General features: G+C 38.1%; 6 protein-coding genes across 25 annotated transcripts in view; 2 read left to right on the top strand and 4 right to left on the bottom strand.

Moving 5' to 3' along the window:
• Positions 1-3,960, top strand: part of LOC131679657 (mucin-2-like) — a 10,522-nt gene extending 6,562 nt beyond the window's left edge. Inside the window, exons 3-4 of the mRNA XM_058960389.1 lie at positions 1-2,405; positions 3,074-3,960. The exon at positions 1-2,405 is cut by the window's left edge and continues 431 nt beyond it. Coding sequence (XP_058816372.1) covers positions 1-2,405; positions 3,074-3,468 — 2,800 coding nt within the window. The 3' untranslated portion in view covers positions 3,469-3,960. The remainder of the gene's footprint in view (positions 2,406-3,073) is intronic.
• A 17,747-nt stretch (positions 3,961-21,707) lies between these two features.
• Positions 21,708-24,186, bottom strand: LOC131679147 (aspartate aminotransferase, mitochondrial-like). Of its 2 annotated transcripts, none has more exons than XM_058959777.1 (4): positions 24,031-24,186; positions 23,848-23,943; positions 22,936-23,443; positions 21,708-22,659 (listed from the first exon to the last, which is right to left on the bottom strand). In XM_058959777.1, the coding sequence occupies exons 2-4, from the start codon at positions 23,931-23,933 to the stop codon at positions 21,964-21,966; spliced, it is 1,290 nt and encodes a 429-aa protein (XP_058815760.1). In that variant the 5' UTR covers positions 23,934-23,943; positions 24,031-24,186; the 3' UTR covers positions 21,708-21,963. The 2 variants fall into 2 exon arrangements, with proteins under 2 accessions (XP_058815760.1, XP_058815759.1); XM_058959776.1 differs by having other exon boundaries at positions 24,023-24,185.
• A 5,820-nt stretch (positions 24,187-30,006) lies between these two features.
• Positions 30,007-32,251, top strand: LOC131679145 (uncharacterized protein KIAA2013 homolog). The gene is made up of 3 exons (XM_058959774.1): positions 30,007-30,320; positions 30,386-30,860; positions 30,916-32,251. Exons 1-3 carry the CDS (start codon positions 30,149-30,151, stop codon positions 32,144-32,146), a joined length of 1,878 nt encoding a protein of 625 aa, XP_058815757.1. The 5' UTR covers positions 30,007-30,148; the 3' UTR covers positions 32,147-32,251.
• A 352-nt stretch (positions 32,252-32,603) lies between these two features.
• Positions 32,604-33,683, bottom strand: LOC131679152 (small nuclear ribonucleoprotein-associated protein B-like). The gene is made up of 2 exons (XM_058959782.1): positions 33,543-33,683; positions 32,604-33,322 (listed from the first exon to the last, which is right to left on the bottom strand). The coding sequence occupies exons 1-2, from the start codon at positions 33,543-33,545 to the stop codon at positions 32,708-32,710; spliced, it is 618 nt and encodes a 205-aa protein (XP_058815765.1). The 5' UTR covers positions 33,546-33,683; the 3' UTR covers positions 32,604-32,707.
• Positions 33,684-45,226: 11,543 nt separating this feature from the next.
• Positions 45,227-46,142, bottom strand: LOC131679150 (transmembrane reductase CYB561D2-like). Its single transcript, XM_058959779.1, has 2 exons — positions 45,802-46,142; positions 45,227-45,736 (listed from the first exon to the last, which is right to left on the bottom strand). The coding sequence occupies exons 1-2, from the start codon at positions 45,997-45,999 to the stop codon at positions 45,227-45,229; spliced, it is 708 nt and encodes a 235-aa protein (XP_058815762.1). The 5' UTR covers positions 46,000-46,142.
• Positions 46,143-62,990: 16,848 nt separating this feature from the next.
• On the bottom strand, positions 62,991-243,528 carry LOC131679144 (thrombospondin type-1 domain-containing protein 4-like). Of its 19 annotated transcripts, none has more exons than XM_058959762.1 (7): positions 243,399-243,528; positions 114,420-114,945; positions 107,323-107,524; positions 65,294-65,608; positions 64,360-65,231; positions 64,120-64,296; positions 62,991-64,055 (listed from the first exon to the last, which is right to left on the bottom strand). In XM_058959762.1, the coding sequence occupies exons 2-7, from the start codon at positions 114,465-114,467 to the stop codon at positions 63,699-63,701; spliced, it is 1,971 nt and encodes a 656-aa protein (XP_058815745.1). In that variant the 5' UTR covers positions 114,468-114,945; positions 243,399-243,528; the 3' UTR covers positions 62,991-63,698. The 19 variants fall into 19 exon arrangements, with proteins under 19 accessions (XP_058815745.1, XP_058815737.1, XP_058815738.1 ...); XM_058959754.1 differs by having other exon boundaries at positions 114,420-114,926; positions 243,399-243,489; XM_058959755.1 differs by having other exon boundaries at positions 114,420-114,995; positions 243,399-243,489.
• Between the last annotated feature and the right edge of the window lie 14,194 nt (positions 243,529-257,722).

Consider the following 257,722-nt stretch of genomic DNA (forward strand, 5'->3'; position numbering starts at 1 on the left):
AAGTAAGGCTTCTAAAAACATGCTGATCCCACATCAACCTCCTATACCACAAGTAGGAAGTTCGCAATCTTTCGGAGCTAAGGGAAGCGGTAGAGGTAACAACGTAAGCAGTCCGCATTTGATCCACTCGTATGCGAGTCCGTTGCTTCCTTACGATATCCCACAACAGGGTGGCGGCCCACTGGACAGTCCTACTGAACCACTTCAATTGCAGAAACATCTTACATCTAACATTGTATATCAAACACAGCAAAGCCAACAGGCATTCGGCACGACAGCCGTCCCTCTCAAATCACCCCCATTCGGTGTACCATACGGTGTTCAACAGTCAGGAGGATCATCTGCATCGAATGCTCCCCCCAATTCTACCAACTTTGGTGGCCAACAGCAACTTCTCCCTTCATCAAAGAAAGACATTCAGTACAATCTCACAAAGTTGAATCCCACCAACCAAGTTCCGATGAAGAATAACCTGAACATCCCGTTGAAACCGTCAAGCTCTTCAATCGCCCCTGGGAAAAATCATCCACTGTGGAATTACCACAAGAAATCTCCTTCCAAAAATGTACTAATTCCGACATCTTCTGCGGCAGCTACGCTGGCCAGTCTCGGCATTTCGAAACCGATACCAAGAAATAATAGCCCCAGTGGAAAGTACCGCGACGTTGAACCAATCGTGAATCCGGCGGATATTCCGAATCCTAAGATAATTTTTTCAACGACCGGAATGCTGCCATCGAAAACCCAGCATGATTCGGCCAGTCGGCAGTCTACTGGCAATCAGATCACAATACTGGATCAGATTACGTTGGCTCCACCCAATACGATTGTTCAGGGATCTCCAACGACGGGACAGCCGATAACAATTGCACCATCCCCGACATCGGTAGTTTCGAATCCCACTGTAGCACCGAGTTCTAACGTAACAAAATCAATCAGTCCAATCGGAGCAAACGTAGCCAATAAAGTGGTCACGTTAAAGGGACCCAATTTAGCTGGGTTTACTCCGGTCAAAAGTGGAAGTAAGCTGTCAGTACATAAACTACAACTGGTGCCAATCAGTCAACCGGGAGGTAAAAACAATGTGATTGTTCTGCCTGCTAAAACCGCGACATGTGGGTCTTTGAATCCAGGGCAAAAGATTACCATCCCCAAGAGTGTTATTGACACGAATGCTGCAGCGAACATAATCAGTCCACCAAAGGTAATCGTTCAGCACCAGCCCGATTTGAATAATATTGTCGTGTTTGATATAGGCTCAGACCAGAAGCTAAAAACGTCGAGCGCAGTGTTGAGTTCTCAGTTGCAACCCGTTCTTCCAGTGAAATCGGTTATAACGGAAGACACCCCAGTTGACATCGTTTCAACTCCGTTGGATGTGGTAACCGGGGCTGTCAAATTGCAAGAATTGTCGAAAGGTTTTCTTTCACCAACTTCTTCTGCTTCGAGTTCACCTTTGACAGAAAAAATGGTTAAACCTCAGTCCACATATTCAACCTCAACCTCGACAACGGCAGCGCCCAAGTACAATTCAAACAATCCCACAAAAGCGACAAAATTCGAAGCTGACAGTACTGCACCAGGTCCCTCGCTCACGGTGACCAAAAAATCAAAAATCAATCATCGATCCACGCCAACAGCCGCCTCGACGAGCGCCATTGTACAAAGTAGTAAAACAGTAAAATCAAAACCCACAGCGGCTGTGGCCAGCTCAACTACCGCAACTGGAAATGATCCTTCAGCTAGCAATAGAATTCCAGCCATGAGCCCAACCGATTGGGAATTAGAACTGGACCAAGCCAACCTCAAAACAACTCCCATTATCCCAAAAGCCATACCAAAACCGACTCCGAAACTAAAAGCAGCACCGGCAATGCCAATCCCTGTTCCGAAATCTACTGCAATAACAGCTCTGAGTAACATCAGCAGCAATAGTGCCAGAAAAGCCCCTCCACCTCTTTCGTCCAGTTCCATCAGTTCAACCTCATCGTCGAGCGCTTCATCGCCGGTGGTCGTCGAGCAACAATCAACTTCTTCTGTTGACGCACGGATACAACCGTTCATTCACAGGCCCTCCGCTGTACCGACTGGACCGATTCTGTCAGTTCCAGCACCAGTAATACCTACGCTCACGTCAACACCAAAAGTCAGCAAGCAGACGGCACTTCTCCCCCTGGATACAACACCACCGAACGAGCGAAGTGACGATACATCGGCAACCGATTCTGCGGATGCCGAGGAAGATCACGATGTCGGCGAAGAGGATGACACGATCGAGGAGGAGATGATCATCGTTGACGAACAGCACTTCAACGCGGTTATCGAGGAGGATCCGCAGCTAGATGAGACGTTCAACGAGCAGGAAATTGACGGCGAACGGGTGGAGATTGTTAACGTCGGATACGGTAAGTGGTCTCAATATTATTCGTAGTAGGATGGGTGGTGTAAATAGTTAAGCGAGAAGTTTTCCGGCAAACTTTTTAATAAGTGTTGTAATCAATAGCGAATTGCGAATTTTATCAATCGAATATTTTATTGGATTTATTTATTGTTGAATTGTGATGTTATTCATAAAGCTTATAGGATACATCGTGGTACAGAAGTACCAAAAATACATTTTTTGTGATTACATTCAGCGAACGTTGTTTTGATTGATTTCAAGTTAACGCATATCCTCGTACTCCGCTTGGTCTTTGTTGTATCAGGAAACTAACTGCCAATAATATTTCAAAATCTTGTTCCGTGTGATACTCCAAGTCTTTAGATCAGATTATTGTATTCTATTTGTTCTGATACTTTGTACCTCCATATGGCTGATTCGAAACCAGCTCGGTAGTGTATCAGCCTAGTTGCCCTTAAGCAATATTTACAGAGTTAAATTTCTCGTCTCGACTGCAACTAAAGAGTGATCCTGACAGGGAACTAGGTCTGAGCCTCCAGTTGAACCAACACAAAAAAATCTATCAGTGTTATTATGAAATATTCAAAGTCAAACCCTATCCCACTTCTTCTCGAACTCACCAAGTTTCATGTTTAAGTTCTTCACATAAGCTATCACATTATACCTTTGCAGACACATCCCGAGCCCTCATTGCCGATTTGGAAGGAACAGAATCCGCCGTTAGCATGCAGGCAGAAGGCACCGACGTGTGGGCGAAGAACGGTGTCGAGATCAACCCTTCTAGTATGAACTTTGAGCAGTACATTGTGGAAGCTGAAGGCGAAGCGGAAGGAGAAGCTAACGAAGACTCGCGGACGGGGTCTGTCCCGGTCGGAAACGGTAAGAATATAATGTTCGAAATGTTGGAAATCGATGCCGAGGGTAACAAGCATACGCGAACGTTATCCTACGAGGAAGCAGTGGCCGAGGGTCAGATCGGGGCAATGAATGCGTCCAGTTCCGCCAAGAGCTCGGGTGGCTCGTCGGGATCGGGAACAGTGAAGGGTAAAACGAAATCAACGTCGTAGAGGGAAAGGGAACGGAAAACAAAAGCTAAAGTTTAACATAGTTTGGAACATTACGAGCAGCCATAGCAAGAAGCCTGGAGGGAAAAGCAAGCCCTCGCCAATGACTCAAGAAGGGCGGGATTTATTTATTTTAATTGTAGGTCTCGTTCCACTGTGACGAGTGGATACGTTTTGCTGGAAATTACTATTGTATAATATACATCTGATAGAGCAGAGATTCTTGTTACAATAGTGTTGATCATATTGCTATACGCACTCGGTTTAGGTAAGTTTCGGTTGGGATGGTATTATACAGGTATAGTGTGTGCCCGGAACGATTACCTACCATCATTATTTCTGATACGTATTGAGTGTGAAAGGATTACTTTCTAGGTGTAAGGTTTAAACTTGTTTAAGAGTGGTAAAGATTACGCAGGAATTCTGGTGGCAAATTGTTAAGTTTTTATAAGGCAGAAAATATAACTGATTGCTATTATTATTATGATTTTAGAACTCAAATCTATAATGATCTATCGATTTGTTACTTTCGTTCCAGTGTTATATCTGACATTACTTGTACTTTTTATATATGAAAAAAGTTTAATTAACTTTAAGCGTGTTTTATACGTTGAATATTTTTTATGCGTGAATGAGCAAAACTAACGTGTTCTGGTATCGGTTTAATTGATATGTGACCTGATTCTTATTTTGATAACTAGTTCAAAAAAGAAATTTGAAGAAAATTTATTGCTCAAAACTAGAGATTAAGTTCCTAGCTTTCGAGTGTGGAGTTACAAAATAGATCAAGACAATATTGATGTATAAGAAGGTATGTAATCTTACGTACCTTAACCTTTTAGTCTTATTCTGCGCTAGGAATACTTTCTCAGCTTGTTCTCAAGTATAGCAGCCTCGAAGGCCACCACAGATGTGCCGAAAACTTTTACAAGCCTTGATAATGTTGGTATTTGGTGATCCAAATTGTAAATTTGGATCAGCATATCAACAAACAAATGCCTGAATGTTTGCCCGGATACTTTAAAGTTTAAATGCTTAAGATCTGAGGAACATGGAGGTTATATTTTTTACCAAAATATTGACATGTGCCATAACTAGACTCTTTTGGTTGTATGCAATTGCGCTCCGTCTCATCGAAACACAATAATTCTCGACAAACATGTGATTACGGCTTAAAAGTCAACTGTCAAAATTCTCTTTGAATGAAAATTCCAGTCTCAGTTTAGATCCTGATTCCATAAGCGATTTAGCTCCTATTTACTTCAGCTATTCAGCGCTCAGCTTTATCACGATTTACTTGGATTGTCCCCGCGATAAACTCACCATACTCCGGTTGGGAGTTCCCTGACGGTGGAATTTCTCCCGAGACCGACACCCGCTATCTTGAGCCTCTTAGCTCCCAGATTTATCGATATCTACTCGGATATTTTCCGGCGGCGAAATTTCTTTCGTTACCGATGTCTGTTTAGTGATCCATTAGCTCCCAAGGTTTGTCACGATATAGTCAGATAGTCCATGGCTGTGAATCTCCTAGCGGTTTATGTTTCCCGAAACCGATGCTCGCTTCTGTGAGCCATTTAGCTCCCCTCTTCGTCCCGATCTACTCGATCTAGTCCTTGGCGGTGAAACTTCACTCAGGTTTTTTTGCGAGGTTTATTTTCGAGGTTAGCGCGGTTTTTGCAAAAACTCCTTATGGCCCGCACCTCAACAATATGGGTATTTTCGGAATGGCTTTGAAGAGTAGGTGCCAAAAATTGATTTTTGACGCCATTTTGAAATCAAAGATGACGACTTCCGGTTTAGTGAAATCGTTATAACCCAATCAATACAGTGGGGACCCGGTTTTATCAGCTCCCGATTTTATCAGCTTTTTGACCCGATTTTATCAGCTTCATATGAAGATTGATAGTTGGTAGTTTGATGGGCTCTAGCAGATGAACCAAGCTGAAATCGAGTAAATCTTTTCTTGGGCATATATTTCTTATCTTAGAGATCCGAAAAATGCAAAAATAAAAATATTATTTTTTTAAATTTTGCGCTGTCAGACCCCCTTAAGGGAACTTAAAGTAAATAATCAGAAAAGGTTGTGAGGCTATATCTAAGGAGCAAAGAAGAATATTTCAAGAGCTTCGCTTTATTAAAAAAGACAGAAAAATGTGTGTCCCGATTTTATCAATGTCACTGTTTTATCAGCTTAAAATTCGCCAAGGGGCTGATAAAAACGGGTCTTTACTGTATGGGTATTTTCGGAATGGTCTTGACTAGTAGGTGCCAGAAATAAACAAATCTGCAGCTTCCCCGCAAGGTTTTCCATGAAAAATTGATTTTTGACGCCATTTTCAAATCCAACTTCCGGCTTAGCGAGATTCTCTACAACTCAATCAATATGAGTATTTTCGGAATGGTTTTGACTAGTAGACTAGTAGCCAAACGTCGATGTTTGGCGTCATTTTAAAATTCTAGATGGCGACTTCCAGTTCACCGAAATTCCCGCATGAAAAATCCGGGCAATCATCCAAAATATCCAAATTGATTGAAAAACTCTGCCAACAGCAGTTGGAAGAGTTTTTCAATTTCAAGCAAACGGTTAGTGAGTTTACAAGAATTTCCAGACACAGTAGAACATTGATAGATCACGTGTATTCCAATTTTGATTTTTCGCGTTCATTCGTATGTAGAGGCCGATTGTAAAATTTCAGACCATGAGACGATTTTGCAATTTTGCTGGAGAATGAACCTAACCGTGAAGAGGATAAAGTTAAAATCAAGTACTCTAAAAGAAATCAACTGGTTTCGCGAAGCATGGATTTTACGGAATTGAATAGAAATTTGGATAACAAGGCAGCTGTTCTAACTAATGTGTTAAAAGAGTGTACAAATAGTTTAGTTTCTCAAAAGTTTGTTAATTCAAATAACTCGAACAGCTGCTACTCTTTAGATCTTTTGCGCTTTAAACGTAAAAGGGATAAAAAGTGCAACAAATTTTGCAGAACTATTAATGAACGTCTTTGGAATGGGTACACGCACGCGCGAAATATTTATTCACGGGCCTTGAAGAAGACCAAATGTGAATATATTCAAAGGAAGATCGATCAACATCAAAACAACAGCAAAGAGTTATGGAAAATCCTAAAGAATTTAATTAAACCTAACCGTAGTTCCTCACAGTCCATAACTTTTAACGGGGTAGATGAACAATCTGAACAAAGAATAGCTAGGGTGCGGGCCATAAGGAGTCTTCCAGACCCGTCTCTTCCATCTTTCCGAAAGTCTTTTGCATTCAAAAGGACTTAGAATATTTTTTGCAAAAACCGTGTTAATTGCGAAATCCGCGCAAAATAAAAACTGCCAAAATTCTTCTAAAATCTTTGCTTTTAAAAGGACTTAGAAATTTTTTTCAGAAAAGTGTAAGTCTTTTGCATTCAAAAGGACTAAGAATATTTTTGAAAAAACCGCGTTAATTGCGAAATCCGTGCTAAAAAGATGGATGGGTAATGTCAGAGACATAACCGGACCTTAAGTAGAATGCACTTTAGGCTGTTAATACATATGCTTCTGATAGGTTGTATTAAAACTAGTTATTTCGTTATTTCAGATGGAAATACCGAAATAGCGGTATACGTACATCGAAATCTAAAATATTCGAACATATTTATCCTCACGGTAACACTGAAAAGAGCATTTAATGAAAGTGAAACAATTCATTTGGCAACAGTAGAGAATCGGATATACTTGTACCGTAATTTCTCTATTTCCTTTAGAAATACCGAGATAACTTATTCTAATAAAACCTTCCAGAAACTAGTAAAAATTGCGGCATTCGTATTAACAGCGTAAAGTGCATGCTACTTCATTACTTCAGTCTCTGACATTACGTACCCATATTTCTAAGCTAAAACAGAAAAATCGTTTTGAAAACCTAATAAATGCATAACCTAAGGCGATTTAAAGCTACACTTTTGTGAATTCTCGACAGAAAACAAAATTATGTGTTTGTCCAACGAGCTTTCTGTCCCGTTGTTGTTGTAGTGAATTATGCCCCCTTGTTGTAGTGAAGTTCACCCACCCACAATCTGGCATGACACTCTATTTTTAGATTTATCAAGAATAATCTCGAGTTGGCGCAATAATCGGTAACTCGTACTGTCAAACGGACATTTGTATTTGTAACCATGAAGTGTTACAATTTCCCAAAATCATCGCGAGAAAACGAAATTGCAATTTTCAACGCTTTGATATGCGCGGGATTAGGGATGAGGTTTTAGAACCCTATTTACTCGCTGCGATGCACTTGTAGTGGGAAACCAAATTAAAAACCCCAACAGGTGGCTTTTGGGGAGTGAGAAAATGAGATGACAAAAAATTAGACGAGTGGACCGGATGCTGGATAAGGGAACAGGACTGAAAGAGGATGATCGAAAGCCTAGTGCGGGCCAAGAAAATTACACCAGCTCTCTTGTATCTAGACCGTCGAAGTGAACGCATCATTTTACCAACCGAATCAAAATTTTACGCTAAGTGCATATTAAGGACGGCTAGATAGGCTGAATGCCCCGGTCACTTCGCTGGTAAGTTTAGCCAAGACCCGACAAACAGACTTCTCGCCGCAATCGTGCTCTGTGCCGGAACGGCTAATAAGTAAAGGAGACCGTCGTCGCAGATCCTGGTGGAAAAATCACGCTTCAACTTTCATTTGCTAATCGCCAAGGACGAGATGGTCAGCGAACCGCGATAGACTGTCCAGAGAGTCCTCAACTTAGCCGGTATTAGTACCTCTGGAGTAGCCTGTTCGCCTCATGGCACAGTGGTCCCAAAGAGCAAAAAAGGGGTTTTTTTAGATTGCGTCAAAACTATTGACTTTAGCAATATGGTGTCTTTGAGAAAGTTTCTTGGAGTAGAACTCCGCTTCGTTATGTCGTATCGGATTGATGATTAATCCCCCTAATAGTGGGTTACGAAATTTATTTTCTTCAAGAATTCAGATAGACAAATACTTACTTTAGCAAAGTTGTAGAGAAACTCGTTACAAACATTTTATCTGAAGACTTCAACTCTTTATCTTTTAAGCTTTTTGAGATATAGGACATTATTTGTGAAAGGCCCCTCAAAAACAGTTTTTTGCTCATAAGTGTTCTTCTAGATTTTTTCCTTTATACAAATGTTCTAGAACATTGTTTGGACTATTAAACTGCATTACTTTGCCGAAGACTGAATCTTGCTATCGCTAGTATGTGTGGATATATTCACGTTTTTTGCTTGAAAATAGCTCTTTTTCCAATGGCGATAACTTTTAAACGGGCAAACCACTTTATAAACAAATTAAAGTGCAAGAAAAGCACAACAAATGCTGGAAAAATCAGATCTCCCCAAGGCGGCCCTCTATGGAAATACTAGAACTAAAGTTTGTCCATACTAGAGCTGTTCCGGCATCACTATATATTACTATTAGTTCTGAAATGAAGTGTTAAAGTCGCAATAATTAGCCTTTCTTACTTCTGTAAGCACGTCTTAAGTAAATACCCAAGCAACCAACAGTTGATATAAAGGAGCTGCATAAGCTTCTCGTTTTGAGGAATTTTGCAATGCGTTTTATGTTCTAATAGCGCATTAAGCAGTTCTATTAAAGCTTGAGCAGCTTGAAAGTTCGCTAAGAACTTTATGTAAACTTTAAAGTGTGCTTTTTAAGTATTATCCGAACTTCTGTTTGCTTGGGTCAAAAGCTACAGTTGTTCAAAAAGTCAATGCATACGCCTGACACCGGAAACTGACAATTGCATTGCGCCTACTTCTTAACAATGGCGCAAGTGCAACCAAACGCGGAGTAATCAATTGCATTTGATCACGGAATGAGACAAACTTCAGTTTTAGTATCTCCATAGAGGGCCGCCTTAGGGAGATCTGACTTCTCCAGCATTTGTTGTGCTTTTCTCGCACTTTAATTTGTTTATAAAGTGGTTTGCCCGTTTTTGCCCGTTTAAAAGTTATCGCCATTGGAAAACGAGCTATTTTCAAGCAAAAAACGTGAATATCTCCACACATACTAGCGATAGCAAGATTCAGTCTTCGGTAAATTAATGCAGTTTAATAGTCCAAACAATGTTCTAGAACATTTGTATAAAGGAAAAAATCTAGAAGAACACTAATGAGCAAAAAACTGTTTTTAAGGGGCATTTCACAAATAATGTCCCATATCTCAAAAAGCTTAAAAGATAAAGAGTTGAAGTCTTCAGGTTAAATGTTTGTAACGAGTTTCTATACAACTTTGCTAAAGTATGTATTTGTCTATATGAATTCTTGAAGAAAATAAATTTCGTAGCCCACTATTAGGGGGATTAATCATCAATCCGATACGACATAACGAAGGGGAGTTCTACTCCAAGAAACTTTCTCAAAGACTCCATATTGCTAAAGTCAATAGTTTTGACGCAATCTAAAAACCCTCTTTTTTGTTCCTTGGGACCACTGTGCATGGTCGTGATTAGCAAGACCTTGAAGTAACCATCCACTACCCAGCCTAAGCTCTCGCATTGCCCCGCCGCGTGCTACGGTGAAGGAAAACCGTCGTTTGCAACAAGTGGGCATCGCGACAAGGACCAAAACCGCTCTACCGCCAACCGTCTGTGACCGTTCCGCTACGAACCCCGCTCCGCCGCGATCGCCTCATTTTACCATCGCCGCCATGCTCAACCATAAACTAATAAAGTCATCGTCATCTTGTTTTTGAGTGAGTATTGCTTGTGGCACTAAAAACTGGATTATAACCGCACTGCGCACTTACTCTTCTTCTATTAAATTCTTCTCATAGACTGGTTAGTTCGACTGGTCTGTCTATGAAAGTACCATCTCTATCACTTGAAATACATGTGTTTTGACAGCTCGCAGTTTTCAATAGCAGTTTGATTACTCGCACTTTGAAAGTGCGGAGTCCAGGTTGGTGGGAAGTGCGCAATAATAGAACGTTTAAAACTAACCCCCGAATCTCGTTATTCACAAAGTTCGAACGCCTCCACACCACCTCGTTAACGACCCTGGGACTTGAGGGCCCAAAAGAGGCCTTTCGCGCCCACCCCGCCGGCTGCCGTTGGCCTGACCAGTAGCTTGGGGTTTAGACTGATTCCCCTTCCGGGTCTCGGAAAACAATCCTCGAGGGCTAAGAGAGCCGTACCAGATAACCGGTAATATATTTGACAGTACGAGCTACAAAATTTTGCCTCAACTCTCTAATAATCGACAAAACTGTCATGTATTGTTTAGAGTTCCTACATTAAAAGTCTGGTCAAGAGAAAATTGATAGCCATAATTTCAAGAAATATGGCTCAAAAAAGTTTGACTAAACTTGAAATTGTTTGAGAGCGCAATAATCTTAGAAATATATGTTTCGGGTTTGACAAAATATCGGGGAATATGCTAAATTCAGAGTAAAAGACATATACTACATTTTTGACGAAAAATCTTTGCAATCTGATAGTAAATCGTTTCATTCTCGAACAACGAAAATGGTATGGGTTATCAAACGATGTGTTTGAAAAATGTTGTTTTTTTACAAGTGCTTTTTACCTGACCATTTTCCAAAGTGTAATTTATGATTTTGAAACATTTCATATTTTATATGTTTTTGAAAATTTTGCTAAGCGTTATGATTGCGATTACAGGAGAAAATGGTGGTTGAATGATATTTATTAAATTCTCCTAATTAATGTTCTATAGCTAAGCTATTATCCTATTTCTTTAGGGAGCGCGTTTTACCCCATCTTTACCTAAATAATAATATACTCAAACCTTAACCAAGCAGGTTTCTTAGAGTGGAATTTTTGCAATAACCCTGCAATTGTCACGTATGATAATCGACAACGAATGCAGGACATCACTTTTAATGGAGATTTTCACTTGTTGAGCCGCCATATTTGCAAACAAAATATTGCGCATTTCCCACCAACCTGGGCTCCGCACTTTCAAAGTGCGAGTGGTCTCAAAACCGCGAGCTGTCAAAACACATATATTTCAAGTGATAGAGATGGTACTTTCATAGACAGACCAGTCGAACTAACCAGTCTATGACAAGAATTTATAAGAAAAATGGTAAGTGCGCTGGGCGGTTAGAATCCAGTTTTTAGTTCCACAAGCAATAAGTAGGGTAAAAGGGTATAATACGCCCCACCGGGGCAAAATGCCCCTCTACAATTCCCATGATTCCTGAATTATCTAAAAAGTAAAAATGACTGATAACAGTATCGTTTCATGAAATCAACGAACTAAGTTAGTTTGGTATTTTTAATACGTTGCAAAACAACAATATACACAAAATTTTCAAAAGAGCTACTTTGATGTAAGCTCCCACATTTTCCAATGGCATTACAACCAATTAGAAACAGTTGGATTTGATAGAGTAGCTTAATAGAATATTATAGTTACTATCTTAGTTTTTAGCTTGGCTTAAAACTATGTGTGCGTGTATGTTATTCATGCATTCACAACAACTCATCACCGGCTAAAATGCCCCACCCATTGTTGTGGGGCATACTCACCGATTGCTGTGGGGCATCCCGAGCAGAGTCTGATAACAAATTGAGAACTAAACTTGATGTTGTGATGTAGTAGGGAATGATTGCTCAGGTTGTTATCATTTTGGTCGTTTTAACGGTTAAAAGATCAAAATCGAAAGCAGAAAAATTGCACTATGACATCAAACAGAAAACTATTTATGCTATCAGTGAAAGCAAATTGAAAACTAATTGAGATGGTGAAATATTTCATTGATAACAAAATAAGTAATCAATTTGATGTTTGTCAAAGAAATAGAAACAAACATATTTTTTCTAAAAATGTAAGCACATCAAAATGAGATCAAAATATGATGTCATACCTGAAACAGTTTAAACTGATATCAAAATAAGATTTCAATTTGGTGTTCGATATCAAAATATGTTGTCTATTTGCTGTAATTTTGATGTTGGACTTTGCTCGGGATACCATCCTCTTGTTGTGGGGCAGATTACAATTTAACTGGGGGCATTTTACCCTGGGTGAAAGAAAAAAAACTAGAATTCAGGCATTTTTGAAAAATGTTTAATAATACTTGTATCTGGATTTTTTTTATAAAAAATGAAACGGGTACTAATTGCCAACTAATGTAACAATAAATAAGAGTAGTTGGTGCGGAGATCATAGTGTCGAATGGTGAAATATAGCGATTTTTGCTTAAGGGGGCGTATTAGACCTGTTTACCCTAAAATGCACATTGCGTCATCTAGCCGCACATAAACTAATGTCGTTTTTGCTTGAAGCTAAATTGAGTCAGTTTCTAACCCCAACTGCTGTCAAAATGTATAAACTGGCAGCAGTTGGGGTTAGAACCTGACTCAGTTTCGGGCTCAAGTGAAACGCCATAAGCTGGTCTTAATGTGAATATAAAAATCCCGTCATGCATCAACCTGTTATACAATACGGATCATTATTTCTTGAGCGTTTTTTCAAAACGTCATATCTGCAATGAGTTACTCTCTTTGTTTACTTTCTCTTCTGTTAATAATTCGATCACTTTAACATTTATCCCTCAACTCTTTGCATAATATGCTAGTTAAAACCACCGCCTTTCGATCTGTACTGTAAAATAAGTGAAAAGTGTTATAGTGACGCCGTAAAAATCGAAAGAGAAAGTAAACAAAGAGAGTAACTCATTGCAGATATGACGTTTTGAGAAAACGCTCAAGATTTAACTGTGTTTAAACATTGATGATACGTAAAACTTTTTCCGTTTGCTCCGAGAACCGTGTATTTTAAGTTTCCCGGGGTAGTGTACAAAAGCCCTACAAACTCGTAAATAAGCTTTACGAAGTAACTCGTATCAAATCATCAACATCATCTCCTTTACACAACGAAAAAACCAGTGCTTGTTGTTATACCTTCGTGAAATGACCCAGTAGAGAGATTCACCTTCTGTGCATCTCGTTCGATTGTATGCGTGAGGATGAAGAGAAAGACAAAATAAAAAGTATTGGCTGCTCAGAAGTCAACTCACTTTTTTCCATACGTTTATTTGACACGGCATTTGCAAAAGCTTTTTACGCCAGTTTCTTTTTTTACATAGCACGTTACAAAAATCCTCAAGACTAATTTTACCTATACTAGTAATTTGTCTAAAACTAACACTGAAATCACTTTATTGTTTGCTTTTTTCCTTACATTGTTGTATTTCATAATGATCTAGTATTTTCGGGTGTATTTATTTACTTTTTTTCTGTTATTGTCTAAATTTAAAAACTGAATATTCTAGGACACTTTAATTGGTGAATGATTAGCCTTGGATGAGAGTATGAGGAGATGAATTTAATTAAATTTTGGCAGACGCTGTTTTTAGAAAATGATAGATAAGTTCCATGTATAGAGGATCGCGATACGCCAGGATGTCTCTAACAGGAACATGGATTGGTCTTCCTCGGACTTGTAAAGAATGTACTAATTGTGATCTGGCTTCACGATATTCAGTGCAGGACCAAACAACATGCTCAATGTCATGGTAACCCTCTCCACAAGCACAATGATTACCCTCAGCGAGCCCAGTACGACGGAGATGCGCATCTAAAGTATAATGATTGGACATGAGCCTTGACATCACACGGATGAAGTCTCGACTTACATCCAATCCTTTGAACCATGCCTTCGTTGATACTTTAGGGATAATTGAGTGTAGCCATCGTCCCATATCTCCATTGTCCCAAGATGTTTGCCAACTAGCAAGTGTCCTCTGTCGAGAAGCGCTATAAAATTCATTGTAAGCGATGGGTCTTTCATATATTTCACCATCTAGTGCACCAATCTTGGCTAAATTATCAGCTTTCTCATTTCCCGCAATAGAGCAATGGGCGGGGAGCCACACTAGGGTAAATTTATAACATTTTCTTGTTAGGTTACTCAAAGATTCTCGTATCTTCCCCAAAAAGAATGGATCTTGATTATCAATCCTCTTTGAGCGTAGAGCTGCAATTGTGCTGAGACTATCAGTGAGGATAAAGTAATGGTTCGGGGTAAAGTATTAATTATTTGCAAACTATAGTGAACTGCTGCTAGTTCCGCTATATAAACAGAGGCGGGTTCTGCAAGTTTGAGAGAAATTGAAAAATTATTGTTGAAAATACCGAAACCAGTGGCCTCACTGATTCATGACCCATCAGTGTAAAATATTTTAAGGCAGTCTATGTGTTGATATTTACTTGTGAATATTTTAGGGATCTCCCGCGAGCGTAGATGATCCGGAATTCCACGAATCTCTGCTTGCATGGACGTGTCGAAGAATAAAGTGGATTCAGGAGTATCTAGTATATTGACGTATGTGGGATATTTCTTGTGACATGTGATTGAAATACACTGTCATGAATCTGGTTTGGGGTTGAAGCTCGACAAGTCTTTCAAAATTTTCAATTACCAGTGGGTTCATAACCTCACATCGAATAAGTAAACGAGAAGAAAGATCCCAGAATCGGTCTTTTAAAGGAAGAACTCCCGCTAGTACTTCAAGACTCATCGTATGGGTCGACTGCATGCAACCTAAGGCAATTCGTAAACAGCGATACTGTATCCGTTCCAGTTTAATAATGTGAGTGTTCGCAGCTGAACGGAAACAGATGCACCCATATTCCATTACTGAAAGTATTGTTGTTTGATACAATCTTATCATGTCACTTGGATGAGAACCCCACCATGATCCAGTTATTGTTCGCAGAAAATTTATCCTTTGTTGGCATTTCGTTATTAGATACCTAATATGGCCTCCCCATGTGCCTTTAGAATCGAACCAAATTCCAAGGTATTTAAAAGTCAGGACTTGGGCTATCGTTCTACCAACCAACTGAAGCTGAAGTTGAGCCGGGTCACGCTTCCTTGAGAAAACGACCAACTCTGTTTTCTCCGTAGAGAAATCGATGCCCAGTTTTAAAGCCCAAATTGATAAATTATCCAAGCTATCTTGCAATGGTTGTTGTAAATTTATAGCTTTTGGTCCTGTGGCAGAAACCACCTCATCATCTGCAAGTTGTCTTAGAGTGCATGGGCTGACAACACAATTATCAATGTCATTCACGTAAAAATTATAGAGAAGGGGGCTTAGACAAGAGCCTTGTGGGAGCCCATGTAACTTATTCTGAGTGTCGCCAAATCGTCAGATGAAAAATGCATGGGCTGTTCTGACAATAAATTGTATAAATAATTATTTAATATCGGTGAAAGACCACATTGATGTAGCTTCTCCGAGAGAACATCAATGGAAACTGAGTCGAATGCTCCTTTTATGTCTAAGAACACAGACGCCATTTGCTCTTTTTTGCGTAAGCGAGTTGGATTTCTGATGAAGGTAGCGCCAGGCAATCATTCGTTCCGTTTCCTCTCCGAAAACCAAACTGGGTATCTGAGAGCAAGCCGTTCGCCTCAACCCAATTGTCGAGACGTCGTAGGATAATTTTTTCCAACAATTTCCTGATGCAGGATAGCATTGCAATCGGTCGATACGAGTTATGATCGGAGGCTGGTTTTCCCGGTTTTGGAATGGCGATAACTCTCACTTGTCTCCAGTCACGCGGGACAATATTCTGCTCAAGAAACTTGTTGAATAAATTCAACAAGCGTCTTTTTGCTAGGTCAGGCAGATTCTTCACCAAGTTGAATTTAATTCTGTCTAGTCCCGGAGCATTATTGTTGCATGAGACGAGTGCAATTGAAAATTCCATCATTGTCAAAGGCGAATCTATGAAATCGTTACTTGTGGGAGCATCGCGAATGATTTTCTGCGCAGGAGCAGAATCTGGACAAACTTTCTTGGCAAAATTAAATATCCAGCGATTCGAAAAATCTTCGCTTTCATTAGTTACGTTTCGATTCCTCATTCTTCTGGCTGTGTTGATGTTTCTCTTGACAAGCCATCAACGAAACGTCTCCAATAACTAGACTTTTTGGCACGACGTATACTGTCAAATTTGTTTTGCAAAAAGAAATAATTTTCAAAGTTCTCACGTATACCCCCTTTCTGTTTCATAATTTCTTTGTAGGCAACTTGTTTAGCTTCATATGCATCAGAGCACTCTTTGTCCCACCAAGGATTAGGGGGCCGTCTATTTATTGTCATTCCAGGATTGCATTTCGTTTGGGCTTGTTCTGCTGCTTCAATAATTAAACCCGCTAGGAATTCATATTCTTCGGTAGGGGGTAACTCTTCTGTCGAAACAAGAGAAGTGGAAATTAATGTTTCGTATGTTTTCCAATGAATATTTCGTGTTAAGTCATAAGGAACATTGATTGAATTCGTAAGGCCTAATTCACTGTTAATTGAAACAACGATTGGCAAATGATCGCTACCGTGAGGATCAGGTACAACCTTCCACGTGCAATCTAACCGTAGTGATGTCGAGCACAGAGATAGATCTAATGCACTTGGACGTGCAGGAGGTCTGGGGATGCGTCATGTTTCGCCAGTATTTAAAACTGTCATATTAAATTCGTCACAAACATTGTATATCAAAGAGGATCGATTATCATTGTAGAGGGAACCCCGCAATACTCCGTGCGAGTTGAAGTCTCCCAGTATCAGACGCGGAGCAGCCATTGATTCCACTACCTCAAAAATTTGACGTTGTCCAATTTGAACTTTGGGAGGTATATATATATAGAAGCGATAGACATGTCTTTGCCTCAATGCCAGCAATCATGGGGATGGTAATTCTATAGAAAGAATAGCACTTTTTAATTCCTAGAAGCACTCCTCCATACGGGGTGTCTCGGTCTAGGCGAATAATGTTGAAATCATTTAAGTTGAAATTAATGTTTGAGGTAAGCCATGTTTCACATAGAGCAAAAGCATCGCATTTTAAATTATGCAGTAAAATTTTTAAGGAATCAATTTTTGGTATGATACTTCTGCAATTCCACTGTAAAACAGCTTTCACCTTAGGAGTTGAATTAACCATTGAAGGATATAATTGCTGCAAGGATGGGCCATTGAGCAATCAGCTGCTCTAAAAATGTTCTAATTGTTGGGAGGAAAGCTGAAAGTATACTCTTTAGTGGTTCAGAAATATTGAATGCTTTAAAAATCCAATCAACAATTTCAGAAAATTTCAATAATCCTACCCCCGGCTGAGGCTCAGAGGAAGTCAAAATTTTATTATTTCCAGTAATGGTGTTCTGTTTAGATTGTACGTTCCCAAAACCGGGCGGAATTGATTTCGGTTTTGAATAGGAATTTTTCGGTTTTGGGCGCAGTTTATCTATTGGTGGAGAAATTTTAAGGCCCTTTCTTGGCAGCTTGGGAAAACAAGACTGTTTTCTTTTTCTGGAATTTCCGGGTAAAACAAATGATGTACCTTCGCACGCTCCGTCGAAGTCAGACTGTTCCGAAAATAGAGATGTGTAAGTGTTTTCTAAGAAGATGGGTTTAGGGGTAGCATTTTTCAACATTTCTGCATAGGAGCGCTTAGACCTCTCCTTCAAGGATCGTTTAATTTTATCCTCGCGCAATTTATAAATGGGACATGTAGGGAGCTCATGCGAGTTTTCTCCGCACATTAAACATTTTTCTGAATTTTCATTGCATGTATCCTCTTGATGAGAACCCCCACATTTGCCACACCGTGCCTTATTGTAACAGTAAGTGGCTGTGTGGCCAAGCTGTTTACAATTAAGGCAATTCATTACACGAGGGATAAAAAGGCGAACAGGGAGACGAATCTTATCGATAATGACATAGTTGGGCAGCGCAGACCCAGCGAAAGTCACTCGAAACGAGTCAGACAGTCGATAAACTTTTTTATCTCCTTCGTGTGATACTGAATGCAATTGCTTGCATTCAAGTATCTTTACGTCTTTAAGTATGGTGTCTTTGAAACGACCAACCCCATGCTTAATTATGTCATCAACAGTCAAACTCGATTCTGTGATGACCCCATCAATTTCAATTTCCTTTGAAGGAATATACGCTCTATACTCACGCGTAAAAAGCTCGCAAGAAGCAATTGCATTGGCTTGTTTGAGACTACAAACGACAATGGGTATTTTATCTTTATTAACTTTGACGATCTCCTTTACATCCGAGAATCGCGAAGTCAAATCTTTCGAAATTTGAATGATATTTAGCGCCTTTACTTTACGCCTAATAAATACAATCCATGGTCCCGTTGACGACTCTGGGTAAATTTTAATTCTAATCGGGTTTACATTTTCAGCAGGCTTAGGGGGAGGGTCTGTTACTCGTTCTCCCATCTCGTCATCCATGAATGAATTACCTACCACCGAAGAATGCGAGCTGACATGAAACGTAGTAGCTGCTACGCTTACAACGTCAGAGCACAAACAAACGAATTTTTCTTATGTTCCCTTTTTATATGTGTCCCAGTTCCTTCGATGAAAAAGGGGCAGTTCTAGCAACGCTCGCTGCTTGGTCGAATTGTACCGACCAATCATGGATCAGATAATTACTGCTTTCGTAAAATCCATTTTCCCGTTATTTTAAGTAATTGTACATCCTACGTAGTTGGATACAAAATTGTTGTACATATTTCCAATCAGATAGCGCAATAATCTTATTTTTTCATTCAGTACAACGGCAGATATTAACGTTTAAAAAATCGGGTGAAATATCGGCAGAAAATTTTGAAACGGGACCCCTATATTGAAACGCTAGAAGTATTCTACTTCAAAAAACTTTTGCTGAAAGTTTTTTTACGTCTCTTGCTGAAAGTTTTTTTACGCGGATTTTCGAATTAACGCGGTTTTTCGAATTAACGCGGTTTTTTACGCGGATTTTCCAATTAACGTGGTTTTTACGCGGTACGTATCCTCCGCGTAAAAAAAAAATTGACAAAAATATTGAACATGTAAGGGTCGCTTCAGGTTCAAGAACAATTTTTCACTAGTGGTCTAAATATATTTAAAATGACGGCTAACATTGGCGAACAATTGTTTTCGAGTGTTACCCCGGATAGAATTTTACAATAGCATTTACCCTACAAACAATCATAAAACAATAAATATTATAGTTATTACTGTTTACACATTGTTGGATGCAAAGTTCTCACAGTAGATTTACAATAAAATTTCATGTAACATTAAATTTCACTGTTCAGCAAAAAACTGATACAGTGCATTCACATTAAATTTTACTGTTTTCGAGAAAAAAATGTATAGAGAAAAATTGATTTTTTTAATGTTAAGATACATAACCACCCCCCCTTTTTCTTTGTAAAAGTCTATTTTAAATTGAAATTTACTGTAAAAACGTTAAAGTTTATTGTTTTTGTGTTGTAGCATAACACCAAAACTTACTGTAAATTATTGTAAAATTACTGTACTGTCACAGTGAAAATCATGGTTATGTTACTGTACATTTCTATTCGGGACATCTGTTAGTCTGTGGTAAAAGTACTATTTTGCATATGGTATGAAAATACGTTGGAATGCATTTATTGCCACATGTTCGAATAAACCGAGCAATCGGGGGGATCTTACGTTTACGTACGGAACATTTCCAATGCAAAACATAAAATGCTCTAAAAACCCACCAAACCGTTTGTCAAAATGCGCATTCATTTCGATTTTAATGCAGATTCAAGGAAAGCTCGAAAGAAGAAATCAACCCCTATGGTTAGATAAAACAGGCAGACGAAAAGATAGATTTTCGCGCAAAATTTATTTGGCATTCACATTAAAATAACTGCTCATGTTTACAAGAAGGAATCAATCCCTATGTTCGAGTAAATCGGTTACACGAGTGGATAACAGGTTTACTTTCGAAGGTCCGTCGCTTTCGATGGCACATCCGCAGCATCTTCACACCGTATCAGTTCCTTGAATTAGGTAATGCGCAAACCTTCAACTTTGCAACTTCACCACAAAAAAATAATAAAAATATTAACTTTTCTGGAGAATTGCTTTCTAAGGAATGGTACATTCTGGGGAATGATATTCAATCATTTTCAACGTATATCAAATGTAATGTTTATTCCTATTTTCGAATGATGTTAATTTTTTACAAAAAAAAAACAAGATAAAAATCCGGTCACATAACAAACTGAATCTACTCAGTAAAGTTCAACTGGAATTCTGAGTGGCTCTAGATAGTATCCGGCTTTAGTTACACAGCTGAATTATAGAATTGGTCGTGTTACTGAAGTCGTGCACTAACTCACTACAGCCGGTCTGGATTCTGGCTAGATTTGCTGAATATATTGGAATCGCTAGGCGTAGAGTGATTATTGATGAGAATACGAGTGCAATGTCAAGAAGAGGAACGCTGTACATTATATCCCCGTGTTGTACATAATAGCTCAATAGAATAGAAAAACAGTTTAAGAAACCTTAGCTAAGCAAAATTATACCTTGATGTCGAGTTGATAGGCATAGCTTAGTAGAGAAGCGTCTTGAAGCGCACTATAAGTTCCCGCAATATAGGTTGTTTGCCCCCGAAAGATCGCTTTCTTCGAGCTTCGCGCACAGTTGGACAAATGAACCGACGCTGAAATTTTATCCATTAGTGCGCATTGGCCATCGGTTGATTTCGCACACACTTTCGGCACGAAAGTACTAGATTCGTTATGTATATGTATATTGATTGTGATTAATGTGTATGTTAGTGAATAGATTTTAGTACATACGAAAACGCTGTCGAAAAATCGATCAATATTGTACAGAGAAAATAAAATATAAGAAATTTAGGCAAATGGGGTTACTTTTCTCGCATCGGTATAATAAAAAACAAAAAGTGAAAATCGAAAAAATGTACACCACTTTTCTTCTAACGATAAGCGTTTTAGTGGTAAGAGTAAAACTTTCTCACCTGATTAGTAGAAGACAACCCGTCTATTTTTGCGCCCCACAAACGAAAATTCATCCTGATAGTCACCCCACATACAAAAGCAGCATGAATGGAAACAAGTGCATATAACAACACCTAATTATTTACAAAGCAGAAGGAACAAACAGTTAGTTTGGAACGTCAGCTCGATTTGACTCCACGAACGTGTGCTGGTTCTACAGGATGCCACTTCGGGCGCAGACAGAAACAATGAAAACAAAAGCATTAAAGTAATTTTTAAACAATATTTATATATAAAAAAGTGACAAACTCTACACGTAGTGAAAAGATGTATGAAACCATTGTAGCAGAAGAGAGTGGATATTATTGTACATTTGAACTTTTTGAAAAGAAATAAAATTTTAATTAATGATACATTTTAGGTAGTTTCTCAAGTATTCAATACAAATTTTGACAAGCACTTTTTCCTGTATATTCTAAGTTTAATTTGCTGTAACATAATCCTGGATTGATACAAACTACGGATAATAATCACTTTACGGTTCTGAAATCAATTTGATTGATCAATAAGCTCGGCAAAAGCAGAACCCTTAAATGCCATCATCTAAATGAGTCCTTTCGGATAGAAAAATAAACAGCTTCCGCGATCGCGATCTATTTCATGGATCACGACAGGACAGTAAATAAGCAACTAGCTGATGATCCTACTTGGTTACTGCATGAATAGCTTCAGCCAGATAGTTCACATTTTTCGTAGTGACTCCGGCCATCGAAATGCGACCGTCCTTGGTCAAATACACACTGAAGTCCTTCGTCAGCTTCTCACACTGCTGCTGATCCATACCAGTAAAACAGAACATGCCAATTTGATCAGTGATGTGCTGCCAGTTCCGGGTGGATCCTAGCTTCTTCAAATTATCCTGCAGTTTAGATCGCACCGAAATAATACGATTGGCCATCAATTTAACGTCTCCCAGCCACTCCTGGCGCAGACTCGGGTCGCTCAATATTTCCGTCACCAGTCGAGCACCGTGAATTGGTGGATTGGAATACATTGGACGAATCAGAATCTTGATCTGTGACATTGTACGAGCGGCTTCGTCTTTATCGGAACAGACGAGTGAGAAGGCTCCGGCACGCTCACCGTAGAGGCCCATATTTTTGGCATAGCTTTGAGCCAAGGCAATCTGGTGACCATCCTTCAGGAAGGCACGCACGGCGAAAGCATCCTTGGCGACGTCGCCACTAGCAAAGCCCTGGTAGGCCATGTCGAAGTAGGGGAATAGCTTACGCTTCTTGAAGAGTGCCGAAATTTCGGCCCATTGTTCTGGGCGTGGATCCACGCCAGTCGGGTTGTGGGCACATGCGTGAAGCAGTACGGCCGAGCCTTCGGGAATTTTCTGAAAAAAAAAAACAATTTATTATTTTTTTACTATTTAAAAAAATAGTTAAAGCTCGGTAGAGATGAAGCATTGCAGTCCTAACTTGTGTACATACTTAATTTCATGTCTTATCATCCTTGTTCCACTATGTACATGACGTCGTAAGCGAAACAGTCATGCGATAACGAATGCAAGCACCCCATGAGCTTTCCAATTAACAATCAATTTATGTGTTTACTATCGGAGCGCCTTCCTTGAGGCCGCTGATTAAGGGTTCGCTCAATTCACACTTACCGATAGATCCTCCAGCGCACCCTTGAAATCAAATCCGCAAGTACTGGGGTCATAGTATCGGTAGGACTTAACATTCAATCCCGAGTGACGGAAGATCGGTCCATGATTACCCCACGATGGCGTCGGCAGATAAATGTCTTTTGGTCCCGGGAAAAATGCGGAAAGGAAGGCACCTCCTATTCGCAGTGCACCGGTTCCACTGATACCTTGCACCGTTGCGTTCTGTCCGTTGGCTACGTGCTGGCTGTCCTCGCCCAGAGCCAGCAGTATGCTGTGCTTGCAAAACTCGGCTGTTCCGCCTATTGGTGAATACTCTTTGTCCAGTAGCTTCTCAGCTAGACGCTTTTCGGCTTTGAGTACACTGGGCAACACAAACGGCTTGCCATTGTCATCCCGATAAGCTCCCACGCCGAGGTTGATCTTTTTTGGATTGGTGTCCCGCTTGTATGCTTCCGTTACGCCCAGGATGACGTCCGGGGGACCCATCTGTACGGCGCCCCACCATGAGCTGTAAAGGTATAATTCAGTGTCATGAACAAAATTTCGTTTTTTTTTATTACTATTTTTAGCATCAGCTCACGAACGCAATTTTCGTTGGGTAATAGATTGTGTTCAGAAAACAAAATGATTCAACTGTGACCTCCGTTGTGCATCAAATTAGTAGGAACAAATATCATCCAGCAAAGGCATGATACGGGTAATAAACTGTTATCATGCTATGGTCAACCCGATTTTGTTTTTGCAAATGTCACATGCACATCTAGGATGATAATTTACTGATAACTTTTGTTACATTTTTCGTCTATACAATTGCATGTTGACCTTGAAAGTTGAAAGGTCGTTTCCAGCAAAGTGCCTACCCGCATATTTCTACCCATATCCATTTATTCCGATTAAAACAAATTAAATTACCATGATCGATGACCGACGAAATTCTCAAAGGCACCCGGACTTCGAAGTAAAGCAGCTGATCGCTGGAGAGTTTTAGAGCATGCCATTTTTCAAAATCTGCAATAAATCGAAAGTATTACGCCACTAAGCTTATCTGTCCAAATACAAAATATCTTTCATATGTTTCTATACTAACCAAATTACCTTCGGAACAAATGAATAGAGTTTAATTGATTTGTATTGAATGTTCCGGTAAAGTCGAATTACGCACGCACTGCAGTACGAATACCACAAACCGCAAAGATGAAGACTGATGACTGTCTGCGGAGCGAAGTACCGAGTGCGGCATCGATGGGAACGCTCGCTATCAGTTAAAAAGGGGAGCACGAGAGAGAAATTAACGATGCGCTGACAAAAATTAACTCCCTGATGCTGAGCGTATATACCTTTGGCGATCTAGCGACGGTAATGCAGAGTCAAGATGAAGTGAAAGAAAGGTGGGAAAAGTTGTCAACAATTTAAAATCAGTTTCAAAAATTCCAAAATTAAGATATTCAGAAATTCGAATAATCAATCATTCAAAAATTCAAATGCTCGAAAATTAAAAGAATCCAAAAGCTCAAAACAAATTATAGATTGAAAATATAAAAAATCAGAAATTCGAAAATTCAAGTCAACACAAATCTTTCATTAAGGCTAGGTTACAGTACGGAGAACGTGTGACGGGATTTGTGTTGTGTATTTTAAATGGAACTCGGGGTTTCAAATCCCGTGGATGAATATGAGACTATGACACAAAAATGACAGTTTTCATGAAGTGTAAACCCAACCGCGGGAAACATCGCGAGATTTTTAAACTGGGGCTCAGCAAATGATCGCATAGAAACCCCATACAAATGAAAAGGCGCGTGCATCTTTTCTTCAAATTTCATGAAAATATCGAAAGATTGTAATATTTGTGTGCAACAACCACCCTAATAAAAAGATTTCAAAACGTACTTTAACCCATATAGTGCAACGATTCCACATATTGTTTGGATGATACCCTGAACAGGTCGTTAGGCTCTTAAATACACCTACGATGTTTATTACCCAGGAAAACACTAACGGCCAATTTCTTCACTTGGATGAAAACAGCTTTTCTTTGTAAACCGGTCACCAGCAACCTGGAAACTGGTTTTCAGCGAAAGCCGGTTTTCATCCAGTGAGTGTTACGAAATTTCAGAATCAGTTACTTGTTTCTACTTGCATTTACCGAAATCTACATTCAGATTCAACGCCTCTCCCATTCATTCACTTTCCAACTGACTGAAATTTCATGCAGAATCGAATGCTTTAGTGCAGAGGAAATATAAATTCATTTACCAACCAAAGCATCCATTTGTTATTATGTCGACAGTTTGAAGGCAGAAGTTAGCATCTTCTACATTTTCGAGCATAAGTGAACTGCGTAATCTATTGGGGTTTTAGATTGATTGACATTGGTGTAGTGGAGTGCACTGAAACTGCACCGTTTTTGCACTTTCTAGCAGAGGTACAGAAAACTGGGTATGTTCCATTGACACTTCTGCTAGAAAGTGCAAAACCAGTGCAATCCACTACACCGGTGTCAATCAATCGAAAATCCCATATATCTGGTGCACTTTTGATCGATAATCCCTCTCAGAGCCAGCATAGAAATAAAATTTACTTTGCTTCTGAAACCGAACATGTTCGTACCTGAAAACGCTGCGTCGAGAGAACGAATGACTATGGAAACGAACCAAAAATTTCATTCATCGCAGCGGGCATGAATTGAATTTCGTTTTCTTTCAAGTTCATGCAGCGATGTCAATTTTTTAAGCTCTGCATCCAGTGAAGAAATTGGCCGTTAGCGCTAAAGCAATCATTATATTTACTATATAACAGCTTTTCGTTGCTGTTAGGCTCTATACAAGCTTAGTAAATGCTTGTAAGCACGACGAAAATCATATTTTTTTCGTAACGTATTTTTAATGTAGTGGTGTATTTTCGACGTATTAAATGTCTTAGTGTATATTGAAGTATTTCTCATGTTTTTTTTCGATCGTGTAGTTTACATTCACTTTGAATGGGAAGTGATCTGCCCCTCTGCCGAAGCAAAAGCAACTTTAGAATCTTTCGAACATGTCATGTCAGAATCCCCAGCGTTCCTTCCATTGTAGAATTATTCTGGTTGCAGTTAAAAATCGAAATAGAGAACTTGCGCCTTTCGGTTTTTCTCCTATTTTCAGCATACGCAACTAAAGCGCAACAGGTGTAGATGATGCGCAACTTGATTCTCTAACATGTACTAACTAATAGTTGCCCACACTGTAAATAGGGAAAAAAGTAAAAGGCGCAAGTTCAATATTTCAATTTTCAACTGCCACCAGAATATTGAAACCCATCTACGAAAGTCTATCATCTAATGATTGATTAGAAAGATGCTTAGGAGCTCACACTCAAAACAACAATGAGTCTATGAATAGTGTAATTTGGGTGTTAGCGCTAAAACACTTGCACAAATTCTGACAGTCAGGTGGTCAATGTTGCGACTTCTTTGGCATTCAGCATCTTCAACCAAGGATTTTCATCGATATTACTATAGCTATGGCGATGATGAGAATTACCTTGGGGACTGAAGCTGAAAGAAGTACTACTCGGCTCGACGGTGAACGTATAACTCGTTCAGAACACAAAGTGGGTGTCGCGGCAAAACAGGCCCGAATTCAAAAGATGGAGCAAAGTGTGGACAACCAAGAACCTTTTCGTGATGAGGAAGAGGGAGGTGAGTTTTACGGCCTCGGTATAGCGATTAACTAGTGAGGTACTACAATCGAATTATACACCGTACTTTATCTTTAAATGCGCTTTCTCGAAAGTAGTGTTTATTAAGGTCAAGTAAGACTTTTCAAAGAAATACTGGTCCGATTTCAATAATTTTTTCTTCAATTGTTCAGAAAATGTCATTAATAAAGTTTCAACACGCTCATCCATAAAAACTCAAATTTGAGTAGCCAGCCACTCAATTTCATTAAAAGTGCACATAGTCAAAAATTGAGTTTTCCTCGTTTACTCAGTTTTGATTTTGGGATAACAATGTCAAATTTGAGTACATTTTACTCAAGAGGGAAATACAGAAAATAGTCATTCCGCATTTTTAATAAAAGTACAAAGACATTCATTGGCATTTCAAATATCATTTACCTGATCCTCCAGACCGTTGTCCAGGTGTTTGCGATGTTCGGGAACTTAATCCAAGGGTCGTTCTCTACATCTATTTCATGCCGATCGGCATCTTGTATAAATTGCCGAAACTACAAAAACGCAACTGGAAGTAAGATTTGAAAGCAAGCAAAACTCAATGAAACTTACATTCTAATTTTATGAACGATCATCGGCTTTAACTTCAGGCTCTTTTTAAAATTTAAATCAACACCTAATTCCGCAAACTTTTTTGAGAGTATTTTTTCACTCAGAACTTTGAAGATTTTATGATTACTCAAGAAATGAGTTAGTTCTACTCAAATTAAAACTCATTTTTTGACATATTGCTATTACTTTTGAAATTGAGTGCTCCGAACTCAAATTTTGAGTAGTTTTGAATGAGCGTGATAGTCGCGAGAGATTTTTTTTCGACTTCAAAAGTAAAATTGAAAAGTCAAAACATGTATCTTCAAAAATAACAAAAAGATTCAAAATACATTGAGTAGATATTTTACAATTTATACACAAAAAGGGCTAAATTTTAGCTCTCGCGAGTAGAGACCTAAACGCCCTAATGAAATATTTAAAATGATTGGGGAATATGAATATTATTACATTGATTTAATCATATTTAATAATCGTGCATGGATTCGCTAAGTTTATTAATGTAGATTCATTTTCATTAATTTCTATGCGCTAATAAGAGAGATATTTGAAAACATTATTTGGTGCTCATCAATTTCACGTTCATTTTCACCGAAGGTGTAAATGTAAATGGGCCATAATATTCACGGTAAAAAAAATTTACCCATTTTATTATTCAAATTGCCCATTTTCGGAAGTTATTCGAGCTGTCAAAAAATGGGTTCTGTTTTGTTTCTAACAATGGGTACTTTCTATCCATTTCACAATCACTCGAAGGGGTAATACCAATGGGTATATGGATCCTAATAATGAGTAAAAAATCCTTTAGGAAAATTTCAAAAGAGTTAACCTGCAAATTATTGATCGTAGCGGAACTTGCAAATTATCGGCTCGTAACCGTGGCGCATTCGGAACATTTCGACAATGATTCGAAAACAACGGCGGTTTATACTACTGAGGATGTTACAAATATTAGTCAGTTCCGCAATTTTGACTGCTTTGGAAGCCAACAACGATATTCTAACCAGGGTTTTATGTATTTTTGTGGTTTTAGAGCATCTATATCGAGTTTCGTATAGTTCTATGAGATGGAAATAATGTGAAATGGATGTTTTGTATTTATTTCTAAATTCAGAAATAATTCTATTTTCAATATTTATCATTCTGGGACGATATTCATGAATAGGTTTTTTACGCATTTTTGTAGCTGTTCCGCGAAAAATAATGAATTAAACGTCTTCAGGTTGACATAAAGTCTGTACTTATTAATGAGTACAAACTCTTTACACATTAAGTGGGTTTTTCCCTAAGAGTAGATTACTCTAATAATGTATAACAAATTTGCATCAAATTCAAAAAGATGCATTGAATAACAATTTTTGCATCAACTTTGCACTCCCTTGCAGAAAAGTGTGTACGTCCTACGTTGATCCACTTCGCTTATTTGATTTTGAGCTACGTTTCTTGCAGGACTTTGACGTCTTACACGCAATGCAAAATACATTCTGAATTTGTAATTTAATGGAATGAAATGCAACTAATTTCCTTTATTTTTCAAAATGCATCACAACTGCCCCTATTGGCGATTTACGGCAAAGCCAAAATTAGTCATGCGACACCTATGATTCAGCTCATGAACTGGCAAAGTGATACAGTTTGCTTTTTTTCACCCGTAAGTGAGTCGTAGCTTACAACAAAATCTTCATTATCTTCTCGGAAAAAGCTTACCACTGCCAAAATATGAATGAAACGAGTAAGAAATTTAGTTTTATTTGCAATTATTCTGAAATTACAGCCATTTGCAACTATTTCACTCATACATTTCTTCGAAATGTAATCGGGGTATTATTGTGGTTATAAAAAATCGTTCCATAAATAAAGTTCCAACTCGAAACCGAGACCCAATCAGCACCAATGTCAAACTCCTTTATATTTTGAACTACGTAGGAGATTCAGTGAAGACTATCGGAGAGAAGGATCGGCTGTGCATGATACAAAGCTGACACTTTCCTATTAGCCGGATGTATTCTTTCCTCGCGTGATCTGGAGAGTTTCATGAATTTACACCAACTCATGAAGGTTTAGCTTAACTTAGGACGAACGGGAAATGCTGTTGCGGCGGCTACGGTGCTCAACAAATTACATTTCGAAACAGCGCGCATATAGCTCTGTGAATAATATTAGAAACCACTATGTTTTACACTCTTTTCGCAAGATGTTTACTCATCATCTGATAAAATGATGATTTTCCTCCATTTTCATAAACAATTATCAACAAATTGATCGGTAATTTGGTGTTTAAAAGTCATTTTTTACCAATGTTTACAGAAAATATATGCACTATGACAGAACAGAATAAAATCAGCAACACTTTCCTTCCAGCGCTATCTGCGAGCGGTTTCAACGTAGAATCGCCAATAGATTTTTACACTTTTTTTGAAAATGAGTTGTTTTCTACGCATAATGGTTACTTTATTTTATCAGTGTATTTAGAATGATTTCTCGACAAACACATGATTAGGGCTCAAACGCCAAAGGTGAAAATTTACTTTGAGAGAAAATTCTGGACGAACCGTTATTATCCAAGCACGGTGCATAACAGCCAATAAACGAGAAAACTTTTCTCTTTTGTTTGCTATCAACGGCTTCCCTGACCGATTAACGGTTCTCCGGAATTCTCCCCCGAAGTAAATTTTGACAGTTGGCTTTTGAGCTCTAATCATATGTTTGTCGAATTTTTTTTGTGTGACTTCTTCTTTATCGACACAACAATCCGGCGAAAGAAGTAACAGCAGTCACAGGGTTTGTTTTGGTTTAAATTTTTTGACGTCTTCAATGATAAAAAGAACAAGAATAGAAAGAAGAACAAAATCGAAGTGAAAAAATGTCGCAAATTTTTAGCAGAAAAACATGAAATATTGCTTACAATTTTTACCAATCCTGTGAAAGGTTCACCAGTTAACGTTCAGACATGAATATCAAATTTGATACCAGTGAGTTTACTCGTCGCTTGAAACGAACGTTCGACGGAAACCTATCGTATCGAAAACTTTTCCTGTTGCTCTTTTTCGTGGCTGTTTTTCTCTTGTATATCGGACCATCCTTCCTGCGATGGCTATTTGGACGTAGCGAACCAGCCAAAGGTGATAATTTTTGTATCTTTTCAAGGTAACCCAACACGCTTATAGTTATTTCTATGTCTGAGCAGATCACACCATACGTTGTATGGACGACCGGCTAACGCCCTTCTACCTGCAAAACTTGGAATTCAATGTAAACATTCGACATCAGCCAGCTTTCCCACACGAACATGACGCAATTCCGTATGTGGGCAATGGTTTCTTCGGGCTGGAAATTCAACAGGACGCAAATTTGAACGTATTTCGCGGACGTGCCTTGCAACAACCGGTTAACTATCATCCGATTGTGAGCGTTGCTACTGGTGCCGGCTTTGAAACTCATCGGGAGGCCACCGTTGTAGAATATTTGAGTGGAATCGTGCACCGATTTCAGTGTTTCTCGGAAGGTTACTTTGCGTCCTATCAGTATTATGCCCATCGGACGATGCCGTCAGTGTTGGTGCAGGAGATACAGATCACGAATACAAAGAATCAATTGATGGATGTGGAATTGACTGTTCCGAGGATTTCCGATTGGCCCACGGCACTTACCAAGAGCATTAAGTAAGTTAGTGAGTGATTGATATTGTGAAGGGAATATTATACCATATTTTTTTAGACTCCAGCACGGTTCAACGATTTTGGATTATCAGGTCATTACTGGTCTTGTTGATGTTGCGGCCAGCGGGAACAGCGACAAACGTGTCCAAGTTGTGTCTATTGTAGCTCGTAAAATGCCGCGTATTTTAACGCTGAAAAAACGAGGCACGACAAAGTTGGAGCTACTGTTAGCCATAGACTATTCGGAACCGATAGCAAAGGAAAAATACCCGGCCCAGAAGGATTTGACGGAGCAGCTGGCAATTGATGCAATGAACAAGGCGCTGCAGGCAGCGGAACATGGTGAGCATAATGCCTACTATGCGTTTAAGCGGGACCATATCAAAGTTTGGAACAGCTTGTGGGAGACTGGATTCCATATTAGTACTTCGAAGGCGGAAAATACGTTGAACGGGAACGACATCAATGCAACGATGTACGCAGTAATTTCTCATGCCAGAGCTTTTGAGTATGAGAATTTTAGCAGCGCTCAGAAGAAAATGGATATTGCGAAGGCGCTGACATACGCCGAAGGTTGTTACGACAGCTATCACACCTTACAGGCCGAAAATCTATGGAAGAAGATGGGCAACCTGGAAGAACTAAATGCTGTGGTGGCCTCCTGGATGTTGACTTTGGAAAAACAAGGATGTCACAATCTGCTCAAGGCTGGCGCCAGTGGAATTGTTCAAGCGATGGTTCTCAGCTTCGGTGGATTTCGTTTCAGTAACCAGCATTTGGAGCTAAATATACATCCAAAGTATCTCCATCGGGACTACGACTTCCGCCGGTTGAACTACGGCAACATGACTCACGTGAACGTTTCCATTACCGTGCGGGACGATAATAAAGCGGCTCTATTCGTTGCATTGGATCGTTCCGATCGTAACTATTATGCCTGCGATGCTGGTTGTTTGGATACTCCAATCCAACTAGGGCCGATCAGAACCATATTTCCCGTGAAGGTAACCGAGCCGTTAACTTCGATTCTGTACATAACATCGGACAAGGCACACATGGAAGATCTCCGCCACGCGATCCATGTGAAGGAAGTGATGGAAGCGCCCGCTCACGAACATCACGTGATCGCACTGCACAAACATGGTCACTCGCTAGGAGGGTTGCCGACGCTTTTCTGGGTTTCAATTTGCGTCATCATCATTGTGTTCCACGTGTTCCTCTGCAAGCTGATAGTGAAGGAGTACTGCGAACCGCCGGACAAGATGCGCTATCGGTATAGTAAGCCGTAGGTTGATTTAAGGTTTGGCTTGTGTTGGTAGGACGTGTAAGCGTTGTTCTGAAAGAACGGAGCTAGATGCAATTTTACAAGTTCGCAATAAATGAAACGAACAGAACATTATTTGTCACAAATCTGATACTAGAGAAAAAAAACCTTGGGAGTAGACAATCGCCATATTCCAAATATAAAGAAAACTAAAAAGGAATGATCTCGCCCTGTGAATATGTAAATAATTAAGTATTCGCAATGATAAATTGGTATCGAATTTCAATGCTATAAAATACTTGATAAGCTAAATCCTCAAGTTTGAGCCCAGTCTCAAAAGTTGCTCCAAAGACATTTAACGACATTCTTACTGTGAATGCAGCTTAATTTTTTACGAAAAACTGTTCGAATGTTTTCTTGGGGAACTATTTCACTATGGATAAGAACATTTCACATCAAATCAGCATAAAAAAACAAGTGTATAAAGTGTAGCCATTTAATTGGATAAGTTATGGTAACGCCTGAAAACTGCATTACAATCCATTTAATTCTTAATACTAATGTAAAAAGTAGGTTGAAACCCCGCTCAGTATGGCCTTGGTGGAGGACCACCACGCATCATACCGGGCGGCGGCCCTCGCATTGGTGGCGGAGCACCACGGGCCATCCCGGCCATAGGATTCATGCCACCCGGACCAGGCATCATACCGGGTGGTGGTCCCCCGGGCATCATTGGACGCATCTGCGGTGGAGCAGAAACCTGCCCTCCACGACCAACGGGAGCCATATGTTGCTGGGAAGGCCCTCCAACGCCACGTACCGGACCTTGCAGCCCGGGCGGAACTCCGCCCATGTTTGCAGGCATTCCTCGACCAGCAACGCGACCCATTCCAGGTCCAGGGGCACCTCCCGGAATTGGAACACGGGGAAGACCTTCCTCCGGCGGAGGTGGACCTTCGACGGTCAACGAAACGATGTTACCACCCCGCAGGAGCACAAATCCAAGAACGCGCTTCTCTTCTCTCTCCGGCAGTTTAGTGTTTTTCGGCTTGATTTTACGGAACTCTTCGCAGTCTCCGAGGATCAGATTCATGTGTTTGTCAAATGCTTTGAACGTACCGATAAAGGTGCGGGAATCTTGCAGTACGATCCGCACCCGGTAGTTCAGGAGCTGGATCATTTTGTTGTTCTTGCCGATCGTCTGAAAAATTTGCAATAGTTAGCAGGGAAACGTTTCCTAACGTATTCTGTATTTATTCGATTCTTCATAATATGCTTTGTAGAACGTCAGCTTTAGTTTACAAATCTGTGAATTGATTGCCATTTTGCAATGGTCTTAACCTCTACAAAACGTTTAGAATGATGCCAAGCTTCCCGGTAACAGACGCGCTCAGCGCTTGGAAAATTAACAAAATACTTACCATTTTGAATGTTTGAACTTGCTAATAGTTTAAAAATGAAATTTCTGTTCTTTCTACTGTATTTAGTTAGCAATAAAACAGAATTCGGCTAGTTTTATTTTACTAGCAGAAAAATTTCGTGTCCGAGCGATTCACTCAGAGATGCCAGGTACTTTTTTCAAATGTCTGCAATAATAATTTTAAAAGTCTGGGAAGAACAAAAAATGTCAGGAAAGCTAGTGTAACCAAAAGACTTTATATTCAAAAATCTGCAAATATCTGCAACAAAACTTAAAAATCTGCAAATATCTGCAACCAAACTAGAAAATCTGCAAATATCTGCGTTATCCAAAAAATCTGCAGCATAAATTAAAAGTCTGCGAATTTGCAGACTTGTCTGCAAATCTGGCATCTCTGGATTCACTTTTATTGTGAAGACCACAGTGCACAATCCCATTTGACAGATTATACTCAACTGTGACTGTGGTATACACTGTGGCTATAATCCGAGAGCTCGGGTCAAAATCAGGACAGGGTTGAAGCTACGTTGGTTGAAGTGATACAATTAATTTTCAAATGTCCAGATTTAATAAAAAAAATCTGGAAAAACATATGATTACGACGTAAAAGCCAACTGTCAAAATTCTCTTTAAAGGGAAATTCCGGACAAACCATTACTGACCGAATACAGTTCAAAAAAAAAATTTCTCTCATTGCTATCAACATATGTGATTGACGATCGTCACCGTTTGTCCGAAATTTTCATTCAAAGTGAACTTTGAGTTGGCCTTTACGCCGTAATCATATGTTTGTCGAGAAATGTCTTCATTTCTCGACAAGCATATAATTATGGCTCAAAAGCCAACTGTCAAAATTCACCTTGGGGGGAAATTCCGGACAAACCGTTAATCGTCCAGCACAGCCGTTTATAGCAAATGAAAGAGAAAGTTTTCTCTTCCGATGACTGTTGTTGTCCGGCATCCTCACAACATGCCCCGCCCACCGTACCCTTCCAGCTTGAGCTACTTTCCGAATACTTAGCTCACCATTGGCGATTTGCGGCAAAGCCAAAATTAGTCATGCGACACCTATGATTCAGCTCATGAACTGGCAACTAGTATGCACGACTTCCAGAGATAATACGCCTTCTGATCTCCCGGCTGGTTTTGTTGTCCGCAGTCACGAATGAGCCTAGATAGATGCACTCGTCAACCACCTCGAACTCGTCGCTGTCGATCGTAATACTACTGCCTAAGCGTTCCCTATCGCGATCGGTTCCGCCAGCCAGCATGTACTTCGTCTTAGACACATTTATCTTCAGTCCTACTCGTGCTGCTTCGCGCTTCAGTCGGGTATACAGATCTGCTACCCACACTACTTTTACAGTAAACGGCAAGTTACGGCGGATAGCCTACACTCAAAAAAATGTAAACGTTATGCCTATTGATTTTACACATAGATTTCTGCAATTAGTGGAGGTAGATAGACACTATTTTCTGGCATATAAACCTTATGTGTGTATTTAAGTCATATTAATCTTACATTCATATTTCATAACTATAAGGCACATAAATCCCGATTCTATAACAATACTCACATATAACTTATGTGTGCGCATACATAGTTCATAGAGTTGACACATAGAAGGTATGTGTGTACGTGATAACATTAGCATTTCTTCTTCATATGGATTTTAAGTGGTTTGAAGCAAATAGAATTAACGTTTGGATTTTTTTCAGTGTTGAATAACGTTTCTATAGCCTACGGATCGCCAGCATCTAGTTTAACCTAAATTAAGTTTTGCTTTTTTGTGTTTCGAATTCATCTCGTCAGTAACTAGCACCATCTGGGTATCTAGTTAGACGATGTATCTAAACTAGTACTCAAATTAGCACTAGTTAGACACAAATTTTTTTTAGGCGTTCGCATATGCCCGGTTGCCTGCAGCTCAGCTTCCCAAATAGCGTTCCTCCACCACCACGGGGCCCGGGAAACAAAAAAAAACGCATGTATTTCATGATAGAAATGGTACTTTCATAGACAGACCAGTCGAGTGCAGTGCGGTTAGAATCCAGTTTTTATTGCAATATATATTTGTGTTAAGCCTGAAACAATAAAATATAAAGGCTCTCGCAAACCTGCGTGAATACAATGTTTTCCTACAGGCCGGCACTACAATTAGCCTTTTGAGAGGCACCAAAGTGTTGCACATTACGGCCTGCCTACCTGTTTAGGTTCCACTCAGACAAGCACCCACACACACTAACCCAGCCCAAACTTATTCAGTAATTTCTTTTGACGACTTGCTCAGTAAAGTGATATTTTTAAGGAGCTGTCAGCAAATTGTTTAAAAATTTGCGGAATAGTTTTCATTTTTAGCGATTTTCAGTAATTTTTCGAATAATTTACTGAAACTCGCAATATTTTTCACTGAATTTATCAGCTCTTCTGTTTTTTTTTCGGTACATAAACATTATCCAGTAAAATACTGACTGGTTGTTCGGCAAAATTGTACCAACGTTACCGAACCTCGTCAAAAACTTACAAAACGGGTACAGCAAATCATCTGTCAAGTCGCCATTTTCAGAGGAAACTGCTGACTGACCAGTGTTTTTTGACGTTTGGATAGAACGGATTGCGGAGAGTTCGGTACCAAATTGTTTTACTGAATTGATTACCGAACGGTTTGCTGTTCAATACCTCAGCAAAATTTTACTGTAACCAGTAATTAAAATTAAGTGTGCACTTATTCGTGAATCGAGCCCACGCAGAAAAGTTAAGCATAGTTAAACCAAAAATATGTGTTATTGAATCCTATCATTTATTTTTTATTACTTCAAACAACAAACTTATTGGTATGAAAATATTTCTTTATTCCAGTAACAATAAATTTCTGTTTTCAATAAAAACATTTTTAATTTCAGTAATTTTGTTATAATTTGAATAAAATATTTATTAAAAAATGGATGAGTAACTTTTTTAATTGAAACAATAAGTAAATTTTATTGAATTCAATAAATAAATTTATTGTCCCCCGACCAATAATTTTACACAACAACAGACTAACAGACATAACATTATGAGGTAATTTTCACAAAAACATCGATCCGGCAATTTTCCCAGAACACTAGCTTCACCTTTTATTCACAGTCTCAAGCACTCATTTGCTGATGGGTTACCCCTCAGGTTTGGGAACAATTTTTCCCTAGTGGTCTATCCCCCATCTGCTTGTTCATATGTCAGAGGCCAAATGTGGCCACAGTCCCAACTACAAATATATTTAAAATGACCGTTGAAGCGGGCGAAGCATTGTTTTCGAGTGTTATGTCTGTTAGTCTGTGCTATTATTACGAGAAAAATGTGCGTTGAATTCAAATATTTAGTATCACCCGCATCTCCAATAGGGAGCAACAACACTAAAACAAGTAAAATCACTTCACGTTGTTTTCGCATAAAACCGACTATTTTCGGATGACGCTAGCGAAAGTACGTTCACTACCCATACCCTCGCGCACTACCACTGTCGGAAACACGACACTGACTATGAAAACGAATACGGTATATATCCTCAAGACGGAGTTCTATTACACTTACTGTTGTGATTAGTTGTAGAAAAGCTATTGAGATCACTGGACACATTTTTTGTGCGGTAATATCCCCCAAATGAACGAATATATTTTAACGATATAAAAAAATAACATGTTTGTAATAAAGTCCTCAAAATAAATAAAAAGTAAGCCTTTAACAAAGAAACTTTTTTTCGTTGAATCACGTGCAATAAATCAGTTTTGACCATAGCGTTGCTGTTGTGCTATCGTATGACTAGAGCTTCAATTTCCCGACGGTTTTCGGCTTACCGGGATTCGGGAAATAAATAAAACATTTCCCAGGATTTCGGGAATACATAAGAAAAAGAAAAAAAATGGCTTGTTTCTATGAAAATTTGACGATTTGATGGACTAAACAGCATTGAATCATTTGATATCAACTTCTTTTGAATGATTTTTCTTGGATTAACCTTGGATAATCTAAATTCTCATAATCAGGATTACGATTAAAACGATATCCTGAACGCAGCCACTGGAGTTACTTTTCAAAATTGGAATTCGTTGCAGAACATTTCGATGGAATGGGATCAATTCAATGCAAAGCATCTTTGATTACCTTGGATGACATGATTTAGCTGCTCCAGGGTAGTGTGCGATCAAGTGATACAATCGTGATTTGCTGGTTGGGCCTCAACCTCAGTCCAACTAACGAATTTGATTCGAGAGTTGGACCGTAAAATGCATCTGCTTACATCTCTAATTAATGTCAGTTTGATTGTCAAAGTGAATTTGACACGAACTTTTCACATTCAGATGCTTTTTAGTTGGACAATGGTCCAACTAGCGGATGTCCAACTAAAAAGCGGTCCAGTTAAAAAGTGACCAACCAGCGAATCACGACAGTATATCGAATCCGTTCCCGGCACAGTTGTATCAGCATCAAAATCAAAATTAAGCGGATAATGGGATCATTAAATGAGAAAAAATCTTTTTTATTATATCGCGATTGAAACAATGTTTTTTTTCCAACTCAGGAAACTTGAAAATTATATTAAAATTTAAAATAAAGAAATCGACATAGATCTTTCATTAGGGCTTAAATCGCAAATGTAAACAAACTGCGTTTTCGCTATTATGACATTATGCGACAAAAATACTACAAGATTGAGGTGAAAATTAGTTAAAATGGTTTTTAGTTCGATTTATAATTAAAGAAAACAAAACGGCGAAACATGCATTTTCTTCGAGATTTCGACTTAGGCCCTTCTTCTCATATGGAATATAAAGGCTAAACTTACATTTTTTGACAGAACCGGGCGTACGGTTATTATTCACAAAATTATTCTTTAAACGGCGGTTCTATTATATAAATGATAAGCAATATCTACTAGGATCATGTCTACTCGATAGTTGTTGCACATAAACATTCGAATATTTCGATATTTTCATGAAATTCGAAGAAAAGATGCACGCGCCCTATCATTTACATTGGGTTTCTATGCGCCCATTTGCTGAGCCCTATTAAAAAGTATACTGTCAAGCTCGCCCATTTACCCAGCCCTACCCAGCAAGACAGAGTCAGTTTAGCCCTTTTACCGCGCCCTTCTGAAAATTATGTACACTGTTTAGCCCTTCCGCAAATGGTGGTTGCTGAAGGGCGAAATCACGACTGGGATGCAAATTGGGCGTAAGCATTTTTTTAGTTTCTACCCACTAAAAGCACATAGGAATTAAATTCTTTGTTATATTGTCATAAGGTTTAACCAAAGATGCTTCCGGAAAAACATGGTCATAAAGTAATTTATACCTACAATAAAAACTACATTTAGAAAAGCATCGCCGTATATTGAAACTGATTTTTCTCCATTTGAGTACATTGCGACTTTGGCCCTATTGAAAGATCTGTGTCGAAATATGCTGACAGTCTCGATTTGACACTATCAGAAGCATTTGACATATCGACAAATGAAGCAGTGTCAGAAAAAATTAATACATGTTGTCCCGGTTTTCCCGCAGGGTTATTTTTATTTGACATAAACACCATCCAATTGAATGTAGTTTTTTTTTCATTTTGGGTGTTGTCTTGATAATGTAAACAACCGCAGTTTTCCTACACTCAGAAAAAAGTAAACGTTATGCCTATTGATTTTACACATAGATTTTTGCAATTAACGGAGGCATATAGACACTATTTGCTGGCACATAAACCTAATGTGTGTATTTACAAGAAATATTAATCTTATATTCACATTTCATAACTATTAGGCACATAAAACCCCATTCTATAACAATATGCACATATAACCTATGTGTGTGCATACATAGTTTATACAGTTGACACATAGAAGGTATGTGTGCGCGTGATAACAATAGCATTTCTTCTTCATATGAATTTTAAGCGGTTTGAAGCAAATAGAATTAACCTTTGGATTTTTTTCAGTGTATGTATTGTTGCCAAGTTTACACAAGATTTATTTTAAAAAACAAAAATATCGTTTTTACGTATTACAACGACATTTTTTTGAAATAATGTTATATTATGTATATTGGACCTTAAATTTATCGAATGAAATGGAAAACTATACATAGCTTATTGACCCAATTGAGAACTACGCAGCGATGGGTGAAGTTTACTATCGATTTCCTGTTACGAGCGAGTATCCGATTGCTTGGTCTTAAAGTTGAACAGAGAATGGGCAAAAATCGAAAGCGAAAAAAGTAGTTTTCTTCCACATAGTGTGTCAGATCTTTATAAAAATCAATTAGCAGTACAAAAGCTGATTGATTTTTATGAAGATCTAAAGCACCGTGTGGAAGAAAATTGCTTTTTTCGTTTGTTGCCCATTATCTGTCCAACCTTAAGCACTGAGAACTGACAAACAAGTAAAATTTTCAACTTGTGTAAGAAATAAAACTGTCGCTTTGAAATGACAACAGCAAGTAGCAACTTGCCACACTGGTTGGCGCTTCGATCGGCCAGCAATCGCTATACGGGACTTGTGTGCGAACTTGGATACAATGGTGACTCACGCATGCGAACCTGTATGCGATGGTGATTTTCAACATATTTTTATTTAAATGTTTACACAGGTTTTTCGGGAAAGTTTGTTCCAGCTTATATGTGTGTTTTCTATGCCTTACGGCAAAATAAAAATACTGCATCCTTGAACGAGTTTTGGATGTGTAGGATATTGGATAGATGCGGCGTTCTGTACTTCTCTTCATATAAATTTAAATATCCTGGAATGCAAAATTGAATGTATAATTCATATTAAGGGACCATTCATAAATTAGGTAACGCGAAAGTTTCCCAAAATTGACTCCCTCTCCCCTCATGTAACAAATTGTCACAACTTTCTCTATCCCCCCTCCCCTATTACGTAACAAATTCTTCGAAATTTTTTTTGTTCAGTAAAAACATGTTGCGTAACGGTCTAGCCAACTCCCCCTCCCACATATGTCACAACTTCTCGTACCCCCTCCCCCCTAAACGCGTTACGTACGCCCTTATAAAATTTATTTTACAAATCTAGTATAATACATTGCGTTAAGGATGATATCTCTACAAATCATCCTAATTTATGAAACCAAAGCTAATCCATTTTTTAAAGAAATCAGACCAAATCCCGTAATTATTCTCTATTTGCAAACACTTTCATTGAAAATTTTGTTTTTGAATAAGAAAGAACTGTTTTAAAATCCATAAATTGGTTCATCGGCTGCGGAGATATGCACACTAGAGTGACAGAAAAAAATGACCCCCATCGGCCCACCCCTCAGTCGATTCCTAGTCCCACCAGGAGTGTCTGCTCCAAATTTGAGCCAAATCGAACAAGTCTAGCTACCGGACCAACGTGCTTGAAGTTTGTATGGGATTTTTCGACAATTTACATGGAGAAAACCCTCTTGCTCACATTTTCGCCGCTAGGTGGCACTGTATACATCAGATTATCACCAAAAGTGAAACTTAAGAAGATAATTTTATTATCTACAATATTGTTGAAGACTCTAAAGCGATCCGACTCCAATAGGAAAAGTTATTAAACTCTTAACGAAGTGATGTTTGAGTCAGTTTTGCATGGGGCCTAGAAGTGCATGGAAGTGTATCAGTACTAGGTTCTAACAAACTAAACATTTTTATGGAATAATGGTTAGATTTAGCTGAATAGTATGTTCGGAAGAATTGCAGTACATAATACGAGTTATGTTTTGGTTAGAAAATTGTAGTTCCAGATCTGACCGCATAGATGGCGCCAACACTAACTTTTCAATGAAGAGAGATAGAAATTAGGTGTCTTCTACAAAGTTGTAGAACAAGAATATTGCAGTAATTCTTCCAAACATCTCGATATTCTATCTCTCTCCGTTGAAAAGTTAGTGTTGGCGCCATCTATGCGGTCACAGATTGAACTAAAATTTTCTAACCAAAACATAACTCGTAGTATGTACTGCAATTCTTCCGAACATACTATTCAGCTAAATCTAACCATTAATCCACAAAAATGTTTAGTTTGTTAGAACCTACTGATACACTATCATGCACTGCTAGGCCCCATGCAAAACTGACTCAAACATCACTTCGTTAAAAGTTTAATAACTTTTCCTATTGGAGTCGGATCGCTTTGCAGTCTTCAACAAAGTTGTAGATAATAAAATTATCTTCTTAAGTTTCACTTTTGGTGATAATCTGATGTATACAGTGCCACCTAGCGGCGAAAATGTGAGCAAGAGGGTTTTCTCCATGTAAATTGTCGAAAAATCCCATACAAACTTCAAGCACGTTGGTCCGGTAGCTAGACTTGCCCGATTTGCTTCAAATTTAGAGCAAGTACTCCTGGTGGGACTAGGAATCGACTCAGGGGTGGGCCGATTGAGTTTTCAAAAATTCATTATTTTTCTGGGCAGTCTAATGCACACCACTAACGCTACTGTAAAGAAATATTTGGCATAAAAGTGCTATAACCAGGATCTTAGCCAGAGGGAGGGGAGAGGGGGGGGGGGGTCCGCTAGGGGGTAAAGCTCCCTCCGAATTTTTCAAACACATTTAAGAAAAAAACATGTTTTCGGTGACTCTTAACGAAATTTTATCTTGTTTGGTTTTGAACGAATTAATGAGAGAATATTGAGGAAGATTACTATTTCCAACCATCAAAGACACTGGTCACGATACCTACTCAGTATGCTGAGAGTGACAAAAACAGTTCCTCTCATATTGTGTGACAAAAAAACTGTTACTTTCATTCTTGCGGTGGTGATCTGTCGAGATCAGTGAGTCGCAGAAGCAAGAAGTGGTGCTCCAGACAAATACGGCTTTTTCGCATAAGACGAAATAATTCCCCGTATTTCAAATAGTGTTTTGTGGTGAGAATCTCCTACCTGACTCTGCACGTACTAAACATAATGCGATAGTTTCACTACACACACTACATCTTTGCATATTCAAAGTCCCCTATACCATCACCTGAACCACAAGCAACTGCCAAATTTGTCTGCTGTTCAGGTAATATTGACAGGTGCTCAGGCATTGTAATTCTCTCTCACTCACGCGAGAAGAAGCTTATCCGATATCCAACTTTTCCGAGATAAGATGAGTCGCAAAATTCTCCGTCTCCACCAATAGCATGAGAATGATTTTTTTTTAAGCCGGCGCTAATCTATTCCGACAATAAGTTAGTGTCGGTTTCTGATGAGGCGAAGCCGAAACGCAACATAGTAAGAAAATTTATTTGACTTTTTTCTTCTCACCGGAGAAGGTGATAAAATTTTAATTTCGTGGAAATCAATAAAAACTTTAAAAAATGCACTTAATTACAAAGAAAAGCGGCAAAGAAATATGATAGACTTGTTTTTTCGTGTTTTGGAATAAAGGCATAAAAATGATAAACTTATTCACTCATTCTCCGGCTGTTTTATTTATCCGGAGAAATAACACGTTGTATTTATCCGGAGAAGTTGTGTGAGTGCCAATAACTTTTCGTGTGAAAATGTGAGTTTTTATTGTCGCAGTAGTAAACTATCCGGGCGCATTTACTCATATGAGCGATAAATGCAATGCCTGATGCGTCAAGTATCTCCAAATTAACAGCTAGCACCATCGTTCAGGAAGTCCACACACGTGACTTGTAAGGGGATGAAACAAGGATGAAATCAGATGTTCACGAACATGAACATGGCAGTAACCACGATGATGACACGGAAGTGCACGAGATAGATATGAACGACCACCAAGACGCTGTTGGTTATGAAAAATATTTCCCCGTCTAGTAAACAGGTATCCACACGCAATCGCAAGCCGCTCGCACGAGATGTGTTGGATAATCATAAACGTTTTATCGTTTTTATTTTTTACATCATGGAAATATATAAAAAGAAGGCCGAATTATATACTGGGGCATAGCAATTTTTTTTTGAATTCTCGAAGCCCCCCCCCCCCTCTCATATTGTGACAAATGTCAAAGATGTCAAATTTCACATCATTTCTCGACAAACATATGATTACGGCCTAAAAGCCAACTGTCAAAATCCACTTTGAATGGAAATCCCGGACAAACCGTTACACGCCAATCACAGATGTTGGTAGTAAATGAAAGAGAAAAGTTTTCTCTCCCATAAACTGTTGTGAACTGTGTTCGATTAGTAACGGTTTGTCTGGAATTTCCATTCAAAGTGAATTTTGACAGTTGGCTTTTAGGCCGTAATCATATGTTTGTCGAGATTTGAACAATTCTAGACTCCCGCCCACTTCGCAAAATCCTGGCTACGAACCTGGTATTCTGTATCACCACTGTATCGCAATGCACAAATAACATTACCAGCATTGCTTAGAAAATATTAAAAAAATACCATAACATGGTTGTCCCGTCCATTAAGATATCTGACGTTTAAAATACGCTTACTGAGATCTCGCATTTGTATACTAGTGACCTCCTCTTGAGCCCAGAAGCGGTTTGTTTTCCTCCCAATTCGCGGCGCAAACGATTTGTTTGCCTCCCAATTCAAACGTCAAAATGCCACAATATCAACGCAGCTGGATAAAGGCCTATTTACACCCTCGGTGAAAATGAACGTGAACTCGATGCGAACCAAATTGATTTTTCCAATATCTCACTTATTGGTGCATAGAAATTGATGAAAATTGAACTAAACGATAGTTAATTAATATACTTAGCGAATCCATGCACAATTATTCGATATAATTGAACCAATGTAATAATATTCGTTTTCCCCAATCATTTTAAATATTCCACTATGAAATATGTTCGCAGTGGATATTTCACTTGTTCAGGAGTGTAAACGGGCCGATGGACGGAATTGATGCGGAGTGGTGAAAATGAACGTGAACATGTGTTGAATACCTTCCATTATTCACGGTGGAGGACGTCGTGAACAGTTTCATCAGCGAACATCGATTTCACGCTCAACTGGCAGTTTACAGTTTGTCAGAATGCAATTTGGTATTCGAAGGTGAACGTTCACCGTGAACAGCGATGACATTTATATTCACCACTCCGCATCAATTCCGCCCATCGTCGCGTTTGCACTCCCGGTGAACAAGTGAAATATCCACTGCGAACATATTTCACCGTGGAATATTGAAAATGATCGGGGAATACGAATATTATTACATTGGTTCAATTATATCGAATAATTGTGCATGGATTCGCTAAGTATATTAATGAACTATCGTTTAGTTCAATTTTCATCAATTTCTATGCACTAATAAGTGAGATATTGGAAAAAAAAACAATTTGGTTCGCATCGAGTTCACATTCATTTTCACCGAGGGTGTAAATAGGCCTTTAAGTCTATAAGGCTCAATAAAAATGTAAATCCTGAACAGCGTTTTTTTGGCTTGCTGTTTTTCAATATGAGACGCTTATGCTTTAATGGTCAGTAACTTTACTTTGAAGTGTGTATATCTTCCTGCAACGTGGAGATCGACACCTTAGCGAATTATTTGTTCTTCGAACATACTTCATGCCTCTGGCGTACGGCCGATTCACTGCACACCATTTTCAATCTGTGATAAAGTGATAATTCGTTTGCTATATTTCAATCGAATAAACCAAAAGCTGATAACGATACACAGGATTACACAGGAAACAGAACACAGCTTAGATAAGAAACCATCTCAAACAAAACTATTCATGAAGTTCACTACCGAATGATGGCTTTTATTTGCGTAACGATAGTTTTCAGCGCACCGAACACACTAAGAAATATCACTAGAATTGTAAAAATTTGTATCGCTGTCAAAATTTCCGGTGACGAGTTCTCCTTGAAAATCCGTTTCTTGTAGCCAAACATCAGCGACGCCATGCCGATGACGAAACATGCTAGACCAATCAAGTTGTGACCGAACTTTAGATAAATTGGTTTAACTCTTTTCCGCAGTTCTGTGGCATACAGAGCACCGATACCGTTGCTCATGCTTACAATCAGTAGAATCAGCGCAACTAGCCCGAGGATTGAGTGGGTCTCGTGGAAGTGTGGTTTGTTGTTGATGTCGCGCCAGTAGAACTCCAGCGCTATTCCAACCACAATGCAGACACTACCGATCACTTGTAGCACCCAGTGGGCGGTACGACGCTCTGGTTGTCGCAAGACCTGGGACCAGCTGTTTCTGGAGTAGAAGAGCAAAATTGCCTCAGCCATCAGCACGTGGAACTGTGTGGATATAAACGGAGGTTTCAGTACACAAATGGGTAGCGAAATTTGTCTGAGAAACATACACCGAAAACACAGAGAATCACATGCCATGTGAAAACTTTCTCGAATCCGTTTTTCCAGCAGATCCAAGCGGTATATATGAACACAAAGCCGATGAAGATGTGATTAATGGTGTTTAGCAATAGTTGAGCAGTTTCCAGACACACAGATTTTGCCTTTTTACTGTCCGCATTCTTCGAATCAACGGCGAGATTTTCCATTATGTTAGGGGTTAAATTTTTTAGCGCTTCAGAACTGTATGCACTATGGTACTTTTCGAGTACAACGACGATTTCAGAATGAAAGCTTGTCGAGCACAGAATTCTTCGTATATGAACGTGATTAATGAGATGCGACACCGAGAACTAGCTTCGCTCTGAAAAATCCCCACGCCTGTACGCCCTCTTTTTGTTCAGTTTTCATTGGTTCGTCGAAGACCGAGTGAGGGCACGAAAAAAGTTGGTACATTGGCTTTTGCTCGAATGTTTATTTTAATATTTCCGTGATAACAGTTTTACACTAAATAGACGGAGGGACAATCGCTCTACAAGGAATAGATTTTGGTCTTTCATCGTTAGGTTATAGTGGTGGATTGCTTAACCTTTACAGTACCAGTTTATACTTTTTCTGAAAACTTTATTTTAATTTTTCTCTCATATCGTCAATTTTTGACCGGTTTCGGTGGAACTGGCTTTAACAGATCTGGAATTTAGTCCAGCATTCAAATCCGTTGACTGGTTCCAGAATTATTCAAAAAACACCGTGGAGAATATCCTACATCCAAGTGGAGTGACGGACAAATTTTGAAGAAACAAATAAATGTTGATAGAATTTTTTGAATTGGCCTACATATGACCATTTTCCATTGATCCTTTACATGAATTTAACCAATCTTAGGCACTGGAAAACTATTCCGAGAGCAGCGGGTGGTCAGCAAAACCGGGAATTGATGATTGACGCCATTTTGAAAATCAAAAGCTTGGTCGCGATATCCGTAAATTTTACGAAATAGTTTTTTTGTACGTTAACAATATTTCTCGTAGGAATGATCCCAACATTTCGCAACGCTCGGACAATAATGTGGCGGAAAAGTGGGTAAGTTTCTGGTCTCGTAGTCTAGCCATGCCCAGGAAGGATTTTCAGTGTCATTGGCACCAGCCATATATGTTACGAACTCTGTTACAATAGAAGGTAAAAGTTCTGGAAATGAATCGTAGTGTCAAGGTATTTTTGGTTAAATAGGTGTTAATATTCGTGGCTTTAAACGCGAAAGACGTTTTGAATAACTTTGAAAGGGTTAATTAAAGCAATGTACTGCCTTCGGAAGACTTCATGATAATAGGACGTCCTTTCCTTTTAAGTAAATTTTTTGGTTGATTAATGGAATGATGTAAAATTTATTTCTCGTATAATTCGAGATAGCGAGTTGGTGTATTTTACAAAGTTGCAGTAAATTCCTCTGCTAGAAACTTTGCCGAAGATGGTAATATCGTATCATTAACCCTTATAAACGCAAGCCCTAGTGAGCTTGCTTGAGCTTGAGCTTGTGCAACTACTTCTGGTTGCTACTCCGTAATCGATCTGGACTAGCTGAAGTTGCACAGGGAATCAGTCGACAATTATGCTTGGGTGTAGCGAAACATCTTTGTGCAACTCCTGGCAATTCTAAAGTGTTTACTGATCAATACCAGGGCCAAATGTAGATCGCGGTAGGTAAGGCAAGCGAAGTTAGTTCGATACTTGCTTTTGCTAGAGGCCGTATATACTACTGCGCACTCCACAAGTATCACGGGAGGAGGATATTTGTTAGTAAGTATAGAGGGATGCAATTCTTCACCAGAGAGGTGACTCCACTATCCGGTCAAGATATCGACGTATCAACTGAAGAACCAGGGACCAACGGCTTTACATCCCTTCCGAAGGAAGACGTAACTACAGGTTTCTTCACCTCAGAAAAATCTCAACGACCTCGGCTGGAATTGAGCCCAGACCAACTGGGATGGGTGGCGGTCATACTTACCACTCAACCACCAGCGCCGTCTCATCGCTGAAATTACAAACCTTTTTTGTCGTTTTATAAGGAATGGAATTGAAAGCTTAATCATTACCTTACCTTACCGTTCAGGCTAGAGCCTTGTTGTCTCTTGCTGTGTGCAGAAGCCGTCTCTACCCCACTCGATCCATTGCTGCCTGTCGCCAGCCTCGCAAGGGTCCGCAGGTCGTCCTCTATCTGGTCGATCCACCGTGCTCGCTGTGCGCCCTGTCTTCTTGTTCCTGTAGGGTCGCCCGCAAGAACCATCTTTACCGGGTCGTCATCCGACATTCTTACGACGTGTACAGCACACCGCAAACGTTCTATTTTTGCGTTATGCGCGATGGATGGTTCTTTCAGCAGCTGATGCAACTCATGGTTCATTTGGCTGCGCCACGTTCCGTCTTCCATCTGCACGCCACCATAGATGGTACGAAACACCTTTCGTTCGAAAACTCCAATGGCGCGTTGGTCCTCCACGAGCATAATCCAGGTCTCGTGGCCGTAGAGGACCACTGGTCTAATTAGCGTCTTGTAGACAATAAACTTCGTGCGGTGGCGAATTTTGTTCGACCGGAGCGTCCTCCGGAGTCCAAAGTAGGCACGATTTTCCGCCAAGATCCATCTCTGAATTTCTCTGCTGGTATCATTGTCGGCGGTTACCAGTGAGCCCAAATACACGAGTTCGTCGATCATCTCGATTTCGTTACCGTCAACCCCAACTCGAGATCGAAGGTTCACATTGTCGTCTCTAGAACCTCTTCCTTTCATGTATTTTGCTTTCGAAACGTTAACGGCAAGTCTAATCCTTCAGTCTTCAGTCTGATGTACGTTTCCGACATCGCCTCAAAGTTCCGTGCCATTATGTCAATGCCATCGGCGAAGCCAAGAAGCTGGACGGACTTCCTAAAGATCATGCTACTCGTGTCTATCCCCGTTCTCCTTATTACGCCTTCTAACGCAACGTTGAACAGCAGGCACGATAGACCATCACCTTGTCGTAACCGTCTTCGAGATTCAAAGAGACTCGAGAGTGTCCCTGATGCTCGAACAACGCACATCACCCGATCCATCGTCGCTTTGACTAATCGTGTTAGCCTGTCCGAAAAAAATCGTACTCTTGCATTATCTACCATAGCTGATCTCGATCGATTGTGTCATATGCCGATTTGAAATCGATGAACAAATTATGTGTGGGCACGTTGTATTCGCGGCACTTCTGCAGAACCTGCCGAATCGCAAATATTTGGTCCGTGGTGGCGCGGGAACCCATGAATCCCGCTTTGTGGTGCCCACGAACTCCCTTGCAAATTATGACAATTGACGGCAAAGAGTTTGGGAGAGGACCTTGTAGGCGGCGCTAAGTAGTGTGATCGCGCGGTAGTTGTAGCAATCCAAATTGTCACCCTTTTTTGTAGATTGGGCAAACGACACACTCCATCCACTCCTCCAGAAAAGTCTCCTCCCAAATTTTGGCGATTATCCAGTGCAGCGCTCTAGACAGTGTTTCACCGCCGTATTTGAATATTAAGTCGCTGGGTAGTTGATCTACGCCGGCAGCTTTGTTATTTTTCAGCCGACCGATCTCCTCCTTGACTTCTTGGAGATCAGGGGCCGGCAGCTTATCGTCTTCTGCGCGTGCTCCAAGATCCGTTTGCCATACCGCCTTCGTCCTCTGCTGCTTCACCGTTGAGGTGCTCGTCATAGTACTGCTGCCACCTCTCAAGCTTAATCATTATTATTCCTAATTACAAATTCATTAAAACAAAAGGATTGCAACCCGCCGGGCCTCTGAGACCCGTGCCTTTTTGAGGATTAACAAACTTTGATATATAGAGACTTATTTGAGACCACACCGAATTTTTTTTTTTCGTTATAACTTTTTTTCGTGGTGTTTTAGAAGTTCAAAATGTTCGACAAAACTGTCACAATTAATGAAATACAAAAGTTTGTTGAACAAAGCAACTTAATATGTTGAACAGTTTTTGAGATATTCACGTATTCGTTTTTTTTTTTTGAAAAACGGCTTACTTTGCTCTCAAATAACTCATTAATAGACAAAAACGGGCAAACTTCTCAGTACAAATAGTACAAGTAGCAGAAAATACTACAAGATTTTTCACAAATCATTTGTATGCAGTTTAATCCATGGCTCCAATCCAATCCATGCAGCTAGCTTCATAGAATATGATTTTTTGGTTCAAATCTTGATATGAATCATATTTGGCGAACCTAAAGAAATGAAGTCGTATTTTCGACAAAGTTTTGAAAAATACTCTCACTAGAAACATTGCCGAAAATCCTCGCTTTCTGTCTGCACTGTTTTTTTTAGATACTGTGCATTTTTTCAATGGTACAGAGGGTAATGCGCTGGCTTTATAATCCAGTTTGGCATCAAATTATTTGATTCCATCCGGAACCGGTGCCGGAATGGCCATGCCGAGGTTGAGGGAGTTGTGGGAGTGTAGAATTTATAGAACTTCGCATTTCGTTGTATAAATCTATGAGTCCAAAAAGCCGGAATGATTTCACTACAAATGTAACTTTGTTCTGTGAATACCAAATACCAAATTGAATAATAACCAGCAGAAAAATCATTAAAAAGAAGTTTACCGTTGGATTGCTTTGAGTATTATTTCATTATTTGTTCAGCGTTAAAATCATCGATTGTAAAGAATTCCGACCGATTTCTAACCATTTTTGTAAGTCTTCTCTCAAGAAATTAGTTAGCTTGCCAGTGTATTTAAAAGGCAAATATACTAAAAATATATTCAAAGTTATTATTAAATTTTAAATTCATTACAATTTTGTTAGCAAATTTCCATCCAGTTTGAAAAGCTTCAAAGATGGAAGTAGAATGGAGCACTGCAGTCATCAATCGAAACATTGATTGTTGCAAAAAAAAATTCCTTCCGTTTGCTAAATAGATCCATTGGAGCATAGAAAGCGTTGTGTAGAGATGAAATTGGAGGTGTGGTAATCATCGTTCTTTTAGCCGTGTTGTCTGTCATTGAAGCATAAGATGACCATTGTAAGATGGTGTGACGGAGATAGAAGTTCCTATTATAAGTAGAGAAATTGTAGTTCTATTTTGAGATTCACACGTTTAAACATGTTTGGCTGAAAGGTCTCTGATGAAGTAGGTAATTTTATAATTTGCCTATTTTATCTTCATTCATTATAGAATTTATAATTTTTTCTCGAATTGGGCATGCCTAGAAATTCGATTTATGGTTTCCACGACAATCGGCGCATTTGAAGCTTTCTGTGGTTTCTTTCACTTGGCAAGCATCCTGTGCGATTTATGACCGCAAATCATGCATTTGGAATCTAAAAGACATTTTTAGTGTCGTTCCCAAAGTCTTGGCATCTACGACACCGGGTCATGTTTTGAGCTCCGCCCCATGTCGTCTATTATATTTCCACTTTACCCGCACGTGGCACATAAAACGAGCTTTTTCTAAAACTTTAACTATTGACCTAATTACGGTTGAAATGGACCACATAAAGCTCCTGGATAATTCCAGAGCACGTTGGCGTGTTAGTGCTGCTGGCCTTTCTCTTCATAGGAATAACTTGTTAAGGAGTAAAGCCGAGTCAATTTTTCAATTCGTTGGATATTTCGTCCAAAATTTGACCTTGCGGTAACCCTTTCAAGATAGCTGCTTTGAATAAGTGGCGTAGCCAGAAATTTGGTTTGGGGGGTTTAATATGAGTTTGATAAATTATTGAAAATTCAGAAACATAAGAGTCTAACAGATGTCATTCCAGTCTACAAACAAGAAGAATAAACATGGAACAGTTTTCAAACCTCTATAGATTATTTTCTTGTATAGTATGTCAATGAAGTCAAAAATTTCGATCTTTTAAAGTGGGATAAATGTTCGAAAACTTTGTCAACGTTCAAGATCACCTAATTTAATAATCCGTGACTTTGAAGGTTTGACAACTTCGAGAAGTTTTTCAACATAAAACAGCGCATGCTTTGATATAACAATTTTAGTGATTAATTCTCATAGAGGTAATTATAGAGAATTAACTCTTCAAAAATATTAAGAGACATTGTGCCTTCAGCAAAGTTGTTGATAATGTCATTTTAAACAATTGTGTTGAAAATATGAAGGCTACATGAATGCCGCATATCGAGATATAAATGAACATGCTATATTTCTTCTTAGTGAAGTAAAATTTAGGTGAAAACTGTTTCTTCTGCACCGCGGAGAAAATTGTTTAAAACAATCATTGCGAGTTGAGAACACAAAACCTATAACTAAATTAGTTATGGAGCTTGCGTTTCGACTCTATCTCGTCGGAATCCGACACTTACTTAGTGACAGGACTAAGCTAGCGCCGAATTGATGCTAGTCCACAAAATGGGAACACTCTTTGTGTTTCTGGGCAAACCCCTAGTCCTTTTAATATTTGGGAATTTTTTAAGCCTCTTAAATATATCTTTTTTGTAAGCTTCAGGGACTCATACCTTGAATACAATGTGAATTTATTGTTTAATTACCACAGAAGAGATTTATCAAATACAGTAATTTCAGAATAACTTGTTGTAAAGCTTTTCTACCACTACATTTCGATAGCTTGAATATGTGGGATATTCATATCTTTGACAAAGTTGTTTGAAATAGAATTTTCAAAAACTTTGCTGGAGCCATTAAGTCTTGACCCAAATTTGCTTGAAGAGTAAATTCTCTATAATTACTCCTAGGAGGATTAACCGCCAACATTATTTTGCCCGCAGATGAACAGTTTTAAGCGGACTCTACACGAGACCAGAATATTGTCAATAAAAATATTGACAAGACATCAATACATCAATCAATACATCAATCCCATTTGAAATCTATAGGATTAATATTTTCAAAACGGCTTTACACGATCAATATATTGATCAATAATTAGTTTATTGACAATATTTCTGCTCGTGTTTGGGTTCGCTTTATGTTTTGAAATTGTTACTTAACATCGAAATTTGACAGTTTCGAATGAATGTGATCGTGACCGTTAAAAATTTATCGAGCATTGATTTTACTTTTCTTCATTATTCAAGCTCACAATTTGACAATGAGTCCTAGTACCTAGTACACAAAATTTTAGTACGCCATTCAATGCAGCAATCGAATATACACCATTAATTGCCGCTAACTTGAAATATTTATTAATTCCAATCCTGCTTAGAGGCTATTCATATCCGAGGTGTATACAGGTGTACACATTTTTTTCTATGTGTGCATCAGCTGTCACTTTTTTCGGGCAAACAAGAAGAATGAAGAAGAAAACAGAAGCACGTGGTCTCATACTTTATTCTGATTGGTTAGTGATGTAAACATTTGCTCTTTTGCGATCCCGGACGCTATACTTATTTTTACCACGTGCTTATAAGCTTCTTTTCGATTGGTCGGTTTGTTGATTATGTGCTTCGCGGTTCTGGGCCGCCATGATTAATTTCACTAGCAACAAACCAACACACTCAAACTTGACAAATGTGAACACCTATACTATAATGCATCTCGATTCATATCTATCTATCTATCTATATATATATATATATATATATATATATATATATATATATATATATATATATATATATATATATATATATATATATATATATATATATATATATATATATATGTATATATATATATATATATATATATATATATATATATATATATATATATATATATATATATATATATATATATATATATATATATATATATATATATATATATATATATATATATATATATATATATATATATATATATATATATATATATATATAATTCAATGTTTGTATGTATATGATTTATAGGCTCCCAAAGGGCTTAACCGATTGCCATCAAAATTTATACATAGTAGGCATTTGCTATGGAGCGTGTTTGGTTGAGGACTATCTGCCCGCCAGATGGCGTTTCGGAACAAATTTTATTTTCCTCCTATTTCGTTGAAAGTCGCAGCAACGTGCGATGGGTATTAGCTAGTAGTTTATAAGACAAAAATAATCAAATACTCATAAAAACCGATTCTGACCTGCTAGAGACAAACTGTACACATCATCCCAGTGAGCAAATTTTCTGGCAGAGACCGCTCTGCTAGATTTCTGTAAGTCTTGGTTTAGCAGCCCTGTCCGATTTCTGCGCGTATCCTGGCGGGTTAGTTGAGCTAGGGCGAACTCGGTTTCGCTCGCGTTTTCTGGCAAATTTTGACAGGAACCGAGCTAAACCCTGGCAAAACTCGGACATAAACTGTGCAAAGATCCTGGCAATTCCTACCTGGTAGAATTTAGCACGAATCGAGTAAAACATCCGACAAAGATGTGGCAGGAAGCGTGCAGAGATCTTGGTCGTACATTTCTGGCTCGATTCTGGATAAAAGTGAGCAGCATCGGTTGGTGTAACCGCTTTTGTCAGAAACGGTTGTTGCATTTGAGCAAATTCGTTGCCAGAATTCTAGCACAAATCGCGCAAAATGCTCGCAGAAACTCTGCCAGCATCAATTTCGCTTTGCTCAACTTTTGCTAACTTTCTGCTTGCCACGCTGACCGGGTATTCTTGTTATTAACCATATTAAAGTTTGGTCTAAACTCTACGCAATTTAAAAAATACATTTTCAGCGAATGTTGAAATGTATGCAAGTTTTCGGTGAGCAAGATAATCAACCTATTCGAACTTAGCTTCCCATTCGAAAAATAGTCTCTAATCCATATTTTCACAGAGAACAGACGTCCATCTTCAGTGTTCAACTTGTGTAAAATCTCTAACGGTTTCGAAGGTGTTAGGGATATCCAAACCAGGTGCGCTACTGTCGTCATGTTTTTTGTGGCTGAGTTCAACAGAATTGACAGCGGTTATTCCTCTACCCAGTCAAACTAGTCCGGATCCGGTTCGGACTTCCAGCACGAATTCCAGCTCGAATGCATCAACCGATAGAGTCGGAGTCGGTTGTTTTCTTTGAGCAAGATTCCATACTGAATCCATTCAGGATTTCGAACCAGTTCTGGAATGGATTTGACGGATAGTTGGGATAGGTTGGTGTGGCGGCGCTAGTGTTTATCGTATACTAATTCGAATGTTCACACACGTTTTTAAAATATTTTTGTTCGATCATGGATGTCTTTTCTCTGTGATATTATATATGTGAAATGACCTCATAATAAATCAGACAGTTATTTTACTTTACATTGAAGTAATTTGACAACTATGGGATTTCGGCTAAGGGATAAGTTAGAAGATCCCCTTCTCACAATTTTCCAAAAGTGCTCGTGACGCTTTAAACACGTTTTCAGTGTAGTGATCAGAAAATATTTTCCAAAAATAATTTGTAAAATATTTAATTAAATTCATCAGTATCAATTATTATTTTTTCAATCCAATTAATTTTGGTTTTGGGGAGTGCATTTTGTAGAGAAAGTGTATCTGTGGAACTCGATCTAGAGTTAGATCTTGAATTACATTGTAGTTTATGGAATTGTAATGAAAAAACTTTTTAAAACCTTCATTTGGACATGCTATATAGTTGATTCAAAACAGTGTAAACAGTCAGATTATAATAATAGGTGAAGAAGTTCTTTTTACATAGTTTTATACCACCGAATATAGGCCAGCTAGATAGAGAAAGTATTCCAACTCTTGATTTTCTCGTGAACACCCGCTTCAGCGTTATCATCAGCAACACCAGTGTCATGCCCATGTGTGCATTGAGCCAACATTTTTTGTCTAGTTGGTAGATGTATTCTGTATCAATTGGCTCATTCAATCCGGTATTTATTATAATCTCATTTACACTTTTGGTGTACTTTATTTGTACTATACATGGAAACTTTCATATATTACGCACCCCTTCGAGGTATTTGGGAATAAGTGCACATTTTTGTAACACAATGTATAATTATCATCACATAAGGTGATTTACCAATTTTAACCCTATTATATAAATTGGCGTCTATTTTTTTATTTCGTTACTAACCAGCTACTAGCTAACCGTTGCTAGCTAGAAAATGTGAAATACTCAATTTCTTTCTATTCAATGCTTTGAATAAATATAGGAGACACACCTACAACCATAGCCTAGTAGCAATTGTGGTTTTGTTGTTATTTTTATAGTCTCTCATAAAACTTAGATTGCACTTATAGTGTTCTAGAAAGCTTCATATGTTAATTGGATAGGCTTTAAATGGGTAGGTAACGATGAGAGTAAGGTGAACATAGATTCAATACCATACAGTTTACAGACGTAGACGTATTTGGGGAATCCACGGGGAAACTCATGATTCAGTAAAAGGTTGGCAAATACTTCAAGTGAAAGATGCGGAAGAGTGTCTGGTGCGATGTCGGTTATCATGAAACGTGATCCGTTTTAATCTATTCGGCAATGCGTGAAGCGCCTTTTGATCGATCTGCCAGAAGTTTAAGATATGGTGTTCGTGATGCGCGTGCTTTGATGTGCGGTGCATTCGATGATTTTTCTTCTTTCAATTGGGATGTCAATAGTTTAATAAGGCATTGCGTGTCTCATATAACATCTTTTTCTTTGTTGATTACAATGCGTTCGAACCGAATTTTTATTTGCGAATTTAGCGTCAGAGGCACAGTGTAATAGATTGTGGCAGCTTCTCGACCATGCTGTTAGACTCGGACATAACGTCCGACTCCTAGTAAGCAGAAGGGAAAGACAATTCTCTCTCTCTCTCTCTCTCTCTCTCTCTCTCTCTCTCTCTCTCTTTCTTTCTAGCTCTCTCGATCAAGCTCATTCTTGCCGTTAAACTATCGATAAAAATCGATACAGCAGTTTTCCCTAATGAATATGGTAAAATCCATTTGTGCAAAAGGGCACAAAGCCTACTTTTATATTGGAAATGGAAGGAGAAATACGGTCAGAATGGATGTTCTATTAGTAATCAGGATCACAAGCGTGTAGTGAAAGCGTCCAAGCGGAATCCCAATGCTTCGGTCAGGGATGTGGCTAAAATCTATCCAAGTATTTCGTTCAGAGAGCCAATGACCTGGAAGGACTGCATACGTACAAAATTCAGAAGGCTACTAATCGTGACGAACGACAAAATACGGAGGGAAAAGCGTGGGCCCCGAAACAGTACTGCTGATACCGACGAAGGCTCATTGCCTCATTATGGATGATGAGACTTGCGTCAAGGCGGACATCTGGCAGCTGCCGGGGCTACTGCTCTTCACCGCCCAGTTTGATGTTCCGGAGGAAGTAAGGAAGCAGAAACTTTAAAGCGATCTGCTCATCTGGCAAACGAAGTGCACCGTTCGTGACTACTGGGACTGTAAACCGAGAGAACTACATCAAGGAGTGTCTACAGAAGCGTCTGCCTTCTCTGTTAAAGCAACACGAGGACCCTACGATATTCTGGCCGGATCTGGCTATTCAAATGTTGTCTTGGAGTGGTATGAAGCCCACGCGGTCGTCCCCAATGACATGAACCCCCCCGGAACTAAGACCCATCGAAAAATATTGGGCAATTATGAAGCAGGAACTACGGAAGCATCCCAAGGAGGTCAAATCTGAGGAAGACATGAAGAAAAAATGTGGAGTTAACCGTCAGGTGCGAGCGTACGGTTATGTGTACATTTCGAAAGTTCTATACTGTGAAAGGCCAATAACGGCGTCGGTCACGTACTTACAGTCATCTGGGAAGGGATGTTAGTGTAGCAAACGCTGTTATGGAGAGCGTGAACACCGCTGCATCTCCATGTTTGCCACGGGAAGGGCTATTTGTTAGTAGGATGAGGTAAAGAGTTTGGATTTACTTTGAAAAAATGGTATGATCTATGCAACTCTCAGAAGAGTTATTATGTGTTCATTGCTCTGGGAAGCCAGTCGCCGAGAATTCATGATGAATTCATCGTTTGCTTTATTAAATCGGAAATGCTGTTAGTGCTTATGATTAATTGAATCAAACGGCATGTGAACGATTTTATTATTCCGGCGAAACACGACATTCCAAGATCCAATACAATATAATAAAAAGCGATTACCTCTTGAAACATTTTTCGAAAAAGATGTACTTTTCCTCATGCAATCATAAATTACGTAATACAAGTATTACTTATCGTGTGTCCATATAATTATTATTATTATTAGGAATGAAATGAAATGTATTGGTTACATTATCCAGGAACGATTGAATAAGATGTCGAATCTTGTATTCTAATTATTTGCGCGCTTCCTGGCATTACAAAAAACATTTTTTGAAATTTCCAAAGTCCACCTCTCCCCTTCTTATTGTAGTAACAACTGTCAAAGTAAGCTCAGGTGGCAAATTTCACATCATTTGGACAATTTCTGACCCCTACCCACTTCTATTGAAGCTTTTGCCATTGTCACTATTGGAAAATATTTCGGAAAAATACATTAAATGCGTTTCTCCATGGGTGCTTGTGGTCCATCATTATATTGATCTGTTTGAGTTAGGGCGGAGTAATCCATAAACAGCGTTGTAGAATTTCGCGACATCCTCGATTAACTCATTGCAGCGCATTATGTCACCCCCAGGGCCGGCGGAATGCGTGGGTAGTATGGGTAGTACTACCCACTCGAAGATTACCGAGGGGAGAATTATACCCACTCGAAAGTTTGGAACAAATCAAAACCTGAGATTAACCACGTATGTGTTTTTTCGCACAAAATTCTTGCGTTGGAAATCCTCGATGTAAAACAAATGCATATTTTTATTCAGATACAAATCTCTTTGCTTTTTAATTTAAATTTCTTGAGAATAATTAGGATTTGTTTGAAATTTGGAATTATTTATTATATTTATACTCATGGTAATACGTTTTGACACATCTTACACAACTAGAAAAAATCGTGTAAATTTACATCTCTTGACCATGACTATACGAGCATCAAAAATGAAATAGTTTTACATTTGATTTTAATTTAACAGGTCATTGAATTTTGCGAGTCACGTAATTTTACTTCACATATGGCGTTTGTTTAAAATGTATGATTTTATGGCACTGCGCTTGGAAAGTATATCTTTCATGTAAAATTAAACAGAACATGGTTATATTTCGTCATTTCGTCAAATACGGTTTGTTATATTGTGGTAAGTTTCGAAATACCTCAACGGTAGAATTTAGTTTTTTTGTGTGTAGAACACTAGGCGCACGACCAGACAACATGTTTAATGTCGCGATAGCCGTCACCACAAGCGCAGAGAAAGCTCTTTACGATCCCAATACGCCGGAGATGCACATTCAACGTATAATGATTGGACATGACCCGAGATGCCACCCGAAGGAAGTCACGACATTCATCCATCATTTTTAACCAAGGTTGGTTGATGCCTTTGGGAATCCTAAACTTCCATTATCCCACAATATTTGCTAATTTTCGAGCGTTCTCTAACTCTAAATCTAACTGAAAAATTTGTTAAAGCTGCGCGATGTTTCACAAATATTATCTTCTAATGCCTAAGTGTCCGCCTTCACATTACCATTCTAATCTAAGTGTCACTTTTCTTATTAGCCGGAACAGATCAATGCGAATGAACTCAAGCTAATATTTATGTCAGGCAATTCGGAACGACTTCAATATAAAGAATCTAGCCCATATTCTCTCCGGGAAAATTAGGAGTGCTTTCCATGTTCCATCGATCGAAGCGCCTACTTGGAACTGTAACGATGTAGACAAATATAAAACCATAAGTTTTGTGGGGAAAATGCTTAGTGCGAGTATCGTTTCTGTCAGATAAATTTGTGTATTTGAAGAACAATTCATACGTTTATATACATTATTATAATTTCATCGCGAAGCGTCTATCATTTGAATGTGAATTTACGTGGAATGCTGTTGTCGTCGATAAAGAATTCTTAGTTCCGTGTATTCCGATCAAAGGTCGAATCAAGTACACGACGTAGGGCCCAGCTGTTAGACGAAATATTTGTTCTCTCGTCAATCCGTTGACGAACCGGTGCCAATAACCGCGTTTTTCAGTTTGCATCAAGTTTTTATTTGCGTTTCTAACGTCGCGCATATTCGGAAAAAATTGGGCGATCTGACGCTCAAAAAGTTCTCAGGACCTTTTCGCATACAATTCTGAACACTCTCTGCCCACAACGGAATGGGAAACCGTCCACGATTGCTCGCACCAGGTATTCGTTTCGTCTGACCTTTAATATCGGTGTAGTTTTCTAGTAGCCAGTAAAAACGTTGCACATTGCCACCGGAGGAATTTCTCATTTTGATTCGATTGTTTTGGATATAGTGGACGCGTAGCACACTCAATCAATGGACACAATAATGAGGTAGAGTATTCACGATGGTCATACTGAAATTGTCGCGAATATCATGCAGTAAGATATATCGGTTATCAGCGTGAAGACAACCCCATGACATACCGTGGGAGTTGAAATCTTTTCGAACCAGTTGAGGTACGATATATATGGAAAGAATATCAATAAATCTTTTCCTATGATTCGGATTTAACAAGCGACAACTTCAATACCTGGTACCGAGCAAAGACTAATCCGATTGAAATAGCACGTTTTGATCCCCAAAACGCTCCTCAATATTGTTTTCGGCCATGGCGAATAATGCTAAAATTGAGGAAGATCTACGTCGGAAGTAAACCTAGAAAAATAATATGACTGAAATATAGAGACACTTGAAGTTTTGGATGTCCCATGTGGACTTTCCAGGAGCCAATGTCTTGATCCTCTCCACATTCTCCACACCGTGCCTTATTTCTACAATGGGTTCTTCAGCTCATGCCCCGAGTTACAAAAGAGCGAACAAGTAGACGAGCCCCGTTCAAAGGACAAATTTTCGAAGATCAAATCCAGCGAAAGGCTCGAAATGAGGCTGATGGAAATAAGTTTTCTAATATTCCTCTATTTTTACTGAACACAATTGCTTGCATACCAAAATTTACACTGTCTGAAGCACAGGGATCTGGAGGGAGCCACCACCTATTTCGCAATCAAGGCCCTTCTCGGAGACTACACCATCAATCTCTACTTCCCGGGTGGGTACGTAGACAAAACACTTTTTCGTACACGGTCGAGTGTTGTTTAGTTAGATCACGCGATTTATCGATGGCGATAAATGGCTTGTCTTTGGTCCGGAAAATGAGACTTATTGGTATTATTTTTGCCATCGGAGAAATATTCAGATCGACCTCCACTAAGCCTGAATGAATGTCGGTCGCCGGAGATTCCCATCGGCTCACACTCAGCTAGCTTCAAAGCACAGTCAGAAAAAAGCCGACTCGGAATAGTGGTGGGCTATTTCGGTCGTAGTTAAATTGAATTTTTTTCTATCACGAACGTCAACAGCAAGGTAGCGACTGCACAGAACATTAACAGTCCTTCCCGTCATGTACGGAGAGCAAGACATATAGTTTGGATCCACGTATCCGAGCCGAGAGTCCGGATCCACACTCTTGTCTGGATTTAAGCACCAAATCTGGGCCTGGTTCAGGTCCTGACCTGGTAAGGGGAAAAGGGGATGGGCTAGATCCAGGGACTGGTTCATTACCGGGTATGGGTTCAGATTCGCGAGCTTGTCCGGATCCGGAAGCCCGTCCGGATCGGGAACTAGTCCAGATCCGGAAACTGATCCAGATCCGGGAGGTCAAAATTTGGGTACTGGTCCAGATCGGGAGCTGTGTCCGATCCGGAAACTAGGCCGGATCCGAAAACTGTCTAAAATTTTTCTTTCACTATCCAAGTTACCCTATAAAAAATCCGTAATTCCTACCAAAATTGGTACAGAATCCGGCCTGAATTTTGGGTAGAAATCCGCCAGAGCTCTACACGCTCATTCATAAAAACTCAAATTTGGCTGGCCACTCAAATTTCATAAAAAGTGCGCCTAGTCAAAAAATGAGTTTGCTTGGTTTACTCAGTTTTGAGTTTGGGATGAAAATGTCAACTTTGAGTAGATTTTACTCAAAAAGCAAATGCAAAAAATAATCAATTCGTATTTTTAATAAAGCAACAAAAAATCTTACTGGCACTTCAAATATCATTTACCTGAACCTCCAGGCGCTAACGATGCCTGGAAATATAATCCGAGAATGTTTCTCCTCCTATTTCATGTAAATCAGCACCTCGTTGTAATGGCAGAAACTACAAAAAACAGGAAAGGGTAATTGATTTGAATAGAAGCAAAACTCAGATAACTTACCTTTTAATTTTGTGAATGATCCGAATCAACTCTACAACTGCTATGTCCGCGACTTGGTCTTTTATCCAAGTTTTAATTAACGTCGAAGTTCATTAACTTTTTCTTATCTATAAGTGCTTTTTTCACTCGAAATTTCGAAAATTGAATGGTTACTCACTAGTTGAGTTAATTTTACTCAAATAAAAACTCATTTCTTGACATTTTGCTCCCATTTTTGAAATTGAGTGTTGTGTACTCAAATTTTGAGTAGTTTTGAATGAGCGTGTAGCTGGTTTGACTCGATACTAATACTATTATAGAAATCGACCGAATTATCCTACATCGTCATTCCACCGTTTTATACCTTGGCGGTAATATGAGTTTAATACCGCAATGCGTGGTCTGTTACCAAAAAGGCAATAGTATCTTACCCAAAAGTAATAGAAACATGCCCGTTGGATTTTGGGTGTAGCATTCAACAAACACATTTTCGCTGAGCCTTCAGACAAACAGCCCTGTTAACGAAGAGTGTTTCCAAATAGCCACCAGATATTATCAGGGAATTTTCATTTTCACTTACACACGCCATATCTGAACTTTCGTCAGTACGAGGAGCAATCACTTCGAATCTTACTACCCACTCGGGAAAAAGGTATTCCGCCGGTCCTGGTCACCCCAGTCGACAGCCGGAGTTACCCAGGAATTAATGATTCTCCATTCAATCACGAAAGAATGGGTTGCATGAGACAATCCACTTTTTACAGATGGTATTGGCACGAAAAATTGAGGAATATATAAAAGATCATAAACAAACAAGTATGCCCCAACTTAACCTGAAATTGAATTGAAAAGTAACCCAAAGTTTCCGATTCATCGATTTAATAGAACAGTTGGGTCATGTTGAGGCGTTGCAATCGCTTTTAATCGCTGAGTCAAACACTGTATTTTGCCGTCTTCTGATGGAAAACGAGTTATCACTTACGTATTCTCAGGATTGTTCTTTCATGTTTGAATCCTTCGTGCATGTTGTTAGTTTAAGTAGTTTATTCAAATGCATTGATCAATCAACTTTTGCAATAATTGTTCTTCTATCAACAGTTTCTTCAATGCTGCCGCATGAATACATGATACATTTGAGATTTCTTAATTTACGAGTGGAACTCCGACATCGGAGTATTCTCCACAATCTGTCTGCTTCTTGTAACTAAAATTTAATTCTTCATCCCATCTTGTCATAGGAGACACCTTGAGAAAGTGTACAGCGAATTTTAATGGCGTTTAACATATCCTATGGTCTGAAACTTTTGTATGGCACTTACACACTATGGTGAGAATAACGTTTTTTTTCTGTTCCAGTGCTGGAATATGTCGAATTTTAGGCTGTTCTGGTACATATATGATTTGGCTCTTTTTGATATTGCGAGCGTCGATTACCAAGGACATTAAAAGTTAGAAATCGTCACATTCATTTCGGTTTTTTTTCACTTATTATTACCTTCAACTAATGTTAAATACTTCTTAAATATCCATCTTCGAAAAAGGTAAATGCACTGCGTTTTGATTCATCTAAGTTTGCGAGATTTGTTAACACAATCTAGAACTAAACTGAGATTGAACAAACTTCTCGGTAGGCTGGATTCCTTTCAGCTTAGGGCAGTAATAACTTAAAGTCAATACAATCGCTACAATTCACTAGTATTCACTCCGACCACGTCTCGTGATGATAAGATCAAACTAATACAGTTCGTTCGATCGATTTCGGCATGTCTGACAGCAGGCCTGGCTGTAGTACGCATAGCTGCACAGTTTCGCCTTCAGGACAATACCGCAGTTGGGGAAATCATCCCGACAGCCGGCATCATTCTGGACGATGTCCTCTCGTGGGTCAATGTATGGTTCCATCGATGCAGCTGCCACGGTAGTACTAGCAGCCGTAGTAGACGGACATGGTTCTTCGTTGCAAACTCGATACGCTTCGGGACGATCCGCATAACGACAGCTCGCAAATTCTTGCATCACTTTCTCTCGTAGATTAAATTCGAGACACTTGACCACTCGTCGCTGATTGCCACCGTCGCATGGTTTGGTGCACTGTAAAAAAAAAATTAATTTTACATCGTCCAATAGAATGAGTTTGCTGAGAAATAAGGGTTACCTCGGTCCATTCCGAAAAGTGCCACCTGGGTTTACAATCGCTGATCGTTTCGATATCACACGGTTCGATCGAAATTGGTCGCTCGCTCTCGTCACATTCGGTATCGGCTACAAAGTTGTCGTTACGGATGCACAGGACCGTTCGTGATTTAGTTAGATTGAAACAATCTCCGGAGCACTGTTTGGAAAATGGGTTAATTTTTAGCGCATTTTGTGCTCAGAAAATTAAGCGTACACTTACCAATCCCCACGGTCCGGTGAACCATTCGCCATATTCGCAAGCCCGATCACTCGTACACTCTCTGGTAGTATCCGGCGTGAACCGCAGGTCACATCGTTCCGCATTTGTTGACGTACTCCGATCGCAAAATATCGACCTGGTTTGAAGCCCAACGCCACAAGTTGCCGAACAACGGTCGCTCCAATTAGCTGTCAACCAAACTCCGGTTTTCTTCGGTTCAACTTTCTGGCTAATTCGGCTAGCATCCAAGTTCTGTCGTCCATATCCATTTGTACTCTGCATGTCGTTCTGGGGACTGTGGCCGGTATGATGGTGATGGTGGTTGTGATTGTGATGGTGGTTTATGACCGTCGGTCTGTGCTTACTAGATTCTACCGGGTCTGGCTTGGAATGTTTGGCACATTCACACTGTTCAGCTGCTGGTGGTTGTTCTTCCATGCAAGCTCCGCTGCTGACTTGAATAACTATGCCAGATATCAGTTCCTGTACACATTTCACCTCACGACTTTTGAATGCATCGTTGTCGCCCAGTTTCTCTTCGCAGTTGCAGTCACTCCATTCGGACAACTTCCAGTAAGCCGGGCAAGGTTGTGTATTGCAGCGAAGTAAGTTCTCGTTCAACACAGGCTGAGTCAGATGGGCACATCGTTTCGGTGAGAACACTCGGGTAGGGGCTTCGCGGACACATTTTATGACGGGTTGTTGGACACCTCCACCGCAGGACTTGCTACAGGCACCGAATCCAACCACCTTCCACAGAAATTTGCGCTTACGAAGTGGTTTCGTAGTGCTGGTAGGGAGCGTAGTGTTCATGATCGTTCGATGCTTGGGTACGCGGATGCTGGCCTTTTCGGAGATTTCATTTGAAATACCTATTTCGAATAAGAAACAATATATTTCTTTTATACTCTCATATTCAGCCTTCGGTACCTACCGTCAAATCGATTGTCTTCACTAGAACTTTGCTCTCCGACAGGGTTGGTATTGATGGGCATGAGGTACTCATACTTGATCCCCGGATTTGGTTGTTGCGAGAGAAGGTATAGTTCAATCGGTTCCAATAGCGGTCCAGGGGCTGTGATCCATTCGGTGACGCCTTCGATTTTCCGGAAACTGCTAGTGGAACCATTATTCAAACCATCCACTCGACGATATTCGAAAATGGTTCCCGCTCCCTGGTAGAATCCACTCAGCGAGATTGTGTAGTCGCCGTTGATGATGAATCGTTGATGGTCGCCCGATTTGAGTGCTGTGGTATCAATTGGAGCAATTAGTGAGAGTGTATGGGAATCGGTAAATATATTATAGGTAAATAATTTTCAGTTTATTTCGTTTATTTGCTTTTATTTTATTTAGTTTGTTTATTTGAATCGTTGGGATAGATTCTAAAACAGTGTATATACTTATATAAGTTCTCATTATGGTGGTCGGCATACATGTCCCAAATGAATCATCAGTTACATTAATAATGTGGCACCCTTGGGCGATATATTTGGCCAATCACACCGGCAATGGATTTAGGCAAACAGTAACATGTACAATAGAGTGGGACACGGTTGCATGAAAAAAATTAAATTTTGCTCCGAGTAACTTTTTAGGTCCCATTTAGCTCCCAGAACAACTGTGCAAATTTTAAGCTTGATCGGTGGAACTATATTTTTGTGCCCACGGTTTAAAGTTTACATGCAATTTAGTATGGGAAAATCGTCTTTTGCAAAATAATTCGTCTAAGGTCGGCCGTTACCTCCTAAAAATAAATAGATGTCTAATTTTTATAGGAAATGTTAAGGAAACAAAGCCTAAAAGACCGCGAAACGATCTGATGCTTGTGGAAAAAGTTATTAAGCAAAAACCGATTGATGCCCTAAAGATTGATGAAAATTTCACTTTTCATAGCATCACTGCTGCTCACTATCGAATTATACAATACAAAATTTTTAACTTTCTCTAATTATGTACAAAAGCAGCTTCAATTTATCCCTCAAAACTCTTACGAAGTGGCCAAACAGGATAGATAATTCATTCAGACACATTAAGAGAAGATCAAAACAAAATTGCATATAATTGGACAACCAAGAGCAGTTGTGCTAGAAAAATTGAATATTTTATCGATCTTCAGAGCATCAATCGGTATAAGCAGGGCCGCAGAGAGAAAATACGGGCCCGGGGGGTCCAACGTACGGGCCCCCACCACTATGTATTGCCTGAGTACAAAATAGTTAATGTTTGAAAACCATTAGAGCTCACTTGTATTATGTATAGTACACTGAAATTTTATATTTGTGTACCAGTTTTTTGCTCTAGTTATTTGTAGTGCCAATGAAGGAAAAAAGTAGAGTTTTTTACACTTTGGGAGTTTTTTAATACCTCTTCGACAGTTTTGGTGATTGTGAAAAGCGCAATTTTTGTCAATACAAAAACTAAATATTAAAAGAATGTACAAAAGAGCTAAAAACAACAAAATCAACCAAATAAACAAACTAATGTTTAAAAAATTTATAACAGGAAACAGGAAACTAGAAAAACATATTGCGAAGATTAAAGAAAGTAGGATAAATTTTAAGAATCAATGAAAATGAAAAAAATACTAAAAAGAATACAAACATTAATATAAAAAATGCATACAACTGAAAAACTCGATAAATCAAAAATAATAAAATTTATTTAACATTAAAAACGAGACATATTTAAAGCAATAGAAAAAGTAAATAAAACGTTAAGAATGCATAAAATTAGAGGAGTATATATAAAAGCAATAAAATAACCATAGAGAAATTAAAAAAAAAATGGATGTAAAAAATTTTGAAAACTGGAAAATTGGAATGATGAAAAGACAAAAAAGTAAAGAAAATTAAAAGTATTGAACAAAAACGGAGCAAACATACAAAATGAAAAAAACAGTAGAAAAAAGCCAACATGGTATACTATAGAAACACAAAAAATGGAGAAATTAACACGAAGAAAATGAATAAAATGGATTAAATTGTTTAAAGAATAGAAAAAACACTAGAAATGAAATTAGAAAAAAATTCAAACAACGAACTAAATGTATAATGAAGAAAAAGTGCGCATAGTGTCAAATTAAGACGAATCAAATGTTTTTTTTTAGGAAAATAAAAAAAATCAATGTAATCGTATAGAAAAATGGTCAACAGAAAAAGTACTTTCAAAATAGGAAATAACAATAACGAATTAAATCTTAAGAAAAAGGTATAAAAAATAAATAAAATTATATTAAATGAGCAATGGGAAAAAATAAAATTGCGAAAAACGGAATGCTAAAAACTAGAACATAAGGAAGAAAATAGGAGAAAAATAAAAAATTAAACGATAAGACAAATTGAAATGAATTTGGACAAGTGAAATTGCTTTTGGAAATGCAAAAAAAATATAAAAAAGGGGAAATATAAAAAGACTATGATAAGAATAAATGTAGTAAGTGGACAAATATAAAAAAATAGATGGTATGACAAAAGAAACAAATAAAAAAGCAGGGTATTGAAATATGAAAAAATAAGAAAAATAAAATAAAGAAAGTAGAATTTTCTCGAAGAATTGCGAAAAAATGAAATAACAGAGAAAAAACTATAAATTAAAGTAAGTGATAGTGATAGCAATAGAAAAAAGCAAAAGTAAGCAACGTAAAAAATGGATAAAATAAAAGTATGGAAATAGATAAAAAAGGCAGAATCTTAAAATTGTAGAAATACAAATACAATCCACAACTTGAAAAAAATCGATCCTAGGCGGTGGGCGTAGCGTAGTTGGTAAATCGATTGTCTTGTACGCAGCGCACCTGAGTTCGAGTCCCAACACCGCACCTAGGGTTAGAAATTTTTCATAAGAGATTTTTCTAACCCGAAGAGACGAATGACCTTAAGGTTAAAAGCCCTATATTCTACATAAAAAACTACAAGGGGCAGCCCTATGGGGTTGCACGAACTGTAGATGTAGGACTATACTACCTAATGTAAAATATTTTTTTAGTACTTAGTGTGTGGGAAAAAACACCCGGACTGGTGAAGAAAAATCAAATTTTAGACAATATAATCACATCTCATGTATAGAACAAGCTTTTTAGTTGCTCTCAAACAGATCCTAAAAGTTCAAACACCCATGGATAACCCCAAGTTTGTAGATGTGTTTCGATGCCACAGGATTGTAAAATGGTTAATATTACGACATGAAAATTCAATTCTTCCGTGACAATTTTTTTGCCTTCAAAATGCCCTGTGTGTATGCAAAGCTCATGATTTGTTGGGATATTAGCATTGATCGGAAAATGCTTTCCAACGCTTCGCATTGCATACATACAGGACATTTTGCAGGTCACCAGAATCTGTTCATTTTACACACTCGCTATAAACATGTCTCAATTTTGGACATGTTTAGAAATCAAGAATCATGTTTGAAAAAATGTGTTAATGACGAAGTATTTTTACCAGATATGTACAAAACATGTCTAACAAGAAACATAAGGTGATTGTAATATCTCAGTCACTTATTAGTTAGAAAATAATGACTTTGATGTTCATTTTACCGCCAGTTCCCCTACCTACCAACACATTCGCCCCAAACATTGCGTACAATGCAAAATGAGTCAACGCTGCTGATGATAGGTAGAGCGAAAGAGACAACTAGTATCACCACGACACCATTAGCGCGTTTCACCAAAATTCCACGCGGCCTTTCCCGATTGAAAGGAACGGCCGCGCTTAGCCCATCTGTCATAATATCGTGATTTTGCATAGCGAAGGGCTGAATGATAACCATTTTGTTCCAAAAAACAGCCCTGCGTTATGCAACACTTTGTGCAGGTTGATTATACCAGTTGCAAGTGGGGCCAAATTCACCAAGTTCCGTAAAATTCTTTTAAATTACAGAATTGATAAAATTGCTTAGATGAGCTAAACTAATTATTCAAATCCTGTTTTAAAAACTGTCCTTGCGTTTAAACCAAAATGGGAAGCTTATTACTACCACTACATTACTTAATTTCAAGCGAAAATAGCAAATACATGTGCTAGTTAAACCAAAAATTTACTGGCAACATTACAGCAGCATTTAGGAAGCAGTTGGAGCGGTCGCCTGTTGGACGACACAGGGTAGCGTCCCTCCACAGCCAGTGTAACGGACTTCTAGCTCAGCTACACTGGCTGTAAAAAACACAGCGCAGTGATCTGCTTCGCCAGCCGTTCAACTGGGAACTGAGCGTGTCTGGCCAAGTCCGTTCTTTAAATAGTCGATGATGACGTCATTCATAGAAGCGTTGCGCGCTAGGTACACCAATCCGTCGTACAGGGCTTGGGAAGCGCTACCTTCTGTGTGTTAATGCGCGATATTTTGACAAGGTTGTATATTATTTAATTTTTTAATGCTATGATATCAAAAATCCTTGGGTTTATCTATTGGAATCTATTCTTAGAAGTATTTCGGGGCGATTTGTGCAAAAAATTTGAAAATTTATCGTGAGATGGCTGAATTATATGCGTTTAAAATTGGACCACTTTTCGTTACATACCATTTTTGTAGAATTTGCAGAGTGCACCCCCATATCGAAAACAAAGACGTAGTCCTACGTCAAAAATAGATCAATGAAATTTAAACAAAATGAAAAAAATCCATGCAGGAATAAAAAAATTTAAAAAAAGAGAAACATGGATCAAATTTTAAATAAGGGTTGTGGTTGGATTTTACGCTATGCTTGTTTCGAAAACATTCATAATCCTACAAAAACATGAATTATTCTTTTATTTGTGTTGGTGTGTTAGCACAACTTAAAATATTTTACAAGAATGTTGTAACTGATTTCTAGTAAATAGTTCAAAAATAAAAATAAAATCGTTACATTCAGGAAGCGATGTTCAAAATCTCACGCTCACTCCTCCAAAATGAAAAGATTTTGTATGCGGATTTAACTTGTTAAATTAGTTAGCTAATCTTGCTAACTAGTTGATTTAGTTTGGTAGCAGAGTTGACATATAAAATTCAAAACAAAACTATTAACACTATACTCGTCATGAAAGGGGCTTGTTGTGTACGAAATTTGCTGTTATAATGAAAATGCTGATAAAAGGCCGTATTTGAAAGAATTGTAAAACGAATTTATTTTTTTTTGGTCATCCCTGACCTCTTTGCAAGGGGGGATTGGTAGCCGAAAATCGCCGAAAAAAGCTACGTCATTTGAGTACGACCCCTTGACAAAAATGTTTTGATACTGAAACATTTTTGTCAAGGGGTCGTACTCAAATAACGTAGCTTTTTTCAGCGATTTTCGACTACCAATCCCCCCTTGCAAAGAGGCAAGAGATGGGATCGTATCTGAATATGATTTTTTATGGATTTTGTAACAATGAACGGTAAACCAAAGATATTAAATTTTAAATTTATATTTTTGGATTAATTTGAAGTTTTCGATGACTCATTTGACCAATTGAGCTCTCAAATATAGGTAGAGTTACCGCCACTAGTGGTACTTTGACCAGCAGAGATTTACTGAGCAAGGGGTAGATTTCAAGAGACACGTGGGTTTACGTTGAAATCAATTAGAATTTCGAATTAAAGTGATCACTCGACAGAACTTTGGAGCGCTTTCATTGTTTTTTATTGTATAAAACGCTTAAAAACAAATAAATATGCAATGTCATATTTCTTATGTAGCTCGTAGCACTAGGAGGAAAAATATCTTATTTTATTCACATTCACCGTAATGTAATGGTTTGGAAAAGCACTCCACCTTTCTGTGCCGTTCACATTTAGCTGTATGTTTTTGCATTTGTTAACAGTTTTGTTGATTTTGTTCGGTATAGTACTTCGCTTCCTCGGATATTCATAAAGAATCTAGAATCAGGAATCAGAATATATTGGCTCAAATGGCACGTTCCCCGTACATAGTCGGGGATTTGTGCCTTGCCGTGTGTTTTCATCATTTCCTGAGCGGAAGGAAAGGACAAGGAGGTGTGGGGAAGTAGACTTGGAAGGGTGGGAAAAACAGCACAAAACAAAAAATAAACAACAGGTAAATTAAACTCACAAGTAGTTCAACTTGTCTGCGAATAAGCCTAAAGCTCTTTGCCACATTGGATAAGAAACTTTAGTATGTCTCTGAGTTTCAGTCGACCAAACATGGTTTCGTCTATATAAGGACGGCTGAAGACTCGTAATCGCAATTGCGCTAGCGCTGGGCAGTTGCATATCAGATGATATGAAGTTCCGTAGTCGGATTCAGTTAGTTGCCATGTGATAATTGAGTTTGCAGTGGCCGGTTAAAGCCCTGGTCAGCATGCCGCAGTGGAGCTTCGAAAAATGTAAGAGATTTTTCGAAACCACTGGGCATGGTTGTTCTAGAAACGCCTTTGTTTGGCGACACGTTTGTAGATTTCTCCAATAATTGCGGTGCTCGGACGAAGCCCAGGACCGTATTTTTTCCCTTATCCAACTTGTCGAAATTGGCAGCGCGGGCTCAGGACCAACGAAGTCAATCGCTGAACCTGCCCTGGCCAATTCGTCAGCCCATTCATTTCCAGTAATACCGCAATGTCCGGGCACCCAGACAAGGTAGATAGTGTTGACAATGCTTAGTTCTTCGATTTGGGTTCGGCACGCGATCACTAGCTTGGACCGGGATTTGTCTGAGCTAAGGGCCTTGATTGCAGCCTGACTATCGGAGCAGAAGTTTATAACTCTGCCGGACAAACTCAGTTGAAGGGCCGATTGCACCCCGCACATAATCGCAAAGATTTCTGCTTGGAATACAGTACAGTATCTACCTAGTGAGTGAGATTGTTCCAGTCTCATTTCACGACAGTAGACACCAGCACCAGCACGTCCCTCCATCAGAGAACCGTCAGTGTAACAAACCACTTGCGTTTGTTGTTGTCTTTCCATAAAGCCAGACAACCACTCCTCTCGAGAGGGAATCTTAACATGGAATGTCCTGTAAGGAAAACTACAAGTGAGTGTAATATCGCTGGGAGCAAGAATATCTTCACCCCATGTAACCATTTTTGACCACAATCGTGTATGACTGGTAGCAAGATCAACATGATTACTGTTCCAAAGCCCAGTAACCTGCAGTCTGTATGCACATGATAGTGCTTCTTGTTTTAAGTGTATGTGTAATGGTTTGATATTTAGAAGTGCCTCAAGAGCAGCAGTCGGAGTCGTGGTGAAAGCACCAGTCAACGCCATGAGCGCCATTCTTTGCAGATGGTTTAGCTTTGACTGGACTGTCACCACCTCTCCCCTCTGCCACCACACAAGGCATCCGTATGACAGTATTGGACGTACAATTGTCGTGTAAATCCAATAGATGTATTTAGGTTTGAGACCCCAGGTCTTTCCAAAAGTTCGTCTGCACTGCCCGAAGGCCATGCACGCTTTCTTGACTCTGAACTCAATGTGAGCAGACCAATTCAGTTTGGAATCCAATATGACTCCAACGTATTTGACTTGATCTGCACACAGCAGCTCAGAATCAAAGAACTGCAAGGGACGAACCCCGGTTGTTATTCGCTTCTTCGTGAAAAGAACCATTGAAGTTTTGCTTGGGTTAACTGATAGTTTAACTTGTCGACACCACTGTTCGATAGCTCTTAATGCCTGTTGCATCAAGTCAAAGATTGTTCCGATGCAAAATCCAGTAATTAGTATTTGGTAATCGTCAGCAAACCCGTAGGTTGGAAATCCAAGCTCATTGAGTTTCTTCAACAAGCCGTCAGCTACTAAGTTCCATAACAAAGGTGACAGAACGCCGCCCTGAGGACAACCGCAAATACTCAACTTCCGTATCTCAGCCTGTCGCAGTGACGAGCAAAGTATGCGGTTACTAAGCATTGCGTTTATCCAACCTGAGATACATGCAGGTATCCCATGACCGCGCGTCGCTTCCAGAATAGACTGGAAGGACACATTGTCAAAAGCACCCTCAATATCTAGGAATACACCCAAGCTAGATTGCTTGAGCGAGAAGGCTTTCTCAATGTTGTAAACAACATCGTGAAGCAGAGTGATCGTGGATTTCCCACACTGATATGCATGTTGCATTTTGTGCAGAGGATATTCAACTAAACTAACGTTCCTGATGTGATGATCGATTATCCGTTCCAAAGCTTTCAGAAGAAAAGAACTTAAGCTGATAGGCCTAAAACTCTTGGCTTCTTCATAGCTTGAGCGCCCCCCTTTGGGAATAAATCTAACAGTTATTTCTCGCCATGCTTTCGGGATATACCCGGTAGCAAGACTGGAAAGCAAAATCTTTTTCAAGACATGTTTAAGAATATCAAATCCCTTTTGCAGTAGCACGGGAAGTATTCCATCTTTTCCGGGTGATTTGTATGGAGCAAAGCTGTCAACTGCCCACTTGACCGATTCAGTGGAAACCAATGTGCGTGCTAGCGCCCACGAGTCCGAATCACCAGAATGAGATCTGTGAACATTGATCAACTCCGGATCGATACAACCTGGAAAGTGTGTGTCGAAGAGACAATTAAGAACATCTTTTTCGTCTGTCACATAAACACCATCTCTGGTTTTCAAGGAGTTCATCTGAAAATCATTCGATTTGGAGAGAATTTTATTTAATCTGCTAGCCTCGTTCAGACTAGAGACATTAGTGCATAGGCTTTGCCAGCCAGCCCGTTCTGCAGATCTAAGACATTTCTTATATGCACTACGAGCTGACCTGAAAGCCCTGGAGTCATCACGCTGACGCCGGTTCCAAGCTCTTCTCATAACTTTCTTCATTCTATCAAGCTCAGCCCTCCACCAAGGGGTTCCCCTAGTCGATTTAACAATACGAAGTGGACAAGCTTCTTCGTAGGATGCTAATATGAATGAGTTTGTCGTATCCACGACGTCATCTAAGTCGTCTAGTTGACTAATTGTTGGAAAATATCCATGAAATTTAGTCGCTAAGTTTTCCAAAAAGAGGTCCCAGTTTGTAGACTTAGGATTACGATATGTCACCACATTGAAGGTGACATCAAAATGCTCGAAAAATATATATTTATGATCGGATAGAGACGGTTCAGTTTCATTTGGAACCTGCCAATTTCCCAGTTCATGCAAAATTCTATCAGAGCAAAGTGTTATGTCTAACACCTCCTCCCTCCCAGACCTCGCAAAAGTTGGTCGGTTTCCCACATTCAGAATATGGAGATTTGTACTACTTATGTACTCCATCAGTTCAGAGCCTCTCAGATTGATGTCTGAGCTGCCCCAAATGATGTGATGAGCATTCGCATCACTGCCGATAATGAGCGGAAGCCCATTTCTGCTATAATATGATACAACGCTTTTGAAATCATCAGAAGGAGATGATTCGTTATGCGGTAGGTATGCTGAACAATATATATATTTTTTGTCTACGTTTCCGACAGTCAATGTAACTGTGACAACACAGATATCGCGAGTTGTGAGCTCCGATATGAGACACGCGTCAATAGCCTTATTTGCAAGAATGCAAGCACGAGGCATTTCACGTGGGTTAGTCATGCCTGTCTTGTTGTAAGCAATGAAGGCAGTGTTAAGTAACTTTCCAAAATAGAAGTTTCCTTTATGGAAATACGGTTCTTGAACCAATGCTATGGAAGCTTTACCTTCCTGCATGAGTCGAGATAAATTCATAGTTGCTGTACGTTTATGTTGGAGATTGACTTGTGCTATTCTAACCATTGTTGATTAGAGAACTGTACATTTCATCTCCAACACAAATTGCACAACAACTAGAGGACACCAAGCGAGTTGGGATGTTAACGCATTTAGCGAGCCATATCAGGTTTAAATGGGACATGATCATTTGATTCCCACGCTTTGCGAAGAAAATAATGGTCCACTGTGTCAGAGATTCGCATAACACAGCAAGGGCAAAACCCAAAATGCTCCGTGCGCGACTGGCATATTTTAGACCCTCCAATCATTAAGTCCTCGGCACGGAACTACACCTTGACTTAGGGTCTCCTACTTTCAGTCGCCTCCTACGACATGGCAGCAGGACTCCAGTGGCTCAATTCTAGGCCGGATACCACACGGCCTCTGGGCAGGTTCATCTGTACACATCGAAATTTGATAATCGAGACTCAACAAAACTTCACCGAACTACCATCAGCCGAGAGTCTCTGCAAACCCCCAGCCAACAAAAATTCGGCAAAATTAAGTGGATCATCGGTGAAAAAAAATCGGTGTGTAGAGTGAACGTTCCGCTGCGTAATGCAGCGTACTGGGGAGTTCGCCCGACTCTTCCCAGGCTCCGTTCGCCATTGAGAATGTTTTAAGCCCCCTCAACAATTTTACCCATAGCACGGGTCGCATGACACTATGGAATTGGGGTTCCCTGTTTGGTAGATTTTTACCACTGAAACAGGTAGTCCGTAGTGTAATTCTTAGCCGGTTGAAACAACCACTACCGACACTACATGGCTTATCTAGACTGTTCGGTGAAAGAAGCTGACATTGAAGAACAGCTTCCATATTTAGATGGGCGAACAGCCGCAGAAGGAAGGAAGGATAACGGGAGGAGAGGGATTTGGGCTAAGCGCTTATTTAAAGGCGGCACTGGCTCGCCTTGTCAGGGCTGCTTTAGGGCATGTGGTATTTAGGCCTAGGACGTATAGGGCCCACTACCTCGTCCTACCACACCCGCAGTCAGCCCCCGCTGCTGGTTCGGGTCGCGAATCACAACTAGTTGCTATCGCGATTAAGCATTATCCACCACCTATGACCCGCCCGGTTGCTTGCAGCTCAGCTTCCCACGTAGCGTTCCTCCACCACCACGGGACCCGGGTTATTTTATTGTATAAAACGCTTAAAAACAAATAAATATGCAATGTCTTATTTCTTATGTAGCTCGTAGCACTAGGAGGAAAAATATCTTATTTTATTCACATTCACCGTAATGTAATGGTTTGGAAAAGCACTCCACCTTTCTGTGCCGTTCACATTTAGCTGTATGTTTTTGCATTTGTTAACAGTTTTGTTGATTTTGTTCGGTATAGTACTTCGCTTCCTCGGATATTCATAAAGAATCTAAAAGCAGCAGCTACTCTCGCTGTGAAGGATAACCCGAGCGAGCTTTGCTCTGCTCCTCAGTAAACAAACACGGGGTGTGAAATCACACTTTCTTTCGAGAATCTTTGTGAGGAACATTGACCCATTGAAGCGAAGGTTTAATGGGGTAAAGTAAACCCAAATGGCACTTTTAAAATAATACTTGTCAACGCCAAGAGGGGCCCTCCTTAACAACTAGGGCATGCAACCCGAGGATGATGTTTATGAAGACTGGGTGCTGGACGGTCCCTGGTAAAGAAAAGGGCATCGCAAAATTGTAAAAAAAATCCAATGGATTCTTCCGGGCGAATTCTTATTTACCTGAACGAAGACACGGAATTCGCCTCCAAAAACCGGTGTGGCAACCTTAAGCAGGGTTTTTCCTTTCAATAATTACTTTCTTCCTTTTTTATTTCGACTATGTTGGTCACATTCTCTTTTTTTATATTTTAACGACATTCAATTAGCTAGAGATTATTGGGTAGGGAAAGTGAAAATTAGAGCCATAGTACTCAAGTGAGAGCAAGGATGTGAAGTAAACAGATCGGAAAACTAGAAGTGGCAGTGTCATTAGAACAGGTGCTCAACCCTCATTAGCAGAAGACAAATATTAAGCCCGTACGATATTAAGCTTGTTCTAATGACCCTGCCACTTCTAGTTTTCCGATCTGTTTACTTCACATCCTTGCTCTCACTTGAGTACTATGGCTCTAATTTTCATGACTTTCCCTACCCAGTAATCTCTAACTAATTGAATGTCGTTAAAATGTAAAATGTAAATGGAATGTAATTTTTGTCCCACCATAATATACAGCTGCAAAGCTAACCTGAATTAGGTATCTTTTCCCTAACAGCAAAAATAGTCGGTTCTATCAATGGCAACGAACACATGTACTTTTGTATGTGATAAGATAGAAAACAAAAACAAAAACATGTTTTAACCCGTGCATTTGTGCCATTCTTATTTATATAAGCATAGTTTGCTGGTTAAATTCAATACAATTGTGGAAATATTTATTACACTGTTATAGAGATTCAGTGTGTGTATACAGTAGACTGGTTCAGCTTTTGACTTTGTAACCCGTCAGGGTAACAATTTAGCACTGGGTGGAAATATACCCTTTTTGGCGTATACACTCCGTAGAGTGTATTGTTTGTGTAACATAATGTTCCCCAGTCACCACTGTTCCTTATGATCGTTCACTTTTCCTTGTAAATTTTGTTTGTTTTAGCTTTTGTGAACGATTTTGTTGGTCTAGATAGGTGTAGAAAATTTTGTTTCATATTTCTGTATAAATAACATAGGGCTTAGGTAGGTTACCGCTCTCCTCTTGCTGTTGAATTGGTTGCTGGTTATGCTGCAAGCTATGCATCGAGGCGGCGTGTCGTTTTGTTTTGGTCGTGCAGAAGGCGGCCATCGTAAAATAGGTAGAAAGTGACGAACCACGGCGTATTACAGACATCCGTAAACAGTGCTGTTTTTTCGGGACAGTTATCCGCCACCATTGCCAGTAAAGTGAAGTGCGCGCGTGTGACGGCCAGTTCAATCCGTCGAAGAGTGCCGGCCCGTGGTTCGGGCACACATAAAAGTGGTGTTGGTTTGCCGAAGTGGGACAGCTAACCGTAAAGGAGCATTCTCGTGGCCCCGGCTAAAAACCAAGGAACCTAACACCGACCGTTCTCGCTATAGAGGATAAGACGAACGAGCCTGACTCTCCTCTATATAGTTAATAGCCAAGGAGAACGAAGCAGGGTGGACAAAGGTTCCCCCTGGGAAGTGCACTGCGGTGACTTCTGGGATTACTTGCGGCGAGCAAGTCGATCCGTTGATAGTTCGCCATCGTCGCTAGGGAGGTTCCAACAAAGGAGCCAAGCTCACCTCCCTAGCTAAAAGTCACGAATCGCAGCCGGAGCAGTGAACGAAACGACCACAGGAGAACGCGGCCGTTGTAGTCCCGACCATCGTCAGCAGCAGCGGACCATAAGAAACGCAGTGAAGAGGAGGTGAATAAAAATCGGTAAATTTAGTGATTTATTTGTTTGTTTACTTTTGTTAAAGGGCGAACACGAAATTATTGCGACACCGAAAATGTCATGCCAATTTTCTTATAATGTTTAAAATCAAACCAAAATTTTTGGGTAGTTTTATACATATATTTACTTCAAAAATCAAAAGAAAAGTTAATCGATGGAGCCTTGAGTGTAAAATTGAACGCATTTTCGCTTGATGCCCTCCATCAAAGTCTTTACAGTTTCATCCGGTACCAGTTTTTTTTCCATTTTCTTAACATGTCCTTCTCGTCTTTTACTGTCTTCTTGCTCTTCCGAAGTTCCCGCTTCATCATTGCCCAGTACTGCTCCACTGGGCGCAGCTCCGGACAGTTTGGCGGATTCATGTCCTTTGGAACAAAATTGACAGAATTGGCCTCATACCACTCCAGGACACTTTTAGAATAGTGGCATGATGCCAAATCTGGCCAAAATAGCGGAGCTTCGTCTTGATGCTGCAAAAACGGCAAAAGGCGCTTCTCGAGGCACTCAGATTTGTAGATCTCGCCATTTACTGTGCCCTTTGTCACGAAAGACTCACTCCTTAGTCCGCAAGAGCAGATGGCCTGCCAAATGAGATATTTGGAGGCGAACTTCGACATTTTCTTCTTCTTAAATTTGTCGTCCACATAGAACTTGCTCTTGCCGGTGAAAAACTCCAACCCCGGAATTTGCTTGAAATCGGCTTTTATATACGTTTCGTCATCCATCACACAGCAGCCATATTTTGTAAGCATCTTCTCGTAGAGCTTCCGTGCCCGAGTTTTAGCCGTCGATTGTTGCCGCTCATTGCGGTTTGGGAAGTTCTGTGCCTTGTATGTATGTAGTCCAGCTCCCTTCTTTGCATTCTGGACGTAGCTCTGCGACATGCCAATCACGGCTTGAGACGTTGGGATTTGCTTTAATCATCCGCTTCACCTTTCCATCCGTCTTTTTGTTCTCCGGTCCCGGTTTTCCTCCAGCTCCTTTGCCGTGGTCCAACGTCAACCGCTCCTGGAACCGCTTCAACACTCTGGAGACGATTGAATGGTGAATGTTCAACATTTTTCCCAATTGCTGGTGCGACCGGTCAGGAAATTCCAGGTGTTTGGAAAGAATTTGTTCTCTCGACTCGCGTTGGTTCACCTCCATTTTCGTTGAATCGAAAAACATGACTTCGAGTTTGACAGCATGTAAACAATACACATCAATGAGAAAGTGTGCAAAATTTGGTTGATTTTTACCCAATGGTAAAAAAGTTATGCCCTGTTGAATGTGTCGCAATAATTTCGTGTTCGCCCTTTATTTGTTGTTACGAAAATACGAAATTCCGGTAGAGGCACCTAGGCCGCCCTGAAAAGAAGGGTCCGCCGGGCAAACAAGAACCCGAGTAGTATGCAAACCGCTACTTACAACTTTTAGCTCCACCAGGCTCTACTGATTCCTTTTATGACCCTTAGTGATTGTGCAAATTTTGGTACCGATCGGTTGTTCCTACGGACCCTCCAAAAATTTCAAAGTTTATATGGAAATTAGTATGGAAAACGGTTAAAATTGAAAACATTTTTAAAAACCTTTCTATATGAGAAAGGCAAAAATTACCTCATCAATCAATTCATGAGAACGCTATTTCTAAAGGTATTCTTCTATTGAACACATTCGTGGAACATTGCAAGTTGCTATGATTAATAATAAAATTCACTTGTTTTGAAGTCATGATGCTTCTATAGTTAATAACATTTCTCATCGAATTTTCACAAACTTGCAATGATCCACGAATGTGTTCAGTAGAAGAATACCTTTAAAAATATGTAGTGTTCTCATAAATTGATTGATGAGGTGATTTTTTAAGAATTTATTTTTAATTTTAACCAAGTTTCCATACTAATTTCCATATAAACTTTGAAATTTTTGGAGGGTCTGTAGTCACAACCGATCGGTACCAAAATTTGCACAATTACTAAGGGCCATAAAAGGAATCGGTGGAGCTTGGTGGAGATAAAAGTCAAAAATTGAACCAGTCTAGTATACAGTCCATCTCCCACTGATCTGCAGTCCTTTTTTGCAGTGACCTAGAACTGCAAATTCAAGCTATTTGTAACCCATTTTAGCACACATTTTACCTTTTTGCATTCTTCGCGGTATCGGTTTGAATTGGAATTTGCTATGTGACAGCACAACTCGTAACTCCACAACCCGAAACTCCGGAACCGGAAGTCGGATTGGGATGAAATTTAATATTAGTTTCCTGGGACACACTATCTTATATTTGAGACAAATCGGTTTAGCCATATCGAAGAAATCGACATAACCGTTATTCTAAATTTGGTTACTTCCGCCGAGGCTTCCTAGCCCCTCCGAAGCAGGGTAAGGAGAACCAGATTGGTGTGGAGAATACGCCAGTTTTCGTGACTCCAAAGAGGACAAGATCCGCGCCAGGAGACGGAAAACCAGGCGGACCCAAATGGCTCGAGGAATGTGTGGCTATTGCCGAAGAAAAAAACGACACCCAACAGGGAGAAAGCTGGAGTACCGTTGTAGGTCGGGGAGAAACAGGGAAAACAGCAGAAGAAGAAGGAAGATCAAAAAAGGAAGCAGAAGAAGGAAGGAAAACCTTCGGCTCGTCGGAAGGCGCCAAAAAAAGATGCACTGATCCTCGAAGCGAACGATACGACGCACAGTGGCGGGTCTTCAAACAAAAGTCGGACAAAACCTCAAATGTTACCTAATTTGGCTGAAATTCACAATTTAAGCTAATTTTAAGGTGCTGAGCTCATTTTTGATGTCAAAAGCCGTAAAATATTAAATACTTTTTTCCATACAGTGTCATTGAACCTTTCTTATAACTATGATCCAGTTTTCATGATCGATTTTCCGTTACTGTTCACCAATGTCAACAATATCATAAAAAATGAAGAACACTACTTTAAATCCATTGTATAACGTGTTGGTTTACTGTAGATTGTCTTACTATTTTACACAAAACACCATGCGCCTCCATATCAGCAACAAAGCTTCAAAATCTCCTTAAACCTTTTTGCGCACCTAGGCGCAGAACGAGATCATGATATTCGAAAAGTAGAGGTTATTTCCCATAGAATGTATACTATGTGACCGTTCCGAAATGGTTCCGAAATTTGTACAGAATACATTAGTGGAAAAAGTATTTTTGATCTGACCACCTCAAACATATTTAAACTAAAAAGTCATAGTTCCAAGCAAATTTACCAAATCTATTTTATTCACTAACCAAATTCTTCCGTTTCTCTACACAATGAAACTAGTTGTGCTAAAATCGGACCAAAATCAAAAGAGCAACATGCATTTGAAGCAGGGTTGTTAATACGATACATTTTTCGCGATAATTTATCGGCATTACTCGTTAACGATAATGTATCGTCATCGAAAACTCCGTTAACGATAATGCATCGTCGCCTTCATCGTCATCGTCGATAATTGTATCGTCGTATTCATCGTCATCGTCGGTTCATCGGTTATCGCGATACATTTTGCGTTACTTTCCCGTTTATTGGAGTTGAAGTTGATGCGGTTAACTTTCAGTTGTTTAGAATTAAATACCTATTGAAGGACATATTGTTGGCAGTCGAAAATCAATAGTTTTGGACATTTTCTATGCACAGCGGAGTCCGATGATGCGTCAAAGAGAATTTTATTTTTTCAACTTTTCGGGAAAGTGTATTATACTGAAGGGAAAGTTGTTGGCAGTTGAAAATCAATAATTTTGGACATTTTCAATACGCAGAAGGGTCCGACGATGGGTCAAAATGGAATTTTTTTAATTTTTCGAGTAAGTTGGTGCACAGAAGAGTCCCAGGTGCACAATTCGGCAAAAAGGTGATCAAAATTGTTTTGACCATGAAGAAAACAAATTTTGAGCTATTGTGTAGTTAGTAATTTTTATCACGCAAAGACATATATTGAAAAAACTACTAAACCACTATTATTAGGCCATTCACAAATTATACTACACATTTAAGTCGTGTGGTGATTAACAGATTTTATTATAATTTTAATTTAAACTAGATTTTGAATTTTAAAAAGGAGAATATACATATTTCCAATGTATATTTTTTTCTAGTTGGGAAGCTTTTAGCCCCCTCCACCGTTTCTTCTCTCCACTATGTAACAAGATGCTTCATGCTTCCTTCTTTTACCCTCAAATATGTAGTGTAATTTATGAATGACCTCATAATAGAGTTTTAGTCGTTTTTGAATACAGTGAAGACCCGTTTTTATCAGCCCCTAGGTGAATTGACATTGACAAAATCGGCACATATTTTTTCTGGTTCTGAAGAGACGATGTCGAAACGCAAACACCAAGACTAATATATTTTTTCCTTTCTTTTTAATAAACCGCAGTGGTTACAATAATCTTCTTTAGTCCCTCGACAAAGCCTCATAACCCGTTCTTATTATTTAGTAAAAATTTCCCTTAGGAGGTCTTACAGTACAGTAGCATTATTTTTGTATATTTTGCAGTATATATAGTGTTTGTTTTACAGATTCGTCTTGGTGAAGCTATACCTGCGGAAATTTGTGGCTTCCATACCAAAACTTTTCTTTTTGGACACTAAATCATTCGATAACTTCTAAGTTGTAAGAGATACAAAAAAACTAACATTACAAAAATTTTGTATTTTCTTATGTTGAACGAAATCTTGGAACATTTTGAAATTCTACAAAATTACCAGGAAAAGTATTTTGAAATAAGCAATTTTGTGGGGTATATCAAATAAATCTTCACAAACGTATAATTAAATCGACAGATAGACACATAGTCTCTTCAGCGAAATTAATATTAAAGATATTCTCAACAACTTTGCCAAAAAAAGTTTTTTTTTATTTTCATTTAAATGACCAAACAAAAACTTGCTTCTCAGCTTTAGAGGGATTAATCACCTAACTAGTACTTTTTAAATGCAAAAAAATATAAATAAACTTTGCTGAAGACACTATAGCTAAAAATGTTTTTCGTGGTTCAAAGAACTTCTTTCACCTTTTTGCCATTTTGGAAACACTGTGCACTGGTGGATTCTCCTGTGAATTGAAAATGTCCAAAACTATCCATTTTCAACTGCCAACAACCTGCTTTCAATATAAAAAGTTTGCGAAAAGTTGGAAAAAAATCTATTTTGACGCACCGACGGTACATGCCCAAAACTATTGATTTTCACTTATTAATAACTTCTTCAATATAATAAACTTTCCCTAAAAGTTGAAAAAAAATCCATTTTGACACATGGTCGAACCCCCTGTGTATTGAAAATGCCCAAAACTATTGATTGTCAACTGCTAATAACATTCCCTTCAATATAAAACTCTCCCGAAAAGTTGACAAAAAATTCCATTTTTACACATCGTCTAACCCCCCTGTGCATACAAAATGTCCAATACTATTGATTTTCAACTGCCAACAACATGGCCTTTAATAGTTACTTATTTCTAAACAATTGAAAGTTAACCGTATCAACTTCAACTCCAATAAACGGGAAAGTAACGCAAAAAAAAACTAACATTACAAAAATTTTGTATTTTCTTATGTTGAACGAAATCTTGGAACATTTTGAAATTCTACAAAATTACCAGGAAAAGTATTTTGAAATAAGCAATTTTGTGGGGTATATCAAATAAATCTTCACAAACGTATAATTAAATCGACAGATAGACACATAGTCTCTTCAGCGAAATTAATATTAAAGATATTCTCAACAACTTTGCCAAAAAAAGTTTTTTTTTATTTTCATTTAAATGACCAAACAAAAACTTGCTTCTCAGCTTTAGAGGGATTAATCACCTAACTAGTACTTTTTAAATGCAAAAAAATATAAATAAACTTTGCTGAAGACACTATAGCTAAAAATGTTTTTCGTGGTTCAAAGAACTTCTTTCACCTTTTTGCCATTTTGGAAACACTGTGCACTGGTGGATTCTCCTGTGAATTGAAAATGTCCAAAACTATCCATTTTCAACTGCCAACAACCTGCTTTCAATATAAAAAGTTTGCGAAAAGTTGGAAAAAAATCTATTTTGACGCACCGACGGTACATGCCCAAAACTATTGATTTTCACTTATTAATAACTTCTTCAATATAATAAACTTTCCCTAAAAGTTGAAAAAAAATCCATTTTGACACATGGTCGAACCCCCTGTGTATTGAAAATGCCCAAAACTATTGATTGTCAACTGCTAATAACATTCCCTTCAATATAAAACTCTCCCGAAAAGTTGACAAAAAATTCCATTTTTACACATCGTCTAACCCCCCTGTGCATACAAAATGTCCAATACTATTGATTTTCAACTGCCAACAACATGGCCTTTAATAGTTACTTATTTCTAAACAATTGAAAGTTAACCGTATCAACTTCAACTCCAATAAACGGGAAAGTAACGCAAAATGCATCGCGATAACCACCGATGAATTATCGACGATGACGATGAATCCGACGATACATTATCGTTAACGGAGTTTCCGATGACGTTGACTGGTGGTTAACGTTATCGACGATGACGATTAATTATCGATTAACAACCCTGATTTGAAGTGAAAAGAGCAATGGTGGTTTCGGAAATGAAAATCATTAAAAAGTCCGGATTTTGATACGTTTAAACTCATGTTAAAAATCATGTTCTGATCCAATGATCATAAAACTTTGAATATACATCATTTAATACATGAGAAATTTGGGAAAAATATTAAATATCAATATTTCAAAAATAAATTTTCGAGGTTTTGGCCAGCCTCCAGCCACTGTGCGACGTCCTAAGCCCCTCTTCTTAAGAAAGTGAGAGAGGACCCAGAGCTAAAGGAGTTGGGAGATTACGTTGTTAGAACGAGGCGCACTCAGAAGGGCGAGATGATCTTCGATCTGAAGAAGGATCCTTCCGTCAAGAGCTCGACCTATCGCGAGCTCGTTGCTAAATCATTGGGGTGTGAAGCGACCGTGAGAGCCCTGTCACAGGAAGCCGTATTCGAGTGCAAGATTCTAGATAAGATAACAACCGTTGAGGACCTGAATGGTGCACTGATCGAGCAGTGCAAACTAGATGTACCCGCGGCTATCCGGATTTGGAAATCGGTTGTTATAGGAGTAGACTTTAACGCTTGGTCCGTGGAGTGGGGTAGCAAGCTGACCAACGCAAGAGGTTACAGCTTATTGGAAGCCTTGGCGAAGTTGGATGTGAGACTGTGAAACGAAGGTTTCGCTACCACATTCCGTAAAGACGGCCGAGAATCCATCATAGACATAACATTCTGCAACCCTTCGATGAAGGATAACATGAATTGGCGAGTTAATGAACAGTACACACATAGTGATCACCAAGCGATCCACTACACCATTGGTCGGCGAAGTCGTACAGTAACACCGAGAGTGAGGACTGGTGAGCGGAAGTGGAAAATAAAGGACTGACATGGACCTTTTTGTGAAAGCACTTCGTGCTGACAGCTTCTTTCCAATTCCGAGTGCCGATGAGCTGTCAGAAACAGTAGGGGAGACTGAGGTGACTTGATCCCCTTTTTTATTCTTCAATCCTACTCCGTGGAATGACACAAAAACTATGTATTTTTTGTAGTTTTATATTGTTTCTAGGGTTGACCGATAATCATAAAAAAATTACATGGAAATATTATACTGGACATGAACTATGAGCATGTTTGGAAAACAACAAAAAACTGGAAAATTCTTTGATTAGTGGAGACTCGATCCCTAATTTGGGGACACTTGATTATTTCTTGAAAACGTATTTAAAAGACCATGTAGGGTAATAAGCCTATTTTTACCCTTTTTCTATTATCATCCTACCAATCTGAAACCTTTGGTTAGAGCAGCGTCTGCCATCTTTGCTCAACGCATTGGCTCAAATGGTGTTGCGATAATTGGGGTACTCGATTAGAGTTTTTGTTGCGCTCAAACAGAAGATTTTCACCATTCTCAAGACAATTTTGTTATTATATTGGCTCTTAATAAGAGGCGAATGACCTTAAGACTAAAACCTCTATAATCGAAATAAAAAATGGCGCCTAATAACAAAGCAAAGAAGCTGAAATAATAAAATTAATAATGAAATAATGTGGTACCCTCCCTAATAGGACAAAAATTGGTACCTAACCCCATTCAATGTTATAAATGTATTGTGGTATTGATTAAATTGTTGTGATTACATATTACTATTTTTGTTACTACATATTGCGCATCTCTCACAAGATTTTTTTTACGAATTCCCCAAATCTCTGTGCAATTATTTGAAAGCTGTCGTTATTATGGTTGAGGAACGTCAAATATGGGATGCATGGTTGTATTACAGTTAAGTTTCTGTACGATGAAGCGTTCATTTTTGACATTATTTTTTTGTTATTTTATGGCAACAATGACTTCAATTGTTCTGGTGTGAATTTGGTTATTTTCAGTGGTGTGTATGAAGCATGGCGAAGGGGATCAAATCTCCACAAATTTGAAGGGATCAAGTGAACCCATAGCATCTATTTCAGCAAACTTTAGTAAAAGTATAGTTGAACAAAAAAATCAGCTCAATCATAACGTATTCATATAATTGACATTCTCCTGTCATTCTGTATGCAAAAGTATAGTATGTAGTAGGTAACTTTATCAATTGTATAAAAGTTTGCAAATTTAGAAAATAAATCTTCTTCAGTTCTTCTAAGATTTTTTTCTTTGAATAGGTAAAAATTCGGTAACACATGTCCAATTTATTTTTTTGTGTTAAAGAAACTTATGTTTAGATAAAACTGCGCAACTTTCTAGTATATTCGATTAATGTATTCAGATCCGCCTTTGAGTTACAATGATGGGATCAAGTCTCCCCAGGGATCAAGTCTCCTCAGTCTCCCCTAACGAGGGCATGTGATGTAACAATATCCAGGAACTACCCGGGTCCGGCGTATTGGTGGAGCGATAGGTTCAGCATTCTCCGGACAACCTGCCTAAAAGCCAGAAGATGCGTTCAGAGAACAATATCTGAGGCAGTCTGAGAAGAATGTAAGGTAACATTCTGGGCAGCCAGGGTCGCTTTTACAAGCGAGATAGTGCTAAGCAAGTCCATCTGCTACAAACAGCTGTGCAGAGAACTAGAAAACAATATTTCAAAAAGTAGAAGAGATCTGATGTAAGAGCAAAGGAACAAGATTCAAAAAATAACATTTGTAGTGGTAAATAAAAGATTTGGACTTTAAAAAAATGTCTTCCTTTGGACTTTGAAAATTTTTGAATATTGGATTTTCCTAACGAACTGGACTGGGGAGCATGATAAATATACGCATTACCAGAGGTTTAGGGTTCCCACTAAACTTTTGTGAAGAAATTTTTGTAAATAATTGTAGCCAAGCTTCACTGCCATAAACCAAAGATTATATGAATTTTACCAGCAAATTTTTGACCATCGAATTTTTCTATAGTACTGAACTGGGGAGTAAAACAAATCCACACATTACCAGGGCTTTAGGGTAACTGGTGCGTGTAATTTTAATCTTTTAGATAATATTAAAACTCTTACTCAAATTTCGTTAAAATTTATTCCTCCACGACTACAAAAATATTAAAGTTATTACGATATCCTGCAAAAAAAAAACAAATATCGCGTATGATCATCACATAATCCCTCAATCCCGCAATCGGTTCATTTAATCGTCGTTATTATTATTATGAAACCTACCACTAGCTAATTGAGCGACAACATTGTTCCTTTCACAGCCGCCCAACAATTCAATAAATTTCAATCCCATTGTTTCTGCAATTGCATTAATTCCGAGCGCTCCCATTATTGTACCGAAGCCAACATAGAACTTTGCGCGAACAAGCGCACCGACAACCATTTTTACTAACATGCGAACGGATCCGACAAAAGCGTTTATTATCATGGCGCGATTAAAGTGCCATTCACGATGCCTGTTATTGTTCTTCAAGCAGTCAGCACTCGTAGTGTAATGGCAAATTTCCACTTCACTCGGCCATAACCGGAAGCGTATGAAAATGGATTTTTCCTTTGCGGGTGAGCGTGGTATGCCTGCCTGATGCACTCACCACTCATGGTAAGCAGTCATTTTCCACATTTGTAGGACTATTTATAATGCTATGGTAAATCTGACTCGGGTAATTATTGTACATGTGAATGAACAATTTGTGAGGAATGTTCAAACTCGAGCTAATGCCGTCACGTTGTCGAGCCAGACCTCTTCAGACAAAGTGGTTAGCTTTTAACATGTAGCAGTTCAACTGCATGTGAAGTAGTCTGCAAAATGTGTAATATTGTTTGACATCATGAAGATATTGTTCAAGTATCTGAGTGTGTAAAATCAAATATACGGATTACATACGAGCAGTTGAAAATAAAAGTTTCAAGCCATTCTTCGTAAACACCTTTAATTCTGTTATAGGGTAACTGCGCCCTACTTCATCTTAGCTCCCGTATATATCCTCCCCATTTGAATACATTAGTTGGAGCAGTGTCTGCTATCTCTATTCAACGCATTCGATCAAATGGTAGGATGGATAAGGATGCGTTGTACTCGACTTTTTGTTTCTCGCTCAAACGCGAGTATTTTACGTTTTTCAAACCAATTTTTTATGTTACTGCTGCTTAGAAACGAAGCAAAGATGCTGTTACCTAGTTAAGCGCAATCCGATCACTGTAAACAAAGCTACGGTCTAAATAGTGTGGCATCCTGACTAATGAGCTAAATAAGGGCTGGTCTACCCTATAATAAGTCGTAAAAAAGATTTCAAGAGTAAACCTCAGACTGAAGTCCTTCCACATGTGAATCGCTTGCAAAGTTCTCCCTCAAAAAGTCGGCATATTTTTTTTAACCATTTTTGGGTTAGAACAGAACATTGAACATAACTCTTGTCATGTTACCGAAAACTGACTAAAATGTCGAAATATCTAATATCTGAACCGGTGTTATATGTACCAAAACAGTTTATTCGGCATTTTTACTAAATAATAATTTTGTTGTTGTTTCGTAACGACAAACAAAAAAGGGGAAAACCAATAAACTATATTTCCTCCAATTCTTCTTTCTACACTGTGCACTCTACGCTGCTTGTCGATCTGCTACTGTTGACGGAAAGGCAGGCGGTTTCTTCCGACCGGCCGGAAACACAATGGCCGCGTTCTCCCTGATCGTTTCTGGTGGCTGCTCCGGTAGTAGTCCTTGACATTTAGCTAGGAAGATGAGCTTTGCTCCTTTCTTGGAACCTTCTCAGCGACGTTGGCGTCGAATTGTCACCGCAGTAAACTTCCCAGGGGAAGCTCTTTGTCCGTGCTGCTTCGTTCTCCTTGGCAATTACCTGTGGAGGAGAGCTTGGCTCGTTTGACGGATCCTCCACAGTGAGAACGGACGATGCTTCGGATCTTTAACAATTAGCCGGGAACGCGAGTGGCTCCTTCACGATTAGCGTTCCACTAAGGCGATCCTGCACCACACTTGTAACCGGACCACGGACCGGCACTTTCGACGGGCTTAATTGGCCGTCTCTCACGCGCACTTCACACTCGGTCACTGTGGCGGAAAACTGTCCCGAAAAAAAGGATTGCTTATTCTCGGCACTTTCTACTACCGTGGTCCGTCACTATAGAGTTCTAGGCAAACCATTTCACATACACTACTTAAGTGGTTTGTTTTCCTTTAGCTGTCATATGTAAAACTGTCAGCTAATTTAATCATTTGAAATAGCTCGCATAAAGTGTTTATAATGGTGCTGAAATGTTCTTTGTCGCTGTCAAAGTCATTCCGAAGACGTACAATGCCGGTTGGTCATCATGAAAATAATCCGATTGAAAAGTTATTCTCGATTTGTTTTTCTCCACCTATGACAGGTGGAGGAAAACAAATCGTCGAACACACTAATACAGTTACAGATTGTTAAGTACTCTATCTAAGCTATCACTGCGATAGCCGCCTTCCACCCGACCAAAACAAAACCGACAAACCGCCTCAGTGCATAGATGTCATCGCCCTTGCAGTATATCCAGCAACCAATTGAACAGCAAAAGCAGAACGGTCACATAGCTAATCTCTATGTTATTTATTTACAATTGTACAACTAAAATTACTACACCCATCTGCACGCACAAAACCATTCACAAACGCGAAACTACACAAAAATTTACAAAAAAGTGAACGGTACCGAACAGCGGTAAGCATAATTTTATATGTCAACAAATACACTCTACGGAGTGTATACCCAAAAAATAAGTATATTTGCTCCCAACGCTAAATTGTTACCCTGACGGTTTACAGGGTACCGGCAGTACTTTTTACACAGATCTCCGGAATTCCACCATCGACGTAACCTTTAGGGCACCGTGTCAAAACGTCAGAGGATATAACGTCCGAAGGGTGTTACGTAATTACGTAAAATACATCGTGTATTCGCTTGTGCGCAGATAGGGTTGCCAACTCTGGAGAGGCATTGACCCGGAGATTTCTACTGACCCGTATGGGGGGAGGGGGGGTGGATTTTGAGTGAAACTAGCCAGAAATTGGAATCAACGCGATTACTCGACATTTTAAAGCTCTTCAATAGCTTTTTATTACGTATTGAGTGAAAAAGAGACAAGTATGTACTCTTTCATTCCAACTGTAAGTCGTCATGGATTTTAGCACTGGGTGTTTGAAAAATTACCAAAAATACGTCACAATTACCATAGAGCGTAAAGTTTTTACCAATCTTAGCGCGCACCACTCTTTCATGGCGTTAAAATAAAGCTATAAATTTTTCCTGTCTGAGAACGGTTTTGTCGGTTTAATTAGGTGTAGTATCTCTTTTTCCCAGCTAAGTGCCAAAAATACAAAAACACCAGCTACTCTCGCTGTGGAGGATAAGCATTGCTCTCCTCCACAACTAACAAAAAAGCAATGCAAATGAGGCTGGTCAGCGGCATCACGTTGGAAGCACTATGTGGTGTCGGTTATTCATCATCAGAGGTCCCAAAAAAGTGGCGAAACTCACTTCCTTTTCCAACAGTTAAGGATCGCTACAGGAGTAGCAACAACACCGGAATAATTCGTTTGATGTTGACCTAACCAGTTAAATTAGAACAAATCTGCCATACCTTAGTGCAGCCGCAGATACGCACCATCAACAGTGAAGTGATTTGGTAAAATTGCAACAAAATAACTTTTTACACCATTTTGAGTGACTTAGTGGGATGCAAAATTTTAATTGTAGCATATAGCGAAATATTAATTTCATTAATTTGTAGTATATTTGATTATTAATTTCATTAATTTGTATTATATTTGATTTGTTTTACATTTTCATTATTTTGCGAACGAAATCAGCAATATTTGGTGAAGTCATCTTCGTCGCCTTGAAACGAAGGGTTAGTCAGGCAAAATAAATCTGAGCCAAAGAATCAATTAATTAAAAAAAAATAAAATTATGCTTCTTCCCAACAAACCCAGAGAAATTGATGTAAAACCCGGAGGTTCGGAGATCGCTCCCGAAAACCGGAGTCTTCGGGTCAAACCCGGAGGGGCGGCAACCCTATTTCAAAATCATTATAAATTACACTTTGGGAAATGGTCAGGGCAAAACGCACTTGTGCGGGGGTAATGCACCGACAAGCTGACATGACAACTAGAACGATTTCGGTGAAAATTTTTGGCAAATAATTTAAACTATATTACGTCGGAACAGTAGCTCCATCCGTATAATGAGTTACACATCATTACGTAACATGTCTCCAGGGCCGTAGATAAAAAATACGGGCCCGGGGGGTCCAACGTACGGGCCTCCACCACTGTATATTGCCCGTGCATCACAAAGTTAAAGTTTGAAATCCATTGTGCTTACTGATATGTACCTATATTACACTGAAATTATATTATGTACCAGTTTTTGCTCTAGTTGTTTGTAGTGCCAATGACGGTAAAAAAGGAAGGCTATTAATACTCTATAGTATTTTGAATACGTCTTTGTACGTTTTGGTGACTTTGAAGAGGAATGTTTCGTCAATAGTATTAGTAAAAGTAAAGAAATGGAAAGATTAAAAATGTAGTACATAATTCCAAAAATATAAACATTATCTAAACAAAAAAATTCAAAAATTCCCTTTGTTCAATTGTACAAAAAACAAAATAAAGGGAAAACTTTATATTGAAAGTGTGTATAGAAAAACTAAAAATCGCAAAATCAACCACATAAACAAATTAAAGTCAATTGTCAAAAAAATGTATAATCGAAAACAAAAACCAAAATTAAGACCTGTAAGAATCGATAAAAGAAAACAGGAAACTAGACAATCAAATTTCAAAGATAAAAGAAGTCGAACATTGTTGAACAAATGGTGAAAATTATAAAAAAATCGGCAGATGTCATAAAACTTAAAAGCTCGAAAATAATAAAATATATTCAACATTAAAAACAAGAAATATTTAAAGCAATAAAAAAGTAGATAAAGCGTTAAGAATGCATAAAAGTAGAGGAATAGATATAAAAGACAAAAATAAAATAAACATGAAGAAATTAAAAAAAATTAATTGAACAAAAACGGACAAAATGGAAAACAAAAAATAGTATTAAACTAAAATGGTATATCATAGAAACACACAAAATTGAAAAAATAACAAGAAGAAATTGAAAAATAGATTAGATTATTTAAAGAATGGAAAACAACATTAGAAATGAAACTGGACAGAAATTCAAACAACAACCTAAATGTAAAACGAAGAAAAAATGCGCGTAATGGCAAAAAAAATAAATCTAATGTTTTCTAGAAGAATAAATAAAATGAAAAAACAAACCTATTGGAAAATGGCCAATAGAAAAAAGCACTTTCAAAATAGGTTATATGGGAAATGAAGAATAACAAAAATGAACAAATTGAAAGATTAAGGAACATGTGTAAAAATATAAAAAAAAAATATAATAAATAAGCAATGAGAAAAAATAAAACTACGGAAAACGGAAAGCTAAAAACTAGAAAACATGTACCAAAATACGAGAAATATAAATAAAGTGACAATAAGACATTTTGGAATGAATTTAAAAAAGGAAAAATGCAAAAATATATAGAGAAAAAAGAAAATAGAAAAAGGGAATGATATGAATGAATGGAACTAATATACTAATTTTAAAAGTTTGATGGAATGACAAAAGAAACAAATGAAAAAGCAGGGTATTAAAATATGAAACAACAGAAAAATAAAATAGAATAGAAAAATTGTAAATAAAATGGAAAAAAACTCAGCAATGACTATAAATTAAGGTAAGTGGTATGGAAAAAAAATGCAAAAATAAACAGCGTTAAAAGCAGGATAAAATAAAAATATGGTAACAATGGAAATAGATAAAAAAGCAGAATGTTGTAATTGCTGATATACCACGACTTGCAGCCTTCTTCAGTGTTTGTATCAATATGCGAAAGACATCAAACAAGAAAAATGTTTAATATAACATTCCACTAAGTCGCCCAAAAACAGTGCTTTTTTAAGTGCTGCAAAATATTGATCAACGAAATTTTAACAAAAATCCACGTAAAACTGGAGAAAATAGCGAAACATAGATCAAATTACAAATAAGGGTTGTTGTTGGATTTTACGCTATGCTGGTTTCGAAAATATTCATAAAAGCCAAATAGGCTCTGCTTTATTTCTTTTGTAGTTCATAGCACAAAATATGTCATATCGTCGCTGTTGTGCTATCTTATGACAAGTGCCATTTAGCACATTTCGAGAAAAACGATTTTTAAAGTTTCAGATTGAATATCTTGAAACTTATAAATGGTAAAAACAATTCAAAGAAGACAATTAATGCTTCTATCTATTCTGTATTAAACTCTCAAATATCACGAAGTTCGGTTGACTATGTTGCGAGTTTTCACTATAAATGTAAACAAAAGTCGCACTTACACGTGTCGTAGGCGTGTATTGATGACAAAATTTGAATGGCGTGTCATAATTGTGCATGGAAAATTTTCCATAGAAAAAAAGCATCAATTATTAACTTTTATTAATATCATCGGCTTTATTCGGCCTAGAAACAATCGATGAGATGCATTTTGAAGGAAATTGAGCAAGCAATCTAGAAAAAATAGTAATTTTTAATTTCAGTGTTGCCAAACATGAAATATTGCCAATTTAAAAGTAAAACTGCATATTTCTCCCAATACATGTATTTTTATTTTAAAAATTATTATGCCATTGTGTTCCTCAGACATTTTTACATATAAAAACATCTAAAACTTCTACAATACTTAAGCGAATCCCAAGATAAAGTGATTTAAAGCAAAAAACTGACAATTTCTTATCATTTTTTTCGCTATATCTCAGTAACCAAGCAAAATTTCCAAATTCTGAAAACGCCATTTTGTAGAGAATTTTCAGATTAGTAATTCACCGCAGAGTGTAACGTTGTGGTAGAGCATTTAGGTGTATTTTTTCGCATTTGTGAAGAGTTTTGTTGATTTAGTGGGGGCAGTACTTCGCATCCTTGAATATCTGCAAAAAATCAAAAAGCACCACCCACTCTCGCTGTGAAGGATAACCCAAGCGAACTGTGCTCTGCTCTGCAGTAAACGCAGGGCGTGAAATCACACTTCAGTGTCTTTCAAGAATCTTTGTGAGGAGCATATAATCCGTTGATCCATTGAAGTGAAGGTCGTGTGGGGTAAAGTGAATCTGAACCCAAATGGTGGTGAGCACTTTTTAAATATATTGACCAACACCGAGAGGGGCCCTACTTATCGATTAGGGTCTGCAACCCGAGAATGATGTTTATGATGACTGTGTGCTAGAGGATTTATAAAATGATGCTGAGAGTTCATCCGGGCGAAATCCGAATTACATGAACAAAGCCCCGGAATTTGCCTAAAAAACCGGTGTGGCAACCCTAAATAGAAGGTTGAGAAGTTTTCTTTTTCTTTCTAATTACTTTTGATAATTACCCAGCAGTTGCGAAGACATGACAATAAATCAAAAAAATCGATTTCATATTGACGAAATTTGAAGACAACCTCATGACTTCTAATCAAATCATTAATTTTTAACCCCTAGCAAGTCTGATCTAATTTTTTTTATTATAGAAATTCTAATCTCAGAGCCATTCACTTCTTCATTCAAGTTAGAAAATTTTCTTTAAAAAATTCTCCGTTCCTATGAGCAAGGTTAGGAATCGAACCCAGATGAGCTGCGTACATGGCAGTCGATGTACCAACTACGCTATGCCCGCCTTAGTCTGATCTTCTAATTTGGTACAAATACATATATTTGATATCCAATATGCAGTAGTTTTTAAAATCATACACAAGATATTGAATTTTTTTTGAAAGTAGTGACCAAAATTTTAGATTCCGTTAAAAATCCGGGCCCCCTTAAAAACTCCGGGCCCGTGAGAAACACCCCGTCCCCACCCCCCTCTCGGCGGCCCTGCATGTCTCTCATAAAAGAACACTACATGTACTCTAGTAAAAGTTTAGACAAGATGAGTTTGACATATTCAAACGAGCAGAAGTTTTTTTTTGTATTCAAGTGAGCATCTTATATAAACGTTTCAAGTAGAAAGTACAGTGGTATTGACCAACTTTGTGCTTCGGTTGACTTCTTGAAAAGCAAATCGAAAAAAACAACATTTTTCAAACACATTGTTTGATAAACCATTCCATTTTCGTTGTTCGAGAATGAAACAATTTACTATCAGATTTCAAAGGTTTTTCGTCGAATATGCGGTGTTATAATGTATAGAAATTGATAGGTCGTCGTTTTTAATATAAAAATATTCACTAAATAGTGATAATACATATAGTTGAGGATAACTAAGTTGTCTATTGTTTGAAGTAGGCAACTCTATTTTATATTCTTCTTTATGAAAATTAACGATGAAACGTCTACTTGTTCAATAATGAAAGAATAATTAGAATCTGTCAACAAACCATTGAGATATGGCCTTTTGAAGTAAACATTCTTTTATCCATTTTTTTAAATTTACACATAATATTTAAAGTTTGGTAAACAACCCTATTCTCATATTTTTTCAGTGCACCATATAAATAACACCTTTTGTACATTATATTTATGTAATTAAATGGTAAGGTTTCTTTTTAAAACCGCGACATGTATAAACGATCTAAATAGTCCATGGACAAACATGAATTCACGCTTGAAGTCTGGTAGAAAACCCATCTATGACTGCATACCACATCCACACCGTTGTAACTTTCGATTCCGTCAATGAAATATTTTCAAACTTGCAGGGGATGTACTTGATTACTAAATCTTTTGAATGTCAAGTACCAAGTTTTGTTTATAAAGATAGAACCAAACCCGTGGGTGTTTGCTGGTAGCCTTATGAAACATATCATAAAACTTCAAATCACCATATTCCTCCTTCCTCCTAAAGCTTTAAAGCGCTTTAGGTTATGCAATTATTAGGTTTTCAGATCATTTTTGCCTTTCTCATATAGAAAGGTTATGCAATCACTCTGAAAAACGGCAACCTAATCCCGGCCTGGAGGGCCGAGTGTCATCTCCCATTCGACTCAGTTCGTCGAGATCGGAAAAAGTCTGTATGTGTGTGTATGTATGTGTGTATGTGTGTGTATGTGTGTGTATGTATGTGCGTATGTGTCAAATAATGTCAATCATTTTTCTCAGAGATGGCTAGACCGATTTGCCCAAACTTAGTCTCAAATGAAAGGTGCAACCTTCCCATCGGCTGCTATTGAATTTTGGATCGATCGGAATTCTGGTTCCGGAATTACAGGTTTCAGAGTGCGGCCACACAGAAATTTCTCATATAAACTATAGGAAAAATTAAAAATAGAATTTTAATTTTTGATGCTAAATGTGTTCAAGGTGCATGAAACGTCGAGATTTGATGCAAACTCGAAAAAAAATTTGACGACAATTCACTTTTTTGGATTTTGGCACATTTTTGTCTTTCTCATATAGAAAGGTTATGCAATCACTCTGAAAAACGTCAACCTAATCCCGGCTGAAAAACGTCAACCTAATTTTTTTTTCGACTCGCATAAGGTTTCTGGATTTTAACAGGGGTGTAGTTGATGGTTTACGGAGAGGAGTTACACCCCCGCTCTACTGTTCACTCCCCTCCTTTAAAAATCTCCTTAAATCACCCCTCAGACCACCACCCCATCCAGCCCTCATACCCCTCCCTTTCAACCCCATCATCTTTAAACCGCCACTATATCACAAAGCATACCAATTTAAGCTGGGGAGTCGTTCGTTCATGGGACTTTCGCCCTCCTCACATACCCACCCCCGCATGACAAAATGAGTTAGCAAGCAGATAACATTGATCTAATGCTGATTAGGCTAATGGAGTAAGATATTTTTTTGTTTCAAGTGTTTCACCGTCAACGCGTAGCTCATCAAGTTCGTGGCTGGCATGCCATTGTGTATAAGTGCAAAGTGTACTAAGAATGTAATGGACATTTCCACAATTATGTTGAACATAAAAGCCTCCGTGCCATAGTTTAGAGAAATGAGAAAGGCACAATTGCACCGCTAGGTGGATTAAAACAGGTTTTTTTCTGTTTTAGATTAGAAAGATGGGTAGGTAATGTCAGAGACATTACCGTAATGAAGTTACATACACTTTACTGCCCATATAAGCATAAGAGTCCCATATGGATTTTTGTCGAATATGAGATATCTGTTGGATTGTATTCTGTATCACCACTGAATCATAATGCACAAATTGGATTACCGGGTTTGTTCAGAAAATATCGAAAAAAATACCAAAACATGTTTGTCCCATCTATAAGGCTCAATGAAAAATGTAAATGTTGAACAGCGCATTTCTCGGCTTGCTGTTTTTCAATATGGGACTTTTATGCATATATGGGCAGTTTAGGTTGTTAATACGAATTCTGCAATTTTTACTAATTTCTGAAAGGTTTTATTAAAATAAGTCATTTCCGTATATCTAAAGGAAATAACGAAATAACGATACATGTATATCCGGTTCTCTGCTGTTGCCAAATGAATTGTTTCACTTCCATTAAATGCTCTTTTCAGGGTTACCATATGAGGATAAATATGTTCGAATATTTAAGATTTCGATGTACGTGTACCGATATTTCGGTGTTTCCATTAGAAATTACGAAATAACTGATTTTAATACAACCGATCAGAAGATACTCAAAACTGTAGCATTTGTATTAACAGCCTAAAGTGTATTCTACTTCACTCCGGTTGTATCTCGGACATTACCCACTAGAGTGGGAATTGGTTATATGAAAAAAAAAAATAAAATTTCGCTCCGAGTAACTATTTGGGTCCCATTTAGCTGCCAGAACAACTCTGTAAATTTTTAGTTCGACCAGTGAAACTATATTTTTGCGCCCACGGTTTAAGGTATGCATGGGATTTCGTATGGGGAAAACGTCTTTTACAAATTAATTGTTCCAAGAGTCGCCCGTTACCTCCTAAAAATAAATAGATATCTGATTTTTATAGAAAATTTGTCAAGGAAACAAAGTCTAGAAGACCACGAAACGATGTGATACTTGTGGAAAAAGTTAGTAAGCAAAAACCGATTGATGCCCTGAAGATTAATGAAACTTTTACTTTTCATGGCATCACTGCTGCTGACGGTCGAATTATATACAAAATCTTTAACTTTTTCTTATTATGTACAAAAACAAACTCAATTTATCCCTTTAAACTCTTGTGAAGCCAAATAGTATAGATAAATGATTTAGACACATTAAGAGAAGATCAAAACAAAATTGCATATAATTGGACAACCAGCAGTAGTGGTGCTAGAAAAAATGAATATTTTATCAATCGTCAGAGCATCAATTGGTTTCAGCTTAAGAACTTTTTTCTCAAGCATCAGATCGTTTCGTAGTTTTCGAGACATTGTTTCTTTGTTAAATTTCCTACAAAAGCCACATAACGGTTTATTTTTAGGAAGAAATGGGCGACTTGTGGAGGAATTATTTTGCATTATAGAATCCCTTGTAAACTTTAAACAGTGGGCGCAAAAATATAGTTCAAGGATCGAGCTAAGAATTTGCACAGATCTTCTAGGACCAAAATAATACCCACAAAGTTGCTCGGAGCTGGAATCTATTTTTTGTTCCACCCACCAATCTCTTTTTTTGTTCTTAGTGTCATGTCTGGTAGGTCTATGCTAAAACTAAGGATATGTTATTGTTTCTAACCCTTACCACACTGGCCGGAGTCGGCGGTAAAACATGATGATGAGTTATGTTCTACCATAGACCATGCGGTAGACTTGGGTGCAACGCCCAACTCCTACTCTGCATACGGCAAAGAATTCTTCACATTTCCTTTCGATTATGCCCATATGAGCCTGCCTAGTTCTAGTTTTCCGTTCTAAGTTTATAACTGATTCGCTCTAGAATACCTATCCGTCTTTCAATTTCATTGCTTTCGTTTCTCTTAGTCTCAAATTTGCCGAAAATAGCCAACAAAATCGATACAGTAGAACCTTGCGGCAATTAAAACATAGTAACATATTGTAACACCTACAGATCGTTTAGCATCCTTCCAGGGGTACACAATACTCTGTTTTAATTTCTCGGTATCTTTATTTTCCTTACCCCTAACCGTACCACTTTCCCCATCCTTCCCATCAGGGAAATGATGAAAAGACGATTCACGGCAAAGCGCAAATCTCCGGTCAACATGGGTATCGTATCATTTGAGCCAGACGCTACTGATTCCTGAGGTGTTATAATCGGGTGCTTATTCGGCAGCAGTATAGCATAAGCGGCACTGTGCTTGCACATAGATAAAATTTTTGGCTTCGGACAACTCCTGGTGCTTGAGGATTCCGATCGTGGGTGTACCGTAATGCATTCTAGCCCAAATATTGCTACAAAACCGGCACATATAGGCAACAACTGGGACAAGCTCTCGTCAGCTTGAATATTTAGCAAAGTTAATGACTGGAACGCGATCTTGCATGCTGTAAACCTTTGGGATGTCACTGGGGATTCATCATTCCACAGAAACCTTTGGCAATGCTGGTCTTCGCTGTTGATCCGCAAAGACAAAGACAGATACCGCTTTTTGACCTGGAATAGCTGCATACGCTTATACTTCATTTTGATTCAGATATGCTTAGAACTCTTTCATTATTTCTAGACAGCGAAATATTTCAGTGAATCTTGCAACCGAATGAGTCTATAAACCATGCCATTTTGTTACTTATGTGCAGGCAACAAAGTGTTTTTTTTAGTTTATTACAAATTTTACCGCAAAACACATGCCAGCAATAATGGTAAATATCCGTGAAAGCATCTTAATGGGAATCAGGGTCAAAGCAAACCACTTACTTTCGTTCCAACCTGTTCCGTATTTGTAATGTATCCACCATTCGCAGCGGTGACGGCAGCGACAATATCACCCCACTTCAAAATAGCCTAGACGGCTCCTTCGCTGTCGCATAGAGTCCGCCAGAGCAAGACAAAGTAACCGCATCGCAGTTCATCACCCATAAAGTGTCACGCGGCATTTTAGCGCCACTACACCGCTATCGAGTTAATTTACACAGTTGTGGTAGCTTGCTCACTCCGACGCAGACCACCCGCGCGCAACCGCACGGCGCGGCATGCCAATTGCCGCGGTTCCCTACCGTCATGGTGCCAATTTATTGGCTATAACTGAGCGCTTGACTACAATGTTACAGCAGGTGCGAAGCCATCAATTCTGAACTGATACTGAATGGCTTTGTGTTGTGGTGTGCCCGAGGGGTGATGCAACAATTCGACTTTCGCCGAAAACTCCTTACCGATCTAACTTGATTTATAACTTTCATTTGGCTCCCTTCGTGAATCTTTCCTGGGATGATCTATTAATGCAAAGTCAGAAAGTAGGAAAATATATGATAAACAAGCAATAAGAGCGTCCATCTGTTGAGTTATGTGACCCCTCGTCCATCAATGTGTTGCCCGTGACGAATGGCTCTAATCACATGAATTAGGTGAAACTGACAGCGACACGACACGGGTTCCATGCGGCGGCGGCGGCACACCCCGGCCAACATGTACCTACAGTTTGTTATGACGCTGTCGACAACTCACTTTCCGACGAGAATGAGGGGAAAATTTTGATGTTTATATAGAATGGGGTGGATTTGTGCTGGGGAAAACCTGTCTATCTTTTCCAGCCGAAAGTCGTTAAAACGCGTTTAGAAATGCTCCATCAAGTAAATATTTATGTGGAACAGCCAGTGTCTATATGCTCAGTACGGAACGGAATAGAACGACGAAAGTGCTTCGAATTCCCACGCGCGAAGCGGCGAAGAAATGGGGGGAGGCGTAATGGAAAAGCCGTACCTGTGGTCAAGGTTTATTTATGGGAATTCGCCGAGCATAGCCAGCTGTTGTTTATTGGGCCGGATTCCTACACTCTGCTATTGTTGATTTAGTTTGTTTTGTCCTATATTTTTCCATTTTCATGATTTATTGTCTCGACAAGGTACGGAGAACATCTTTCAGAGACAAATAAATGGCATATTTGCTGAGATAGTGGTTATAGAGTAACGAGTTTGTGATGAAGGGGTGTGTATGTGGAAAGGTATGGTGATTTATCTGGTTTTGGTTTCCTTCGGAAATCATAAAGTAATCAAGCGTCTCCATAGTATTATCTAAGAATTGCAAAAGGGGTTAAAAGTTGAATTGTAGCAACTATGTATACCAAGCAAATCCATTGTTGAATGCTGCCAGGACGGTAAACTTCAAATTTTTTGGATGCCGTTTTTCACCAATAACAGGTGAGGTCGCAGGGCAACATCAAGAGAACTTCAAATCGGTTAAACCCATTCCCCAAAGAGCTTAAAGTTTGGGAATTTTGTCCAAATTGTATGGGGAATTACTCGCAGTTCACAAAATCACCGCTAGAGGTCGCTGTAAACATCCGAACACGGAAAAAAAACTGAGAAGGAGTTAAGCTTTTGAAGATATGCCACACAATTTTGTCGAAGACTGTAAGACAATCCAATTAACGATTAAATAGTTATTAACGTTAATAGTTGGATACCGTTGATTAACATTCACAAAGAGCGTACTCCGCTTATCTCATGTAGGGGAACATGGGGAGACTTGACCAAGCGCAAAATTCTATTTTTGGCTATGGCGTTTTCTATTCGGTTCCTAATTTTTTTTCAAAAGTAAAATTGTTTCGATTCCTTAAGGTAATTTTAAAAGTTTGGAATGAAAAATCTCTCCCTTACAGAAAATATTCCGTGATTAATAAAGATGATATTTTAGTACTATAATAGTAATTAGTAGTCGAGTTTAATAAAAGAAATTACATCATTTAATGGAAATTAAATGATGCAATTTCTTTTATTAAACTCGACTACTAATTACTATTATAGTACTAAAATATCATCTTATTCCTTATGAAGCAGTGAAATGATTTTACATAAAGTGGAGCAATGGAACAGTTATTACTAGAATTTTCTTGACATTGAACGCAATAACTGTTAAAGAGACTTGTCCAAGATTTCATGGGGAGACTTGACCAAGTGGCAATGACTATGCTTTGGTATCTACTGTTAATGTTAATCAAGCCATAAAAAATCCCACCTCAAATATAAGTCTATATATTTTAGTGTTAGTAAATAAAGTTAGCAGTAGTAGGACTGATTTCGTGAGTGTGAAAATGTAGTGTAAACAGTACAGTCAGTGGCGGATCCAGAGGGGGGGGGGGGGGGGGGGGTTTGCTTGCTTTTATTGATTCATGCTTTTATTAATTCAACACCACCTATCACCGTGCAATCAAGCAAAGCGTACAGGCTGTTTGCCAATACCCAGACAGGTGCACATCGATCTTTCCACATGGGTGGATAGTCTCATTCGACACCGTTGTGCCGTGTTGAGTATTAGCACCGTTCGCTCTCATCGCAGAGATGTGGTGTATCGTGTCGCGCGTCGGTGCTTGTTGGTTGCCTGTCGCAGTTCCCAATGCTCTGTAAATCCAACTGAACTGGCATTGGTTGTACGATGACGGGGCGGACAGGCGAGGGCTATTAGAATCATTCGAATGCCGATAAGTGTCTTTTTCGTCATATCTGGTATCGCCTATAACTTGAGAATGGATCAATAAAAAATGTTCTGCACGGCTCAAATATTAAATTCCGTTAGAACATTGCCAGCTTGGAAAAAGTACCTAAGTATACCATAATCTAATCCGTGCTATGCTCTTATTATATTCAGCAACTCCTACTGCCTGCAAACAAGCAAAGCGTGCACGTTATCTGCGCTGCATGCCCAGTTGCGGGGTCATCGATAGATATTTCCATTTGGCTACGTGCAGATCTTCTCGCATTGATGGATCGTCTGATACACTGGCTGTAACATAGCTGCCAACGTTTGTTCGTTTCATCACTATCGCTGAAACGTGGTGTACGCTGTTGCGCGTTGGTGCTCGTTGATCGCCTCGAGACGCACCATGCGCTACTCAACCGACATCAGTTGTACGATTATGGGAATGATATTTTGATGATAGGCAAAGGATACTCGCGTCGTTTGAATGTCGAATAGTGAATTGTCCGCCGTATCTGATATCACACATAACTTCTAAATATGTCAATCTGAATCAATATTTTGGAATGGTAGAGTATGGAGTCATAGTAATGCGGAATACCATTCCAAAGTACTGTACTCATCTGTCCAGCCAGAAACGTCATACCATTGCTTAAAAAAGGTACATATACCTGTACAATTACAATGTCAAACCCTGGTAATGTTTGGATTTGTTCTGTTCCTTCTGTTCTAAATTCAAAATAACGAACTTTTTCTACGACGAACCAAGTTCGATAAAAAAGTTTAAGTACGTGAATACAGTATGAAGTTATATACAATTTACCATATTCTTAGCGAACTATTGCTAATAAAAGCTATTTTCGGAATGGGGTTAACGAGTAAATGACGGAAAGGATATCTGAAGCCATTTTGCAATCCAAGATGGCAACTTTCGATTTAGATTAAATTTCAATAACCTCGGCAATGGGGTTGATGAGTAGATGCTGAAAATCGGTGTCGGAAGCCATTTTGAAAATCAAGATGGAAACTTCTGGTTTGGATAAATTCTCTATAGCCTTCACAATACGGATATTTTCGGAATAGCGTTCACGAGTACATGAGAGAAATCGATGCTAGAATCTATTTTGAAAACCGAAATGGAAACTTCTGGTTTGGATAAATTCTCTATGACTCTATTTACAGCAATACTGTTATTTTCGGAATGGAGTTGACGAGTGCATGACAGAAATCCAAAATGGCAACTTACAGTTTAGATTAATTCTTTATAACCTTCACAATATGGATATTTTCGGAATGGGTTTCACAAGTACATGACGGATATCGGAAAGCATTTTGAAAATCAAAACAGCGACTTCCGGTTTAGGTAAATTCGCTATAACCTTAGCAATATGTGTATTTTCGGAATGTGAAAATTATGTAGTAGATGTGTAGGAATAGATATAGTGATGGTTATAGACAATTTTGGTCAACCGTAAGTCACTATCTTGGCCTTCAAAATGTAATCACTCATCTGATCGCCAAGTCAATTTCAAAAATACCCTTATAGCTACGGTTACAGGGAAATTTGTTCGACCAAAAGTCGCCGTCTTGGTTTTCGATATGGCGCCAAACATCCATTTACATCATATACTCATCAACCCTTTTGAAAAAATCACCATATTATTAAGGTGTCAGAGAATATTGCTTAACCGCCAGTAACCATTTTAGATTTCAACCCAATTATCGAGACTTCGTTGGATAATTTTCTCCAACATTTGCAATTGCAATCCGACAATACGAGTTTTTTTTGCTTCGATTATAGAGGTTTTAACCTTAAGGTCATTCGCCTCTTCGGGTTATAAAAATCCCTTATGATTTTTTTTTTAATCCTATGTGCGGGGTCGGGACTCGAACCCAGGTGCGCTGCGTACAAGACAATCGATTTACCAACTACGCTAGACCCACCCCTACAATATGAGCTATGGTCAGGGGCTGTTTTCCGGTTTTGGAATGATGATAACTTTCAGTTGTTACCAGTCACCGGGTACAATATTCTGCTCAAGAAACCGGTTGAATAATTTTACACGCGTGTATTTACAAGTGTATATTTATTTTTACTGGCGTAAGATCTCTCAATTGCAATTAATGTGCAAATTAATTTTGTTAAATTATCGTTGGAAATTTCATCATTATCAAGGGTGAATGGATAGAATTGTTACTTGAAGGAGCATTGCGAATGATATGCCGTGCGGGATAATAATCTGAACCAACTTTCCAAATTAAATTAAAAAACCTAACGATTCGTATATATTCTAAAGAGCATGTTTTTCTAGGCAAATCATCAACAGAGCGTTGCCAATAGTTGCTCTTTTTAACATGACGTAAACTGTCAATTGTGTCATTGGATGAAGTATAATTTTATTCTTTTATTGCATAAACCGATAGAGCTCAACTTTCTTAACCCTCTAGTTCCCACCACCGCCTCTAGGCGGTCTCTATAAAAATCTAAATAAAACTACTAAAACATGATTGTATGTTGTCATCCGAACTAGCATTTCTTCCCAACACTCACACCTTTCATACGCACATATTGTTTGAATATTCGTAGCTTTCTGTCAAAGGAAATTGAAGCTTAAAGTTGAAAAGTCGAGGAAAACGTGGAAAAAAACTATTTTGTGTTTAGTGGTAATCTTCATTAAACTAATTTTAACTATTTTTGGAAATTTCAACAACTAAAAAAATATTTTTGAGTAGCCTGTTACTAGCATTTCACTGTAGATGTTAATTTGTTTAGTGGAATAATTCGGAAGTTTAGCTTTTTTGGTAAAATACTTTGCCCGCCTAAAGGCGGTGTTGGGCACCTGAGCGAAAAAAAAAATCAGTCTTTAATGATTACTTATCGTACCGAAACTAGCATTATGTGTAAATTTAGCTGAAAAGAAGCATGTTTTAAAAACTTTGGGTCCTTATCATTTAATAATATTTAGGGGAGTCTGGGGCTAGTTGCGGAAACTTTTTTCTCCTTTGGTGTTAGACATATAGTGCTGTCAGACGCTGTCTGAATGTCTGTGGTATCTTAGAAGAAGTTATTCAAAACATAATGTTCTACAACTTTGTCGAAGACATCGACCCTCTAAAAAAATGTTAACCAAAAAATATTCTATGTAAAAAGTTGCTGAATAATATTGTGAACATATCCTACGAAGAAATGCTGGCTCTAAAATGACATCTAAGACCTCAAATAGGTTTTGTCCCACATTTTTTGGATTGGTCCCACTGTGCGCCCTTTGCTAATATTAAGCAGAAGTATCCAACTTTAAACGTTAATAACTATGGTTGGTTGGACTTCGACAAAGTCGTGCGGCAAAAGCTTCCTAGTTCTTTTCGTATTCAGATGTTTACAGCGACCTCTAGCGGCGATTTTGTGAACTGCGAGTATTTCCCCATACATTTTGGTAAAAAAATCCATACGAATTTCAAGCTCTTTGGGGAGTGGTTTTGGTTAACCGATTTCGCCCAAGTTTTGATATTGTCTTCTTTTCGTGATTTGGTAGGATGATGGGAGGTATACATTAGTTATATCATAGATAGTCGTTTTATTGTCACCCTGATCATAAGCTTCGTATTGATGAAATTATGTGTGTTTACAAAAAAATAGTTCACGCCAAAAATATAGAATTCGAACGTTTGGTTGGGTTATTTTGGTGGTTCCCGGAATATATTAAGTTTTTGTTATGATTCTTTTTCATAATTTGGGGACACACTGGTTTGCATTAACTACATCAACTAAAGTTACCTAGATTAATATTTCGCAGCGCACCCTCTACTACCGTCACAATATTAATCGTTCATTCACCCACAGATTGACCACGACAGCTACTTACCGAGATAGTTCTGACTGTTCTGCAGCTCAGTTACGGTGACATTGTACGCCCCAGCCGGAATCGTGGCCACGTGGACGTATCCGTTGACCTGCTGGCTCTTGGTGTAGATAGCGGAAACGGGCCGGCAAACGGCCGAGGTGCCACACCGCACAGCGCCATTATTCATAAACGTGCCGGATATCACGCCACTGTTGTGAACAGCCTGAAAAAAAGTTAGAGAAATGGGAATTAGCTTTAACACAAACCGTGCCAAACAGTTTTTTTTACTAGTTGGGTCGTATGCAAAATTTGCGTGACATTTTTTTTTTCTCCTTCGAGGTTTCTAGCCTCACAGCTGGTGGTCGTAAGAAAGAGATTTCGGAAAGTGACCGCCTGGAAGCCGCAGTGCCATTCGGTGGAAGAAAAAATGAGGTGGTTTTTGCGATTTTCCATTCGGGCGGGCACGGAGCTTCGGTAGGGAGAAAGTTTCCCTGTTCTTGGTCAACTTTGCGAAACCACAGGCGATGGCAAAGAATGTGATTTTGGTTCAGGATATAAACTTTATCTTCGAAGAATGCTTGACGTTTTTGCTGTCGCTCTGCTTGAATATTCACTTCGATAAATCTTGTGCTACCAGGTGTTGCAAAGAACCTTATCCTGGTTTTGCTATGTTCTTTTTTTTTTGGTTTGACTGCGGATGAATGATTTGAAGACGCGGTAAGTAAATAAAGTGTTTCTTTGTCGGGTGAATTGATGTAGGTTAAGTATTCAGGATACAGTCTTGGTCGAAAAAACGGTTCAATGCGGTTTATCATCATGATCAAGGTGGAATATATGTTGATGTTGGTGCTTATTTATTCTTGGTGATCCAACTTTTAGTAGTAGTCTCCACTAGGAAAATATGTCGGTTTGTCTCACTTTGAGGTTTTTGCGTATAATTTTTTTTTATTACTGCTATTGTAATACTTTTGGAGTTTAGATTGAATGCTTTGACAAATAATTTATTACAATGATGTGCGGCGAATTTTGAGAGCAAACATTTTTTTTCATTCCAAAACAATCTGCAATAATACCCACCGTTCCGCAGTGCTGTTGAAACATGAATACTCCATCACTTGAATAGAAAATGTGTCTTTGGTTGGCCTCCAGGAAAGGCTCAGGGGTTGGTCGAAGAAAAGATTATTCATCGGTAAGAAAGCCGACAAGGATCACATCTTCAGCAGAAGAATGATGAAAATTGCATGGACACGGCAAAGACGACGACCGAGGGTGACGGTGAGAGGACACAAGCACAAAGGCAACAGTGGCAGTATGCTATGTAGATAAAAATTTAAACTTTGCGGCTTATCATTTTCAGCCCTTCGAGGCGAAACTGTGTGTGTGTTTGCATTTAATTTCCTTCCACTGTTATTCATAATTGCGCTCTATTATGTGTGGATGTATACCTACTTATCCTCTCCAACTAGGTCATATCTGGTTAATGGTGCCATTTCTCGATTAAGAAAGTGAAGACATTGCTCCAAAGCTGACAGAGATCACCCCTAGGAAATGAAATTTTCAACTCAAAATTGGTAGAACTTTTTTTCCTCTCAGACGTAATAGAAGTTCGTTTAGTCGTACCATATTTTCCTTGAAAATTTAAATATAAAATAAAATACTGTGGGAAATTCTCAACCAGCAACCCGAAAACTGGTTTTCAGCGAAAACCGGTTTTCATCCAGTGAAGAAATTGGCCGTAGGTCAGACAGCTTACATATCAGCAATTCCATGAAAAAAGTTATACGATCTCTCAGAATTTAATATTTTTTGCAGAATCCTTATCCTTATCGAAAAATATTAGGCACGTATTGTTTTATTTCCTTGTTTTACTGGTCAGGAAAATCGTGATTTTTGAAAAGTTTATTGTTTTAAAAATTCATAACTTCTGAACCGCTGAACTACTTCAATATTTTCAGTTAAAAGACAATTTAATTCTGCATAACGTACTGAAAAATTAGGCTGGCGGCTTCAGATGTTCTGAAGAAATAATTTTTTAAAAATGAAAAAATTATTTCACCTCCACGTATAAACCACACATGCAAGAAGACGATGAAGACGCATGGTAGTTCATCTCCATCGAGTCACAGCGGCTGCGACTAACGAAATCTATGAGTTACATACAAACTGCGTGCAACATTCGTTTCAGTCTGGAGGCCGTAAAACGTAGAGACAATTTCAGATATTGCAGATCCTGCCCTCACCTTACGTTCAAAATATTTTTACCGAGTGTCAACTTTTACTAGACTCATCTCTTCTTTATTTGGATGGAAAACAGCTCCCACCTAGCTTCCAGCAAATCATTGCCGTCATCAATTGAAGCATTGAGTGTTGTAGAAATTTTGAATTATTTAATGCTACCCTTTATCACTTGGAGCTATGCTCGAATTTGAAAAAAGAGTCACGATTTTTTACCTACTTACTGAGACAAAAAACATGTTTTTTTTTTATTTTTTAACGACATTCAATTAGCTAGAGATTACTATGTAGGAAAAGTTATGAAAACTGGAGTCATAGTACTCTAGTGAGAGCTAGGATGTGAAATATATATTTTAAATCCTACAGACTAATCTATTGTATTGTGTTGACAGGAGTCGAGCATAGGCAGCATAACTACGAATCACTCAAGTCTACCAACATGTCTACTATAAAAGTATTTTGAATTTCATGTAAAAATTATCTTTGTTCCAGTACCGAGTAAATTGGAAGTACTTTGGAGCAAACCGGTAGAAAGGTGTCCCGGTAAACGCTTTTTGTTCTTCCTTCGGTATTATTGGTACAATTGAATTTTCCAGTTTTCAACTGCATAGATAATATTAAATCAAATATCAAATTGGTGTAAATAGAAGCGAGTATTTTCTGTTGATGTTTTCTCCGGAAACCCCTAGATGGATCAATACTCGATAGCCGCCTATGGCATTTAAAACTATGGGGTCATCTACACGCTCAATTCAGTTCGATAATTTCCGCACAGCTGAAAAGTCAGTAAATTTGTTCAAAGCATAGTGGCCCTATTTTACTGATTTCCAGCGATATATTTTCCGAGTTTAAGCAAAACAAACGTCACTTCTACTGAGATCTCGGTAAAAGCTTTGTTTGCTGAGTGCTCGTCTGTGTAAAACTCGCTAAAAGTTGCGAAAAAAGGTGAGATTCGGTAGAACAAAATCAAGTGTGTAGAATTAGACTGCCCAGAAAATAATAAATTTTTGAAAACTCATTCGGCCCACCCCTGAGTCGATTCCTAGTTGCACCAGAAGTCCTTGCACCAAATTTGAAGCAAATCTGACAACTCTAGCTACCGGAACAACGTGCCTGAAGTTTGTATGGGTTTTTTCCACAATTTACATGGAGAAACTTCACTAGCTTGCATTTTCGCTGCTAAGTGGCACTGTATACATTGTATTATTACTATAAGTGAGAATAATAAAGATAATTTAATTCTCTACAACTTTGTCGAAGACTACAAGTCAATCTGGTTTTGTTAAAAGAAGTTATTTAACTTTTAAAAATGGTTAGATTTAGCTCAATAGAATGTCCAGAAGAATTGAGTGATGGAAAATAAAAGTCGCAAAGGCAGAACATGCTCCGTAAAACCTGGTTCAAATATATTAGAATAAAACAACCGGATATACATTTCAAGCATAAAAATCTGACTGTGACTTTCCTTTCTAAGAGTCGGATAAAAAAAACCTTCAGTATAAAAACTGGAAAAATATATTCGATACTTACACAGTAGTTTTTGTTAGCCGACTTCTAATCTTGAACATCACGATATATGGATGCTCCTGCGAACGATTTATGTATTTTAATCAATTTTTATACTGGAGATTCATCCTTGCCGAGTTTTACGGGTGAACATTTTTTAAGCGGTTCTTATGCTGAACGATCTCTGTCCGATTTTTACCCTTGAAGTTTATTTCCAATTTTTAAATTCTAATATATTTGAAACGGGAGCTACGAAGCATGTTCTGTCCTTGCGACTTATTTTCGGTCGCTCAATTGTAGTACATAATACGAGTTATGTGGAAGGTACAGCAGCTGGTGTTATTGCCAGTACAAGAAAAGCCACCGGCCGATCCAGCCTCATATAGGCCTATATATCTGCTGGATACACTCGGAAAACTTCTGGAAAGAATCATTCTTAGCATGGAGGGCGAGCACGAACTGTCCAAGATGCAGTTCGGATCCCGGAAGGAAGCATCAACAGTGAACGCAATTCGGATAGTACTCGAGAGTCCGGAGAAGGCATCTAAACGTAAGCGAAGATGAAATCGATACTGTGCTGTGGTCACAATAGATCTGAAGAATGCATTTAACAGCGCCAGCTCGGGAGCCATCGCCGCAGCGCTGCACAGAATGATGGTCCCCAAGCATCTATGCTAGATCCTGAGGAGCTACTTCTAGAGCAGAGTGCTGCTATACAAGGCGAACGAAGGGCAGAAGTCAATGCGAGTAACGTTTCTCGGGGCTCCATTCTCGATCCAACTCTTTGGAACGGGAGATATGATGGGTCTTGATACTGCAGTTGCCCAGTAAAGTCAAAATTGTGGGTTTCGCTGATGACGTGTCACTAACGGTAATGGATGAGACACTTGAAGTAGTGGAGATGCTTGTGACGGAGACAATGGGCGCGATCGAGAACTGGATGAACGGGGTCAAACTGCAGATAGCTAACCACAAAGCGGAAGTGTTGTCAGCAACTGCAAAGTGGTTCAGCGGATGCAGATCTAAGTTGAATGACACATGATTGCATCGAAGCGTGCACTGAAGCAATTGGTGATAGTCGACAACCGGTTGAGTTTCAGCAACTACGTCGACTATGCTTGCGAAAGGTTGGCGAAGGCAACGAACCGAATAGCGAGAATCATGTCAAACGTCAGCGGTCCGAGAAGCAGCACGAGACGTCTTCTATCTACTGTTTCGCCATCGATACTCCGATATGGTGTTCCTGCCTGGGGTGCTGCGCTGGAAACCAAGCGGAACTGTGAAAAGCTGAACAGGACATTCCGGCTGATAGGCGTACGAGTACGTATGTACGTACGTACGTACGAGCGCGTACATCATCGGAGGTAATATGCGTGATCGGCGGGATGATTCTCATCTACATCACCCTGGCGTAGAATATCGAAGGCTACAATCGGAGAAACGTCAGAAACGTGAGGAAAATGGTGAAAACCGATTCGATGGCGACTTGGAAGCAGGTATGGGACAATACAGAGAATAGAAAGTGAGTCTACTGGCTTATCCCAAACCTGCCAATGTGGGTCAATAGAAAGCACGGAGCAGAGAACAGCTCCTGTCAAGCCACAGCTCCTGCAGGAAGTATCTTTATCGGTTCAGGTACGCAACGCCACCATTTTTCCCGTAGTGTGAGAACGTCGAGGAGACACCGAAGCATGTGGTGTTCGAATGTCAGAGGTTCGAAGCAACGCAACGCAACACGTGGAACGCGGTCAACAGAGTGGTGACATCGTGACCGCCTTACAGCGGAAATGGCTTGATGAACAGAGAGCAACGGTTTCGGGAGAGCAATCACCGTCGAGAAACTCTCCGCCGGAGTACGCTAGATCCACCGCCAAGGACTAGTCGAGTAGACTGCGACAGCGAACCGGACGCCACTCTCCACCCGAAATCGCCGAACCGACCACGACACCTTACCAGTTTTTCCGATAGAAATATAGCAAAAACCACAGAAGAATCGGTATCGGGAGAACTTCTTTCGCCGGATAACTCTCCGTCAGCGTAAGTTAGATTCATCGCCGGGGACTAGACTGAGTAGACTGCAACGAGACACCACCAGTCACTGGTAGTTGGGACGCCAGCGAATCGGATGTCTTGCTCCGCCGGAATCGCCGAACTGACCTCGGCACTTGGCTTGGCTTCGGGAGAACTTCTCTCGCCAGGGAACTCACCGTTGGAGTAAGCCAGGTTCATCGTCGGGGACTAGACCGAGTAGTTTGCGAACAGCGGGTTTAGCGGGTCGGGTTGCCCAAATCCGCTACCTAAGTTGTTGGTTTTTGTACGTTTTTTTCTGCTAAGAATGTTGTAAACTTTTTTTCTACTCTCTAAAAGAACACACAGTATAACTATAATCGAAGGTAGTAGATAAGTAAGATAGACAGCACCACAATTCTCACTTTGCGCAAATGAATTTTCACCCGTATTTCACTGTTATAAAAACAGTAGAACGACACTAGCTTTTAATCGCAGATTATTTTAAAGTGCGGTGCAGTAAAAATACGCACATGTGCAGTAAGTAGAACTTTTGAATAATATAAAGTATTTTCATTGAAACTAAATTAGCCATAGAAGGAAGCCATTATAAACACATACCGAACAGCCTTGGACACAAACACAACAAAAAAACTAACCGTTTTAGTGAGTACAAAAAACCACAGACAAACAGACAACGGTAATGGAAATATTTTCATTTTATAGACTCCTTGATAAAGGTGAAACTAAATCATTGAAACCGTCGGATTAAGAAGCAATGCTTCGCTTTAGCTGTTTTATTTTGACTGATTCAGTCGAGAACATCCTCAGCACAATCAACAACAGTCATCAAACAACTTAAAGATATATTCAATGGATCGCTGAAATTTTTCCATGTCGGCTGGGTGGCATAAAATTGGGCATCGACGCGCGGTCAACATGTTTTCGTAAATTAGCTAAAAATATTTCTTGTTTAGGGACCTGGCTCTAGGCCACTTTTTCATTCAACAGCTTATCTTCAATCCGCGATGGGAAATGTTTTCAAAAGACGCGAAACGTGATGCCCATCAATTCATCCGACCCATCCGTTGGCTATCATAACCAGATTACGAATTTCAAGCAAGCGAAGCTTTTACAAAGCTATTATCGCTCAATTAAATTATTCAAATTACTCCTTCAACAACTTTGCCTCTCGTAGAACATTTTTCAACCGCACCGTAGTTCGCTAACTGCTCCACTCCGTCGCGGTGGTAGCTTGTACCTCTAGCTATAATAGCCCATATATATATACATAGTAATAGAATGCTTAAGGATTGTGTGTGGTGACTTGCAATCCGTTCAGTTCGGTCCAAGAGATGCACTATACTTACCACAAGTAGCGTAGCTATGATCTGCAGCAATGAATTTTTAACAAACATTTAAAATTTTCCTCTTCGGCACCGGTCGGAATGGGCTGAGACCAGCAGGTGGGCGCCCCGGTCCTGCGACTGTGGGAGGGATTATAAAGTATTCACGAACTTTGTGCCACTTTTCCCTTGGCTTCTTTCTTCGGCATCACTTTTTCACCAACTTCGAGAGAACACTTCCGCCGATTCTTCCGAGTGTGCCGCTTTTGCACTGTATTTTTCTAAGTTGTTGCTTTGCTTTCCTGCTTAATGGATTTAATTATACCCCAAGTTATAATTCAATTTTAACAACCACGCAGTACACAACTTTGGCGCACATTTGCTTGGTTCTGATTTTTTTTTCTGCCTTTTTCCTGCTCTCCGTATTACGGCCGGATATTGCTGGAGGAGAAATTTTGCTTCACTTATTTTCACATATGCACATATCTTTCTTCACAGCTGACGTGGTGCTTTTGCGAAAAGTTTTCCTTGCTGAAAACGGATACTTGCACTTAACACACTCATTTAATGATTATCGCCATCGAGGTATGTAATGCGGTTCTAAAGGAAGGAAGTAAACTATCTATTAATTGAAACTTTGCGAAAAAGAAAGTTATGCGTTCTGAGTAATAGTAATGCGAGCTGAAGAGACTCCCACGATGTAGTGAGTGGGCCTGTTTGTATATTTATAGTATAGTATAGTATAGTACTTATCAAATGGCACTAGTAGATATCAATCAAATATGGATTTCAAGGCAGATCATCTATTGAAACTAGCTTTTTAAGTAGTAGATAGGAGCTATATTTTAATGCAAACAAAATTATTTATGAAGTTTCAAATAATACATTTCGCTATGTTTTAGTTGCCTGTAATGAAATAAATATCGGTTTTTTGATAGATATCAAGATTCTGAGGGTATATTCAATCTAACTGCCTAAAAAATTAAAGGGTTGTGTACAGGACACGACCACAGTGACATTAAAAATGTAGCTTTTTTTTAAGAGCGTGCAATATAAATACGAATGTACGAATTTTAATCTATCACAACTATCCACTCCCGTTCTAACTTACTCTCCTGCTCCCATATATTACAATTTGATATACACCCGCTCCATTACAATATAATTTATTGAAGGTCATTTAACAGTAACAGAATTTTAAAACCAAGATCAACGCCATGCTCTCTGCTATACTTTTAAACTAATCTATTATTTCAATTAATCAATTATCTCACTAGCTGATTGGCATTGTTTATCTGATCAAACTAGTAAAAAACGGCTGGTCTGTCCATATATTTAAAATGAGTAGCTCCATATTAGGAATTGTGATGAGGAAGCCCACGTTCAACAAAGGAAATACTCAATACTCCGCGAAATTGCACTTTCCAATTAAATTTTCAATAATATACTAATGAACTTATGTAAACAGTCTTTAGGTTAAGTATTTCTTAATCGATTAATGAAATGAAATTATTTAATAAATTACAGTGTTGTTAAACCGGTTTTGAATTTGAAACTAAAACAATGAACTTAGTGCATGTTTTATAGAGGTGTTTCAATGTGGAACTAGAACTGAGCTGAATCCCCAATGGAGCGGTCTGTTTGAAAATTTACATTGGTATACTCCATCGTTCTATTTGTTGGTTAGTTTCAAACACGTTTAGAACGTGTTTTAAGTACACAGAGCAGGACAGATACTCAGACTAATAATAATCCCACTTTTCAAATCATTCTGTGACACTCAGGCCCGTAGCGTGCGTGCATTAGGAGGGCGCTAAAATCTTGATCTGCTTTAACAAACAAGTGGAACAAATGGAATGATATAAAATAAATCAGAATAAGTGTGGCCTTTTCAGGAAAACAGTAATTTTTTGTCCAAAAGTCAAACTGATAAAGGAAGCCAATGTAAACACCAAAGGGAAGCAAAACTGAGAATTCGTCAAAGACCACTCCACGGCCCTGTCAGACCTATTCAGATGTCCCCAAGCGGATCGTCAGAGTTGAGCCAAGAGAGCATAATAATTTCTCGTGGAGAATGGTGTATATCTCTTTAGTATTTCTGAAAAAACGAGCTTAAAGTTTCTTTCAAGGAAATGCTTTAGATTATCTCTGGCGCTTTATGTACGCCGGGCAGGGTAATAGATGATGTCGACTCTCTCAACGTCTTCCCAAATGAACACCGTATACAATGTTCGCTCTGGTTCTGTTCTCATATTAAACCCATACTTCGTGTACAAACTCAAACACGCTATTTACCAAAACACAACCGAACCACATGTACGTACACGGTGTGCGTACACATAGGTTCGTGGCACCAGTTTTCTCTTTCTCACTGTTATCATCACTAGCGGTGACTCTTTTTGCCTTGTGCGAATCGTTCTCGTGTACGCACCCGCACTCAGATGTTTGAGCTAGAGTTTGTACATCGTTCGCTTGGGTTTGATGTTCGAGGCGAACCTCTAGATCGAGACGAAGCATGTTTGAGGCACAGTGTATAGAGAACAGTTGCGCAAAGGGTGAAGTAAAAAAAGCCTACCTATTGAGCACAATTGGAATCCAGCTCTGATACTTTTGCTGCAGGCAAAGCTGGATACTAATTTTGCTCGATAGGTAGACTTTTTTTGGCTTCACTATCTGCACACTCTTTGCGTACCTTTATACTAAGGCCCTTGGTTTGAGGTTGAACGCGTGCACGAAATTTTGCACACAGGTACAAACGTGTCGATATTCATAGGAAGTCTGCTCTCCACAATAAGCACAGTCTTGTCGAACAAGACGTAAACAGGCAAAGCAGTTCCACCAAAGGTCACCCGATCCGAGAGTGTAGAAACATATTATTTTGCCAGTCTTCCCATGAACATCGATAAGTTTGCATTTTCGTGCACGCGTTCAACCTCAAACTTACTTTGCCTTTGTGTACAGGTTCGCCTCGAACACCGATCCCAAGCGAACGATGTGCAAACTTAGGTTTAAACACCGTGTATGTACACCGTGTGCACACAAAACAGAATGATTCAACACTAGTGATGATGAGTGATAGAAAGAGAAAACTAGTGTCAAGAACCTGCGTGCACGAACACCGCGTACGTACATGGGGTTCGGTTGTGCAGACGAACATGTGTACGTGTTTTGGTACGCATTAGCGCGTTCGAGTTTGCACACGAAATGTGGGTTTAGGATGAGCACAGAACTAGAGCGAACATGGTGTTCGATGTTCATTTGGGAAGTCTGTATTTTGACAAGTCCCTTACGGTTGTCATTCAAAATCTTCGCTCAATGGATCAAGAGTTCTTTGAAACAGCCGATCGGGTGCTTCAGTAGATCCACATATGAAAAACTCCAATCGGTAACCACATCGTCAATCTCAAGCGGTAGTTTTCGTAAGATATTTGTCGCCAGTAATGCCAGTTGCTTTCTTTAGATAGGCTACCACAAGTCTTAGAATATCTGAGCGAACTTTGGAAATACTTAGCGGAAGATCTTTGATCCGAAAGCACATCAGATATGGTCCGATGGAGTTTAATGTGATTTTGAACGAGAAGCCGGAGTCTTCGATGAAGAATCTTGTTCGCCATTCGGGAGGATGCTGGTTGTATTCCCCAATAAATCGTCTGCTTAGTTAACCGATCTGAACTTACTGTTTGCCGGAAAAAAACACTCCGTCCGTCGCCTTCAAACATTTAGCGTCAACTGAAGTCAATCTGTCGACAAAATGCTCCATCCGTAGCCTTCAAACACCGCAATGATGATATACATTTCTGAATCGGCTGGTGTATAAGCGATTAAAATTCATCTAGTAATAGCGGAGTTCTTAGCGTGCGGATTTTACATAGTTTCATAGTTACATAGGAGATATTTTAGACTTTCGATATCTAGCCCCATTTAGTGGAGAACGACATTTATAATGTCAAAACCACAATATGGAACGCGCTCACCAGAGAAAGGAAGTCTTTCATATAGCGTTATAACTTTTACACCTGCAGCATAGAAAAATATATTAAAATTTGTAAAAATATTTATTTCATTATTTATTAAAAATGTTTCTATTATTATATTATCAAATAAAAATATTAATATAATACTATTCAACCATAGGGTCTTATGATTAAACTAAATAGTTCGATCATATTTTGGTTGTTTTGGTTGTCGCTTTCAAATGTTTTACAATATCACCTTGATGTCAAAGAGAAAGTAACAGGAAATGTTATAGGCCTTTTGAAAATCTTATTATTGTTGATGGAGAAACGCGAATGACTTCTGAAAATATCGTAAGAAAACAAAAGAATTATGTTGTTAAAACAAAATTTGAAATATCTCGAGAACTACTACATTTCAGAAATTTTTTGTTATGAGCATTTTGATTTAACATAGCATTCATATTCATATTCAATAAGAAAATTGTATTTTTGGCTGCAAATAGTATGAATTATAAAAATATATCAAAAGTTGTTGTTAGGAAAAAAAACTGTTTTAATCCACCTAACGGTGTAATTGTGCCTTTCTCATTTATCCAATAGCAAGTTATATTGAATATATTTGTGAAAATGTCTATTACATTATTATTACACTTTGCACATATTTACAAGGGCACGAGTGCCACGAACCTGATGAGCAACGTTTTGACGATGACGACCTTGGAACAAAAAATATAATATTTAAGTGGATAAATCAGCATGAATTAAATGTTGCCTTCGTATAACATATTTTGGAATGCAGTGGGAGGGGAAAGGGATTATACCTGTAAAAGAGAATGTGAGAGAGGCCTTGTTGGTAAAAATGGATTTAGTCATCCCCGAATTCGATGTGACTTTAATTCTGGAATATGCCCGGTACCTTATTTCGGTTTAAATTCCTATGTAACCGTAGTAACTCCAGAATCAAAAGTCAGATCTGAATGAAATTCAATAGCAGTCAATGGGTGTATTGTATTTATCATTTGAAATCAAGTTTGTAAAAATCAGTTAAGAATTTGTTGAGAAATAGGTGTGATATTATCATACGAACTTTGATAGTTACCCGAGAGTATCAAGAACCGTCATAGGTGGCCAGTATTTTTTTTGTTTTGATTATAAAGATTTTAACCTTAGGGTCATTCGCCTCCTTGTCGGGTTGGAGTAATCTGTTTAGAGAAACAATACCCTATGTGTAATGTTAAATCCGTTTCAACATGTATTGCATCATTTGGACATCTTCATGTTGCAAGTTTATATAGGAATTTGCTATGTGGCTGCAGTCTTCAGCCCATAATTCCGGAATCGGAAGTAGGATCAACAAAAAAAATACAATAGCACCTTGTGGGAGCGTTAGAACCGTTCATTTCGAGCTAAGTTTGTGCAAATCGGTTCAGCTATCTCTAAGAAAATTGAGCGGCTTTATTTGATAACTTACGAACTTGGAAAGTACCTGGTGGTATCAAGAACCGTCATAGGTGGCCAATGTGGTCAAAGCTGCTTAGAATGATCATTAGTGATCTAGACCCGCAAATCCGAGTTATTTTGCACCCTTTTTGTTATGTATTACTCCATTTGGACATCATGGTGTTACCATTTTATATGAGAATTTGCTGGGTGACCGCACTCTTCAACCCGTAACTCCGGAACCGGAAGTCCGATCGACAAAAAATTCAATAGCAGCTTATGGGAGCGTTATACCTTTCATTTTTCACGGTTCAGCCATCTCTGAGAAAAGTGAGTGAGATTTGAAAACACACACACACATACACACACATACAGACATTTGTCAATTTCGACGAACTGAGTCGAATGGTATATGAGACTCGGCTATCTGGGCCTCGGTTAAAAAATCGGTTTTCAGAGTGATTGCATATCCTTTCTTTATGAGAAAGGCAAAAATTTATTGAAAGCTTCTCCATGATCCAAATACACTGAAAAAGTATCTTTTACGTCTTTAAAACGATAAACAGTAGTTTTTTGACATTCTATGATGGGGTCCCGATCAGAAACACATACTAGAAATATTTCTAAGCTATATCACGCATTGTTTCTTGTAATAAATTTCTGTTATTTTAACTACTAACTAGACCTAATTTATAACACAATATGTTACAAGAAGTGTTTTCTGTTATAATCTTGTTATTTCATTCTGATCTACTTAATAACGAATAACTTTTAAAAAAGGGCATAATCGCACGAATTAACTGTTTTTGTTGGAACAAAATTCCAAATATCTGGAAAACTATCGCATTTTGGAAGATTTTTGTTAAATACATTTTGATTTAAAATAAGACTTAGAAGTTTATTCTGTAATAAAATGACAGTTTTGTATGTTAATTAGTAAGAAATTTAAAAACATATATAAAGTTATTGTTAGAAAAACTTTTTCACCGATAAGTTACCAATTACCTTAAAAATATTTCTTTTCTCTTTAGATTTTTGTTCCTATAATATAAAAAATTAGAAAAAATGGGTTTTTTTGCAATTTAAATTTTTAACACAAATTTTTTTTTTGTGAAAAATGACACAACATTTTTTTAGTGTATATTTTTTTGTGCATAAATAATCATTCCCTGAAACTAGGTCTCAGAAATTTTGCTGTATAAAATAAAGTAACCGAACAAAAAAAATTTAAAATTCATGCGCTTAGAAATGTTTACGCCCTTTTGAAAAATTGCTCTTTTATCAAAATATTGCAATTGTCAGAGAAAATAATGGAGACTCATAAACCGAACACAAGTTCAAAGTTTTGTTCGAATCGACGATGGTCATATTTTATGGTCGGCCGGTTTCTCATGGAATCCCTCTATATGCGCTAGAAAATGTTGGGCATGAAAAGGTTAAGTAAACGGTCTAAAGTTTGTATTGGGAAAGTTGAACAAAAAAAATCCGTTTCACGTGGTCCTAAAATTAGTATCTTCTTGTAATAATTCACCCTTTCAGAAAAATTCCACTCAATATATAGGATAAGACACTCTTTAAATGGAATAATTGGCACAATAAGATGGACAAACTGATGCGACTGACCAAAGCGACAATATGGTTCGAGTGAAGTGCTACGCTTAAGTTTCGGTTAAACTTGCCAGTTTCTTTGACTCTCGGAATGAGTGAGGCTCTTTTGTACAGATTTAATACTGCTTTGAATGAAGTGATCAATTAGGGATACATTGTACCTTCTACTACAAATATCGATTGCTCGATACAACATACAATCCCCTCACATATATATTTGTTCAAACCGGGATTTGCCGCATTTAAAAAAGGGAATAATTCGTGTTGTTGACTGACTGGTGTTGGACAGTTGGACGATGCTTAATGGTCCAGCTCCTGTATTTCAATCGTAATTGGATCACACTTCCATCTGGATTTAATTAATCCGGCAGCTGCAGAAAAACATTGAAACGAGTTAATTCCTGGACCTTTACATTTCATTTTACGAATGGTGACTATTCAGATGTTTGCTCATCATAATTAATAAATTTTACGCCCAATCATACCCCGACCATTATTGAGCATCAGTGAAAATTTCCGCGCCATGCATATGCACAGGAGATGCATTTTAATTATCCATACCATTTGCAATCATAATTTCGTTGTGAGATTTTTTTTGTATTGTGGACAAAGCACTTCACAGATTCGATTCGAAAACATCAATTAAAAGTGATTCGCAAAAAAAAATATATTGGCCTTTTCAATTGCGGCAAAACTGCTTGTGGGCCATTCATGTATTAATTAATTCGCCATACTTTCACTGTGCGGTGGAAACTGATAATTGGAAATAAAGGTTCGTTATATTTTCCCCCCGAATTGTAAATGCCATTCCAGCCAAGCGCATGTTTGCAGTCCCATGGTATCTGTCGGTTTATAAGTTGATGCAAATATGGTACATAAATATGGTGAGCTTGCGTTACAAGCAGTGATAAGCCGTGCCATGCCGCTGCCACTGTGTGATTGAGTGGCTTCGTACAGTTCGAAATTGGTCGAAGGAAGTGGTTCGGAATTTGTCAACGGAACTTTTGTGCCGGGTTATTCGAAATAACTCAATACCCATGTAGAGGTATGGTCCGATTTTCCAGTGTTTGTTACTGTTCCTGTTAAGTACAAGGGGTATTTAACTAATCACTTCGTGCGTACTAAGAATTATTGCGAATTCCCTAGGTGCGTATTGGACAATGCCCAATCTTATGTTAAGTTAGGGTTGTAAAAAACTTCAACATTTTGATATTATTCCTCATATCTCTTCAAGATCTGTGAACCCTTCACCAGAGATCGTTGAGTTCAGTCTGGTTCCAGCAAGTATCTGGATGTTTACTTCACTTTTTGACAAGCCCTGCAGGCACTGTATTGAGCTGTTCCTAACTTGACCAGATGTGCTCTGAGAGAGCATCGGCCTGTTAATAAGTCAAAGATTACCTTTAGTTCAAGTAGGGTAAAAGGGTATACTACACCCCACCGGGGCAAAATGCCCCTCTTCGATTCCCAGGATTCCTGAATTATCTAAAAAGTAAAAATGACTAATAACAGTATTGTTTCATGAAATCAACGTACTAAGTTAGTTTGGTATTTTTAATATGTTGCAAAACAACAATATACACAAAAGATTCAAAAGAGCTACTTTGATGTAAGCTCCCACTTTTTCCAATAGCATTACAACCAATTAGAAACAGTCGGATTCGATAGAACTATTTCAAGTAGCTTAATATTATAGTCACTATCTTAGTTTATAGCTTGGCATAAAACTATGTGTGTGTAGAATTATTCATGTATTCACAACAGCTCATCACCGGCCAAAACGCCCCACCCTTTGTTGTGGGGCATACTCACCGATTGCTTTGGGGCATACCGTCCTCTTGTTGTGGGGATATTACACTTTCACCGGGGGCATTTTGCACTGGGTGAAAGAAAAAACTAGCATTTAGGCATCTTTGAAAAATATTTCATAGTACTTGTATCAGAATGTTTTTAATAAAAAATGAAACAGATACTAATTTCTAACTAATATAACAATAAATTAGAGTAATTAGTGAGAAGATCATAGTGTCGAATGGTGAAATATAGCTATTTTTGCTTAAGGGGGGCGTATTAGACCTGTTTACCCTATACGTACGATTTAAAACGAAGTGGTATTGGGGCGGGCATAGCGTAGTTGATAAATCAATTGCCTTGTATGTTTTCATCTTTTCCTGGAGACTTATACAGAGCAAAACTCCCAATCGATTCGGTTGTCACAATTCAACGAACAAATGCCCAAGAATCAGAGTTACCTGAAAAAAAACTCAGGGGCAGTTGTCGGTGAAAGTGTGTGTAAACAAGACAGTGCTGTGTGGCTGCACTCTTCAACTCGTAACTCTGAAACCGAATGCCCGATCGTCAAAAAATCAATAAGAGCTTATGGGAGCATTATACCATTCATTTGAAACAAAGTGTTTGTGCAAATCAGTTGAGCCATTAATTAGAAAATTGCTTGACATTATTTGACACAAATATACACGCGCACATACACACAGACATTTTTCGAACTCGACTAACTGAGTCGAATGGTATACGAACCGGTTTTTGGAGTGATTGCAAAACCTTTCTACATATGAGAAAGCCAAATAGGGATGATGTTTAGCGTGAAGGGAGTATTGCAGAAAGTTTGATTGATTTCATTCTTGGTTCGAATCTGCGAATAAGGGATCGGTTTCACAAATTTAAATTCTGGGATTGGTTCTCCAATATAAGAATTCTTGTCTACGGTTGGATGTTTCTAATTATGTATTTTAGAGCTAGGGTCGGGTACAGATTTTCCAATCCTAGTTCGAAACAAAGTTAGACCTTATCATCTCTAATGCACAACGTAAAAGAATGAGTAGCTGATTATTTGCTTGTTATTTGCCACGCTTCAAAGCTGAGCAAAAATTTAAATCCCTTATCTCATTTCTCAGAATTTAGAACAGCGATAACATATATTATGTTCCATAGAAACCCCCCAAGACTGTACCGTGTGCCCGATGTGATAAATAAAGGTAACATGCAAGATTCGCGAACCAGCTATAAATGCAAATGACTCGCCAAAAACAATGCGAGCTGAATTTTTAACACAATCTCAAGAGAATATATTTGCAATAAATTAAACTATATCGTCCAAATGGTCGTGGGAAATTATACACTTGAATGGAGCCCAGCGAACCAACAGGTAGTAAGGATCCGCATTCAAACATATCTAGCACTGCACGATCAGTATTTATTTGCCATATTTTGCACACTGATTGGAAGAAACGTTTGCTAATAGCCAGTAGACTCGTGCAGTTCCTGGCATATTGGCCATTTCAACGTGGTAGGTTTATGGTGTTGCTTCAACCAACCATAACCGAAACATTTAAACACCAGGTTAGAGAGTAAATATTGGGCCACCATTTATCACCGAGTGTTGATAGCTCATTTAACCTCGTCGGTTTCGGCCACTTTCGCACAATGGCAGTAAACATGTTAATGAATCCGAATGTTGTTTGCGTTCCAATGTTGTTTGGATGCAGTATTGTTTGCAGATGTCATCTGTTTCAAGAATTTAGTATACAAATGTTTGTGTTATGTTTGAAGATAGTCTGTTCCGTGGTTGCTTTGGTCTGATGGTATGACGAAGGTAGCAGTAGGCAGTACTGTCTTTACGCACGGGCACACTGGGCCAGGGGCACCAGGATTTGGGGGTCCCCACACTTAGGGTAGGTATAAAATCATTTAAGCTGTTTGCACTGGCGACACCATAAAAATTACAAAAATGAAATGACTATTCTTGGATAATGAGGAATTCACATTTAAGGGGGCATAGGAGTTTTCTCTTCTTAAAAAATCGATTACTTTCTTTTTACATATGTCGAAATACTAACATTTTAGGAATGAATTTTTTAGACCGCTCCAACTAGACCTCCCTAATAGTTTTTTTTCTATAAACCATGTCGAAGTCGGTATCATGGAAATTTTAAAATCTTCTGAAGCAATCCAGTCACTTTTACTTACGTTTAAAAGGTTATTAATTTATCTTGTCTTTGACTCGTCTTTTTTGAAAAATTTTAATTGTAAGAATTTTTTACAAAATTAAAGACAATTTTTGAAGCAAACAAATTTTTTTGTTTAATTGTCCAGCATTTTGTTCATAATTAGATTTTTTGAAAAAGGATGTGTCAAAGGCGAGGTAATTTAATATGCTTTAAAACCCTTTTCGATTTTTTCATTTCCGATGAATGAACGGGCGCCAATCCGTGGTACTATATTGTTTTTCTTTTTTGCAGCAAACTCAAAAAGACCCATAACGGTCCTCCGGTGAAGGAGTTTTCTAATGCAATTAAAAATGATTATTCAAGTCTAAAGTGTGTATTGAAATAAGCAAAAAATCTTAAACTGTTTTGCCGAAATAAAATTTTAAAAAATATTTCAGAAAACAGGGTAAAAAACTCTAATACCTCCTTAAATGTGAACATAAGCCAAACATTCTTGTATTGCGATAATAAAGTCATTTAAATGTTTGTTAAATTCAAAATCCCAGGAAATGGGCAGCGACAAAAGCTAAAGCTATTAGTACACTGTTTGTCATAACGTCAAATATTTGATATCTTTCGTGAAACAAATGTGAACTGTTGTGTACTGGCACTTCAAATATTTGATCAAACACAGTTGCCAAACTTTTTATTCGTGTTTGTCAAAGCGATTATTTGTAGATTTTTCAAACAGTGTACCTACTGACCAGTTTTTCAAAACCTCAAAAAGCGTAACGCTGCAGTTTGCCAAACTTGTTGATGGAGAAGTTTGTCAAACTTGTTGATGGAGACAAACATGCTTTGCTCCTTCAGGATAGCAAAATACACCGTACGCGAAACAGATTCGTTTTGACAGAATTTGTTGTCAAAACGAAAAAAAACCTATTTTAATCCACCTAGCGGTGCAATTGTGCCTTTCTCAATCATGAATCACGAGAATGTGTGCGTTGTTTATATTCATTAAAAGCTTTTAAATGCATATATTACATTTTATTATTATACATAACATGACAACTAAATACAGGAAAATAAATCATTATTCGAGTTCTAAAATTTTGAAAAAGAAAAAACAGCCACGGTAATATTGAACTGAAAAAAGGTGCAAAATCGGCAAAGTCCCAAAAAGTCGATTTTTATAAAAAAAATTTTAGCATAAAATCTCGACGTTTCATGCATTTTAAAGATGTTTGGCATCAAAAATACGAATTCGATTTCTGAAATTTCATGGGGTCCCCCCTTTGAAAAAAAAATTTGAGTTCCGGCTTATATGGGAATTTCATATGTGACCGGACGATTTAGTCTATATTTCCGGACCCATATAAGCGATTCGTACGAAATTTTATAGACATCTATGGGGATATTATAGCTATCATTTGGGACTAAGTTTGTGAAAATCGGCTCAACCATTTCCGGGAAACTGATGTGAGTTCGTAAATTTTGAAAGATGGCCGCTTTTCTCGGGGACTTCCGGAACCGTCTATGGTGGTCAATGTAGTCAACGAAAGTTTGGTTGGCCGTCGGTGACCTAGAACAGCAAATTTAAGTTGTTTGAGAGTCATTTTAGCGAAATTTTTACCTTTTTTGCTTTCATCGGAGTATCGGTTTGAATCATAATTTGCTATGTGATCGCACGCCACAACCTGTAACTCCGGAACCGGAAGTCGGATCGGGATGAAATTAAATAGCCATTTACGGGGACGCAATACCTTTCATTTGAAGCCAAGTTTAGTCGAATCGGTCTAGCCATCTCCGAGAAACCGATGTAACTGTTATTCTGAATTTAGATATTTCCGCCGGGGCTTCCGGAACCGATGATGGTGGCCAATGTGGCCAAATAGACTTTGAATGGATGTTAGTGACCTAATACTACAAATCGAAGCAGTTGTGGTCATATTTTGGAAAATTTTTCACCTTTATACATTCATTGCAGAATTTATTAAAATCGACATTTTCTGCGTGTTCGTACTCATCACCCTGTAATTCCGGAACCAGAAGTCGGATCCATTAGAAATTCAATAACAGCTTATGGGAACGTTGCACCTTTCATTTGAGACTAAGTTTGTCAAAATCGGTTCAGCCATCTCTGAGAAAAATGAGTGACATTTTTGGTCACATACACACATGCATACACACACACACATACATACACACAGACATTTGCCGAACTCGACGAACTGAATCGAATGGTATATGTCACTCGGCCCTCCGGGCCTCCGTTAAAAAGTCGGTTTTCAGAGCAATTGCAATACCTTTCTATTGAGAAAGGCAAAACGTTAAGGTTTAAAATTCGGCGCTATTTTGATATTGTTGGTATTTGTTTAGAAGTGACAGAGCTTTAGTTTTCCCCTGGTCAAATTCCGTGCGAAATCCCGTGACCCGTTTCCTAAACTTTAAACTTGGTGTAACAGAGAATATTGATTGGTGTTTGTTTTGATTTAATTACAATCTGCATATTCTGCTTCAATAACAATAATGTTTAGGGACCATTCATGAATGACTTAGCATTATTTGGAGGAGGGGTGAGTTTTGTATTTTGTGATGATGTATGACGACAGGGGGGTAAGAGATCATGTCATGCTACGTTTTAAAGGGGAATAGGGGTTGACCTGATGTCACGACAATCTTACCCGTTTCATCTAACAGGGACAGCATAATATGTAGAACAGAGTAGCTGTAGGAAATGGGAGAAATTTGGGAGAAAATGTCCAAAAAACCCAACTTCATGTATTTTTTGAGAAACAGATACCTTTCCATTGAAGTGCTAAATTTCTATAAATTGTAATTTTCCGAGTGCTACAGAGCGAGTAAAGGCGCTTTAACCTAGGCTCATTAGCCAGGGCAAGGTGTAAATTCCTTTGTCCCATCCCAAAGGTCCAAAGGAGTGACATTAACCTTCTTAGCCAAGTCACTCCCAACGATTTATCATATCCCCTTAAAACTGAAACGGTCGGTACGGTTGTCCTTGTTTCTTCCTTCTTCAAGATTCAAAAGGATTCGTTAGTTAGATTATTCATTAAATGAATAATTTAATTGCCGTATAATTTTGAAACATCTGTAAATACAAACTCTGCATAGTAGGCCTGGCCGTTTTAATATTTGCGACATATTACACAAATATTAATGTTGACAAGAAAAACACTAATGAATAACTGCAGTGTTTTCCAGGATGCTTTCCAATACTGGCTGTGTAAGGGTTAGAATAGAATAGAATAGAATTGAAAATCTACAGCAATCAAAATATTTGAATCTACAGCATTTGAAATAATTTTGTCGTCCTATTATCGAAAAGTTTCTCAGTTTTCTGCGGACTAGTTGAAACACATCATATTGAATGAATACACCATTACCATGAATTGGTTTGCCAAACCAGGGGAGCTGTGTGCCCGTAAAATCGCAATTTCCATCGCGATCCAATTAGTTTGAATTTCATTCAAAATCATACACCAAACGTCACTAATTAAATTCTTCTCTGCGGTTGGTGGAAATCTATTTTTTCATCGATTTCGTCTTCTCCATTCTAGTGGAAACGCACAGTGCTACCGTGGGAGGGTTTGATCGGTTTTGAGGTTAGCTTTGTCAAACGATGGATTGGTTCGGACATTTAAACAGCGCACTATAGTTCCGAAGCAGTATTTAGGAAGACAAAACTGTTTCCACCCAAATCGTTAGTCTTTGTCAATCTATCTGAGTATTTTTGCCGATTTTTTTATATTAGTTAAGTTAGGGTGCTTCTAGTGCTTCGGGTGTTCAAAGTATGCTGGGTGTAGGAACTACGGAATCTGAAGATTATAGAACATTTTCGATCTGACATCTTTGAAGAGCCAACTCAAGCCACAGCTAGTTGTGCAATTATTTATAATTATAACTACATATTTAGAACACATCAAGATTCAGCTCCTTATTATACCAGCGCAACGGACATACTTTGTAATCAAGATACTTCGTATATCCACTAGTAACTCGGAACCAAATAACACAAATAGGGTTTAACCCGGAGACTCCGGTTTTTGTGGGCGATCTTCGGACCTTCGTGTTTTACATAAATTTCTCCGTGACAAGCGAAACAGCATACAATTTAAACAGTTTTAGCACTATTTTTTTCAAAATATTTGAAAAGTTTAAGTAGTGATTTTATCACCTGTATGGTTCAGAGTTATTTTCTCGACTGACCCTATGTTTCAAGGTGGCCAAGATGCCAAGAACTATTTTGGAATTCGTATGAAAAACAATTCAAGTTATCCATTATTTAAGAAAAAAAATTCCGCCGTTTGCTAAAATTTATTATTTTACATCCCACAAAGCCAATCAAAATGGTTTAAAAAGGTAAATTCCTTTAATTTCACCAAAACACTTCACTATTGCTGGTGCTTATATGCAGCTGCTGCTTGATGGGATGCCGGTTGGTCTAATTCAACCGGTCGGGTCAACATTTAACGATTTGTTCTCGTGTTAACGTTGGCTGCTCCTTTAGCGGCTCTTCGATATTGGCTACGGGGGTGAGCTTTGCTTCTTTGCTGAGAACAAAGAATCCTGGGAGACACCGCAGTGTGATTCTCAGGCAGTGATAATATCCTGCTTCTTTGCTCTTCCTGTTAGCTGTGTTGGAGGGCAATGCTTCTTCGGCCTATCCTCCACAGCGAGAGATGATGGTGCTTTTATACTCTTTGCGATTAGCCGGAAAAGTGAAATCATATACCAAACTAAACCTACAAAATCGTTACAAATGTAAAAAAATTACAGCGTATTGTGAACGGCTCTGGATATGTGAGTTTATCTGGGTAATATTATAATCAACCAGCACTAAATTGATACCCTGACTAGATTCAGAAGGAATGAATGAGGGCATACTTATTACTTTTAACTGAGTAATAAAAAGCAATAAATTTCGAACAATCGCTTTGATTCACATTTCTATTTGATTCCTGCGAATACTCATATGTTCCCTAAAGTCTACCACCATGTCATTAAAATCCTCCGGGTCAAAGCCCTGCCAGAGGTGGTAACCCTAAACCAAAGTTATTTAACAGTCGCTGTGGGCAATGTTGTCAGAACTTGGGTCAAAATTATTTTATTTGACGTGTTTGCAATAATCATATTTTGTGGTTTTTAACCGATTAAGTATTATGATGGTACAGGTATTTGGGAAATTCCTATGTGACAGGACCAATCAACCAATAACTCCGGATTCGATTGTAAAATCGGGATGAAATTTAATAGCAGTCAATTGAAGTATTGCATCAATCCTTTGAAATTTGAAAAATAGTGGAAATCGGCCAAGAATTTTTTCAGGAATTGGTGTGAAATTAACTCTGAGCATTGGCAAGTTCCCCGAGCATCAAAACCGTCCTAGGTCGCCAATGTGATCAAAGCGCCTACGGACCTGCAAATCTTAGTAATTTAACGCCCATTTTAATAAGTTTTGCATCATCTAGATATCATAGCGGTACCAGTTTATATGGGGATTTACTGTATGATCGTACTTCCCATTTAACAAATTCAACAGCAACCTATACCTTTCATTTGAGATTAAGTTTAGAAAATCGACTCGGATATCTCCTAATAACCAATGCGGGATTGCTGGTCACATACAAACACAGATACACGTACGCATACACACATTTGTCGAACTCGACGAAGTAAGTCGAATGGTATAAGAGTTTCGCCCCCGGGCCTTTGTTGACAAGCCGATTTCAGAATGATTGCATAACATTTCTATAAGAGAAAGGCAAAAGGGTTTATAAGGGAAACTCACGGGTTATCGCATTCTTTTATTGAACTCTAGAATCAATACTTCGTTCAAATGAAGTTCGGTAGCAATCAATGTGAATACTATACCCTTCACTTAAGACTAAGATTGTGAGAATAGAGTTAAAATTATATGAGAAACAGGTGTGAATCTAATTTCGTAATTTGACTATTTCCTTAGATCTTGTGGAATCCTCAACGGTTCTTAATGTGGTAAAAGAGACTTTGATTTGCAACCAACAATTTCAAGCAATTTAGAACTCATTTCAATTTATTTTAAATCATTCAAATATTATGATTATATCGGCTTATATGGAAATTTCGCATATGACCGCATACTTCAACCCGTAACACAGGAACCAGAACTACGATTCTAATGGAATTTAATAACAGTCAATAGGGATGCCGTAACTTTGATTTGAGACTAAATTTGATAAAATCGAGTCGAAACATTTCTGAGCGGTAGATGTGAATTCAATTCAGGAAATCAGCCACTTTCCCGAAGCTTCCGATTCCACCGAAGGTGTTCGAAGTGGTCAATGTGAAGTTGACTGGGCGCCAGTGAGCTGAAACTATAAATTCACATAATTTAAAACACATTTTATGAAGATTTGCATCTTTTAGATAACATGCTGATACGAATTTTTATGGGAATTTCGTACGTAACCTCGCTCTTCATCCCGTAGCTCCGGAACCGGAAGACGGAATCAAAAAAATTCAACAGCAGTCTATGGTAAAATTGCACCTTTCATTTGAGTCTAATTTTGATAAAATCGGCTGTGCCATCTCCGACTAACCGACGTGCATTTGTTGGTTACATAAATACATACATACACACACACAAACGCACACACAGAAAGCCGGTTGTTATAGGAAGAGATTTTAACGCTTGGGCCGTGGAGTGGGGTAGCAGGCTAACCAACGCAAGATGTTACAACCTATTGGAAGCACTGGCAAAGCTGGACGTCAGGCTGTGCAACGAAGGTTCCGCTAGCACATTCCGTAAATACGGCCGGGAATCCATCATTGACGTAACATTCTACAGCGCGTCGCTGATAGCTAACATGAATTGGCGAGTTAGTGTGCAGTACACACATAGTGACCACCAAGCGATCCACTACATCATTGGTAGTTGAAATTGTACGGTAACGCCGAGAGTGAGCACTGACAAGCGGATGTGGAAAATAAAGGACTTCGACAAGGATCCTTTCGTGGAAGCACTTCGTGCTGACAGCGTTACTTCAATTCGGAGTGCCGATGAGCTGTTGGAAGTAACCATACCAAAGAAAATGGAGCCGAGGAACTACCAGCGTCCAGCCTACTGGTGGAACGAAATGCTAAGCATCCCCCGGGTTGCCTGCGTAAAAGCCAGAAGACGCGTTCAGAGAGCAATATCTAAAGCAGTCAGACAAGAGTGTAACGTAACATTCCGGGCAAGTAGGGCCGCTTGTAAACGTGAGATAGTGCTAAGCAAGTCCACCTGCTACAAGTAGCTGGGCGGAGAAGTAGACGCTATTCCCTGGGGCAATGCTTACCGTGTCGTTATGGCCAGGATCAAGGGTCCAATGACACCAGTTGAAATGTGCGCTGAAAAACTGAAAATTATTATTTTCCCGAAGCACGACCCAACCGCATGGCCGCCGTTGATGCAGACGGTGGAAATGCTGGTGAAAATCGAGTTTCCAACGATGAATTCCTTATAGTGGCAAAAGAGCTGAAAGTGAAGAAAGCTCCCGGACCGGGTGGTATCCCCAACGTGGCACTGAAGACGGCGATCGTGGTGTTTCCGGACATGTTCAGGAGAGTCCTACAGAAGTGCCTGGACGATGGCTACTTTACGGATAGATGGAAGATCTAGAAGCTGGTGTTACTGCTAAAACCAGGGAAACCACCAGGAGATCCAGCATCGTATCGGCCTATATACCTGCTGGATACTCTTAGTAAACTCCTGGAAAGAGTCATCCTCAACAGGCTGACGACCTACGCTGAAAGTGAGAACGGATTATTCCAGAGACAGTTCGGGTTCCGGAAAGGAATATCGACGGTGGACGCCATCCGCATCGTCATCGCGAACGCGGAGAAAGCATTGAAGCAAAAGAGAAGGGGTAATCGCTACTGCGCTGTGGTAACGAAAGACGTGAAGAACGCGTTCAACAGTGCTAGCTGGGGAGCCATCGCCGTAGCGCTGCATAGAATGCGGGTTCCGGACTATCCGTGCAAGGTTCTGAAAAGTTGCTTTCAGAACCGAGTACTGGTCTACGAAACGAACACGGGGCAGAGGTCCATTAGGGTAACGGCGGGAGTACCTCAGGGCTCCATACTCGGCCCAACGCTCTGGAATATTATGTACAACGGAGTGTTAATACTGGAACTGCCCAGGGGAGTTGAGATCGTCGGCTTTGCAGATGATGTTGTCCTGACGATAACGGGCGAGACCCTTGAGGATGTGGAGATGCTGACGGCAGAGACAATAGGCATCGTGGAAACCTGGATGGTTAACGTCAAGTTGCAGCTGTCTCACCACAAGACTGAGGTAGTGCTGGTTAGCAACTGTAAGCAAATCTAGCGTCTCGAGATCAGCGTCGGGAGACAATCCATTCCATCGATGCGCGCGCTGAAGCACCTAGGTGTGATGGTTAACGATCGGTTGAATTACAACTGCCATGTCGACTATGTATGTGAGAAGGCTGCGAGGACAACTAACGCGTTGGCAAGGATTATGCCGAATCACGGAAGGGCAAGAGGCAGCACGAGACGTCTCCTGGTGGGTGTCTCATCCTCAATCCTGAGATATGGCGTACCGGCCTGGGCTGCTGCGCTGAACTCAAAGCGGAACCGGACGAAGTTGACAAGCACTTTTCGCCTAATGGCTGTTCGTGTCGCGAGTGCGTACAGAACGATATCGTCGGAGGCGGTATGCGTAATTGCCGGGATGATTGCCATCTGCATCACTCTGGCTGAGGACGTAGAATGCTACCAGCGGAGAAATGAACGTACTGCAAAGAGACTGGTTCGAGCGGACTCGTTGGCTAAGTGGCAGCAAGAGTGGGATTACGCGGAGAAAGGAAGGTGGACCCACCGACTCATCCCAAATGTGTCTACTTGGGTACATAGGAAGCATGGAGAGGTGAACTTCTATCTGACGCAGTTTTTGTTCGGGCATGGATGCTTCTGGAAATATCTACATCGGTTTGAACACGCTTCGTCACCCCTTTGCCCAGAGTGTGTGAACGTGCAAGAGACACCGGAACACGTGGTCTTCGAATGCTCTAGATTCGAAGAAGTCCGAAGGGGTATGCCTGATATAACAGTGGACAATATTGTCGAAGAGATGTGCCGCGACGAGCATATCTGGGACGCTGTCAACAGAGTTGTTACAAGTATACTCTCCGAGCTGCAAAGGAAGTGGCGAAGGGACCAACAAAGTAACGACATTGGTTAGAACGCCGCAGTGGAACCACAAATAGGGTTTCGGGAGAGATTCCGCCGCCGGGAAACTCACCGACGGTGTATACTGGGTCCACCGCCGGGGACCAGTTGAGTAGTACGCGATGTAGCACCGGGCTCGAGTCGTCGGGGCGCCAGCTCACCGGACGTCAGGCTTCACCGGAATCGCCGAACCGACCTCGACACTCTACAGGGTAGCTCGTGAGTAGGCTAGATCCGCCGTCGGGGATTAGACCGAGTAGACCGCGTCGAATAGCCAGAAGTGGGTCGTTGAGGCGCCAGTGAACCGGAAGCTACGCTCTACCCGGAATCGCTGGATGGACCTCAGCATCTGCTGGCTGGCCGTTGAGTAGGCTAGGTCCACCGCCGGGGACTAGACCGAGTAGACGAGGCGGGGAGCTTAATGGCTCACAGAAACGTACATCGGTATCGGGAGCGGTCTGCCGCCGGGGAATTCACGATAGGGCTGATTCGGCGCCGTGAACTACCCGACAGAATCGTGACGAAAAGGGGAGCTAATTGGCTCACAAAACAAAAACCGGTAACGAAAGAAATTCCGTTGTCGGGGAACTCTCATTCGGAGTAGGATAAGCGGTAAAGCTGGAAGATTTTAGTAGAGCTAAATGGCTCAAGAAAGCGGGTATCAGTGTCGGGGGAAATTCCTCCGTCGGGGAACTATCGGTCGGAGTAGGATGAGTTCACCGTTGAGCACTATCCAAGCGGATAGTGATAAGGCTGGGAGCTGAATGACTCACGGAAACATGAGATGAATGGCTCAGGGAATCAGCACCTAAACGGCTCACCACAGGGACGAGAAATAAACGGCGACGTAATGGATGGAGACAAGAAGCAGGAGAGGAATCGAGAGTTAAATCAAAGCTCATAGGTCGTGCCACTCCATGAACCAAGCGAGGCTCCGAGATAGAGCAGCAGAAAGAGGTGCGACGAAAGCGCAAGTAACCCCCCACGAAGTAATACGATGACGTAGTTCCGTGGGGAAGAAGGGCGTAAAAAGTAAGGAATGTTTTTAGTGGTTAAGCACGAACGTGAGTCGTGAGTCCCACACAGTGCCAATACACTACAGGCCAGGCTTTTGAAGCTTTTTTAACCTTACTAGAAAAAAACACATACACACACTGGCACGCGAGATAGTGCTAAGCAAGTCCACCTACCACAAGGAGCTGTGCAGAGAAGTAGACGGTAACCCTTGGCGCAATGCTTATCGTCTCGTTATGGCCAGGATAAAGGGTTCGATGGCACCAGTCGAAATGTGCGCTGACAAACTGAAAATTATCGTGGAGGGTTTTTTTCCCGAAGCATGAACCAACCACATGGACGCTACACTGTACGTTAATGCAGACGGTGGAAATGCTGATGACAATCTAGTCTCCAATAACGAGCTCCTTATAGTGGCAAAAGGGTCGAAAGCGAAGAATGCTCTCTGACCGGATGGTATTCCCAAAGTGGAACTGCAGACCGCGATCCTAGCGTTTCCGGACCAAAAACGATTTTTTTTTTCTATTTTGGCCAGAGTTTGCTAGTAGCTACGCCTCTGTACAGCGTAGATATTCACGTAATGCAAGGAGATTGGTTACCCGAGCAAACGGAAAGTCCATAATACCTCCATGCTCATGGGGCTTGACATGGGTGTTTGAAATGGGTTCAACCCATGAAAACACCATTACCATGGTCCGGTAGGTCCCATATAAAATATCATATGTTGGTGTATTTATGGGTTATTGAGACCGTTTTATGGTGTCTTGATGGTTTGGGAATTTTGGCACGGATCATGTTTAAGGTATTTTCAAGGGGCTATGTGGTGTTTGAACCCATGAGTATTTGCTCGGGTAGAGCGGACACGTTGGCTGAGTGGCAGCAAGAGTGGGAAAACACGGCGAAAGGACCCACCGACTGATCCCAAATGTCCGGGTACGTCTGCTTCCGAAACTACCTGCATCGATTTGGATACGCCTCGTCACCCCTTTGCCCGGAGTCTGTGGACGTGCAAGAGACACCGGAACACGTGGTCTTCGAGGGCTCTGGGTTCGAAGAAGTCCAAAGGGTATGCCTGGTATGATAGTGGACAATATCGTTGAAGAGGTGTGCTACGACGAGCATATCTGGGACGCTGTCAACAGAGTGGTTACGGGTATTCTCTCCGAGCTGCAGAGGAAATGGCGAAGGGACCAACGTAGTGCAATTGGCTAGAACGCCGCCGTGAAACTACAAAACAGAGAGAAATTTCACCGCCGGAGAACTCTCCGACGGTGTAGACTAGGTCAACCGCTGGGGAACAGTTGAATAGTACGCAAGATAGCATCGGGTTCGGATTCGGGGTTCCAGCGAATGGGACGTCATGCTTCATCGGAATTGCCTGACCGACCTCGATATCCTACCGGGTAACTCGTGAGCAGGCTAGATCCACCGCCGGGGATTAGACCGAGTAGACCGCGTCGAATAGCTAGCAGAGTTGGGACGCCTGTGAACCGGAAGCTACGCTCCACCCGGAATCGCTGGATGGACCTCAGCACCTACTGTGCTGGCTCGTTGAGTAGGCTAGGTCCACCGCCGGGGACTAGATCGAGTAGATCGGGACAAAACGGAGATCTGAATGGCTCACTGAAACGAACATCGGTATCGGGAGAAATGTACCGCCGGGGCGTTCAGGGTAGGGTAGATTCGCCACCGTGGATTATCCGACAGAATCGTGACGAAAATTGGAGCTAATTGGCTCATGAAACAAATACCGGTACCGAGAGAACACACTGTCTGCGTAGGATAATATCCGAGTTGATATCGATAAAGCTGAGAGCTAAATGGCTAAAAGAAGCGGCTACCGGTGTCGGGAGAAATTCCGGCGTCAGAAAACTATTAGTCGAAGTAGGGTGAGTTCACCGTCGGGGATTATTCGAGTAGATCATGATAAGGCCGAGAGCTGACTCGCGGAAACAGGAGCTGAATGGCTCTTGAAATTAGCATCTAAACGGCTCACGGGAACGAGAGGTAAATGGCGACTTATTAGATGGAGACAAGAAACAAGGGAAGAGTCGAGAGTTAAGGTTGCACAGAGAATGCGCAAAATTCGCAAACGAAAAAAGCAGTTTTTTTCCACACCGTATGTCAGATCTTCATAAAAATCAATCAGCAGTACTGTAACAACATTCTACATACGCTGATTTTTATGAAGATCTGACATACGGTGTGGAAAAAAACTGCTTTTTTCGTTTGCGAATTTTGCGCATTCTCTGTCCAACCTTAAATCAAAGCTCAAATGTCGAGCCATTTCATGAACCAAATGGGGCTCCGAGATAGAGCTGAAGTAAGAGGTGCAACGAAAGCACAACGAGCCCCCCACGAAGTAATATCTTGACGTAGTTCCGTGGGGAAGAAGTACGTAAAAAGAGTAAGGAGTGTTTTAGTGGTTAACCTTCCGGGAGTCGCGCTAGTGCACTGAGTGCACGCTGCTCCGAAAAACTAGCGAAATCGTCTTAGGGCGCCAGCGGCTGCTTGTTCAGTGGGCCATATGCGCGACTTCCGGAGGGTTCAGCACGAACGTGAGTCGTGAGTCCCACACAGTGCCATCACACTACAGGCCAATCTTCTGAAGTTTTTTATACCTTACTACAAAGAACACACATACAGACTTTTTCTGATCTCGACGAATGAGCTTAATAAGATCTGATTTCAGTTTTGAGAAAGAGAGAGAGAGAGAGAGAGAGAGAGAGAGAGAGAAATTGAGAGACAACGCAACATGTATAATTAGTTACGGAATTTGCGTTTTGACTTCGTCTTATCAGAATCCGACACTAAGTTAGTGGCAGGACTTACACGCAGAAAAAAGATTTGTAGGTTCAATAAAAATACGGATTAAATTCAATAAATAAAATTATTGGTCGGGAGACAATAACTTTATTTATTGAATTCAATAAAATTTATTTATTGTTTCAATAAAAAAAGTTTATTGTTTTGCTTTCTAACAATTTTTTTTATTGAAAATAAAAGAAAATTATTGAAATTATAAATGTTTTTATTGAAAGCAAAAATACATTGTTTTTCTAATAAAAAAATATTGTGAAATTAATAATTTTGTTGGTTAAAGTGATAAACAATAATTGATTGAATTCAATAACACATATTTTTGGTTTAAATATGCTAAATTTTTCTGCGTGTAGTTAGCTCCACATAATTAATATTAATATGTATAAGACAAAATAAGGTAAAAGAATAAATGTGCAAATCGTAGTATACGAAACGTCTCATCTCAGTGCTAGGTGAATAAAATCGGTTTTGTAGTGCTCGCAGAAGAGTTTATCATTTTATTCACCCGCTAAGTGTAAATCCAATGTAAGCTAGATAAAGGACAAAAAAGAACAGCAATTTTAAATAAAAACGAACAGGACGCTAGTAGAGTACGATCGTCCATAGAATTCGGACATAGAACCTGATTTATGCAAAACCGAAAGCATCCTTAATTTTATACATATCATGAAATATTACACTATAACAAAGCTAATGCAAAATCAGCAGAAGAGTTCTAAGCGGGCAACACCGACTACTGACATATAGTTCAAAAGCCATCAACGGCCAGCAACCATCTGCCAGATGCTTCCTAGTGTGTTCCTCACAATGCGCAATAATTCCTAACGTGTGTTAGCAGCAGATTGACAGCGGAAATTCACTGAATGTTAGCAACCTTATATACAACAGCAATCTCGGCAGTAGCAATATGTAACGGACAATAGAGCTCACTTTTCATGACGGTCCCGCTTACACGCGTATGTAACGTGTGTACATTTAATTCCTGCTTTCTCTCTGCCAAGTCCAACTGTAGAATGTCAACAAGTCATGAAGATGGAATAGTGCGCTATTGTTCAACTTCTCGTACGCTTTTCCAGCCATCGTTGAAACACCAGCACTTCATGTCTGTTGTCTCCATGAAAATCCTCTGCTTTCCTCGCAGCCACCCAGCTACTGGTTCGTTTCGCACCAGACCGGCAAGCGCTAGTCCAACCTGAGCCGGCTAACTACATCAACTTGGCTGGCGCGGTGAATGATGGAACCTGAACACAAAATGCTCGGGAAGCTTTCTAACAGAAATTTTCTCATTTCATTTTATCTTTCCGGAAGTATCTCTTCTGAACGGTTACATTAGACACAGCGGAAGTGAGAGCCTTTGTTTTCTGGATCGTTGCTTAATCTCGACAGTGCCGTAACACACTTGTGCCCGGCTGCCTTGACACTAGGGCGGTATTACATGTGCTATATAGGGATTTGTAGATGTAAATTCGTTGAAAGTTCCAGCGGGATTTATTCACTGAAAAATATTTAACCTTGAGTAAGTTGTACATCACCCAATGTAGACCACCCTAAAAGCTGAATTTTCCACTACTGACGTGTATTTGATCAAAACTTTAGACAAGTGAAACAACAGAGTGAAAGATAAATTGTTCCGGCAAGAGTGCTCTAAATAAATGTATGTACACAGTGCATATAAATGGAACTGAAAATGCTTCCGTCAGAGTGAAACAGAATCCCGTCACAGATATAGTTGGGATTAGAACTTTTATGTATTCGTGATTATTCAATTCCATTGAGTGAACGAAAGTAATTGAAAATCTCTGCGAAACGGTTAATGGGCCACGGTTTGGTTTATATATGAAATAAAATAGTTAACAGTATATAAAAAATATATGATCAAATTACCTAATTGCGTATCACTGGAACTAAATGTACAATCCTTTAAATCGTCGCATATGAAACGAACAGATCAATTCCAAATATCGGCTTATAATGTAATACACAAATATTATACTAATAATTTAACTACATAATCATATCCCTTGATGAAGGTCAAAGCCGTAGATGGAAACCTCGGGCAGTAGACTACATTCGTAGCTTGATTCCTGTGCAGTACATATCAAGTATTTCAACAATGCGTGTTCAATAATATCAATCTAGCAAGCCCTGTAGCACGTACATATTTTTTCTATGATTCTTGTTTTACACAAACAACATCAAACCGCTTCATTCATACAAACAAAGCACCGTCAGTGTCGTTAACGAACAACTTTTACGTGCTCCCATTCCACAAACGGCTTTTTTTTCTACTTCCCCCGGAAGATAACAAAACGAGAACTTGAAACTCTCCCAAAAATAGGACTAGTGGGCGAAGGTTACTTTGCAGTTCTTTTTGGAACGAAATCCAATTTATAACACTGATTAGGCCAGTAGAGTGGCAAGAGGGTACATTATAGGGTGAAATTTCTTTCAATTTTGAAAAAAAAAACAATTTTATACCACTAACAATGTACTGAGATGTTTCTTATAACTCTTATCACGCTCTTCGGATATTATATCGATTGGAAACATTTTTATCATGATACTTTGCGATAACATTTTGATAACACAGTGCAGTGGCGTAGCCAGGGGGGGGGGGGTTCCCTCCAAACCAAAATTAATTGAATTGAAAAAACTTAAAGCTGACTAATTTAATTAAATATTCAATAATAATAATTTTGGAAGTCTGTCGCCTGATCACTTCATTGAGAACCTATAGTTTCAGGCAACATGAGTACTTTTGGAAAATTGTGGGAATTGGATCTTACAACTAGTCTCTAGCCATAGTTGTTGAATTGAGCTCTTTTTTGAAGAGATGTTCCTAAATATGGATTAGGAACAATGCTTCAAATGGGCAGCGATGTTTGATTAAGTTGATTGCCTATAAACAAAAACTTACTCATCGGGAAAATATTTCAATATTTGCTAAAATGTTTTTTTTTTAGAATGCGAAGAGCTGAGACAAAAACTCAATGTGGTTAACAACGACAATAATATTTTGGAAAGAAAAAAAATGATGAAAAATGACGTCTTCCGTTTGTCCCTAGCAGATCAGAATCAGTTTTTACGAGCGGTTGATTTTTGTTGTATTATAAATTATATACATAGCCTCTAGGCGGGATTGAAAATAATAAAGATTTTAAAATATTTCAAGTTAGTAGCTACTAATGATGTATATTTGAGTTATGAATTGAATGGCGTAATAACATTTGGTATAAGAGGACTCGTTCTGGAATTGTGAGCTTTCATAGTGAAGAAAAGAAAAAATAATTGTGCGAACATATTTTATTCGGACACGATCACATTTTTTCGAAACAATTAACTTTGGATGATTAGTATCTTTGAAGAATATTGCAATGTAAAGCAGCACCTTTTCTAATAAAATTATTTTGATAATTAACCTTCCTGGAAGTACTACATAAAATTTTCATTCTTCAAACAAATGAGATTTAATGGATTCAGCAATGTTTTCGAAAAGGCAATTTCAACAATCGTAGTGGTAAGTCGACAAGGTGTACACCACGGTGTGTCTAAAACCATTATTAACTAAAAAAATGACCATTAATTTGGCATACGGTATTCGAAAGATACAGTATCCAAGGCATCTTCTCAGTGAATTTAAAAATGATCCATCAAGAGATTCGAGAGAAATGGTGATTTGAAGTTTTATGACACGTTTCATAAGGCTATCAGCAAACACCCACAGGTTTGGTCCTATCTTTATAAACAAAAAATATTTATCTACTTATTTGATATTTGGCATTCGAAAGATATAGTAATCAAGTATATCCGCTGCAAGTTTGAAAATATTTCATTGACGGAATCGAAAGTTATAACGATTTGAATGCGTTTTGCGGTAATAGATGGGTTTTCTGCCAGATTTCAAGCATGAAGCCATGTTTGTCCATTGAATATTTAAACTATTTATACGTGTCGCTGTTTTAAAGAAAACCATTACCATTTACTTGCACAAATATAATGCCCAAAAGGTGTTATTTATATGCTGCGATGAAAAATATGAAAATAGGGTTGTCTACCTAACGTTAACTATAACGTGTAAATTAAAAAATTTGAATAATCAATATCAGTGGTTTGCTGACTGACTAATTGTTTTTTCATTACTTAACTGGTACACATTTTATCAACAATTTTCCTGCAGGAAAATATAAAATAGAGTTGTCTACCTCAAATAATAGACAATGTAAATGATCCTAACTATATGTATTATCATTATATAGTCAATATTTTTTATTAACGCTTAAAGGAGCAAATCAATTTTTTTCAAATTCTGTGAAAATTATTTCTTAACTTCAATTCGTTACTGTGATAACTTTAAGATGATTTTCGCAATGTTGTTTTAAAACTACATTGCGCATTTAAGGGTTAAAAACAATGACATATCGATTTCTATACACTGGTTCAATGCAACGAATGCAAACTAAAAATCATGGCAAATAAAATCATAAATTCAATAGATATATATAAAAATATGAAGGTATTTGCTGATTCAGATCAATTTATGTTATGGTACGGTTTTTGTTGAAAATTTTGTGCATTCGTGATTCGCTGGTTGGGTTGAGAGATGTCAAAAACTGGCCAAAGGGGATGTTATCAATACAAATGCATCTGTTTACATCTCTAACTATTGTCAGTTTAGTAGTCTAAATGAATTAAACAAGAGAATTTGATATTCAGATGCTTTTTAGTTCGACAATGGACCAACTAGCGGAGGTTCAACTAAAACAACTGTGTTAGTTTCAACGTTTCATATATCGACAATTTGTAGTATACAGCAATTGCAATCAACTAGAGAATGAAAATGGACAGGCCGTCATTTTTAACACAAAAAATATTCACTAAATAATGATAATACATATATTTCAATTATATTGTCTATTATTTGAGGTAGACAACCCTATTTTATATCCTTCTGAAGGAAAATTGTTGATAAAACTACCAGTTAAGTAATTAAAAAACAATTAGAGTCAGTCAACAAACTACTGAGATATGGCATTTTTAAGTTAACATTCCAACTTTTACTAATTTTTTTTAATTTACACGTTATAGTTAACGTTAGGTAGACAACCCTATTTTCATATTTTTTCAGCGCAGCATATTAAAACACCTTTTGGGCATTATATTTGTATAATTAAATGGTAAGGGTTTTCTTTAAAACAGCGACACGTATAAACGATCTAAATAATCAATGGACAAACATGGCTTCATGCTTGAAAACTGCTAGAAAACCCATCTATTACCGCAAAACGCATTCAAATCGTTATAACTTTCGATTCCGTCAATGAAATATTTTCAAACTTGCAGCGAATATACTTGATTACTGTATCTTTTGAATGTCAAGTATCAAATAAGTAGACAAATATTTTTTGTTTATAAAGATAGGACCAAACCCGTGGGTGTTTGCTGGTAGCCTTATGAAACATGTCATAAAACTACAAATCACCATTTCTCTCGAATCTCTCGATGAATCATTTTGAAATTCACTGAGATGCCTGGATACTGTATCTTTCGAATGCCGTTTGCCAAATTTATGGCAATTTTTTTTAGTTAATAATGGTTTTAGACACGTGTACACGGTGTGTCAAACACCATTATTAACTAAAAAAATTACCATAAATTTGGCATACGGCATTCGAAAGATACAGTATCCAGGCATCTCAGCTCACCTGGGTTCAATTCCCGACTCTCGCAATTAAAATTCAAATTTTTCTAACCTGAAAAAAGAACCGAAATACTCTAAGAATAAAGCCTCTATAATCAACATGAACAAAAAACTTTGTTGAAGACATTCTATAACTAATTTTATTGAAGACGTGAATACTTTATGTATCGAAGTATATTAAACTATATATGAGAGAAAACCTTTAAATAAAAAAATAGTGTTTGATGTTTCGGATTCTCCTCGTCAGTAGCTACCACCAGCTTGGTGCCAATTAGATGATAAATCTAAATTAGCACCAAATTTGCACTAGTTAGAAGCTCAATCCTAAATCCAAAAAATCATAGCTCTGGTTTGCTGATCAGAATGCGCAGGAAAACAGAGCTTCTGTGCTTGTCTTCCGAGACATTACTTGAAACATGCCAATTGATTGATTCGTGGAAGACGTATGACTTTATGGATTTAGGATTGAGCGTTTAACTAATGCTAATTTTGGTGTTAGTTTAGATTTATCATCTAATTGGCACCTAGATAAGTGCTAGTTACTGATGAACAGAGTCCGAAACGCTATAATTAATTTTAAGTTGGGTATTGTGCTCTCCTGCACGAAAAAAAACTATTTTTTGCATAGCTTTAAAACAAGTTTTTTTCTGATATGACAGTAAGTGATAAATGTTTTCTACTTTGTATAAACAATAAAATTCACATTCCATTCAAGGTAGCTTACAATAAAAAGTTTCATTGAAAAGAACTGGTTTGAGTAAATTTCATAAATATCGTTTTATATTTCGATATGTTGCATTTGTGTAGCCTTCAACATTATCAACAACTTTGCCGCTGACACCAAGTCCCTTACTATTTTTGAAGAAATGTTTCTCCATAATTATTTCTAGGAGATTTAGTCACCAACACTATTGTATCAAAAGAAGTAAGTCACCAACACTATTGTATCAAAAGCTTTTTGTGTTGAAAAGCTTCTTCGAGATTGTTAATTCTTCAAAGTTGACGGTTTCGAAATTATATGATCTTGAACGTTAGAAAAGTTTTTGAACATTTATTCCACCTCAAAAGTGTACTTTGTGTTTGCCATCTTCGACTTCACTGACATATTATAAAAGAATTTATAAAAGACGACTAATTTTGTTTCCGAACTTTCACTAATTTATCAAACTTACATTAAATTTAAGCATTTTCGAAAAATCAACGATTTTCAACAAACCTCCCCTCCACCCCCAAAACAACTTTTCTGTTTACGCCACTGGGTCAGCGGTAGGACTCAGGACAATATCAGTGCGAGTAATCTCAAAGCACAAACCAAATCAATGGTAAAGCAAAAATAGCCTATTAAATAGTTAAAATATTATTCCTAATACTTATAACATAGGGCAAGGTGGGGCAAATCCGACCGTTGGGTAAACTGTTATCGAAAATCGGGAGCACTACGCGAACTAATATCAATGTTGTCCTGTAGAGCACCGGAAATGATCATAATGGTGGCATGACAGCAATTTATTACTCAAACGACAATAAGTGTTTTTTTACAACTTTTGATTTGATTTTTGTGCATCATTGACTACAGGTTATTACTGATTGTTAAAATGATTGCGTAAAAAATGTAAGTGGATTTAAATTCTTTGATTAAAGTCATACAAAGTGCATAGATGAATTTAGTCCAACTTTTTTCATATTTTTTTTAAATTGCATCGTAATGAAAAATAGTGGGGTAAATCCGACCGCTTTTTTGCTAAGAAAATGTTTATTTATCAAATTGAAATATATTTTTATTGTTATTAATTATTATTTTTTTTGCACAATGGTTCATAATTACAAACGAAAGACACAAAAACGTGATGAATATAGTATTCGTTGAGCAATTGCTCCGATGTAAATGGGAATATCTTTATGTGCTCTGCTCGTGATTTCGACATCCCAAGATTGACATTGAATCCCATTTTCTTCATGTTACAATTCAATTACATAACATTCATTGAAAAACCATTAATTTTGGTCAATATCTGTAAATCAACCAAAATTTTGAAAACAGCTAAAATGAACTAAAAGGTAAAACGCTTGTATTTCATAATTTTTCCAACATACGAGTAAAATGCTAGATATAGAAAGTTGTCCAAAAGCCTAACCTTTAATTTGGTATATAAAACGATTAGATCCGATCTAAAATGAGCATTTTATAGCTAAAACCATTTACTAGGTTGGATTTGCCCCAACTTACCCTATCTAAATTCTTCAAACAATACATTATGTAGGGAACAAATGAATTTTTTCTAAAGGGGTTGTATATGTTGTCCTGAGCAAAAAATGAAGAAATTTTTTTTTTAAATTGGACCAAATGTGATCATGTGTAAAATAGTCTGTAACCAAAAACGAATAAATACATCTGCGATGCTAAAGAAAAGTCTGTTTAAGTGGCAACTCTGCTAGGGAATAATTTAAATTCACTTTAGCGCTCAATGGTGAGAGGATATGGATATCGTAGCTCTCCTACTTGAAATGTTGCATCCGGTATTTTGTATCACAACAGAGCGAAAGTATTCTCTTCCGCTCAAAAAAAATTCTCGGCGGCCATGTTTAACTCAACAATTCGGTCATCGATGACCAATTGTTGAGCAATGTTGAATTTCGAAACACGCCTATTGTCTCTATTTGAAGTGCATACTCTCAATAGCGTTTACTCAAAGTTTCAACGAGAGCGAGAACGAACAACTGAAATTACAGCTCTTGATATCACACTATGCTGATCTGAAAATCGTCTTAGGGCTCTAGTGGTTCATTTTAAGAGCGAATTACGCGACTTCCGAGAGGCCAAATCATTTAAAAAATGCTAAAAACTTACGTCTATTTTATAATTTTCAGTTCAGCGATTCGCGAGATCTCATTTTCACCAGTCACTAAAAATAAGCTGCGTTATGTAGCGAAGGTTACTGATCAGTTGATTACAAATAATAGAATTTTGAATACAGTATAATATTCACAATCTTATTGGGAAAAGTTTGCTTAATAAACTTTTCTAATATTAGAAAAAATGTTGAAAATTCTAAAACTTTCTCTATCCGCGCCATAAATGAACTAGAACAACTTTGTTTCTACTTACTTGGAGTCAGTGCAGTAGTCCAAAAATCGGTTAGGAGGGGGGGGGGGTTGATTGAAATTTAACTTTCTGTCAAACTGATATAATTCTAAAACCATCATTTTTAAAGCTTTAAAGCTTTGAAGAAATTTTCCAACATGAAACTGTGCATCCTCTGAGTGGTAACGTATCCCAAAAGTAATTATAGAAATATAATTTAAAAAAAAGTAGCAGACTTAGGAAATTTGTTAAGATTGTCATTTAAAACAACTTTGTGGATGGTATAAAATACAATATGTACACAAATCAGAATCCGTTCATAAATTCATAAAAAAACACAATTTCGTGAACTGAACGATTTACGAAAATCGTGTCAAAGTTTCTGAAATTATCTATACGGAACCTCGCATTCATGAAACTATTTGTGATTTGAATAAAACTGTTTCGCGCCATTAATATACATGGCGTTGCATTGCAATGTTTGATTGAATTACTGTGGTTGTTCCCTGGACAGGTTTAGTTTTTGTTATGATTGTTGTTCATAGTTTGGAGATACACTGGTTTGTACAAACTATATCAACTAAAATAATCCTCTTTTATTTCTCGTTTTTAGAAATTTCCCCTTGCCTTGTGGAACCGATCAGCCAATATGTAACCGCCGTCGCCCTTACCACTACGCTTGCATAGAAGGAAACTGAAGTGAGAGCGACTCGAGGTCCAATGACTTTTGAAGGATTCCCCGCGGGTCCGAAGAATACTATCGGCGCTAATTTGTTTTAAGATATCTTTGAAATTTCTCATAAATATTTTTTCCCCTTTTGAGTACCAAACTATATTGTTAGTTTTAAGATAACTGTAAAATATTTCGTAAAATACTTTTACTCCCCTCTTGTATATCAAACTGAATCCCTTGTTTTAAAATTTTTCATAAAAAGATCTTTAGCCCCTCTCTTGTATATAGAATCTTATTTCTAGTCTTAAGATAGCTGTAATTTTTTTCTCTTTTATAAAAAAAATATTTCAACATTGTAACCTCCTAGTTTTAAGATATCCAAAATGCAAAAACAAGAGAATTTGGCATCACCAAGCTAACGCATTTGTGCCCATCAAATAAACGAAATAAATAAAAAATAACTAAAAGAATCGGCAGTTATACGATGTTAATGATTTCAGGAGTTTAGTCGCGACTTTCGTAATTTCCCATCGCGTTATAGTGATATTTTATTCATGAGTTTACTACCGGCTGCTTCGCGCAGAATAGCGCGATTTATATTCATGATTCCAGGACCTTAGTGACTATTTTTGTAGCTTATATTCTCGTTTTCGTGATATTTTAATCACGAATTTGGTATCGAATTCTTCAGGCAGAGTAGTGTTAGTTATTTTCGTGTTTTCAGTATCTTAGTGACGACTATTATAATTTCTTTTCGCGTTATCATGATATTTTAGTCGCAAGTAGAATGATTTCCGTGCATGATTTCAGAATCTTTGTCACGATTTTTGATATTTTATTCACGATTAGTATGATTTATGTCCGTGATTTCAGCATCTTTGCTACGATTTTCCTAATTTCTTTTCGCGTTATCGTGATATTTTTGTCACAAGTAGTAAGATTTATGTTCATTATTTCAGAGTCAGTCTTAGGCATGATTTGTGTAATTCATATGCACGTTATCGCGATATTTTATTTTTCGGCTTACTTTCGTATTTGACACGTGGAATAATGTGATTTATGTTCATGATATCAGCAGTTTTATCATGATATTTGTAATTTCTCTTCGCTTTATCGTGATATGCTGCTGTTTAATTACTCTCGGATTATTACTCGGAGTAATTGTTTTGTGAACTATATCACGAACAGGATTTGAGGCTATTTTTGGTGGTCAGTACAGTTTTAGTTTTCTGTTCGGACACCACATTGAACCTTATCAAATGATTAACGATGTGGGAGATCTCAACCCTCCGGCACTCGAGTCAAATTTTGTAACACGAGAACTCGTTCGTTGTACTTTGTACAACACTCGTGATCCTAATCATTTTGAGCACTACTTTCTTCTGCAAACTTGGGCAGTAGATTATGGCCTTCTGGATGGGTGAATGAATATGGGGAAATTCTGACGCCAGGCGTTAGTGAGCAATACATTTTTTCGACCCACTGTATCTCAAGATTCTGATCTTTTAGCAGACTCGTGTCTTCGGCAGATAAAATCTACAATAAAAATCAAAAAATAAACAATAAAAATCAGCAAAAATGGGAGCATTTTTTTTACTTCAAAATTAAATTACATTAATTGAATAAATTATTAAATACGGTTATATAATACTGATTGTTGCTTACGTAGTATTTAAACTGGTAATGTTGCGAGTCACATTTCCACTGACAGCATGAAACCTGACGAAACGCTAACGGCAACCTACACTGGAGTACAAATGTACCCCACGCCAACTTTGACACCTACTTCCCCGAAAGCCATAAGCAAACAGGCTATACCACCTTTTCCTACTCTTACTAGGAACTCAAAATTGAATTATGGTTAGGGTTCCAAGTTGGTAAATACCGAATTCTCATCTTCACGCGGCTCCAAAGGAGGCGTGGGGTACATATATACCTTAGTGCAACGTTCTAATGTTAATAAAAACCTACGAAGTGGTACACCGAACATGCACATTTGTGATCTCTGCATCACAAGGCGAAACCTGGGAGAGGAGGTGCGATGCGGAAAAGTAAACGTCACCGCGAACCGAACTTTTCTATACAAGTTTCATAAACTACTAATATCCTGACTACATCCAAAGCTTTTGAAGAAAACATTATTGCATATTTTATTTAGATGTATTTAAAAACGAAATAAGTGAAAACCACGGATAACACGAAAAACAATTTTATTCTATTCAACAGTGATGGTCAATATTGTTCTACACAGTATAGTAGTATAATTAATGCCATTAGCGAGCTATACGATTTTCGATACAAATCAGTACGTGAGAATGGATTGAAGAACAATTATAATATTTCTACCTTCCAAAGAGCCAGAAACTTGAAATACCGTAGGTCGAAAAAATGACATGTTCACTAGTGCCTCCTAGTGGAAGATTTCCATACTATTCGATATACCACTTCCAAGGTTTTGATCTCGGGAGCAACATTACCGAACACACCGATCCGCTAAAAATTCAGGATATTGCTGATCGGTGTTTTCGGCAATGTTGCTCCCGAGTGCTTTAGGTCAAACACCTGACATACTTAATAGCTAATACCACATAATGCCATTATTCTTAAATATTCGGTGTACATCATGGGTATTTATTTGCTTTGCAGTTTGTCGAAGACACAGACTTTCCAAAAAATCTGGATTTTTATTTCAAGCTATTTGGCCTTGCCCAAGCTAACTTTTGATCTTCTGAACAAATTTGCCAAAGTGTGTAGCCATCTACGTGTTCGAGATCACGAGATATGTGGAGCTGAATATTGTTTTGACTTCCCATATTCTATTGATCTGGTTTTAACAAACAGTTTCAGATATTACTGTTTTACTGATAAAGGTCTTTCAACAAAATGATAACGAATAAATCCCAAAGTGTTGTACAAAGTACAACAGCGCGAGTGCTATTACTAATCGCTAGTAGGTGGACATAACTATATGACATTTTATGAAAAGAAATCAAATTTTGTGAAACGTTTCACGTGAAAATTTCATGACCATGTGCAGAATTATATTAAATTGAATTGAATTTAATATAACTCTGCACATGAATTCAATGATTAGGGATTTGTTCCAAATATCACAAGCACCCGAGATAGATAGTTAATCAGAAACTAGGAATCAAGAACCAGTTCATAATTCCAAGAATAATATTTTTTGATTTTGTGAACTATTTCATGGTGACACATGGTCAGGAGTAACCTTCATACTAGGAATTATGAATCAGTTCACGAATGCATTAACAATGTTTCATAATTTTGTCAACTATTTCACGAACCCGAGTGGTAAGTCGTGACTAATATACTAGGAATTATGAGCTAGTTAATGAATACATTAATAATATTTATCATGAGAACAAATGGTCATTAGTGACTAATTCACTAGGCATCATGAATCGGTTAACGTATACCTAATTACTAATTTCCGATCTTGTGAACTATTTTACGAGCACGAATGGTCAGTCGTGGCTATTATACTAGGGATCATGAATTAGTTTACGAATATATGGATTTTTTTTATGATTTTGTGAAACACGAACACGAAAGGTGATTTGAAACTTATTTGCCAAGGTTCATGAACACATGAAAATATTTTTCTGGATTTGTGAACTATTTCGCGTGCAAATTTATTAGAAATCATGAACTAGTTCACGATCGTTGAAAAGATCCATGAATAATGTTCTAAGTGTCGCGGAATGGCTCACGAAAAAATGTGTTTTAGTGATGTGAACAAATTCACAACCACACAAAACCAGATCATGTTGAAAAAGAAGATGTAATAAATCGTAAATCAGTTCACGTCGGTTAGACGGACTCTGAATAATGTTCCTAAATTTTTGTATAAAATCACGAGTTCACCTTTGGTTTTATGAATAATGTTCATAATTCATGTTCACGTAGACAAAATCGATTTTGTTATGAAATGGAAGTTCACAAAATAAAAATAAATATCTCCACTAAGAAACAGCCCAGCAAACCAGCAATCGTATATAAAAGTTTACAAAAAATTACAAATAATGACAGACTAAATCAAAATTAGAAATAGTGCAAGCAAAAATTATGTTTTGTTGTTAAAAGTTCACATAAAATGCAAATCTATGATCGAAATACAATGTTGACTTGAAGTTATTTATTAGTCCACTACAACTTAAAACAAAATTATGCATGCGGAATAATAAAGACAATTTTGAAACATTGCATAGAAATTAATTTGCAATTGGATTAAACTGCAAAATCGTTCAAAAATAGTCACCTTCTTATAGCACTTCGCAAATTCTCTGTCAGACTAGTTCAATATTTGAGCAATAAAAAATGGTTTGAGTACAGAATGTAGGTTGTGATTTGACAGGTATAGAAGGTTTCATTGGAGTGCCATATTTAGGTTGGATTATGGTATTTTTAGATCGTAATCACAAAGCGATAAAAATGATCAAATATAATCGTTGCTTGACAGTGTATAAATAGATGAATACTTAGCGGCTATGCTGGGAATACGAAGATCTCAGGTTCGAAACTGGAAGTAAATCGTAGCAGGTAATTTTAATAATTGATGTTCCAGTAACTCAAACCTCACCCATGAAAAACATATTTACCAGTGTGAACGTAACTGTGTCTTATAACAAAATTATGGAAATTTCATCCTGATTTTTTTATTTTCATAATATTATTTTTAAAAAAATACTTCTTGTTACCACATTGGGGACCTTAAGCTGCATAAAGCTTCATGTGTGATTGTAAAGTTGATCATATATAAACTCAAAATAATAAGCTAGATGCTTCTGATGAGATCAAAATTCGTCGTATATCACATAGTTCTACTATACCGATTTTTTGTACGTATATGGCCTCCACTTCTGTTCACATAGAAGAGATCTGTGCATTTTATACAATCAATTCATATCGTTGAAGAGTACAGTTAATCAAATTGCAACTTATTAAAGTGAATCAAAATGCTGGCTGGGAGGTTATGCAAGCATTACTAAAGGGATTTTGAGCATAATAATAGAACTCCCCTTATCAAGTGGATTTTTATTCGTGGCTCTGTTTTCGTAACGTAAAAACGTCACTGTTCCAAAATTGATGTCAAGTTTTCACGTAACGAAAACGATATTCACGATGCTAGGAACATTTTTTTTAGGTGATAAAGGGTAATACAACATGCTATAACTTTTAAAGCATTCAAGATGAGTGTTTAATGTCTACAGTAAAGTTGGAAAAGTAAGAGCAACAAATTTGTCGAATCACTTCAAAGAAAATTAATGAACATATTTCACTTATAGGGGATAAATCTGCGAAAACACAATATCAAAAGAAAGGACCTGTTGCATCCATTAAAATCTTAGAAAATACTATTAGCCTGAAACAATGCGGTTTTGGCATCAATAATAGATTGCTTGTCTTGGTCTTATTTTTAGCTAAGGACTAAGATAGCCCTGATACTACGTTAGTGTCGGATTCAGATGAAACTAAGTCGAAACGCAAATTCCATAACTAATTTTGTTATAGGTTTTGTGCTCTTCAAGCGCAAAAATGCGTTTTATCAATTTTCCCCTGATGGAGAAAAATTAGTTTCTACCTAAACTTTTTCTCCACTAAGGAGAAATATAGCATAGAGAATCAAAAAACAAATTACAAGCGTTCTGACTGAGTCTGGGCCTTTCATTTGAAATTGGTTTGGATAAGGTCGTTACAGCCATTTTATTGAGAAACGTGAATAAGAGTTTGCCACATACATACGCACACGGACATTTTCCCAAATCGTCGAGCTGAGTCGATCGATATATAAGACTCGCTCGTCAACTTTCTACAAAGCGCCGAAAACATTACCTCCTTTTCCACTTAAAAATAATATAGGTTGTTATTACTTACCAATCTGTTAGTGATCAAAATTTTAGTGGCATCTCAAAAAATAAATTTTCAAAGATGAACTATTTTAAATTGGGTTTTCGAACAAATTATACCGTACTCCCCACCTGATCTATGTTTCAGACCACACTGGTCTAGGCCGATTTCGCTATGATGTGAGAATACTACCGCCTACTATAACAAAAACTGGAATTGATGAGCAAACGCGCATAGCCGGAAAAAAACGTGCTCTTTTCACGCTTGCCGTGGATATGTTAGGAAAGAAAAAAAATGGACGGAAAAGGCACATTGAACCGAATCACCGGAGGAAAACGGGCATATCCGAGAAGATGGTGAAGTTTTAATTGAATTTCTGAACTGAGTTTTATTTAAAGAGGGAAGAAGTGCTGGATTCTGTTCCCTCGGTATTTGCAGAGTAAAATTAATGAAGTGATTTTTAATAAGTTCTGCTGATAGTAAAAGCTTTGAGGTCGTGCGATCGGGTGTCGAAAACGGTTCGAAGAAGGGAGCTATGATTAGAAATGCATTAAAAAGTGCTATTTTTGTGAAGATATTGAAGTACCAGCAGCGGAAAGTGATTACAATATCTTAACAGAAGATATAATAATGATTAAAAGTTTAGAAATCCGATTTTGTTCAAATTCAACTCACCCCAATCATTTATGTAAGACTCAAGGGTGAATCAAGGAATTTTCGAATAATTCGAAATGAAATTTTTACTTTATTACTACACGGTAAAATTTCAATAAAAATATATGCATACCTCTTTGTCATTGCGATAGCTTGAAACTTTTAGATAGGAACTCAAGATTACTATGTATAGATGTTCTGAGCTGCATGTGGATGCAGATGTAGTCGACAACTCCAGCTAACGAGACACGGTGCAAATTATCTCTTCCTCAGCAATTGGCGCCTGCTGAACTGCTACCTACTAAAAAGTAAAAGCTTTTCCTCAAATTGGATAAGCTTGGTAGCTGCCATCAAGGGAATGCTTTAAAATATCTTCTGACACCAGTTTGCTGTGCAGGTGAACCAGACCCGTTCGCTCCGTTGGGAAGTGCATCGCTTTGACCGAGCGATGCACTTTCACAATCTTTAAGTTTTTTTTTCTTCTCGGGGTGCAAAGCATGCACTTCAGCGAAATGTTGCAGAGAGGCTCTAGTGGCATGCGATAGCCCAGACAGGAAGAACAGCAGTAAAAATACTGATGGGGTCCTGTGATGCAACTGCTTGTCTGTTTCCCTTTGCCGCTGTTCATTCGGACCACTAGGTTGTATTTATTTCTGTTTTTTTTTTTTGCTTAAAAGAAAGCTGTAGAATCACTTTGAAAGATGATGTTTTATGCAAGTTTCGTAAATAAGGAGAATGCGGTTACTGCCGGACATTCTTAAAACTCGACATATTTTAATTTGCATGAGAAACGCGTTTAGTCGACTTGCAGTATGATAAGATCTCACTCATAATACTAATGGTCTTCATGATTTACAAAACTTCATTATTTGGCAGAATTTTCTGAAATATTTTTTTGTCTTCATTTTTAATTAAAGCCTTTCCACAGTAGCTTTCGGAGACTTTTCCTTCAGTCTAGTTTTTAAAATTTTCTCACTCTGCGTCACTCTTTCGAGTTTGAACCGTTTGTATGGTAGTCGGTCTTTCCCAGCATTGCTCATCTCCCATTCACTCTTCTTCTGGGACACCGATGGATCAAAAGCCCTTGTCATTGTGTTTGTTATATTTATTACGCATAATAAACATGTCGTTTGCAATTTGGCATTTAACCCAATTATGGAAACGTGTCTGATAGGAAGAGTGGAGATGCCAACTTGTCATTAACATTTCGCACTGAATTTCTTCACATTTGGGATATCTTTTATAGTATTTATACTATTTGTACAGCAATCGAATATTCAATTTTGATTCATCAAAACTCTTCCCGAACGCCTTGGAGTATGAGAAAGTGACGGAATACCATAAAACCGACTTTGAAGAAGTCAAACGTAGACTATGTAGAATATATTGGAAAACAGTAAACAGAAGGAAATGTCAACGAAGCAGTGACTAAATTCTATTCAATTGAAACGAATTAATTATCTGAAACGGAACCAGTAAAATGAAGAAGAAGAACTCATGACGGTCAACAGCCTATGTGGTTCAACCAACATCTGAAAAACTTAAAAAAAACACAAAATTAAGTATTTTTTTCTTGTGTTTCGAATTCATTTTGTTATTAACTAGCACCAACTGGGTATCTAGTTAGACGATGTACCTAAAATAGCACCCAAATTAGTACTAGACACAAAAAATCCAAACATTTCACACGACATATGTGAACGTTCAAAGCAATTGACTTGTTCCGAGTAATGTCCCGGAAAGCAAGTACAGAGGCTCACTCGGAACAAGTCAGTTGCTTTGAACGTTTGGATTTTTTGTGTCTAGTGCTAATTTGGGTACTAGTTTAGATACATCGTTTAACCAGACACCCAGTTGATGCTAGTTACTGACGAGTTGAATATTAAACACAAACAGAAAAAAACCTAATTTAAGTTAACGCGCAAAGTGGTTTAATCCAAGTCGAGAATGAAATCAAGACCTGTCCAATGATTTTCTTGAAAACGAAATTGAAACATAGCAACTTTCCATCCAAAATGCATTTTTTACGCACATGTAGGAAGTAACTGTACTGGAATCGTCAATTTATTTAGAAAATTCTTTCAAGAAGCCTTTACTGCATATTGCGAAACAGACCGCGTCCACGGCCACTTTTCATTTTTACCTGAATTTTCAAATGAAATTTCCGTCCACGAACTGTCGCGCTAAAAAACCTAAACGCATCAAAAGGACCTACACACCAAAAAATAATGAAATTTAAACGACACGTAAAACAATAAGAATGGAAATATAAAAAGCTTGAATCAAAAATTGAAAAATTGGTTAAAATGAATGCGCTGAATTGGAGCATCCAAAAGCATACAATTTTAAACTGTCATTCGTGTAATATTACATGTCGTTCATTTTACAGTAATATTCGAATAAAAATACATTGTAGTGCATTTGTTTTCCGTTTTATTTTTAATCCACGTGTAAAATAATAAAAATAATAAAAATCTTTGAAGAAAGCATGACAAGTCGTGTGTATTTGTGGGGAACTTAATTTTGCATTTATGTATATGCTCCCAATATGTGCATGAAAATAAGCTTAAAATTACAAAATATTTTTTTCTGTGTAGACCTGACGAAATTGTACTAGCATTTTTAAAAAAATTATCAGAAGAATTCACTCTACCAATACTTTAAAATGGTTATTGCATTACGCATCGATAGTGATGCATCAAGGAGACCGGGAGGGGGACCTTCTCTACGTTTAGCGTTTTTTTCATACTCTGCACCAGCCCTAACTAATGATCAACCACAAGCCTGGCCCTGGTGCCCTGCCATGGCAGACTGGCGGGTCGACGTGAATTGATTTTTCCTGTGAGCCGTGTTTACAAATATTGTTCTACAGTTTAATGGCGGTATTGGTGAACACGGCTCGCAGTAGGCGTCATTGTGTGTCGATTTATCGGTCGACTTCATCTCGTGCACAGGCTAATCCAATAATTGTAAAAATAGAAGCCTATTAGCGGGCGATTTGTAATAATTGTAGTTTTAGTACTAGTGTACAGTTCTTATGTGCTAGTCGTATGTATATCGGTGTATGTGTTCGTCTGAGTACTTATGATAGCTGGGTTAGGGAATGGATGCAGAACTGGCGTATATGATAGAATAGTAGGTAATCCTTCCGTGTTCAATTTCTGCATTCGATTCGATTTTTTCGGGAAGATCGGATTGGATAAATTAAGATACAATTAATTTACCTATGCACGTGAATAATCTATTCCTGGTCAGCATAGCATGATAATAATCTAACAGAATACAATTGTCCTTGATGGTCAATAACATCCAGGACAATTGTATTCTGTTAGAATCCAGGAGGAGGGTCCTGGTGGTCCGGACCGCTCTGAATTTTTTTTAACTTGTTAAGAAATTTTAAAATAGTTTCTATTCTAAATTCGTTCTAAGCTCAAAATCAGATTTAATCACCAAAACTTACTTACGCCCCAGGTCAATAAACATCTTTTGTTGGCATTTAGACGAGTAAAAGTACTTTGATTATGTTGTTTTCTTCTAATTTATTAGTCTGTTTTGTTGTATTTCTATTAGTTTGATTTTCCACTACTCATTTATACAAAAAATAATGTCGAATAATTTATTCACTTCAAATTAATCTCTTTGCATATTTTTTCGCTTTATTTCGAATGTTATGTTTCCTTTTATTACTATATCTTAAATTTGATTTATACACAATTAATTGCATATTCTCTTAGATACACCCATTCAAAACGTACAATGTACAACCGCTCGTGGCCTTCGCGATAACACAAACCTGGTCACAAACGCAAACATGCAATTGCAATCATCTACACATACCTACACCTGCGATCTCGCCAACATGGAAACACCCCGGTTAACGTTGTAGCACCTATAAACTTACAAACACGGTCTCAAGCAATCGGTTACGTCCGGAAGCCTACCTACCAGCCTAGATTCATGGCTTCAGTTGGACCAATAAAAAAATGACGCTCATATTCACTACCCAACACGTTGGCGAAATGACCGGGAACTCTAGTGATGTGGGAAAACTGATTCTCTTCTATCATCTGTACCTTTCACTAAAAATAAGCATCAAATTCACGGTCCGCGTGCGATCATTCAAGAATTCAAGTGAATATCCGAATGGCTACCAGGGATGTAATGCACCTCAGAGCAAATAAAGAGAAGAATAAAAAAACGCTCTTTGCACCTTTCATGCGAACCACCGCTCTTCTCTTTCACAATAAACCTCGTCACTCCGATGTGTGTGGCTCCCATACGTGCATTCTACTCCATGGCTGCACACTTCAAAGAGTAGAAATAAAGAGGCTCATTTGTGTGAATATTGGCCCCACGCGCACAGAAGCAGAGAAGGCAACCAAAAAACATTTTAAATACGTTTTCCGATCAAACTTTATCTGAATTCTATATTAATTCTTCAAAAGGGCTAATGAGATTTTTGTAAATAATTTATTTCGCTCATTATTCTGCTGCGGAGTTGAATTTCATGAAAGATACATATGAATCATTATCTTCACCCTTGGTAGTATTAATTTCAAATGTTTTCTGTATTGAAATTATTACAAATCAAGAGAAATCAGCGAAACAAAAGATTGTTTACAAATCTTATTAACCCTATTCAAAAGTTGATATTGTATTATTGTAGTTTGATTCGCCTTTCTACCTGCTTGCCAGTGAGGGGAGGCACAAAAAAGTGGCTGTTCAAGGTGACTCTTTGAGCGAAATTGTGCAGCTTTTGGTGTACATATCTTTCTCTTTTTCGTTTTCAAGTTTCTATTTGTGCTGTCGTTCTGCACATCGCAGTGTTTTTGTGCTGCTCTACTTTTCATCGGTGTATTTCGCTCTTTGTGGCACATTGTGTGAGTAAATAACAAGTCTGATGGCTACATAATTATAGAAACGATTTTATGTACGCGAAATTAAATACACGCTAGCGCAAGCGACATACACGCTAACATACAAACGCTCGACCCTTCACGATCATCCTCGCACACCTACATCTGTGTTTTCGCAAACGGGAAAACACCCCGGTGACTAAGTGAACGGGTTAGCATTTTTAAATAAACGAACATGGTCTCAAAAGTGAACGTTAGGGCATTGCAAAAAACTTGCATGCCTCTTTTTAACCCTGTGCGACGCAGTGAGACGCAAACGTTTCATCTACTTCTCCTATATTTTTATTGAATTTCTAGTTAGCGTTGACATACAAATACGAATTATATCTTTTAATCAACTTTTAGGGATGTAAGGAGTACAACTAGCACAAAAAATTATGTGAATATTTATTAGTTATAAACCATTAAAACTCGAAATTTTTTGCAACAAAGCGGCTGTCTCTGAACTAAAAGTCCTAGAGATCTTAAAAATGTAGTTCGTAGGTCAGTTTTTTTGAAAAAAAAACCTAGCCCGGGGCTAGTTGGCGGTTGTGGTAAGTTGGCGGAACCCCTTTTTCTCTGTTTCTATTAGACATATAGCGCTGCCTCTTCTTGTGTAGCTCAAGTTATGTGAAACCCGTTATCCAATGTGTTTTTGTTGCATAACGATTTGTTTGGTGGAAGTTGTGGCTGATATTGTATTTTCGAGCATACCAAGTAAACTATCTAAATTTTAAATACTTTGTGTTATTTAGGGTGATTTTCAATCTATTTCCCGAATAATTATATTTTTTGATAGCGCGTGAAAAGAGCTTTCTGTATCCGTATAGATATTACATCTATCCACAAACAAAAGTTATTTTTTAAATAGTTTAAATAGTTGGCGGTGTTGCACACGGGGCAAGTTGGCGATACTATTTACAGTGCAAAAAAAGACATCAAAAATTTTAATTTCTGGAATTCACTCTAAAGTAGGAAATTCTTTTTCTTGTGTACCTCGCCAATGTGGGAGACATTTATTCTGGCCAATTGCATGAAGAATTTCGAAAATTTGCTTTTGAATAGGAAGTACGCGTCAAAGTCAAAATGCCGGAGTATTGAAACTGAAATATAATAGCAAATGTCGGTTAATATACGTATTGTTCTCGTTCTCTCGAGTTTTCTCGAAAAGACATTCAGCAAGTTCCAAAGGGACTCTTGAAGTAATTGAATCTCCATTTGATTGTTTAGTTTTTGACGTATATTCACATACCGCCAACTTACCCCTGGGCCGGAGTAAGTTGGTGGGTTTTCCGCGTCACATAAAAATGGAGAAAATACATCAAACACTTTAAAAAAATCAGGGATGTTTTTTTTTTCTTTCTTTTTTTTGATATTTTTTAAATTGCCCACCACACTCCCCCACACCAAAGAACTCATACAAGAGCCCCCTGGTAGTGAACGCAACTTGTCTCAGCCCATGAACAATGGCAACAAAAACAAACAAACCAAATAAAACAAACTGAGCTGAGACAGACATTTATTGACAACAGTCTGCTCTTTTATGCCGCGTGTTCTATTTTACTAGATCTACCTACATCAAAGCAGTAGAAATTGAAAACTGAAAACACCGCCAACTAGCCCCGGTCTCCCCTATTATTATGTTGGTCTATAAAAAATTCTGAGAGACATGGATAATTTCTCAACCAGCATAAAAATAGATTACGTGATTTTTGAGGTCGCTGATTACGATTCTGATAACGGAATTTAAAAATTCAAAATGGCGGCTACACAATGGCAGTTATTTTTTTTATGAAATTTGCGAATTTTGTAACAGTCAGTATAAAACTCGATTTACGGTTTTTTTGGGTTACTGATTTTGATTCTGATATTATAATTACAAAATTCGCCAGCGCTCAGCTTTACTTCGCCGATACGAGAAGACTTTCTGCGCACTCTTGTTACCTTTATTGATCAAAATCGCCTTATTGGATCCGCCATTTTGAATTTAACATTTTTGACATCAGAATCAGAATCAGCGACCCCGAAAATCCTCTTGTAAGACATTTTAGGCCAACAAAAATATGAAATTTAGCCAAGCACAGTCGCCATATTGGATCCGCCATTTTGAATTTTACGTTTTCGATATCAGAATCAGAATCAGCTACCCCGAAAACCTATATAAAGCTAAAAGTAACAATATTAACAATGAAAAAAAATCGCATCGCAAAGGGATAAAGGAATTAACCTTAGTATTTGAATGGAGCTATTTCTGTATCTCGAAAAATACGGGAAAGTGAGGTACTGGGTCATTTTGTTCCAAAAACCCCATATTTTTAATGCTTCTATGGCTCCGTGATGCAAATCTTACCTATTTTGCAGTTTTTCAAATGTGAAAAAATCTCAGGAATCGAAAGGAACCTTCTTGACCTTTGCCCGAATAATAGAAGTTAGGGTTCTAGGGCCTTTTGTCATTCATATTAAATTTTTATCATTTTTTGTGCATATATCACTTTTATTCTTCAGTATATTTTAATAAAATGTACCTTGTTGAACGTGGAAAATCCTTAGGAACAAAATAAAAATGAATTCGTTTCCAGTAAAATTCAGAAACATCAAAATTTTCGACATTTAGTCTCGATTGCACATTTTTATTTTTAAATCGCACAACTCCATTTAACAATAAATTCTTATTAAATTTACTACTTGTAGTGTAAAATACGCTTAGGGATCACATGAGAAAAGTTTCATTCCTGGAAAAATAGGAAAAGCTGAGTTATTAGAACATTTAATGAAAAAAATGTGATTTGCAGAGTTGATGTCAGAAAATTTGATGTTTTTTGAATTTATCGGTCACCAAACTATTTTTTTTTTATTCTTAAGAATTTTCCACGTTCAACAAAGTACATTTTATAAAAATTGATTGAAGAATAATAGAGCTATATGCACGAGCAAATGATAAAATATAATGTGAATGACAAAAGGCCCTATAACTCTTGCTTCTCGTATTCGGTATTAGGTATTAGGTCAAAAAGGTTCCGTTCGATTTCTGAGATTTTTTCACTTTAGAAATTTGCAAAATATGTATGATTTGCATCACGGAGCAGAAAAATGGTCACAAATAGGAAATTTTGGGAACAATATGACTCCGTACCCCAATTTCCCGCATTTTTCGAGAAACAAAAATGTAGTTTTCTGAGCAGCAGCTTTTAACATATTTTTCCTTCATATTTTCCCTAGTACCAATTTTGAAAACTTCAAGCGAAGTGGGCGGGGGTCTAAAATTGTCCAAGTGATGTGAAATTGGGCATCTGAGCCTACTTTGACATTTGTTACGATATGAATGAGAATTCAAAAATGAGTAATTTTTTGCAATGCCCTAGTGAACGTTTCAAACGTTCGCGTTGTTCGCGCAGTCCTGTATGTATCGGTCACGCCCGGCAAACTTCAACCTCCTTTCTAACAACCTAGGTCCATATGTTCAGTTTGATCAATAAAAAATAACGCCCATATCCATTAGACAACACGTTCCATGGCGACATGACCGGGAACTCTAGTGATTTGGAAGAAATTACTTTCTTCTGAACCCTAGGGGAACATGGGGAAACTTGACCAGGTTTTCAGCTAAACCTGCATAAATCTCTAAAAAAGTTTTCAATCCTTCGAAAGTCATTGAGATATAATGTGCAAAGGTATTGCGCGCGTTCAGGACTTTTTGCAGAATTTTTAATAAACTTTTGCAATAGTTATAAAAGTTTTTCTATGAACGTTTTTTTTGGTCTGGTCTCTCCACCAAGGTCTGGGGAGACTTGGCCAAGAGAATATTGAAAAATCAGATCAAAAAATAATGATATAAAACATACTGCAATCCTTTTCTTTCATATGTTAGAGTTCCTTAAGTAGCAGTGAAAAAATAAGAGATTGCCTTTTTTAAAATTTCGATTTTTTAATACATTTCCTTTTAAGGATTAACTGTACTGATTATATTGTATGTTCGAACTTTACGAAATCATTCATATTACTGCTAACTTTGTTTACTATTGCTAGAAGATATAGACTGATGTTTTAGGTGGGAATTTTTGTGACGCGATTAACATTAACAGTAGGTATAAGAGTATAGTAAATATCAGAAATTTTGTATCTTTCATCAGCTTTTTGCCATACAATCTCGGTAAAGTCTCCCATAAAATCTTGGTAAAGTCTCCCCAGGAATCAGGAATCAGAATATATTGGCTCAAATGGCACGTTCCCGTACATAGTCGGGGATTTGTGCCTTCGAGTAATAGTAATAACTAGTCCAATGTTCCGATTTATAAAAAATCACTTCACTACGTCATAATCAATAAGATGATACATGAATACTTTAAAACTAATTATTAGTCAAGTAGATATGCCCATACAAAGTTTAATAAAAAAATGCATCATTTAATACAAATTTTATAAGGAAAGGATTTTCCATTCCAAACTTTAAAAATTACCTAAAGGGTCGAAAAAGGTATAAATAAAATTTTGAATTTTTTAAAGAACCTAATAGAATACGCCATATCCAATAATAGAATTCTGCGCTTGGTCAAGTCTCCCCATATGCTCCTGCACCGAAAATTAAGTATCGGATTCACACACGGTCATAAAATAGAAATTATACTCGCGAAGCTACATTCACGTTAGCACACGCTACATACAAACGCATACGCGATCGAACACGTTAACGTACAAACGTTCGAGCCCTTCGCGCTGATACATGCGATCGCAGAGTCCTCACGCCCACACATATCGGAACCGTACAATGAATATCACATTCAGAATCACGACCCGCTGCAAATGACCTTAAGTAATGTTTTAGTGGGTGCAATTGCAGTGAGTGATTTTGATCGGGAGCCCGTCGAAACCCTAGCTGTACAACTCCAGTAGGACAACTCTCGAAAAAAATCTATTCTTGGCATTATTATTTTTACTTGTAACTTTTTCTGAGAATATAAACTCTTATCGAAGAAGCAAAATAAGAATGATACTGTCCAGTCAGTTTGTACACTATTTCGATATAAATATATTAATGTTACAAATGTTTTCAATGATTTAGTAGTACTAGATCCAGCCTAAGGTCAAGTTTTTATTAAAGTTTAAACACTTTGTACAGTCCACACGCGTTTCTTTTTATACTTGTTCTGACAGACACCAGGAATGAATAGTAAATTTCCGTTGGATGCTATCAGATGACGGTCAGTTCAAAGCAGACGTAAAGAACCATTCAATGTTTGAACTTTCCAGCACCGGAATGTGAGGTGCTCAAAGCATCGTAAAGTAGATTGAAGAGTGTACTTTATTATACTCAAAAGTTCATTCTGTTAAGTAGCAGCAGCGGAACATTTCTCACGAGGCTGCTAAGAAACTGCATCAGGAAAGTTCCATCTTTCATGAAAGGTATTTCAATGGAGATTCCTGTACGAGCTTTTCCTATCCCTTCCCCTTTCCCTCTCTTAGTATGGGTGTGCCGGAAAACATCCCAGCAGAATATGCCATCTCAACAATGTTGATTGTTTTGAGGAAAATCACTGCTCAAATGAAAGCAGCCAGCTCCTTCGCAGAAAACAGGAACTACAGCAGGGTGGAGAAACATGTTGCACATTTTAAACACGAGCAATAACATCCTGTTCCGCTTGCTTTGCCACGCTATTTGTGAGCTTTTGTTCTACATTTCCGACTGGTTGTACTCATTTGCAGTGCAGTGTTAAATAGTGCTCGCGTGCAACGAACGGATCTCGCTTCGGGTTATATTTATTACTCTTCCAACCAACCGGACTAACGCAAACATTTGCCTGATGGCAGTGGAAATGAATTCCGCCAGCTGTGCGGTGCAAGGATGCATAAAGAGATTAAAAGCAAACGATGGGAATTCACTGCCCAAAATGAGAAGGGCTCCTCGACGGAAAGATGCAATATTAGTGCACACCAAGCGGAAGGAAAGTGCAACAATTGGTTTTGCCTTTTCATCCGCATCCTTCCGTGGATAGCGCGGAGCATCTGGCTGCTTGCATCGCTTGAAATACGGCAGCTGGCTGCCTTGCTGGTTGGCGGAGATCAAAAGAGTAACTACATTATATGTTATATGTATATATGTACATACCAGCTTGCCAGTGGGTAGCGATGGTGGGTGGCTTCCGTTTGGAAAGCGGCAACAGCACTCGACACAACTTGGTAAGCAGAAGCTTCGGTGTGGTTTCTGATGAGTAGTTCATTACGGCGAAAGCTATTGGTACAGTATTGAATGGAATGGAGCAACAGGTCATCGGAGACCGGCGTCGATCAAGTTTAAATGGAGGAAATTGCATCGGAAATAATGTGTCTTGGAAGGCTTTGTAGTGCATCGCAGAAATGCTTCTGATGTTTTCAATTACACTGTAAATGAAACTTTGAGGATAATACGGAATCCGCATCATGCCATCTAGTTTAGTGTCTGGCGGTACTTTGGCTTACTGCTTACGTTGGATTCAGCTCACCAAAGATCAGTGGAGTAAGTAGAAAGTGTAATAAGCATCCTCTAATGAGACACTCAATCATTTGCAGCGGTCAATTTAACTGTCCATTAACTAATCGATAATGGAATCTCAAAGTCAAGGTATATCGGTGGCTGAAAGGACTTCTGTGAAGCATTTCTCGGACACAGCGGAAGTTTATTTCTTCGCAAATCAATGGATTTAATGATGTCTCTAATAGTTCCTTTTGGGATTCGCTATAGGCGATCGTGTTTGGTAGGGTGGGGAACATTTCAATCTTTTGATGCAAAGTAGCCGCTTGCAGACACTGTCCACGTGATATACACTATTTTACAAGGAAAATATTTGTAGTCGTTTTGTCCTGAAGATAAAGGGATATTCCCTATGAAATCTCTACGTAAAACCACGTGAATATTGCAACATCTATTATATATGCTAATGTATGTCAATAAATACCAAATTTCATTAATAGATGAGCGAACATTACTAGTTCAGAAATCTACCGCTGAAATATAACACATTTTGTTACATTTAATACCAACAAAATACGGGAACAATTTATATTTATCGATTTTGATTTTTGTTGGTTTATACTATGTTCAGATTTTTAGGGTTTCCCACTATTAAAGCTATCCTCGAAAACTTTGCATCACAAGTATTTCTCAGGACAACGCAGAATAACCATATTTAGTTGACATACAGTTTAACGTGTAATGTTCATATTCTGTTTAATTTGGTGAAAAATCTTTGTAAAGTTTGAGAAATTTGATGAGTTTACTTTCTAAAAATTAACATAACCAGATTTTTTAGCCAAGCAACCATTAGAAAACTCAGCTCACACATCGCATGAATTCTGAATGATCTCATTGCTAACACAACAAACGACTCGTGGCAGTAAACGCAACAGTTTCGAGAGCACGTGATATTTACCGCCAGAGATATATTTAATATCGTTGAAAAATACAAACAAACAATAATTCGAAATGGGTCAGGAATTTTTCGGTATGGCAAGCAATGTGCGGTTGCGGAAAACGAGGTCAGTTTTATGTCACAATCGGGATTATGAACCAGAACAAGGAACCTCCTACCTCTTTTAGACTACCTCTTTTAGAGAAGACTGAGGTTCTCCGGCGTTTTGGCCTGATTTGACATCGTGCCGGTATGCAAAATCAGGTGTAGCGTTCTATAGAATCATCAAAATAAATTTTGTGCACAAAGACTACAATACAAACGCCAAACTGTCCGTAACTTCAGTAAATCAAAAGATACTGAGCAGTTGAGAGAGAAGTTACAAATACTACTGTGTAAAATTCTATGAGTGCCATTCAAAACTGTTTTTAAATGTTATATATCAAAAACTAAATCTTTTTCTTAATTTGGATAACAAATTAATTTTTGAACACGTTCTCTAAGAAATGCAATAATTTCGGGGACAACCTTTGGTTGTAGAAGTACACACGACATAAACTACATCAATACCACGAAGTTTGACGCGTTTTACGTTTTACTAAAAGCAGAAGTACATGTACTATTTCGTTTGACCATGCATTATAATAAGGCTGAAATAACACTATGACAATATACGAAAATCTAATAACAATATGTCAATAAAACTCAACTGTTAAAATTATGCAGTGGTTACGATTTCAACACGAAGCTGTCTTTAAACGAATCTATCAATTTTGATTGATCTCTTTTTTTAAACTACGGGGCTTACAAAAGAGTTATTCTTACCAAATTGAACCAGAGCAGTACCACGTTCCTAATGTGATGAAACTGGATATAATGTGGCCTGAGAAAAGTCATATCTTGTTTTTCAATAAACATTCCTTTTCGCGAACAGAAGGCTTTGAAATTAATCAATACTGGGTCGGCGGATCCCTTTCAAAAGATTTATAATTATGATAATTCTTTTTCAAGCCTCCAATAAATCGCAACTCCTGCGATGTAGTAATAAGAGCAACACGATCAATAACATCTGAAGATAGCGTCAAACAACTTTGATTTCGTAGTGCAAAGTTTTTCGGCATATTTATACATAACCGCTTGCAATTGTAATTCGATATATTTGGAACATAGATGAAATTCGAGACTCCGTGCCAATATTCACAACCAACAAGACACCCTAAAATGGTCTTAATAAACCATAAATACACCAACATATGATATTTTATATGGGATCTACCGGACCATGGTGATGGTGTTTTCATAGGTTGAACCCATTTCAAACCCCATGAGCATGGGGCTATTATGGGCTTTTCATTGGCTCGGGATTGGCCTAGTGGGTGACATTTCCCGTCTCGTCAGCAATTGTAGTGCTTGAAATTCATCGCATACACCATTGAATTCATAAATAATGTCCCTGTCAATATTGAGTCAAATGTTTGTCGTTGTACTCGGTGAGGAGCATTCAGAGAGATAGACGTACTAACGATTTCTCCATATAGCACCTCAGCAGCGTCCATAGCTTGTTGTTCTTTACGGCGCACAGTGGGACGGAATCAAAAAAAGCCGGATATTGATATTTGCGAAGAAACCATTGGTTATGGCACTTTGATGTCTCGGAAAGGTTTTTTTATTTTTTAAGTAGTTTGATATAATGTTGGAAAATTTTGATTTAAGGAGGTAAGCATGCAGATAAAAATAACTTTGCAAGTTGTTTCCAAAATTGATAATGGTGTATGGGAAGTTTGTAGATGAAATGATTTTATGAAGCTTTGTTGAAGTAGCGAAATGGCTATCTGTTAAGCGAAAAAAGTTATTGGGTGAAATTGAAGTACATGTCGGAATACCCCCTGAAAAAGTGTATTTTTACTGTAACTTTTTTATTTTACAGTTTTTTCATATTCTAGAAAATTGTAGATGCTTTCAAAACACGCCTTTTTTGCGGAATAGATCAACTCGCTATCTCTTCGTTTTTAGGATGTATGCCTGTTGTTTTGGTTGTTTTGGACTAACTTTAAGGGACTATGGATTGTAGAGTAGCAGGTAGTAGCAGCTGAATTTATTTTATTATTGTTCGGCAAGAAATGCCCTTTGATACATATATAAATCATAATGCTGGGTAAAATTGACGAGCGTTTCAATAAATTATTTGTATTATGAAGCATGAAAAATAAACCATTATGCGAAATTAATAAACATTTGAAATATTTTAATCCATTCTAGATATTACAACATTCAAAGTTTTTTTTTTGTTATTAACATGCTCATAAAAAATTCCTCCGTCGAGGCACTCTCAGTAGGGTGATTTCACCGCCGAGGACTACCCGAGTTGATCATGATAAGGCTGGGAGCTGAATGACTCTCGCAAACAGGAGCTAAATGGCTCAGGAAATCAGCAACTAAACGGTTCACTGAGACAACAGCGAAATGGCGGCGTAATAGATAGAGACGAAGTATTTGAGAAGAATCGAGAGTTAAATGACTCAAAGGTGGAGCAATTTCATGGATCACAAGTGAGATTCCGCGATGACTGCGAAAAAGTCGTGAGCAAACGAAAGAGGTGCGATGAAACCCCCGTCCCACGAAGTAATCCGGATTACCAAGAACCAGATCCATTCATCCGGTTCAACTTAACAGAATCAAAAAGTGGACGAGTTTCTGAATCCAAAACATCCAAAAGTATCCAAATCGGTTAAAGGAAGCCATAGTTAATAGCATTTCAAATTGTGGGTACCCGGGTACCCACGTTGGCCTGTTAAAGGTGTTTTTTTGTTGGGCACATAACAGTTAATTAGCTCTAGTTTTTTCACAATCATCATCAAGATTGGAAGAGATGCACGACTTCTTGAAGAAAGCTGTAATGCTTTTTGATTACAGGTTTGTTTTACCAAAATTTAGGAAACAATTTCAATCAACGTTGTTCCACCTAACGTTGAATGTTGTGCGGATAGCGAAGACGAAATGTGTTTTCGAAAATGCTGTTTTATTCAAACCGAATTGAGAAAATCAGAGCGAAATTCCGAAAGAACTCGTTCTAAGTGCATAGATAAGATAGAAGAGGTGCTCTTGAGGCTTCTTAGATTAGCTGATTCTTTTTTCCTCCTCCCTGATTTCTGATCATCTCTCATTTTAGTCCAAAACGAATAAAAACAGATCGTGAGACTGCTACATACTGAAGACATAAAATCGACACTATTGGACTAGTAGATTCAACCAGTCACAACATTTTAGTCGCAACAGTATTTCGCACTCGCATGAACGGAACGAATTCCTCGCATAAAAGTGAAATTAAGTGCCATTGAAAATGATGATGCGTTAAACTGGCGCGAAAGCAAAAACTGACGCCTCAGCTATATCATTCTCAGTAAATTGAAATATTTTTTGCCTAGTATGCTTCAATGTGATGTCTAGTATTTATACTAAGAGTACAGAGTGCACAGACCTAATACAGTAATTTAAATTGGGTACAATTCAAAAACCTGTCATTTAAATTTAAAATTGAGTTCCCAACATCGAGTATTACATCTGAGTTTTGTTAAACAAAACAATCACTTGCGATGATGCGTTCACTTTTGGAGAGTTTTAGTACTCAGTTGTTCATTAAACTTCTTCTACTATTTTTTAAATAATTCAAAAGTGAACTCGGCGGACAATCGAAACAGTGGTTCTGTTATCTAGTTATATCTATTTCCAACAGTAAAACTAATAAAATGAGTTTTACTGGTTGTTCAACAGATCTCACGCAAGCTCTTAACCATTGCACTAGATAGTAGATACCTGTTTACGAAGCAGGGAAATATTTTTTTCTCGCCAACTGCGTACAGGTGGTCGTTCATATCTATCGCGCTATTGAACATTCCCGTTTCATAATCGTGGTTGCTGACTTTATGTTCGCAAACATGCTTGCTTGTTGCCTTTATGATTTTGAATTTCCTCAATGATTGTGCTGGCTGTAGATTTTGAGATATTGACTCAGCTTTTGCCGTTGGTAATATTTCCTGAAAATGTGCCACATATTTGGTAATTGTTTGTGTTCAGCGGTAAATAAATCGTAACATGACGTTTTTTTTTCACAGAACTGGAACGTATTAGTTTGCCTTTGATATGCGCAAAGAATACTATGAGTAATTGTACTATCGCATTATGTTTTGTACTGCATTTCTCCGATAAGTGATATGTATCTGGAAGTAAACGGTATCCGATCTTGTAACCGAACATTGATTCTCTCACCGTCCATTTATATGAAGATCTTAATTACAGCATTGTCACACACAACCATTAAAATTTAATGGCTTTAAATCATTCAGAATCAATGATTTCGCTTGATCCAATTTGTTGAACGCTATGAGCGCAGAACACCTGAGGTGGTAGAAATTAATAAAGGTGGCTATCGTAAGTATAGCCTCCATTTTCACTTTCAGAAAATATTCCTCAAAAAAAATACTCGGTCTTAAGCGAATCACTAATCACAGTATTTCGCCGAATCACTAATCACAGTATTTGGCCGGTGAACCACTTCTTGCTTCTGCGACTCACTCATCTCGACAGATTACTAGGGCATAGTATAGTTCAAGTTTCCTTTGTTCTTCAGACAAGGAACACAATATAAAAGTAACTTTATTTGTCGTTCGCTTCACACCGGCTGGGACAGAGGCATAAACCACACTGAATTTCGTGACCATTGATTTTAGTTGTTGGAAACAGCAATCTTCTAACTTTATCTCAAACCAAACGAGCTACAAGCTAAATTCGCTGATAATAATGTTTTTGAAATTTATTTTCAGAACATTTCCGGGGGATGGGGGGCTTTAGCCCCCTAACCCCCCCCCCCCCCCCCTCTAGCTACGTGTCTGGCTTAGAAAGGCGATTTTTGGAGAAATTACGTAACCTTTTTATATGAGAAAGGCAAAAAACTTCAGAGAATTTCACGCGTCACCGCACTCTTTCATGTGTAACGGCACTCTTTAACTCATAACTCCGGTACTACAATTCCGTTCCGAATGGAATTCGATATCAGTTGATAAGGATACTATACCTTCCATTTAAAAGATAGTTAGTGAAAATCGAATTTAATTTAATTCAGAGGATTTATCACTTCCTCGAAGCTTCCGGTTCCTTCGTACTTTACCAAAGTCGGCAAAGAGGATTTAATTGGTCGGCAGAAAGCTAGAGTCACAAATCCAAGCAATTTGGCAAATATTTCATTATTTTTTACATAGTGTGGATAGCAAGGTGATACCGGTTTATATGGGTATTTAATGCTTGACCGCACTCCTCAACTTGTAACTCTGGAACCAGAACACGTGTTTGAACAAAATTTAATAGCAGGCTATGGCGTACCTTTCATTTGAATATAACATTGTTAAAATCGGCCCAGCAGTCTCTAAGAAAAATTGGTGAGTTTATTTGACACATACACCCACACAGACAATTTCCGATCTCGACGAACTAGGTCGAATGTTATAAGAAACTCCTTGGTTAAAAAGTCGAAATACTTTCTTGACCTGATTCAAAGTCTGTACTAACAGGTTGTCGTGCTCAATAAAATTACAAATTACAAAAAATAATCCAACGTTTGTACCTTTCTATATGAGAAAGGAAAAAATGGTTGTTTGAGCAGTTCCGAGGTTTGAGCAATACTAAAACTTTGGGGAAGCCACCATTCTTCCATCAAATCAAATAACAAAATTTCCTAAGCGGATTTTTGAATAAACGCAATTTTCTGAATTACCGCAGTTTATTTTTAATTGACACATTTATTGCGTTTTTTTTGCGCAGTACGTATCCTTCGAATCGAAAAACTTATTGTAAAGAATGGGAAAGAATTTTAACCTTGATTATCGCTCATACCGATTGGTTTTCTCTAACCGAAAACAACACTTGTTATAGATTTTGTTCATATAATTGTCGACAAACATATGATTAGGTTCTCAAAGGCCAAATGTCAAAACTTTTCTCCTTTATTTGCTATAACCGATATTTGCTGCGCGATTAACGGTTCGTCCGGAATTTCCCCCCAAAGTGAATTTTGACAGTTGGCTTTTGAGCCCTAATCATATGTTTGTTGAGAACGGCCAGTGGCGGATCCAGGGGGGTCCGGACCCCCCCCCCCCCCCGAAAATTTTTAACTTCTTGAGAAATTATAAAATAGTTTCTATTTTAAATTCATTCTAAGTTCAAAATCATTCCAAACCAGATTCGATTACCAAAACTTATTTTAATTAAATGAGGGTATTGCATGTTAGTAGGTATTGTACAATTAACATTTCAAAGTCGAAATTTCGGACCCCCTCCGAATTTTTTTTCTGGCTCCGCTCCTGAGAATGGCGTATGTCAAAACGAACAGCTGAGAACAATGAGACAAAATCCTCTAGCTTCCACAATATTATGACTTCACTACTACAAACCTTTCGCCAGATTGGTTTCACATTCAGAACTTAGTTATACAGTTTCATTTCGTGAAAACAACACGGAACATAATTGTTTATCTTGTTCAGCCAACTCCAACTATAGTTGGCATGCCAAATCCATTTCAATTTATACCTGTGCAGTATCCAGTTACAAAATTCACTCCCACAACTGAAGTCAGCCACGATTATTACATAACACAGAGAATAACAGCCCCGATTCCCAGGCTCTCGGTAGCATCGGTAGTGATCGGTAGCGGCATAGTTACGTAGTATGCTGGCTGATGACAGCAGCGGCAGCAATTTCACAATGATAAGTTCCGGGTATACCTTTATTAGTAGGATTACTATTTGAAAATTACATTATTCGCTCGTTTTCGGGTTTGCTTGCGAACGAGTTTCTCTTTGTGCTTGCTCGCTACAACTGGGATGCGATGTAACTGACAAGGGCGGGACAAGGCAGTCGGATATCCGGTTGGTACAATGTTTCACACAAAGCTTACAACTTGTTGAAGCTCTGTAGATTCCCCTCAAGTGTAAAGTCAATTTCGAAAGGAACGGAGTAAGGATTCCACTGCCCACAGTCATGTTACACAGATGTTGCGGGAAATTGAAAAAAAATGTGTACCAGAATGGGCTTCCGGAAATATACTGCGTTCTAGTTGCTTATTTTAGTGTGTCGGCTTGGCGGGGAAAGGAGCTTTCTTGCAAGCTGTGGTACTGATGACGCATTGGCCCTTCCTTTAGTAGTTTTAGAAGCATTTAAAGCATCAGTAACTGTTTCGAGTAGACATCTATGCACTAATTTGTGTTTTTTTGATCTGAAAATTGTTAATATCCAAGTAAAAAATATAAAGGAAGTGTTTTAATGCAAAGCACCTGACTACATCGGTTCACGATATAAAAAAGTAAGAATCTAAAGTTTTCCAGACAAATTTATCGTCCCGAAATTAACCCGGTAGTCTACTAGTATACCCTGGTCTGGCAATTCAGAGAGTAAGGCGCTGGTTTGATAAAACACTTGTCGTATGTTCGAGTACTAGCCACGAAAGACTCTTATTGGTCAGTAGGATCGCAGCACTAACCCTGAAACTGTACACTATAAATCGGCTGCGAAGTCTGTCGAATCATAAGGTCAAGTTCCGTAACGGAATGTAGTACCCTGACTTTGGTTTTTGATTTTTAGTTTACTAGTATTGAAGGTGTACGCCGGATCTTTCCTTCGGAGACCTATTACAACTTGTGCCATGTTCCCTTGGACCTGTTTTCAGCGCTTATTTCTTATTGTTTAATCGCTCAATCACTTCCAAAAGTTGCAACTCGCAGCTTCCTCCGGTTGGTACACATCCGTCCGTTCTTACGCCCTTCATCGGAAGCACGGGAAACTTTTCATTATTAGTCAAGAGAAACATCAATGAGTACTCTTTGGAGCACAGCCAGAAGAATGAGGAATCGAAACGTGACTAATGAAAGCGAAGATTTTTCGAATCGTTGGATATTTAATTTTGCCAAGAAAATTTGTCCCGATTCTGCTCCTGCGCAGAAAATCACTCGCGATGCTCCCACAAGTAACAATTTCATAGATTCGCCTTTGACAATGATGGAATTCTCAATTGCACTCCTCTCATGCAACAATAATGCTCCGGGACTAGACAGAATTAAATTCAACTTGGTGAAGAATCTGCCTGACCTAGCAAAAAGACGCTTGTTGAATTTATTCAATAAGCTTCTTGAGCAGAACATTGTTCCGCACGACTGGAGACAAGTGAGAGTTATCGCTATTCCAAAACCGGGAAAACCAGCCTCCGATCATAACTCGTATCGACCGATTACAATGCTATCCTGCATCAGGAAATTGTTGGAAAAAATTATCCTACGACGTCTCGACAATTGGGTTGAGGCGAACGGCTTGCTATCAGATACCCAGTTTGGTTTTCGGAGGGGAAAGGGAACGAATGATTGTCTGGCGCTACTTTCGTCAGAAATCCAACTTGCTTACGCAAAAAAAGAACAAATGGCGTCTGTGTTCTTAGACATAAAAGGAGCATTCGACTCAGTCTCCATTGATGTTCTCTCGGAGAAGCTACATCAATGTGGTCTTTCACCAATATTAAATAATTATTTATACAATTTATTGTCAGAAAAGCACATGCATTTTTCATATGGCGATTTGGCGACACTCAGAATAAGTTACATGGGCCTCCCACAAGGTTCTTGTTTAAGCCCCCTCCTCTACAATTTTTACGTGAATGATATTGATAATTGTATTGTCAGCCCATGCACTCTAAGACAACTTGCAGATGATGGCGTGGTTTCTGTTACAGGACCAAAAGCCTTAAATTTACAACAACCACTGCAAGATAGTTTGGATAATTTATCAAGTTGGGCTTTGAAGTTAGGCATCGATTTCTCTACGGAGAAAACAGAGTTGGTTGTTTTTTCAAGGAAGCGTGATCCAGCTCAGCTTCAGCTTCAGTTGGTTGGTAGAACGATAGCCCAAGTCCTGACTTTTAAATACCTTGGAATTTGGTTCGATTCTAAAGGCACATGGGGAGGCCACATTAGGTATCTAATAACGAAATGCCAACAAAGGATAAATTTTCTGCGAACAATAACTGGATCATGGTGGGGTTCTCATCCAAGTGACATGATAAGATTGTATCAAACAACAATACTTTCAGTAATGGAATATGGGTGCATCTGTTTCCGTTCAGCTGCGAACACTCACATTATTAAACTGGAACGGATACAGTATCGATGTTTACGAATTGCCTTAGGTTGCATGCAGTCGACCCATACGATGAGTCTTGAAGTACTAGCGGGAGTTCTTCCTTTAAAAGACCGATTCTGGGATCTCTCTTCTCGCTTACTTATCCGATGTGAGGTTATGAACCCACTGGTAATTGAAAATTTTGAAAGACTTGTCGAGCTTCAACCCCAAACCAGATTCATGACAGTGTATTTCAATCACATGTCACAAGAAATAACGCCTGCTAGGTATGTTCCCACATACGTCAATATACTAGATACTCCTGAATCCACTTTATTCTTCGACACGTCCATGCAAGCAGAGATTCGTGGAATTCCGGATCATCTACGCTCGCGGGAGATCCCTAAAATATTCACAAGTAAATATCAACACATAGACTGCCTTAAAATGTTTTACACTGATGGGTCACGAATCAGTGAGGCCACTGGTTTCGGTATTTTCAACAATAATTTTTCAATTTCTCTCAAACTTGCAGAACCCGCCTCTGTTTATATAGCGGAACTAGCAGCAGTTCACTATAGTTTTCAAATAATTAATACTTTACCCCCGAACCATTACTTTATCCTCACTGATAGTCTCAGCACAATTGCAGCTCTACGCTCAAAGAGGATTGATAATCACGATCCATTCTTTTTGGGAAAGATACGAGAATCTCTGAGTAACCTGACAAGAAAATGTTATAAATTTACCCTAGTGTGGCTCCCCGCCCATTGCTCTATTGCGGGCAATGAGAAAGCTGATAATTTAGCCAAGATTGGTGCACTAGATGGTGAAATATATGAAAGACCCATCGCTTACAATGAATTTTATAGCGCTTCTCGACAGAGGACACTTGCTAGTTGGCAAACATCTTGGGACAATGGAGATATGGGACGATGGCTACACTCAATTATCCCTAAGGTATCAACGAAGGCATGGTTCAAAGGATTGGATGTAAGTCGGGACTACATCCGTGTGATGTCAAGGCTCATGTCCAATCATTATACTTTAGATGCGCATCTCCGTCGTATTGGGCTCGCTGAGGGTAATCATTGTGCTTGTGGAGAGGGTTACCATGACATTGAGCATGTTGTTTGGTCCTGCACTGAATATCGTGAAGCCAGATCACAATTAGTAGATTCTTTACAAGTCCGAGGAAGACCAATCCATGTTCCTGTTAGAGACATCCTGGCGTATCGCGATCCTCTATACATGGAACTTATCTATCATTTTCTAAAAACAGCGTCTGTCAAAATTTAATTAAATTCGTCTCCTCATACTCTCATCCAAGGCTAATCATTCACCAATTAAAGTGTCCTAGAATATTTAGTTTTTAAATTTAGACAATAACAGAAAAAAAAAGTAAATAAATACACCCGAAAATACTAGATCAGTATGAAATACAATAATGTAAGGAAAAAAGCAAACAATAAAGTGATTTCAGTGTTAGTTTTAGACAAAGTACTAGTATAGTTAAAATTAGTCTTAAGGATTTTTGTAACGTGCTATGTAAAAAAAGAAACTGGCGTAAAAAGCTTTTGCAAATGCCGTGTCAAATAAACGTATGGAAAAAAAAAAAAAAACTTTTCATTACCTCCCTCTGCTCATTACACACAAAATGTAAATTTTTATTTCTGTTTTTGTAAAGTTGTCAGCTGTTGTAGTCCCTCTGAGACTTTGCAAAGCAAAATGAAGAAAAAACTTGTTGGGCGACTACTTTATGAGTTTCCCAAATGAGATTCACCAGAAAACCGTAGCACAGTCAAGTGATCCGTCCGTGCACAGTTGAGTCGCGGTCACTGGCAACAGCAACGCTAATGTGTGAATAGCCAGGTTCCTCTTTTTAACGCTTGATGCGATACGACCCGTATCTTGATAAAAGGATGTTTAGGTTCCGAGGGGACACAGTTCTGCTTTCCACCTGTCGCAACGAATTTTATTCAGTTTACGACCAAATACGGCGGTGAGATGCGCAAAATGCAAATCTCTGTTCGTTACTGGGATGGTTAAGTGCTTATGGAAATCACGGTGCTGTGGAAAGGTTAATTTAAGGCAGTACCGGAGCGAAAAAAATCGGATGGCGACCTTGTGCTGGTTAAACTCATTTTTCACAAAAACTATAGCAAAATTCTTCTCCAGAATGACTCATTCCCTAAGTTAGTATATTGCGCAATTTTTGAGATCTTTTCCGCATAGATTGGTTCAGTATAAGTCCCGGCGTGTTGTCGCGAAATTTGAACATCAATAGTCAAAATCCAAAATTCTGATTTTGTATGGCAAAACAAGACAGCGCTGTGTTCCGAACGCCCTAGCTAGTAAACGGCATCTCAGATCCACACCAAAATGCTTCATTCCCTAATTGAGACATTGGGGAATCCGATTGAGTGAATATCACATTGATATATTGTTCTGAATTCAAGATTTGTTGTCGCGAAATTTTGTAATCAAAAGTAAAAATCTCTGCGGACATTGGCAACCATTATTTCAACATATTTTGTTGCGAGCACCATGCGTGAATTGCGATAAATTGGTCAAAGAAGTAATCAACCAGAGCAAGTCATGCTTTTTATCGCTTATTTTAGTCATAACAATGCACATGTATTTTTGATTGTATGCAACTAGTAGAAGGTGGGATATGGCATCCATCACTGACTTGAGAAACATTGATAAAATAAAGAAACAGAAAACATTTTGGTTTGGCCAATTGCACGGAATTAATTTTGGTGTGCATATTATGTCAGATTTCATGCGTGCTACATTGCAGAGTAACATTGCGCATTTGTTTATGTCGCATTGTTATGTAGTTGCTGTGCATATGACTAACTTTAGGAGTAATTTCTCGGCATGAATGATAAATAAGAAGTCATTTAGGATTTTATCTGCGTTTACATAGAATAGTTTTATGAGTAAGCAAGGTTGTTATTGTACTTTATGTTGTACATATCAGTGAATCTTAAATGATAGCTGTCATTGCTAAGGACATTCATTCAAGAACTATTTCAAAAATTCGAAAGTGATTATAATGAATTCGTTATGCTAATACTACAGTGCGGTGAAATAAGTAAAAATAAAAAGCAGGAACAAAACAAAACTATTTATAATATTATATATCTATTATCTATTGGCCACTTCCGTCAAGCATTTTGAAATGATCTGAAGTAGCTAGGGAATAATTAGCTGATAGCTAATGTTGAATATTTTTTTAGAGATTTCCAGGAAGTAGAAATGGTAACTGACTGCAATTTTTTTGACTTGTTTTAGAAATTTATTAAATTTATTGATGCAGTGTGTTGATGACGCATTGCTTCGTAAATTTTTGATAAGAAAAGTTATGAATCGATCTGACAGACATCAACCCAATCGGCTCTATCGATTACATACCCGCATGCTCCTACTGACTATTACATTGACTTACGGCAAGAACATCGAGAAAAGCCGGAGGGCTGTGCATTCATCATGCTTACGCATTCCAAATCGGCATGGCAGTAGTAGGTTGGTCGACCGAAGTGCGAATGTTGGTCCTTCGTAATGGTTTTATTTTTTCATTGCAAATCAGACTATTTTTCATTTCTGGTTTCATATAGAAATAAGATGATTGTATCCTATTGTTCATAGCCATTCACCTTACCTATTTGATGACATTTGTTAGAGCAGTTCGGTTCAACGCGGAACAAATTTTTGAATCAAACACGATTAAATATCTTACATTTTTACGCCTGTTTTATTATGGCGCTTTCGTTTCCACCTGGCGATACATAGGCATAGATGCAAAAAAGAGATAGACAGATTACACCCTGGTTTGAGTCAGTGTAAGATCGACTACACCGGTGCAGTGCACTGTCAATAACGAAACTGCCATTAGATTTATGCTATGTATACATTTCACCGAAAATGTGCTATAAATCATCATCAAACTACATGTCCGCCGTTCGTAACGCTAGCTAATTTTAGATTGCTACTTGTAGCTATTATTTCAAAACGACAGTTATATTTCTTACACTTATTGAAAACATTAGTCCTTAGTATAACTTATACTAGTCAAAAAGTCTGGATTTTTTCGAACAATGCTCGAATGCATTGCGCATTTCCAGGTCTTGTACCACCACTCCCTGCATTCCTGCTTGCACACGCGACCTGCTGGAGACAGTGGGTTCAGGAATGAATGGTAGGAAGCTTCAACACTCCAACGCTTACATCAAACTCAGTCGAGCACGCAACCAGTGGAGCACCATGGCACACTCTACAGTATCTTTGCCTTTGCCTTTTGCGGTCCGCAGTCGTTGGTTTATCAACCGGTTGTGGTTTAGCATACGACGACTGTGTACTGGTCTTGGTCGTAGCATATGGACTTTCTTTAGCAGCCTCCAAGCAAGGTTTTTCGTGGTGTAGCGGTTGATCACAGAACCGGTACGTAGGAATCAGCCCTGGGTACGTGACCAAAGTTCGCTGATTAAATGTAACACCTTGTGTTTTGCCATAAATGGTCAGATATGAGGGGATAGGTTATGTCGGCCGCATTCTCACCACAAGCACTCCATTCCGGAGACCTGGGAAGAAGTTCCTCCATGTGTCTTCCGAAATGGTTTCCAATTCACCGTATTTTGGCATATGTTGTTTGATAACAGCAAGATTAGTACGCGGAGCCAAGTCATGCATTTTAACTTCAATAGTGTCACGGTCTACGTATGTTGGGATGCTGTATAAAATGTCATTACATTCGACAACGTGCTTCAAGTTGTTCTGCGTAGCAAATGATTCTGCTTGTTTTATGTTTTAGGGTAAAATTTGATTGCCTGTCCTGCGATAGAGGAATTCCACGAAGATCCGTCCGAAAATCTCTAAAATCGTGACCGACCATCTTAAATTTCGATAAAACTTTACAGGTTTAACTGGCATGGAAGACTAACCATTTTTCACAGCCAATAAGATTATTTTGACTCAAGCGCAATTTTTAAAAGGGCGTAGACGTTTCTACGAGCAATAATTTCCAAAAAGCTTGTTCGATTACACTATTTTATATAGTAAAACTATCTGAGAACGAGTTACAGAGAATGAATACTTCTGCACGAAAAAAATATACGCTGAAAAAAAATTTGTGTCAGTTTTCACAAAAACAAAAATTCATGATAAAATTTCAAATTGCAAACAACCCATTTTTTCTTTTTTTTTATATTTTGTCAACAAAAATCTAAAGAGAAAAGAAACATTTTGAATGTGATTTCATGATGGAGAAACTATCATCAAAAAAGTTTTTATAACAATAACTTTATACATGTTTTTAAATTTCATTATAATTGATTTTATTAATGTAATTTTATTACAGAACATAATTCTAAATATAATTTTGTATCAAAATGCATTTTACAAATATCTTGCAAAATGCGATAGTTTTCCAGATATTTGCAATTTTGCTCCAACAAGAACAATTAATTCATATAATTAAGTCCATTTAAAAGTTATTCGCGTTACCCCATCATAAATTGTCAAAAGTCTATTGTTTATCGTTTTACAGACATAAAAGAAGCTTTTTAGTGTATTTGGATCATGGAAAAACTTTAAATAAAAAAGTTTTCCTAACAAAAACTTTTGACAAATTTTCATAATTCATACTATTTGCGGTCAAAACTAGAATTTTATTTTTGAATATGATTACAAACGCCATTTTAAATCGAAATTTTTATAACAAAAATTTTCTGAAATGTAGTAGCTCTAGAGATATTTTAAATTTTGTTTTAACAACCCAATTATTTTGTTTTATTACGACCTTTTCAGAAGTTATTCGCGTTTCTCCATCCACAGCAATTAGTTTTTCGTAAGGCTCATAACATTTCTTGTAACTTTCCCATTGAAATCAAGGCGATATTGTAAACCATTTGAAAGCTACATGAAAACAACCACAATATAATTCAACTATATAGTTTAATCATCAGATCCTATGGTTGAATAATACTTTATATTGTTTTTATATAGCTTTCAAATGGTTTACAATATCGAACGAAAAACTAGTACTAGGCAGGCTCATATGGACATGATCGAAAGGAAATGTGAAGAATTCTTTGCCTTCTGCTAAGTAGGAGTTGGGCGTTGCACCCAAGTCTACCGCATGGTCTATGGTAGAACATAACTCATCATCATGTTTTACCGCCGACGTCGGCTTTGATTTGCTTCACCCATAAAACTCGGCAAAGATGAACCTCCAGTATAATAATCGTTTTAAAATAAATACATCCATATATCTTGATGTTCAAGATTAAAAGTCGGCTAACTACTTTGTAACAATCGGATATATTTCTTTCCGGTTTTTTTACTGAAGATTTTTTTATCCGACTCTTACAAAGAAATTTCCCAGTGCGATTTTTATGCTTGAAGTTTATATCCGGTTTTTATATTCTAATATATTTGAAACGGGTTTTACGAAGCACGTTATGGCCTTGCGACTTGTATTTTCGGTCGCTCAATTTTCAGTACGATTTGCACATACATACAAAGGATTGACAGCCACGATCTTGAGATACTATGTGTCCATACTAAAACATCGCTTGAAAGCAGCGGCGGATCAAGAAAGAGTATTCGGGAGGTCCGGATCCTGCCGAAAATTTTCAACTTGTTAAGAAATTTTAAACTAGTTTTAATCTTGAAGTATCAACCCCTCACTGTATTCTCCCTCCGGGCCGGGATGATTGACGATTTTTAGAGTGATTGCATAACCTTTCTATATGAGAAAAGCAAAAATGTGCCATAGTCAATTTTCGCCAAAATTTTTTTTTTTGATGTTGCATCAAATCTCAACGATTCATGCATTTTAAACTCACTTGGCATCAAAAATACAAATTTGATTTTGAAATTTTTCGTTACTCCCCCCTTTGAGAATTTTTCATTTCAGTTTATGTTGGAATTTGCTGTGTGGTCGCACTCTTCAACCCGTAACTCCGGAACCGGAAATCCAATCAATAAAAAATTCAATAGCAGCCGATGGAAAGGTTGTACCTTTCATTTGAGACTGAGTTTGCGCAAATCGGTCCAACCATCTCTAAGAAAAAAAGGTGACATTTTTTCCACATACACACGTACACACACAGACACTTTCCGATTTCGACGAACTGAGTCGAATGGTATATGACACTTCAGGGCCGGGGTTAAATTGACGATTGTTAGACTGAATGAGAAAGACAAAAACATTTTTAGCAAACTTCGTTTCCTATTAAATAAAGACCCTTATTACGGTACATCTCTTCAAAAGCGAGCTCAATATGAAAGGTAATCTGAGGATTATGATTGATTTCAGAACTCTGGAATTTTTATTGGAATGATTTCAGGCAGGTATTTGGTATTGATGTTGTTAGACAACTGTGAAATCAGGACCAATAGATCAGTTACTTATCAGGATCCCATTCCGACAATTTTTCAAAAGTCATCATGATGTTTACAACAACAGGTTATCAATGTACGGATCAAATAATTCTTATTGTAATATTGCATTAAATCAGTCAGCATCAATAAATTTTTAACTTCAATCCAATAATTTTTTTTTGAGTGGGAGGGGGTGTATGGTGTTAAACCCCAAAGCCTTCTCTTGGCTACGCCGTTGCTTGGAGTTATTTATTTCGCTTTTTATTTTCCGATATGTTTCAGATCGATCCGATGGTTCTAAGTTAGAAAAATTGCAGTCAGAAGATTCGCGCAAATGAACTTTTTTACACTGATAAGTTATCAAGTTCCTTCCAGACAGCTTGGAACTGTTCGGTGATTATTTCTAGCGGTTGTAGATAGAAGAATGAAATACAAAATTCGTTTTATCGAAATAATGTTTGGCTTATTTAAATGGATTATTACTATATTGAATAATAAATAGTCGACAAAGGGTAATCCACAAACAACAAGCCACAACTGTTAAAGATTTCAAAAAAGGTATTTCATGTCTTCAGTAAAATTATTCGCAAAAGTAAAAGCTACAAATTTGCTGAAAGCATCATTTCAATACAATCACTTACAAGAAAATTTATGAAAATATCTCACTCGTAGGGGGATTAATCAGCAAAAGCACAATACCAAAAGAAAGGGCATATTACCTTCATTAAATTCTCCGAAGATACTATAGACCTAAAATTAGCCGTTTTGGCGTTAATACTAGATTACATGTATTTGGTCATATTTCTGGCAATGGGAAATGATAAATTTTTTTGTCCGTATTTATCTTTTGATAATAGTCCGATTTCAGCTTGCATCTATAGCTTGTTCGAAAGGTATTCGTTAAAGCTGTCTAAAAATATATAAAGTGTTAATCTATGTTGTCAATTTTGGCAGATAATTTCGAAAAACCACAAAAAAAACTCAATTTTTACACATTCAAACATGCGTATCTTGAAAACTAAACATCAGAATCAAAAACAATGTAATAGCGTTCTGTCTGGCTGATAGGTCTTTCATTTAAAATTGGTTCGGATAAGATTGGTTCAGTCATTGCTGAGAAACACGAATGAGAATTCGTCCGTTACAAACACACAGACATTGTCCCAAATCGTCGAGCTGAGTCGATTGGTATATAAGAAAAACTTGAAAGTTTGAGCGAATTCTATACATTTCTATTCTAAGAAATGTAAAACCAAGATATATACCGCTATTAATTTACATTCCTATTTCTTGGTTCGACTACTAACGTACAGTGGGCAAATAGCTTCTCCTGACAATGGTGAGGTGGGATGAATGCCGAATCGTGATCTTCTTCCGGGCCAAAGACTTCAGCCAGTGAAGACTCTTATCGGGTGATCTTCGTGGGTCTGCCCCCTAACTACCTCCTCTTTATTAAGGTTCGTCTACCTTTTCACCTTTTTGTGCCGCGGGTCATGAACTGTACTGTTTGCAAACAATTCGGACACACAGCCTTCCATTTTAACAAAAAGGCTTGTTGTTGAAAATGCGATGGGAATCATGTGGATGATTCCTGTAGAGGAAAAGTGTCTCTAATGTAGGGGAAATTCACTTGATATCCCGACATGTTCCACGTACAAACAGCGCGAGGTGGATTCCTTCAGGGACGCTCTAAGCGATCTTTAGCAAATATGCTAAAGATAGCTACGCCACCGGTCTCTACGAACATCTATACTATCAGGAATCAGTAGCCACTGGCTCAAATGTTACGTTCCCCATGCTGACCGGAGATTTGTGCCTTGCCAAGAATCGTCTTTTCATCATTTTCCTGATGGAAAGGATTGGGGAATTGGTAAGGTTAGGGGTAAGGAAAATAATGACACAAAACAATAAAAATAGAACATTCTGCACTCCCGGACCCGATCAGAAACACATAACAGAAATATTTCAAAACTATATCTCGCATTGCTATTTGTTATAAATTTCAGTTATTTTAACTACTAACGAGACCTAATTTATAACACCTAATTTATAGGTTACAAAAATTGTGTTCTGTTATAATCTTGTTATTTCATTCTGATCGGGGAGGAATGCTGAACGATCTGCAGGTGCTACAATAGCGGGAATGAAACTTCCAACCCCCGGAGGGATAACAGAACGATAACACCCTCGAAGAGATATTGTCATTCAAATACGGTTAAAACTATAGCTCTTTGTTGTTCGTAACCCAGTGTGGGTTACGAACAATAGCATGTCTCTCAGTTTCAGCTCTCTGTGCATAGGTTCATCAATGTATGGAGAACCAAAAATCCGGATACGTAATTGCATTACTACAGGGTAGTTGCATATCAAATGATATGATGTACCGTAATCGGATTCACAAAGATCACATGAATAATACTCAGCGCCCTGAATAGTAGCCATTGAGTTTGCAATGTCCAGTCAGTAGGGCACTGATTAGAATATTGCAGTTGTACTTGGAAAAATGCAACAAATTCTTTGACATTTTCGGACTCACATCTGGTAGAAAAGTCTTTGTTTGAACACAAGTTTGCAAGCTACGCCAATGGTTGGCATGTTCGGATGCAGCCCAAGAACGAATTTTGTGCTTTATCCAACTTATCGACAGTCGTAGAACTGGTTCTGGACCAACGAAGTCAGTCACAGCGCCAGCTCCAGCTAATTCGTCAGCCCACTCATTTCCAGTAATAATGGAATGACCGGGTACCCATAGAAGGTTGATAGCATTTGAAAGGCTAGAGTTCGACATGCGATTACTAATTTTGATCTCGAATCTGCCGAACTAAGTGCTTTCAGGGCAGCCTGACTGTCAGAGCAAAAATAGATTTTTTTACCGCAAATTCCTTGTTGAAGTGTTAATTGTACGCCACACAGAATCGCAAAGATTTCTGCTTGGAATACGGTACAGTATCTACCAAGTGAATGACATTAGTTTAATCTCCTTTTATGACAATAGACACCAGCACCGGCTCGGCCCTCCAATAAAGAATCGTCAGAATAACAAGCTACGTATTCTTCAAGTTGTTGCTCCATACAGCCAGACAGCCATTCCTCGCGAAGAGGAATTCTCATATTGAAAGTTTCAAAAAGAAAACTACATGTGAGTGTAAGGTCACTGGGAGCTAGTTTATGCATCCCATTTAACCATTTGGTTAGTTGCACGATCTATTGAGTTACTGTTCCAGAGCACAGTAACCTTGGAACGGTTTACTCCAGAAAAAAGTGCTTCATGTTGCAGAAACACATGTAGTGGTTTTATGTTCAAGAGTGCCTCTAGAGCAGCAGTAGGTGTTGTCAAGAACGCACCAGTCAATGCCATAAAGACCATCCTCTGAAGATGGTTTAACATTGAATGTACTTGGAGTCCCCAAGATTTGCCGAAAGCCAGCCTTCAAAGGCCATGCAAGGTATCTTGATCCTGAAATCGATGTGAGCTGTCCAATTAAGTTTTGAGTCAAGAATTACCCCAACCTACTTCACTTGAACTGCAATAATAACTTCAGAGTCAAAGAACTGCAATGGACGAGCTCCGGTTGTAATCATTCGTTGCGTGAAAAGCACCATTGATGTTTTATTTGGATTAACTTATAGCCCAACATGAAGACACCATTGCTCAAAAACACATAAGGCTTATTGCATCACATCAAAAAGTGTATTAATGCAAATACCGGTGATCGTTAAAGGAGACCGAGGAGGGTTGAAACATTTTTTTTTGTTTTTGCTAGATAATTCGACAAAAACTGTCGTTCGATGATTGTTTATTTTTAAATTTCTTACTTCTGTTTATGCTTAATCAAATTACATCAAAATAACTGGCACAAATCAATAACATAGTATCAATATATTGATTTTTGTAACAGTGTTCTCTTTGTATCAACTCTCCTCATACCGAGGTAAGTTGAAATAGCAATTAATGTGAGTTGGAACAATAATTTTAAATATTATCAAAACGTTTTCTAAAGCATCAAATGTTACAACTGTGGTTTTGGTTACAAATGCAGAAATTTCTGCAATTATCCCAACAGTATTAACAGTAAGATACTTTACCTAACCACTAATTAACTATAACCGTAAAATTAAGAAATTTGCTACCCATTTTTCATACATTTATTTCCCAACCGCTTCCCCTAGAACATTCTGCATTCATTAAAATGGTTGATATGACCAGTGATACTATTTATGACTACAAGTGATACGGGTTTATGAAAACAGGTAAATTGGTGTCCATGTCGGTAGTATTTGATTCATTTTGAATTATGGTCACTTCACTCCAAGCTTCAGGAGCTGATAGTAGTAAACAATTAGAACAAATACATATTTCGTGGTTATAAATGACCAAGATATAATAAATTGACAACGTTGATCACTGTTGTCAATTCAGGAAAGAAGAATCTTGATTATTATTATTTGTTCAGGAACTTTAACGTGATTTTAACATTACCATTAGACTAGAAGTTCATCATCGAGGAGAGTTGAAACAAGGTGTTTCAACTCTCCTAGGTCAAGAAGTAAGTCTTGATCCACAATTTATAATTTATACCTCGCAAAGATAGAAAGAATACGTATCATAAATGTTAACTCTTAGACTATATAATAGTGATATTTTCATGATCGAACATTACTTAATATCTTAATAAAATAACGAAAACTTACTTTTGATCATTTTTTGTAGAGTGTTTACCGTAAATACTCAACCACTTATTTAACGTAGTTGGCTTGTATTGGAGGGTTTACAGGTACGATATAAATAAAACAAATGCATTATTGTTTTATCCCTAACGGTACTGTTTCGCTAGTAATAGGCACTGTTTCAACTCTCCTCTTTTTCAAATCTCCTCGGTTTCCCCTATATGATAATTATTGGCGAAACTATACGTTGGAAACCCAAGCTCATTAAGTTTCTTGAACAAGCCATCGGCGACAAGGTTCCATAGAAGTGGTGACAGCACACCGCCTTGAGGACATCCGCAGACACTCAGTTTCCTTATCTCTACTTGTCTTAACGATGAGGACAGATGTCGGTTCCTAAGCATTGCGTGTATCCAGTTCGAGATACATGAAGGTACTCCATGACCTCGTGCTGCTTCCGAAATGGATTCAAAAGACACGTTATCAAAAGCAGTTTCAATATCGAGAAAAACTCCTAAACTTGATTACCTTTTTGAAAAAGCTTTTTCAATGTTGTAGACAATATTGTGTAATAGGATGGTAGTAGACTTTCCCCCGCTGATATGCATGTTGAATTGCATGCAACGGGTGCTCGCCCAAACTAACAACTCGAATATAGTGGTCGACTAAACGCTCCACTGATTTGAGAAGGAAGAAGGTAAGACTGATCGGTCTAAAGCTCTTTGCCTCCTCATACGTGACGCGGCCACCTTTGGGAATGAATTTGACAGTTATTTCCCGCCACGCTAATGAAATGTATCCTGTTGCAAGACTATAAGTAAGAATCTTTTTCAAAATATGCTTGAAGCGTTCATATGCTCTTTGTAGTAGAACTGGAATGATTCCATCTTTTCCCGGAGACTTATACGGAGCAAACTTTCAATCTCCCATTTGGTCGATTCGGTTGTCACGGTTGGTTGTCGAGCAAATAACCAAGAATCAGAACTAGCTGAAAAGAACTCAGAGACAGTCGTCATTGATGGCTCTGAATAGCCTAGAAAGTGTGTGTCAAAAAGACAGCTTAACATTACATCTTCGTCAGACGAGTATTCACCATTAGCAATTCTAATCGAACTGATATCAAACTCTTTCGAAAGTAACTTATTTATGCTACTATGAGTGAGCTTGTTTTATCCACGACCTCATCCAAGTCACTTGGAGATAACGACGGTTTGAGCTCGTTTGGTACGAGTCAGTTTGCCAACTCATGCGTAATACCGTCAGAGCAGAGAGTTACATCTAACACCTCTTCTCTGACAGCTCGTGCAAAGGTTTGGCGATTTCATGCATTAAGTATGTGCAGATTTGTGCTACTTAAGTATCCCACCAAGTCGGTGCCTCTCAAATTGATATCTGAGCAGCCTCAAATTATGTGGTGGGTAATTATGAACGGAAACCCATTTCTGCCACAATATGATGCAACCCTTTTGAAATCATCAGTAGGCGATGTACGGTGTTTCCAAATAGGCAAAAACGTGATCGAAATTGTTTTGACCACGAAAAAAGTGTCTTCAGCAAAGTTTGTCTATAAAATACTCCCCATCTTTTTAAAGTATTGGTTTGGTGATAAATCCCCCCAAAGCTGGGAAGCAAACTTTTGTTTAGTCATTTATGAAAATAATAAAAAACTGTGTTTAGCAAAGTTATAGGGAATATAATAAGAAAGAACTTTGCTGAAGAGACTATGTATCTATCTTTCGATTTTAATACACATTTGTATAGTTTTCTATGATACACCCCTGACAAATCACTTTTTCCAACATAACTTTTCTGGGTGATTTTTTAGAATTTCGGAAATGTTCTAAGATTTTGTTTGGCACAAGAAAACACACAATTTTTGTTATGCAAGTTTATTTTTATCTCTTATATCTGTAGAGTTATCGATATTTTTAGTGCTACATTTTGGTATGAAATAACACTTCAATCCGCAAATTTCCGGAGACAAAGCCATATTCATTCGAATCTATAAAGCAAACGCTATCGAATCCAGGGATAACCATTTGTCGTATTCTGTCTCTTACATGCAAAATCATATATTCAAAAAACGACTATAAAACCCTTTTACAAGGACGTTTAAAAATTACCCCTCCCACCTCTCCGCCATGTAACAACATGCTTCATACACCCTCTTTTACCCTTAAATGTGTGATGTAATTTTTAAACGGCCTTATAAAAGGGTTTTATAGTCGTTTTTTTGAATATATGATTTTGCATGCAAGAGACAGCATGCGACAAATGGTTATCCCTGGATTCGATAGCGTTTGCTTTACAGATTCGAATGAATATGGCTTTGTCACCGGAAATTTGCGGATTGAAGTATTATTTCATACGAAAATGTTGCTTTTTTTGGCACTAAAAATTTCGATAACTCTACAGATATAAGAGATAGAAATAAACTTGTATAACAAAAATTGTGTATTTTCTTATGCCAAACAAAATCTTAGAACTTTTTGAAATTCTAAAAAATCACCCAGAAAAGTTATGTTGAAAAAAGTGATTTGTCAGGGGTGTATCATAGAAAACTCCACAAGTGTGTATTAAAATCAAAAGATAGATACATAGTCTCTTCAGCAAAGTTGTTTCTTATCATATTCCCTACAACTTTGCTGAATACAGTTTTTTATTATTTTCATAAATGACCAAACAAAAATTTGCTTCTCAGCTTTGGGGGGATTAATCACCAAACCAATACTTCAATAAGACGGATATTTTATAGACAAACTTTTCTGAAGACAATATAGCTCGAAAATCGTTTTTTAGTGGTCAAAACAATTTCGATCACGATTTTGCCTAATTGGAAACACTGTGCGATGGTTCATTATGCGGCAAATATGCCGAATAATAAACGTATTTCTTTTTTATGTTGTCAACAGTCGTATTTACCGTGACAGCAAAAATTTGCGAAGAAAAAAACGTCGACTGTGTCAGAGATTTGCTTAACACAGCAAGGGTAAGACCAACGACACTCCGTGCGCGACTGGCACATTTTAGTACTGCCAGCCATTCAGTCCTAGGCACAAAGAAACACCTTGACTTGACGACTCCTGTTTTCAGTCTCCTCTTACGACATAGGAACAGGAACCTAGTGGTTGGCTTGATTCTCGATACTGGACATGACTGGAGGCAAGTGAAGGTCATCACCATCCAAAAACCAGGAAAACCAGTCTCCGACCACAACTCGTATCGACCGATTGCTACTGTCCAGCATCCGAAAGTTGTTCGAGAAAATGATCTTACTCCGCCTTGACAATTGGGAAGCAAATGGCTTACTATCAGATACACAATTTGGCTTCGGACGACGAATGACGAATGATTGTCTTGCGTTGCTCTCAACGGAAATTCATATGGCCTATGCTAGCAAAGAGCAGATGGCATCAGTTTTCTTGGATATTAGGGGACTTTTGATTCAATTTCTATTAAGATTTTTTTCTGAGAAGCTGCACCATCATGGTCCTTCATCGATTTTAAACAACTTTTTGCCAAACTTGTCGTCTGATAAACTCATGCATTTCTCGCGTGGTCCCGAATTAGTTACATGGCTCTTTCACAGGGCTCATGTCTAAGCTCCCTACTCTGCAACTTTTACGTGAATGATATTCACGAATGGTGGTCTCTATTTCAGGTCCCTAAGCTGTCGATTTGGAAGGACTATTGCAAGATATCTTGGACAATTTGTCAATTTGTTTAGAAGTAGAAAAAAATTCGTTCTCATTTACGCTGTTTATTATTGCTTCAATTTTTATTTTTTATAGTTTTACAAAACAATGGTTCGCAAGTATAATTTGCGCACAGTAACTGCTGTAACAGTAGCGTTGTGTGTTATCAATGTATTACTGGTCAGAAACATTTTTTTTTCATTTCAATTTCCGCTCCATTTCATGGTATTTTCCAAAACCCTATTTTTCAACTTTCACTCTTCCAAATAATTGCACTTTTTCAGAAATATTGAAATTCCATTGTATACCGTTATACTAGAATCATTTGATTTTTTTCAAATCGGTTGAAAATTCGCAAATTTATAGTAATTTTTGTGAAAAAAGTCAAAACCGCGATTTTTTCACTTTTTTTGTTCAACCTAATCTATATACCATTGATTCAATAAATTCCATACATAATAAAATATATATATTTCTTTTGTTTGCATTTTTACCTGCGAAAATTGCAATCAAACGCGTGGAGTACGTTTGTACTCCAGTGCAATGTTCTAAGGTAGAAAAAGTAAGTGTAACGTTCTTGTGTTTACGATTTGTAACAGATGTGCCAACAAAGGATCAACTTTCTCCGTACAATAACCGTTACATGGCGGAGTGCCCATTTAGGAGACCTGATCAGGCTGTACAAAACTACAATATTGTCGGTGATAGATTACGGGTGTTTCTGTTTTCGTGCCACTGCGAACATACACTTCACCAAACTGCAGTGAATTCAGTATTGTTGGTTGCGCATTGCTTTGGGTTGCATGCATTCGACCCATACGATGAGTCTAGAAGTGTTGGTGGGCGTCCTTCCGCTGAAAAATCAATTTTGGGACCTCTCATATCGAATGCTCATTCGATGCGATATCTTGAACCCGTTAGTAATTGTAAATTTTGAGACGCTTGTCGAGTTCAATTCCTACACCCGATTTATGTTCTTATACTTCGATTACATGCCACAAAATATCAATTCCCAAACGTGTCAATCTCTCTCATGCTTTTGATTCAACTGTATTTTTCGACACATCCATGAAAGATAAGATTCGTGGAATCCCAGATCACATACGTCCGTAAGTGAACCCAAATATCTTTCATAGTAAATTTCGAGGAGTCGACTGCAACGATATGTTTTACACCGACGAGTCAGGTTTCGACGGCTCCATTAGCTCCAGTATATTCAATCAAAACCTCACCGCCTCATTCAAACTCAATGATCCTTTTTCAGCTTACGGCGCATAACTCGCTGCTATGCAGTATATCCTCAGGATTATTGATACTTTGCCCACAGATTATTATTTTATTGTTTAGGACAGCCTCAACTCAATAGAGACTCTCTGTTCGATGAAACCTTGAAAGCACATTCCATATTTTCTGGAAAATTGTGGGAGCTTCTGCGTGCTTTGTCTGTAAGATCGTACAAAATTACCTTAGTTTGGGTTCCCTTGTATTGCTCCATGCCAAGTAATGAATATTCTGGAGGAAGGCGAAGCTTACAGATTTTCGGTTCAAGAATATTTTCATAAGGAAATCTGCAGTAACCTGCGATATTTGGGATCTTACGATAGTTTGACAACTTGACTCTTTTCTGATTGTGGTGTAACATTCGCGCATGACTGTCCAGCAACACCGGTTCCAAGGACTATTTGATGGTTGACTCACCAAGACAAAGGCATGATTCCGTGCAATCTCATGTGTAAGTTCGGATTGGTCCTATGTTCCTCAGACTTATTGATAAAGGATAAAAGAACATTCCAATATTCACTAAACATTCCAATTTATTTTTTTAAACAGTATCTATAGGTAGTTCCGGTTCATGTTTTATACGTGACCGCAATTATAAATCCTTATTCATGTAATTAGGCCTTAGGCTTTCGGGGTTGCTACAATATTCATTTGTGGAAATATTTTGTTGAATGGAAATACGCGCTAAAGTACCTATGTAATATATTCCTGCAAGAATTGGGTTATAAAATTGAGTTTTGTATTGATTGCATAGCCGTTGTAGTACAAGACAGGCATGCAATAAATTTGAAAAGACCGTTTAGAAATGATTTCTCAACGATGTGCTTGTGCAGAGAAACTAATTTGTCTCTTACAGTCGTTCTATACTAAGTCATTCCATACTAAGTTGGGTCAATGGACTATGGAGTGCCACAAATTTCTGACCAAAGGCTATCTTTCTGTGAGGTATATAATATATTTTATATTGTGTTGCGAGCTTTCGTAAAAAATATTCAGATTGCATTTTGATATTTTTGTACAGGTACGAAACATTTGCATATTTCCGTACAATCATTGGCCAAACTAAGTGCAAGCTTATTGTATTTCTCACTGCGTACGCAACATTAGCGCAACATGTGCTGAATATACATTTAGGCGTTTATTGTCAACAACATTTTGTTTGAAGATTGTTCTATATTAGTATATTCCTAGCAATCTGAGTATGTAAAATCTCTGAAGAATTATGGAGATTTGATAGCTTCAAATCAATATGAACATAAATCATTCATGATGAATGCAAAGTTTTCCAAAGTTTTTTTTCTTTTTACACAAATGCATCTCCTCTTCGTTGCAATTTTTTGGGTCAAACTGAAAAGTGGGCATATGACTGTTGGTTCATTGAGCATGTTTACTCATTCGGTCAATCACGAAGTGAAACTACGGGCAGTATACCTAAGCTAACCTAAGCAAGCTGAAAAGTGGGAAATGAAATCGTCTATATTCGATGAGTTATTTATAGGCAGTGTACATACATCGATACACTGCCTATAATCGCAAGACATTCCCATGTTTTACGAGATCCCCTATCTACATGAGACTGACTTGCGATTATAGGCAGTGTATCAATATACTTACTAGGACACTTAGAAGACATTTGGGTGCTAAAACGAAGAGTGTACGCTTCCTGGTCTGATGGTATCAAGCAAAAATGGTCTAATATTGCCACGAGGTGAAATCGGTATAAGGTTTAGTACCAATAGGATTGTCAGGAGAAGATTGGAGTTCCACAATGAAAGTGGTGAATCAAACCTTTGCTTTATCTCTGTGACTGTTCCAAATTTGGTAGATCAACTATTTATCTGACCGATACACCATACCTAATTGTTTTTCCTGCTAGCAATCATGATTTACTTAGAATCGCTACTGTTATAATATACTATGTAGCAGATGAACCTTGTACATCTGCTACATAGTATATTATAACCTTGTATGTATAATGAAGCGACTTTACTAAATCGATGAATCCAGCCTGGTCGTTGCATACATATAATACTCGGTTTGTATAACCAGTGGTTTACCTAGGAGCTAGCACTGATGGGGCGCCATCATCACAGTATTGATTCCTAAATAACATAACGACATACTTTTTGCAAGCAATTCAATTCATATTTCATAAAAGCAGAAGCATGCTGAAGTATTTCTAAATAGTTGAAACTTTGCAATAGGTGAGTAGTATTTGACTGATTTGTTGTATAGAAACATTATAAAATAACGCTAATCAGATCAGATGAATGAAACTATGTTATCGAGCATATTGCATTTACGAAAGAAGACTATTCATGAGTCTCTATATCACTGATAAAAAGGTGTATACTTGTTGCATTCTTGCTCTTTTTACTCACGACATACTCTACAACATTTAGTATGTTGCGCAACGTGTCAAGTGATGCTGGTTTATATTATTACTTTTTATGCTCATTTCCCACTCCGGTACTCCCTTAATAGGGATTTAAACGAAACCACATTGTTTAGATGTGTTGATTTTTATAACGACCTATTGGACAAGGCTTCGAAGGGCGACGTTGGAGGGGAAGAATACACTATGCTATATTTCTCTTTAGTGCAGAAAAATTTAGGTTAAAACTATTTTTCTTCAAATTAGTTACGGAGTTTGTGTTTCGACTTGGTCTCATCAGAATCTGATACTACCTTACTGACAGGACAAAGCTTGCATCAGATTGACGCTAACTCCAAAAAATGAAAACATCCGGTTTTCGAATTCTAGTACCTTCAAATTCAATTGTGGAGAAGAATTTAAATTAAAGATTGAAATAACGTAAGAATCAAGCAGTTGAATCAAAATTCAGGATTGGTCCATGTGATGAAAAAGCAGAATATTTCCTCAAAATTTCTTCCAAACAGACGCAATCTGTCCTTTCAGCAACTTGCATAAACTGGTATCCAATACGTAGCAGGAAGTTGCGTACGTTTCTAATCTCCTGCTCTCCATTTTCTCATCTAGTCGTACTCCACAGATGTTCGGGTGTCGATATGGAAAAACAAGAAGCAATTTCCTATACTCGTAGATTGATGCACTATCGTAATTGCTATTAATCTGTACAGCACAGCTCTTGTTTCACGACAAAACCGTATGCATTGTGCAAAATAGGAATTTGCTATCAATTTTATTGCTTCGCCTGAATTTCGAATACATCAACCAGGCGAGCCCACTAGGAAATTAAATTCCGAATGTTGGCACAGTTTGTAGCCAAATGCCATTCTCGCTCACGAAAGGTCCCCAGCCTACATCGGAAAATCTTTTGACTGGAATCAAGCGATGCCGAAATTTGAATCATCACGGTACCAACTGCAATGATGTACAGTGCAAATGGACCATTAAAGCGGTGCACGATGCGAAACATGCCCCATTGAGCAGCAGGACCTGCCTCCGACAGACCGTCCAGGTCAGGATAATCAATTTTATTCGATAAAATAGCAATCCGAAATAATATCTATGCGCATATGTTCGAATTCAAAAGCACTTCTGAATGATGGACGAGCCGGAATCCACCGTCGAAACCCAGCCCACGTGGTGAAAATACTATATACGAATTGAATGCCAAATAGAAAAGATGTGAGTTTTCGGGGGCCGAGTAACAGTAACGGTCAATAATCTGTAGCTTTTATAGACTGGTGGGGTTTTGGGTTCGCATCGTTGGAGTTCAAATATTTGCCCATAGAAGCAGTCGGGTAGTTTTCCGATCAAAATTATGTGATATTTTTACTCATACTGATCAAAATTTATTAGAGACGGAAATTATACAACTGGTGAAAGCTTCTTTCTCGCCTATTCACATTTTTGCCTTTCTCATATAGAAAGGTTATGCAATCACTCTGAAAAACGTCAACCTAATCCCGGCCCGGAGGGCCGAGTGTCATATCCCATTCGACTCAGTTCGTCGAGATCGGAAAAAGTCTGTATGTGTGTGTGTATGTATGTATGTGTGTGTATGTGTGTGTGTATGTGTGTGTATGTGTGTGTGTGTATGTATGTGCGTATGTGTCAAATAATGTCACTCATTTTTCTCAGAGATGGCTGGACCGATTTGCCCAAACTTAGTCTCAAATGAAAGGTGCAACCTTCCCATCGGCTGCTATTGAATTTTGGATCGATCGGAATTCTGGTTCCGGAATTACGGGTTTCAGAGTGCGGTCACACAGAAATTTCTCATATAAACTATAGGAAAAATTAAAAATAGAATTTTTATTTTTGATGCTAAATGTGTTCAAGGTGCATGAAACGTCGAGATTTGATGCAAACTCGAAAAAAAAATTTGACTACGATTCACTTTTTTGGATTTGGCACATTTTTGCCTTTCTCATATAGAAAGGTTATGCAATCACTCTGAAAAACGTCAACCTAATCCCGGCCCGGAGGGCCGAGTGTCATATCCCATTCGACTCAGTTCGTCGAGATCGGAAAAAGTCTGTATGTGTGTGTATGTATGTATGTGTGTGTGTATGTGTGTATATGTGTGTGTATGTGTGTGTGTATGTGTGTGTGTGTATGTATGTGCGTATGTGTCAAATAATGTCACTCATTTTTCTCAGAGATGGCTGGACCGATTTGCCCAAACTTAGTCTCAAATGAAAGGTGCAACCTTCCCATCGGCTGCTATTGAATTTTGGATCGATCGGAATTCTGGTTCCGGAATTACGGGTTTCAGAGTGCGGTCACACAGAAATTTCTCATATAAACTATAGGAAAAATTAAAAATAGAATTTTTATTTTTGATGCTAAATGTGTTCAAGGTGCATGAAACGTCGAGATTTGATGCAAACTCGAAAAAAAAATTTGACTACGATTCACTTTTTTGGATTTTGGCACATTTTTGCCTTTCTCATATAGAAAGGTTATGCAATCACTCTGAAAAACGTCAAACTAATCCCGGCCCGGAGGGCCGAGTGTCATATCCCATTCGACTCAGTTCGTCGAGATCGGAAAAAGTCTGTATGTGTGTGTGTGTGTATGTGTGTGTGTATGTGTGTGTATGTGTGTGTGTATGTGTGTGTGTATGTATGTGCGTATGTGTCAAATAATGTCACTCATTTTTCTCAGAGATGGCTGGACCGATTTGCCCAAACTTAGTCTCAAATGAAAGGTGCAACCTTCCCATCGGCTGCTATTGAATTTTGGATCGATCGGAATTCTGGTTCCGGAATTACGGGTTTCAGAGTGCGGTCACACAGAAATTTCTCATATAAACTATAGGAAAAATTAAAAATAGAATTTTTATTTTTGATGCTAAATGTGTTCAAGGTGCATGAAACGTCGAGATTTGATGCAAACTCGAAAAAAAAAATTTGACTACGATTCACTTTTTTGGATTTTGGCACATTTTTGCCTTTCTCATATAGAAAGGTTATGCAATCACTCTGAAAAACGTCAACCTAATCCCGGCCTAAATTTTTTTTTCGACTCGTTTAGGGTTTCTGGATTTTAACAGGGGCGTAGTTGATGGTTTTTCGGAGAGGGGTTGCACCCCCCATCTACTGTTCGCGCCCCTCCTTTAAAAATCTCCTTAAATCACCCCTCAGACCACCACCCCATCCAGCCCTCATACTCCTCCCTTTCAACCCCATCATCTTTAAACCACCACTATATCACAAAGCATACCAATTTAAGCTGGGGAGTCGTTCGTTCATGGGACTTTCGCCCTCTTCACATACCCAGCCCCGCATGACAAAATGAGTTAGCAAGCAGATAACATTGATCTAATGCTGATTAGGCTAATGGAGTATGATATTTTTTTGTTTCAAGTGTTTCACCGTCGACACGTAGCTCATCAAGTTCGTGGCTGGCATGCCATTGTGTATAAGTGCAAAGTGTACTAAGAATGTAATGGACATTTCCACGATTATGTTGAACATAAAAAGCCTCCGTGCCATAGTTTAGAGAAATGAGAAAGGCACAATTGCACCGCTAGGTGGATTAAAACAGGTTTTTAATTGACTAGATTACGTCGTGTATTATTGGGCTACAGATTCCATTGGGATAATTTTTAAAAGATCTGATAAGTTGAACGTACAAAGTTCTGTACATTAACGAGTTCAAATGATTACTTTGTTTCTGGCAATAAAATACAATAAAATTACAGAAATTTTCTGAAAACATAAAATTTTGAGAAACATATTTTTTTTATAAATATAATTTATGGGAGTGTACTTCAAAAAGATTTGAGAAAAAACTTGATGTAACACTTTCCGCAAATAGAACTAAAGACCAAGCTAATACTTTTCAGATCACTTACAACTATAAGAAAATATCAGTCTACCTTCTCATCTCGATCAGTTCAGAAGCCAAAAATCGCGCTGCTTATTTATGGTGAAGCAAACGAACAAACCGTACCTACCTATTCTACAATGTGAGGTCTAGTGCCCGTATATAAGCAAGTAAAACAAGTGAAAACAACAATCGTCCAAGCTAGTGTGAAGGAAGGACACAGAAATTAAACCGTTATATTCATTGTTGTGGTATCGATTTCATGTTGAGTTCAATTTTCCAGCCACATGTGCATGCACTTCTGCACAATACATTGGCCGACTGTTTCAAATCTTAACCGATCCGCCAGTTCAATGTTCAACAAGGAATGCATTCGGGAATGAGATTGTTAGCGGTTCAAGTGTGTTTTCGAAAATGTCATTTTATTCAAACCGAAATTAAAGGAGCATAATGTAATTACGAAAACGCGTTTTGAGGGTATAAAAATGATGGAAGAGGTGCTCCTGAGTCGATTTCAATTGATTATTTTTTCCTCTTTTTTCTGTGATTTCTGATAATATATTTCATATTATTCCTCAACGAATAAAAATAGAACGAGAGACGTTCACATACTGAAGACATGAAATCGAAATGATAACCCCAACTTATTGGCTTATAGTTCCAATCAGTCATAACATTTTAGTCACTCACCGTTATTGTCTACTAAGGAGATCTTCTGGTTGTAAACACGAATTTAGAACGTTGTTTCCAGCATAGATTGCATAAATCACTCAAGATATTTTAATGGTCCTTTTTTATTATGTTACTCAACTCTTCTTTTTACAATTTTGAAATTTAAAGTATTTATGTACAAGCTTTACCTTAAAATGTATGTAACCGCGACTCCGTAAAAAATTCCACTCGACTTTGTGGCCAGCTTTCTTTCGGTTCGAGTGGTTGAAACTTAAAAATTTCTATAGGGGAACGAGGGCCAATTCGGACTCTAGCTGTTTCTCAGCTATGGTAATATTGTGAAAAGCGTATATATCATTTTCATGGATGTCATGTAGCTCTGTTCTACCTCACAAAATTTTGTGGTTATCAGTTTTCGTGTGCGTGCGCTATGGGCGAATGTTATTTTGGAGCACTTTTCTTGAAACATGTGTTAGCCGAAAAACAAGATTTTTGTTGGCAACAACAATTAATTAAATCTAGTGCATTATCGTGATTAGGGTTGGTAGTACCGGTTTTACCGTTATCGGAAACCGATAAAACCGTCCAAATATCCAATACCGAAAGACCAGTATTTGCGTTAGGAAATTTATTTTTTTGCAAGTATGGAGCTTTAGAAACACTTTAAAACCCTTTTCACTTGCTAGTGATTTAAAGTTAGGTCCCATTAACAGTAAGCTCGCCTGTTTTGGGATCCTCTGATGTTTTTGAAAGCAGTGGAATACAACTGGACCACAAATCCTTCGTGCGAAATAGTTCATACCAAATTATGCTGGAATAAGTAAATCTGCAAGACAAAATCTTTCACTTCCATATGCTCTCATACCAGATTTTGCATTACAGGTCGGACTCGATTATCCGGGGATTTGAAAAAAATCTCACCCCGGATAATCGAATCAAACTTTTTTTTCGTTATTTCATGAATTTAAGCTTCATTTTTGGAGAAATTGGAAATAAAATGACCAGGGCAAATTTTCCTATTATGTTAAATGTAAATATACCTATTTTGGCCCTAGTTGATTTTTCAGACTTTCAGGGTGTGATTTGTATTTTCAATTGGTTTTCATTTATCATTCATATTGGTAACGAGTTAACGATATGCATCAGTTGTTTATAGCTATTTGTACAATAATTTTAAGATAAACCTTTTAATAAGGTGTGTCTTTTACAATACAAGTCAAACTCGATTACCCAAGGCTTAGATTTTCCGAGGTAACTGATTCGATTACTCGAATACCAGAAAAAAATAAAGTTTGTAAGTAAACTGGGGGTCGTCTGTTTCTTGGCTCCAGTTTAATTTACGTGGAGTGTCACATATCACAGCTAACATGTCTAGTCATTCTAATTAGAAGGGTGCGTGTTGCGCACCCACAGAGATCCTTGTCCTTGTAGCATCATTTAGTTGATCAATACTGGATTGTCAGGTAATAACTACGCGGGTAGTCTTCGCAAACTGTCCCACTCATACTTGTCACTAGCGAAGGACTACCAGGTTCCCGGTCGCCTCAGTACTGCTGGCGCCCTCTTTATATAGCCTATCATCCATCTTTGCTTGAGCTACCCAAGAATTGAGATCACCTCCAGTGAGGGCCGGGTCTCTTTTCAGAATCTCGTTAACCATTTCTTGACCAACTTTTTTCTACCGCGTATAGGGTCCCAAAACTATTTTTCCTTAAAGCTGTTGGCGTCAAGAAACACGAAAAACCTGGTTTAAGAAAGATAGGTGCTTCTTTTGCAGTTGCTCAATATTTACCTTCCGATCTAGCCCAGTTGCATGAAAAAGGTGATTGAGGACAATCTAAGTTTTAGCAGTTTTCAATAATATTCCCAGGCTAAGAAAATATTCCAAAATTTCATTTTCGCCATTAACAGAAACTATCCCTGGCAGCACTGCTTCAGCGGAACTTAATCAGATTAATTGTAACGACTTTTGTTCTAATGCTATTATTTATAACTTTTAGTGCTCAAATGAAAGATCTTAGTCGCAGTTATTAGCCTTACTTGACGTTGTGTAAACCAAAAGTTATAGTCATATAGAAACATGGTTGTTCATCAACCAGAAGGGCACGAACGGGTTAAAGATGCTATTGGAATTCTGAGCAGGAATCACTTATTGAAGGGGATAATGGGAGAAGAGCAATATTGTTTGTGTCAAAGTCCACTGGAACTCAAAGCAGGACATTCATCAGGACCATGATTCTATCAGTATCTGACAAAAGCACAATCTTCAGCGGAATTCTATCTTGAGAAAGATTCCACTAGACATTTAAGAAGCTTTTCTCTAGAATCCTGCATCAAAATTCAGAAAAAAAAACCGTAGAAATACGGATAAATATTGAATCTAAGTTCTGAAATAGATTCCATTGGGATGCTAAGAAAACTTCGATCAGAATCTTGAAAAGTGTCCAAACACAATCCTGAGAAGCATGTCATCATTATCCCAGGAGATAGCCAGAAACCGATCGAGCAATGTAGGTATAATGACGTTTTATGTGGCCTACAGTAACCGATGTATTACGATAAAAATGTACTTTTAGTGTAAAATTAAAAGTTGCATATTTGGCAATATTGACATTAAAAACTTTTCATTTTTTTGGAATCCCTAAACAAATATATCTCGCTGATTGATTCTAGTGCAAACAGTACCAGAGATATAATCCGAAGAAAAAAATTTTTGTAAGCAATTTGTTAAAATTAACCGTTAAACACCACAAAAACACCTATAGCAGGTCAACGAGGGTACCCGGGTACTCACAAATTAAAATGCTCATAACTATAGCATCCTTTAACCGATTTTGACACTTTTAGATGTTTTAGATTCAGGAACTCGTCCACTTTTGGATTCTGTAACATTGAACTGGGTGAATGGATCTGGTTCTTGGTAATTCGGATTTTCCGGAGTAATGTTCCAGTACTAGGGTACGATGTGTAAATTTAAATAATGCCCTAGCAAAATGAATATCAAAACTCTTCAAATTGTCTCGGACGTCTGTTATTTATTGTTACGGGACCCTATGGTAGTTTGAAAAATGGAATTGGAATGGAATGGCCATTCACGGCCCTACGGGAACCTGCTCCGGAATGTCCGTTCCGGGGTCAAATCACCAAATGATTCCAATACCACGAGATATAGCCTATTGATTCTATGCCAAGAATTTTGATACCCATATTGCTAGTATTCCATTGAAATTCACAAATAGTATTCAAGCACTGGAACATGCTTCCGGAAATCCGGATTCCCGGGAACCGGTTGAAATAACCCGATTTATTTTTACCAAGTCTAAAAGTGGATGAGTTCTTAAATCCAAAACACCCAAAAGCATCAAAATCGGTTGGAAATTACCTTAGTTATTGGCATTTCAGTTTTGGGGGTACCCGGGTATCCACGACGGCCTGTGACGTAGTAAAAAATTCAGGAGCCCCTCCTCACTCCCTTCTTACTATATCAAAACATTATTATCCCAAAAGCTTGACTTAGTGAAGTTCTAAGATGTCACAAAGTTTCAATTTGCAGCTACGGATAAAACATCGGAATTTCATTATTTGTAATCTAAAAAGGTATCCGGGTACCGCGTCGGATACATAACGGTTAAGAATGTTCCCATGGACTGAGGGGCTGTTTAAACGACACAACAATTTAGGTTATTATATATTGGCTCTAAATGAACAATTTCTTCAAAACTGGTTCCAATCCATCAAGGTCGATTCCAAGTTTTGTTTTTTTAGGTCACTTTGCGCGGAATAACCAATATATAAGCTGTTTTTGAGGTAGGTTAAAATTTGAGAGGAGGTTAACCCTAGACCCCCCAATTGCCCGAAAAAATGTTCTATTGACTGCAATGATCGAATTAGCACTATAGTAAGACATTATAGTTGAAATTTGTTTTTTTTTTCAAAACACCCGGATAATCGAATCATTTTCCCCGGATAATCGAATCACGGATAATCGAATCCCCGGATAATCGAATCCCCGGATAATCGAGTCCGACCTGTACTGGCTTTTAAAACTTGATTTCGAATAACACACGATTAAAGTGTTTAAACTAAATTTAATTAAATTTATTTTTCCGACACCAGGAGGGAGGCTTAGTTGGGGCGGTTTTAAAAATGTATTCCTTAAATGTTGAAAGAAATCGATTTTTTAACATAAGAAAACTCTTATGCCCCCTTAATGACCATAGTGCAAGTTAGGTGTTGTTGTAGCCGAACAATGATTTTGTTATTGTTCATTTATATGAGGATCTTGGTTATAGCCATCTTTCCGAAGTGTTTCAAAAAAGTACTAACGTACGTACCACTTTGAACATTATGACTTAATGCAGGATTTATTATTTATTCTGTGAGTAAGAAAAAAAGGCTTTTATCAATCGAAGGCACAGTGGGGCCGGGCCGGTCAAAACCTCCAAAATTAATTATCGATTTTCACACCTTTTATATTTTCTTCTAAAAGTACATTACATAAAGCTGTATTCGCCAAATTTTTGAGTCAATCGATTGAAAAATATAAGTGCCACATTTTTTTGAACCGTAGAAGGTCTTGAAAATCTGCAAGAATTTGAGTGACAAAAAGTTTTTGTTCATTCTAATTCATCTCGCTTTAATAGGTACTACAATGTTAATTTAACAACACATATAGGCGTTTCTAATAGAAAAACGTCTCAGGAATCCAACGGTATATTTCTATTTGAGAAATAATGAGTATTTAAAAAGTTACCAATAATCTCAGTGTAACTATGTTGTTTAACGCGGACTTATTTACATTCAGAGTATCATCTCTTTATCGGTAAAAGCGTGTTGAAGGATCTCATCTAGTACTACTGACGTCGAATTTTATCTAGTTTTCAAAAATCATACTGTCATCTTGGGCCGTTTTGCGCCGAAGGTTGATATTTGGACATTTGTAAAATTAGTTTTTTTTTGAGACGCATGGTATTTTTTCATTTCATGAAGTTTTGCATTATTATTCACCGGTGGATTTTTTTCTGAACGCTGCTTGTAAATTGAGGGTTTGGGGCGATTTCCTTGATACAAATATAAGTATGCCTTAACCGTCTTGCAACTATGACTCGGGTTTCAACATTTTCACATTTATCTGCAGTACAGAAAAATTCAAATAAATACATATCAATATCTTTCCATAAATCCTATCTCTTTGGTAGGTATTGGTCGTTAGCTTTACTGGTGACCGATGTAAGGTAAACACGTGAGTGTGGTAAGTGTTCTTTTAAGTTATTGGCCAGTAATGTAACATTTATTTTCAAGTGTAAACTCCTTATTGAATATATCACAATCAACAATCAAATTCAGTCTATTTTCAACCATCAAAGACAGCGGTCACGATACTCAGTGTGCTCCTGCTTCTGTCCGAGCCAGTGCAAAGCGAACGAAAAAACAGTTACTTGTGTGCATTGTTTGAAGAACAAAGGATACCGTTATTTATATCCTTGGGTGATTTTTCAAGATGACTGAGTCTCATCAACAAAACGTGATTATTCGGCCTAGCACAGTGGCCATTGACTTCAGGTCTTTTCGCATAAGACCAAGTATTCGTGATGTGGAACATCTGCTGAAGGTTAAAATGCAGCTTCGGTTTTCTGAAGTCCTCCATAAAGCTTGAACACGTCAGGCATGCGGTGCTGATAACCTTCAACAAATTCGCCCAGGCGAAAAGATTTATTTCGCAGAACAACTTGAAATACGTGCTTGTTTGTGACAACGTTGAAATCAAGATCCCTATATACATGGATAATGGAAATATTGAAGTTAAATTACATGATTTATCTCCACTTGCTTGCAAAGTGGCAATTGAAAGATTCATGTCGTATTTCGGAGCAGTGGAAACTATTACGGAGAACACATGGAGAAACTACTTCCCAGGTATTTCAAATGGTGTCTTTGAGGTGAGAATGCGGGTTCACCAACCCATTCCCTCCTACCTTACCCTGCAATACAAAACAGAAGGACACAGCGAACTCTTTGTACATATCAAGGACAAACGAATACGTGCCAATTCTGTGAACAAACGGCACACTACGGACAACCCTGCCCCGAAACTGCTGAGGAAAGCTCAGCTGCAGAAAAAAATGCCAAAACCCAAGCTCCAATATCTTTACCTGAACCACAAACGGTTGCCATATTTGTGGCTGCAGTTATGGCAATAATGACAAAGACTGCAAAAGCTGCGTCAAGTACTTCAAACTTAACAACTAATACCACCAGTGAAGAAGCTACCACCAAGGATGAAGTGTTCACATTCGTAACCCGCAAGGGCAAGAAGCCAGGAAGAACATCTGATCGCGAGTATCAAGCCAGTAATCAAGATGCTGATACGGGCGTAAACAACAACGAGAGAGCCATGGATAACCCCGAAATTGGAGAGAAGGAACATCTTCCCGACACGAAAAAAGATCTCCGCTCGCAATAGCAAGTTGCACGCACGGGATCTTACAGGTTCAAAATAAATGTATTGTGATTTTTATTTTTTACATATTGTAAATATATAAAAGACCCATGGCTCCTCTAAGCTAACTGTATAACACATAATTTAATCAAAATCGAGTTCAGCGCACCAAAATTAGATGATATTTTTAGACATTTTAAACTACTTTTGAGGTTTTGTCCAGCTTTTGTATGGAGTGGTTCCTCTGTGAAACGGTAAGTTTAAGGCCAACGAATATTCTTTCAAACGAAATCATTTTCACTATAATCAGAACTTTAACTGAAAAGATATATTCATTTGAATAAAAACCACTGTTATTCAAATGAATATACCTTTTTTTTGGAATTCATCTATTTCACCTTCGAAGTTCTGCAAAAAATCAAACTATTGACTAAAGTAATAGCAAGATTTGATAATTTGAGAAAATTCTCTCTGTTTACAAATATTACAAATGCGCTGTTCTTCGAATCACAAAGTTAGTAAATTATTAACCGTTACTGTGTCTGCCCTGGTCGTTTTTATCTCGTCCTTCGTAACATTTTTGACCGAGGATAGAGCTCGGGCAGCAGGCAGATGGACTAGCCACGCAGGAAGTGAAGTTTTTCACACATGGAGCGAGAGATTTCTGAAAAGTTATTTTCTTCTTCCATTCCACTGAGATAGGCACCAGGCTGCCTAGAAGGAAGGGTTGGCGTGACCTTTCTGCATAATGGATTAAGAGGATTCTTTGGGCTTTGGACGTGGATGGATGATGTGGAGCTGAGAATTTGAAAAGCGCACGATTGAGTGTATGAATGAGATATTTTGGCACCGTAGTTAATTACATTTGAAGGATAGAATTCAGTCAAAGTGAATGAAACCGAAAATAGATCGAAATGATTGAGATGATTAGTATTGGTAGGGATCTACCGCATCGAGCTTGTGGAGGTATAACTTTATTTTTCGATAGTCGATTTTTCATGTACAGGACGTCATAATATCCCTGTTGCAACAGACAATATTAACATGTACAATGGATGATCACGTTTTCTCAACCTAGATTGAGAAGTTTCCACCGATTGAATCTCATTTGCCCGATTACTTTCGTTTCGCCTTTTTAATATGCTGCTTGCTGCCTTTTAAAATGGAGAAGCTTGCAGCGAAATTTTGCATGACTGGAAACGGAAGCAGCAGTACGTACGAAGCGGGAAGTCCAAAGAAGCAATCGTAAATATCCATACATCTCAAAAAATGCATGCATCATTCAGTGGAAAATACATCTGCACATGTTACCCACAGCGTGGCGCGGTGCCTGGTTGTTTTGCTCTCCAGCCTCCGAAGGTGCAGAATATGCGCTATTGCTGCGGAATGTGCATTGAAATGGTGCCCGGTGCAGGCATGTGAATAACTACGGATCACGAAGGGAGCATTCAGTGCTTACCGATGTTAGAACAAGTTGTAAAACTCTGTGGGTTGTAGTGTAATGAAAGGATACGGTACAAAGGCGACTTGTGTGTGTGCTTAGAAATAATGATTTTAACGAAGTTGAGCAAAACATAATTCTGAACCGCCTTTGTTTAGATTGACCCAGATACATTATACCTTGTGCTCATGATATCAAAAGCTTTCTGTAGGGAATCCCTAGTTGAATGCACAAAACCTCAATAGTCAAGCAGCATATTCGAAGTGACAGCTCTAGCACCAATATCATCACTTTGTGATACAAGGTCGTAATCGAGCCAAATTCCAAACCGCATCCCATATTGTCACAACAACTACCGGTTCTGCAACTTAACAATGACTGATGTCCAATGATTATCTCAACTCGCGGAAATGACATGCATGATTGGATAAAAAAAATTCTACTGTTGGTGAATCGACAGCCAGGATGCTCGATGAAAGCAGAGCACTTATTTTTGTTTCTGAGCACATGCTTCACATTTTAAAACGAGGAACAGGTGTAGTGTTGCAGTCCACACAGGCGTATTTCCGACGTTTTGACATTTTGGGGTTCAAAAAATCCCAATGTTTCTTTCAAGACTCGGTATCAAAAACACAACTGACACGAAATATGGCATGTGAAGAAAACCCACAATCAGGAAAATCTATGCCCAAAACGATTAAATAAATCTGCGATTTTTCAAAAAAAAAATCTGTGAATGTGTTAGCCCTATCTACAAAATATAAAGACTCCACATAGTGAAAACATTTCAACAGGGTTAATGCGAGCACCCATCATTTACCATGCCGAATGGCAGCATTGAATAGCCATACATTTATGATTATGGTTATTACCGACTATTACCTATCAGGACAGTAATTTAACCCCAGTCGTAAAGCTATTTACAAATTTGGCGATAATCCAGGACGGGAGCTCGACACCGATTCATGCGAATTTGGATAATATATTTTGGACATATGAGCTCTGAGTATGGATATGAATATTATGTAATATGACCAGTGGTGCGAAATCTCAACTTTTGTTGTCTATTGCTGTGTACATTTACCGAAATCAACATTCAGTTTTAATCTTTGAACTGGAGTCGACTGTTTCCAATTTTTAGGTTAGGTGTATGGCTTTGCAGTCTAATTTTTAAACAAAAACAAACTATTTTGTCTTCATCCGACGTTTCGGTTCGTTTGGGACCTTTTTCAAGGATTCTAAAAGTTTATTGATGTGAAAATTACTGTATAACATTGTGGTATAAATTTTACCGATAATTGTTGTTTTGTTGTCAGATCTGTTGTTGTACAACAATGGATTGTCATATGGTTTTTCAGCTGTTCAAATAAAAGATAATCACCATATAATTCTTATGTCCGCCAGCACGAATTCTCTCCGTGTACTTACGATCATCTGTTCCGATCGTGTAAGGTCTTATCGGGTTCGAAGCGCTCGTCTTTTTCCTCTGAATTCGGTTCAGTCAATTTCTTTAGACTAACTGCTAACTTTTGCAAATGTCAATTGTTTTTGAGTGTGTTGTGTTTTGCTACATGATGGTGTATGTGTGATGATACCTTAGGTTATTTCTCTCAATCCCTCTCTCTCTCGGCAGCAAAACTAGTGTTTGTGTGTCTGGTTTGTTTTGGTTCTCTCTTCGTCTTTCTCGTGTGTATCGTGTGCAGTATACCACCATATGCTGTATGTAAATTGCCCGTGTCTGTCCTCTTGTTGACTGCATCATGGGTGTTTTTTATATGGCAACTTTCAATTACAGGCAAATTTGCTGTTTTGAATGTGCGATCGATTGTTGTACGACAACAGATCTGACAACAAAACAACAATTATCGGTAAAATTTATACCACAATGTTATACAGTAATTTTCACATCCATAATCTTTTAGAATCCTTGAAAAAGGTCCCAAACGAACCGAAACGTCGGATGATGACATTATTTATTAGAACAACTTTATGCAAAAAAAATCAGCATCTCTGAAACTTCGGAATGTGAAAGAACGGACTTACCCCTTTCATTAGAAACTAAGATCAAAATGACCCGTCGGGGGGTTCAGAGCAACTTTTTTTTTTGAAGTTTTTTCGTAACAATATTGGTTTTACTAGTCGAGCTAGTTCATATTTCTGTCCCTAGATGGTGCTTTAGACATTCTAAAAACACTAAATGTGAGAATTTGATAGAAAATTTAATTGTCTACAAGTTTGCTGACAACTAAAAATTGATCTGAAACCACCCGGAAAAGTTTTTTAAGATTTTAACGAAGTTATATCTAAGATAGTTTCAAACGAGGCCTTGTGGGTTGGAAATATATTTTTTCGCACTTATTTCACTACCAAAAGAGTAATTGGCTTTAGTGACATGAAAATATTTGAACGCAAACCACAGAAGTAACTGTCCAAATTAGTGGTTAGCATGAAACGATTTATTCAAATTTTCTCCGCAAAGTATATTGTGGCAGTTGGATTTTACGGCCATTTCCTATCAATTATGCGAGAAATCGTTACTAAATTGATCTTAGATTATGCGAAATGTATTACTTTTGAAAACAAAATATGATTTGAGTACAAAAAAAACCTAATATACATACAAATCCACGAATATATCCCAAAAAACATTATCTTGATCCAAAAACTCAAAGTTTTTTGTTCACTATTTGTCACATTGAGTTAATTTTGAAAAAGATAATCAGCGTTTTTAACCAAGCATTGCAATGAAATTCGCGAAATATTTCGGTGGTGTTAAAAGATTCATTGAGTTTGTTCAAAAATAAAGGTTGAAGTTCAGGACAAGTAAATTTTATACGAAGATGCTAACAAAGTAGAAGGTTCATGCAAGAATAGTTATCAGTCATCCCCGAGAATAATAGAAAAAATGAAAAAGAAGCATACATCATTGAAAAACCTGTTTCTGCGTCACCATCTTGCAAAAGAATATTAATATCATATTAGTTTGGTCAACACTTATCTAAGACTTCTCATCCCAAAAATATGAATGGTGCCCTATATCAGGTGGAATCTGGAATTATAGTTTTCAGCTAAAAGATAAGACTTTTCAAGCTCTCAAATTCCGCTGAATGCACTGTTCAACGAAACACAACTATTTGACAAATAAAAAAATGCATGTGAATTGACTTACAAACCACTAGTGTTTCTGTGAAACTAACTTTGACTTAGACTTCGTTAAAATATTAAACAATTTTTCCGGATAATTTCAAATCGGTTTGTAGTTGTTAACAAAGTTGTAGACAATTAAAATATCTATCAGATTCTCACTTTTAGCGTTGTTCGAATGTCTAAAGCACCATCTAGGGACAGAAATATGAACTAGTTCTATTGTAAAATCTATGTTTTCACTAAAAAAAAACTTAAAAAAAAGTTGCTCTAGACCCCCCGACGTATTATTTTGATATTAGTTTCAAATGAAAGGGGAAAGCCCATTCTTTCATATCCTGAAGTTTCAGAGATGCTGAATTTTTTTGCATAAAGTTGTTAAAAAAGACACCGTGAGGCTGACTGAAGCTTCGCGCATAATCGAATGCCATTGTTTACATGTGGACAAATTGAAGGTAGAAATCGGTAACGTTTACATTTTAGAGTGAAACTGAACTGCGTTTTCAGAGTCATCATTAATACAAAATTAAGTTGTCGACGGAAGTTGCATTTGAACTGAAAAGAACTGAATGAATGCGAGCATGGATTGAATTTAGTTCCTCTTTCAAACTTACCCGGGGATGTCAAATTTTCTAAGCATTGAGCACACTCATGCTTTCGCATCGTTTTCTTGTTAGAAAGTGAAACGTGGTGAAAATACAAATTATACGGTGATATAATACGGTAATAGGTAATTTCACAGTTAAACCAGTAAACCTAATAGATTTTTCACTCTTGAAGCAATGACCCCACGGATGGAGGTCTACCTTCCCCCATTGTGCTAGAAACAAAAATATCGACATAAGATACTGGAAAAAATTAAACCTTGGTCACAATGCGACATCAGTAAACGGATAGTTCGGCAGTAATCTTCGTTAGAGTGAACTACTAGGTACAATATGCGTGAATATGCGCGAATATTTGCATCTGAAAATGATAGTTTGTGTAGTTAATAAACTTCCCTGGAAATTTCAGCATATTTGGTACACTGGAAGTGGTTCCGTAAACGGCTCAAAGTTTGTAGGGGGATAGATAAAAATAGATCAGATTTATGGAGAAAACCTCAGTTTCACATTTCAAACTGTAGGTGGCGCTGTCGTTAATTGCCTTTTATGATAAAAATAAGGATCTTCTTAAAAGGATAAATCTTGCGTGACCCTATTTAGCAAGTAAAAACCCAGGACAGTCCAATCACCCGATCACCTCTTAATCGATTGTGTCTTCTCCCCAGGTTTTCGGCAGTCAAAAAGTTCTAGGTTCTGGTAGGCAGAGCTTCGGCAGTAAAACAGTTCTGAGATCTGGCATTCATATTATATTTCCTGATTATACATCATATTAACATGATTTAATCTGTTCTACAATATTCCGGCACGTCACTGGTCAGATGCTGCTTGTCTTCAACCTCTCAGGTGCCCGATACTCGCCAGTTTCTGCTCCACTTGGTCCAGCCACCGGGAACGCTGCGCTCTTCTCCGTCTTGTACCCGCCGGGTTGGAGGTGATAACCAACTTGGTGGGGTTGTTGTCCGGCATCCTCACAACATGCCCCGCCCACCGTACCCTTCCAGCTTGAGCTACTTTCCGGATACTTGGCTCACCATAGAGTCGCGCAAGTTCGTTGTTCATCCTTCTCCTCCACACCACCATCCTACTGCACACCACCGAAGATCGTTCTCAGCACCCTTCTTTCGAAGACTTCGAGTGCTTGCAGATCCTCCTCGAGCATTGTCCACGTTTCGTGCGCATTTCGTGCGGTGGTGAAGCTTCCTGGATCTCTTGTGGAGCCCATAGTAAGCACGACTTCCACAGAGATAATACGCCTTCTGATCTCCCGGCTGGTGTTATTGTCCGCAGTCACCACGCCGCTAAGTATTTTTTTCTTTCTTTCATTTCCCTTTCCCCGATCGGTCTCTTCTTTTTCCCTTTCCCCTGAATACAAGTTTCATCTCTCGTTTACACCACGTGCTATCCTCGTGCCTAAATGGCCGAGGGCGAAGGAACATTGGATGGGAATGATATTCCCATGGATTTACCGGATAAACCCGAAATTACTCCCTCCCTTGATTCCCCCAGTCCTCCCCGTATTAAAACATACCCAGCCAGTTCAAATGGCCCCTGGGTGGTGTATTTCCGGCCCAACACGAAATCGCCTAATATTCTAGAGATCTCAGGAGAGCTGACTGCTAACTACCCATCAAGTAGATTGCATCTATACCGATGTGAATCGGTAGAGTGCTGAAAGCGGCATCTGACTTTGGAATTCACGGCCCACTGTTCAATTGGATGACATCGCACTTGATGAGTAGAATTCAATTTGTCAAAGTACATAACATTGCATCCAAAACGTTTACTGTTGACTCTGGCGTGCCACAGGGGAGTCATTTGGGCCCACTTATATTTGTAATGGTTATGAACAGATTGCCACAACTCATGACGAACGCCATTATTTTAATCTACGCAGACGACGTAAAAATTTTCTACCCTATTAAACTACTGCGGATTGTCAAACCCTGCAACAAGATTTGGCTAATTTCGAACTTTTTGCGAAGAGAGCGGATTGAGCGTCAACCCTGGCAAGTGCTCAGTAATGACATTTTCTAGGAAAATCAGTCCTGTATTTTTTGTATACCAATACCTGAATACTACAATTCCTCGTGTTGATACCGTTAAGGACTTGGGTGCTGATACCTTTAAGGACTTCGATCGCTCGCTTTCTTTCAACGGACAAATCGATCAAGTTGTAGGGGCCGTACACAAATGACGTAGCTTTTTTCGGCGATTTTTGACCCCTCCCTCCCCCCTCGTAGCATTTGGTCACAAAATTCTAACCTCCCCCTTGTAAATACCGTAGCATTTACCTACCCCCTCCCCCTCGTCCCAGGCAACGCGCCCGGGTGATGAAAAAATTACATATGTTTTTCAGTAATTTTAGATACATGTCCTTTCAAAATGTTTGACGACTTTTATCAACATTTTCATTATAACAGCAAATTGCGTGCAAAATAAGCCCATTTCATGACAAATATAGTGTTGATAGTTTTGTTTTGAATTTTATATGTTAAGGGGAGCATGAAGACAAGTTCTCTCAGTTCACAATCGTGCAGCTGCCAATGATTCTAAGAACCATACGTTGATCTAAATTACTAAATTTTGTTTGGTTGAATCCGAAGTGAAAATTTAATTCAGCTTCGAAACTAAGTCTACTAGCTAGCAACATTAGCTAACTAATGTAGCAAGTTAAATCCGCATACAAAATCTTTTCGTATTTTTGCGAACTTGTAATTTCGCGAATCGAAAAAGTTACCTCATGAATAACCACATCAAAAGTAACTTGTTTGAATTTAAATTCATTTCTCTTGGGAATGGAGGATCATTAAATTGTTTTCTCTAAACAATGGGTTTTTAACTTAATGCTACGTCGCACAACTTTTGACCCTACCGTCCCCCTCGTCACATTTCGTCACAAATTTGGTATACCCTCCCTACCCCCCAAAATGCTACTTATGCATGGTCCCTGTAAAGGAATACCTGCAACTGTTCGCTTTAGTCAGGCGCTTCGGGCGTGAACTGGACGATCCTCACGCTATTCTGTCTATATATATTGGACTAGTAAGGTCGAAACTTGACTTCGCAAGCTTATTCTGGCGCCCGCTCTATGTAACACAGATCAACAGGCTCGAACAAATTCAGAAAAAAATTGTACGTTTCACCCTTAGACACTTGGGTTGGAACAACGATGAGCTGCCTCCTTACCAGCAACTGTGCGGACTAGTCGATCTGGACACTGTTCATTCTAGACATACGATAGCGGATGTGACCTTTTTCTCAAATGTATTGGCTGGACGCACCAAAAGTCAACGGCTGCGTGACAATCTAACCTTCAACGATAGTCCTACGGTACTACGACGTTGTCGGATCTTCGAGCCACCTAACCGATCGCGAAACTACACGCAGCACGAACCATGCACTAGGTTCATGACCGAGTTCAACCGTCTGGCAGATGTGATCTCGCTCAACACTACTCCGAGTGTGATGAGGACAACTACTTTAAAGCTGTGATTTGTAGCTGTAATTTATAATTATTCCCTATTCTGTAAATTAGCTTTAAGAAAAGGGTAACGGGCTTGTAGCCTACAGCCAACTACAAATACAAATACAAATACAAATACCCGTCCGTAGCTCAAATAACACGCGTTCGAGCTAATAAGATACGCGTTATAGTAAATGACCTCGACCAGGCAAACGAGATTGCTCGCAGCGAACGTTTTACGAAGCAATTCAGGGTGCATGTACCTTGTAGGGCAGTGGAGATCGATGGGGTCGTTGCCGAACCGGGTCTGAAGTGCGAAGACCTGTTGAAGTACGGGGTTGGTTGCTTTAAGGACCCTTCACTTCAACAGGTGAAGATTCTGGAATGCAAGCAATTGCATTCCACAAAAACTGAAGATGATAAGACAACTTATTCTCCGTCAGACTCGATTCGGGTGACTTTCTCTGGGTCTTCTCTCCTCAACTATGTCCTTCTGGTTAAGGTTCGCCTACCTGTTCGTCTGTTTGTTCCGCGGGTGATGAACTGCAGCAATTACAAGCAACTGGGCCACACAGCCACTTATTGTGGCAATAAAAAACGGTGCGCCAAATGCGAGGGAGAGCATGATGATGACGCTTGCGGTGGAGAAACTGAACAGTGTATTTACTGCGGGGGCCCTCCGCATGCTCTTAAGTCATGCCCGGCGTACAAGCAGCGCAGGGATAAAATTAGGCGCTCACTTAAGGATCGCTCGAGGCACTCTTATGAAGAAATGCTAAAGAATGCTTCGCCATCTATCCCTTCCGAAAATTCCTTTGCTCTTTTGGCTCGTGGTGAGCAAGAATCTGACGATCCACAAGAGGGAACATCTTTTGTTAACCCGGGGGAATCTAGGAAGAGGAGAAAGCTAGCCTCCCCTAGACTGCCTCGTAAGGGTGCCAAGGTGTCCTCCTCAGAGAGTGTGCCAACTACATTTAATAAATCCAACGGAAGTGGTGCCCAAAAGCCGAAGCAAGTTGCTCCAGGACTTGGAAATTTTAATTCTAACAAGGAGTATCCACCACTTCCAGGGACACCAAAAACCCCAAGTGTCCCCTTTTTTCAAACAGACACTCAATCCAGTAATGGACTAATGAAATTTTCTGACATAGTGGACCTAATTTTCACAGCTTTCAATGTTACTGATCCTCTTAAAAGCATTCTAATATGTTTTCTCCCTATAGTGCAAACATTTTTGAAGCAGTTGACTGCTAAATGGCCCCTCCTTGCAGCGATCGTATCCTTCGATGGCTAAGTCATCAAACGAGGTCACTGATTTGATCACTGTCCAACAGTGGAATTGCAGAAGTATCCTCCCGAAAATCGATTCCTTCAAATTTTTACTAAACAGTTTAAATGTGATGTTTTCGCATTATGTGAAACTTGGTTAACTTCCGATATAAATCTCAACTTCCATGACTTTAATATAATCCGTCTGGATCGAGAAAACCCTTACGGTGGAGTACTTTTGGGGATCAAAAAGTGCTATTCTTTCAATTGAATTAACCTCCCTTTGACACCAGGCATTGAAATTGTCGCTTGTCAAGTTATAATCAAAGGTAAAGACCTTTGCATTGCTTCCATCTACATTCCTCCTAGATCCTCGGTAGGGCACCGAACGCTTTGTAATATCACGGAATCCTTATGACCATTTCAAACACGGGAGAAATGACGCGGATTCCTACACCACCAGCACGCGCAAGCGCGTTGGATTTATCGTTTTGCTCGACATCGCTACAGTTATATTGCAGGTGGAAGGTGATCCCTGATCCCCACGGTAGCGATCATTTGCCTATCGTAATTTCAATTGCTAACGGTTCAAGACCATTGGAAAAAAATCAATCTCTCGTATGACATCACACGGAACATTGATTGGAAGAGTTACGCGACCGCGATATTTGTTAAAATCGAATCCACTCAAGAACTTCCTCCGGAGGAAGAGTACAGGTTTTTGGCTGGCTTGATTCTCGACAGTACGAATCAAGCTTAGACTAAACCAGTACCCAGCGCGAATACCCATGGACGGTCTCCCACACTGTGGTGGGATAAAGAGTGCTCAGAGCTGTACGCGGAGAAGTCCACTGCATATAAGGCCTTCCGGGAAGACGGGTTACCCGCTAGCTATCAACAGTACGCGTCGTTAGAAAGGCGAATGAAGAGTCTAATAAAAAGCCACAAAACGCAGTTATTGGCGCCGGTTCGTCCACGGGTTAACGAGAGAAACAGCGATGAGCACTCTTTGGGGTACGGCTCGACGTATACGTTATCGAAACAGTACCAACGAGAACGTGGAATATTCAAACCGTTGGATATTCGCTTTCGCCAAGAAGATCTGTCCGGATTCTGTCCTGGTACAGAAAATGTGCCGCGCCGCGTCTCCTCCCGATACTGCGAACGAAACACCGTTTTCGATGGAGGAGTTCTCACTTGCTCTCTTATCATGCAACAATAACGCCCCAGGGTTAGACAGAATCAAATTCAACTTGCTGAAGAATCTGCCTGACACTACAAAAAGGCGCTTGTTGAATTTATTTAACAAGTTTCTTGAGGGTAACATTGTCCCTCATGACTGGAGGCAAGTGAAGGTCATCGCCATCCAAAAACCAGGAAAACCAGCCTCCGACCACAACTCGTATCGGCCAATTGCAATGCTCTCCTGTATTCGGAAGTTAAGTAAGTTAAGGAAGTAACGCGTTGAAGGGATTACACCACTGTAGAACACGAAAAAATAGGCATTTTTCGAGAATTTTTCTTGACGCAATAAAAAAGTGAATTGAGATCTTGCTAAATTGGACTTATAACATAAGTATTGAATAACACAAAATATTTTTTTCGAGCAAATTCATCACAAGATGGCGGCTGTGCAGAATTTTCACCCATGCAAGTTTTTTGGAAGGGGTCCACTGCCGGAAATCTATCTCCCGTAATTTTTCTGATTCCTTATGTCAATAGCGATCGACGGAAGGATTTTGTTTTCAATGTTTTGATTTTACGCGAAATGGCGCACTTTTGAGTGGAAAATCGCCGAAACTGTCATAAAAATCGACACAAAATTTTTAATTACAAAAAATGTAATCAATAAAAAAATAAAATCCTACGTGCGTCACTGGAGAAATCAATTTTGAATGATTTTTTTACCGCACACAATAGAAAAGTTTTTACAATTTTTCAAAGACGATATTGTGCTGTAAAGATTTAAAACATTTCCAGATTTTAGCTCGGTTGCGATTTTCAAATAAGTTTAATCGAATGTGGTAAAAGATCCGAAAAGTCGTTTTAAAATAAAATGTGCGCAATTGATCAAACTTTTGGGAAAATATATCTATTTGTGAATCGGTTGACACGTTCCCAGTTCAACAAGCATAAGCATAAGCATAAGAGATCGCCCACAGTTGCTACTCCGTCATTGACCAGAACCAAATTAGGTTGGAAAATGTTCATTGGAACAACATACTTGGGAATAACATGATGAGCCACATTGCACAATCTATTCTGATCCCTGCATGCTGATCAATACCGACGCTGGCCACGACCGAATGCAGATCTTCTGGGAAAGGAAGGAATGTTTGTCCGATACATGTTCCTACTAGAGACCGAGGAATAAGTGGTGTGCCAATAGCGTTATCATGTAATAATTGCTCTGGGCAGCCGGCGGCCGAGAATTTGGGAAATTTATCATTTGTTTTATGGATACGATTAGCACAATAAGTAATTTGAACTCCGGATAACCGGCTATAAGGAGCACTGCTTATATTTAATAATATTCAATCACGCAACGAATTTTTTTTCGTGGTTTCTATCGTGTCAGTGCTGATTTTACTCGGCGATCGTTTGAATAAAATGCGGAATCTACAAGAAGGTTCATCAGACTCTTCCATAGGTGTCGCGGCGTTGTTGGTTTGGAAGGGAATAGGGTCTAGGATTCGCTCCATGCAAGCGATGCGACCTGTAAAGCATAGTTTATTAGGTAGTAGTTTAATTAGTTTTCGAGAACACGATCGCTCGAAAAAGAAGATCTTGTTTAATTTTTGGTTCTTTTTAAACTCTGGGTAGCCATCTACCAAGAGTATCCTATGTTTTCTAAACAAAAGCAATTTCAACTCCTCACAGCCGACCGTGGGAGTATTGCCTAGAAAAGCTAATCTTATCTGCGTAATGGGCCGGATCACTATTTACTGCGACATTATCGAATACTGAAGGGAAATACAGAGGATCGTTAACCTGATGCAGTCAAATCAAAGTCCCATTAAAGCCGGCCTCCGAACAACTATTCATTTGTACGGTATTGTCTTCTTGGCTAGATCCGTTCGCACCCTTTCATTCTACCACTATCGGCAGAAGACCGACGGGACCCAGTCGTCGCCTGTCTAAGGACCAAATGTCATCAATAGACCTAGACTCGCTGGGGACATGGGATAAAATTGAAAGCCAACCAATAAACATGACAGTAAAATACTTATTCTTCGCGCTGACATAACTGAAGGTAATTGCCAACCGGTCCTCGATCCCTCTCGCGAATTGTGAATTCTCAAGCCTTATACATGATTGAAGTCATTCCCTAAGCACATTGAATGCTCTGTGGATTAGTTAAAAAAAATAAAATAAACCCTAAGCAAACATAGAAAGTTAGTTTGCTCAGTCCAAAGAAAAGTTGGCCGACCGACGGATACGTGTTCATTTACAGTGCCATCACATCAACGAACACCCAAAATTTACATGCGACAAAATATCTGCAATCCCGAATATAAAAGAATAAAAACCTCTACTCATTTGCAATAAAATAAGAAAGCAAAAAAAACAGTCGAATATCCAAGGCAGCTTATTTTCAAAGATAGCACCGCCGATGAAATTCCCAAAAAAAAAATGATGAGGGACGCGGACGCAATTAGCTGAGCACCGACCGGCTGGTTTGTCATCTATTTTTCGGACGAAGAAATTTGGGGCGACACCTGCTAGTCGCTAGTCGCTGGTGAAACGCCAATTATTTGAATATGCCAATTTTTCTTATTGCCGTCTTTTTTCACTATTCGGATCAATTTTTTTCTCTGAAAAACCATTTTCACTATTTTTGGAATGTACACTGTGTTTCTAGATGTTTTCTGTACACTTTTATGGTCCTTGCATTGAGAATCGACGGCCCGTAATGCGAGGAAAAGATTTTTTTTCATTTGGGTTGTTAATGCGCTGAATATAACGTTATCGTTTCAACGCGATATCATTGAATCGATAATTTTTCCGTTGAATTCAACAGCGTTGATTTTGGCGTTTCATCGTTCATCGTCAACGCACTTCGACGAATGTAACGTTAACGTTAACGACAATTTTGCATTGATTTCTGTTTTGAGCACTTATAGAACCCAAAGCTATTTTTAATTTGAAAATATCTCTACTTCTATTATAGTCGATAGGCTGAACCACCTTAATGCATGGACACACCGGGCCATAATTATGTTAGATATAAAAAGCAAGGCTGCAACTTGATTTTCCTTGGCCTACCAGACTACCAAAAGGATCCAAACACGAGTACAACTAAAAGATTTCTAAAGAAATTTAGTTAAATATGCCATATCACCAATGAAATGAATAGGGGTGAGCCTTGCAAAACGAAATAATTTTATCAAATAGACCTAAACTCCTCTAAGCCATTCGTATTGTCGTCTGAAAATATCACTACTAGACCGTTCTGACTGTTTTTTTTTTTAAATTGGAAAGAAAATGCATTACATATGTGATCTGCCATAGGTACGGAATAAAACAAAGGTTTTGCTATCAACATTTTACCAGCAATCAATCCAGCTTGAGTACACTCCTAAAGCAGTAGCTTCGTCGCATTTAAACAGATTGTTGAGAATTTTGGTACCGGCCAATATTTTATTTATTTAATAATTAACTATATGAGAAATGAACAAAACTTTGGATTTCAAATTTCTGAAAAATCTTATCAGATTACCTTTGTTTGGGTCCCTTCTCATTGCTCTATCCCGGGCAATGAAAACGCCGACTCATTAGCAAAGGTGGGCGCATTAAATGGTGACATATACGAAAGACCAATCTGCTTCAAAGAATTTTTTAGTATTTGTCGTCAGAGGACGCTCAACAGTTGGCAAACCTCGTGGAGCAATGGGGAACTTGGACGATGACTACATTCGATTATCCCAAAGGTATCAACGAAGCCTTGGTTCAGGGGGATGGATGTGGGTCGGGATTTTATTCGTGTAATGTCCCGACTTATGTCCAACCAGTCTGTTCGCTTGTGACGAGGGCTATCACGACATCGAGCACGTTGTCTGGGTATGCGCCGGGTATTTGGACGCCAGGTCTCAGTTAAAGGATTCCCTTCGGGCCCGAGGTAGACCACCCAATGTCCCCTGATGTCCCTTATTTATACTTTTATAAAAACGATAAATATCCCAATTTAGCCCCTCTCTTTTTATTTTTCGTTTTTAAAAGTTTCTTCCTGCCTTGTGGAACCGATCAGCTCCAGACTGCCACTATGTAACTGCCGTCGCCCTTACCACTACGGAAACTGAAGCGAGAGCGACTCGAGGTCCAATGACTTTTGAAGGATTCCCCGCGGGCCCGAAGAATACCATCCGCCAATCCGACCTACTAGACTGAGGCGCTAATTTGTTTCGCTGATCTCCCGTTTGCCCGAAAGTTGCAAGTTTTGCTCTTCTCTCCCGGTCACCATCTACGCCTTCTCTCCCCGGTCCTTGATACAACTACTTCTACACCGATTTTGGAAATGACCAAGCATAAGTCTCCGATAAAAAAATCAAATTTGTATTCCGTATTCCTAGTTTTAAGATAGTTGTAATTTCTACCCTTGTTAAAACTATTGACAAGATGGGGGATCTTGTAAATAGAATTGTATCCCTAGTTTTAAAACACCATTTAAAACCAAATTTTTCATAAATATTTGTTCACCCTTTTGTGTACCAAACTATATTGTTAGTTTTAAGATAAGTGTAAATATTTCCTAAAAACTATTACTATTGAATTCCTTGTTTTAAAATTTTTCATAAAAAAATCTTTTGCCCCCTCTCTTGTATATAGAATCTTTTTTCTAGTCTTAAGATAGCTGTAAATTTTTTCTCTTTTATAAAAAAATATTACAACATTGTAACCTCCTAGTTTTAAGATATTCAAAATGTAAAAACAAAAGAATTTGGCACCGCCAGGCTAACGCATTTGTGCCTATCAAATAAACGAAATGAATAAAAAAAACCCACATATAAGAGATTTTTTTCTATTTTTCCTGCTATTGCCAAATACCTTTATGTTGTACCTTCAGTATGCCAAACGTATGTATGCCTAACGTCCGTATGCCTGTTGTATTTATGCCTAATGGGGTACACCCACGCGCAACCCGCAAACAGTGCACCGACGAAATGTATAGTACTTCCCAAAAAATCGAATGACCCTTGAGGTTAAAACCTTTGTGAATAAATAACAATAACATTTGAGTTTCAGGATGCTGTCCACCCATCATTGAGACATGAGAAAGTGAATATTCATCCGTTTGTAGTTTATTATAAAGAATCAAGTACGCTAAAGCCATTAAACTTTATTATAATATAAGAAGTTCTAAAATATGATACAATTGCTACGCTATGTTTTCATATTCAAATGTTATTAAATTTTTAAATTAACAAATGGATATAAAAACGATCATTTTTGTGACGTGGCAACTTCTTAACATAATTTTTTTTTTTTGCAATGGCTCTGCAAATGAAGGAAATTTTTGCCCTAGGCTAGAACATGATTCTTCTTACTATGCGAAGTTAGCCAAGAGTTGGTATAAGACAGAAAATTTTCGACACAGTCACAAAAATCACTAATTTGAATGATTTTGAGATCTGATAAAAAAATGCATGAAAATGTCTAACCAGCTCATTCAGTGGAAAAGATCCAAAAGGTTTGGCAGAGAAACTTAAATCATTGCTAAAAATTTGGTGAAAAGTATTATGCAAGATTGTGTCAGAGGAAAAGTAGGAAAAATGTAAATGAGAAAGTTTTTTAATACAATGAACAAAACACAAAAACAAAATTATAGATGAAACTGGAAATAAGCAACAAGTTTTATTATATAAACTCAATACGTGTTAGTGCTTTCTAGAGCAGTCTATTCTTTAAGCCCATTATACTCCTAGTATTACCGTTCGGATAATCTCTGGAAGATGCCACAAACAAATAACCCGCCAAGATACGGCAAATGTTTCATTGATTAGGTGTATAATTACGACAATTATATTGAGCGTCTTCTGCTGGCGGAAAAGTTATGCACGCATGTGGCTGAAGCAAGTAATGCTTGCAGCACGCAAAAGTGATAGCTTTTAAACAAAACTGGACCGGGAACCGGCACGTGACCAGCTACCAGCACGTTTGAAGATGACCGATCTCAGCAGGATGATGATGAACGATGCTTTATCGTATCACCTCTGGCAGAGACGATGACGTTCCGACGCGCTGGTAAGTGGTTGTATTATGATAGTCGAGTTGAAAAGCTTGATTTGAATATGCTGCTGCATTGCTTTCGGGCGGGTGTTTCCCGCGTAGATGGACGAGCAAATTCGATTGGCAACGGTAGTTTGTTCCTTCAATCCGCTATCATCCTGGGAAGCGGCACTCTGCCGGCAAACGCACTGTTATCTATGTTGTATACCACGATTATAAAGTGCCACTAAATGGCTGGTAGCTACAGCCATAGATGCAACTATGTTATGCTGCTATCCTACATATATAATGAAATAAGTATGACGCTTTGTTCAGCAAGCACTAATGGCTATAGCAAGGCTAGAACTAAAACGAGCGATCGGTGTGGTATGATGATAGCTGACGACTCTATCGGACTAAGGGTGGAGCGCCTAATCCGAACGACAAAAGGCAATTTAGCGTGGCTGCCGTGTTTATGTGGCTCAGCTGCCGCTGCAACTGATGCCGGAACCGACAGAAAAGGCAAATGATAATTGATTAGCATAGAAGGGATTTATTTATTTATGACTGCGCTCCGTTATTCATCAGCTTAATTGTTGTTGTTTGTTCAATAAATGGTTTGGCATAAAGCGGAACGGTGGCAGCTGATACGGCTGCTTCCGTTGGCCTGCGATCCGGAAGCTGAGCTTTATGACACTTGGGGGAGGTGCTCGTGAAATGAAATTCAAATAAAATCACCAAGGCTATATTTATGGAAGCAAAAAAAAGAGAAGCGAGAAATTTCCGGAACATATGGTGATTTACGATTGAACTGTAAATTATTCATTCGTTTGCGAACTTGATAATAAAAATACATACCCAACTGTTGACCCTTAGAGCCAATTGATTGCAAAATGTTTATTATGATGTTTTTGAATTCGACGTTCAGAGTTTCGTCACGATCATTATTTTGTATTAAACCAGGGTTGTTAAGAAATTTGTTATTCACGAAAGTTCTTAAATATTCTAGAACATTAAATTACATGACATGCGCTATCAAAAATAAACTATTAACAATTCTTGTCAACGATCTTTTGTGTGTTATATTTCAGTACAAAAATGATAAGTAAACACCCTCTATGTAATCCCGCTCTAATTCAGTATAAATAGAGACGTATTCCCGCTGATTCTGTCCTATTCATGATAATTTCGCCACAGGCAGTTGCCATAAAAGTGGCCTCCGTACCAGACCTCACCCACACCGTATGAATACTTCATGCGCCTAAGCACTTCTCGCAGTCCGGAAATCCGCTTACCACTAGATTACTTCCTATTTTTAGTTGAAATATGCATTCATCACAACTGACTGACTGTTTTCACTGACTGTTTGGTGAATGGGAGCGTGGAAAACTTCCGGCCCACGGGCGGCACAAATATTCTAAAGCTCTAACATTTGCACATCCAGCTCAGCCTCGTATTGTGGTGAGGCGCTCACCGCTTCGTAATCAAAGCAGCGGCAGACTCGAGTTGAGCACGAATTTGTTTTTTTGTTGTTGTGGGGATGTATGTGTGTGAATAACTACTACCAGTCCACGCCGAGAGGAATTATTGAAATTTCCCAGTCGTTTTATATGTAGGTAGATTATGGTGGACGAAACTAAAGTTTTTCTTACGACAATGCTCCAACCGGATTTTGAAAAGATAATCAAAATAACATATTTAAGCTTTTTCTTTCATTAAAATTTTAATCGGAGCCACTCGCACAAGTCACTTGAAAAGATAGCGACCTTTACAGCCATTTTAGCTATTTGTGGGTTTTTGACGAAAAATTTAAATAAGAATTCCCATAATTTTGCACAAAAAACATGAATTTCACATCAATATCCATGGATATGCATTATAAAGGTTCATATTGAGGTCAGAATTGCTTAATGATGGATCCTTAAAATATCCAAAAAATTGTCATTTTCGGTGAACTCTATTTTCAAATTATGAGAAAAGTACATATTTCAAAGTAACATAAAGAAAAACATCATGAAATTAATCGATTTAAAGACAAATAAATAATGGGGAATTTTCTGTGAGAATGACCATAAGAGTGGGACATGGTTATATGAAAAAAATAAAATTTTGCTCCGAGTAACTTTTTGGGTCCCATTTAGCTCCCAGAACAACTGTGAAAATTTTTAGTTCGATCGGTGAAACTATATATTTGCACTCACGGTTTAAAGTTTACATGGGATTTCGAATGGGGAAATCTACTTTTGCAAAATAATTCTTCCAAGAGTCGCCCGTTATCTCCTAAAAATAAATAGATAACTGATTTAGAATTTATAGAAAATTTGTCAGGGAAACAAAGCCTAGAAGACCATGAAACGATCTGTTTGTGGAAAAACTTATTAAGCAAAAACCGATTGATGTTCTGAAGATTGATGAAAATTTCACTTTTCATAGCATCACTGCTTCTGACGGTCGAATTATATACAAAAATTTTAATTTCCCTGAATATGGACAAAAGTAGCCTCAATTTATCCCTCAAAACTCTTGTGAAGTGGCCTAACAGTATAGATAAATGATTGAGATAAATTAAGAGAAGATCAAAACAAAATTGCTCATAATTGGAAAACCAACAGCAGTTGTGCTAGAAAAAATGAATATTTTATCAATCGTCAGCCCATCAATCGGTTTCTGCTTAATAACTTTTTTCTCAAGCGTCAGATCGTTTCGTGGTTTTCGAGTCATTGTTTCTTTGTTAAATTGCCTATAAAACCCACATAACGATTTATTTTTAGGAAGGAATGGGTGACTCTTGGAGGAAGTAATTTGCGAAAGTAATTTTCCCATGCAAAATCCCATGTAAACTTTAAACAGTGGCCGAAAAAATATAGTTTCAGGGATCGAGCTAAGAATTTGTACAGTTGTTCTAGGACCCAAATGGTACCTGAAAAGTTGCTCGGAGCTGGATTCTATTTGTTGTCCCACCCTAATGACCATATCAAACCATATTAAATGACCAAAATACACATCGATACATTTCTTATTGAGAAATTGTCAAACTCTTTTTATTTGGCATGTGATAAAAATGTTTTCTCCACTAAAGTATGATTATAGATGCCCGAAATGAACATTTATGATTCAAAGCGCTGGATATTGATGCGAAATCTATATTTTCGTTGTTTAATAATTTGTGTTTTCAGTTTAGTACATATAGTGAAAATATGGTCATTCTTGGAAGCATTTTATCTGTGTGCTGATTATTAAAAACTTGGTTAGCACGAAAAACGTTTAAATAAATAAAACTCAGTGCAATGATTACATCATTTATCCATATGCGGTAAAGAACTAAAATATTTTTAAACCATTGAAACTGCAAAATTTGTCAAATCTTCAAGTACGAGCGGTTCCGGTTGAGATTTTAATAAAAGAGAAGTTGGAATATGTTGTTTTTACTTAAAAATATTTTTAAAATCCGGTTGGGACATAACCGTAGGAGCGCCGCTTTTTTGCACCACTCTAATGTTGGTATAAGAACGCTAACTAGGTACAGCTAGCGAAAGGTGTGAAACCGTGCGCAAAGTTTATTTATGTTTTCTTTAGCTGACAGCCTAACGTGCGAAGTCCGAAATGGAAGCTATATCTTCATTTTGGTGGCATTCGCAATAGCGGAATGGTTTGATTTCCTGACTGCTGGAAGCGTTGGCGGTGGTTTTGATTGCCAGTTTTCGTGATGCTTCCTGTCATTTGATCAATTTTGTTGTGAAGGGTTGCAAAAAGGTGATGAGGCTCTCTTATCTGATGTTTACGGTGTGATGCGAAGTGCGAAGATCCGACAAAATTTGATCAACTGGGTTCCTGTTCCCGTGTCGTAGAAAGCGACGAAATCTGGATTCTCTAAGTCGAAGTGTAACTCAGTGCCAAATGGCTGAAGGGGCTAAACTATGTCGCGAGCGGAGTATGGGACTTGCCTTACTGTGTGTCTACGCAGTGAAAGTTTGTTTTCTCGTAAATCAAGGGAAACAAATGCTGGAAATGTCCCAAATTGATACCAAATTGAGCATAGGAATTTTTATTTCCTAAAAAAGATTGATTTTTGTCGTTATACATATATTGAAATATTTAATAAATAAATGAAAAATAAATAAAATTTAGGTTTAAATTGGTCGGTGTTAAGTCAGACCGGACTAAGTGACAAAATATTGATTTCGAGAAAAACGGATTCAAAGTTTTAATCGCAACATCCTCTACGTTATAATTGCAAATTATTTTCTGTCATAGTTCTTGTTTATGGTTACATATTTCAAATCTGGCAAAAGTTGAATGTAGATGAAGAAATTCTTTAGCCAGTGTTATCATTATCTCATTTTTTGATGTTTTGCGACTTAATCCGGTCTGACTTAACACCGACCAATTCTCGTGAACACTTTAACGAGTTAACCCACTGCACTGTAGAGCACGAAAAAATAGGCATATTTCAGGAATTTTTCTACACGTAATAAAGAGGTGAATCGAGATCTTGTCAAATGGGATTTATAATACTAGTTATGAAGCACAAAAATTTTTTTTTCGAATAATTTTATCACAAGATGGCGGCCGCGCAGTCTTTTTCCGTGAGCGCCTCTTTTTGGAAAGGGTCCGTGGCCGGAAATCAATCTCGCGTAATTTTTAACCTAGAGATTAAAACTAAAGTTTTTTTTCAATTCCTTATAACAATACCACCGACGTACGTAGGATTTTTTCGATGTATTGATTTTTCGCGAAATGGCGCTCTTTTTAGTAAAAAAACGATGAAAATGTCATAGAAATCGACACAAAATAGTTGATCGAAAAAAAAATTAACTAATGAAAAGATGAAATCCTCCATCTCCAAATCTTCAGCGACCTGCAGAAATCAATTTTGAATATACTGTAAAAATTTCAAAATGATCCAAAATCGTTTGTTCGAGTTATGTTTCCGTCCAGCTCAAAAAATGTGGTTTCGAATAAAATGAGGTGAAAATTTTCAATGAGCTCGGAGTATACATAAGAGAGGTTGCGGCAGAATTGAAAATTTATACATTTAAAAATGATTGTCGCCTGTGGTTGTTTGGTATATCATTTCAAGACCTCAAGGCATATTTTAGACCAGTAAAAAAACCGATTTTTTAAATTCTAGTGGTGTAACCACTTAATAGTGTTTTTAACCAAACATTCTCTTAAAGGCCGATACTATGGATATCTCAAGCAATTCCCTTACCTTTTTTCCTTTCTCATATAGAAAGGTTATGCAATCGGTCGGAATTTCGAACTTTTAACTGAGGCCCGCAGGGCCCTGTCTCTTATACCATTGGACTCAGTTCGTCGATATCGGAAAAAGTATGTATGTATCAAACAATTTCACTCATTTTTCTCAGAGACAGGTGGACCGATTTGCACAAATGAAAGCTACAACCTTCCCATCGGTCGCTATCGATTTTATATTGATCGGACTTCCGGTTCCTGAATTACGGGTTGAAGAGCATGATCACACAGCAAATTTCCATATGAATTGGTACCACCATGATGTACAAATGATGCAATACATAGTAAAAATGTGTGGACATTACTTGGATTTGCGTGTCTAGATGGTCAAGTCTTCTGTCTGTCACGTTAAAAGTTTACGCATATTTCATAAGATAAGTCTGCAAAAACGATAAAATCTGATTCTATCACAATTTCACATTATTAAGGTCACTAAGCCGCACATTTTGTCTACAGAAAGATATTTTCTATCGCGAACGGTTTTCGCTTTATTGTCATTTTGATACGTCTGTCACGCTACACAATTTTCGCTGTGAGTTTGAAGGTTGCCCGACTAAACTGAAAAAGTATGTTCCGTTGGCCCCCGAATTTGCGTGAACACAGTTTTAAGTTGAAGCTTGGAAATCAAAGAAGAGTTTGAAATATATGAAATTTTTTTTTCGATTTTATTGAGTATTCTCGATGATCTGTCACGTTACAACCAGAATCTGTCACATTACAGTTCTGTATTTTTATTGGAGCAAGGATATCGAGACAGTCGCGCACAAATCATCCTTGATCTGGGAACTGAGCATTAACGGAAAATTTCATGTTTATTTTGAAAAACAAATTGGTTTTGATGAATAAACGTGAATAACTTATGAAAAGGTCGTAGTTTCGCGAAATAACACAATGTCGAAAGAAAATCTAAAATAACTTAAAAACATTTGCATTTTGAAGGACAATTTTAATAGGCATTTTGAAATGCAAAAACATTTTAAAATACATAACTATAATTAAATTATTTAGGGTTAACGTGCCCTTATTCATCTCATTAGTCACGATGTCACACTATTTCGCTGATAACTCGGCCTACACTGATTGGATTGCGCTTAAATAGGTATCAACATTTTTGCTTTGTTCTGAAGAAGCAGATCAATAAAGATCTGGCTTGGAAAATGTAAAATACTCGCGTTAGAGCGAAGCGAAAAGTCGAGCACAACGCATCTTTATTCATCTCACCATTTGAGCTAATGCGTTGAATAGAGAAAGCAGACACTGCTCTAACTAATGTGTACAAATGGGTGGGATGAATAGAGGTGCTGAGATGAATTAGGGCGCAGTAACCCTACAGAAAAAAATTAAATTAAAATTAAAAGATTTTTGAAATATGTTTCAAATTTTTGTTATAAAATCATTTTTTTTCTCCACAACGCCATTATATTTTAAACCTTTTTTGTTTAATGAAATTTAAAACGCGTTATGTTTTTTAGCATTTGATATTTGTGAGTAACTTATTAAAAGAGCGTATTTTCACTACCCAAATAAAAAAAACGAAATATTTTGGTAAATTTTTCTTACGAGCATTTTGCTTCGAAATGATATTTAGTATTAATGGTGTATAAGAAAATAATACATATGACTGAAAAATATTAGGAAATTTAGAAGCATACCTAAAGTCGTTGTGAAAAATGTTTCTTCTATTTTTAGGCCTGCGTTAACAAAAAAATCATTTGTTAAATTATTGTATTTTTCAACTTTCTTGTTTTTTTCTTTTTGAAGAATGTCACCAAAAAGTATTCACACAGAAGAATTAATTCCCTAGAATTCGCTATCATATGCTGTACAAATTCGATTTCCGAACTACAGGTATACCTCGATTTAACATACATTTTCCGATTCAATCATGTACGTTAAATCGAATTTTATGTAAAATCAAAACACAAAAGAAATATTTGTTTTCGAATAGAATTATTTTTTTATTCATCATGCGAAATATTTACGAGGATATTACTGACTGTATCCACCTAACAGTGACATAGAAACCACATATTCACAATTAAACAATTAGATTGCTCTTCTGAACATAAACAACATATTTATTAGGGTGGGGCAAAATGATCGTTTTTTCAGCACAGCACTTTTTTGGTTCCATTTGGGGTCCCAAACAACTGTGTAGGGTTTGACCCGGCGTAGCGCATTGCGTTTGAAATTTGTATGGAAATTAGTATGGGAAAACCTACTTTTTTGCATTTTAAATTTTACAGACTACAATTTTTCCTGCAGTATACCAGCAATTAGATAGAAGTGTAGTCCAGGATATGCTGAACAACTTTGCCGAAGGATGCATGGTGCTATAATGTTTCTACAACAAGTTATAGCTGTTCAAAGTTCGATAGATCGAATTAATTGCCAAAAATCATTTTTTTTCCAACACTGCGGGTGTAGCAATGATTTTTCATATAGCATACCAAAATAACATTATATACTTTACATTTACCATATTGGTATGTTTGGATGAATTATTCAAAAGCCTTAGCTCAATTTCATGGGCGTATGTAGTTTCGCAATAGGGTGTAGTGAGGGGAGAGGGAGGGGGGGGGGGGCTTCAACATATAGAAATTCTAACTGAAATAACTGAAATCTTGTCGAGTTGAAATGTTCAGATGAATTATTTTACAACATTTGCACAATGCCCCATGCATAATAGTAACGATGACTGCGAAACTACCTACGCCCATGAAATTGAGCTAAGGCTTTTGAATAATTCATCCAAACATACCAATGTGGTAAATGTAAAGTATATGATGTTATTTTGGTATGCTATATGAAATATCATTGCTACACCCGCAGTGTTGGAAAAAAAAATGATTTTTGGCAATTAATTCGATCTATCGAATTTTGAATAGCTATAACTTGTTGTAGAGACATTCTAGCACCATGGATCCTTCGGCAAAGTTGTTCAGCATATCCTGGACTACACTTCTATCTAGTTGCTGGTATACTGCAGGAAAAATTGTAGTCTGTAAAATTGAAAATGCAAAAAAGTAGGTTTTCCCATACTAATTTCCATACAAATTTCAAACGCAATGCGCTACGCCGGGTCAAATCCAATCGACCTCAAATTTTGCCCAGTTGTTTGGGACCCCAAACGGAACCAAAAAAGTGCTGTGCTCAGTTGATTAGGTTAAGATTACGTTTTTCCATATAACAATGCCCCACCCTAATATTTATCTTAATCTTGCCAAGTATTCGCCAATTCTAACAGATATTCACTTCATAAAATTCGTCGCAAATTTTTTCAGAATTCTGGATAACTTATAAGAATAGTGTTATTAGCAGTGCAGTATTAGTTAAATTTTTAACGAGATTTTTTCTAACATCAACAATGTTGTATTAACCATTGTGTGCATGAAGAGCACAATGCCTAACTTTAGTAAGAAAATTTGTGTTTCTATTTTGTCTCATCTTTATCTTGGTAGACCAACCAGTCCGTCAGATAATCGCAGAATTCAAAAAGAGAACACAACTTGAGTTCACGAGCAAACGACTAGTCACGAAGTTTTGTAAGCACAGGAGTTCTACTTGCAGAAAAAAACAACCAAATCGAGCCATTGTAGCGATATAGTTCTCTTTGAGGAAAAAGTTAGATTAAATCATTTTGTGCACGACAGATACAATACCTCAATTTAAAAGTCGAACTCATCAGAATGAATAATACATTTTAATTACAATACAAAAATATTTAAAAAAACTTGTTTAATCCTTATGGACGACGAGGAGGTGGAATTCACTAGAATGTGGATATCACTATTATCGATCTCCAAAGTAGCCGCGTAGCATGTGATGTCTAAAGCCAAGAATTGATCCACTGATTTCCTGCTCCCACGTTGTAACAGGCGACAAAGACGGAAATCTTCTTTTCATTTGTTTGGATCTATCTCCTTTTTTATTTATTGGATCTATCTCCTAGATTTCTATTTAAACGTGCACATTTATTATGGTACTCCTGGGGGCCAAGTATCCAGAGTCTTCGATCATCTTAAGTCGTACACAAATGCCAATACAGTTTATTCGAATCCCAATCTCTACTAACGACCATTCTCTACCCGTTGCAGTTGTTGAGAGTTATATATACAGATATACAGAATACGCAGTAATATATTAGGAATATAATCACAATCAGTGTCGGACTAACCTTGCTTTTGTGTGCTTCCTCTGTTTACATTAATGGCGATTTCGCTTGAACCCGAAACTGAGTCAGGTTCTAACCCCAACTGCTGTCAGTTCATACATTTTGACAGCAGTTGGGGATAGAAACTGACTCAGTTTCGCTTCAAACAAAAATCATATAAGTAATGACCGGCACCGGTATTGATAAATAAACACCGTGAGCTTAGCAGGAGTCGTACATTGAAGGAAGTCTTCCATCATTATCGTCTATTGCATTTTTTTTGCAAGGGGAGTCGATCTATAACGATTTTTTTTTGAAAAATGTCCACATGCACTGAGAAATTCACCTGTTCAATACAGCCTGATAAAAGATATTATCGAGCTTACGTTCTTTCAAGCTCTAGTTGGATGCGTTAACATCGAGGATCTGTCATGACTTCATTACAAATTTCCAACAGTTTCGTAATAACCGCTATAGCCCCAATGCCTATTAGTGGGACTCACCGTCCGCCAATATCTCGTCACCGCTCTATACCTTTCATCACACCTTCCATAGTTTACACATAAAAACCCATAAAACTATTATCAGGAAATAACTTGAACCACAAATTCGTGTATTCATTTTGTTGTGCGGTATCAAAAAAAGAATGTTTTTGTATCTCAGAATCTTAAACATAATCTAGCGAAAAAACGAAAATAAATTATGTTTCTTTAAGCATTGGAAGTGGATCATAGAATAAAATTGATATTGATTCTTAACATTTCGTTTTAGTAACATTGACATTAAAAAAAATTAAAAAAATTTGCATGTAGGCTAAATCGAGGTAAAAATCACGTTAAATCGAAATATATTAAATCGAAGGTATGTTAAATCGAGGTATACTGTATATATTTTAAAAGTAGTGTATTCAAGATCTCGTACGCCCTTTTTAAATAGTACTCTTGAATACAAATTATTTGTTTTACAATACAAAATATTTAGTCTCACATATAGATGAAACGTAAAAAGTTTCATCAGAATCGAAGATGGTCACCATTTTTGACGTAATTGAATCAAACTTGATGCAATTGCTTTATAGCAGAAAACATCTGTCACGTCACATAAGATCAACTGTGTTTTCTAAAAAATGAATAAAACTTGAAGGTTTTCACAATGCAGTCTCAAAAAGTAGACTCAAGTAGTAAGAAAAAATGTAGGTTAGACATTGTATGCAAACTGTTGGTGTGGTCCACAAAACTTTTTCGAATTTTTGATCTGTCACGTTACAAGTTATTTCTGTTTCATTACTACACATTTAAAAATAAGCATTAATCCAAATTCATTTTAAATTTTCAAGAAATATCATCAAATTTAAATTAGACTGCGATGGAAAAATGTGGTTCCATGCAAAAAGTTGAAATATGGATTTTGTTTACCATTTTATCACCTTACGGTCTTTGAGTCATTTTCAGGTCATGCAAGAAGCATCAACAAACATTTATAAATGACAGACATGGAATTTTTATGGGCTCATAATTCATTTTGCTTAATGTAAGAGGTTATATACAAACGGAAAAAATAGTTTGACGCAAAATTTGATAAAAAAAAATTCGCCTGTTGTTGCCATTTTCGCAGCCTTGACCAGATCTGACCCATCGTAATCGATTTTTAATTGATCCGACTTTCTGTTCCGGAATAACCGGATGATGAGCACGACCACGCAGCAAATCCCGATTTCAACGTATACTGCGATGAATGTTAAAAGGTGAACTTTTCCAACAACTGCTTAGATCTGTAGTTCTAGGTCACTAACAGCCATTCAAAGTCTCTTTGGCAACATTGACCACCATGGACGGTTCCGGAAACCCCGGCGGAAGTATTCAAATTCAGAATAACCGTTACATCTCAGTGATGGCTGGACCGATTTGACCAAACTTAGTGCCAAATGAACGGTGTTACGTCCCTAGAAACTGTTTACAAATATTATTTCGATCCGACTTCTGGTTGCTGAGTTAAGGGTTGTGGGTGGTCACAGAGCAAAGTCCTACTCAAACCGATGCTGCGATAAATGCAAAAAGGATTTTTTTTGCTAAAATAGGAGCCAAACATCTAGCATTTGCCGTTCTAGGTTACTGACGGCCCACATTGACCACCGTAGACGGTTCGGGAAGTTCCCGGAAAAATGGCCATCTTTCAAAATTAAAAAAAAAACACATCAATTTCTCAGAGATGGTTGAGCCGATTTTCACGAACTTAGTCTCACGCGTAAGGTATGTTATTCCTATGTGGTTTTTTTCTGCCAAAATCGTGCGATCTATTAATTACGCCTAAATCGTTAAATTTGGATCAATGACGTCTTCGGAGGAATTTGTCGACTCTATGAGCCATTTCATATTGTGTAGTTATTTTAATGATTAATCTCCCTAAAAGTGGGATATATTTACCAACTTTCTTGCAAGCGCACATATTAAAATTATGTCTTCGTTAAAGTTGCGCCTTTGTCAACAAATTTGCTGAAAACACAAAGTCTTTATCTTTACCATCATCGACATTATTGCTGGTTGTTTGTGGATGATCCCTTTAAAACCAATTCAATAACACTGGTCGACAGCCATTTTGGTGCAGGGTTGCGATAGTAGTTTTTAGGATAAATCGGATGCGCTGAGCTCAAAAATGACCATAGTTTTTCCCGCCGTGCTCCTGTTTTTGAGATTTCTCCATAAATTTGATGTTTTTTGTAGTCAGTTTTAATTTTTTTTTCCAAATTTTTCGAATTTACAAACTGTATCAAATCTATTATTAAAAGGTGCCACAAACATCTGACAAATATTTGGATATCTGGAAAGGCATATTGAATACTGCCAAATTCGAAAAAACCATGCGTAAACAAAAAAAATGCCACTCTTTTTACGAAAATTTGACATCTTGCAAAATTCAAAATGCTGCCATTACAAAAGTTCTCAATGGATTTCGATCAACAATAGCTGTAAGCGTCTTCTTTCAGAAAAAGTTCAAGCTAAACAGACGAAAATCGGCTGAGTTCTGATCATTTTACCTAATTGAAGAAAATCTTCAAAATCAACTTTTTTTGGTATTACTACAGACACGACAAAAACTTCGGAAAATCTATTAAAAATAAATTTCTTTTTATAGACTTCGATGCTCTGCATATAAATTAAAAGTCAAAGCAGTTTTATGACCACATTTTAACATAACCTTAAAATATTTTATTTGTATTATTGATGGCATTTAAAACTGGACTCCATAAAAGTGCGATTTTTCTTATAAAAGTGTGCTTTTACATTGAATCGTTCTCATGTATGAGGCGCACTTATTCCTCGTTGGAAAATACATAAGTGCGTAATAGACACCAAGACAATTCAATGTAAAAGTGCAGTTTTATAAGCGTTTCCGCACTTTTAGTCGCACTTATTATGTGCGCAATGCGCTACAATAGACCGCATTTTTTGCACCTCACTTCATTACGATCGAAGGCGTTTGGCAGTTCAGCTCTATAGTTCTTGAAGTTTCATTTGTGATACCGTTTGAGTTTGTAGCCTGCATATTTCTTGGGATGTGCGAGAAGTAAATACGAACAGGTATTTATATTCAGTACTTTATGCCTAGCTCACCGAAACAAAATTGATTCAATGAGAAATAAGGCGTCTTCACGGAGACAGCGTAAGAATGACCCAAATCATGGGATACTGGCCGACAATGTTTCAAACAGAAATATATGCCATTCTAGAATGCACTTACGTATGTCTGACAAGAAAATAACGGTACCCAAATATCTGCATTTTCTTAGATAGTCAGGACATAGTGACGTTGCAGGGAACGAAAAAGCCGATGAGCTAGCAAGAAGAGGGTCCTCCACTAATTTTATCGGCCCAGAACCATTCTGTGGATTCTCATCGAGTGCCCTCAAAATGGGATTGAAAAAGTGGAAAATCACAGCTACGACAATCAAAGAAATTTATCTCACCCAACGAGAAAAAAAAGTCTGGAGTTGCTTAGACTAAACAAAAAGAACTATGTATCATGACAGGACTACTTACCAGACACTGTCCGAGTAAATACCATCTTAAAAAAATTGGTAAGCTTACAAACGATACATGCCGCGTCTGCGGATCTGAAAGTGAAACATCAGAGCATCTGCTCTGCGAATGCTTTGCATTGATACAACGCAGACTAAGAGTCCTCGGTAAAGAAACATTGGAGCCTTTTAATATTTGGATTGTAAATCCCAAGCAGGTAATAAATTTCATGCGAAGTGGTGTGCCTAACTGGAAAGTGTATCTCAATAATGACAATCATTCATAAATAGTGATATGTCATAGTAGAAAGTACACTTAGATTAAAGAAGAGGCATACCACAATAGATCTAAATACTGGTCGCAGTGGTTCGCTCCAACAAAAAAAAGTTTAATTTGCTATATTGATATGATATAATAAAAATGTTCATATATAAAATAAAATATATTCTGTGATCACTGGTCGTTCCTATTCCCTTTTCGAAATTACATTCGCAAACGTCATCGAACATATAATTGAGTTAGGTTATGTAAGTTGACCAAAAGTAACAAAACTATGACTTCATATTCAGATTGAGTATGTCCAAATCAATTCGCTGTCTCTTTCTAACTCTTGAACTCCGTATTTTTGTTTATAGTATAACTATTACAAAGTGAAATATTTTTAGGCTATTTTGAAATGTGATAATAAAACTACTTTATGACTTTTAATTTATATTCAAAGCATTGAAGTTTATAAAAAACATTTATTTTTAATAGGTTTTCTGAAGTTTTTGTCGTGTCTGTAGTAATATCAAAAAGCGTTGATTTTGAAGATTTTCTTCAATTAGGTAAAATGATCAGAACTCAGCCGATTTTCGTCTGTTTAGCTTGAACTTTTTCTGAAAGAAGACGCTTACAGCTATTGTTGATCGAAATCCATTGAGAACTTTTGAAATGGCAGCATTTTGAATTTTGCAAAATGTCAAATTTTCGTAAAAAAGGGGCATTTTATTTTGTTTACGCATGGTTTTTTCGAATTTCACAGTATTCAATATGCCTTTCCAGATATCCAAATATTTGTTAGGTGTTTGTAGTACCTTTTAATAATAGATTTGATACAGTTTGCAAATTCGAAAAATTTAGAAAAAAAATTTACATTGACTACAAAAAAAATCAAATTTATGGAGAAATCTCAAAAACGGGAGCACGGCGGGAAAAACTATGGTCATTTTTGAGCTCAGCGCACCCGATTTACCCTAAAAATTATCGCAACCCTGCACCAAATTTTTTTTTCTGATTTTGTAGACCAATATTATGTAACCGAATTTTCCTAAAGGGGTTATGTTTGTTGTGCTGAGTCAAAAAAATCGAACAACAAACTTTCGAATGGATTTGACGTTCATACTCAATAGCGTTTACTCAAATTCCTAACGCGACTGAGAACTAAGCACTGAAATTTCACTTCTTGATATCTCGCTACCTCTGAAATGCATGTGTGCATAGTTCAAACTTTACTTCGATATCGACTTTTTCTAAAAATGACTTCCCAGTAATATCTTTGATCTGAATTATTATCCCTAATCCTAATGCCAAAGAACAAATAAAAAACTCTCGAAACCCGCTAGGGAAAATCGTTATCATTACTGGAACTTTCTTTTTCACGAAACTTTTCGATAACCTTCCGTCACTTCCATTAAAAATTTTCAAATACTTTATAGTTTACATAATCTTATTAGGAACAGTTGTATAAGTAGCTTTTGTAATATTGTGTAGGAAAAGCTGAAAATTTATGAATTTTCTCTATCTGCAACATAAACTATCACACGAATGGGAATAGGTTCGCCGAATTTTGGAAGAAGTCGATAAAATAACCCCTTAAAAACTACATAAAAATTGGTGTATTTCGATGCAATTGAAAGAAAATATCCTCAAAAAATGGGATGTACCTATTACTGTGAATAATAAATACAGTAAAGATCTGTTTTTATCATCTCCATGGTGTATTTTAGGTTGACAAAATGGGGACATTGACTAAATCGCGACATTTTTTTCTCCATAATAAACTAAAGCTGTTAAAATATTCTTCACTTCCCTTGATGTAGTCTAATTACCATTTCTGATTTTTTAATATAATCTTCTAGCGCAAAAATTAAAAAAAATAGATATTTTAATTTTTGCATATTTGCATCTTTAAGATAAGGAAAACATGATCAAGAAAGGATTTACTCAAATTCAGCTTTGTTTGTCTGCTAGAGCCTAGCATATTTTCATATGAGGCTGATAAAATTGGGGGCTGATCAATTCGGGTCTTCAATGTATTATAATAGATAGGCAGTATTCGAAGAAGTTTCTTGTGGACGAGTGTAGAATATAGAATGGCATAATAACGAAACCGCCATATTTGAAGTTTGAAAATTATGGAGAATCAGTTTTTCAAAAAATTGTAACAGAGTTCCTGTCTTTGGCGAATTTTTTGAGACTTTCATTTAAAACAACTATATTGTTGGCATGAATACTACGTATATGGATTATATCGAGTTATAAAATTATATTTATCGAGTTATAAAATTATATTATGTGGTTTTCTCGTTTTTTTTTTTCATTTTTAGCAAATGTTGAAAGTTATGCAATTTTTCGGTGAGCAGTTCTAAGTTTCATAGACATTAAATCAATTCGAATTTCGCTTCCTGTTGAAAAAAGACCCTAATCCATATTACAGTACACCCCTTCAAAACTGAACTCAATATGATAGGAAATTATGATTATGATTGATTTCAGAACTCTGGAATGAGTTTCTATTGGAATGTTTTTAGGCAAGTATTTGATATTGATGTTATTAAACAACTGTGAGATCAAGACCAATAGATCAGTTACAGATCAACACCGCATTCCCACAATTTTTCAAAGTTCCTGAATTAAATCAGTCAGCATCAATGAATTTTTAACTTCTATCCAATTTTTTTGGGTGAGGGGGGGGGGGGGGGTGTTTAAACCCCAAAGCATCCTCTTGACTACACCACTGCTTGGAGTTATTCATTTCGCTTTTCATTTTCCGAGATATGTTTCAGATCGATCCGATGGTTATAAGTCAGAACGTTCGAGAAAATGAAAATTTTTGCACCGATAAGTGATCGAATTCTATCTAGACAACTTGGAATTGTTCGGTGGTTATTCTAGCGGTTATAGATTGAAAAATGAAATGAAATTCGTTTTATCAAACTAATATTTGGCTCATTTAAATGGATTATTACTATATTGAACAATAAATAGGCGACAAAGGGTAATCCACAAACAAGCCATAACTTTTAAAGTATTCGAAATATGTATTTGATGTTTTCAGTAAAGTTATTCGCAAAAGTAAGAGCTACAAATTTGCTGAAGTCATTATTTCAATACAATCAGTTCCAAGAAAATTTATGAAAATATCGCACCCTTAGGGGGATTAATCAGTAAAATCACAATACTAAAAAAAGCTTATTGTATGCTTTAAATTCTTCGAAGATACTATTGACCTAAACATAACCGTATTGGCGCTATTAATACATTGAATGAATTTGTTCTTATTTCTGGCTATGGGAAATGATATAAATCTTTCGTCCGCATGTAATGTTAAATATCTCCTTCGATAAAAATGCATTGATTGAAGAATTTATATATGTTATTAACGGAGCATTTGCAATAATTCGTTTGTATTTCTATTTTATGGGCCATTTTTCCGCTTTTCCATTAAATTGGTTTAACCTTTGAGATTTCTTACACTGATATTGTCCTATGCTAATTTGAGCGATTCTGTGAGTCCTGCCACTATCCCATGTAGTGTGTGTTATCAAAAACATCGCCAAGCATCAAGTTCTAAATGTTCTCAATCGATATAATACCCGAAGAAAGCGATAAGGGTTATAAGAAGTATATAATCACACTGTTAAATGGATTAAAAGCGTTTTTTGTAAAATGTTTTTTTCATGACAAAAACCATTTCACAGTATTTTAGAAACTTGTCGCAATTGATAAAAATGATTTCAGCAAAAATTGAATGATTTACTTTGATGCAGGATCGATTTTTAGAAATATGCGGCATCTCTCCCCAAATTACCCTATTTCATCTCGATGCACTATAACCGAAGATATTTGGACTTTACTAAACGTATATTTTATTTTCAATGTGAAATTCATTTGTTTACTTTAATTCGAAAACTATTCTACTGTAAAATTTTCGGATTCAGTATACGATTTTGCCTTAAAATTAACAACCAGCTAATTGAGTTCAGAAATGCTGTAAACTAGTGTCATAATTTACATTCTTATTTAACTTTTGTTTTCTCTATTCGTACGAGGGACTCTAGGGAACTTGAAAAAGGTTTGAAGTATGAAGTTGGTCTTTCAAAGATGTTATTTCAAAGCTAAGTGTATTTTTCTTATTATTCATATATGTATTATAGTCGATATACTAAAGTATTTTGTTCTGAATAAATTAACTAGAGTCGAGATCATTGAATTACTCATCCATCAAACATCAATAATTCACGTCGCGAACAGAAACGCCAAGGTTATGAATATGGACATTTTCTTGAACACTTTGTAATACTCGTTTATTCCGCTCTAGACCAGTTTAAAGGGGAAATTAAGATCATTACAGAAGCGAGGTAAATGCAAAACATATTCTGTCCCACCAATCTTAACGTGTTACAAAAGATTCACAAATTGAGATACTAGATGACATGACACTGCGATCGAATAACCTTTCATACCCGCCCACCGATCTTCGTTTACCATGGAGTGCGTGTCGTCCGCATGGACCAGCTCAGCCATTATGCAAACTATCCTTCTGACCGTACCGGTTCTGAATTGACTAACTGTTCCATAGCTGTTTTGAAGAAAAAAAGTTATCACTCTTACTTGTTTTTGTTACCAAATCTTATCGAAACCAAAAGTTGTATCTGTTTAAAAAGTTGTTTATAAACAACATGGGCATGAAGTGGCTAACCGCCTTTTATAATGATGGAGATTTATTTTTGCAGACTATTTCGAGTAAGGTCTTATTCTGAAGGATCTCAGTCCGATATTTACACTTGATGTTTATATCCGAATTTTACATTCCATTGAAGTGGGTTTCATGAAGCATTCTGTTGTTGCGACTTTTACTGCCAGTCGCTCCTTTCTAATGCAACTTTTATTAAATAATAAAGTGAAAAAATGGTGAAATCAATGTACTAACTAAAGCAAACATCCACATCACCAAGGAATTGTGTTAATTCAAAACTCGAATGAAGCATCATTTGAGCATAGAAATGGAACAGTAAATTCGTTCACATTGTGAGATAACATTGTTTGCGGTATTGTTTCCGAAAAGTTCTGTATAAACATTTGAAACAGGTTGTTCACGAGCGCACACACCGAGCAAGTATTACCGCAAATATTAACAATAATACGCAATTTGAAAGCAGCTCCTATTCCGCCATAATTTTCAATTTATGCAAAGAACCGCCGCAGAATAATAGGCAAAACACGAGAGACCGATTATTTATGACTTCGCGAAGTTAATAAATAACTGCCGAATTCATATAACCATCCCCGGCGGCGCGCTCACCGGTTTCAAGCGTCCACACCCAAAAATAGCACTATCACCCCAAGACTCAAGTCAGCAAAAAAAAGAACGACGCATCACTAACGAAGAAACATTGTCTTCTAACGCAACGAGAAAAGTACCATGTGGGATATATCGAAAATCCCGGGCGACTTGGCTGATAAATTGTGATATGAACGAAAGGTGAAGTTAGAGATACATATAGGCTCATGGCGGTCATGATCTTGCTTCCTCGATGACGATAATCACAACGATGATGATACTATTGTTGTTACTCCTATCACACTGCGATAGTTATCTCTGGAATGAATTTTCCGTTCTATCTCACTGAGTTGCAACATCGCCTTCGTATGCCAGCGGCGACAGCAGAAAACAACAGGCACTGATATGGTATACTCTCTTAACTTCTTTGTTTACACTGGGTTTATGTGGCTGTTCCATGGATTGCACCATTTGCATACAGCAATGCGTCTCCATCTCGGCTGGTGACTGGAGCAACCAACGTGCAGCGTCTTTTAATCCCTCGGTTGCATCACAAATCGGTGCATAATTCATGAACATGTGTGGCACCGAAAATAAAATCCAACACCCCCTTAACACCAAACCAATCTTATCTCGTCGTAAATTAGAACCCCTATTCCACACCACCTCCACTGCCACAGGTCATCTAGAACAAATGAACGGGTGGTTGGATTACACAAGGGATTGTTACATTCACTACACTGAACATTACACCGAATTATTTGCACATCTGCATGCGGGTCCACGAAATCACATACATCGGATCTCCGGTAATTCGTTTGAAGCAATAAACAAACACGGTTTGGCATACAAGGTGATTCTAACTTGTCTCTTTGTATCGTCAAACCGCGTTTCCGCACATTTGCCCGCCACACATACACCTACACACTCCCGACGCAATAATGACGAGCTAAGGTCCTGGGAAATCCTAAAGTACACACAGCATCCCGTTTCCGCACCTGTGAGATTTCACACAGGATCACTTCCAATTCGTTGGAAACGGCAACGAGGCAAAAACCCGTGAAATACCAACCACTACTGTTGACTAAAGCCAGACCCAGCGCTAGGAAATCCTGTCCACTCGGGATACCGATCTGAACTGAACTGAGTCGAACCGAATCTAGATAAAGACTGGAACTGGAAAGCACCAGCGAAGCACGTTTTCCTCCGTCGTCACACCGCCGCTCGGTCAGGCAGGAGCAGAATGGGAGAGATTTTCCGCCACCTTTGCGTCTAGCTAGGCTGTTCTGAGCTCTCTCGCGCTATTTCTCTGCACAGTCGCTGCCGCTTCAGTCGGTTCGGTAGGATGTTCGTGCTTCGGCTGAAGGTAAGTACTCTACCTGACACTTGACTCTGTTCTGCAACTACACCATCCACTGCCGCACAGTAACGAACGGTAGGCAACAGTGATAGCGGATGGTGCGGGATCGACTAGAGAGAGAGAGAGCATAGAATTGGTGCAAACGCTATATCGCTGCTGTGATACCGTCAGACAGACAGGTGTACGGGAGTGCCATGTGGGATGTGAAATCACGTGTGGGTCCATGGCGTGCACGGATGTTGGGACGAGTTAGGATAACAATGTATATACATATGGATGGCAAGGACGGCAAATAATTATTTGAAATCAAGAAGTGATAATCTGATTAAAATACCTTTGCTTGAATCATGCTTTGTTCCATGAATGATTTTTACCTGTGAAGAAAAAAGATACGCATTAGTGATGTGATCGATGGACAATTGATAGTAGGCTAATGTAGAGGCTACGAAAGGGCACTGTCATATGCATCGAGATTTTCAATGTGATATGTACTATGCTTTATAGTCCAAGTAACCAATAAGAATTATAACGTAGCCTAATATTTGCTTTAGATCTGCATATAGGGCAACCATATAGAGCCGATGAGCAGTATATTCTGATATACTGCTTATATATTGCCAAAAAGGCGAAATATTGTGCTATAACTGTGCACAGATTGACAGCCCGGTTTCTGTATTAGCAATGCCATTATATGCCCCAATGTAAAACTGTCGAATTTGAAATCCTCTTATAGGCACTACTCAAACTATTAAACAGCGTCAATGCGCTGTCATTATCCACTATGCTTTAATAACGCTGTTTTTTTACTTTTCGGTATAATGAACAAAAAGGAAGAAAATTGCAATAGTGCTCAGAACTGCAATTGACTTTCTTATAAATTATGTGTTATGCATATTTTAGCCTATTTTTGGCCTATTTTCCTGTAGTAATTCCGCCTCAAGAGGAAATGCGCAAAGAGTAAACTCACAGCATTATGTTAGCATCACAGTAGCTTCATATTAGCTCTATAATAGCACTAAATTCATATATAATGCATAAATAGTTTAAGGATCCTTGAAACATGTATGCGTTATATCAGCTTTATATACATATACAGAGCTAGCGATAATGCTATATTTCGGCTGTGCCTTTATGCATTTACAGTGCAATTTGGTTGTATTGTAAATGCATTGTAAATTGCCCGTGTCACAGGTATAAAGTGATGGATGAATTTGTAAACCTTTTTTAATCCACCTAGTGGTGTAATTGAGCTTTTCTCTTATCCAAACTATGATTTATTGGCTTGTTGTTGTTGATGTTATTAGACAATGTCTTGAGTTGTTATTATACCTACCATCTACCGTATACGTGAAGTAGCTGGCCTGGGTTAAAAGACGATGTTCTGTGTGATTGAATAACCTTTCTTTTATGAGAAAGACAGAAAAGTTCAGCGAATTTCATGTGTGATCAACTCACAACTCCGATCCAAATAAAATTCTGTAATAGCAATTGTGGAGACTATACTTTTTGAGTCTAAATTTGTAAAAATGAAGCCAGCTGTTGCTGAGGAAGAGGCGTGTATTTAATTCAGTGACTTTATCACTTCCTCGAGGCATCTGAATCCGTTGTAAGTGTCCAACGTGGTCAAAGAGGATTTTATTGGGTCGCAGTGAACGAAAAGCGCAAATCCCATCAATTTAGGAAATATTTTAATTTTTTTTACAAGGTTAAAGGTTCATTTGAGTATAAAATTACTTAAATCTGCCCAACCATCTCTGAAAAAAATGAGTAACATTATTTGATTCCTACATATATACATCCATACATAGCAACAGCCAGAACAGAGCGGGGTGAATAAAATCCCATAGAAGCCGAAAGTAGTGGCAGCGAAGTGCTTGGTGGAGCAGCTCCACAGGTTTGTGGGCGTGAGAAACAATGTCCATAAGATTATTATCAAGATGGTTTTCAGAGTTCGAAAGGCGCTAGTGACTGCCGTGAAGGAGTATGACACGGCAACGCGGCGGGTTGATGTAGCTGAGCGAGCATTGACGTCGGCTAAGACTACTATCTTACTAGTCCTTCGATGCAGGGTCTGGAAAATCAGATTGGAGTGGAGAACACACCAGTTTCCGTGACTTACAGTTTACGAGATTACAAGAATCTCGCCAAGAGACGGAAGATCATGCGGGCCCAAAAGGCAGACACTCTAGGACGCTGTTGTTGCCGACAGAAAGGACGTAACAGAGCGAAAGCTGTAGTACCGTCGGAGGGAGAAACACGAGAAACAGCAAAAGCAGAAGTTTTTTTTATTTTTTAACGACATTTAATTAGCTAGAGGTTACTGGGTAGGGAAAGTCATGAAAATTTAGGGCCACAGTACTCAAGTTAGAGCAAAGATGTGAAATATACAGATCGGAAAACTAGAAGTGGCAGTGTCATTAGAAACTGGCTTGAATTTTAATGGCTAATCTTTTGTCTTCTGCTGCTAGGAGTGGAGCTTAGGCTGCATAACTACAAATCACTCAAGTGTACCACCATTTCCCCTGGTAAAGACAGACTTGTTTCTCTTTACCGTGGGAACCGACTATGTATTAGTCGAAAAAAAAGAAAAAAAATCAAAAGCAGTAGAAAGAGCAAAAATGGAGTAGAAGAAAAAAGGAAAAACTCCGGCTCGTCAGAAGGCGCCAAAGAGAGAAGCCGTACTCGTCAAAGCCAATGACGCGGCGACGTATGCAGCGCTGCTCAGGAAGGTCAGATAGGAGCCGGAGCTGAAGGTTTTAGGGGAAAAAGTGGTAAGAATCAGGCGTACCCTAAAAGGCGAGATGCTCTTCGAGTTGAAGAATGATCCCACGACTTGCAGGAGACTATTACCAAATCGATGGATGAAAAGGCAGAAGTTAAAGCCTTAAACCCGTAGATGATGATTGATGAAATCATGATAGAAGACGAGCTGTGAGGCGCACTGAAGCAGCAGTGCGATGATTCGTTTATCGGTAACCGCTGCCGATAAGGCACTGGAGCTAGGCAAAGTTACGGTTGGATGGTCGAGATGCCCATTGAGAGCCCATCGACGAGAGAATAAACAAGCGGAGAAAAGCTTCAAGTGTTTGGGCTTTGGACTTTTCGCAGGGGCTTGCAAAGGCCCGGATAGATCCGGGATATGCTGGAAATGCGGGGAGACGGGCCGAGAGTCTGCATACAGGTGCCGAAGTTCTTACTTTGCACTCGTGCAGACGAAAACGACGGTTTAAAATGCCCTGTCTACAAGAGAAGCCAACGATAATGGAGATAACCCAGATAAATCTGAATCACTGTGACACCGTACAGCAACTGTTGAGGCAGTCTACGATAGAAACTACGTGTGATGTCGCTTTGATTGGAGAGCCGTATCAAGCCCCCCCTTGATAACAGTAACTGGGTGGCGGATAGATCGGGAACGGCTGTGATACGAGTTATGGGCAGATTCCCCATTCAAGAAATGGTAGGACGCTCATACGAGGGCTTCGTGATCGCCAAAATCAACGGCGTCTTAATGTGCAGCTCTTACACTCCTCTTAGGTGAGCAGTGAAACAGTTCAGCATAATGCTGGAGCAGTTTACCGGGTAGATGATCGGTCGGAAGCCGATAGTCATTGGTGGTGACTTCAACGCCTGGGCTGTGGAGTGGGGCAGTAGAGTAAGCAACACAAGAGTGACAATGGAGTAGGCTAGGTCCACCGCCGGGGACTAGATCAAGTAGATCGGGACGAAGCGGGGAGGTAAATGGCCTACGGAAACGAATATCGGTATCGGTAGAAATCTACCGATACCGATGTTCATTTCGGGGGAACTTCTCCCTGGGGAATTCTTCGTCGGAATAGGCTAGATCCATCATCGGGGACTAGACCAAGTAGTTCGCGAACAAATTTTTCGAATATCGGGAGCTGAATGGCTCATCGGAAAAGTGGGACGAAATGGAACGAGAGGGAACCAAAGGGCTTACGGACATGCTGAATAGAGCCACAAGGTGGTAGCTAAAATGGCTACCGTCGTTTCTGCTTCTTCTTTTTATTTCATCGTAAAAATCAAAACATTGCATTGGCGCGCAAGACAAAATCTTTTGTAACTTGAATGTCTTATATCAGATTGCTTAGAAATTGTATCACTGTATGCAGGCAAGTTAGCACAAGCTGATGAATAGATTCTCTTCACGGAATTTTGATTCGTTTGGGAAATTAGTACCGTTCTATTTTTCAAAACAAATGAAACACGTGGTGCAAAAATCAGTCAGCTGATTGCTGAACGATACGCTTGTGTGCGTGCCATCTCATATTGGTATAGTACTTTCTAACCGCACACAGATGCTGCACGTAACCCGAACATAACCAAACCTTTGTTGTGATTTTGGCATCGCTTCACCTTAAAGGAGTTGCGGTGCTTGATGGAACTGGACAGGGAGCCAAAGAGCTAGAGATGCTGTAGTGCTAATACCAAAGAAGAAACGGTATCGGTAGAATTTCTTTCGCCGGAGAACATGGAGTTGGGACGCACCAGCATGTAGACATAAAAAAATAAATGTGATTGGAAAGGCACGCGGAGCAAAGGAGGGCACGATTGCGTTTGCAAGTAATGGCAAGCTGCAGAGATCACCGGATACGCTACCGGTAGTCACAGTGAGTACCAGCAGTGGCTTGGTACAGAGTACGCCACGAGGGAACCAACGTCAACAGCTTGACCTACCGTGAGCTCGTTGCTAAATCCTTGAGCAACGAAGCGAACGTAAGAGCCCTGTCGCAAGAAGCCGTAGTCGTGTGCAAGGGCATAGACGAGATAATGACCGTAGAAGAACTGAAGGGTGCACTGATCGAGCAGTGCAAACTAGATGTACCGGAGAATATCCGGATTTGGAAATCATATAGAGTAGTGATTCTCAAACTGGGGTCCGGACCCCTAGGAGGCCGCGAAGTCATTGCTGGAGGTCCGCGAAGATAAATATATTTTCCAAGTGCAGATTGGAATTTCAAGTCTTGTTTCCTAACAAACTAAAAAAACATATTGATAGCATACAAAATCGATGTTTATCGATGTGGAACCCAGAAAAATTTCTATGGGATCCGTGGTATGAAAAAGTATGAGAACCGCTGATATAGAGGCACTCAAACGGCGTCGATTTGCCTACCGGTGGTCGTTGCCAGCAAGCTGGCGGAGTCCGGCGAGACAAAAGTAGGATGATCGCTGTGCTCGTTGAGAGTTACCAAGCAGATGGAGCGTTTCTTCAGGTACTTCGACCTCGGACATCAGACAAGGAACATCAAGGGCCCGGATAGGTCTGCATTGTGTAGAAAATGCGAAGGAAAGGGCGCATTGCTAGAGCAACCAAAGTGCATGATGTGCTGGAATGAAACGACCACACGACGAGCGGCTTCAAGTACAAAAAGGCAATGACAAGCCAACAATGATGGAAATAATCCTGCTTAAACTCAATCATTGTGACATTGCATAGGGTAAAGTGCCTATTTCCACCATACTAAGCAGGGTGTAGTATGCTAGATCCTCTTAGTCGAAATAAAGTAGATCACCGCCGGATAACATCCGAGTCGATCCTAATAAATCTGAGAGCCAAATGGCTAAAGAAAGCGGGTATCGATGTCGAGAGAAATTCCTCCGTCGGGGAGTAGGGGGGGGGGGGGGGGGAGTTCATCGTCGGGGACTATCCGAGTGGGTCGTGATAAGGCCGGAAGCTGAATGACTCACGGAAACAGGAGCTCAATGGCTCACGGGGACAAGAGCTAAACGGCGACGTAATAGATAGAGACAAGAAGAAAGAGAAGAGTGGAGAGCTCAAAGGTCGAGCCATTTCATGAACCAAGTAAGGCTCCGAGATAGAGAAAAAGAAAGAGGTGCGACGACAGTACAACGAGACCCCCCCCCCCCACAAACTAATACCTTGATGTAGTTCCGAGGGGAAGAAGGATGAAAAAAGAGTAAGGAGTTTTTTTAGTGGTTAGGCACGAACGTGAGTTGTTTGAAAACTTAGGTTTGTCAATGAAATTGGTTCACATTTTTGCCCTTAGGTAGCACAGTGGTGGGAAACGCCAAAAACGTGAACTTAATTCACTATACTACTCATACTCACAGTGTGTCTTTGGAGGAATTGTTCGGATAAATATTCCTCACAATCTGATAATAATTGAAATTTGGCATAACTTACTATGATCGAACTAAAAAAATTTACTTTTTATACTGACCAGGTAGAAAGTTGGTGTCTTCGACAAAGTTTTAGAAATACTCATAGTGATGAATTTGAGCTTGTAGGACTAAAGGGCATTTCTATAGCAACCCGATTAAGTCTAGTTCTTTTAATATAACTTTTTTCATTATGAGTTTTCGTGCAAACTATGTTCAAGACACATATGTAGATATCCAAACTACATAATATTGTCGAAGACTGTAAGTAAACATACTCATTTGTTTCAAAGTTATTGAAGATTTTTTCATTTTTTTACACCAACTTCATACAAGGTATAAGAAAGAACGGTGCAAACGAAAATGCACGAACAGGAACTTTTTTCACTGTCTAAGGTATGCACAATAAAGCTAAGAAGGTATAGTGCGTGGCACTCTAAGACCCTATGAATAGGGTAAGCTTACTTTATCATGTTTTTTTTTTACTTTTTCCATACAAAAATCAGCAGAAACATTACATTACAAACTTTGAAACGAATGAGTATTTTTACATACAGTCTTTGACAATATTATGTAGTTTTGATACCTTCACATTTGTCTTGAACATAATTTGCACGAAAAGTCACAATGAAAAAAGTTATATTAAAATAACTAGATTTAAGGGGGTTGACATAGAAAACGCCTTATAAATCGATAACCTTTAGTCCTACAAGCTCAAGTTTTTCAAGAAAATTCTTCACTATGAGCATTTCTAATACTTTGTCGAAGACACCCACTTTCTACCTCGTCAATATAAAAAGTTATTTTTTTTAGTTCGATCATAGTAAGCCATGCCTAATTTCAATTGTTATCCGATTGTGGGGAATATTCATACGAACAATTCCTCCAAAGACACCCTGTGAATATATTCGATGGTTAGTAAATTAAGTTCACGTTTTTGCCGTTTCCGACCACTATGGGTAGTACTTTAGACATTCAAATATTACCAAAGTGAGAATCTGATGGACAATTTCATTGTATACAACTTTGTAGAAAACTACATCTCGATCTAAAACCGCCAGAGAAAGCTATTAAATTTTTATCAAAGTTTCTAGATTCGAATGGGGCAAAACCTTTTCATTGGTAAAAAAATGGTTTGCCTTATTTTAACAGTGTGCTCATAAGAACCTGAGTGCTAGCAAAGTCCCACCTTTAAGCGGAAAACACACAATTCCAGATTCTACCGTTTTATGCGCACCAATGCACAGTGGTCCGAATTCACAATTTAGGAAGACAAAAATGTTTGTCGCTAAATCTTATGTTTTAGAGCTATGATGTCTTCAGGACAAATAATCAGTACTGATTAGGCCATCTCCAGATGTAGATGGTATTAGGGTGGCTCTTATTGTTAGGGTGCTTCAAAAATTATTTTCTGATTGTGATGAGATAGAATATTGCAGTCTTCAGCAACATTATAGAGGAACTTACACCAAGCAACTTTGCCGAAGACGTCATAGTTGTATCTCCAAAGATTTTTATTTTATAGCTATTTTAATTGAGCAACTTAGGGTGTTCCTAACATAAACAGTTTTTTTGCTCTAACTTTTTTATTTTTTATTTCACATAAACGGTGTCTTCAGACAACTTGTAAAGCTTATGGAGACAAATTTTTTCATAAAAGAAGAATTTAGATATCACTTTCAGAACCGAGGTTATGAGTAATATTGTATAAAAAATAAGTCCTTTTAAAATATTTATATCTAAAATTGGGGCAAACAAAAATAATTTCTTCTTCTTGCATTTCAAAGAACATACTTTCAGGCATGTTTAGAAAAAAAATTGCGAAGGTGATATTTCTGATAAAAATTTAAATGAAGTTTGAATATTGTGATTTTACTACTGAAAAATGCCTCATGTAGAGTCAAAATTTCTCGAATGGGTCACCCAAATTAGGTGATATCGCAATTTCGATGGAAGATCCATTTTTTGGTAGTATATGGCATTGCAAAACCAAATCCAGATGGGTTCCGCGAAAAAAAATGTTTTTTTTTTATAATTTTTTTAAGCTGCGTACAAGGTAATCGATTTCCAAACACACTATGCTCGTCCCCACATTTAATTTAGAATAATGTAAATGGCGGACCATCTTTTTTCTCGACGGCATGTTAATAAAAAGATTTATTCCATTTTTTATAGACAATTGTTTAAAAAATCTACAAAAATTCGGATTGGAAAAAATTACGAACAATTTGTGACAATTTTTTTGCTGATTAGTTCGTTAAAATTTAATTAGGTCGCCCGTAGTAACATTTTAAAAATAAGCGGGCTAAAAACTTCAAATGTCAATATTTTCACAGACATAAAACTGGAAAACAATTCTTCGCCCGCTTTAACTGTCATTTTTAGTTGGGACTGTGGTCGCATTTGAGATTATGGCACCACTTATATATCGTCGATGTTGTGCTATCTTATAACAAACGCCATTTTGGGGTAAACTTAGTTAGATATGCCATATAACTTGTCTAAAAAATCTCTACAAAATCGCGTTTTCAGAATGTTAACATTCTGCTTGGTTACTGAGATATAGTGAGAAACGTGCTAAGAAATTTTTAAATTTTTGCTTCAAATGACTGTTTCTGTGCATTGGCGCTAGTTATCTTGATGTATAAGATATTTTTATGTGTAAAACTATCTGAGAAACACAATGGCATAATCATTTTTAAAACAAAAATACACAATTTCTGAGAAAAATGCAGTTGAAGTTTTAAACCGAAAATGTAGCACTGTAACTAAAAATAAGTATTTATTCTAGATTCCCTGGCCCATTTCCTTCAAAATGTACCTCATCGATTGTTTATAGACCAAATATAGTCAAAGATATGAATAAAAGTTAATAAATTAATGATTTATTTCTATGGAAAATTTTCCATGCACGATTATGACACGCCATACAAATTTTGTCATCAATACACACCTGTGACACGTGTGAGTGCGACTTTTGTTTATATTTATAGTAAAAACAACATAGTCAACCGGTCTTCGTAATATTTGAGATGTTAATGCAGAGTAGATAGATGCATCAATTGTCTTCTTTGAATTGTTTTTACCATTTATAAGTTTCAATATATTCAATCTCAAACATTAAAAATCATTTTTCTCGAAATGTGCTAAATGGCTCTTGTCATAAGATAGGACAACAGCGACGATATGCGCAAGTATACGGGGGATAGACCACTAGTGAAAAATTGTGCCTGAGCCTGATAACCCTTTTGTAAATTAATGGTTGGGACCGCGTATAAAAGGTGGAGCTAGTGTTCTAGTAAAATTCGCGGATCGATATTTTTTTAACGAATTTCCTCAAAGTGTTATGTCTGTTAACCTATGATATTATGGTAAAAACAATTTTTTTTAGATGCCCATCTTGATTTGGTTTTGCAATGCCACATACTACCAAAAAATTGGATCTTCCATCGAAAATGTGACAATTTGGGTAGCCCATTCGACAAATTTTGACTCTATATGAGGAATTTTCGGTAGTAAAATCACAATTTTCAAACTCCATTTAAATTTTTTTCCGAAATATCACCTTCGCATTTTTTTTCTAAACATGCCTGAAAGTATGCTCTTTGAAATGCAAGAAGAAGAAATTATTTTTAATTGCACCAATTTTAGATATAAATATTTTAAAAGGCCCTATTATTTATTCAATATTACTCATAACTTCGGTTCTGAAAGTGATATCTGAATTCTTCTTTTATGAAAAAATTTGTCTCTATAAGCTTTACAAGTTGTCTGAAGACACCGTTTATGAGAAATAAAAAATAAAAAAGTTAGAGCAAAAAAACTGTTTTTGTTAGGAACACTCTAAGTTGCTCAATTAAAATAGCTATAAAATAAAAACCTTTGGAGTTACAACTATGACGTCTTCGGCAAAGTTGCTTGGTGTAAGTTCCTCTACAATGTTGCTGAAGACTGCAATATTCTATCTCATCACAATCAGAAAATAATTTTTGAAGCACCCTAACAATAAGAGCCACCCTAATACCATCTACATCTGGAGATGGCCTAATCAATACTGATTATTTGTCCTGAAGACATCATAGCTCTAAATCATAAGGTTTAGCCACAAACATGTCTTCCTAAATTGTGAATTCGGACCACTGTGTAATGATATTTTAGGAGCAAGGAGATATAGAGAAGAGTATATAAAATTTGAACGAAATTAGTACTCTTTTGAAAGATGCTGGGTAATATAGCAAAAAACAGTTTTTTCAGTCACAGAAATATTTGTTTCTTCTTTTTTATTTCTTCACTCATTATAGAGTATGCTTGATGTAATCTTGAATCAACCTCCTTGATCGTTAGTATCTTGTGGGATACATTTGGCCTAAATTTAAACTTTATATTTAAACTCGATTAGATATTCAGTTATTTGATTTGATTTCGATTGAGAATCCTGATTGACAGTTTCATGAAGGATAGAAAAATAATTCGATGAGATTTATTTTCAAGTTTGTTAACTTTCGGGAATCGGTATACACTGAACAGAAATCGTAATAGCGAATGAGAAATAAAAGTTTTGTCTATTGTACGAAGATAGCGATCTCAATATAAAATAGATATAGAAAGTATCACATTTACCCGAAAGACGTATTTCTGTTACTGTCTCCAGATTCTGAAGTGATCTGGCAACTCTGTCTTCTTGATATATGGTCTTTGCTCTTATCCCATATTATGAGGGAAATCATCAATAAACAGACTCGCATTACTTTGAAAAGTTACTGAATGTATGGCCCAGCCTGATATTTTCTTGCTCGTTTTCTGTTGTGATCCATGTTCAACGAGTAACGACTCCGGAATTAAAGGAAATTATGAATCTTGGTTTTGTTCTTTTTTCTAAAATTTCTAAATTAAAATTAAAGGGCAAGCAAAATTCTGCATCTATAAATTCTGATGAAATGAATCTACCCCAAAAGATAACAAACATGGATCCAAAACTTTTTTTCTCTACCAATCATCTTTCTTTTAATGTTGACAAACAGGATTCGCAATCCAAAGTTGCAATAAAATCCGTCGTTTATTACAATAACTCGAACTGTCTACTTTAGTTCATTCAAATATAGAGTTTTGAATTTAAGCCAATTGTATTTTACCAGGCAGGATAGGATAAGGAAGAAGGGTCGTTCTAGTTTACATTAGCTGTCTCATAGAGCGAGAAAAGAAATGAAAAATGCATGATAAAATCCGTTACTACATTAATCAACATCTTGAAAAGGTAAGATTATCGCAGAAATTTGGTCAACACCTTTCCACACCTTCTTGTTCATAAAGTGTAATTTTCGCCCAAGAACCGGAGAAAGCTGAAAATATATTTTTTCTGCTGAGAATGGGACTCTGTAAACATTGAAATTAATCTGAAATCACTATTCATCTAAACCCTACATTTTTTTGTAAGTCCTTGTTAATCGACTTCCTAATCTATAGGCCCCACGCACATCTAAAATTTTAATAATTTTCTCTGGTGATTTTATATCGATTTATAGCTTACTACGAAGTTGTAGACAATGAGATTGTTCATCAGATTCTCAATTTTAGTATTTTTTGAATGTCTATAGTACCAATTAGTAGCAAAAATGCGAATTAATTTCATTAAAAAACTAAAGTTTCCAATCCAAAAACTTTAAAATAAAAAGTTGTTCTTGCCCCCAGTGCTGATTATTTTGCCCTTGGTTTCAAATGTAAGGGAAACGTCCATTCTTTCATATCCCGAAGTTTTACAGATCCCGAATCTTTTAAAATAAAGTTGTTCGACAAAGACACCGTGTGCCAATACACTACAGGTCAGGCTTTTGAAGCTTTTTAAACTTTACTATAAAAAACCTATTTTAATCCACCTAGCGGTGCAATTGTGCCTTTCTCAATCATGAATCACGAGAATGTGTGCGTTGTTTATACTCATTAAAAACTTTTAAATGCATATATTACATTTTATTATCATACATCACATGACAACTATATACAGGAAAATAAATCATTATTCGAGTTCTAAAATTTTGAAAAAGAAAAAACAGCCACGGTAATATTGAACTGAAAAAAGGTGCGAAATCGGCAAAGTCCCAAAAAGTCGATTTTTATAAAAAAAAAAATTTCGAGATAACATTAAATCTCGACGTTTCATGCATTTTAAAGATGTTTGGCATCAAAAATACGAATTCGATTTCTGAAATTTCATGGGGTCCCCCCTTTGAAAAAAAATTTTGAGTTCCGGCTTATATGGGAATTTCATGTGTGACCGGACCGTTCAGTCTATATTTCCGGAACCATACAAGCGATCCGTGCGAAATTTTACAGACATCTGTGGGGATAATATAGCTATCATTTGGGACTAAGTTTGTGAAAATCGGCCCAACCATTTTCGAGAAACTGATATGAGTTTGCTAGTTATGAAAGATGGCCGCTTTTCCCGGGCACTTCTGGAACCGTCTATGGTGGTCAATGTAGTCAACGAAAGTTTGTTTGGCCGTCGGTGACCTAGAACTGCAAAGTTAAGTTATTTGAGAGACATTTTAGCGAAATTTTTACCTTTTTTGCTTCCATCGGGGTATCGGTTTGAATCACAATTTGCTATGTGATCGCACGCCACAACCCGTAACTCCGGAACCGGAAGTCGGTTGGGGATAAAATTTAATAGCCACTTACGGGGACGCAATACCTTTCATTTGAGGTCAAGTTTAGTCGAATCGGTCTAGCCATCTCCGAGAAACCGATGTGACTGTTACTCTGAATTTGGATACTTCCGCCGGGGCTTCCGGAACCGATGATGGTGGCCAATGTGACCAAAGAGACTTTGAATGGCTGTTAATGACCTAGTACTACAAATCGAAGCAGTTGTGGTCACATTTTGGAAAAATTTTCACCATTATACATTCATTGCAGAATTTCTTAAAATCGACGTTTTCTGCGTGATCGTACTCATCACCCTGTAATTCCGGAACCGGAAGTCGGATCCATTAGAAATTCAATAGCAGCCTATGGGAACGTTGCACCTTTCATTTGGGACTAAGTTTGTAAAATTCGGTTCATCCATCTCTGAGAAAAGTGAGTGAGATTGTGTTCGCGTACACACACACAGACGCACATACACACACACATACATACACACACACAGACATTTGCCGAACTCGACGAACTGAATCGAATGGTATATGTCACTCGGCCCTCCGGGCCTCCGTTAAAAAGTCGGTTTTCAGAGCAATTGCAATACCTTTCTATTGAGAAAGGCAAAAACATACCTGCGCACGCACAGACATTTTCCGATCTCGACAAAATGAATTGAAAAGTCAGTTTTCAAGCAATTGCACTACCTTTCTATTTGAGAAAGGCAAAACAATCAATTTTGATCAGGATTAACTAGATCTATTTGTCAATACAAGTACGAATTTTTAGAAAATTCCACCTTCCATTTCTATGGATATTTTACGATGAGCAACTTCTTTTCTTTTGAAATACGTTCCGATACCCACAACCATCGCTATTGATGAACCGTATCCTTTGCTCCACATTTCAGATCGTTCTCCTGCATGAATTAAACTTATCTAGTATTGTGCAGCCATTGTGGGTTATAATGTAAACCACCCATCGACTAGATAAACGCGGGAGCATACCAAGAGAATTCGTGTACATGTAGTACACGATAGTTCCCGTTTTATGTATGAGTTTTTTTGTATTTATGAGGTAAGACAAATCAAAACACACCAACCATGAACCGCTACATACCGCCTATCAGCAACGCGCCACGACGCTCACGTCCTACGCGTCTTACCGTCCTGGCGCCATGGCGGTAGATATGCATTGACATGTTTCAGACAGTCTCATAAATTGAAGCTAACGTGAGAAGTCCTTCTCACTCCTGT

This window comes from Topomyia yanbarensis, chromosome 2 (assembly GCF_030247195.1).
Source record: "Topomyia yanbarensis strain Yona2022 chromosome 2, ASM3024719v1, whole genome shotgun sequence".
In the NCBI taxonomy this organism is placed as follows: Eukaryota; Metazoa; Arthropoda; class Insecta; order Diptera; family Culicidae; genus Topomyia; species Topomyia yanbarensis.

What these genes read in the sequence shown, in the direction of transcription:
- LOC131679147 (XM_058959777.1), bottom strand. Translation starts at nt 23,933, where the DNA reads ATGGCATGCTCTAAAACTCTCCAGCGATCAGCTGCTTTACTTCGAAGT. An exon ending in TTCGTCGGTCATCGATCATG is followed by an intron (nt 23,444 to 23,847) that starts GTAATTTAATTT and finishes ATACCTTTACAG; the next exon opens with CTCATGGTGGGGCGCCGTAC. An exon ending in GTGCGCTGGAGGATCTATCG is followed by an intron (nt 22,660 to 22,935) that starts GTAAGTGTGAAT and finishes TTTTTTTTTCAG; the next exon opens with AAAATTCCCGAAGGCTCGGC.
- LOC131679145 (XM_058959774.1), top strand. Translation starts at nt 30,149, where the DNA reads ATGAATATCAAATTTGATACCAGTGAGTTTACTCGTCGCTTGAAACGA. An exon ending in ACGTAGCGAACCAGCCAAAG is followed by an intron (nt 30,321 to 30,385) that starts GTGATAATTTTT and finishes ATGTCTGAGCAG; the next exon opens with ATCACACCATACGTTGTATG. An exon ending in GCACTTACCAAGAGCATTAA is followed by an intron (nt 30,861 to 30,915) that starts GTAAGTTAGTGA and finishes ATATTTTTTTAG; the next exon opens with ACTCCAGCACGGTTCAACGA.
- LOC131679150 (XM_058959779.1), bottom strand. Translation starts at nt 45,999, where the DNA reads ATGGAAAATCTCGCCGTTGATTCGAAGAATGCGGACAGTAAAAAGGCA. An exon ending in TGATTCTCTGTGTTTTCGGT is followed by an intron (nt 45,737 to 45,801) that starts GTATGTTTCTCA and finishes ATATCCACACAG; the next exon opens with TTCCACGTGCTGATGGCTGA.
- LOC131679144 (XM_058959762.1), bottom strand. Translation starts at nt 114,467, where the DNA reads ATGTTTGTTAAAAATTCATTGCTGCAGATCATAGCTACGCTACTTGTG. An exon ending in TCATAGCTACGCTACTTGTG is followed by an intron (nt 107,525 to 114,419) that starts GTAAGTATAGTG and finishes ACTTTTTTTCAG; the next exon opens with GCTGTTCACAACAGTGGCGT. An exon ending in TGAAGACAATCGATTTGACG is followed by an intron (nt 65,232 to 65,293) that starts GTAGGTACCGAA and finishes TATTCGAAATAG; the next exon opens with GTATTTCAAATGAAATCTCC.